Raw genomic sequence first — 223,266 nt, 5'->3', positions numbered from 1 at the left:
TTTCCCTACATCAGGTCAAACAGAACATTCACAGCCACTTCATAGAGATGTAAAATGAAATTGGCCAGAAAACCAAACTACCTAATACCAAAATATGCAAGTAGGAAATAACTTATCCTCTCTTTCTGGGTCCAGCCAGTCAAGAATGAATGCAGCCACTCTGGTGCAGAGCCCTAATCTTATCTCCCAGATGGTCCAGCAACAGGTAATTAACAATTATACCAAAGTCAATGAGACCTTAGAGCAGAATGTCAGAGTTGTAGTTTCCTTGTCATCTGTTACACAAACATCGTTATAACGCTCAGATAAAAAACCCCACCAGACCTGAAGTTTGTTTATTTGGATTTTTATCCCACTTTTCTCCTGCAAAGCAAGACTCAAAGTGGCTTACAAAACAAACCACCCCCCCCAAAAAAAGAGCAACCATCTAAAATTGCAATACAATGAAACACAAAAACAACAGCCAGAAAGTGGGACTGAGCAGCTGTAACCACTCAAATTAACAAACGATTCTTTCCTCTTACCAGGAGTTGCCATGAAGTCTCTCAGTCCTGTGCCCTGTCTTAGATTTTACATGAGGAACTGATGGATATTCCTCCATATTGTCCTAATCGAGCAATATATTCTGACATGAACAGAACAATTTTGAAAAATGGAATCTTTTCCTCCTACCAAGAAGCATGTATAATTTCCATTTAACAGTATATGCACATGTAGGTATAAAGTTGCTATGTCTGAGTCCAAATCTCAGGCTTTCCACCTTCTCATCAAAAGATTCTAAAGGAAATCAGGAGAAACTGTGGCATACAATGCACTATCAAAAATACCTCTGCATAGGGGTCCCCAGTGCAGTGCCCATAGGTGTCATGACACCCACCAATACTTTTCCTGGTGCTCACCAAGACTTTTTTGGAAAATGGGCAGGGATAGGTGGGCTTTTGACCAGTAGAGCTTCTGATTGGCCATTGAATTATGCAGATTTTTAAGAAGCTGCCACCATAGCACAGGGATTGTCACTGTGTGACAGGGTCAGCTTGTGTATGCAAGAAAATATTTGTAGACATGTCCATTTTAAAAGGTGCTCTGTTAAACAGAGCTGCTAGAAATGTTGAAGAGTTACTATTGGAGTTAGGCATGACCTCACTCCATGAGATTTCATGGTTGGCTCCGCCATCTATGGTAGCCAATTTGTGGTTGCCCCACTATTCTGGGTCAGAATTCCAAAGATACACACAGGCTCAAAAAGGCCGAGCACCCCAGCCTTAGCATAATTCATGATAAGGAATCATTCTAGCTTAAATTTCCTGTGCTGTTTTACACAAACAGGGTTCAGCAGGAAAAATGAAATATGTAGAATAAGATGCTTTTCTGTCTTTTAAACATCATGTGAACATGTTCACAGCATCTGTAGCCAGACTTATAGGAGATTAAAAAAACCCCTCTACTGTGGTGGCAAGTCTGAGGATTTTCATTGGTTGGATGTGGGCTGCGCAGAATTGTCTCACACTATCTCTGGTGTGCCACTGGCTGATTCTGCTCTCCCCCACTCACTGCCGGCTCCATCAGGCAAGACCCCCACCAAATAGCCACTGACCTCTGAGGGAGACAGTTCTCTGCTGACAGATTCTCCTGGGGGCTTACTGATCACTACTGCATCTCCTCAGGGCCCGTTATAGGACGTCCAGGGCAGTCCGTCTCCCCCCCACACCCCAAACAATGCTGCTGCAAAGCAAAGAATGAAGCAAACAGTAAACTGTGAGATACATGTTCATGAGACAAAACAGTAGCAATTACTTCTCTTCAACTGACACAAAAGGAATGTTTCTTCAGAGCAGGGAGGGCCAGTTCAACAGCAGCAGATAAACAGACTAACACTATTCAATGTATCAAGCCCCCTTTCTACTTGCAAATACTCTTTACTCTTTCAAATTAGGCTACAGTGGGCTCATATTATAGAATAGGCTCCACTCTGTCCTATTGGCCCACTGGACAGATTGGTGTCCATTCTATACTATGAGCCCATTGGACAGAATGGACTCCATTGTATCCTATGGGCCCATAGGCTCATAGGGTACAATGCAGTCCATTCTGCCAATGAGCTGATAGCATAGAATGGAGTCCACTCTGTCCTATGTGCTCATAGTATAGATGGAATGGACTCTTTCACTTTCCCACTGGCTGCAAGTGGGAGGGAGTGAAAGGGAGGCTTGCAATGGCTCCCTACCTCATACAGCCACCAACAGAGTGGGCCAGCCTGCTTTAAAAGTTGCTTGCTTTAAAAGTTGGGGAGCCATTGGAAGGCTTTCTTTCACTCCCCCCCCCCCCATCTGCAAGTGAGGCTCCTAATGGCTACCTACCTTCCTGCCTGCCTATCTTCCTGTCATTTTTCTGCCTCCTTGTCTTCCTTCCTTCCTTCCTTCCTTCCTTCCTTCCTTCCTTCCTTCCTTCCTTCCTTCCTTCCTTCCTTCCTTCCTTCCTTCCTTCCTTCCTTCCTTCCCTCCTTCCTTCCTTCCTTCCTTCCTTCCTTCCTTCCTTCCTTCCTTCCTTCCTTCCTTCCTTCCTTCCTTCCTTCCTTCCTTCCTTCCTCTCCTTTCTCTCCAACTTTCCCATAACTCTCCCTTTCTTCCTCTCATTCTTTTTCTTTCATTCTATCTTCCTTCTCATTTTCCTCACTCCTTTCTCCCCTTTTTTAAACCTCTCCCTTCTGTTCTTTCTCTCATTCTTTCTCTGTATCTCTGTCTTTCTTTTTATTTCATTCTGTCTACCTTCCTTCCTTTCATTTTTCTTTCTCGCACTCCTTTCTCTCCATCTTTTTCCTACCACTCTTTCTCTCATTCTTTCTCTGTCTCTCACTTTTTCTTTCATTCTGTTTGTCTATCTTCCTTCCTTCCTGCCACCTACACATTCATAACCCTCCCCCCATATTTTTCTAGGGCCTGTTGTATTTCTTCCTACACTGGGCTTTGCTGCTAGTTACTTCATAAAAGCAGCAACTGAACTCAATCTTCAATGAACTCAACTGACATTATAACAACTGCCACTCAGTTGAGTATATTGTCCCTGACCCTGTGCAGGAAAAGTACTTTTAAATGACCCTGGTGTTCATGAATCTGGTAATTACCTTAGTAAAATGGAAACAAATTCAGGCAGATATTTTGTTTCCATTTTCAGAAGAATATCTTGTTTCTTTACCATGAAAATTACCTAGAGCATATGTTAGAGAAGCAAATTCTTCTAGAAAAATTCAAGGTTGGGCATCAAATTGGCAAGTTTCTGATTAAACAACTCAATAATACAAAAGAACAGAGTTATTCCTCAGCCACAGAAACATCCAAGGCTTTTCTAAAAAGTGGCTGAAATTTAAGTTGACAGTTAGGGCAAAGCTCCTTTAAGTTCCTAAGGGGCTAAAGTCTGCAATTTACTTCAAGTAAACTGAGAATCACAGTTACAGTCTTCCCTTTGGCAGTATATTCTTTATATTCAGCATTTCTCTTGCAGCACAGTAGTCCATAGAAAAATAAAACCATGTACTTTCACATTGCTTCCCCCACCTCCACACAGCACATCCAAATTGTGTTTTGGGGTTTGCTTTTAATTATTATGGTAAGAATCTGCTTTGCTTCAGTTTTTTTTTCTTATATTTTTGATTGTTTCTACATACCAAATCCTATTTCATTGATTACTGAATATCCCATCTTGTTGTCTGTATTAACTCACTCTGTGCAAGCCGCCTTGAGTCCCAGTGAGAAAGGCAGACTATAAATAACACAAATAAATGAATAATCTTCTTTCTGGAAGGGGACATGAGAAATCAAGGCACTACTGAGCCTATTCCTTCAAGCAGATTTTTTCTGTGCTGAGAACAGGAAAGCTGCATCTTGCCTTACATTGTATTAGGTGGCTGATTTCAAGGTTTCCAAATTTAATATACTCCTCCATCCCCATTTAAAATAATACCTGGTGAAATTCTCTTCCTTTGAGCCTATTGATTGGAAGCAAAATGGGGCTTTCAGTTCTCTTTCAAGGCTTTTCTAAAAATGCAAACAATTATTAATCAGCAAACTGCATTCGAGCTGAACTTCATTTATACAGAATTCACAAACCTCTCCCAAAAGCACGCCATTAATTATGTGTCCGTACACAAAACTATGTGATTTCAGTACTGAAAATGAAATCAACTTTTATCAAATATACATACTACCATGTTTATTTGTTCAAATCATTTTCATCTCACTTTCCTGGAAAGTACAAGGTGGATTACAAAATAGTAACATTAAAACATTCTGAAAATATTATCACAGTATGTTAAAACATAACAATAAAAGAAATATAAAATACCTCAATCTCCCAGCACGTTAGAGGAAAAGGGCTTCCCCAAAAATAACATCTTCAATGATTGTTGAAATCATATGAGGACATCCATGTTTAGCGTATGGGTAACATCTCCCCAGCATGCAGGTATCAGGTGATGCAAGGTTGTGTTATGGGTCTTGAAGTGATAATTGAGAATTAAAATTTATCCAGCCCATTAATGCTTTAAGGATAATTCAGGGGAGCAAATGAAAAATGAATCATACAGATCCATAAATAATGGCATGCTGTCAAGAAGATCCTACTCTTACAAAGAAATCCTAAGCAGGCCTACTCAGAAATGAGACCCATTTCATTTAGTGGGGCTTACTCCCAGGCAAAGATTCTTAGGACTGAAGTAGGGTTCCCAATCCCCCCGCTTTAGCGGGAGACTTCTGGGTTCCCAGCTTAATCTCCCGGTCTTCAAAAATTGAGAAGCAGGGGGGGGGTGGAGGGGGGGAGAACATACCTATAGAGCTCCTGAGCAGTTTGTAAAATCCCTGTCCCTTTAAGGCTGGGCAGGAAGGAGGAAACAGGAAGGGCTTCGGAGAACGGCCCCTCCCTTCTTTGCTTTCGTTTTCTCAGCAGGCACAGTTCTCCGGAAGAAGACCAAGTAAGTATTTGTGTGCGTGTGTGAGAGAGGGAGGGGGATTCCCTGGTATGGAGGCCCTCCCTCCCTTTAGAAAGTGTGGGGGGGGGAGGGAAATGTCTACTCGGCACTCTATTATTCCCTATGGAGAATGATTCCCATAGGGAATAATAGGGAATTGATCCGTGGGTATTGGGGGCCCTGGGGGGGGGCTATTTTTTGAGGTAGAGGCACCAGATTTTTAGTATAGCATCTAGTGCCTCTCCCCAAAATACCCCCCAAGTTTCAAAACGATTGGACCAGAGGGTCCAATTCTATGAGCCCCAAAAGATGGTGCCCCTATCCTTAATTATTTCCTATGGAAGAAAGGCATTTGAAAAGGTGTGCTGCCCCTTTAAATGTGATGGCCAGAACTCCCTTGGAGTTCAATTATGCTTGTCACACCCTTGTTCCTGGCTCCACCCCCAGTGTCTCCTGGCTCCACCCCCAAAGTCTCCTGGCTCCGCCCCCAAAGTCCCCAGATTTTTCTTTAATTGGACTTGGCAACCCTAGACTGAAGCCTTCGTTCCCTAGCTTGTGCAGAGGCTTCATGGAAAGGTGGGTGGGGACAGCCTGTTACAACACTGACATCATCAGGATTTAAAATGGACAAGATACTTTGAGATTGGTGATCAGATTTCTAGCATCACATGAAGCTCATTTACAGCTGCACAGGGCCCCAGAATTACGCAGAGACCGGAGAGATGGCTTAATCTGTTCAGGGCTGTCTTTTTAGTTATAATGCAGGTGGAACAGTTTCAATTACTGAAAATGAAGGGAAATGGGAGAGCTAACCCCAATTCAACTTTGGACTGTATGGGCAGAATTTACTTTGTGTAGACAAAATTTGGGCCCTTATTCTCTGGCCAGAAAAAGGTAGAAATTATCTAATTTAAACAAGGTTGAGGCAGGTGGATAGTGAGAAACGGGGGGGGGGGGGGGGGGTGTTCATCAGGGAAATAAGAAAGTGTGGGGGGGGGGGTTCCTAAACAAACACATGGGGAAACCAATTACAAATGAAAGATGTACCAAAGAAAGCTTTTAGGATGACTTCCGCTTTTGCTCAACAGCTGAAGAAACTAACAAAATACAATTGTCAAATTAATGAGCACCAGAGTAAAAAATGCATTGATATAATGTATATGGAATGGCATTGTTTTCTACAGAAGAGCAAGAAATTCAAATTATGACAGATGTTAGCCTAGAGATATTTTTAAAGAGGTGACAATTTATGATTTTGGCTGACATGTTCAGGGAATTAGATACAGACAGAACATTCCTTTTAGACTGCACATTTCATCCAAGTGAGTGGATTATTATTAAAACAATGGAAGTTCCAACAGTTCATAAACATTATAACTGACACTGCTTTCTTTGGCATAACAACCATAGAAAGCTATACATATGGAAAAGTAATTGAGGGTTAATTTAAACTGCTGTCAGGGGGATAAAGTATCATTAAATATTTATGTGGCACCATGAACATACGAACATATGAAGCTGCCTTATACTGAATCAGACCTCCCTTGGTCCATCAAAGTCAGTATTGTCTTCTCCGACTGGCAGCGGCTCTCCAGGGTCTCCAGCATGCAACTCTTAATAACAAAAGACCATGCATACAATCTAAATTGTTAACATTATTTTTAAAAGTATTAAATATTAAAACATTGTTAGTATTTTGGGGGGCACTATATGCCCCCAAAACACTTAATAACAAAAGACCATGCATACAATCTAAATTAACATTATTTTTAAAAGGATTAAATATTAAAATATTGTTAGTATTTTGGGGGGCACTGTATTACTGTTGCCCACTTTGGAAAGTAACATGATTGAAAGTGCAGGACAAAATGTTTTAAGAAGTAATTCAACTTCAACTTAAGTAAGTGGGAGGTATGTGTTTGCTGCAAAAAAAAAAAAAAAAAATCCATATCCAAACCTAGGCGAAGTTCCATTTCAGGATAAGGCTAAGATCAAACCTTCCTGGAAAAAAATGGGATTGGAACAGGCACTTGAAGGGAAAGATAACATTATTGCAGAGGTGTACTGTGATGGAGCACCAGGCATATAGTAACAAAGAACCTCTCCATGCGGCCTTTGTGTCCTGGGCTGACCAAAATTTGATGCTTTTATTTTATCAAATTTCTATCCCTAACGGGCTCAGGGAGTAGTAACCTTTCAATTATGCTGACAGCAGTTCCTGGACTCCACGTTGCTCCCCATCATGCTTCACCAATCACAGATTCTGCAGGCATAGCTGAAGCTCAGGAGATAACAGTGAGAGCAGGAAGATGTGTAATCGTGGAGTTTGTTCCCCCAGCCGCATCATGGGTAGAACTGAATCTTATCTCCATTGATGTCCAGGACCAGGTCATAAGGAGTTCCCCTAGTGCTATCACTCCTCACCATAACTGCCTCCTTACCTTTCCCCCAAATGTATATGGCAGCAGCAATATGAAAGCTGCTTTCTGAGGCTTCCTGTCTTCCCTGTTGTTTGGAATGCTGAAGTGACTGAGGTACCATCATCAGGGAGGCCAGCCGCTTAGTATGGAAGTCCTATGGAAACTAAATGCCCCATGACCCCTGGTGCCTTGGAAAGATGCATTTTCAGCACACCAAGTTCCCATGCAGGTCTTCTTACAAAACACCCCCATCATTGCTGCTGCCATATAAATTTTTGAGAAAGGAAAGAAAGCAGCAAAGCATGGCTTGGTGGGTAGCATTTAGGTTCTGCTGTACTCCTGAGGTCACTGGGAGGGTAAAGTGCTTCAAAGCCGCCCTGAGTCTGCTTCGACGGGGAGGGCAGGATATAAATGCGAAAAAATAAATATTTTGAAGCAAAAATTCTTGGACAACATTTTGGACAATAATTCTTGTTATCCAAACCCATTCCAAATTAAGTCTAGTAATTTATCCTTATAGGCAAGGGCATTGGAAAGTGTTCAGATTAGTGGTTCACTCTGTGGCTCTTAGAGAACTACATTCACAATTCTCATTTAACCAAAGAGCCACATTTGTACTTCTGGCATGAAGTCTGTCCCTCTGGGGAGTATGCAACTTACCCATTCCTCTGGTGATGGTTGTTTCAATGTGGGGATTGCCTGCCAATCACAATCCCCACTGGGCAAGCGCCTTGCCCACTTTCCTGAAACATGAGACCAATTGGGACTTTCACCTCCAGCTTCTCACGAAGGAATTACAGGCCCTTGAAAACCATTTTTTTTTAAAGTCATGATTTCCAAGAGCTAAATATTTGAGTTTCTTAATAAGGAAAGGGCAGACTTGGGAAAAGCATGAAGAATTTTAAAAATGAACTGTGGGATCTTGATAGACTGCAAGTGCTAGGAGAAGCTAGGACAGATACAGGAAATGTTTTGTAAATAGAAGCATTGCTAAAGGCAATAAACCAGGTTAGTTGATACCATACAGGGAGAGTGTAGGAGGGGAAAGCTAGAATGCAGATTGCTTATATGCTATATGATATTCTGTTTTCAGAAATAACATTATGCATCTGAAAGCTGACATCGGTAGGGGTGGGCACAGTTCAGTTTGTGGCGTGTGCTGTTTGTAAACCACGGATCATCATGAACTTTTTGCATTAAATGAATTGGTTCACTTTGTGAAGTTTGATGCAGTAGAACAGCCCCCCCCCCCCATTCCGGAGGGGTAACCTAACAAGGGGAGGTTAACTTTCAGAAAGGCCAAATCATCCACCCTGGCCAGGTTCAAGCAGGGGCCGTAGGGGTTGAGAATATCTCCAAAGTGGGAGAACACACACATAGTCTGAACACTGGTGGAAGGGCAGAAAAGGCTCAAGGCCATGCAAGGGAGGCTGGGCCAGATGGCAGCCTTGTGTGTCCAGTACTCCAGAAGATTTGCAGAGGCAAGCTCAGGGGACTCAGCAACATACTCCCTCACCATCACCTCTGCTAAATACTCCACCATAGCGCATCTGGCATTTCCACTGCTACAACCACCCAATTCACCATTGACAACCAGTAATGAAGCTTCTCCCTTGTTAGGCAGAGGTGCCAAGCTGTGGCTCCTCCTCCCCCCTGCAGCCTCTTCCACTAGCTGTTCCGTCTAGTAACATCTGCTGGCCTATAGCCCCTGCACTTCTTTGTAGAGCTCATGATTCCGTCGCACAAGCTCTGCAGTCTGGAAAGCAATGCTGCCTTTTATTTGGGGGTGGAGGTCACACATGCAAACCAGCCTGTACTCCCCTTACTTGCAGAGAGGATGTAACCTGGTGGTCATGCCCACCCACAGCCTCTGTCAAAGCCCTGATCTGAGGGAGAACAAGGTGTCCACTCAGGGCCTACCTGCAGTGCAGAGGCCAGCAACTAGTTCAGCCCTTAAATCAGGATGACTTGCCCCAGGCTGGCTTGTATGGGCACAGAGTGTGTTGGTGGTGCCTTGGAAGGGCCTGAGACATGAACCATCACCCAGTCATTGGAGCTGATGCTGGGCTTTTTTTGCCTGTGCAGAACCGCCATGGAGATGACATCCTGCACCATGCTCTTGTGCTCCACCAAATGCATAATCATGGCACAAAGGGAGTTCAAATGGGTAGGTAAGTTCAGAATGAGCCAGTGTTCAGGCTCCTCTCCTGCCTGTTATACAGCAGATGGGAGGACTTGATGCTGCATGAAAAGTGGACAACCAGCCACCAGCAAATCCCTGGCAAGACCTGCATCTGACGGGTGGCAGTGTCCCAGCGCTGCCTTGACAGTGCTCCCCAGCCTGAGAGAATTCTTTGCCAGCAGAAGTGTATGGACCGGGCAGTCGATGTCCTTGTTGTACAGCCTTCACTGCTGCGAATGTTGGTGTCAGGGTTTGTAATCAGCTACAATGTTGCTTCCACATACCCACTCTGTATCAAAGTGGCAATGTTTTGTGATGTGTGGTCTACATTCACCCCCTGCACAGAACTATGTAGCTCAGGGATGGAACTGTCCCCTCCTGAGGCCTCTACCATGTCTTGGCAGTCCAAAAAGACAGGTCCTCTGAATACCACCAATGGGCACTGAGGGAAAGACAGACATGCTGCTTTGCTGGCTGCTCCAGAGTTTTGCCTTGTGCTTTGGAGCGTTCACCCTTGACTATTGCCTCTGTAGAGGGATGCATAGTGGACAAAACTCGTTGGGTCATAGTCCTCCATGAGGGGATGCAGTACCGGGGAGGAAGATGTTGCAGCACCTGGTGAAAGGCTGTGTCCTCTGTGAGGGAGAAGGGATGGCCATCCACAGCAATAACCTTGCCAACAAGGCAAGGGACTGCCTCCTGGGCCTCCACATAGCACTTCTGGATGGCACTGTTGGCATCCCCATGAGAATGACCTCTTGGGGGGGGGGTGGCCTGCATTGACATCTCACCACCCATGGCCCCCTGAGTATGGGGAGCCTTTTGTGGAAGGGCCTCCTGCACCTCTCCACTTCTCCCTGCTGAGAGGGAGTGGGCCTCTCCTTTCTCCCACTGGCTGCCACTCCTTACCCTGCTGGTAACATACAGAGATGCACATTTTACAGGTGCCTATGGAGGACAAGTGTTGGAGGGTTCCACCCCTCTGAACATAGGCATGGCACGCCCAGAACTCTGCCACACAGGGATCACTGGGGAGGGTGCAGAAATGTTTCCAAAGTGTGGGTTTGAAACAATACCCCAGGACTGGAAAAGGTGGGAGGAGACCGCTGTTTTCTGGCATTGGACTCAGAGGGTCTATGGTAGGGTGTGCTGAAGGCAGGAGCAGCAACAGGGAGTTGTGTGGAAGGGGAGGATGCTGTTTTAGTAGCAAGTAATTGTCTTAGCAGCAAGAAGGAACTTCAGAGACTAGGTAAGTTTGAACTTGCTCCCCCCCCCCCTTTAAATGAGACTTCTGGATGGGGCAGTGGAGGGGTTAAAGGATCCAAGGGAGTGCTTTTCCTGACCATAACTAATTCCCCAAGAAAATGTTTGTAATTGATTTTGAAGGAGGAGAACAGAAGGAGAAGCATAAATTTCTTTACACCTTTACTTTCCTGCACTCAATTCCTTGCAGGTCACCATTTAACGATGGAGCCTCTCCATATGCAGAAACATTTTTGCATATGTGCAGAACAATATGAACTTTTAATTCACAAAGAAACAAAACAGTGTGAAGAGGTCTGATGATGCCTACTAGAAGCAAAAATAGTTGAGCGTCAGTGAAAGAAACAAAAAGCAGCCATGGAAGAGAATATTGATGCCCATGAGGATAGACAGCTTTAATGGGGTCAGATTCACAGAAAATAGGTCCATTAATGGCTCCTAGCCATAGCGACTAATAGAATCTTCCCTGTTCAGAAAAAGTAAACCTCTTAAACCCTCTTCATATCTTAAAAAGTAAAAATATCTTTAAAAGTTAAAAGTATCTTTAAAAGTAAACTTCTTAAAACCCTCTTAGTAGCTTAATTTTCATGCGTTGTTTGTAAGCCCTCCCAGAGCAACTGATTGGCTATATGAAACAATGCTGGACCAGAGGGACCACTGGAATGATGCAGCAAGGCTCTTCTTATGTTCTTAAGAATTTGGCCTGCTCAAACCCCTGACGTGAAGGAGAATTAGGTGCACACCCTATCCAAACTCTCCCATGCAACGGAGGGAGGAAGTAAAACACCTTTGTCTTTGGCATTCAGGATAAGAGTGTGACGAACAGTTCCCTACAATATCTAGGTGATATAAAAGGTACACATCCCAAAATACAGCAGTCGCATGGTAGGGAGAGGGAAAGAATTCCCATTGAAAACTTTCACACGCTTTCTTGCAGACCCCCACAAACTGAGAAACATTTTCTACCTAATTTAATGTTTGTCATTACATTAGCTGCAAATAAGGGGTTGGCGCCAGTGGATTTTCATAAGCAGGAAGGGACTTTCTCATCTCAACTATCATGGCGTAGCTCAAAGGGCTCCCCAAAATGCTGGTCCTGGGGGAAGGCCCTGTCCCGCCCCCCCCCAGTAACATGACGGTGAACCTGAGGTGGAAGGAGAGATGCAACAGACATCTAATCACAGAAATCTACCACAGGATCTAATCCAATGAATATAAATAAGTGAACTTGACTAGAAAGCATTCCAGATTGGCAAAGAGGGTACACAGATGAAACAGAGGAAGGGCAATGCATTAAGATTATCTGGTACTGATTTGTATTAGATTTGTAAGCTTCAGTTTGTTATCCAATAGATTTTATTAGAAGGACTCATTGGAGAAAAATATATGCAATTGATTTTAAATGAACAAATTCTGACTAAAAGGAATCAGAAAATCTTGCTAGAATTTATATTGTGCTCTAGCTTTAGTAAGAGAGACTTAAAAATATCACTGATGTGAAATAAAACAATATACATGGAAGACTGCAATGCTTCTTTTCAATTTGTATGAGTGTGTGTTCCTGAAGATCTTGATGATAGCATGATACCTGGCCAGGGAATGGTATATGCTGGAAAAGTACTCATGCTAGAATTTTTGTATTCTGCCTTAAAAGGAAAAACTGAACTTAATAAAATTACAAATTAGAAAGGAAATAATTTAAAACACACACAAACATCAGTTCCATTAAATCTAACTTTCACAGTCAGTCAATTGAGTTCAAAGGCTTTTTGAACCATATCTATCTTAGTTCAGAAGGTGTCTACAGTCAGAAACCACTCACCTCCAGAATTTGCTTACAGCAATTGAAAAAGCCCTCCCCGCTCATGGGTCCCAACTCCTAACAAACGTAACTTTAAATCAGGTTGGTTTCCACAGGAAAGCACCACCTCTGGACATTAAACACTTTTTTGGCTGGTCGCTACATACAGTACACAGAAGTGATAGATGTATTAAGTACCATCAATGCCTAGCTGTAGGAGCTAGGATATAAATGGCTGGGGTCCAGAAAAGCTAATCAGTGTGGGATATTGCTTATATCATAGAAAAGAGTGACCATTTATTTAATATTGGAGGAATTCTAGGCAAGAATTTATTAATTTAATAAAATAAGGTTTAAAAACTTTTTCACTATAAACTTAATGTCTTAGAATGGTTATTATGTAAAATTTATTGTCTGCTCTCTAGTATTTTGTAATATCTTTGGAACAATAAAAGTAGCATGTTTCTTGCTTCCATGAATAACGCATTTCTATTCATTTCTTTTTACAAACATAACAGCTGCTGCAATGCAGAGAAGGCACTAGTGCAAAATTTTGAACACATGTTAAGTTGACAATGATGAGAAGTACATAATTAAGTGTATTCATTCCTCATCTTCATCTTCTTCACTTCTATGAGGGAAACTCAGCGTACGTTGTCCTCTCTCAGGGTCTTGCATTCGGAGGATTCGAAGAAAGCGACTGGTAGGCAAGGAACTATTATAAAACAAAACAAAGGTAACCAAATAATGGCTTCTTCTTGAGCCAACTCTTACACTCCAACCATGCTAGTTTTCCATTTCCAATCTAACTAAACTGATGATGATGATCACACTTTAAACTGACGAGCAAATCCTCACTAAATGGTATACACATTACTTTAATTGAGATTTTCATATTCAACTTTTAGTTGCTTTGATAAGAAATGTTGCTTGCAGCCATGACTGGAAAGTTGCTGAAGGGATGAGGCGCAATGTGTCATAAAACTGCTATCATCTGCTGGGCTTATGTTCCAATCTCTTATTTCTACAGGAGTGAATTTACAGGCTCATCACAAGCTAATAGCAGAATAATGGCGACAATGTACACATTTCAGCTGCAGGCACCAAAAGTTTATGGGTGTTGTCTCATGGCTCCTATGTAATTCAACGTACTGGGAAGATGCCATAGTGAGCAGAGTACTCTAGAGAACAATATATCATGTTACATGGAGGTGGAAGGAGCAAACTTGGATCCAGCACCCTCTTTGATATTTCCTTTTAAGAATTTAAGTTGCATTCAAAGAAAAAGATTTCTGTAGCCTCAATTAAATTTTCTATACCCCTTCATTTTCTTGATTCGCCATTCCCACTGATAGCACTAAAATTCATCTAGCAACCACTTACATGCTGCAAGTCTTATTTTAGATGGAAATTTAAATTATATCATGTTTCTGGGGTTTGCAGCTAAAAACCAGTGTATTTGGCAGCATCGAAGATGTGTATAGTAGGACACAAAAGGGGGAAAACACTACTAAAATCCTAGGCGATACATATGAAAAGAACTGTGGCTAACATCGCATATTTACTTGCTTCAAGCCAGAAAAACAGATGAACAAATTACCTCATATTCTGCGGTGTGAGCAAAATAAATTGACGATAACGTTGAGAATCTGCCATCTTAAGCATCATGTCCATTGCAATTCTTCTGTTAATCATATCCTAAAAGATATGAGGAAAACTATTTAGTGTCTCTTCATATAAACAAATTTAGTTTAAGTTTAAACACATAACATGTTGTAGCACAGGGCTGAAACTGAAATACCAAAGCAAAGAAAACAGGTGTGGGGGATCCAAAGAATAATGGTGCAGTATAGGGGAAATGCAATGTCTCTGGACTCCCTTGTACATAGTGATGGACTGATGGACAAGGTCACTTATTTGCATATTTAGTTTACATTGCCAACCCAGAGACACACTTTTTACATTTAGAATCACATCACAATGTGGGAGACATTTTGGTCAGGCATACAGAATCTATATTAGAGTTCATTTCAATCCCAGTAGCTTCCTAACACAAGGTAGCTACTATATCATTGCAGAAGGTAATTAACTTCTCAAAGGAGCTATTGTTCTAATTGCAAGCTGATGCATTTGCAGGAAGTTTAAGTTTAGACTTCCTGGCAACCAGTTATTTTAAGAGGCAAGAGAAAAAAAGCAAAGCAAGCACCCTTGGCTGGACAAAGGAATGTGCCCTCTTGAACTTGTAAACTACAAAAGACTTGTCAGCAGAAGTATCCAGAGAGGTGTCTCCAAAGTATATGAAGCCACCCTTGGGTAGTCAATCATGGTTGCTTGAATAATTTGGGATGAAGCCAGTTAAGGTATAAAATGGCCTGCATTTCCTGTATCCCTCAGAAGGCTGATGGGTTCCTAAAGGTCTTTCAATCTCTGTTCATGCAATAAAATAAGATTCCTTTTGCAACAGGACTTGCAGTGTGCTGCTTATTGGACAGGAAGCACTCTTGCCCACAGGCTGTGTGGAACAGGACCATTATGAGATTCATGAGTGAATCTCCTGAAATCTTCAGCCATAATTGGAAGGGCTCCAATTGCTTGGACCAGCACCACAGGAGGATGGTTAAACCCATTTCCATGCATACTTTCGCCTCCTGCTCCCAAGCTATTAGCTCTGCTGGGCAAAGTACATGTCTATACTTAGTATGTATGGATGTGGTGTTTTGTGTTTAATAGGATGTTTATGAGCTTAAAGGGAAAGTACAGATGAAAGATGCTGCCACTCTTCTCCCAAGTAGCTTAGTGGGTCCTGACCCTTCATCTCCTGCTCACCCATCCCAAGAATTTCTGTTTCATGAACAGGTGCTGATGTCTCAGGAAGCTGACACAGCCAAGGTGGAGCACAGCTCTCCAGGATGGCAGACTAGTATAACTTATAAACAATTTTTGGTTCCAGGGGAAAGGCATATGATATGAACTATTTTCAAGCAAGTACAGGTTGAGAATGCCTGGGAACTCAGTATTTTTCACCATGCATTTTACAATGGAAGTAAAGTGGCATATTAGACTAAGCATCAGAATGAGTACAATCAATCAATATAAACTGGCAGTTCCTGGCCCCAAAGATATCCGCTTAAGCCTTGACTAGGGCCATGGCCTTTTTGACTCTGGCTCCAATCTGGCAGATGCGCTCCCCATGAAGATCAGGGCCCCGTGGTACCTACAGTGGACATCTGACACAATCTGCCCCCCCCTGCTGTACATTGCCTTAGACCTGTTTCTTTGGCTGCTCACATTTGCCAAATGCCCATGATTTGAATCTGACTATCGGAATGCTCTGTGCAGATTCAAGAAATACTGCCATCTTGTGTTTTAATTAATTGTTGTTATTTTGATTATTATATATTGTTAATTGAGGATTTTAGGATTTTTTTGAAGTTTTGTATATGTATACAAGCCTCAGATTCAGTGGGAGCTCACAGGAGCGCAGATCCTGAACCTTTCTAAGAGTTCCACCTCCTTGTCCATGGAATAGTATGTGCAGCTGCATAACAATCCCTGGATGAGCACCACCTATTTTTCTACAAAACGCCCCTTGTACGTATAGATGTAACCTGCCCTGAGTCTGCCTTGGCAGGATGGGTGGAAAAGAAATTGCAGAAATAAATAAATAAAATACATGAAAACTATACCATAAAGACATCAAATTCATCCAAGCATCTGAATGGAGATTCAGCAATTGACCACAAGGAAAGAATGAAGCACACAGTAGAGAAGGAACGTTCACCTCCCGATAAAGACTTCATGTCATCTAGAGCAGCCTTGTTTCCCTCTCCAGGTTGAACCTTCAGTTTTAAAACAAAGAGAAGTATTATTATTATTAGAAACTAGCTGAAAAATACGCATTTCTAAAGAAGTTAATATTTCTTTAGCACTGCAGTACATGTTCACGTTGTGAGGGAACCCGCTGTTCATGAGTTGGAAGGCATCCTTTGTGTGGTGACTTCTTCCATGTATTTCACTCTATGTACTGAAGAAGAGTGATAACCCCGCCCCCATCTATTCCACACAGATTTACTAATCAAAAACACACACAAATAATGACCTTCATGGATACAGAAGGTGAAAGCAGTTTTTAATTGTTAAGTAACACTGACCATGAGTTACTGAGTTGCATGGAAGTCCAACACAGCAACATTTAAAATCAAAAAGGGCAAATTCTCAAAAAGGAAGGGATTAGTTGAAACGAAACAGAAAAGCAGAGCTGGGAAGGTCAAATATCTTCAGGATGCCTGGAGATTATTTAAAACCACAATAACAGAAGCTCAGCTAGAATGAACTACGAAAGACAGAAACTATGACAAGGGTAAAAGAAACTATGGCAATATGAGGCTAGCATGGTTAACAAATGGAGTCATAGAAGTCATAAAAGGCTTCAGTAAGGGAAGGCCTAAGCCAAATGGGAAGAATGATTAAGCACAAACTGAAAAAGAAATGCAAGACAGGAGGAAGGCAAACAAAAATGGAATTTTATGGAATACATCACTAGAAACATTAAGGATAAGCAATAAGAACTTTAAATTTATCAGACACACAAGCCAGTGATAGAGGAGTGATGTTCCTGCTTAAAACATGCTGAAAATGAATGATATTTTCACAGGAAGAGTGCTTGCTGAATTCCACATAGCACAAGTAAATAAAGGAGCACAGATAGCATCCACAGAAGTTAAGAATCCTCATTCTGCCATGGAGACTTTCTGAGTGTCTCCTTGGGCCAGTTACATACTTTTCAGCCTAACCTACTTCTCATGCTTATTGTTGAAAGAATAAAACAGAGAAGAGAATGATATAAGCTGCTTCGGATGCCCACTGGGGGAAAGGCAGGATATAAATAAATGAAGTAAATGAATAAATGACTCAATAAATAAAGCAGAATCACTGCAGTCTGGAAAGCTGTAAATCCCCAGTGTTCTAAGGAAGTGGGATACATGTCATTTATCGTCCAATAAGGGACATATTTTTGTAAAATTAAGTCAGAGTAGCTAGAGTCTCTCTTGAGAGTGCGAGGACACCTGCAGGTTATAGCTACCATGACAGTTTTCCAAGTAAAGAAAGTAACATGAGCAAGTCAAGAACTCAGCTAAATCCTGACCTATATGAAAACCTGAAATAAAAAAACACATTCTGGTATTAAAATTAAAATAGCTCAATTAATACATTTATTTAAGAGGACATTTAACAGCAAGTTTAAAAACCCAGCAAAGAGCAATTGAGGGGAAACTCCAGGAACATGGCCTCTTCCCCCCCCCCCCCCAAAGTCCTACTGCATCTTGGGTACCAAAAAACCAAAGAAACAATTGAACAGTGGATCTCAGATCACTCCCTACAATCAGATGGGGCACAGATACAGAAATATCCATTTATTCCGCAGCATACCAAATGCTTCCAACCAACAATTTATCTTAGATCCTTTGCGATCTCCAAATATTGGAGAATCTTTACCCTTTGCATGCTTTACTGTTCTACCCTCAGCCCTTATGGAAGGCAGATGCCATCATGTCCTACTCCCTCAACAGCTCTGCCCATGCCCTGCAGGGAAAGCAGAGTCTACCAACCATATTCTGCTGTACCAACCATGGTACAATGCCATTCGATCTCAGTTGATAGCCCCAATCCTGTCTACCAGGAAGATCTGAACAACTTTACGTCTCCCTCCTCCTTGCAGATTCTTCCCAGGAGAAAACGAATAATGTAGCTAAATTTTGCCTTCGGGAGTGTAAGATATGCAAGTATCCTGCACCCCAATCAGTGTTCATTGCCCCTTATTTTATTGTTTATTTTAATTTAATTTAATTTCTATTGTTACCATTATTACTGATTTTGTATCAAAATAAGAGCCCTGTGGCGCAGAGTGTTAAAGCTGCAGTACTGCAGTCCTAAGCTCTGCTCACGACTTGAGTTCGATCCCCGGTGGAAGCTGGGTTTTCAGGTAGCCGGCTTGAGGTTGACTCAGCCTTCCATCCTTCTGAGGTCAGTAAAATGAGTCCCCAGCTTGCTGGGGGGATAGTGTAGATGACTGGGGAAGGCAATGGCAAACCACCCCATAAAAAGTTTGCCGTGAAAACGTGAAAGCAACGTCACCCCAGAGTCGGAAACGACTGGTGCTTGCACAGGGGACCTTTCCTGTATCAAAATAAACTTTGAAAGTTACAAGACACCAATCAAGAGGCAAGATATACCAGCTACTGTCTTGGAAAAAAACACTTTGGTCTATCAGTCAAGGTTTTTAAAAAAAACTACTACCCATGTAAACTAGAGAGGGTATTTTCAGACCTATTTATTCCAATGGGACAACACCAGCTAAAACAAAAATACTTACACTTAACTGAGTTAAGCCTGTCATACTCTACTACAACATACCAGCATTGTAGCTGCTTGCACTTTTTTCGAATGCAAGTACAGAAATGGAGACTACCTCAATAAGAGCCAGTATCTGTTCTCCCCCGTAACCCACCTCAGTCAAAGCAGGTTATGGAGAGAAGGGATCTGGGCAGCCTAGCCCTAAGAACCATTGGCTGTCAGTCATGTGGGGCAAAGCCACCATAAAACTTTCTGTGCTTGGTGAAATCTCAGATGTTACTTCCATTTAATGTCTGTACACCTGTAATTATGGAACGCCTAGCAGCATCATAAGAACTGGGCACTCCATATGACTGGGCTTCACTCATGACACTCTTCCGCTACACTGTTTTGCTGTCAGGCCTGGTTCAGTGTGGGAACTGAGGAAAAACTGTGAACAGCAACCAAATAAGACAATAACCATTGCAAATCAATCCACAATGAAAATTTAAAGTTACTTACTGTAATTGAGAGTTTTTCATTTTTGTGGTCAAACTCAATTTTTCCAGAATATGACCTCTGACTTAACAAAGAATTAAAGTAGTATTTGCACCGCATAGTTAGGAACCTTCAGAATGAAAACAAACAAAATACCTACTGAAAATACATATTTACAAAGGGATGGGGGGGAGGGAGGGGTTCCACTTCCAAAACAAGTATATAGAAAGACATTTCTATTTTTCAGTTGTAATATTCTAAGGATCTACTTGCTTTGAATAGTTAAAAAGTGCTAATGTGAGTTAATTACTAATTTAAAAGATAATGAAATTCCAGTTCAATAAAAGCACCACAATTTCATGAAAAAACAAGGAACATGGAGACAAAGAACATCAGATTTTATATACATTCTAAGCATTTATATTTATATTCCAGATTGATGATTCTGGGGCAATTCAGTACAATAACTGTCCAGTATTTTGTAAGCTTTATTCCATTCCCAGGTGAAATATACTGTTAGAACAATGGTAAGCACATCTACTGTGCCCCATTTTATTCAATGGGCCTTACTTCCAGAAAGTTTTTTTTTAAAAGATTACTGTGTCTTTAACAAGCTCTGCTTGCAGCAGTATTGCAGATTTGGGGTGAGGAGGGGGAGAAAATATACCCTAAAGGCTCTCTGCTTCAAAATAAATGTCATAAGGTTCCAATGATGAAGAAGAGCTGGTTTTATACCCCACCCTTCACCCAAAGTAGTCTCAGAGTGGCATACAATTGCCTTTTCCCTGATAAAAAGAGGACTGCCACATTACAATACCACCAAGTAAGGCAATTTTCAAATCTTAGTTACAGCTAGTTGGTCAACATTTAAAAGAAAGCATTCTCCCCATCTTGTGGATATTTTAGCCATGTAGACACCTCTTACCACAAACTTGTCCCAAAAGGTGCAGGCACCATGGAGGCTGTGTGGCTGAGAGCCAGTTTGGTGTAGTGGTAAAAAGCAGCAGACTCTAATTTGGAGAACTCTGTTTGATTCCCCACTCCTCAACATGCCAGCTGGGTGACTTTGGGTCAGTCACACTTCTCTTTGAACTTTCTCAGCCCCACCTACCTCACAAGGTGTCTGTTGTGGGGAAGAGGAAGAGAAAGAGATTGTAAGCCGTTCTAAGACTCCAAATAAAGGGTGGGGTATAAATCTAACTACTCTTCTAAAAATTAAAAATTATGGTTTGGCACAGAAATAACACACTCAGTCTATTTAGCTCACTGGAAGCATGATGCAAAGCAGTGTTGCAAGTAACTACTTAACTGTGAAATCTCAGACAGAGTTGCACCCTTCTAAGTTTGGGGAGGGATGGTGACTCAGTGGTAGAGCATCTGCTTAGTAAGCAGAAGGTCCCAGGTTCAATCCCCGGCATCTCCAACTAAAAAGGGTCCAGGCAAGTAGGCATGAAAAACCTCAGCTTGAGACGCTGGAGAGCCGCTGCCAGTCTGAATAGATAATACTGACTTTGATGGACCGAGGGTCTGATTCAGTATAAGGCAGCTTCATATGTTCATACGTACAGAAGTGAAAGGACTTAAGAGTATAACACTGCCTAGGATTGCATAGTAAGGATTACATTTTTATTTATAAATTTGTAGTTTACAGAATTCTTCTGTTGTCCCACTGGTATATTCTTATTGTGAATTTTTTTTTCATAAGAATTAAAGCAGAGAATACTGAAGAATGTTTCAATTATTGTATTATTGTATTCCCTTCTAAAATTTTAAAAAGAGTAAACATCTAGACATCAGTCTGCAAACCTTATACAAGGGGATCTTGTTTGTGTTACCTACAATTATAGCCAATGCAGTTGTAGAACTTACATCCATGGCTATAATTAACCATAGAAGGAAAACAGAAATTCTTATAGGCGAGGGGAGATTCAAACCTGGGTCTCTCAGGTTCCCCATGTCCCCACTCAACTCTGCTGCTGAAACAGCAGTACTCCTCCTCCTGGGTCCAACTGAGGTGGCACAAGTAGAGGGAGATGGGGAGGTGGCATGGAGTTTGGCAAAAATTATACACACAAACACATATATTGGCCACTTTGTGACACAGAGTGTTGGACTGGGTGGGCCATTGGCCTGGTCCAGCATGGCTTCTCTTATGTTCTTAATTCAAGTTGCTGTATGTTTTATTATTCTACTGTTTTAACTGTGTAAGATGTTTTAAATTCAAATTATGTTAGATTTTTATGTGTTCTGAGCCGCCCTGAGCCACTTCGGTGGGAAGGGCGGGATATAAATAAACTTGAACTTGAACTAGGAACAAGTGGAGGGAAGGAAGAGCGACAGAGAACGGGTGGGAAGGAGAGAGAAAGGGGAAAGTGACAGAGAAAGGATGTGGCAGAGCTGAGGAGGCAAAGACGAAGGGTATGGGATGTCCCCTCTCAGAAGGTTCTTGCGTGTTCCCCTTATACATACAAGCAGGGGACATGCAAAGACTTGTGGTGGGAATCTCATTTTGCCTTCCCACAATAGTCTCTCTTTCCCATTCCTGAAAGCCCCCATTAGTCTGTACTGCTTTCCTGCTTCTGCCTCCCCTTTCCACACAACAGCCAACCAGGGCAGACTGTTAATTTGAACTCAGGTGGTAGAAAGTCAAGCAGTGGCTGCTGACGGGCATGGCCGCAATAGGTTCTCCTTCAAAGGCCAAAACAGCCCCAGAAAAAGTCTTGCCCATTCCCCCTTTTACTGACAGAAACCAAACTTGGAATGTTGAAGTTGCATAACAATGGCCATGGAAGGCATCCATTTATTGATGCTACAGCTACTCATTTAATTATTTTTTGGGGGGGTTTAAACCTTTTTTTAAATTTAGATTTTAAAAATTTTTTAGAAGTCAGTGACTGAGTAGGTGGAAGAACCAGACTGGTGAGAGGTTTACCCAGAGGCAGTTTGGGGAGGGTGCCTGGCTTCTCTTTCCCTTCCCTGCTCTGCTTCAGTGCCATTGCTAAGGTGGCCATGATGGGGGCAAAGGCTCTCACTCCCCTCCCCATCTTCCTCCCTGCCTGACAAGGGTGCCCGGAGGGTGGCTGGATTGCAACATTCACTACGCCCCCTCCCCGGGAAACTGCCCCATTCTGCCTGCCTACCTGTGACACACACCCCTCCAAAGTCTCCCTTTACACAGAGGATGAATGCCACCAGAAGGTGGACAGAAGTTATTTGCATTTGCTCTCCCCAAGTGCTCCAAGCCACTTTGCTGCTTCTTGGTAGGTCCCTAGCTTATTTGCCTCCACAAAGGTGGTGGCAATAAATCTCCCAAATGCCCAGCCACTTACCATCTCAGTGGAGATGTCTCTTCTGTCCGGGCATTTTCCTGCCTGAGCACCTCAATGGCAGTGGCAACACAGACTTGCTTGCACAGCTGCCTACTTCCCTTCTCAATGGCAATGGCAGCTCCCTTGCCTGCCAGGCATAGTGATGCTTTGCTTGCACTTGCTCAGTCAACACTCTAGTATTGGAGGGATTTAAATTCATCTCCATTTTTAAAGTTTTAAGATTTTTTCCCAAAACTGTAGGGGGGTCCCCCAAGTTTGTGGGAAAATCTTATTTCTGTGTAAAAGGCTCTGATCCATGGATTAAAGTATATCCACAGACTGGGGCACACTTCACTATTAGACATAAGATGATAATCACACTCACCTTCTAAAATGTATAAATGTGCTGTATCTCTGATTCATCACGTCATCCAAACGTTTAATAAATTTCTTCAAATTTTTTACTTCAGTGTCTGCGCTATGATATTTTTCTTTTGCCTCCTGAAACTGCCTGGTTGGTAATAAAAGCGATGATGGCAAATGGGAATTAGAAGACAATGTCTGAGAATTTAAAACCATTCAATTTTAACAAACTTTTTTTGTTTAACAAACTTGGTTGCAAAACAAAACACTTCACCTGCTAAATTGTCTGTGACATGAAAATATTACTGTGGCATAGGAATGATTTATAACAAAAATCATCAATTGCTAATACCCTTATACTGTTTAATAAACTAAAAGATCTGTATCAGAAGCAACAAAACAAAATAAATCATCAGTAATATGCCTGAATAAATAGGCCGTACTACAAAAATGTGACTTGAACCACAATTCTACTTTCAGTGAAATTTATAGTAACGCAGTCTAGCCTCTCATATCAGAAATGCTACTGCACCCAATGTTCAGGCAGAGCCGCTGTTTCTCTATGGGGAAAACATTTAGATTTGTCAGGCATTACGGAACATATAAAGACAACCTCACACAAAGGAGACAACTGATTTAATAGCAAAAAAAAACTATATAAAAGCCCGACTTCTGGGGGGCGAAGACCCACAGGAACTAAAGAACACTAAATTCAAAAGAACTAATTCATTGCAAATTTTTGTGTAAATATTACACATCCATGTCCATGTAGTGGTAATTGGATAGGCATACAGAAACAATGATAAACATGTAGACCAAAAAATCAAAGGAAAAACTGCACATTTATAGATAGGAAGATCTGCCGGGATCCTACAACTTGAAATGCATGGCACTAAACATACCAGGTATATCTGAAACATGGCAGAGAGTAATGGTTCTCTCTAGATCTAAAATCTACATAAAGGTCAGGAGAGGGCATATTGAGGATGGTGTTGCAATGCTTGTGGTTAAAGGGGCACAGGTTCCAGTATCCTGGAAAACTTAATAAACTCCCCCGCACCTCACATAAAACTAGAAATCAATGTCAAGCATGCTATTTCTAAATGTTGGCTTTAATCCATACCTTTCTTCTCTTCCCCCCCTTCTCTCCCTTCCCCCCTGTGGATGCATAATAAATCCCTCTGAATCCAGGATGTTTAGTGTAACCTTGTATTAACAGTGTAAAATGCCTCACGCCCAGATTCACACAGCCATGCCTTATCAGCTAGCAGAGAATGTGTGAGAAATGGAGATGTTAACATTCCTTAGTCATAAAGAGATACAAGAGAGTAGCCTTTGAACCTTCAACTCAATTTGCATCTTTATGTTATTCTTTTGAAGTTTGTCTATAAGATACTATTCAATACTATGTCTACCATTACTTCCAAGGAATTCGTCCTTGGAGCAAGTCATGGAGTTTTCAATAAAACAAGTCTTTGATTAAAGAACAAAAGCTTGATTATTGCGAAATATCAATGCTTGAAAATCAAGGCCATTCAACAGGTTCAGAACAGACAAAAGGACATATGATTTCACTCGGTAAGTAGTTAAATAGTGGGATTCATTACCAGTGGACATAGCCATGAGAACAGATGGCTTTAAAAGAAGGTTGTGTAGATATATAAAGGACAGATCCATCATTAAGTTATAGCTATGGTGTCAAAAGGAAACCCTTTACATTCAAAGGCAACAGACCTCTGAATAGCAGTGCTAGGAGGCATCAGGGGAAGGCCTTCACATTTACACTCAGTTTTTTTGTCCTCCAGTGCAACGGATGTTCCACATACTGGGTGGAACAGTATGTGAGTTGATCCAGCATGGGCCACTAAACAGATCCTATATTCTTAGATGGACCACTGATTTGATCCAGGAGTGATCTTATGTCATGCTGAGTAAGGGGGGAAAATATGTTTCACCAATGTGGTCCCTGCAAAGGGAAGCATCTTGCATCCCAACAATTATATTTGACAATGAAACTTCAACTGTACTGAAATTTACTAGAATGTAGCAATACTCAGGATTGAAAATACTTTCAAGGGCCCGAACAAAACTCAAACAGAAATACAATACTACCTTTCCACACAAAGGAAACAAGGAACAAATAAATTTACCTTATTATTTCTTCTCTGTCTCCAGTACGCTCTCTTTCTGAATTTATCTCCACTCTCAAGCGATTCATTTCTGTATCAAGACTCTTAACAGTTCTGTTTACTTCTATTCTCTCTGGGTGGATTTCAGAAGCCTTCTCAATCATTTCCTAAAGAGCATGTTAAGATATGCCAAAATTATCTTCATTACATCTCTGCAATGTTATTGTTATTTATGCCGCTTCATTCCTGATAGACATAGTAAGAACTAATTTGGGATGGGTGTGGGGGTCTGTAAAGTTCTTTCGATTACTGTTTAAACAACAATTGTAAGAAAATAAAGAGAAACTAGTTCACACTACGTAACAGTTTAAGATGACTCAAAACTGTATAAGCCAGGCAACAGCCATAGTGTTTACTTGGCTAGCTAGTAAACAGCTAGTGCAATCTTTAACAGAGTTATATACCCTTCTAAATCCACCAACATCAATGGGCTTAGAAGGCCAATAATTCACTGAGACCATTCACTGTGATATCCCAGTCCATATCTAATACTATTGGCTTCTAAACTACATCTTTTCATCACTTAAAGCAAGACACCTGTATGCGCCTGTTTTAAAGCACGGGGGTAGGATAATTTTTCAAAGGTTAAGAAAAAGACTGCACATGCAAATAAAGCTTCACAATACAGAGGAAAATGTGTAATTTTCATTGGCTGAAGATTACCACCCTAATGTTTCAGAACGCAAAAACTGCATCGCTGGATCAGATCAAAAGTAATTCTAGAATAGTGACAGGGCAGTTGCTTGCAGAAGACCACAATGGAAAAAGCTACTCCTTCCATTCTTTGTTTCAATTACCTTTTTGAGACTATGACTAAAACCATATACAGTATTTTTAAAATACTGGTGCAGTTATAGAACGTTTACTTGAGAAGTAGAAAAGAGTAAGAGTCTAGTAGCACCTTAAAGACTAACAAAATATGATCTTTCATGAGTTGCTGCTCGCTTCTTCAGATACAGCTGCTAGATGGATAGAAGGACTCACATTCTAGCTTTATCTGAAGAAAAAGCAGTGACTCATGAAAGCTCATATTCTCCCACAAATTTTGTTAGTCTTAAAAGTGCTACTGAGCTCTTACTCTTGTCTACCGTTACAGACAGACTAACACAGCTACTAATCTTGATTTACTTGAGAAGCTTAAAGTTATTTATACGCTTTTAAACGTATTATACTAAGTAGGAAAATTAGGCATATCAACATTACCATAAGGACCAGAATTCAGCTCTTATAAAAGTTTTAATGTTTGGATATGACCTTTTTTCAAAGCTAAGCAAGTCAGAACTATGTAAAATAAAATTATGCAAACTCAAATATAAATCTAGTAGTGTGATTTTAATAATTATTTTGATAGATATTACAAATCACCTGGACTTTAGTTTCTGCTAGCAGGCCTCTGGTTAGAACTCAAGTTTCAAGAGGACCTATCCTTTAAAATAAAGGTGTCAAACTCATTTATTACGAGGGCCAGATCTGACATAGAAGAAACCTTGTTGGACTGGGCCATGTATGTCATAAAATGCAATGCCAGGTTGCAGAGATTTAAACTTTATAAAGGGTACAGACAACCAAAAAGATTTTTAAAAACTTAAAATAAAACATGCATAAAACTTTAGCACTCTTGCAGTATTTTGTTTAACTGTCTCTGATATAACAGTCTCTCGCAGTATTTTGTTTAACATCTCTTGCTCTGAATTACTGCACCAAAGTCTGTACAGTAGCAATCACAAGTGTGGTGTTGTTGTTCAGGTGTGTATCTGTAAATTGCTTCTGATTTATTGATATTCATTACAGAAATCTCATGGTCAATGCCCTGAGCATAAGACTCAGAGGAAAGCATGAAATGGCTGGGCATTGTAAGCTTTAGTACATAAGTTGCTTCATGTGCTAGTCAAGAACATGTAAAGGCACCATGACACAGACTGAGGGCTATGTGTTTGTCTACAAAACTATAGTCTTCCACAGAGAAATAATTACAACACCTACAAGGCAGTACAATAGAGAAAGAATGAATCATGAGGGCATGAATATAGTAATAAAGGGGAGACAAATCCAACTGCACCCAGGAGAGCCCTGACATAATAAGCCCAACAAAACAAGGCAAAAAGCTCATACCTTGAATAAAACTTAGTTGGTCTTTAAGGTGCTTTGTATTTCTCCCTGTGACTGAGGGAACTGAGCAAAGTATGGGGACGATGAGGGGGAGGAGCCTCAGGGGAGGAGGGGGAGGAGGCTTGACTCTGCTGTATGACTGAGACAGCCTAGCAAAGCAAACTCTCTTGCTCTGTAGCTCCTGTGCCATTGAGAGAACCTGGCAAAGCAAGCTGAGATGCAGAAGGAAGCAAGAGAGGGAGAAGGAAGTAGACCACAGTGAATTGCTCATGGGCCTGATAGGAGACCTGGGAGGGCAGGATCCCTCATGCAGACTGCATGTTTTACACCTCTGTTCCAAGGGGTGAACTATCATATTTCTAAATTTTGTTAGTTTGCCTATCTCTAACTTCTCATGTTAAAATACTTCCCCTGCTTGGGAAGAAGAGGAAACTGGAATAAAGGAAAATGACAAGCTCTGTGTGAGTCAGGAAGAATGGCTTCCTTCTAAGGATCTTAGGCAATCCATTACAAAGTGTATAGGAAAAACAATATTCAATGAGCTGATTCAAGTCATATTGTAAAATGGTCATTTAGTTTATAGAAATGAAAAGTAAGCACAAGAGAATGCTTCCAAATGCGTTCTCAGCATTTAGTGGATATCCCAAAATCAAAGATAAAATTTATAATCACAGAAAGTACCATTAATTCCTTCTCTTTTGCAGCTAGATGAGCTTTAAGTTTTTTAATGGATTCCAAATGGTCTTTCTTTTTTCCTTCATAGTGTCGCATGTGATTTTTACTGTATTCCAATGAGTCATCTGCTTGACTGAGTCCATCCTGTTAACCACAAATGAACACAAATGTCAATTAGTTACAAGTGATTTTAAGCAATATCACCCCACTCAACCAATTGATTTATTTATCTTATAATGAAATAAAAACTGGGTAACAGTGGACATATAAATCACATTCTTACATTTATTATGAAATGAAATAAACAGCACTAGAAAAGTAACATTATTATACTACTTAGTCTCAGAGAGATCAAAATAAACCAGATCATACCAGTTTCATTAAACTCTGTTGCAAGATTCAAATCACAAACAATTCAAGTCAAGTATGAAAAAGTCAATAGCATATTTTAATCATCAGTTAATTATCTTGTGAGTTTTAGTATTCATCATTTAAAATTCATCACATTCTTGCAGGTATAATTAATCTAGAAGTGGGGCCCCATAACATTTGTGGGGGGAAATCCCATCCCACCCCCACTCACCCCCAGACCCCTGGGTTCTCTAGCAGCTGCCCCTGGACCCAGTGCAGCCTCTGGGCTTAGGTTTGCCAAGTCCAATTCAAGAAATATCTGGGGACTTTGGGGGTGGAGCCAGGAGACTTTGGGGGCGGAGCCAGGAACAAGGGTGTGACAAGCATAATTGAACTCCAAGGGAGTTCTGGCCATCACATTTAAAGGAACCGCATACCTTTTTAAATGTCTTCCTTCCATAGGAAATAATGAAGGATAGGGGCACCTTCTTCTGGGGCTCATAGAATGGGACCCCCTGGTCCAATCGTTTTGAAACTTGGGAGATACTTTGGGGAGAGTCACTAGATACTATATGAAAATTTGGTGCCTCTACCTCAAAAAACAGCTCCCCCAGAGCCCCCGAAACCTCCAGATCAATTCCCCATTATACCCTATGAGAATCAATCTCCACATAGAGAATAATGCCCAGCAGACGTGTTCCCCCCCCCCCCCCATTTCTGGCGATTCTGAAGGGGATGGGCCTTTCTACTCATGAGTTGCTGCCAACTTCTTCAAAGTAACACAGACACACCATCCCAAGAGGAAGCCTTTCAATCAGCGACTGAAGCCTCCGGAGATAGAAACGCATATGGTTCAGACTCCCCGAGGAGATGCCACCCGGCAGCCGGAGAGGATGCAAGGACTACAAGTCCCAGCATGCACCTCGTGAAGGGAGGCTGGACTGGAGCGAATAGCAGGGTGGCGGTGGGTGGGTCTTTGTGACTCGGAGGAAGGGAGAAGCCTGAAGCCAGGCAGGGAAAGAGACACTGCGCCGTTCCACCCCCCCACCCCCGCTATCAGATTTTTAGAGAGCGGGGGATTAGGCTGCTAATCCAGGGGTCCCCCGGCAGGGCGGGGGTGTTGGGAAGCCTACCTGGGCTCTCTGCACTCTCTTAGGGTTGTGCCACCACTGCCAGGCCTAGTATGGCTCCTAGGCTGCATGGCTTGTGCAGAGAACACTATTTTACTTTTGGGTGGAATTAACTCCACCCCAATTTTTTTTTTTTTTTTTTAAGATTTCAGATCTTGGGAGTCTCTCCAAATTTTATGAAAATCCATTTAGCGTCTGTGTGGCCCCACACCATGAATTTAGGTATTCACAGACAAGGGTCACATGTGGCTATAGATTCTAGCCTAGGTTTTGAATGCTGCATTATCTCAATTTAGATGTCATCAAATGGTTCCATTCATATTTCATTAAAACCAAGGCCACACTTTTCATACAAGATCCTATAGTTTCTGTCCCTCACTCTGGACAGCATTTTGTTTTCAGCATATATATACTGTGAACCTTGACTGGGCCTGCTTCTTCTTCTACTTGATGAAGTTTGTCTTTAATTGCTGCTAATTTCTGTTCTGCTTCTTGAAGACTATGTTTCCCTTCTTCCATTTTCTTCTTCCGCAAATGAATATCCTCCATAACGGTTTCCATCTTCTTCTTGACCTCTTCAGCTTCAGCTTCCTGTTACAATTTTATAATTTCAAGGGCAAACGGGTTATTAATTAAATGTTAAAGCTATTGTGAATCTTCTATCATGAAATTAGCCCTGGATGCATACAAGCCAGCCCCAAGTTTAACTAAATTGTGCCAGCAGCATGCTGCCAGAATGCCAAAGCATGGAAAATGCCAAACTTACTGCTGTACTCCCCACAAACCACAAAAGAACATGTTCACACTAGCCCACCACTGAAACAGTTTCTTTTTTTACATTTATTAAACCAGCCAAGGGAACCATCATACTGGGCCAGCCTCATGATAACTATAAGTGGATATAACTATGCATGTAAATATTTTCAATTTGGAACCATTTATGATTTACTAACTTTCAATTTAGTAAAGTTTCAGATATAGTTAATTAAATAATGTATAAATTTAGACTTCTCATGATTAGTTAAAAATTAATACCAACAGAATTCTTATTAACTGTCATAATAAAAATTATTCTCCCCCCATACCATTTAGAAAAGTGCAACAACTATTCTTACCAATGTAGATATGATGGCTGACTGTTGTTCTTCTATGTTTTCAAGATCTATGATTTCTTGACTTATTTTTCTCACTGCTACCTGAAATAACCATGAATATAAATAAATTATTGCTAGCAACATTATCGGTAAGGGAGAGGAAGAGACATTCAACAAAGTCATTAAATTAAGGAGATTAAATACAGATAAAAAGCCTTAAACCAATCTGTGAACGTTTTTCAGCAATTATCTGCATAAATACTACCGGGGAAGAAAAAAAAATTACTTTTGATTATATGTTTTGAGAAATGAAGTAGTATGTAATGTTTGTGTTACAGTCCGGATGTAATCAGGCAGAGAGTTCCACCAGGTTGAAGCCAGGACTGAAAAAACCCTGGCCCTTGTCGAGGACAGCTGGATCTCTTTAGGGCCGGGGATCACCAGCAGATTGCTGCCAGAGCATAATACTCCACCAGGGACATAATGGAGGAGACAGTTCCACAGATACATTGGACCCATACTGCTCAAGGCATTAAAGATTAAAACCAATACCTTGAATCTGACTCGGTACTCAATCTGAGTACTTTCTGTCATAACAAAATAGTGATTACAAGTTTCTCATACATATGAATATCTGCTGGGCCACAACCAATACATCCCATCTTTAAACCATATCTTCACTTCTGTGATGCTGTACATTCTTGCCATTTTGAGATGCTTCTGTACCCAGGCCTCAACATATAATACCCACTAATAGGAGTTAGACAATTTTTAATCAACAAAAGGTGATATTATTGTGTAACTCATTTGTTTTTTTGCCCTTCTCCAAAATTTTTCTATTCTGGGACTCTAAAGTCCCTTTTATGGCACATTTAGCTGAGAGGCTAGGCTAACTTTGTTTCTCTGTGTAGAAACATCATCTATGATCCTTTGGTCAAGTCCAGCAGCTATTCCCCTATATTTTTCATGAGAGTATTACACATGGAATTTCCATAAGATTATAGTGAGGATTTATATTCCTATATGTAGAAGTGAGGCAAACATTTCCCAGCAATTACAAAGATCCACAGCCTCCTAAGAGTCTCCCTTTCCTGCAGATTTTGAGCCATTCCAATCATTATTTCTTCCGTTATTTATACTTACAAACTGTGACCCTTCATTCACAAACACAATATAATCAAGACAGTAGAATCTGACAAGCATGAGACCTGCAAGGACTTGCAGGGGCATGTCACTGCCCTCCTACAATTTCTCTTTCCCTTTTTGAAAGCCCCCATTAGCCTCTAGTCTCTTCCTGCCTACTTTTCTCCTTCCCATCTGCCACCTACCACTTATTTTCTCTCTTCTACACTTGGCAGCCTCCCCCTGAGAAAAGTACGGCTAAGTTGCAGTGCCAGCCACTGTTATGTGGCAGGGAACCCGTAGAGACTTGTAAGGGAAACCTCTTTTTCCCATACATCCTCTTCACCATGCTATTTCCTCTTTCCCTAAGCCTAGTAGCCCCGATATCCTCACCTTTCCCTGCCTTTCTCTTTTCCATCCACCAATAAACCTGCATATCATCTGCCCCCCCCACCATCTTCAGCTATATTAGCTACATTTATGCTCCGCCTTTCTTCACAATGTGGACCCAAAGGAGCGTCCATAATTCTCTCCCACTGTACCTTTCAAACAACCCTATGAGGTAGGTTAGGGTGAGAGTATGTGACTGGCCTAAGGTCATCCAGCAAGATTCTATGACCAAGTGGGGATTTGAACCTGGGTCTCCTTGATTCTGGTCTGATACTCCAACCACCACACTGGCTTTTCAGTAATAGCTGCTGTTGAACAGAAGTGAGCAGACAAGTGTGGGTGAATCACGGAATCTGTGTAACATTAAGTTACCCAAGACTGCTGCCAAGCCTGGTGAAATGAGTCCTCTCTCAAAGGCCAAAACAACAATGCAAAGTCTCGTCCCCGCCCCCCAACCACTTTTTGGTGACAGAAACCAAGGGTTCAACTGGCAACACTGTTGTGGTTGCTTTTGTTTGTTAAAGCTCCCAGATGCTGCTTCTATTATTTTGGGAGCTCCCCACTCCCCCGTCTTTTTTTGTTTAAAGATTTTTGATTTTTCTGCAAACCTTAGGTTTTTCTTAGGCTTGTAGAAAGATCTATCTTGTGTGTTCATGCCTTCAACTGCTGGCTTTAGTTATTCACAGATTTGGCCATGTTGAGAATTAGATAAACTGATGATTTAAATGGCATTGGGGTCAGGACACTAGACAGAAATGTCTATGGTTAGACAGCATGAATATGCTGGGGGATGCCGAGTACAACAGTGGAGAGGGTTTCCAAATACCCATCAGTCTGTACCTGAAACTCATTGTGCATGTCCTGCTGATATCATGGAAGGACCAAGTACTGTTCCAATGAACAGTGGTACCAACAGGTATGCACTATGTGGTGTCAGTGTATAATCCTCAATCATGTGGCTCTGAAGAAAAGTGATTTGTTTAAATTCATACTAGTTCTTTCTATTTTAGTGTACCTATCTACTCCTTAATTACTAAAAGGGGAGAGCTGTTACATTTGCCTGCAAATCATTTTCTCCAACCTAGAAATTATCACCTAACGCCAGGTATGCAGATATTTATAGATACTGTGTAGTGAAGGAAAAATACTCAGCACCAGTGTTTCCTCTAAACTGAGCTGGTGTGAGCTAGCTCACAGTCTTTTTTGTCCAGCTCACACATTTTTGTCTTTGCTAAGGAAGGATGGCCCCAAAAACTAATTTATGCAGTAGCTCTCAACTTTAATGCCAGTAGCTCACAAAGTAGAATTTTACAAATTAGAATCTCCACAGTTTAGAGGAAACATTGCTTGGCACATGTGCAGTGTGTTTGCAATCTCAGCGTTTAAAGAATTTATTATTTTGGCACAGCATTATTTAAAACATCCAAAGACTTATTTTACTGTATTGAGAGGTGATGGGACTTAAGACTGCCTGCTAAACCCTTTGGCATTCTGCCATATAATACTGAAACCTGCCTGAACATGTTACTTCAGTCCTTTAATCTTAATTCTAGACTATTTTAGACAAGGGGGGTATGGACAGGAACCTGGTGGTGATTATTCATAGGTGCATTGTTATGTATTGAAACTGGAACTTGGCCTTAGCGTCAATCAGGAACTTGGCTGAGCTTCAGGCTCCTTAACAATAGCCACCTGGATTATTAGCTACATTTATGCTCCGCCTTTCTTCACAATGTCACAGGGGTCTTTAGGCTAGCCGTGGACCTATAGTTGTGTGTGATGGGTTTTGGGGTGGGGTTATATGCATGCATATAAGCAGGCCTTTGGCCCTGCAGGCTAGTTCAGTTTTTACCTTGCTATGCTGTAATCACAAAATAAAGAGCTGAATTCACTCTCTCAAGAGCGTCCTCGTGCACTGAACCCAGTACTTTACATGCATATAAGGGATTCTGCACACACTTTACACAGGGCCAAGCCATAGCAGGGTTATTTGTAAATAATGATTATGATCAAATATGAGGCTCAATGAAACAGAATGCTCATGTTTTTGTTCCCACCACATAGTCCCACATACTCCTGTGGCAAATTTCCCACTGCAAACACAGGAGGCAACCTTGGAGTAATTCTCATTCCAGTTTCTTGTCCAGTGTTCTGCTCACTGGTTACTAGGTGAGAAACAAACAAGGAAGAAGCAAATAGCTTATGGCAAAAACACCAGAGAAAAAACAAATTTGGCCATGAATCAGTTTCAGCCATCTTGCAGCCACCTTCCCTATTCTTTTCTGGGAAATCTGGGCAAAAACTGCTTGCATATTTTCCCTTATATCAGTACCAAAAAAAGGGCTAGAGACTTCTTTTTTAAGGGGGCATGACATATTTCAGGGAAGCCACTGCATCCTTTCATGGGTTTTAAGTATTTTCTAGACTGTGTATTACTGCTGATGAATTACTTAGTGCTGCTCTCTTGTTCCATTGGTTATTATCATCTATTTATGCTAGATTTTTTAGAATTTTTATGGTATTTTATTCCAGACTGTAAATGGCCTTCACAACTATTTGGCTCTAAATGCAGAATAAAATGTTTTAAATAAATAGAGATGTGTACTTGAACTAGTAATACTCATGTTTTATGATTCTACTGTGTAATCTATGTTCAGATGTAAGTATCACAGAATAAAGATCAAGGCTAAACTTTCCAGCTTAGCAGGGTTAAAGATTTATGAGAATTACAGAAGGACTGAACTAGAGGGCTTTTCAATTTTCACAACAAAAAATGCCCATTTTAGGAAGTGAACAAAAATATGTAATTAAAACAAAACATAAGCAGCAGAAACAGCAACAGTAGCTTTCAAATAGCTTTCTGTGGTCTCCAAGACTAAATGTGCCAAAAATCTACACACCCAAAAATCTTATTTATCTTATCTGCAAACTAAACGAAGCAAAAGGCTTGAGTTTAGCATTAATAAAAACATCTACAAGTTGCAAATATATTTATGTAATCAGAGTTTCATAAAATGTAAATTGTAAGAATACAAAAGAACAGAATAAAGCACAGTTGAGAAATGCAGGTCAGGTACAAGGCAGAAGAAATTGTAGGGTGTTTCCAAGAATAAAAAGTAAGAACTGAATATACTGGAACACTGTTTGAAAGGAGGGGGGAAATCCCATGTATTAAAATAACTTTTAGAAGATAGTAAAGAAAAAGATTTGTTAAGGAAAAGATACATGAGAACAGGGGTTGCCAGTTAACCAAGTATGCTGATTAAAAAAGCTTTTACACTGTGGTGAGAGGGCAGCAACATTAACTTGGCTGGAACCTGCAGCCCACTCCAATACTGCCTACTTGATGCTGTAGCAATCTTGCCACCTCCCCACATGATCCACTCACAGGCATGTGCTAGCCAACTAATTCATGGGAACACGCTGACTGAACAGCTTGCAGGCACAAGCCAGGCAACTTGCAGGCACACTGGTCATGTCACTCTCTCATGTGACTGCTATGGCCCCAGCCCAGATATGGTGAGAGGGCAGCAGTGCCAAGTAGGTGCTGCATGAGTGACGTGGACAGGCCTGGGTGCCAGTTAACCAAGCTTTTACTGTATAATCATTATGAAAGTATTGCCCCGTCTAAACTGATAAGATCTTTCATGCATCCCATCTGGATGTCAGCATATGCTTGCTAGTAAGACTTTAGGCTGGAGTCTAATGCAACTGACAGTTCCTGATCTACGACAGTTCCTTACAGATTCCCTTAGCAGGTGCAAACCGATTCTGTCCAGAGGACTTGTGCTTATGCAGAATGACTCAGCACTGTGTGCTGATTGGTGTTTGTATATAGCTATGTGTATATAACTGAGGAGAGCTTGTATAGTGTATCCTCTGCTATCGTATGTAGTGTCTGGCAAAGCACTTTGACCGGTGTATACCAGGGCAGCTATAACTTGTATATCTGTAAATAAATGTATATAGTTAGCACAAGTCAGTGTGCTGTATATTCGTAAGCCTCTTGAACCCAGAGCATACCAGCGAATACACCAACACTGGAGACCAAACTGGCATACTTTAACCTATACTGTTCCCCCAACTTTTTGATCCTGGCCCAGTTTTGAAAAACACCACATGGAATTTCCTTCTCACTCCTATTTATTCTTCTTTTCTTCTACTGTATCTCTAGGTGGAGGTAAATGGACCCATAGCAATCAGGATTGTGAAAACCTATTTGTACCTTTCTTAGACTGCAATGCATACTTCCCTGGATGTAAGCCTCACTGAACTCATGAGGACTTACTTCTGAGTTAACACGCATAAGAGCGGACAGTGAAAGGGTCATGACCCCACCTGAAGAAATCTGGAGAACTATTTATGAGCCCAGATGTACAAAAGTGTTTCCATCCTTCCTTTAAGCAAGCATCATGCACCACTAGATCTCTCTCATAACAGAACATGTTAAAACTTTTAAGCCCAAAAGACAAACATGCCACAAAATTCAGAAGAAAAACAAAACTATTTTAAGGATGCTGTATTATGCAACATACACCAAGCCAATCACAATTATTTTCTAATATGACCGTTTCTTCCTAAACATTTCTTACCTGTAGTTGTTTTTGATGCTGCTGGTGATTATTAAGGATGTTCTGATTCTTTTTTATTTCATTCTTAATATAACAGATTTGTTGCTGACAAGAGGAAAGCTGACCTTTTTTGTTTCCAATTTCTTTCTCCAAGTGACTTAAAAGAAACAAAGCAAAAACAGGTTTTCCAAACAACAGTTCAGGAACAAAAGAACAGACTGCTTACCTGGAACAGATGCTCTCTAGGTGGTCATCTGTGCAGTGATGCATACAGGAATCCTTGATCCTGCACAAAACATCAGTCAGAATTTTCTGAAGCTACAATTAAAGCAATTTTGGCAGGCAATCTGCCTACTCCGATGCTGCAGGTACCAATGTGTATGCTTCAAGTGGGCATGGCTCAATGTCCTACTCAGTTCTTCCCAGAACTAAGCAGGCAAGTTACTAGTATGTGTGTGCGTGACTATACAGAAGACCACGCAAAGAACATCTAGTATAGGTAAGCAATTTATTCTTACCTGTGCATTCCCATGTAAAGGAAGAACAGTAAGCTGACCTGACAAGGATGGGAACAGATCAGATTATTCCTTCAAACAAACAGGCTTTTAAAGAGGAGGAGACTGGATTTATACCCCACCCTTCAATACCTGAAGGAGTCTCAGAGTGGCTTATGATCTCCTTTCCTTTCCCCTCCCCACAACAGACACCCTGTGAGGTAGGTGGAACTGAAAGGGCTCTCACAGAAACTGCTGTTGAGAGGAACAGCTCTTTGAGAACTTGTGACTGACTTGAGGTCACATCAGCAGGTGCATGTGGAGGAGTGGAGAAATTAAACCCAATCCTCCCAAATAAGAGTCTGTACATTTAACAACTACACCAAACTGGCTCTTAAGCACCACTGTTCCAAATGCAGAATTTTCTTGGCCTTAATGAAGGCTGGGACCAGATTGCAGCTTTATAGTTATGGCACCTTTATTAAAAGGCATGCTCTCACTGAATGTGCTCTGCCATTACATGGCATGGCAGGTGCCTAAGCTGGTAACACAGTGTGATGGTTGCAGAAATGCAAGGCCTGAAATGCTGGGAAGACACATAGAATCTTAGAGTTGGAAGGGACCTCCAGGATCATCTAGTCCAACCCCCTGCACAATGCAGGAACCTCACAAATACCTCCCCCTAAGGTTCCTTACAAAGTCCCTTGGAACACCTTAGGTTCCTTACAAAGTCTCTTGTAATACACGAAAAGGTTTAGTTCTTGTATGAGAACCTAAATGGAAGACAAAGGTCCTATACATGTCCTAAGAGTACAATGCTCCTTTCACCTCTGAAGTGAATCTGGAAAGACCATAGGTAATATATTGACTGCAGTGAAAAAGAAGAGAAATGTGATATCTGGGAGAAATGTGATATCTGATTGAAGGACTACTTAATCTCCGTGAAATAATAAGCAAGGCTTGGTCAAAATGAAAAGCCCAAAATTCACTTCCTTTTCTTGTGGAAGTAAACAGTCACAAGGAAAGCCATCTCAACTGTCAAAAGTATCTGGCTGCCAGTGGCTGGGTACATAGATTGCATGAAGAAGATATATAGGATATGACTACAGCAGACAGACCAGTTAACTAAAAGCTATTTTAATGGTGTCAGCATAAAACAGCACACTGTTACCTGTAAGTAGGTGGTGTGGGTATAATGCTGTTAAGTAACCTCTTAGGGAGGAGGCAGGGACCTTGAAAATGTAAATGTGGGAAATTTTTTTAAGACAGAAAAAATCAAGCAATATATATGGTCCCAGTTCTTGGAAGCAGCAAATCTGCAAAAGCTTTAAGCAGAGTATGAGCACCCTATGGATGGCTGTTGTGGATGGCTGTTGACACAAGTCTGACTGTTGTGGAGATTTATTCTCTATGCTGTGAGGCTGTGCCTTTCGACATTATCCCAATCCTAAGAAAGTATATAGCCGGTATGGTATTCAGATCTTCGCACAACTAACTGTAGAAGCTTCATAAACCATGGCTGATGTGACCACGCATGTTCCTATATGAGTGTCCTCAGACTTAGGAGCTGCTTTATAAACCTCTGGCAATGGAAAGACAATTCCTGTGTTCTTTCTCCAGACAGAGAAGGCAATGATCATACCCATTATGGCTGGGCAGTCTTCCCCAGAATAATGCAGAAATAATACAGAATAATCCCCAGAAAGTCACACAAGACAGCCATAAGGCATGAAATGACAACACACAATCCAGAGACTGGTAGAAGGGTAGAAAGCCTGAAACATCAAGAATGAGGCAAGAATAAAAGGCCTTGTTTGTTCATTTTTACAAAGAAAACTCTTCATGATGCGGCTTCTGCAGTGGTCAATGAACTGAGCCCCAATGTGCATTGCAGCCTCTGGTTACAGACTGGGCGGAACTACTGCCAAAACCACTTTCAGCTTAACTCTAGAAAATGCCAACCAATACGTTGTACAGGCTCAAGCAATTCTGTATATCTGAATGCACAAAGATCCCAGAGAAGAATTGAACTGAACCAGTCAAAAGAATTCTGGGCCATTTTAGAGATAATGCTAGTAAGTACTTGATACTAACCGTATATCTGCTTCCACATCTCTACTGAGGTACCTGGGCCTGGTATACTCAGAAGAATAATAGCGAGTGTGAAACACCTGATCACCTTCAGCGGTGAAAGCTTCTCTACAATTTTTGGGAGGATTTTGCATCACCATTACATCACGAGCTTCCTTATTATTCTAAAGAGTAAAACAAAAAACCAAACAATAGTATATTTTCTGGTAGTACGGTAAGCATGACTAGGAAAAAAAGAGATTAAAAGAGGAATCTGACCTCTAGAATTAAATTAATTAGTCTTAAGGTCCTTCTCCTCTCATGCCCTAGTGACTGTGCTTGAAAATATCCTCCTGAAAGAAGATGGCCACATTCCAACATTCTCCTGCCTGCAGTAGGTTTGCAGGTCCACATCCATCTTTCTGGAAGAACCCAATCTGCAAGCAGAGTTTTCTCTCTCTTGAGATCATGGTTACATTTTGTTTCCAAAAAGACAGCAAGTGGGATTACTACAGACCTGAATCTTGCTTATCTATTAAATCAGACCTCAGTCTCTGCCTTACAGTAATACAGAGAGAGGCCTATCAGGTATATTGCTTACAACAAAACCAATATGTCAAGTTAACAAACATCTCATGTTGCAAATCTGTTGTTACTGACAACAAAGCACTATGGTATAGTAACTGGTCTAGCATTTTGTAAATCTAGCTGCCAGAAACATGAATTTTTTGAATGTATTAGAACTGTAAGAGTAAAATCTTACTTTGATTAGCAGAATTGTTTCTATACCCCTCATGTCAATCAAACAGTTGGCAACCACAGCATTATCAAACTCTAGAGCTGTCAACACTGAAGGATATTCAGGATGATCAACTGCTCTACAATAACAAAAAAGGAGAGTTAAAGCAGAAGTGATCATTTGTTAAACAGCGAAAGTATACCTGAAATTACAAAAGAGAGAAGACACAGTTACAGAACATTTCAGATACATTCTCAGAATACCAAAATTATCATATTTGTAAGATCAAATATTAACTTCTAGTAGTGAACTCAAAGACAACAATTTCCAAAAATTCAGCAGTGTTTCTGCGCTGCATTGTAGAGATTACAAAGTTTATATCACTCTATGCCAATTAATTCCCACCTTCATTAAAGACATGAAGTAGTCAGATTCACGTACCTGATGAAGTAATCTCCAAAAGCAAAATTACAACCCAATCCTATAAATGAGGTTTGTAGCTTGAGAGTGCTGTTGAATCATGGTCTATGATTGCAGGCTCCAGTCTTCTCCAAGGCATGTAGTACATTTTATCATCTTCTGCCATTTCTCAAAAATTGTAATCTATGCACAGTGATCCATACTGTGATCACATGTTAGGTTACTGTAATGTACACTATGTGGAGTTGCCTTTGAAAACTCTGGAAAGTTCAGCTGGTTCAAAATGTGACAGCCAGACTTCTGTTGGAATCAACTCATGTGCTGAAAGATTTGCACTGATGGCCTATTTGTTTCAAGAAAAGATTCAAAGTGCTGGTTTCTACTTTTAAGGCCCTAAAGAGCTTGGGGCCAGATTACGTGAAGGATTGCCTTCTTCTGAGCTGTCTAGCCCACAAGGTCTCCTCACAAACCCTGCTCTCTGTGCCCCAGTAACTGGAGGCAAGGCTTTCTCAGTTGAGGCACCGTACCTGTTGAACACCCTCCTGGAACTGCCCTTTTCTGCCAACTACCAACTCCCTTAAAATCCTGGTTGGAGGAAGTATAGTCTATTGCTGCTGGTCTCCTTGGAATGCATTCAACTGCATATCCATTTGGACAACAGACTGGCAATTTGGAGGCTGCTGCATGGTGTAAACCCCATATGGAAGCACAGCACTGTACAGAATAAGGACAACCATAACAGCAGATAAAATGCCCAGAGGTAAGGTACTGAATGACCCCTGTCATATTGAATGGTGCAGCAAAATAGGATGCAAGTATTGGACATGTATTGTGTTTTATGCCTCAGATGATTCCAGGGAACAGCCTCAGTATCCAGGGGCCTCTCTATAGCTTAGGCAAAACACAGCATAGGAAGAAGTTCCACACTGAATCATGGTGCCAGGATGGGATCACAATCCAAGATGCAGATCTATAACTCCGGAGAAGAACTGATGATCGCTTGGGCATAAAAATAGCAGCTGGGTAAATGGCCGGACAGGTGAACTGGTTAGGCTTCCCAATCTCCAGGTCCCAGCAGGGGATCACCTGGTTTTACAGGCTTCCCCCCGCCCCCACAGCCACCATGTATGTCTAGAGCTCAGGCAGGTTTAGAAACCTGCAAACAGGTCCATTTTTAAAATGTGTGCCTTTAAAGTTGAGCAGGAAGCACTTCATGGGAAAGGGTCAGCAGCAGCTTCGTCAGAGAACAGCCCCTCCAGGCTGTTCCAGGAGGGTTTTGCTTTTGTTTTCACAGCAAGTTAGGGTGTGTGTAAAAGAGAGCAGCCTAGCCCCTGTTCTTTTAGATGTCGTTGTGGAGGAACCAGACCCAGGGTGTGTGTGTGTGTGTGAGAGAGAGAGAGGGAGGGTTACCAATTCCCAGGTGGGGGCAGGGGATTCCCCTGTTTGGAAGTCCTTCCTCTGCTTTAGAAAGTGGGGGGGATGTCTATCGGGCACTCTATTATTCCCTATGGAGAACGATTCCCATAGGGAGTAATGGGGAATTGATCCGCAGGTACCTGGGGCTCTGGAGAGGGTGTTCTTTGAGGTAGAGGCACCAAATTTGCAGCATAGCATCTGATGCCTTTCCTCAAAACACCCTCCAAGTTTCAAAAGGATTGGACGGGGGGGGGCAATTCTATGAGCCTCCAAAGAAGGTGCCCCTATCCTTCATTATTTTTAATGGAGGGAAGGCATTGAAAAGGTGTGCAGTTCCTTTCAATGTGATGGCGAGAACTCCCTTTGGAGTTCAATTGTACTTGTTCCAACCTTGCTCATGGCCCCACCCCCAAAGTCTCCTGGTTCCACTCCCAAAGTCCCCAGATATTTCTTGAATTGGACTTGGCAACTCTAGAACTGGTAGAATCTACCAGCTGCCAGCCCTCCATGCAAAGGAAAGGAGAAGAGATCTAACACTATTTCCATCTGCAAAAAGAACTCAGGAGGCTCAGATCTTACTGGTAGAATGTTGATGTCTGTATCGGCTAATGTCAGGAAAGCAGATGGAATGGAGGTAAGGCAGTAATAACCAGTACAGATGCTACTGGAGGAACACCCTTAGGATCCTTGTGCTTCTTCAGTCTTGAAACTTCACTTTCTCTCATTTTTTTTTCAACAGTGTAGCGGCTTTCCCGCTTTGTTGGAGCTTCAGTTATGGCTGCCAGTGTCAAGGCAGAAACCTAGGATGTTGACTGAGCTATACTGGCTGTCATGATCCTGGGTCTAATGAGGCCTGCAGGCCCCAGGAAAGCCTGCCTAGGAGTTACTGGGGAAAGCCTACATTTCCCAGGATCCCCTCTGTCCCTCTGATTGGGTGCCCAGGTTTTGGAGGGAAACTGGTCCAGAGAGGGTTGGGTCCTGGGAGGAGAAGATAAAAGGGCCAAGCCCAGGAAGGGGATGGTCTTTTCCTGGAAGGCTGAGCTGGAGGCAGGCTGCAGCCTGGAGAGCTTGAAGCAGGGGAAAGATCCTTACCCAAGGGGGTAAGTGTTGGTATTAGAGTAGGGACTGTAAGATAGACATGTTGGGGCATTTGTTTATTTTTCCTTCACCTTTTTACTGGTTAATGCACCTTGTTAATTTATATTGCACTGAAATAAATCTTTTTGTTGTTGCTGTTCACTCTCCTGGTCCTCACGCCTATTATTTGGCCTAAGCTACAGGAGGCCTGAAGGGCTTGGGAGGCAACTCTGGACCTTCTAAAGGGGAACCCTTAACCCAGAGTGGTGGCAGCAATTGGTAATACCCCCGAGTCGTGACACTGGCTGAACCCTTTCCCACAGAAAGTACAAACCTCTGCTTTTTCTAGCCTGCTTGGTGAACTTCAGACAGCCCTGTCAGGCATCTACTCTGCAGAAATCACCCCAACACAGAAAACTAGTCATGCCCACATAGATGGTATCTTGCCAGACATGACTTACAGTTTCTGAAAGAAGCTGTGATTTCCACAAGCACAGGCCCACAAAGAAAAATGCAGATGCCAACTATTTACACTAGCAATACTATATTATTAACCACCACAATAATTCATACATGCTACACCACACACACACACACACACACACACACACAACATACTAGCTCCTCAGAGAGGATTCCCAACCCAGTCTCCAGTGCAAGAGATGAAAGGAAACCGAACAAGGGGCATAATTCTTCCCTTTGGAGTGTGCCCAGTCTGAGGCAGTGTTTCTAAAGGAAGGAAATTCCTTGCCTAAAGTTAGGTGTAGAGAGTTTGGAATCATTGCTCCAAGCATGATTGAAGCACATCAGTGTGATGCACAGGATCTCAAATTTAAGTAGTCTATAGATTATTTATCAAATAATTAGTTTTTTAAAACCCTATATATTTGAAAAAATGCATTCAGTTTCTTGTCACAGTGCTAGACTACTTTATGCTAATCAAAGAAATATATAAATTAAATTGTACACAAAATGTCAACGCATACTTACTTTTGCCTTACGTCATAAATATTATGCCGAAAAGTGCTAACAATTATCTGAGGTCGAAAGCCAGGTGGATAGAACTTTGACATCAATGCTTGTAATATTCTTTCATCACTATGATTATCACAGCAAAATGCCAAAACCAAGTTTTTCAAACATGTCTCAATAGCCAGAGCAAGTTCAGCATCTTTCAGATGAATAAAAGCACCTAAACACAAAAATAAAGTCTCAGCACTGTGCACAATGATTATTAGCATTTCATGATTCACTATCAGCTATATTCAACAGCAAAGAGCATTGGCTCCTGAAAGAAGCATAATTTAATCAAAGTAGTGTCTCAACATACTCAGCAAACCCCTTAAGTCTGCAGAAAAATATGATTTTGTAAATTACCCAAAAGAAAAAGGTCAGCTTCTTTAAGGCAGCCCGATGAGGCCTGCATAGGCTCAAGGAAACAAAATGTAGAACACAGATGAGATTCGGTTCAAGGGGGAAAGGTGGGAGGGGGGCAATCAGAAAATTAGTCTCCTGATCATGAAACTAGAATCCAGTGTGCATAAAGAATTTCCAAATTGTTTTCCTCTGCCACAGCTGTAATGCTAGCCTGTAAATGGTGTATATAAATAATTCTTTTATGATTAGGATGAATATATTGTTCCAATGGTTTATTTTATAGCCCAGCATTTTATTGCTGTTATTAATGTTATTATTAATGAAAAGGCCCTTTCATTCACATAAGCTGTCCTGAAGATCAAATTCCTCTCATAGCATAGATGAGTGCTAATGACCCAGAAGGGGGATTATGTTTTAAAGCAGGGTTTTATTCACCCCATCACCCTACAATGGCAAATTCACAAAGTCTCGATTTTGTGACAACTACATATATTCCCTGCAAGGTTGTACTAGCAAGTGCTCCTTAAGAAGCCACTGCAGTTGTATATTCCTGGTTTTGGTCTGCGAAGACATTTAGAATTTCTTTTAAAAAAACCACCTCCTCCTCAGTCTATATAAACTCACATTAGGTATTTCCCCTTCTAATCCAAGAGGCCCCTTTCTAATCCAAGAGTCAAGAACATTACTTGCATCAAAACCAAAGCAGCATAATTTTGATGCTCTTGAGCACCAGACTGAAATGCTCATACATGCCAAGCCAATACCACGTTTGCTATTTCTGATTCAGTCAGAGGTTTTAGGGCTGCAATACAACACTCCTAACCCAAGTGAACAAAATGTTTGTACTTTGTTTACAATGAAGACTTTAATGCATTACCTAGGGGTCCAACTGGTTTGCATTTAAATTGCCCTTGTTGGCAAGCCTTTTCAATTGCATCACAAAGGGTTGGCATATGTTGCCCAAATCTTTTCAGCCTGTTGGTCTTACTTTCCTTCAACTGTCTTAGCTGTTGTTGCTGAAAATCCAATGTTGTCTTTAGTTCACGTTCTTCCTTCCTGAACAAGCAAACAAACAACTGAAATGTTATGCATTATTCTAAAATTTGCACTGTTTGTACAAGACTGTAGGTGGGCTTTCTTGCACAATCTCTAATTAACTATGTCAGATAGAACTGCGTTAGCAGGCTTTGATATACATAACCATGGACTGATCACAACAGACAAGACACTCTTTGAGTTGGTACCTAGTCCCCCACTTCTCTGTGTCAGTAATTTTACTTGCCCTGATTTTAAAACCTCCACTTATTTGTCAAGAGATATATCCAAATTTTACCCTTGCAGAAATAATAGCTATGAATCTAAATGTCATCTGCCTCGTTCCCATAACACCACAGGCAAAGACTGCTTTCACACACATCCTTTATGCCACTGGAGAATATCCCAGAAGGCACAACACAGGAGTTACACTTAGGTTTGTGGGGGTAACATGTTCACCAAAGGTCAAGAGTTAAAAATCCAATATGCAAATTTGGGAATCAGTCATCATGATGGCATTGATTGTACTTACTCAAGCCCAGCACATTTTTCTCTGTATGTACGCCCAGCATGCTGATACTGCTCTATTTCTTGACCAATTAATTCATCTTTATCACGAACTGTCTTCAACTTTTCTTTCAATTGCTCAGTTTTTCTTTGTCTTTCCAACTCTTCAGGTGCTGACATCTGGTGAGCACTGTAACGTCACAAAGATTATTTTACTCAAGAAGAAATTTGGAAAAGGTTTATCTCTACAGTACTTCCTTATCGCTACAGTTTTCCTTTCGGGTGGTTTCTAGGGACACGATTTTATGATAGAGAAATACAGGACACCTTTATTAACAAACAACAAACCCCTGATCTCAGAAAAATGAAGTCGAGCCATAAAACACTTCAGATTGCAGGCTGAGAGGAGATGGACTTCCTTTATGGTGACAAATACAGTACATAGTATCAAGATGACAATTTGGCCACCTGCCAAGAAAGGGCAGGCTAGATGTCTATTCAGTATCCTGAGTTGGGCCACAAAGGTTTTAGGGCATGCATCCTGATCTGATGGGGGGGAAAGTTTAGAGCACTGAATACTGGGACCAACTCCCATTTTCATGAGATATTAAAGTAAAACCCTCCCAGCAGGGACCAGGGACAGGAAAGGTTAAAAGGTTGTGACAGGTTATACATCATTCTAGAAAATAATTCTACATTTTCTGCTCTAAAATAACCCAACTGGAACCAAAATGACTAAGTGATTATCTTCTATAATATTTAAATATAACATTGAAATGTTTTCAAAAACACTGAAAACATGTCCTTCTGATATTCTACTAAAATATGATAAAAAATTATTGTTCTGTAAATTCTTTCTTAATCGCTTAATGATCCTAAGTAATCTGACTTTTGACAAAGCATCAAAATCAAACTCTTCTTACGATTACACATTCTGCATAATTATAGTAAGAAGGTGAGAGGCATCTTATCATCCTGTTCCTGTCTATCTGATACATCAGACCAGCCCTCAGTGACAACAGGCTTGCCAAGTCCAATGTGTGTAGCCTGCTTATGAACAGTTGAAATCTTAAAGCTAAGGCATTCCCCAGTACCACCTGCTCAGTTTTACGCATAGGAGAAAAATATAATCCAAATCAGGACTCTGAAAACCTGGCAATGACAACACAGAAGAAAGGGCTGAGTTGTTAATGGGTACTGCTACCCAGTTGGGGCTACACTGAGGTTCCATCACTAGTGAGCTTAATGGGGTAGAAGTGACACAACTGTACAGTAATCATTAGTCATCTGACTACTGACAGAGGGCAGGATGTCTTTCCTCAAAGCATAGTAACAAAGCAAATTAATTTCAGAAGCCATGACTTGCTCTTCCCAACATTTAAAAAACACAACAGTAGCAGCAGTATCTACTCTAACACATTTTAATCAATTTTTAATTAACACATTCAGAATGGATTCACATGGAGTAGGGGAGAGGATTTAATTCTTCATTTCCAATATATAGGACCTTTTCCACACACTGGGGTTATTTCTGATTTTCTAAGAACATGCAAGAACTCAACTAAGAATGAAATAACACATTTAATAAAGACACACTACTATTATCAAACTATAAGATGGCATTCCCAAACAATAGGCCCCTATGCTATATTAAAAAAATAGCAGAGTTCTTTAGTGAATCAGTCTAAAATATACCCTAACTCTAATCACAGTAAAAAGGTGGGAGGTGACTTATCCTGTCTGACAAATCAAACCAGGCCTCAACAACAGCAGCCTTGACCAAGTCAATGTGTGCAGCCTACTTGGAGGCTGGCCCCACTGGTGGACCTCCTGATGGCACTTGGGGTTTTTTGGTCACTGTGTGACACAGAGTGTTGGACTGGATGGGTCATTGGCCTGATCCAACATTGCTTCTCTTATGTCTGGGGCAGTGATGCTCTGTCTTCTTGGTGCTTGGGAGGGCTTCTAGTGTCCTGACCCCACTGGTGGACCTCCTGATGGCACCTGGGGTTTTTTGGCCACTGTGTGACACAGAGTGTTGTACTGGATGGGCCAGTGATGCTCTGTATTCTTGGTGTTTGGGAGGGGCAACAGTGGAAGTGATGGCAAATCACTTGTGGAAGTGGAAGTGGAAGGCAGTGGCAAATCAAATGCAAGACTGTGATCAGGCAGGCAAAAAGGGACTATGAGGAGCATATTGCAAAAAACATAAAGACCAACAATAAAAATTTCTTCAAATATATTAGAAGCAGGAAACCAGCTGGCGTTCAGCTTGTGATAAAGTTCCTCATCAAAGGCTCCTTAGAAAGCTTGAGAGTCGTGGAGTAAAAGGACAGGTCCTCTTGTGGATCAAAAACTGGCTGAGTAATAGGAAGCAGAGAGTGAGTATAAATGGGCAGTCTTCAAGGTGGAGGACGGTAAGCAGTGGGGTGCCGCAGGGCTCAATATTGGGTCCCATGCTCTTTAACTTGTTCATAAATGATTTGGAGTTGGGAGTGAGCAATGAAGTGTCCAAGTTTACAGATGACACTAAATTGTTCAGGGTGGTGAGAACCAGAGGATAAAAGGAAGTCCTTCTTCACCCAAAGGGTGGTTAACATGTAGAATTCACTGCCACAGGAGGTGGTGGCGGCTACAAGCATAGCCAGCTTCAAGAGGGGGTTAGATAAAAATATTGAGCAAAGGTCCATCAGTGGCTATTAGCCACAGTGTGTGTGTGTGTGTGTGAAATATTTGGCCACTGTATGATACAGTGGGGTGGGGTGGGCTCCCTCTGGGTATCCTACCCCCCCAGGGAAAGTGTATGCGCAATACATAGCCTCTCCTCTCCCGGTGTAGTGAACGCCGCGTGGTCACTGTCTGGCTATGCCTGGCAGATGGTCGCTGCAATGGCCTCTCCTGCATTACTGCATCCGTAGCAACACCTTCTCGATGGTCCCCCCCGTTTTTCACAGAGTTTGCTACGTCATGGTGCGACCGAATTGTCCGGCGGTATAACCGGAGGGGCAGGCTGGGCCCACCAACCTTGCCAGCCTAAGAGAAGGAAAACTCTAACATCAAACCCGGGCAGATAGAGCTTGTTAATGTAACACCTACCACCTGGAGGACTCGCTGCCGGCGTCCCAGCTTACTGGGCCATGGCAGATGACCCCCAGGTGAAAGGGTGGAGCCAGTACCGCGCACACTGGGCTTCACCTAAAAAATTCCTCTGTGCAGGCCTGAAGGGCATATCCACATACAGAACCCACAACGCATCAAGTCCTGCAGCGATGGGCAAGGGGCGAAACGGCAGGTGGAAGGTGCCACTGGAAGCCGCAGTCCCGATCCTGCATGTAGGCGGTTCAGGGTATTGGTCGCCTGATGCTAACCCGGAGACGAAAGCATTTTTCGGCAGCACCCTAAACGACCAAGCAGCCTTATCTAGGGACAGCACTGCTTGCTCCACACGGAGAGGGGCCTAGAAAAGGTGGCCTAAACAAAGCTCGTCTCCTCCACCCCAGTTGGCTAGCCGCGGTCAACGGGCATCCTTACTTGCAGTCAAAAAATAACAACAAAGAAAAGGCATGCACCTGCCTCACAAAGTGTGCAAAGACTAAAGCTTGCGTGTTGGAACATCAGAACCATGCTTGACACAGTAGACAGTGGTCGCCCTGAACGACGCTCTGCTCTAGTTGCCCACGAACTTCTCAGGTTGAATATCGACATAGCAGCTCTCAGTGAGGTCCGTTTCCCTGAGGAAGGTAGTCTTCAAGAACACGGTGCTGGCTATACCCTCTACTGGTCGGGTAAGTCAAAGGCTGAGAGCCGCCTTTCTGGCGTTGGCTTCATGGTCAGGAACTCCATTGCCTCCAAACTCGAAAACCTGCCAACAGGTCACTCAGATCGCATCATGTCCATGCGCCTCCCACTTCAAAACAAGCAGCATGCAACACTCTTCAGTGTGTATGCCCCAACCCTTCAAGCAGATCCTGCAGAAAAGAACAAGTTCTATGCTGATCTACACAACCTCGTACGGAAGACCCCTACAGAGGACAAGGTGATCATCCTTGGCGACTTCAATGCCAGAGTAGGTAAAGACTCGGAAGCCTGGAAAGGAGTACTTGGCAAACACGGCATTGGCAACTGCAATGACAACGGGCGCCTCCTGCTAGAATTCTTCCCAGAGCACCAGCTCACCATCACCAACACTATCTTCCAGCAAAAGAACAGTCTGAAGACAACCTGGATGCACCCACGGTCCAAGCACTGGCACCTTATCAACTACATTCTGGTGCGCCAGAGAGACCTTCGAGATGTCTTACACACCCGAGTAATGCCCAGTGCAGAATGTCATACGGATCATCGTCTTGTACGCTGCAATCTCCGTCTTCACTTTAAACCCACACCCAGGAGAGGAGGTATCCCTCGGAGGAAGTTTCAGGCTGGCAGTCTCCAGTCAGCCGAAGTTAAAGCTGCCTTCCAGGCAAAACTCCAGTCAAGAATTGAGGACCCCAGTTGCCCCACAGACCCTTCTCCAGAAGCACTCTGGGAACACCTAAAAACTACCGTCCTGCAGATCTCTGAAGAAGTCCTCGGGTTCTCCACAAGGAAGAACAAGGACTGGTTTGATGAGAACAATCAAGAGATCCAAGATTTACTGGCGAAAAAGAGATCTGCCTACCAAGCACATCTTGCTCAGCCCTCCTGTCCTGGGAAAAAAGCAACCTTTCGCGCTGTATGTAGCAACCTCCAGCGCAAGCTTCGAGACATTCAGAACGAGTGGTGGACCAAGCTTGCTGAGAGAACCCAGCTGTGTGCAGACACTAGTGATTTAAGAGGGTTCTACGAAGCCCTAAAGGCAGTATATGGTCCATCATATCAGACTCAGAGTCCCTTGCGTAGTGTAGACGGCCAAGTGCTCCTCACTGACAAGGCATGCATATTGAACCGGTGGTCGGAGTATTTTCAGGTCCTCTTCAGTGCCAACCGCGTAGTTCAAGATTCAGCAATCCACCTCACCCCACTTCAACCAGTGAAAACAGAGTTGGATGAGATCCCCATTCTAGAAGAGACTGTTAAAGCCATCAAGCAACTGAAAAGTGGCAAGGCAGCAGGAGTTGATGGAATTCCACCAGAGATCTGGAAGCATGGGGGCACAGTACTACATAGCTCACTTCACAAAGTACTTGTCACCTGCTGGGAACAAGGCAAATTACCACAGGACTTTCGCGATGCAATCATCATCACCCTATACAAGAACAAAGGGGAAAAGTCAGACTGCTTCAACTAGCGGGGGATAAACCTGCTCTCCATCGCAGGCAAAATCCTTGCCAGAATACTCCTGAACAGACTGGTGCCCACCATTGCAGAAGAACTCCTCCCAGAGAGCCAGTGCGGCTTCAGAGCTAACAGGAGCACCACCGACATGGTATTTGTTCTCAGGCAGCTCCAAGAGAAATGCAGGGAACAGAACAAGGCTCTGTATGTGACTTTTGTCGACCTTACCAAAGCTTTCGATACCGTTAGCAGGAAAGGCCTGTGGCAAATCTTGGAACGTTTAGGATGTCCCCCAAGGTTCCTCAGCATGATCATCCAGCTACACGAAGACCAGCGAGGCCAAGTCAGACACTGCAACGACCTCTTGGAGCCCTTCCCAATAGGCACAGGTGTAAAGCAAGGTTGCGTTCTCGCGCCAACTCTCTTTACAATCTTCTTTAGCATGATGCTTCAAAGAGCCGCAGTAGATCTAGATGATGACGATGGTGTCTACATCCGCTATCGCACCGATGGCAGCCTGTTCAACCTGAGGCAACTAAAGGCCCACTCCAAGACAATGGAAAAACTCATCCGAGAGCTACTGTTTGCTGATGATGCTGCACTCGTCTCCCACTCGGTATCAGCTCTGCAGCATATGACGTCCTGCTTTGCAGAGGCTGCCAAGCTATTCGGCCTAGAAGTTAGTCTGAAGAAGACAGAAGTTCTCCACCAGCCTGCACCCCAGGAAGATTATCACCCTCCCTGCATCACTGTGGGTGAATCAGTTCTGAAGACAGTCCAGCAGTTCAGCTACCTGGGGTGCATCATCTCCTCAGATGCTAAGATCGACAAGGAGATTGACAACAGGCTGGCAAAGGCAAACCGTGCATTTGGCCGACTGCACAAAAGAGTGTGGAGCAGCAAGCATCTGAAAAAAGGCACAAAGATCAATGTTTACAAAGCGGTTGTGATGACAACCCTCATCTACGGCTCCGAATCGTGGGTTTTATACCGTCATCACCTGCGACTCCTCGAGTGCTTTCATCAGCGCTGCCTTCACACCATCCTCAACATCCACTGGAGTGACTTTGTGACCAACACTGAAGTTCTCAAGCGGGCGGAGGTTACCAGCATCAAGGCACTGCAGTTGAAGACGCAGCTGCGCTGGGCAGGACATATTTCTAGGATGGAAAACCACCGCCTTCCCAAGATTGCCCTGTATGGCGAACTCTCCACCGGCCATCGAAATAGAGGGGCACCAAAGAAGAGGTACAAGGACTCCTTGAAGAAATCCCTTGGCACCTGTCACATCAACCATCACCAGTGGCCTGACCTAGCCTCAGATCGCAAAGCATGGAGGCACACCATCCACCAGGCTGTCTCTTCTTTTGAGAACGCACGCATAGTTGGTCTTGAGGACAAAAGGAGATTGAGGAAGAATCGCACTGCTACAGCACCAACCCTAAATCAGACTTTTCCCTGCAGCCACTGTGGCTGGACCTGCCTGTCCCGCATTGGTCTTGTCAGCCACCAGCGAGCCTGCAGCAGACGTGGACTATTGCAGCCTTCTTAAATCTTCGTTCGCGAAGCCAAGCCGAGAGAGACTTGGAGGCGGGGAGGGAGGGACGGTGGCTCAGTGGTAGAGCATCTGCTTGGTAAGCAGAAGGTCCCAGGTTCAATCCCTGGCATCTCCAACTAAAAAGGGTCCAGGCAAAGAGGCGTGAAAAACCTCAGCTTGAGACCCTGGAGAGCTGCTTTCAGTCTGAGTAGACAATATTGACTTTGATGGACCGGGGGTCTGATTGAGTATAAGGCAGCTTCATATGTTCTTATGTACAGTTGAAATCTTACAGCTAAGGCATTCTTCACTTCCAATATATAGGACCTTTTCCTTATGCTGGGGTTACTTCTGATTCTCAAGGAATCATCTGCCTTCCCCTGTGCATTTTTACAGTTGTACAGTCAGTTTATTTTTTTTTTCTCATGTGGCTTAAATAATGAAAGGCTTCAAGGGAGGGTGTTGTCATCATCGGTGTTATTATTGGCGACATTACAGCGTCCTCTTATCTTTTTTAAAAAAGCTTGAAAATATTGCTATAACACTGTAGTACTATAAAGATAGGGTTAAGCATGTCCTCTGAATTCCCAGACTTCATTTTTTACAGCAACTTTTCTACAGAAAGTCTCTGCCCACACCCCTCACCAAGATATACCTTTTCCTTTTATCGCCACATGGGAGGAGGATAAGAGATTTACTTTTTAAAATGAAAGCTGGGAATTCAGAGACTCTGCTTAAATTATCATTACAGAACTACAACATTGTATTGATATTTTAAGTCCTTTTTAAAAAAAATGAGAGGAGAGGGGGAGTGGTTTAACAATGACAGCAGTCCAATCACTGAAAAGTGGGATGGAGATTGGACATAGTGGGCAGAGCAAAGAAAACTAACAGAAACGTTATCCGCTAGGAAAAGGCCTACTCAAATTTGGTTTGCAGGAAAACACTGGGGCAAAATTAGTTTCAAAGAACAAGAGGAAAAATGGGGAAACAACAACAAACCCAACATGAAAACTAAAGGCACAAAAATGTGTGTGGAAATCAATTTGCCGATGATATTGTGTTCATAACTGAGAATCCGATCCAAGTGGTACCTTTGTTGATAGCTAAGATAAAAGAATACGGAGAAATGGCAGGACTATATATAAATAAAGAGAAGTAGAAATTTTTATGCAAAAATATGCAACCAAATACAGAAAGAATTGCAGATTTTGACGGGATGTGAAGTCATTTCTAAAGTTAAATATTTAGGTCTAGAAATAACTATGAAGAATATCGATTTGCATAAAAACATTTCTGAAAAGTTATGGTGCAAGATGGACACAGATATGATGAAATGGAATAGACTTAATTTGTCCTTGTTGGGTAGGATTGCTGCAATTAACATGAACATTTTGCCAAGAATAATGTATTTGTTCCAAACTATTCCAATTGTGAAAGATAGCAAACAATTTAACAAATGGCAAAGGAAGATCTCTGAATTTGTATGGGCTGGGAAGAAACCAAGGATTAAGATGAAAATTTTAACAGATGTTAAGGAGAGGGGAGGTTTTCAACTTCCAGATTTAAGACTGTATCATGATGCAGTTTGTTAGACATGGATAAAGGATTGGATGATGTTGTTAAATAAAAAACTTTTATTGTTAGAAGCTCATGGGAACAAATTTGGCTGGCATGCTTATATGTACTATGGGAAAAATAAGATGGGCGGTCTTTTTTCTCACCATTATATTAGAAATAATCTGCTAAATACATGGATAAAATATAAGAAATATGGTGATGGAAGAAAGCCGCTTTGGATAGTGCCAGCAGAAGTAATAAAAATAACAGCTGAATCTGATGAAGAGAGAGGGATGTCATATAACCAACTGCTAAAGATTCAAGGTGGTAAAGTTGAATTAAAATCTGCAGAAGAGTTAAACAACAAGTATGACTGGTTTCAAATGCAACAAATAAAAAGCTTGATGGAAAATGATATTAAATCTGTTGGAATTAGACGTGAGCAAACGGAATGGGAAAAGGTTCTGCTTGGAGATAATGAAAAATTAATATCAAAAATATATAAATTATTGTTGAAATGGTCTACAGAAGAAGTAGTAGTAAAATCTCAAATGATTAAATGGGCATTTAATGTAAACAAGGAAATACAAATGGATACATGGGAATATCTTCGGAAGAACTCGATGAAAATATCAATGTGTCAGAATATCAAAGAGAACTGTTTCAAGATGATGTATAGGTGGATATGACTCCGAAAAAACTGGCAAAGATGAGTAAAAAGATGTCGGATAGATGTTGGAAATGTAAGAAACATGAAGGATCTTTTTATCATATGTGGTGGACTTGTGGAAAAGTGAAAAAGTTTTGGCAGACGATACAACAAGAAATATCTCAAATTTTGGGATATGATTTTAAGAAAGTAGCAGAGACTTTTTTTATTGGGATTACAAATGGAAAAATTTCCAAAAGAAGATAGAACTTTAATTTGGTACTTGCTCTCAGCTGCTAGGACATTATATGCGCAGTTATGGAAACAAGAAAAAATACCAGAGAAATGGAACTGGATTGTGAAAGTTTTATCATGGAGATGGATAAACTAACAAGAATTTTAAGAGACTATGATTTGGAAGTGTTTAAGAGGGAATGGAAGAAATTTAGAGGATATATAGAAAAAGAGTGGAATTTGAAAGGACATTGGGCAATTTTTTAACAATGAATTTAAGAAAAAGGGAAAATTGAACTTTGATGGGTTAAGGGTACGTTTATAAGTGAACTTAAGTATATAACATCGGCGGAAGTCTAGTAAAGGAGGGAGGGGGGATTAGAAAAATATCATATGGGTTAGGGATAGTAACGATAATATTTGATATTGTTACCATATGCTATTAATAAATTGTTTTAAACAGAAAAATGTGTGTGGAAATCAGGATAAACCAAGCAGTATGGGTCCAGAAAAAACAACAAAATCATGCAGAAAAGCCCTATGCAGAGTATCTGAACCAACACACACACATCTCTTGCTGCTGCAAGCCAAAATAAAAGGTTCAAGCATTCTCCCCCCCCCCCCCCCCATTTTTTTGGCCTGTTTTCCTGTGGGGGTAATTCCTGTTGATGCAGGAATCTGTATCCTCATTGCAATGAAGCTTTGAACAAAATACAAGAGTTTCCTTATAAAGTCTTTGCATGAGTCAACTATTTAGACAGAAAACATTACCTGCTTTTTAGTTCTTCAGTTTTTTTGCAGAGTTGCTCATTGTCTCTTACCAAGCGTTTCAGTTCAACTTGGCGCCTATTATATTCAGCCTGAATGACAAAAGACACATGTCAACAGACTGGAGTAATCTTAAAGAGAAGACTAACACAGAAATTTATAAAGTGGTCCTATTCTGACACAAAGGTTGATGTCTCATATTTATTTTAATGGGCATAGGAAGAGACTTGTAGCACCTTTATTATAGCTGAATTTACAGGTAGCTATCAATTACATAGTTTTACTATTAAATAAAACTACTAATAAATAGTAATCTTACTATTCATATCTCTGTCAGGCTATACAAACCATATTGTGAAGGAATTTACATACAGCTTACTGCTTGACTGAGCAACACCTATAGTCCCTGACCCAAAAGAGGTCCACTAAGCCTCAACCAGGGCCTGGGCATTTTCTACCCCAGCCCCAGCCTGGTGGGAACATGCTCCCATTCGAGATCAGAGCCCTGTGGGATTTGATGCAATTCAACAAGGGCCTGTAAAATGGAGCTGTTCCATCAGGTCTTTGGTTGAGGTGGTGGACACCTGAAGACCTCATCCTCCCCTGCCCATACTGCCCAGATGAACTGTCCTCCTTAAAAAGATCACTATGGCATCCATGGAATGGGTCCTTGCTTTAGTCACCATATGCCCTCTACCTGTAGGAGGCCTTTGTGGATGCTGGAAATTGAGTTTCTGTGATGTTGGTTTTAATTTTTTTTAAAACTTGTATGATCTGTCTTTATTAGTATGTTAGTATTTTAACTACTGTAACCTGACCTGAGCCCACCTGTGGGGAGGGCAGGATAGAAACAGAATAATAAATAATTATGCATAGTATAACTGCTTTGAGAACTTCACATTCAGAAGACTGTTGCCCATCCACAGACCTCAGCATCATTGTATGCTTTTCTTTTTTTCTGCACTTCCATTTTCAAAGCAACACATGTTGGCTGTAATGTCTGAGCTTCTTCCATAATCTTTTCAAGTCTTTCTTGCATACATTTATGCTTTATTTCTGCTTCATTTACTTTAACCTGAAAAACACACAAGTGCCATAAAAAAGTCAAACCGACTCTCATTCAAGGCAGCTCATTATTCTGGATTTTAATAACCTACTGTGTGGAGTTTCAAATAGTAAGCAGATAGACAAAGAGGCCAGCAGATGGTGGATGTTTTGACATTAGAGCCATTATCAGCATCTGACATCTTGGAATGCAAGGTGAAAAGGTTATATAAAATTATGTTGAAAATTAATTAAAAATTAAGTATAAAAAGATACAGGCCACATTTTAAAAATGCATCTCATTGTTTCATTAGAAATAAATGTATACCTGCCATTCTTCCACTTTCTGAACAAATTTTTCAGTGCTTGCTTCCTGAACATCAATTTTGCTTCTGATTGGTTTTATTTCACCTTCAGTTTCTCTCACCTACAAAGTAAAATCAATATTAAGAATTATTCCTCTATTATGATCATTGTTCAGACCCTCCATTATATTAAGTAAAAGATAACAGAACATCCAATTACCATTGCCCATGCTATCTGATGTCGCAGCTCCTTCAGCCTATTTTCCATTTCACTCACATTAGCCATGTTTTTATAACGTTCTCCTTTCTCCGAATACTGTTTCCGAAGCTCTTCAAGAAACTTTAAAAAAGGAAATATTTACTGATAAATGGAAAAAGCAGTTATATTAGTATTAGGATAATTTTTGAATATTTCCTAGCAACAAAACTACCTTGCATGCTCAGTGTATTGTTAAGATGTTACCAATATGACAAGTTGCAAGAAATGTAAAACTACTTCAATAAGAAATGTTTTATTGATAAAACAGTTAAAGAGTGTTTAATTTTAACTGTATTTTAAAAAGAGAGCGAAAGGCACATTCTTGTAAGCATTAAACTCAACAAGAAGAATCTGTATATTATGTAGGTCAGCTAGTCTCATTTACAAAGTCCACAACAAATGTCAAAGACCTGGAAAAAAAAATAATTTGAGCTGCAACATAACTGTTGCACCCATTCATCAGCTTTACATTGCAGTTACAAGCCACTGTAAGTTTTCCCTACCACTTCTCCTTGCTCCACCTGATCACGTGTTCTCGTTTTGGTTTCCATGATGTATGCATAATCTTGCTTCATCTGTTCCAACTGTGTAGCTTTCATAAAAAACTAACACAAGAAACATCAAGTGTTAATTTTAAACACTTCAATGAACAAATGGTACAAACTCTAGGCATATTCCTGGCCTGCATACAGAAGGAATTCCCTCTCTTTCCCCCAACATGCACAAAGGTTATGTATATGGAAACAGCTGCAAGGCAGACTAAGGAATCAGTTACATGTGAACCACCAGATTCTTCTCTCCATGTGTTTTCCTGGCTCCTGAGTAACTTTAACACTGTCTAGAAAAGGAGCACTATATGGGAGCTGGGACAACATAACACAAATACAATTCCCTAGACCGGCCTGGCAAATTGCATCTATATAGAGAAGAACTGTGTCTTGTATTTTACAAATTTTTCAGACTGATTACCTTGTACTTGTCTCCTTCGTTTTTAGATTGTAGAAACTGTTTACTCATCTCCTGGGTGAGTACAGACACAGGATTATCCACCTGCAATAACAAATGTATCTTAATATTTTAAAGGTTAGCTATAAAATTAGTATGCTCATTAATTTTGGAGGAATGTCAACCAATATCACCATGCAGGATGAATCATTCTTATAGCTACAGAAGTAGAAAATATCTCAAAGTTACACCAATGGACAGCTAATTTGTAGTGAAACAATACATTTCCACAAACAAACTAGCAATAAATTTCTCTTCATGGACCATTATTGTTTTATTTCCAAACTTCAGAGATATTAATAACCTGGTTCTTGCAGCAGGAAATCAGATCTTTTAGGTGTCAGGGGGTTTATAAAATTTAAACAGTAGTTTCACATAGGCTGATAACCCAGAGAAAAGCAAAAATTGCATACCCAGCAGGGTTTTTGATATTTGTCTGTAAACACCATCCCCTTGTGATGGACAAAATGTTGCTTCTGATTACTAAGAATAGGGTATGTACGTCAAAGGAGTAAAAGAATACAAAAAAATGCCAAAGGAACTCTGGTGAGTGGAATGTTTAGACATACTAAAAAGGTAAAGGTAGTCCCCTGTGCAAGCACCAGTCATTTTCGACTCCGGGGTGACGTTGCTTTCACAACATTTTCACAGCAGACTTTTTACGGGGTGGTTTGCAATTGCCTTCCCCAGTTATCTACACTTTCCCCCCAGCAAGCTGGGTACTCATTTTACCGACCTCGGAAGGATAGAAGGCTGAATCAACCTGGACCAGCTTCCGCTGGGATCAAACTCAGGTCATGAGCAGAAGGCTCCAACTGCAGTACTGCAGCTTCACCACTCTGCACCCTGGGGCTCTTTTAGACATACTGCCTAACCATTAAAAAAATTATATAACATGTGCATCATATTATACCAAGTACAATTAAAACATTTCTTTGGTTACCTGGATGTTAAAGTGATCCAGAATTGCAGTAAGTTCTTCCTTCTTAGAAGAAATCAATACACCTGAACATTAAAAATAATACAAAACTTATCAGAAAGATCAGAAAGCTAAATGCAAAGACATTTTTGACTATATAATACAGCCCTTCTTGCTTCCAAGAGAGAGCAATTTCTCCCCCTTTCCCCTCCTCACTGCAGCACACTGAGTGGGATGTGGAGGGAAAACCAAGAAACATATATGGTTCTTACACCAGTAAGCGAATAAATAAATAAAAGTATACAATTGGAAAGTTGTAAATATGAAGACAAAACAAAAACAAACAAAACCAAATTACATTATATTTTAATACAGAGTTTCTCATGCTGTGCTCTTTAAGAAAAAGTCTGAGCTTGCCCAAATGATATTTAGATAAATCAGGTAATAAAATCAGACCTAATGTCCTCTGATGAAGAAATCTGCTGTGCACAGGCTATATTGTATGACATAATCTTAATTCTAGAGACATGCCAACACCAACTGATGCTCCCTAAGCACCCCTGATTTCCTGCTACAATTAATCATTACTCTGCTGAACAATGCTTTCACATTAGCCAAGCATGGGAGAACAACAATGCTTTCACATTAGCCAAGCATGGGAGAAAATGTCATGAAGTCATGGTAGAAATGTCAAGTGATGTCATCATGTCCTTCCAAATACAATGAATAAACATATTGACAGGGAATCCATAGAACTTTCTTTGTAAGAGGTCTCCAAGACTCATGGGTAGGAGGCCAGCAACTGAAACATGCAGCCAGTGGCTCTCCAAAATCCTGCAACAACCCTCTGCCAGAGAAGAAGCCAATGCTAACCAGTGGGAGAAGGATGGACGACTATCCCAATCATAACTGCCAGCCAACGTCTTAGGCCTAGTGGATAGTAGGATCCCGGCATGAAAACCTTCAAGCTCACCAGAGGGATTCACAGTCTGCTATAGGAAAAACAGGTTGCTTACCTGTAACTGATGATCTTTGAGTGGTCATCTGTGCAGCCACACACATGGGTCTTGCCGCTGGCAACGAATCCATACCTCAGAGTCTCCAATAGCTCGCCTACAACGAGCAGGAGGTGCCCCTCCCACTCAGTTTTTTCCAGCCGCTACTGACAGTCTACGTAGGTAAAAACCATAGCAGAAACAGCCAGCAGAGGGGAAGGCTGGGTGGGCATGTGTGACTGCACAGATGACCACTCGAAGATCATCAGTTACAGGTAAGCAACCTGTTTATCTTCATCGTGGTCTCTGTGCAGTCCCACACATGGGTGACTAGCAAGCTGAAAGTCAGAAAAGAAGGTGGGTGCTGGCAAGAAAAATATTTTTTAAACTTACAATGTATGCCTGCACTCACCTGGGGTGATTTCAGTGGAAGATGGCCCTGAGAACCTTTTGGCTGAAGGAGGCTAGCATGAACGTCCAAAGCGTAGTGGTAGACGAACGTGGATGGAGAGAACCATGATGCAGCAGAGCAAGCATCCTCTAAGGAGACGCCCCCCAGGAAAGCCAAGGAGGTCGAGACTGCTCTAGTTGAGTGAGCCTTGAGACCTTCAGATAAAAGTTGCTTAGCAACTTCGTAGCACAACCGAATTGCAATAGATACCCACTTAGAGAGTCTCTGGGTAGAAATTTTGCATCCTCTATGGGGATTGCCATAGGCCACAAACAAGTTAGGGTCCTTACAGAAAGGTTGCGTACGAGAGAGGTAAGAAGACAAAGCCCTTTTAACGTCGAGGGTGTGTAGAGTTCTTTGTTCAGAGTCCTTAGGATCAGGGAAAAATGTGGGCAATGAAGTAGAAGTTGAAAGATGAAATTTCGACACAACTTTGGGTAAGAAAGCCGGATCTGCTCTCAGGACCACCTTGTTCCTCTGAAAAACTGTATAAGGTGGGTCAGAGCGGAATGCACACAAGTCACTAATTCGCTTACCAGAAGTGAGCGCAACCAACAAGGCAGTCTTCCAAGAAAGGAAGTTGAGATCCACAGTAGCCAAGGGTTCAAACGGAGGCTTCATAAGTTGTGCAAGAACTAACGACAAACTCCAAACAGGCACAATTGGTTTGATAGGAGGGTGAAGGTGTAACATACCCCTGAGGAATGATTTGGACAGTCTATGGGAAAAAACAGTCTGACCATCAATAGGTTTATGGAAAGCCGAGATGGCTGAAGATGAACCTTCAAGGAGGAATAGCTGAGACCAGAAACTTGCAGAGACAGAAGGTATTCTAGGATCGAAGGGAGAGGTACAGACTCTGGATCAAGTTGTTGAGAAAACACAAATGAGTGCAAACGCTTCCACTTGCATTGGTATGAACATCTGGTAGAAGGTTTCCTGGCATTTAGGATAACTTCTGCGACATTTAATGATAAATGTTTGGCCGAATTCTCCATGCTGTGAGCGGAAGGACCTGGGGATTGTGGTGCCATACTTGGCCGTGATTCTGGGTGAGGAGGTCGTCTGCCAAAGTAAGGCGGCGGTAGGTGTGATTGGACATCTGAAGGAGTCTCGTGAACCATAGTTGCCATGGCCACCATGGTGCTACCAGGATGCAATCTGTACCTTCCCGAGCGATCTTGAGTAGGGATAGAGTAATCAGAGGAGTAGGGGGGAAAGGTAATGAAGTGGCCCTTTCCAAATGTGAAGAAAAGCATCGTTGCCTCTCCTGGAGTAAAAGAGAGGGCATTTTGAGTTGTCCTTTGTTGCAAAGAAATCTATCCGTGGAAGCCCGAAGCATGCAAAAATGCGATGCAGGTAGCGAGGATTGAGGGACCATTCATGGTCGTCTAGGCAAATCCTGCTGAGGGAGTCGGCCAACACATTCTCTATTCCCGACAGGTGAATAGCAGTCAGGTAGACATCGTTCTTGATGCACCACTCCCATAGGGCTATGGCTAGTCGGCACAGATGGACAGACCTGGTCCCGCCCTGTCTGTTCACATAAAAAACTGTAGCCATGTTGTCGGTTGTAATCTGAACATGTCGGTCGGTTACAGACGGGAGAAAGGACTGAAGAGCCCTGTGCACAGTAATGAGTTCCAGGCAGTTTATGTGCCTCTCAAGAGCAGTCCATAGACCCCTGACAGTCTTGTTCTCTAAGTAGGCTCCCCATCCCCACTTGGAGGCATCTGTGGTTACAGTGACAGAAGGAAGAGGAAGGACAAACGGCATTCCACAAAGTAGATTGTCTGGCACTGTCCACCAGAGGAGGGAGAGTTGAACCTTCTGAGGTGCAGTAAGGATGGTGCTCTGAGGTTGTATGTGAGGGTGGTAGGCACGAACAAACCAAAGCTGAAGTGCCCGCGTGCACAGTCTGGCAAAACAAAGGACAGATGTTGCTGCGGCCATGAGGCCCAGAAGACGCTGAATGATGATTGCAGGTTGTGTTGGGGCAAGTATAACCTCCTGGGCCAAAGATAGAATGGATTGGGTGCGGTCCGTGGGAAGACAGACGAGGTGAGGAGATGTGCAGAGATGAGCACTTATAAACTGTAGCTCCTGTGTTGGGGTGAGGTGAGACTTGGTAGCATTCACACACAGGCCCAAGGAGGTGAGGAGAGGGTTGTTTCGAGATTCTTCGCCAGTTGATGTGCTGTAGGGGCGATTAGCAACCAGTCGTTTATGTATGGGAACACAGGAATGTTGCGAAGATGCAGGGCAGCTGCCACCACTGCCATGCATTTCATGAACACCCTCGGGGCAGTGGATAGCCCAAATGAAAGGGCTCGATACTGGAAATGATGTTGTCTCATGGCAAAGCGTAGATATTTGCGATGCTGAGGTCTGATGGTTACGTGGAAATAGGCATCCTGGAGATCCAGGGAGGCCATCCATGAGTCCTGTGGAATTAAGGGTAGGATCGTTTGAACGGAGATCATTCTGAATTTCTTGTAGACTATCCCTTTGTTTAGTCTCCTGAGATCCAGAATGGGTCTTTTGTTGCCGTCCCTTTTGGGAACCAGGAAGTATCGTGAGTAGAAACCTGTCCCTTGATGGTGATGAGGAACAGGTTCTATCGCGTTTTTTTGGAGCAAGTCCACAATCTCTTGATTGAGATGAGGGGACGGCGGGGTGGCAATGAAATGGTGATGGTGAAGGGGCAAAACAAACTCAATGGCATAACCTAGCCGAATTATGGTGAGCACCCAAGAGTCCATGGTGATTGTACTCCAAGTCTGATAGAACGGGAAGAGTCTGGTCTGAAAACGAGGATCCAGCTGTCGGGGAGGGCAAGCAGCGAAGTCAAAGAAACTGCTTGGCTGGCTGGGTAATTTTTTAGTTTGCTGAGAGCGTGGCTTCTGGTGGAAAGATTGTTTTTGTTGAGGATTTTTTGTTTCCAATAATCCCTGTTTAGGAGAGCGTTGACGTCTCTGAAACGATGGTCTCCAAGATCTAGGCCAGCTGAACTGTTGAGGGGCTGGTTGAGAGACCCCAAGTCGTTTCACCCTGTTGCAGCCATCATCCACAGATGTAAGAACCTCATCGGTGGAGGCGTGAAACAGGCCAAGGCCATCAAAGGGAACGTCCTAAAACTTTGGTTTTATATCTGGTTGCAGATTAGTGAATCTGAGCCAAGCATGTCGGCGAAGTGCCACCGAAGATGCGAAAACCCTAGATGAACAGGAAACAGAATGCCTGATGGAATTTATTTGCTGTTTAGAAACTCTTGAGAGCGCAGAGACTAAGTTGGAAGCAGCCCTTTGAGAAGTCTCGGGGAGAGAAAGGATGAATGATGTAAACTGGTTGGCAAGATTGAAGGTGTAGGCGGAGAAATAAGCCAGGTAATTGTTCACCTTTGAATTCGTAGAAGCAAGATTATAGAGCTTGCAGGCTAGGGTGTCCATCTTTCGGCCCTCACAATCAGGAGGTGTAGGATGTCTAGAAGGGAGGAATTAGAGGTTGAGTCGAGACCAAATGGGTGGGAGCCAAAGCCATAGCTGTCGAGGTGGTAGCCATTGGAGAAGTCGTCAGAGCCGACCTTGTCGGGTCGCGAGGTTTCTTTGGAACCGTGGCCAATGAATCGGAGTGGTGAGACTTCTTTGAAGACTTATGGCCGGAGTTGGAGTGCTTGGACGCTCTCTTGTCGGATTTATGCTTCTTAAGAGGTTGAACAGCAGCCGACGCAGCCGAATCTCCCGCTCGATGTGGGGGAGGCGGCGAATCAGAACTGGGCATGGCCCGGAGAGACTTCTCGAGCAAAAAACTTTGGAGTCTTGCTGCTCGATTTTTGCGCGCCTATTTTCCAAAGCTGGCGCAGTGATGAGCCTCACCCAAGCAAAAAAGGAAATGAGTGTGTCCGTCAGAAGTAGGGATTTTAGACCCAAACCTCCGACACTTTTTAAAAGTGGTTTTCTCTTCCATGTGCTCCGGCCAACGGAAGGGAAGGAAGGGGGGGGGAATAAAGGGAAAGGAAAGCGCAGAAACATGGGCTTTTTTTTAAAAAAAAAGTTTTTAAGGACGAAAAAAGCAGAAATGAAGATAAGAGGGGAAAAAAGAATACGATACCACAGCAGAAAAAAGGGACGAGCTGAGGAGAAGGGAACGCAGCAAGGTAGGTGTTGTCTGGGCGGCGGTAAGAAAGAAACTAAGCGGGAGGGGCGGCTCCTGCTTGCTCCAGGCATGCACAGTCGATGCCTGCTCCCCAGGGCAAGCGGGAGAGCGCACCAAAAAACATTCTAGGAGAGCTATTGGAGACTCCGAGATGTGGATTCGTTGCCAGCGGCAAGACCCATGTGTGGGACTGCACAGAGACCACGATGTAGATCAATTATTCCCATACAGTATTCAAAATATTGCACACAATACATGTAGTATCATGAAGGAAAGCAACAGAAGCTTTATGTAAGAGAAAGCAATGGTAGGTATGTGAACAAGGAAATGTGACACAGTGGCAGGCAGGCAGTGGCAAGTTGATGGAAAAGTCAATGTAAAAGGTGCCGCAGAACAGGAGTTCAGCTGAAGTGATGATTCTCGGCTGTGATAGGACCTCCTTCCTTTTCTTAAACACACATTTTTACCTCACCCTTCCATCCTAGAAGTTCAGGGCAGTATACATGATCCCTCCCTTCCTTCATATGGTTCTAATCCCTGTGATGAAGGTTAGACTGAAGATAATTAAATGGCCCCCAACTGCCTAGTGAGTTTTCCCCCAGTCCTAATCCAGCATGCTGACAACTACCCAAGACTGGTTGTCAACAAGCATGGGGGGGAGGGACACCTTTCAGATAGCTATCATAATAGGCATACGTGCAACAGTTACACCTTTATTCAGCAAAATCATTTCTGGAGTGAGTTCTGACAGCACCACAGAGAAATGGGACCTCCTAACTACTCTGGGTCTTGTACTTTTTGAAAGCTGAATAACAGACCTTAATGTGATTGTAATGGAACAGTTTGTACTACCTGTTTTGTGGGCATAACAATCTGCCACTACAAGAAATGAGCGCAGGACTGTTTCTCAGCTCTGCTCCTTCCCTAACACACCACATTCCCTTCCCTCACACACTCACTGAAGATGTCCAGGTGGTCACATGCATATTGCTATTATTTCCTGTATTTCATGGGCCCTTGGCCCTGCTGTTTGCTTTTTTAAAAGCTTCCTACATAAAAGAAGAAGAAGAAGAAGATATTGGATTTATATCCCGCCCTCCACTCCGAAGAGTCTCAGAGCGGCTCACAATCTCCTTTATCTCCCTCCCCCACAACAGACACCCTGTGAGGTGGGTGGGGCTGAGAGGGCTCTCCCAGCAGCTGCCCTTTCAAGGACAACCTCTGCCCGAGCCATGGCTGACCCAAGGCCATTCCAGCAGGTGCAAGTGGAGGAGTGGGGAATCAAACCCGGTTCTCCCAGATAAGAGTCCACACACTTAACCACTACACCAAACTGGCTCTCCACCAAAGGATTGCATCATGCAGATTCACTTATAGCAGCTAAAGTAGGCTCTAGTCCATAAAAGCTTATGCTGGGGAATCCTTGAGCCCTCTTGATTCAATGTATGTTTTATGAATGGTAAGTGGCAAAAATAGTAAATTATGTAGCATGCTATAATACTCTCAAAACATACTGAAAACTGACCAGTGGTGGTCAAGGAATTGCTTGCACCTTACATTTATAATACTGCATTTTTAAAGAGCCTTATGTCATACTGTCCTTCTAAAATGCTGAAAATTATGAGTACATTTAAATTAAAAGAAAATATCGCCCAACCTGTGCTGCTTTTCAGTTTGTAACTACGATGTCCTTCCAAGCTTATGTGCTGGTTTACAGTGATTTTGTCACCATACAATTCTGGTTTAAATGCATCTTCACCTCTGTTTCGCAGAATTATTGAAACATCTGCAGAACTGAAGAACAATTTGAGTTAGTATCTAGCCAAAGTAACCTTCACATTTAGAAAATCATCTAGCAATCATGAGTTGTCACATTAGACAAACAACATTAACATGACCATTTGTTTTTACCTGAAAACATGTCAGATTGTACAACAAAAGCAACTCAAGGATACAAGTAGACAAGCAACATACTGGGTAAATACACAATGTATTAGTTTGGAGAAGCTTGGTTCCAAACTTAGAACCCTAAAATGAAGTTAACCAAGGCTTTCTTATCAGGGCACATGTGCTGATGTAAATGAAGTTTCACATAAGCAACATGCAAGTCCCATCACCAAAACATGTTAATCTATACATCTATTTCTGAACTTGGCCCCAGAGTACAGATAAAAAAGCTGCAGGGAAAAGGGAGACAAAGGTGGATGGGAAGCGAAGGAACAGAAAAAGGAATGGGTGGGAGAGAAGAGGCTGCAAGGGAGAGGGAAAGCTGAAAGCAGGGCAGAAAAAGGGAGGGGTAGAAAGAAAGGGGAGAAGCTGTTGGGAGACGGAAAGAGGAAATAGCATGGGGAAGGGAGGAGGGGTAAAATTTACCCTGCTAGTCCTAGCAATTCTGGTGTCTGCCTGTATACCTAATGCTGACCCCAGAGTACAGATAAAAAAATGTGCACAGACTATGTATTAATGGTGAAGTTTCTCACCAAATTTAAAAGTTTTAAGAAAATGGGGAAGTGCCTGCAGTATGCTTTCTCCTCAAAATCCAGATCCTAGCCCATCTGGCCAATGGTGGCTATACAGCAAAGGCTGGATCAGGAAACTCATCTTGGTACCTGCTGTTCGAAATTTCCCCTGCCACCAACAAGGTAGCGGCACAGGCTGGCCTTGACTGCTCTGCAGTGCCTGCTTATCTGTGTTCAGATCCAATCCAAGAGGCTAACGCTGACCTTTAAAGGCTTTCTTTACCTGGAATCCACATACTTGAAGGAATAATAATAATAATAATAATAATAAATTTATTTTTGTATCCCGCCCTCCCCCGCCAAAGGCGGGCTCAGGGCGGCTCACAGACATGGAATTCCATGATTCAAGTAAAACAATGTAAACAACAATTTTAAATATAAACAATTACATAATAAATTATTTAAAATAGCTAAAATAGATAAGATAGGTGCTATAAATTACTATAAGTCATAATATCCACAAGATGGTTAAATGGCTACACATCAGATTAGTCAGGTTCTGTCTCAAAGGCAAGCTGGAAAAGAAATGTTTTGCAAGCCCTGCGGAATTGGTTCAGGTCCCGCAGGGCTCGTACCATCTCTGGAAGATGATTCCACCATCGAGGGGCCATTACTGAGAAGGCTTGCTCCCTGGTTGTCTTCAATCTAGCCTCTCTTGGCCCAGGGAATGTTAGAAGATTTTGAGAGCTAGATCTCAGTGCTCTCTGGGGAACATATGGGGAGAGGCAGTCCCTTAGGTAGGCAGGTCCTCGGCCATATAGGGCTTTAAAGGTGATGACCAGCACTTTATAGCGAACACGGTACACAACCGGCAGCCAATGCAGATCCCGCAGCCCAGGCCGCACATGTTCCCACCGTGGTAGTCCCACTAGCAGCCTGGCCGCCGCGTTCTGGACTACCTGAAGTTTCCGTGTTCGGTATAAGGGCAGCCCCATGTAGAGGGCATTGCAGTAGTCTAGTCTCAAGGTGACCATTGCGTGGATCACAGTTGCTAGGTCGCTGCGCTCCAAGAAGGGAGCCAACTGCCTCGCCCTCTTGAGGTGAAAGGAGGCGGATCTAGCAGTGGCAGCTATCTGGGTCTCCATTGATAAAGAGGATTCCAGTAGCACTCCCAGGCTCTTGACTTTGCGCACTGGTATCAGTGGTGCACCGTCGAAAGCCAGTAGGGTAATCTCCCCTCCTGGTCCGCCGCGGCCCACGCAAAGGACCTCAGTCTTCGCTGGATTAAACTTCAGCCCACTCAGCCTGAGCCAGTCAGCCACGGCTTGCAACGCCCGGTCCAAATTTTTAGGGACATCGCCAGCCCGGCCGTCCATCAGTAGATAGAGCTGGGTGTCATCTGCATATTGATGACAACCCAGCCCATACCTCCATGCAATCTGGGCAAGGGGGCGCATAAAGATGTTGAACAACATCGGGGAGAGAACTGCCCCCTGAGGCACCCCACAGTGGAGTGGGTGCCTCTGAGACAGCTCCCCCCCAATTGCCACCCTTTGTCCCCGACCTTCAAGAAAGGAGGAGAGCCACTGTAAGGCTAGCCCCCGAATTCCTGCGTCGGCGAGGCGGCGGGTCAGCAGCCGATGGTCGACCATATCGAACGCAGCCGATAGGTCTAGCAACAGCAATACTGCCGAGCCGCCTCGATCCAGTTGTCGTCGGAGGTCATCCATGAGGGCGACCAAGACTGTTTCCGTCCCATGGCCCGGGCGAAAGCCGGACTGGCATGGGTCTAAGGTGGAAGCGTCCTCCAAAAAATCCTGTAACTGCAGCGCCACGGCCCTCTCAATAATTTTGCCCAAAAAGGGCAAATTTGAGACCAGTCGGTAGTGCGCCAATTCGGCCGGGTCTGATGAAGCTTTTTTCAAGAGAGGGCGGACCAATGCCTCTTTCAGGGGTGTTGGGAAAGTACTTCCTGTATCTACCCATGTAGGGCCACTTCCTGTATCTACTCATGTAGTAACCCTGCTCTACCCAGCAAAGCATCTGCTGTCACTTCTCTGGCCAGTAAGCACTTCCTTGCTGGCCAGACTCAGGCTTTTTTGGGTCACTGCTCCACTAATTTGAAAGGCCTCCTGCAGGTGGTGAGGCAAGCTTCTGCTTTGTTTGCCATTAGGAAAAGCTGCAAAACTGAATTATTTAGGAGGGCATTTTGAATAGATTGAACAGTTATTCTGGGTATAATGATTATTATAGGAGTAGAATTTTTATATTTATTGTTTTTTTAAAGGATATCATGATTATACTGATTGGGTTATTGGAAGAAACAAGAGAAAGAAAATATTTAAAATAAATATTACACTTACTTTTGCCCCTCTTTTACAAACACTTTCAAAGACGATCCTCGGTTTGTTGCTACAGCTTTCCCACCAAGCCCTACAATAAGGGCAGTTAACACAGCACTCTTCCCACCTGAAGAAAGCAATACATGAATTATTCAAATCTAGTAAGCTAATTTTAATTCCGTTTCAAAACCTCAGTCACCCTGAGCCTGCCTCAGCTGGAAGGGTGGGGTATAAATTGAAAATATAAATAAATAAAATCATATAAAGTCCCTCTCAGGACAAAAGTCTATTGCATTAAAAATTATCATTCTTAAACTATAAATTTTACTAGGCAGGCTCCTCTTAGCATACAGAGCAGGGGTGTGCAGAAAGAAAAACTGGTATTTTTAATAATCTGGCTATACTGGAGTTTAAAAATTTTGGTATTCCCAATTTCTAAATACTGATATGGTATTCAAATGCAAGTTTGGGGGTAGGGGTGGTTTCTAATATTCTTCTTTTGGTAATAAATTTTGAAAAAACAAAAGTGATGGCATTTGGTAAAAAAGCCAAGAAAAGGTATTGGACTATGAAAGGGGAGAAAATAGAACAAGTAACAAAATTTACTTATTTGGGAATGGTAATTCAGGATACAGGCGCCTATACTGAACATTGTAATATGAGGGTGGAGAAAGCTGAGAAAACAATGTACGCTTTCCTGAGATTTTTTCGTTCAAAGGGGGGCTTTTATGTTCCTGCAGCACTGAAACTGTTCCAATATAAAGTTTTAACACAACTGCTCTATGGTATTAACCTGGGCATCTTGGCTAAAAAATTACAGGCTCTTGAGAAAGTGCAATCTAAATATCTCTAACATCTTGCAGCTCCCGCCAGGTGTGCCAAATGCCCTTTTGCGACTAGAAACTGGGCAAATGAGAATTGAGGCCAGAATTATGTTGTCTTCGGCATACCAATGGCTAAGAATCTATACAAACAAAAAAGGCCTCTTTCCTCTAATAATTCGAGATCTCTATAGGCCAAGGTGGCTGCAATTGGTTGAAAGCAATTTGGAAAGTATAGGATTCTCACTTGAAAACTTCTTGACGCAGAGTAATGCCAAAGCAAAAAGTATTATCAAACAAAGAATCTGTGATATAGAGAGACAAAGGGATCTAGAACAGGCCCCTTCTTTCTAGGCATCTACCGAGACCAAATAGGTTATGAGGATGGCCAAGTACTTTTCTTATTTGGATGTACCAGCTCACAGAAGAGCCTTTACATTGGCTCGATGCGCAGCCATGCCCTCAAAAGTGTTAGAAGGGAAATATAGAAAAGTTCCGTATGAAGATCGACGCTGTTCTTGTGCTATGGGAGAGGTGGAGTCCATGATTCATATGTTTTTTCGATGCCCATTCCACCAAGCATATAGGGACAGGTTTGTTTCCCCGTTTGTAGTCAAACCAATAGCAGATGCCGACGGGGCGTGTTTGGAGAAACTTTTGGTGGATGCAAGTCCATCTATCTCTAGACAGATAGCTAAATTCTACCATTACCTGGTGAAGTTCCATACTAAGAAACAAGAAATGGTAGGTTTTGTATGATCTGTTTGAATTTTAGGTTATAAACGATTTTATATATTCAGATTTAAAGGATTTTATATTAATTTGAACTGATTCTGGATTTTAAAATTGGTTAAATTATATTTTAGTTATCCCCGACCTGTATAGGTGCGGAAAAGTTTTAAGTATTTTATTGTATTTTATGTATTTTAGGAGGGGTTTTACATGATGTGTTATAATTTTTATATCGGTCTATGACTGTAATAAAAAGTTCAAAAAGTTCAATATTCTTCAGCTACATAATTATCTATGGAGAATCTTTCTGGGGGTGGGGCTGAGCAGGCGTTTTTAAAGGTACTGTCACCAAAACTGCAGGGCAAGGATTCATCACTGCACTGAAGTTGTAAAATTTTGAGCTCCACTATGTTTTGTGGGAAATTAATGTAATTAATGTAAAAAAGGGTACACTGGGATGATTGTCCTCTTCCACTGAGTTTGCAGCTTCAGGATGGACACACATGGAATAGTGAGGGAGGTAGAAGATATCTGCCTAGCCTAGGCAGCCAGATCCATCCTGGTGATCAATGGGGTCACAGGAAAATCACTTTCACATTCAACATAATGGTTTAATAGCACTCAAAGTTAACAGAGACAGCATCCAAGGACTCTGGGAGGATGCAGGCAAACGAACAAAGGACATATAGAAAGCTAAGCCATGATCTGGCTGCATACAATTTGAGATGTCATTGCATGATTCAGCGAAACACCTGAACTGAGCCATGTCTTTGATCATGTTTTGTCAGATGTCTGTCTTATGGTGTTTTTTAAACTGAATTAAGAAAAATATTATCTGGCAGCTTGCAGCAGGACATTCTCAGTTGTACTACCTGCCCATAATCATTCACTAGGTCTCTTCTCTTGTAAATCCCTGGAAGCTGTTATCTTTTAACAACTGTGTTAGTTTTGACGTTTTAGTCATGTTTCTGATCTGCAGATTTTATTAAATACAACTTCTAAGCAGGGGTGGAATTCTAGCAGGAGCTCCTTTGCATATTAGGCCACACACCCCTGATGTAGCCAATCCTCTCATCAGGGGTGTGTGGCCTAATATGCAAAGGAGCTCCTGCTAGAATTCCACTCCTGCTTTTATCAGTGATAATCATTAAGTGAATATGAAAAGTACTAGGGGCCAGATGAAAAGCTGGCATATGAACAAACAAAAACCTTGAGAGGGAGACAACAATTCTCCTTGCACACCGGGATATTCTTACTCTCAGCCACTCAGATATTCCCCAGACAATTCACAGCAGCTAATCCACACAATAAAAGGAATTGTGTTAGAGGAAATGATTATAAACAATAATGATTTACAGACTAACTTCCTTGCTAACTGCTACAGGGTCAATGGAATAAAATCCAATTTTGTTTAAAATAAATTGATTAAAACTTACTCCCATTGTTTCCAACTATAAAATTGACATTGGAGCCAAACTTGAATGGACCCAGCATTGAATGGCACATGAAGTTCTTCAGCTGGATACTTTCAATTATTCCAACATCTCCTGATGCCTACAAATATTACAAACATGGGTAAAAACTTAAAAATGTACCACTAACCTTGTGTTCATATAAAAAGTGGAAAGTTGCAGATCACCACAACACTTGTAGCAAAGGCCTGTTAACACTCAGAGAACACAGATGATTGCACTGGCATTAGCATTCAACAGATTTACTAAGCTTTTCAACAGGTAGAAAATGCATATACCGGTAATTCCAAAAGGCTGACACGTGAGACAGAATGTGTGAGTGTACTTATAGCTGGGAGACTGACTCTTTTGAACAGGTTGGCCCCACCAATTAGCATTCAAAGTAAAATACAGCCTGCTTCCAAATTTCACAGAATTGTTCCATTTGGTTCATTGCACACATTATAGAAAAAGGACAGGTAGAAATTCAAACCCCAATCATTTTGATTAAATCTTATTTTAAAACTTATTTCAAGAAAACTACTTTAAAGCAGAAATGCACAAAGACCTGGAGATGCACCACTTCAAACACAAGCATACACAAAGTGAAGAAATCTGAGTGTTCTGAAAGCAAACTGTATTGGCTGAGCATAGGCAATGTAACACTAAAAGATTAAAGAGTTCTTCTTTCATTTACCTCTTTTCGACAAACCTACGATATAACTTGGCCAGAGTAAGCCTCCCTATGGAGATAGTGATTAATACTTCCTAACTATATCTAACCCTGACCTGGATAGACCAGGCTAGCCCAATCTTGTCAGATCACAGAAACTAAATAGGGTCAGCCCTGGCTAGTTTTTGGACGGGAGACTTCCAAGGAATACCAGGGTTGTGAGCCAGAAGCAGGCAGTGGCAAACCACTTCTGAATGTCTCTTGTCTTGAAAACCCCACAAAGGTCACACAAGTCAGCTGCAACTTGGATGGCACATTCCACCCCATGAACCTTAACGACCCTCCATTTTCCCAGTTTGTGCTCATCCCTAGTCTGCATTTAGCCTAAGAACAGTTTTATGTATACTGTTTTAGGATACTGAAAGGTAGTTTATGCTGTGTTTTTACCCTTGGGTTGTTTTTATGCTTATAATTCTTACAGTGTTGATTTTACTTTATTTTTATTTTGTGAGGTGCCATGGCATATCTCTGGGAAAGTGGGATATAAATTACAGAGATTTTAACTGCTAAAATGTCTCTGTTTCAGTTGCGCGCACACAAAAAGCAGTGTCCTTGATAACAGGGGCAAAGTCTACATGCACAGGATCTGAGTCTTTCGCGTGGCAAACTCATGAGGCTGGAGCCACGTGCTCAGTCCCACCTCTGCTCTTTACACTTGCATAGTTTGTTTAAAGCTCCTGAGCAAATCAAGTTAAACCTCCAAATGATCTCAACACCTGATATAGCCATGACTGGGAGTTACTGTACTAGCTATGGGCTAGAATGTAAATGCTTCATAGGACATCAGATTTCATGAACAAAATGAGTAAAACTAGCTGTGAATTCCCAAATAATTAGAATATTGGCATATTTGTCCTGGACTGTCTGTGAACTATTTTATATGTTTAAAAATGGTATTTAAAAACAAGCAGTTAAGTTGCCCACAGAAATATCCATAACATTTAAACCTGATCATGTTTCATTTTAAGGAGAACACTGAAAATATGTTGTAATACATATTGCTTACCGACTGTGAATTCGAGCTGCTTTCGCTTGTCAGTTGCAAAAAGTCCTCCTCATGGGTGTCATCATCAGAGTCTTCTCGGAATTCTTGTCTAGGTCTTTTGTTGGATCCTGGTGATGAAACACTTCCCTCCTTTCTTTTAGCCATAACTGCTGAAGAGATAAAGAATTCAGGACACAACCAAAAATTGGGCATGATCCTACCAAAGTTTAAAGAGATCTTTATTTCAGTACAGAAAATAAAAGCATAAGGTTAATTCCCCTACTAATAAGGTTGCCAGTGCCAACAGGTTTGGAGAAAAGTGTCCTGTTCTTTTACTAGAGGTTTAATGTGTGGAAATGGGAAGCTGAAGCTTTTCATGGCACAGAGGCAAATAAAATTCTACTAATCCTCTATTAAAGGGACAGGACTCCCCCCTTCCTTTTATAGAACAAAGGACACCCTTTTCATTTTTATAGAAAGAATGGACATAATGGGTCAGATGACTGCTCTCGGCTGACCCGAGGAGGCCCGTACCAGAATGGTGGCAATCTACAGATTCCCTTTTATTTTCCTACCTAGGTCTCTCTACCACTGGAGCATAAGACATCTTACAGAAAAATATAAACAATATGCTTCATGACCATGCACTTTATTTCAGATACAATCGGGTTTCAAATGACAACTGCAGTGATTAGATTCATACAGTAAAAAGCAATTTTTCAGATACCCAGACCAGCTATGTCATAAAGTCATAATCAGCACTTTGAACTAAGATCAACCTGTACCAGAAAGTTATCTGAGTACTACATTTTGAACTAGTTGAAACTTTCAAATGGTCCTCAAAGATGTAAGCCTATTTCCATAGTCTAATTTGAAACATATTAGCACCACGGAAGGCTGCTAAACCACCTCTCTGAAGGAAGAGAGCTAGCCAAGCATGACATGCCACAGAAGAGAGCTAAGCCTCCAGTTGTAAACACAAATATAACAAGCACCCACAGCCTACAAAGCTGTTCTTTCCAGGGGAGCACAAACCTATAAGAACAGGCTGACTTCTCAGTCCCTGATTTGACACACAATCAACCAATAGCAGCATCAGCATATTATCTCTCATTTAGCCACTACTGCTTCCAAAACACTTAAAACATTCACACCACTTCACCTCATGTTGAAAAAAATAAACAGATTTCTACTTTTTATAGATGTTCAACAGTACAGATGTAAAGGTATACAAGATAAGTTTGGGGGGGCCCACTGCATGAATTCCATGGGTATGAACAATATCTTTCACATCACCTTTTTTTGGGAACGAGTGTGGTTTTATTGTTTAACTACAATCTGAGAGACTGTTTCAATCCCCACTCTGTGATGGAAGCCTTCTGGCTGACTTTGGTCTAGTCACACACACTCTGCCTAGCCTACCTCATAGGGTTGCTGTGAGGACAAAATGGAGAAAAGAAGAGTGATGGAAGCCACTTTAGCTTCCTACTGGGAAGACAAGAGCGGTGTAAATGAAGTAAAATGGAACAATGTTAATTTAATTATATTAATGCTTTAATGTGTACCAGAAAAATGTTTATTTCTGCTTCATTGACTATGGTAAATCATTTGATTGTGTGGATCACAACAAACTGTGGCAAGTCCTTAAAGAGATGGGAGTACCAGACTACCTCACATGTCTCCTGAGAAACCTGTATAAGGGTCAAGAAGCAACTGTCAGAACAGGATATGGAACAACTGATTGATTTAGAATAGGAAAAAGAGTTTGACAAGGATGCATACTGCCACCATGCTTATTTAATTTATATGCAGAGTACATACACAGAGCTGGAATTAAGATTGCTGGGGAAAATATCAACAACCTCAGATATGCAGACGACACCACTCTAATGGCAGAAAGTGAAGAGGACCTAAAGAACCTCTTGTTGAGGGTGAAAGAGGAGAGCACAAAGTAGGCTTGAAACTTAACACCAAAAAAACTAAGATCATGGCATCTGGCCCTATTACTCCTTGGCAAATAGAAGGGGAGGCCATGGAAGTAGTGACAGACTTCACATTCCTGGGATCCAAGATCACTGCAGATGGTGACTGCAGCTATGAAATTAAAAGACGTTTGCCCCTTGGGAGGACAGCTATGGCAAACCTAGGCAGTATAATAAAAAGTAGAGACATCATCCTGCCAACAAAAGTTTGTATAGTTAAGGCGATGGTATTCGCAGTAGTAATGTATGGCTGTGAGAGTTGGACCATAAGGAAGGCCGAGTGAAGAATAGATGCTTTCAAATTGTGGTACTAGAGAAGACTGTTGAGAGTCCCTTGGACTATAAGAGATCAAATCAATCAGTCCTAAGGGAAATCAACCCTAACTGTTCCCTGGAAAGTCAGATGCTGAAGCTCAAATACTTTGGCCACCAAATGAGAAGGGAGCACTCACTGGAGAAGACCCTGATGCTGGGAAAGACAGAAGGCAAAAGAAGGGGATGGCAAAAGATGAGATGGCTGGACAGCATTACTGATGTAACTAACATGAATTTGAGCAGACTTCAGAGGATGGTAGAAGACAGGAGGGCCTGGCATAACTTTGTCCATGGGGTTGCAAAGATTCGGACTGTGCTACTGAATAACAAAGTGTCAGGTTTCTGGCTGGTTTTCATTTGCTTGTTTTATTATAAACTGCTCTGAGCAATGAAGAAAAGCACTATAGAAATAAGTAGGATGCAAAAGGTCCCTTACCATTCCGAGGGCTGTGTGTAAGCAGAAACAATAGAGGAATGAATACTGTTTGTCAATATTACTGCCTTGGGAGAGGCATAAAGTTATGCTAATCAATAGCCTACCTTTTTCACTGAGACTCAAGGCAGATTACATATTGTAAGTCAATGCAATCATCTAATAAGGTATCTAATAAGCAAGACAGTAGGGCTACAAGAATGTGAAACATGCAAAAAGTATCAGACATGATAATCAGAATGTTGATCCAGGTGGGTAGCCCTCTTGGTCTGAAGCAATAGATTTTAATAAAGTTGAAGCAGAAGAGGAGGAGATTGGATTTATACTCTGCCCTTCACTACCCAAAGGACTCTGAGCCGTTTACAATCTTCTTTCCTTTCTCCTTCCTACAACAGACATCTTTTGAGGTAGGAGAGAGCTCTGAGAGAAACTGTTCTTGAGAGGGACTGCTCTGCAAGAATTTGTGACTGACTCAAGGTCACATCAGCAGCTGCATGTAGGAGTGGGGAATCAAACCCGGTTCACTCAGATAAGAGTCCACGCACTTAACGAAACTGGCGTAGTGTCCAGTGATGTGGCGTAGTGTACAGTGACCTTAGGATGTGTCCAGACCAAGTATTTCTCCACTTTGTATGACAGGCAGTGGCTGGGAGTGTTGTGGGAGTCAGGCTCATATCTACAGTGGGGCCAGGCTCATCCTTTTAATCCCCCCTTCCAACTGAATGGCCCCTCCATTGGAGGGCCCCCAATCTGTCCCCTTTGCTCACCGCCACTCTGAACAAGTCGTAGCGTTGCTGCTGGGCTTTTCACTTTTTCTCTCCCCCCTTCCCTAACACAACATGCAGAACAAAGAGGGGGGAGTTAGCTTCTGGAACTCAAGGCAGCTTACAGTTTCCGGAGCCCCCCCCCCCCCCCAAATCCTGCTGTGGGCCCCACCAAACATGAAATCCTGGCTACGGCCCTGACCTGAGTTCAAATTTCTTCTAACCCATGTCACATAATTGTCTGGAGGACAAAGCCGGGAAGGAAGCAGGAGTTCCTTGGAGGATGGGAGGGATACAAACGCCCTACAAAAAGAGCTGTCCTGTAGCCCTGCGCTCCGGAAGGGATCCCCCGGGACACAGACTGAATTCGACGAGGTGCACTAAGAAATAAAACGTGGTCCAAATTCGTAGCCTGGGACGATTCGTCCTTCTTACAACAATAAAGCACTGACAAGCCCGACGACACAAAACACAACAAGGCAACGCAGAGAGGGTGAAAGGTCAACGTCACGGGGCACCTCTCTGGAGCAGGGGGAGGCAATTCTTTCTAGCCCCCCCCCCCTTTCCACTGGAGTAACCGTTGGGAAGCGTTAGAGTTTGTACCTGTTCAAAAACTCCGAACGGGCGGAGCCGCCTTCCACACTTCGAACGGGGCGCGCGCGCCAGACGGCTATCAGAATCCACGAGACGAAGGGGGGGGGGGGAGAGGAGGGTGCGCGCGAGAACAGAATCTTTTGGGTTTTTTTTTTTTTTAAAAAACGCCTTGTGACCTCTTAGGAAGAAAACCCAAAGGGCTCTTGGCCGGCTAGCATCCTCCGCGCGCTCTTCCTGCGTGTGTTTCCCCACCCTCTTCTGGCATTCACAAAGCAGGGGGGAGGGAAGCCAATCCAACCCGAGTTCCTCATACACTGGTGGGTTCGATATGAATTCGCCATGGGGGGGAGGGCAGGGCAAGGGTTAGGCGCGCAGTGCCTGGATGGAAGCCTGCCGTATCCTTTGGATTGACTGCAATTCCACAGGAGCCACCATGCGAGTCTCGGCGGCGGCAGAATTTAGGAATCCCGTTGCTTCTTAATCAGTCTCGTTGCATCTTAATTTTATTACATCGTAAATGCTAATCTTCAAATTTGCGCTACAGGAGCTATTTTGCGGTTAGTTTGGCTCGCCCACTCGGTGGAGATTCGGAGATGTTTGTACCTCCTTTTTCAACCTCCGCATCTCTCTCGCGCGGCCTGCCAATAGTTCGGCGCCGTCATTGAGCGTCACCGCTGGACGCATGCGCAGTCGCGTGCTGCGGATTACGAATTGTGGCGCCGAGCCCCTGCTGCGGAGCTGGTTGGGTAAAGCAAGGCGGCGTGGCAGAGAGCTATTGAGAGGCCGGGGTGAGGTTTGGAGCCCAAGCTTTTCTTTTTCCTCCGGGGGGCAGGAAGGGGGTCTCGTGATGGAGGCACGTCTTCTTGTGTGGTTTAGGGAGGGGGGGGGGCCACCAGCAGTTGGCAGCCCTTGTGGAAGTTAATGGAATGGTCCTCCAGTGGTAGATCCTGTTGGTCTGAAGCAGTAGAACAAAGTAGGAGTCACGTTGCACCTTTAAGACCAACAAAGTTTTATTCAGATAGATCCAAACTGGGCTGCCGTGTTGGTCCGAAGCAGAAGAACAAAGCAGGAGTCAAGATAATCTTTAAGACCGACAAAGTTCTATTCAGAATGTAAGCTTTCGTGTGCTCCAAGCTCATCTGATGAAGCGTGCTTGGAGCACGTGAAAGCTTACTTTCTGAAGAAGACTTTGTTGGTCTTAAAGGTGCACTTGACTCCTTTGTTTTAAAGTTTTATTAAGAATGTAAGCTTTCGTGTGCTTATAACAATAGAGTGATTAACAGACAGTCTCACATTTTGACATGTTACTGTTTTATTGGTTTCTCACACTCACGTTACCCAGATTAAAGGTTTGCTCAATTTGTTAATTTTACTATTCTCAATTTGTTAATTTTACTATTCTGATCTTAAATTTGTATCATTTTGCATTCTCAACCACTGCCTACCAGCTTTATGTAGCTCTGCTCACTGTACCCGATTCTTTGTCTGATGAAGTGTGCTTAGAGCACATGAAAGCTCCAGATTGGACTACTGTAATGCCCTCAACAATGGGCTGCCTCTGTCTCGAACCCGGAAACTGCATCTAGTGCAGAATGCAGCAGCTAGGCTGCTATTGGGGCTGTCCAAGTGGGAGCACGTACAGCTGAGGCTGTGGGAACTGCACTGGCTGCCAATAGTATACCGGATTCGCTACAAGGTGCTGGTTATCACCTTTAAAGCCCTATATGGCCGATGACCTGCTTACGTTAGGGACCGTCTCTCCCCACACGTTCCCCAGAGGTTACTTAGATCTGGAACACATCTATTAGTGATCCCCAGGCCAAGGGAGGCAAGATTAAAGTCAACTTGAGAGAGAGCCTTCTCGATCGCTGCACCCTTCTGGTGGAATCAGTTGCCAGAAGAAGTTAGGACCTTGCGGTCTTGTAAAATGACACTCTTCCGGTAGGCCTTTAACCTGGAATGACTGATATGGGACTTGGGAAGGATACCTTATATTCTGAATGCCATCTGAAATGTAATAGTTTCAACTTATATTAGCACCAAAATGTTTTAATGGTTTTAATAATGTAATGTGAACAGTTTTTACGTGTTGTGAGCTGCCCTGAGCCTGCTCCGGCAGGGAGGGCAGGATATAAATCCAATAAACATAAACAAAACTTTGTTGGTCTTAAAGGTGCAACTTGACTCCTACTTGGTCCTCCAAAGGGTTAAAGTAGCAGAACAGTACAGAACTGGAGGAGAGCGGGTACACTCTTTCTAGATGTCCTCTGTTAGCTTTTGATTTACCTCAGTTTTCTTCCCAACAACATTCCAAGCTGAAATTCTTCCCTAGCAGTCTGAAACAGCATGCACGGGAGAGCAGCTTTTGGCTGCCAGCTCCCTGTACTGTTTCCCCAAGAGTGCCAGTGCACCCTGGGACATCATTACCCTTGCATCTCTGGCTTAGCTATTTTAATATATGTATTATAATGGTCATGATGAGAATGTATAAAGTCTGCAAAGTGCTGCATTGGTCAAAAGCAAAACCTCAGAGCCATCCAACACCTTTTACTAAGACCAGCCAAAATAACACAACACAGTGTGCCAGCTTCTGGGACTTCATCAGCCTGGGTATTACAGGAGAGGCATAATCCTAAAGCCACTTTGCATTCTGAGCACAAAGGCAGGCAGGTTTTATATTCATGCGCATATAGCTGCATCTTTAGTAGATTTTTTTTTTTAAAAAAAACCAGCCTATCTTGCAATAAACTCAGGGTGTTGTACATTGCCTTTCCCTCCTCCATCTTTTCACAACATCCCTGTAATGTAGATTAGACTGAAAGGGAGAGTGATTAGCCAAAAATCACATGGCGTACTTCATGGTAGAGTGGAGATTTGAACCCAGGTCATTAAAATCCTAGTCTGGATATCTAACAGCTAAATGGTGGTGGATGAAACTGCTGTCAGGTTGCACCTTTGGCCTTCTAAACCTGAATATATAAAAGACAGTGGCTGATTGAACATCTCTATAACAGCAAATGGAACACATCCCTTAACATGCTGAAACTTGAGGGAAAATGTTAAGCACTCTATGCTTTTGTCTCCCTATGGCTGATCCCAGATACTATAGACATGAAAAAATCTGCCATGTTTCCTAGTACTCATTGTTTTATCCATTTTTATCATTTATTAAAAGAAATAAAATGATTTATTAAAATGTTCTTGTGGCTCAGTGCAGCTTGACAGTCTGAATTAAAAACATCACAGTTAAAGCAACAGACTACCCACCCACCCCCAATACTCCCATACATTTTTGCCATTCAAAACCCTGGCAAATAAAATGGCCTTGCAGTGCCCACTAAAATTTCTAACGATGGTGCCCGACCACTACCTGCTACACAAAAGAGAGAGCAATGATAAAGATGGCACAGTTACCGGGTGATGCCAAGCAAACAGCCTTAAAATGGGAACTGCCAGTAAGTGGCAGCCATAGAAGTCACTAAAAAGATAACCAACACCTTCAGTTGGACTCAGAAACTAACTGGCAGCTGTTGTAGCTGTTTAAAATAGACAAGCCCCTGACAATATTGAGACTTCTGCATTCTGAACCAACTGAAGATTCCAGTGTGTCTTCAAGGGCAACCCAACATAGAACATGCTACAGTAGTCCAACTGCACGTTACAAAAGTGGGACCAGATAAACTGAGTCTAAGGGTGTGAGTTGGTGAACCAGATGCTACTGATAGGATCCACTATTGACCACCAGTATTCCCTCTAAGCTGAGTTAGTGTGAGCTAGCTCACCGTTGTTTAGCCTCTTGCTCACACGTTTTTGGTTTAGCTCTGGAAAAATGGTTTCAGAGCAAACTTAATTTATGCAGTAGCTCACAACTTTAATGGCAGTAGCTCATGAAATAGAATCTTTTGCTCACAAGACTCCACAGCTTAGAGGGAGTGGTAACTACCTTAAACTACTTTTCAGAGAGCAAGACTGAATCCATGAACATTCCCAAGCTCTTAAACTGCTCTGCAAACAAGGCCATAGCCAGCGGGGAGGAGGGCACAGGAGCAGTGTCCCCTATAGAATCTGCAGCACCCCCACCCATTCTTCCCCAGTTTTCCCTTTAACTGAAAAGGAAGATTAGGAAAGGCTACAGCTCTGTATCCAAATGCCAACTGCCACAAGTGGATCCAGTCCATGTAAAAATTAAACTCTGTGCCTGCTCTTCAGCACAACCCCAAAACCCAGTCCTTATATTTTCCATAAGGTCAATGATTGGTTTTCAAGTCTTACAGCATTTCACAGGTTCAGTTAGTCTTCAAGCTCAGTAGGGTTGCCAACTCAAGCTGAAGAAATTCATGGAGATTTGAGGTGTTACCTGGGGAAGGCAGAGTTTAGGGGAGGAGATGGAGCCCAGCAGATGTGATGCCATTTCCTCCAGAGCAACTGATCTCTGTAGTAATTCTGGGAGAACTCCACCCCCCCAGGAAGTTACGTAAGAACATAAGAGAAGCCATGTTGGATCAGGCCACTGGCCCATCCAGTCCAACACTCTGTGTCACACAGTGGCCAAAAACCCAGGTGCCATTAGGAGGTCCACCAGGGAGGCCAGGACACTAGAAGCCCTCCCACTGTGCCTCCCCAAGCACCAAGAATCCAGAGCATCACTTGCCCCAGACAGAGAGTTCCAACAATACGCTGTGGCTAAAAGCCCCTGATGGACCTCTGCTCCAGATGTTTATCCAATCCCCTCTTGAAGCTGGCTATGCTTGTAGCCGCCACCACCTCATGTGGCAGTAAATTCCATGTGTTAGGCAAAGGTCCAGCTGGTTGTAAAAACCTACGAACTGCCCTGTGGGATCAGCTCCAGGCCTCTCTGGTCTTGAACTCTGCCTCGCCAGAGAATAGTCAAACGCCTCTGAAAATCCCACAAGTTCACCATTTTTGCAATGGCCATTATCTTGCACCTCAACTCTGGAAATGTACTAAAAGCCACCAAGGTAAGAGGTCCTTTAAAGAGATCCTTTTTAAAAGGGTACTTTGAAAGCCACCTAGTCACCACGATGACATCCTATGGCAATCATTTCTATTGGCCAGTTCTATGTCACCTGACAAAATTCTTCCAGATTCAAGTCCAGTAATATCTTGAAGCTCAACAAGACTTTCAGCTTTCAAGGATCACCACTCCCTTCTTCAGAAAATCTTGTTGATCTCCAAGATGCCACCAGAATCTTCACAGGGCTTTTCTTATAGCAGGAACTCCCCTGCACACCTTATTAACCAGCCATGCAAGAATCGGAGGGTTTAACTAATAAAGATTTTTTTTTTTAAATTATTTTACTTGGCTTATATCCCTTCTCCCCATTAGGATTCAATGCATATCCCATTGTTCTCTCTAGTTTATGCTAAACAACAACCTTGCGAGAGGTAGGTTAGGCTGAAAGTATGTGACTTGCCCAAGGTCATTCTGCAAGCTTCCATGGCAGGGTAGGTCTCACAGAACCTAATCTAATGCTGTAACCATTACATTACATTGCTCTCTCAAATAAGCAGCAGTTTGAAACAACTGAAAAGCAAGGTGAACAGACAGCGATCTCTTGATTCAATATGGAAATTAATATATAGTAAAGTATAATGGAAAAGTAAATAGTAAAGAAAGGTGAATATCTGAAAGAGAAAAACTGTAGGTGACTATATGCATTCCTGCTAGGGTTTGCAGTTACACTCATAGAATTAGACTGCCTTACTGTGAAATTGATAATGTTGGTAGGTAAAAAAAAATGTGAAATATATTCCTTTGTATAGTTTTGTTGTTAACAGCAAATCAGCTCTACTTTTAAAAAATGTCTTCAGAAAGTTAGCTTGTGGCCCACTCATATCCGTGTTTATTCAGAAATACATCCCACTAAGTTCTATGGGACTTAAAAGCCTTTTAAATAGATAGGATCTCAAGTTCAAGCCCATTTTGAAGTGTGGACATGAATAGTTGGTGGCAGAAGTTACTTTCCAGTTCAGTGACATTGCTATTAAGGGTTTTGGATGTAAACAAAAAAACAGCTCTATTGATTGAGTTACTTTGAAGTACAATCCCAAAGAATTACACTCCTCATTGAATTCAGTGGACTTAGATGGGTAGAACTCTGTTTAGGACTGTACTGTTAGAATTAGATGCTATTCTGTTTACTATAAATAATGGCTGCACTTCTCAAAGAGTAATACATGGGAGGGCTGTGGAGAACAGAGCAGTTCTACCTGGATTTGCTGCCAAATAAACAGGTGACTGCTGTACTTAAAAAGTGGCTTCACTCTTCAGCTGTGGAATATTCTGCTGCTAACAGCATGCATGTCTCCTGCCTGTTTGCTTCTTTTGAATCATGACAGTTGTTGTTTCTACCACACTCCTCTGTACAAAGAAAGTCTACAAAGACTTTCCTCACCCTCCTGTTATAGCCAACAGTTGACTGATTCACACATGCATTTATGGTATGGAGACCCCTAGGAAATGGATAGGGGTCATTTCAGGCTGACATGAGAGAGGGGATGTGGGAAAATGTTGTGAGTGGAAATCCTTTTGCCCATATAAACCCTAATGCATATTTAAGCCTGTGTTCCCATGTCTGTCACTTTGAATCATGCTGGCTGATTGTACTGTAGACTATTCATAGTGGGGAAATTCATATTTAGAGATTAAGAATAAGCATTCCATACATGGGGAAATGTCAGGTGTTGTTGGGAGGTTGTTTGTGTCAGAAGAAAAGCAAAAAAAAAAAAAAATCTGTTCCAAGGCTACCAACTTTGGGGTCTTTAAATATGTGTGTGTGATTATAATGCCATTTGCAGCAGGATGGGGCCTGTGAATAGCACAGGGAAGAGAATTGTGAAGCTGACAAATTTAACACTTCAAAAAGGACAATTATGCTATTCAGTGTTGTAGCCTTTGATAGTTCTGTTAACTCCTGAGATAAAAGAAACTTTGCACTTACCTGGAAGTACTGCATTCCCAAGCATTTGTGCTTGGTTTTAAAATAGGTGGACCTTAGTTACAAATTGTATTCCCAATAATAAATCATTCCCAGCAGCAAACTGGCAGTATTCTCAGACTCGCTTTTGGCCTTTTGTGTTATTAACTTTAAAATTCCATGTTTTTGACAAACTCCTGGATCTGGTCTGGAAAATCAAGAGAATGAGCCTGGAAAATTCTTCTCTATTAAAAATCAGGTTACCTAAAGTCTGGTGGTTTACTTCAGGTAGCTGATGTATGGGTGGGGTAACTACCTTTCCTCTGTTGCTCCCCAATCCAAATCCCATGCAAAGTGCTTGTTGAACAAAACTCTTTCCTGAAATCCAAAAGTCACAGCACGTTTTACCAGTGCTCTTAATTTTAACAATGTGCTAATTCCATATGTTGGTTCGCCACATTTATTTGCTTTTGTAGCTTAAGAGAAAGACCAGGGATGCAAGCCTAAGCAAGTTTCTTGGAAGTAAGCCCCTTGTTATTCAACAGGGCTGTGTCACTGAGATGGCAGTCTAGGAGTTGTGTGCGTGGTTTCTAGAAGACTTAAATGAAGGCTTTTGTGATTCTTTTTCCCACTCCAGCTTGTTGTTGTTTTATAAGTTATTTCTAAGATTTGGAAATTCTTATATAGAAAGTATAGCTACAGAAGAAGGAATTAATTTTTAATTAGCATTAAGGAGTTAAGAATTAGAACCAACAAATTGTCAGGCTGTTGCAGTTTGTCATTAACTTGAAAAGCAGCAGCAAATGAGACTTTGACTGAAGTTCTCCTTTAATATCACATGAGTGCAGTGGTGACCCTATTTAAATGCCCCCAAACAGGGGAGGAAGCTGCAACAAAATCCTAGTATGAAAGCTCATGGCCAACATTACTAACAAAATTTGTAATAAAGTTTATTTGAAATTAAATGAAAATCAGTGTGTGGTCTTCTCTAGAATTACAATCCATACAAAATTTATACTGTGGGTATACAGACTCCACAGGAGTGTTGGGGAAAAGAGACTAGCTCTGCATAAAAAAATTATCCTCCATGAGGAATATTTAAAGAGAATGAAACCTTGAACCATTTAGTATATTGGAACTCTGTGTATACATTACCCCAGTTTAATAGGGTTTTGTGCTTCAAGTCAAGAAATATGTATATGAACTTTTTGAACTGAACAAGTGTGTATGCCTGTTGTATAAATTCTGTATGAATTGTAATTCTAGAGAAGAAGACATGTTGATTTCTGTTTAATTTCAAATAATCTTTATTACAAATTTTGTTAGTAATTTTGGCCGTGAGTTTTCATGCTCTTGTCCCGTTTAAATGCTGTTAAGCTGACAGAATTGCACCCTCAGAAGTCCAGCTTTTGCTGTTCAGAATCCCTACCTTTATGCTCACATTTCGGTACAGCATCTTAAATATTAGTTGTTTTGAATGGCTTGAAAGTATCTTGAATTGCCTGTGGTCTGGTGTTGACAGTATGACTTGCACAGTTTTCAAGACTGATTTCTTCTGGGCAGGACTGCAGGAGACAGATTGGGGTGCACTGATAGACCGCCTAGTGACTGGTGGGATTTTTGGCAATGAGGGCTGGATCATTTGGAGTTCAAGCTGGTCCATTTTTAATCAGGTCCATTTTTAATCATCACAGACAACAGATTAGTTATTATGCCTTATTTATTAGGAGAAGTTGAATGCACTCACTTGTTTTGAAAGTTTGGTGATCCAGGAGAAAGCCAGTTTTAAAAAGGAGAGAAGAATTAGACAATGCAACAGCAATGGCTCTCCACTAACTGTTAATATAGCTTTTCCCTGAACATGTAACGTTATATGCACAATAGTCCATTAGATGGCAATGTTCCCATTTTTTGGTAAGACTTCTTCATAGTGCTTCTTCCCTCCCTGCTCACTGGACCCAATTTCAGTTTGTCATGAATGTTTCCATATTATAAAACATATTTATTTATTTATGCAAAATGTTGTCTCTTGAGAGTTTGAAACTATTTAGTGCCATCTGAGCCATTGTGTATCCTTCCCCCACATAAAGTTATTGGCTATTTAACACAATCCTGCTGGGCCTGACATTGTATTTCAAAGCAAAGCCATCCCTCTTCCCCCGTCCCTTATAATTGATACAAAACAAGCCTGTTCTTATACAGTGGCCAGTGGTATTGTTTCACTATGGGCCACTTTACAGATTTCAGGGTCGCAAGACGGGTTGTTGTTGTGCATAATTCCAGGAACCATCAAGTTGCAGCTTGTTCCAGCTCTCTGGCATACACACACACACACACACACACATGAAGATGGGCTCTTTGAGAGTCAGTGTAGTGTACCAGCTGGAAATGTCAGACTTGGATTGGATTCAGATCCCCACACGGGCCTGAAGCTTATTGAGTGAGACTCCTCATTCTGCCTTGCCTCCCTCCCAGGGCTGCTGTGAAAAATAATGATGGAGAGAAGAGCCATGTAGGTTTCCCTGTCATCAGGATTAAAAAATGTTCAATGGTGTAGAAAGACTATATTTTTATGTGTAATGTATGAATTGTCTGAAGGGTGTCAAGACAAACTTGCAAGTAAGGATTAAATAGATCAATGGGACTTAACCTCCAGATAACAGGGTTGGGTTTTTTTTTAATATGGCAGCATAATGTCAGCTTTCGTAAGATTGGCCGAACAGCTGTTAAGTTTGAAAACTTATATCTATATGAGATCATTTTCTAGAAATACTTTCAGATAATTTTTAAACCTCCAACTTTGCAAACAAGTTTTTTTAAAAAAAAAAAATGTAACAAAGAAGCAGCAGCATAACGCAGTTAATTTCTGCCATTCCTACCTAGAAGACAAGCCAAGGTGTTTAGACCTGTGATGTGCACAGAAGGAAGAGACCTCAGCAAGTTAGGCTACTGGTACATAAGCTGTTATAAGAGAGTGTGAGGTGAGGAAAAAAGCAAGGGGGGGATCATCAAAGAGAAAGGGGGAAAGAAGTGGTGGAAGTGTCAGAAAGGAAAATCACCAATAGAGAGGAATACTTCAACTGGGGGAACCTGAAACAAAATCAGAAATGAGCAAGCAGAGCCTGTTTAAATAGATGTCAATTTAATTGCACATTTTAGTCATGCATTTATTTTGGTGTGTACATCTCACTTTTCTTCCCAGTGAGCTTATGAGTGAGTGCCTCCCTCCCAGGCACTCCCCAGTGAGCTTTTCCCTTGTCCATTTTGTTAGAGTATTTTGCACGCAGCAGAAGAGCTGAAGGAGAGGGACAGGCAAAACACAGGAATTAATAGACAAGAGAAACAGATATACTCAATGGTAGATATATTTACCAGGAAAAGTATCCAATATTCAGAGTCGTTGCCAGGCCAAGGTCATACACAGTAATCAGTACACACTTCAGTAGATAACAGTATACAGCAGTAAGTAGACACAGCACGATCCAAGCACAGTAGCATAGGATCCAACACCAGCAGTGATCGCTGCCACCCAGACTGAGAGCCTCACAGAACCCACAATCCTTACAGGCAGACTGAGCAGGCTCACTGAGCTTCCCTAAGTACACGTACCAATCATGCAATCTTACCAGAAGGTTGCATCAGCTCTGTGAGTCAGCACAAAGCCTAATTACAGGTGAGGTCATCCCACCTTACCTCAGTAACAGGTAACAGCTGGATCATGATGCAGCATGACTCAGCATGACATTGCAGAAACAACATTACTATTACTAAGATGGAGTCAGTCAGCCATTTTAGGACTGAGTTCCAACATTCTCCTCTTAATAGTTCTGTTCGTTTCTCAATCCGAGCCTTTTACAGTGCTCATTATGCTTTTCCATAGTCTGGGGTTTCGTAAACATATCTGCTGTATTGTGGCCAGTATCACAATACCTTATGTTTATCAACCCTTCCATGATACATGATCTGACATTCTGGTACCTTATGTCAGTGTATCTATTCCTTGTCTTTACTCCTTCCGCTTTTGCAATCTCAATCACGGCTTGATTGTCTTCCAGAACTTCAACAGGCTTCTCTGCCTCTATATGCAGGTCCTTTAGTAGCTGTCTAAACCATTCTACCTCAGTACATGCGGTAGAAAGGGCGCAGAACTCTGCTTCTGTGGTGGACAAGGCAACCACACGCTGCTTTTGTGTCTTCCAGCATACTAACACCTCTCCCAAATATATGGAAAGACCTGTTGTTGACTTTCTGGTTTCACAGTCACTTGCAAAACTTGCATCTGTATAGACTTTCAGTGCTAGCTCCCCCCTAGGTTCGATATAAAGACACCAGTCAGCAGTGTTCTTTAAATATCTCAACACTCGCTTAGCAGCAATCCAGTGATTCTGCTTAGGGTTCTGGGTAGCTCTTGCCAACAGATTACAGGCTACTGATATGTCTGGCCGTGTCCAATTACTGATATAGCTCAGACTACCAATTAACGACCTGTACATTTCAACATTACATGGTGGGCTATCAGTAACATCATTTACAAAGCCAGTCACCATAGGGGTTGAAACAGTTTTGCAATCAGTCATCTTGTACTTGTCCAACAAATCTATGATTTTAGGTTTTTGTGACAGTTTAAAACCTTGTGTAGTTTTTGCAATATCTACACCCACATAGGTCTGTACAGTACCAAGATTTCTCAGTTTAAACTTCTTACTTAAGGCTGAAACAATATCATCTGTTTGTTTCTTTGTCTTGGTTAGAATCCCCAAGTCATCCACAAAAGTAAGAACAATACATCGTGTTTCACCACTTCCCTTGGTAAACACACATGGATCAGCAATGCTCTGGGTAAACCCTAGCTGTTTAAGTGTACCCACTAGGCATTTTGACCATTGATGACCACTTTGCTTTAGACCATACAAGCTCTTATTAAGCAACCAGTATCCCTTTCCAGTACCAGGAATACCTTCTGGTCTCTTTAAATAAATTTGGTGCTCCAAATTAGCATTTAGGTATGCCACACAGACATCCAAATGGGTAAAATGGAGTTTTTCTCTGGCTGCCACAGTTAACGCAGTCAGAAGTGAACTGCTCTTTAACGTTGGAGCAAACACTTCGTCATAGGTCTCATTAGTCTGTCTGCAACCTTGTGCTACAAGCCTCGCCTTATACTTTTTTCCCCCAGACTGGTCTGTTTTCACCTTGTATACCCATCTACTGCCTATGGGTTTTACACCAGCAGGTACAGTATCAGTCTCAACATAAACATTTAAACGTTTCAGGGAAGAAAGTTCATCGTCCATAGCAGCCTTCCAGTTACACTGCTCTTCCTTGGACAAAGAGAAAATGTCAGTATATTTCTCAGGCTCATGTATAGCAGACATTACAGGACTAAATCTCTCAGGAGCTCTTCTTTCACGTGTAGATCTCCTCAATGCAGGCTCATCAGTTGGCACATTCCTCCCGGATGATTCCTCACGCGTAGGCTTCTCCTCCATCTCCTCCTCGTCAGGCATCTCTTCTTTTGGGGTTAACTCAGCCGCCTCTCCCTCCTCTGGGTTGCTAGGCATCGAGCTGACTTGTAACCGGATTCCTTGGTCATCCTCAGGACAGAACGCTGGCGATTGGGTGCAACGATCCCAGCCCTCTGATCTCTCCAGAAACGTGGCTGAAGCACTAATCACCACCTCACGACTGTCGAGCGTGCCAAAACGATAACAGCTCCCGTTTCTCTCATACCCGAGAAACCTCATACGTCTAGCCTTCAGTTGGCCTTTACGTCTGAGCTGTTGAGGAATATGAACAAAAGCTGTAACTCCAAATACATGCAAAATTGCCAAGTTAGTTACCTTGTCATGCCATAGGCTTGCTGGTATTTTGCCAGTAGATGAACACCAAACTCTGTTCAGGTTGTAGTTGGCACAGCACATAGCCTCTGCCCAAAATCTCCAGGGCATATCTGCATCACGTAACATACACTGGCACATGTCTTGCAATGTACGGCCTCTCCTCTCACAAAAAGCATTATGGGTAGGTCTGTACGGAGCAGTCAATCTGTGCTCAATCCCAAGCTCTGCAAATAAACTTTGAAAACGTTTATTAACAAATTCCGAGCCTCTATCAGAAATAATGCATGCAGGCACATTTCCAGTTTTTCTCTTAACAAACCTTAGCCAATTCTGCATATTTTGAAAGGTTTCAGTTTTAGCTTTCAACAGGTAAACAAAACCATACCTTGAATAGTGATCTTCTATACTTAAGACATATTTGGCCCCGCCCACTGACTCCTTAAAGGGCCCTATCAGGTCTAAGAACACTAGGTCAAGAGGTTTCTTACTAGTAAATTTACTTGGAGTACGCACAGGAGCTTTTGTAGACTTCACAAGCTTGCAGATTTCACAGTCAAGAAATTCCTTGCAAGGTTTAAGACTAAGGCCTTCTGCCTGTTCAACAGTCTTCTTTAGAGCAGGAAAACCAGCATGGCCTAATTTCCTGTGTAAAAGATGACAGCAATTATCATGCACTGGTTTATTTACACAGACGTTATTACACGTTTGTACCTTGGTATGCAAGAAGTATAAATCTTCCTTCAGCATTGCCTTTACACACACACCGTCCTTGGTCCTCAGCTCACAGCACGAGGTGTCAAATTGCAGTTTGAAACCTTCCCTGCACAGAGCAGACACAGACAGCAGATTCATCTTAAGTGAAGGAACAAAACCCATAAGCAGCTCCTTCCTTAGGCTTGGCAGGAACACTTTCCCTCTGCCAAAAACAGTTGCTTTAACTCCATCTCCTAAAACAACAGACTGGTTATCAACAGGTGTGTAAGTAGTAAACAAACTCCTCTCTCTACAGAGGTTCTCCGACGCTCCTCTGTCAATTAGGAAAGATTGAGTGTGATTAGTTGACTTACCAGTAGTAACGAGATGCACATTACCACTCTTATCAGCAGACCTCATTTCAGACCGTCTCTCTTTCCCTTTCTGGTCTTGACAATTCCTAAACAAATGTCTAGATGAGCCACACCGGAAACATTTCTTCCTTACAGCCATTACATTACCTGTTTGACAGTCAGGATCCTCCTTAACAGTAAATCCACTGCCCCTCTCTGGCTTACAGACAGGCTTTTTCTCCACACGCAGAGAGGAATTGGACTGTCTCTTGCCATATTCATCAAGAAGCCGTCCAGTTACGACGTTCATGGTTAACCCTGTCTCAGGCAAACCCTCCAGGCTCGTTATCACAGCGTCATATGATGCATCTAAGGAGCTTAAAAGTATGCACACCTCCTGTGATTCAGAAAACATTTGGTTATGCTCTCTTAGCTCTAGAAACATCCTACGCATAGACTCTATATGAGATAACATATCAGCATCAGCTGCCAGCCTGGTATGCAGAAGCTTTCTCACCAAACGAATCTGAGAACCGACAGTTCCTCGGACGTAAATTTCCTTCAAAGCATTCCAGCAGTCATTAGCCGTCTCCAGTCCTGCTATATGCACCAGCTGGGAGTCGTCTAGAGAAAGACCTATTAAAGACAAAGCCTTAACATCCTTTTTACGCAAAAGGTCTACAGCTTTTCTGTCTTCAGCAGCTTCCTCTGCCTCCTCAGCAGCCTCCTCTTCACCCTCCGGGCTACTGATAGGAGCAGCCACCACCTCCCACAGCTCATGGTGCTTTAATAACAGACTGACCTTCTGGGACCACGTAGCATAGTTAGTCCCGTTCAGCTTAGTAATGCTGAGCCCAGAGAAGGAAACAACATTTGCAGCTTCCATCTCTGCTACTTATCACTGGACACCTGGGCAACTTGGCAGTCTGCCTCCGTCTCTTCCAAAACACTGTGTTGCCTCCTCTGTCTTCAGAACAGCAGCACCTCTGGAAACACTGGGAGCACTGGGAGCTCTGGGCCCATAACCAATGTTAGAGTATTTTGCACGCAGCAGAAGAGCTGAAGGAGAGGGACAGGCAAAACACAGGAATTAATAGACAGATATACTCAATGGTAGATATATTTACCAGGAAAAGTATCCAATATTCAGAGTCGTTGCCAGGCCAAGGTCATACACAGTAATCAGTACACACTTCAGTAGATAACAGTATACAGCAGTAAGTATACACAGCACGATCCAAGCACAGTAGCATAGGATCCAACACCAGCAGTGATCGCTGCCACCCAGACTGAGAGCCTCACAGAACCCACAATCCTTACAGGCAGACTGAGCAGGCTCACTGAGCTTCCCTAAGTACACGTACCAATCATGCAATCTTACCAGAAGGTTGCATCAGCTCTGTGAGTCAGCACAAAGCCTAATTACAGGTGAGGTCATCCCACCTTACCTCAGTAACAGGTAACAGCTGGATCATGATGCAGCATGACTCAGCATGACATTGCAGAAACAACATTACTATTACTAAGATGGAGTCAGTCAGCCATTTTAGGACTGAGTTCCAACACATTTAATCCTCACAACAACCCTGTGAGGCAGATTAAGTTGAGAATTACTTGCCCAAAGTCACCCAGCAGGCTTCCCTGGCAGGGTGGGGTCATGAACTTGAGTCTGCCAGGCCTTAGTCCCACACTTTGACCACTAGGCCGTGCTGGCATTTTATGTCTTTTGAATTAAAGGGTAAGCTTCCATTTTTGTTTATTTTTGCCATCAATTCACAGGTGACTTGCAGTGGCCCCATGGGGTTCTCAAGGCAAGAGATGAACAGAGGTGGTTTGCCATTTCCTGCCTTTGCTTAGCAACCCAGGACTTCCTTGATGGTCTCCCATCCAAGTACTAATCAGACAAGGCCCTATTTAGATTTCATGGCCTGATGAGATTGGGGTAACCTGGACCATCTAGGTCAAGGCACTAACATCAGTACAGAGCAAGAAGTCTTATTTCAGAAAAAAAAATCTTGCTGTAAGTGCCTTGTGTAAGTGTAAAAATCCATCACATATCACTCATTAAAGATTTATGGCTATGGATTGTTAAAAAAAATTAAACCGTTTCCTTTTCCTTTACTGCTGTCATAAAAGCTAAAATTTGAATCTGTGTCTTTGAAAAGAATTTGGATTTTCCTAGGGAAAGTCTTTTGGCATTTTAACCTTATGAAAAAATGTCTTATATCAGTGTCCTTACAAATAACAATTTCCCTTGTTTGTTGCAATTTCAGTTGCATCATTTGAGCCCTCCTCCATATTTGTGCTGGCCCTTACGACTGCTGTTCTTGTGCTGACAGAATATTTGGAACGATGGGAGTCACTAGTCTGTGGCAGATCCTGGAACCAGTGAAACAACATGTCCCCCTTAGCCACCTTAAAGGCAAGACACTGGCTGTTGATTTAAGTCTCTGGGTGTGTGAAGCACAGAGCGTTAAAAAGATGGCCGGAGTAGTCACAAAGCCACACCTCAGGTGGGTATGGTAATGCCTTTGTACATGATTGTAAAGTATCAGGCATGACTGCAAGCCAGGTACCTTACCCATTGGTTTTTCTGAAAGATAAGGGCTTGGGTCCAAAGTATGGCAAGCAGAGCAAATTCCCCCTCTGCCTCTTCAACCCAGCTATCTGATATTTTGTTCCTGGGAGTCAGTCAGTGTGGGGATCAACAGTGAAAGGGAGGAAATGCCAAAAATTGTCCCCTCCTCCACCCACAGAAGTGTCATTACATTGGTGAAGAGTATTTCTGGATCCAATTCAAGAGGTTAGTTCCAGAATAAATTGTTAGTTTTCCATTTCACCCTCCCCCCTGCAGATCCCCTCTGCCTTATGCTGTTGCTCAGGGTCCCCTATTCGCCATGTTCTTCATTTTGTGGACATCAGTGGGGGATGGTGAGGCAAGAAAGTTCTATTCAGCTGATGGATAATTTAGTCTGGTTCCAACACAAAATGTATTCTAAATATATTTCTGCATTACTTTCAACTGCACTGTAAGGGACATTTTGTTAAGATCCCCTCTAAATTAAAAATAAACATTTAAAAAGTGAACTTTTTTCTTGCTTGATTTCTTTTTAATAGAGGGATTTGAAAACTGCACTTCATATTTCAGCATCATTGGTGGCCCTGTGAGGTTTTTCACAGTTTGGAAACAAATAAACAGAAAGATGCTGGAGTATTAATTGCCTGCTGATCCTGTAATGGTTTTTACTTGCCTCTCCATATGAACTTAGTAAGAAAAATATATTTGAATATGGTTGGAAATTCATAACAGCAGCAAAAGCAGGGGGATAGCTAAATAGTTGAAATTGGTAAATGGACCTATTATTGAAGATAAATATCTTTTAAAAGATAAAGTAAGAGTTGGTTTTTATACCCAACTTTTCTCTTCTCCAACAAGTCTCAAAGCAGCTTACACTCGCCTTCCCTTCTCTCTCCAGGACAGTCACCTTGTGCTATAAGTGAGGGCTTGAGAGAGTTCTGAGAGAACTGTGACTGGCCCAAGGTCACTCTGCAGACTTCCTGTGGAGGAGTGGGGAATCAAAACCAGAATTTTCAGATTAGTGTCTGCCACTCTTTAACCACTAAATCATTTTGGCTCTGTCCTATGTGACTTCAAAGCACAGGGTTAATGGATGTAGGATGACTTCGGCAACTTTAAACAGCCAAAGCTGCTACTGCCTTCAGCAATTAAACTGAAGATACAATCACCATGATCCTCAACTCAGATAAGCTGAAACACTCTGATTTCAACCAGTTCAGGCTGTGATCCTCTGTACCCTTTGAACTCTGTGCGTCTTCCTAGGCCAATTAATGAGACTTACAGTGCAGTCCCAAAAAGAACTGCACCCTTCTAAGTCCATGGACCTCACTGGGCTTAGAAGGATATAATACTGCTTAGGATGGCACTGTTAATGCCTGATGTTTTTGAACTGGAGTCTGTAATTTAAACGAAACACACTTTTTGAAGCAGGCATGAGGGAGGCAAAGGCTTGGTTCATTGTATGAAGTCACAGTATAGTTAGCGTTTGAACGCAGGCCATCACATTAACAGCAGTTTGATCTGGTCCATCAAGCCAGGATGCGAAGCCAGTATATTAATCACAGTTTGTGTAAATGATGTTTTTGCATTATGTACAAACGCAGACATCCTGGCTTTGTTCCCTAGCAGAGCTCCCTCAGGCTAATGAGAGAATGAGATAAAACTAACTTTTGTGGAAGCAAACCAAGATTTGACCCCTTGCCTGTGTTGGAATCCTGGTGTCACAAAACCATTCATAATGGAAATAAATCATGGTTTCACGGGGTGTCTGAATTGAGCCAATGAATTTGCTTCAGTTAATAGTTTTGAAAAGAATTACCCTTCTTGGTGACTGAGGGAATAACTGAATAGATCTTATATCTCCCACTGTGCGTTGGGAGATGAATGGATGTTGCTATGAAATTACCACAAAATGTCTTACTGCCAAAATGTTGTACTGAGTTGACAACAACTTGTGCGTATTTTATATTTTACATACCACAGTTAAAAGAATTTGGAAATCTAGATGAGCTAGATGTACCTTTCTATCATGTGATGCTTCCCCCCAGTCTGTCCTTCTGCTGTTGCATGGGCATCAGCCCCCTGAGCTTGCCTAGGGCTCAGAATAGGGAGAGGAGAAGGTTACATCACCTGATTCCTCTGTCTCCCCTGTCTCACAAGGCTGGAGAAGGATCCATTGCTTCTTCTGGCCTATTGTGGGAATGGTTTAATATAAGATAGGTTTGTCTCTTCCTCTTCCCACCTTCCTCCAATCACTGGCCCTCAAGATGGTTTCCCCTGTCAGGGTAGGGTTGAGTTAGTTCCTTCCTTTTTGCTCTCTGTAATACGTCCCTCCTCGAGCTTCCTATCAGCCCCTGAGGAAATTCCCAGCTAAACCAGGCTGGCTTCCTGCAGACCCAGCCAGTCCCAGTGACTGTCTGTGATGCTTGTTCTCCCTCTTCCCCATTGGCTGCCTGCTTCTTTAGTGATGTGATGTTGCTGTAGCCACTGCTGTCTCCTCTGCTGCTGTTCTGGTCCTCTGGGGACCCTGCTGAGCCCCTGTAAGCTGCAGTGAGTCTGGGACTGCCACTTTGCGGCCCTTGTCAATCACTTTTCCCTTTGGCACCCTCCTGAGGCTGCGGAGGGCCAGCAGTGTGTCTGGGAATGGGTCCATTGCTGGACATACACATAGGCTCTCTTCTCCACCATTAAAAAAAAATCAAATATTTCTGTTTCCCAACAGCATTGGACTACCATAAAATTCATACCAGTTCGCAACTTCCACAAAAGCGACTTTTCTCGTTATTGCAGGAATCTTTTTTTCCGAGTCTCTTCTTTAACGCTAATGGGGATCCGTCTGGTATTTGTGATGGAGGGAGATGCTCCAAAGCTGAAAGCAGATACAATGAGTAAACGGTCAGAGATTCGTTTTGGGCACTCCTTCAGACCTGGGGCTGCAAGAACAGGGAGATCTCATTTCAGCTCATTCTTGAAAGAGGCAAGTTTATCCATTCAGTGTTGTTTTCATAGTACTGAATATTATCAGTGGTGGGTTTATGGAATAGGACTAAATTTTCCAGGGGTTTTGGAGACCTTCTGGTGAGCCGCAAGGGCCAGTCTGAAGCAAAGTGTGTTCTCCTTTCTCTCACATTTACATCATGACTTGTATTTTAATAGCATTCCAAACACAAAAGCATCACATCTTTCTCAGTTCCTGCCTCTGTTGGAAGACTATGAATTGGAAGGCTGTCAAGATTATATCACACTTAAGACTTTGGTGCAGCTGCTAGATGCCCAAGTGGCACGTGTCAACATCACACCAGTCTCTAGGTGACACCTGCTTGGAAGTGTACCAGTGGCAATTACCACTAATCTTGAAGAGGTCCCCCACCCCCACCCCCCAAAGCCATGCACATTTCATGAGAGATGATGGCAAAAAGTATCAGCAAGATGGTTGGCAAATGGTATAGTTCATTCTTGGGGGTTTCCAGTGTGAGTATTAGACTTTTTATCTGTTCATCCATGTTGGTGCCATGTTCAATGTATAGAAGCCATCTAGCATTAATTTTATACCAATATTCTCTGCTGGTTTTTGGCATTGCAGTTACATATACAGTGTACTTTTCATTAAGACAAACTGTACTGAGGAACAGCTGTCCACCTCACATCCCAGTTTTTTGCCAGTCGAAGCATGAGTCCATTTTAGCAGTACATGGCAGCTCCTAAAACCATTTGGAGAAAGTAATATTCTGGGGGGCATCCTCTCTTGGGATTTTTGTTTCTTCAGTGCCTGGAAATGCTGGAGTGCTTAGGAATCCCTTGGGTCCAAGCAGCTGGTGAAGCAGAAGCCATGTGTGCCTATTTGAATGCAAGTGGCTATGTGGACGGCTGCATCACAAATGATGGAGATGCCTTTCTTTACGGTGCTCAAACAGTCTACCGGAATTTTACCATGAACATAAAGGTATTGTACTGGCAGTTTGTTGGCGCACACATGCTGCTTTATTCAGTGTTTTTTTCAAATAGCTGTAAGGCATGACAATTCTTCTGAACAGTCATCCTGGTGCTGTATCTTTGTCCAAAACGTGCCTTTGGTCTGTTCGCTGTCTTCGATCCATAAAGCCTTGCCTGTCTGATGGGAGCCACTGTGGTGTAGTGGGTGGTCTTGAACTACATTTCTGGGGAAGCTGGTTTTGAATCTCCGCTCTTGCAATGGAAGCTGGACTAACCATGCTTTCTCTCTCTCAGGATAACCTTTACAACAGGGTTCCTGTTGTGAGAAGATGGAGGAGGGAAGAACAGTGTTTTAAGCCACTTTGGGTCCCCACTGGGGAGAAAAGCTGAGCACAAAAAAGTACAAAAATGCATATGGTCAGGCATAAGAGATGTGATTGTGGTCAGAAACTAAACTATATGTTAGTGTGATGTCTGGATTGTAAAAGCCTAGTCATGGCTATTATGCTGACAGAGGCTGCTAGGCTGGGTCCAGCTACCTTTTTTGTTCAGTCTATTACAGCCCCCCCCCCCCGGCATGGATTTCAGCTTTTAGTCCTGCAGGGCCTGTGATCCCCAGCAGAGGGTGGCTGTCAAAGAAGACCCCTTCCGCCTTCGTGCTGGTCAAAGAGGACCCCCTTCCACCTTTTCCATCAATGGTTCCAGCCTTATAGCTGCACATTGGAGTGTAGAACACATGAAAAGTAAAAGCAGATAAACAGTTCCATGAAAGCTCATATTATGGTAAGGCTTTTATGGCATGTTATGGCTCAGTTCAGGTACAAAGATGCCAAACCATGGTTTTGTAGTTCGTGAGTGAGCACCTGTCTACAAAAATCTGTCACAGATGCAGGAAGTAAAAGAGACCCCATTTGAGTTCACATGTATTTTAATCTAAAATAGGCAGTGTACTGAGTGTCACTTTCTAAAACAGTAAAAAGCAGTAAGTTTTTTAGGGTGGTTAAAATTACGCTTTGCCCTCTGAGGTTGTATAAAGACTCTGGGCAATTTTAACTCAGTATCCCTGTCTGGTTATAGAAACCAGTTAGCATGCACTTTTATTTAGAATGCAATCTGAATAATGGATTTAAAAAAAAAATTAATCAATGTCTTAAATTGGCCCCTTGTTCTTGATTTAACAGTGCAATCCTTACCCCCTTCTAAGTCCTTTTAAGTTCTGAGGGCTTAGAGAGGTATAACTTTGCATAGGATTGCACTGTAAATCACCGTGTTCTAAGTTGGATTGCAATTGGTTCTTTGTTGTGCTAGAAACTTGCTTTCTCCAAATTACTTTTTAAGAGTATATAAACAGTTTTTCCTTTGTCCATTCGCTTTTATGAGATCCACTGCTTTGTTTTTTCTCTCTCCTCGAACAGTTTTTCCCTATAAAAATAGCTTCTATTTTTTTCTGGAAAAAAATTTAATATTTTAAGGTGACATTCCTGTAATACTATTTGGAGGAACGTGCTGTGTGTAAACTTGTTTGTAATATAGCATACTATTGCTTAAAGGGTTTCTGATTTATGTATCTTTGGAACAGGTAGATGCCTCTTCAGAAGAGGTAGGTGCCTCCTGTTCCTATTTCATGGACAGATAATAGAATTTGAGAAATGGTGCCTGTTCCTAAGTTTGTGGAGAGAGTCTGCCTGATCAGAGATCTGAAAGCTAGCTTGGGTTCAACAGTCTATCCTGTGGGTCACATAGAAATTCATAATTAAAGCATTTTTTGCAGAGTACTTAACACAGAAGATGAAATGGAAGGCTACTAGAGCATAAGCTTTTCTTCCCCATATATGCATTTATTTTATTGGTTTATTTAGTTCAGTTATACTCTGCCTTTCTCCCCAGTGGGGACCCAAAGCAGCTTACCTCATTCTCTTTTCCTCCATTTTATTCTCACAACAACCCGATGAGGTGGGTTAGTGTGTGACTGGCCCAAGGACACCCAGAGAACTTCCGTGGCATGAGTGGGGATTTGAACCTGGGTCTCCTAGATACTAGCACATTTTTAACCACTAGACCACACTGGCTTTCTTTGAAGTAAGAATATAGTAAACTATGAAAGAAAAGGTGAAGGCCCACATGCACTCTCCACAGGGAGGGGAGACCAGCTATGCCAACGTTCCTTGAAGCTAAAGTGGTTGATATGAGGTTCTGTTGAATATCTGGAATTTGCATGTACAAATTCAAATAATCTGGGCCTTTTATATAGTATGTATTGTGGTATATTCCTTCTTATTCTGAACAATTGTGCTGTGTTATTTAGTTTTTTATGCTGGTGTTGGAAGAGCAAATATTTTCAGTTCTCATTGTACATGGATTGCTTTTGGCCTTTCTAGCCACTTTTGTGGTCAGGCCACGCTATAGATCTTGAAATTCCAGAAGATAACACAATTAAAATGTATTTCCTACAGGATCCACATGTTGACTGCTATTCAATATCCTCTATTGAGGAGACGCTAGGCTGCAACAGAGAGTGTCTGATTGGATTAGCAATTCTGCTTGGCTGTGATTATCTTCGTAAGGTAAGGGGTAAAAATTAAGGCTCTGATATCAGCTTCTAATTTTTCACCTTAACTGTTAAACTTTCTCAAGCTAGTGGTGCAACAGAGTCTTGTCAGAGCACCAACTATGTTTTTATGTCAAATTTTACTTCGCATTAGTTGCATTAGTGCATGACCACAAAATAGCTGACAGAAGGCCATATCCAGGGCTTTTTTTGAGCAGGAATGCACAGGAACTCAGTTCCAGCTGGCTTGGTGTCAGGGGGTGTGGCCTAACATGCAAATGAGTCCCTGCTGGGCTTTTTCTACAAAAAAAGGCCCTGGCCACATCTAACCACAAAATGGCTGCCATGAGAACTGAGGCCAATCACAAAATATTGTCAAGTTACAAGCCAAGCATCCTCCTATGACAGAGGCAGCCATGGAATGAGCGTTCCATGAAAACACAAAGGCATTGCCTCTTAGGGTCATCTGAAGCATCTTATGATCCAGTGAGTGGAAAGAAAGCCAAGATTGGCTCTTTGCTTTGGGGAAGAAGGAATTGGGTGTCAGGAAACACTCTGTTGAGCACCACTTTGGGGATCACTGTGCTAAATATATGTTCCTTTGAGATCAGCCGTGTGGATCAGAAAGCCTTTGTTGAGTTTATTAGAACTAAATGAATTGGATCCTAACAACTTTTTCACATGATCTTGCTCATTTCCCCTCTGTACCACAGCCAGGAAGCCCCCATCCTATATGACCTTTGGCCATGCAGTATCCCTCACTCCCCAGCATAATGGCCTCATTGGTAAGCAAAAAGGGACACTCCTTCCCTTTTCACCTGCAGAAAAACTTGTAGGATCCAACTGAGTTTAACTCTCATTTGTGAATCCAGCTGCACTGACTGATATTAAGAGTCCCTGGAGAATGAAATTGCATCCATGCAGTAAAGGGCAATGATGAAGATGGCTACGAGTGGTGTTAGCATTTAACAGGACAGTTGTCTGCCTTACAGCCTAGTTTCACTTTTCTGCTTCCTAGATCTTCATATTCTCACCATCACATAAAGTTGTCCTTGCTTCAGCAGACTCTGGTAGACCACTGATTGGCTCACCATGTGGAATATGGGTTTGCTTCATAGAATTCAAAGAGTTGAGCTCTGACTCAAGAAAGCTCATGCTGGAATACATGTCATTTAATCTTTAAGGTGCCACCAGACTTCTGTTTTATTTTGCTACAGTAAACTAACACGGCTGCCCTTCTGGGTGCTATTCCCCCCCCCACTCATCACTTTGTGATCCTTTTAGGAGTGCTGATTCAAACTGACCTCCATATTGTTAGTTCAGGCATCTTATTAACCACACCATAAGAATTTTGTAGACTTTTGTTTTCATCTGGGTTCTATCGCAATGCAGGGTTAGCAAGACCTACTGCAACATCTTTATGTCTCCTTTGACATTTGTGTTTAGCGAGTGCAGCTGTCTGCATAAAAACATACAGCAGTTGGCTGCCAGCTTTCAATTTCCAGATATGACCATCCTTCCCCAACCATCTGTTTGCTTTTTTTCCATTTCAGTCAAATGAGTCTGCGGGGTTTTTTTTCCAGCAACAGGTCTTGTTTTGTTGCAAGGTTCAGTGTGTGCTTGCAGTCCTGTTTAATCCACTTGTGCAGCAAAGGCAAGCTAAGCAATCCAAACATCTTCCATCTTGTAGGAGGGGTAAAGGTTACAAGAACACCCTTGGATATAATTGATTTCCCCCAAAGCACACTTTGGTATTGTCATTCTCTGCACATTCCACTAATAGTCCCTTTACCTGACCCTGTCAGTTGATAACTGATGGCATTGTTTGTGGCAATGCATCACTTCTGGAGTCAACATACTTATAGGAGAGAATGTTTGCCTTTCTTAGTTCAGTTTGTGTTAATTCTTGTTGCAAGTTTGACTTTCCATCTCTGCTCTAGTGTTTGGTTGTATTTCAGTTCCAAACTAGTTTCTGTTTTTTTTCTGGCTTCCTTAAAGTCATCCCTCTGCCATCATCTCTTCTGAAGAAGCATTCACATGACCACTGAAGCTGGTGGCAACTGTCATTTTTTAGTTCGTCTGTGCCGTGGTTAACTGACTGCTGTCAACTGAACAGATCAGATTGGCTTTTGCCACTTAACTGGCCAACACCAGAACTTCTTACACTGGGTGATCAAGACTCAGCTTAGCATGAGGCAGTTGGCTATGGCTACAAGCATGGGCTGCCTTAAAATAAAATCGACTGCTGTGCCCTCCAGTGGTGATGTGACTGAGCCCTGAAACTTCAATCTGTGCTTCCCCCATCCCATCCGCATTTACATTACTTTGTTCACTCTTGTCTCCCTGATGTTTGGCAGATATCATTTCTGTAATGTTTACTGTTAAATACAAGATTAACGAAATAGCCCTGACTTGGATGGCCCAGGCAAGCCTGATCCCATCAGACCTTGGAAGCTAAGCAGGGCCAATCCTGGCAGGTACTTGGAATACCAGGAGCTGGAGGCAGAGGCAGGCTGCATCAAGCCACTTCTTTGAATATCCTCCATGCCCCAGTAGGGGTCGCCAGCAGTCACCATGACTTCCAGGCATGTATACACACACACACAAATACAAAAAAAAAAAGATTAGAGAAATGATTTTCAACTCTGTGGTTATTGTTTCTAAAAATGATACAGTGAACAATTCCCTTCCTGTTGCTCAGTACTCTTACCGTCTGACTGTGTATATCTGGTCTTCACGCTTCCAATATGATCTGACCACTCTGGTGCCAGACTTCATCCCACAGCTGCTGTTAGCTGAAACAGCCTTTTTGTGTATGTGTGTTTCTGTGCCTTTCTGATTCCTGTTTCTTTCTTTTTCCTTATTTTTTAAAAGTATTTAACAATTTTGAAAGCCTTGTCTCTGGGTGCTTTAATGCTTGTTCATTACAACCCAGGTCAAACTGATGTAGCAGTTAGAGTGTTGGTCTAGAATCTGGAATCCTCACTCTGCCCCAGGAGCACACTGGGTGACTTTGGGCCAGTCACACATTCTCAGCCTAACCAACCTCACAAAGTTGTTGTGAGGTTAAAATTGAAAAGGGGAGAAAGATACAAGCTACTTTGGGTCCCCACAGGGGAGGTAAGCCCAACTGGGAAGGAGTAGGGAATCTTAGGCAGATGCCCAGTCACAAGCATTTCACTAATTTCAGCCTGGAGGTAGTACATTCTTCCCATGTTAACTATAAGCTATCTACATCTAAATTTTCCTCTAAATTACATTGAAATTAATATTTTTTTTCTTTAGGTGTAACGATAAGATGTTTAATGTTTTTAATATGATGTAACTATTTGTATGCAAGCCATTGTGAGAAAGATGCATTGTTTTTATTTCAGTGTTTATCAGATATTGCAGAACATTTGTCTAGCTGGCATCAATATGTCATTTTTCTTTTCTTTAAAAGGGAGTTCCTGGAGTTGGAAAAGAACAGGCTTTAAAACTAATTCAAACGTTGAGAGGTCAGAGTTTGCTGCAGAGGTATAAATGTTTTTCCTTGTTTCCTAAATTCCAACAGCCTGTGGTATCTAAAGACCGTGACTTTGATCCAACGCTACTTTCTGTTAATGGAAGGGATTTCCATCACAGAGCATGACTTTGTCACTTTCCCCCCTCTCACTACAATCTAAAATGCTGCTCCTTGGGGGACAAGGGAACCCCAAGGACAGCATAACAGGTAGTTGGAGGAAGTCTACAGCAGGAGGAGGGAATCCATTATATAGGTATATTGGTGTTATACAGACTTGATATGCAAGTTGCTTTGTGGTAATCTTATGTTATAGCACCTATATATTTAATTATGTATATAAAATTCAATTATATTTTACAATTACAATATAAAAATAATCTAATTTATTTACTTTATGCTTATGGTAACTATATTAAACAATTAACTAAACTTGAGCTTTGCAAAGGCCTTTTCAATTTTTTTAAGAATTCTTTTTTTAATTGCACTGTTTTGCCAATTAGCATTTTAACTTAGCTCTTTAAAGTTATCAATGTCTTCTTGGTTAAAGCTCAGATCAGGAATGCCAAGAGGTTTCTACCAAGCCGTTCAAAGGAAGAGATCAACTTGGCTTTAGAGATAAAACAACAGTATGTGCCTTCTTAACATTCATGAAGGGTTTATGTTATGTTTTATACCATGAATATTATTCCTTTCTTCAGTATCAGATGTTCAGCTTGCTGTCATCGTTTTTATCTACTGGGCTAAATAACTTAAGTTGTCTTGGAATTTTCCATAGCTGGTACAGTTCATTCCCCAAATGCAAATCCTAGCAATTTGAAACCTTTTGAAAAGTTAGTTAGTTTTATTTAAAACATTTCTATCCTGTCTTATATCCTTGAAGACATAAATAATACTCCAGCTAGCAAAATAAGAACAGGTTAACATACACAAACCACCGATTTAAAAGGACTGGGCCACCATGAAAAAGGCCTATGATCTCACTGTAGCCAGACATGTAGGCTTAAGGAAGGATACATTATTTTATTTTTTTTCTGCCTTTCTCATTGGGACCCAAGGGCAGTTTACAAGTATGATTTAAAAAGCAAACAAACACCTTTACAGTCAATCAGTAAGTGAATCAAGAGATATATGAATCCAACAGCAAAGATTTCCAGGTAAGACAAAATAATGCAATTAGGCTGAAGTGTTATATATACCATAACTTTGCTTCTTTTACAAGAATGGCCTCCCTTGAACTCTGGCACTCTGGATGATTTGCCCATTTTGCAAAACAATAGAATGTGGGGGAGGGCCTTCCTAATTGCCTCCACTAGACCACTCTATAATGTACGGGGAGGCTGAAGAATATAAGAAGAATATAACTGACAAACTGAATATATACAAGGAAGTATACTGGGAGATGTAGTATAAGGACCACAGACCATGGAAAATACGGTTGCCTAATCACTTCCAGATAATGAATTCATCCTTTTTAATGTTATTTTAGATTTGAGCAGTGGAAAGACCCCTTTCAATATGGTGATATCCCTGCTAAACCACTTAAGAAGGTGGTTCACTGCACCGTATGCTGTCATCCAGGTGAGTCATTGTGTGACTTGAAAAAGGAAGTGCTTGGCACTCCCTTTAATGGTAGGATCCTACCCAAAAAGTTTGTGACTGTACCCACACAATATGAAACTATGAACTGACCACAGATCCAAACCTCCCTTTGTGTAAACAGAAGGGTGCTCCACTTTCTGTTAATTCCTCATTCTCCTTCCAACAACCTGTGGTACTTTCCTTTCCCAGTCATCAGAACTCTTCTTTCAGGGGGTACAGGAAATTGGAAGAAAACCACATTTCCCAAGCAGATTTCTGCTTGTGATTCATTGAATTCCAGCAGAAAAGTTGAGGTGCTGCTGCTTCTCCTCCTACTTCTTTTTGGCCTTGAAATACATTGATTCTTAAGGACATTAGACATACTTAATAGTATTTTGCAATTAGACATTTATTTAAGAACCTTTATGGTATATAAACTTGCTAGTTTAACATGCATGCAGCATTTAGACTCATTTCTTGTTTTCTGCTAGGCTCTTTTAAAGATCACAAGTGTGTTGGGTGTCAGCTTTGTGAAAGTGTGGAGTTCTGCAAACCCCATGAGGCGACGTATCTCTGTCCTTGTGACTGGCATTTGTCACAGAGAGATCGACAAGTGAGGATAGTGGAGGACAGCATTAGAAAGTAGGCACACTTCCACATGAACTGTCATTTGATTGCTTTGGGGAGCACATTTATAACTGGGTTCTCACATGCATAATGTATTTGCAGAAAGGCTAAAGCATGTGAAGGCTTTCCATTTCCTGAGGTAAGTTAAGATTTTTTTAAAAATGAGGTAGTTTCTTATAGTCTTACTTAAACTTATCTTACAGTTTCTTCCTCTCCTTCCTCCACAGGTTATCCAAGAGTATCTTGTCAGCAAAGACAAGCTGATGAAGCCATATAAGTGCCAAAGGCCAAATTTGTTGTCCTTTCAGGTACAGATTTTACTGGTTAAAATGTAACAAATCTTCAGTAGTGTGGATGAAAGAACTCGGATACAATGCTGTGTGTCTTGTTAGAAAACAATTGATTTACAAAATGCTAGGGCATAATATGGTATCTGATGTGTATAGGTGATAGCTCAAAGTAAAGGAGAAATACAACATCATGAAAGAAAAAATAGCTGAGTCTCAGCACCATTCATCCAAAGCCAAATGGACTTTGACATTCATTGATTTCAAAGTGAGAGAGACACAGCATACTTAACTCTGCCATTAAAGTCAGTGGTACTAAAAGCAGTGCTAAGCTTTGACTGGATCCTGATGTAGGTTTTGCGTACCTGAAGTACTACCTTTCCTGGTGTGTCCCAGTGTTGAGGCCTTCCTCCAGAAACCAACCTTAGGAAAGCTATTATGGGGAAGAACTCAGAAGATGGCTCCCTCAAGCATTGAGAATGCATGCTTCTCTAGAAGCATTCTGGATGGGGTTGAAGGGCCTCTTCTGCAGGGTGTTTGAATTAGATCTATAAGTTCGGGAGATCGCTTCTTTCCTTTTTGACTAAGGTAAAGTGTAGTTTAATCTCTGGTATGTCATTTATTTAAGAATTATCTATTAAATACATTTTTTTCCTGAGATGGATTAGAAACTTGCTTCATACATCAGCGTTGCAGAAATGGTGTGATGTGAGGAGTAGCACGACCAGCCAGCTGCTGGTTTTACTGTATTTTACTGTATTTGTTGGGTTTTACTGTATTTTATTGACTCTTCCTGTGTTTAAATTGGCCTATATATCAGAATATTCTGATAAAGTTAAACTGAATTTTAAATATTTGAGGTGTTTTATTGATTTTAATGTATTTTTATGTTGTATACTGTCTTCAGGACTTCTTGGTCGCAAATAAACTATTCAGACATAAGATGAAAATATACCTCAGATTTAAAATTCACCTCAGATTTAAAACAAAGGTCTTTGCTCTGGTCATCCGAAATGGCCCGAGGCATTTTGGCACTTGAGCCTGAAAATCCAAATGGCACTCTCCCTACCATGACGGAACTATGTTAATATTAAGCTAAATAATTTGAAAACATATAGTAGAAAATGTGCTACCAAATACCAGCTGCCTCTCCCTGATTAATGTTGGCTGAAGGAACTGCCTGTTCCTTTAGAATATTCTCTATATATCTATCCTGTGGGAACAGCTTATATCCTTTTTATTTATACTTCCACATTCTTCCATCACCAAACTAAATTGGTTTATATGAAGTACCAAAAAGTTGTGAGACAAGGCACTAAAACTACAAAATGCAAGTGCCATGACTTGATATAAGAAGTAATAAAAGGTGGTCACTGGCTATTGTATTTCAAAGGGAGTTCTTGTGTCAAAGCAAAAAAAGGGGGGGACATTATTGTTCTATTTTGTATTAGTTGTGTAGTATTGTGATATCTATATCCTGAAATCCATATAACCAACAAATATTAGTGTTGTTATTTAACTAATGGTTTTGAGTATATTTAGTAACATATACATATTTAATTTGTTGAAATTAAGATCAGTGAAAAATCATGGAACAAGTTTGGATTATAACAGAAAATAAGGCAATCTACTGTTTTGTTTTGGGGTTTTTGATACTGTTTACTTTAGTGCAAGGAGAGAAGCACTAACAGAAGCACATTTTCTGACTTCAACCTCCTGTAAAATTGTGTCCTTAAGTTGGTGAACTACTAGGGTGGGGAGCAAAGTGAGGGTATGCAGTGGAAAGGGGAAGTAGGATGAAATCCCCCTCCTTCCTTTCACTGGTATAAGTGCTTTCTGCCAGAGAAGACACAGCTAGGATGCAGACCATTTCAGCTTTTCCAGTGATTGTTGTTTTCTCATAATGTGACCAAAGTATGATAGCCTCAGTTTGGTCATTTTAGCTTCTAGGAAGATTTCAGGCTTGATTTAATCTAGAACCCACTTAGTTGCCTGTGATACCCATCGTACTCTCATCCAACACCACAGTTCAAATGAATCAATTGTTTTCCTGTCAGCTTTTTTTATTGCATAACTTTTGCACCCAAACATAATGGGGAATACTTTAGTGTAATAGTATAAGTGCCAGCAACGCATTCTGACACTTAATAGTCTTTTCTAGCTCCTTCATGGCTGCCCTTCCAAAAAATTCCAGTTTCTTCATGGTCAACCTTAAAGTTATATAATTCTCTTTAGTCATTACTTAGGCTAAACCTATTCCAGTTTTCCTTATAATACGTTCTGTGTGTAGATTGAACAGATAGGGAGATAAAATAGATCCTTAGCTGAAACCTTTGCCAACTGGAAACCATTCCATTTCTCCATTTCCTGTCTTAATAGTAGCCTCTTGTCCAGAATCTAGATTGTGCATCAAAACAATCAGAAGTTGTGGCACAACTGTTTATTTTAAAACCAGCCATAGGTTTTACGAGCTTATTTCCTTCTGAAAATCTCTCATAAGCTCCTGTAACCACCATAAGGTTGCAGTATGTTCTCTAGTGTCTCTTCCTTTTCAAAAGCGAGCTCGAACATCTGGTAGTTCTTGTTCCACATATGGTAACAATCTTTGTTGTATGCATTTGAGCCTCACTTTACTCACATGAGAAGTTAATGCAGTAGTCTGATAGTTGCTTCAGTCTTTGGCATCTCCTTTTTGGGGGCATTTGAACATAGATTAAGTGTTTCCAGTCTGTGGACCATTGTTCTGTTTTCCTGTAAAGATTTTGATGGCCTCTGTTTCTGTGGTTTAAAATAGTTCTGTTACTACTCCTGGTGATTTGTTTCTTTCAATTTCTTTGAGTGCATCTTTGACTTCACTGTCTAAGACTGCAGGTTCTTGTTCAAAAGATTCTTCTTCAAAGGAATCTGGAATCCTTTCATCTCTTCTGTATAGTTCTTCAGTGTATTGTTCCTGTCTTTTCTTTGTTTTGGTCTATTCAGTTAATGTATTTCCATGTTTGCCTTTCATCATGATTAACCATGATTTAAATTATCCATTGATTTTTTTGGATGTTGTTCCTTCCGATTTCTCTTGTTCTTTCTTTTTGTTGTTGTTATTCTTTTCTATTTCTTTACACTGGTTATTATAATAGTTCTCTTTGACTATATGTGCAAGTTACTTGGACTGCTGCATTTAGAGTTCTAATTCTATTTCTGTCAACTTTTGCTTCTTGTTTGCCCTTAGCAATTTTAAGAGTTTTATCAGTCATCCTTCAAGGTTTTTTCATTTCTTTTGGCTATAGGAATGGTCTTTATGCATTTTTCCTTGATAATATTGTAACACATAATTCTTCTGGATCCCGTTCACTGGAACTTAATCATGTAAATCTGTTGATTTGCTTGTTGTTATTAGCTATCAGTGTATCCAGTAGTAAACTAGCAGGCCTCTGCATGGATAGTAAAAGCTACATTATGTGGCCCCTCACAGGCAAAGTTGTAGCTTCTACCCATCCAGAAACGTTTGCAGAAAAATATAACTGTGTAAACAAAATAAATTAAGTAAAAAATCATTCAAGTCCAGCCTGCTGAGGATTAGATATATCCCAGAAAAGATGAAATGTTGAAAGCAGCTTAGAGTCAATAAAAAAAAAGTAGAGGAGAAATTAGCTTACTCGAATGTCTGAGAGCTTAGAAAATCTTGTAAAATTCTGAGGGGTAGTTGGGGTTTTCAAGCTGTTTGCCCCCACGCTAGTCCTTATGGGCTCCCATCTCATTGTAGTGCTTTTGTTTTACATTGTAATGGATATTATCAGCTTCTTAATGTGGTGTTTTTCTGCTGCCTCTCCTTTAGATTGTTTCTTTTCTCTTTATACATGTGTGTTACATTACATGGCTTGTTTAGAATACTCCTTGCACTTGCAGAGGTTTGCGTCTGAGAAAATGGACTGGCCCAAGCACTACGCATGCGAGAAACTGTGTGCTCTTCTGACATACTATGACATGAACAGAAGGAAGGCTGGCCACGCTGATCCATGGCAGCTGCAGGCACTTCGGTAATCTAATTTAGAAAGTTGTTAGAATTCATTCCATGTTCCTCTTCACATCTGTCAGAGGAGAAAATACACATTGCTTATAACTTTATGAAAGGGTGAAAGATATTTTTCCTTTCCCCTTTAGCCATATTTCACCTTTATAGAAAGTTTGAATTGGTTCTCTCATTCTAACATTGATGCTGTGAAAGATTAAGTGTGTACAACTGTTTACTTCATTTGTCCTTCTCCCCCAGTGGGGACCCAAAGCAGTTTACATCATTCTCTTCTCCTCCAATATTATCCTCACAAAAACCATGTATTTATTTATGTTATGTCATAACCTCTCCATTCAGTACAGACCCAAAGTGGCTTACAATGGGCAAAAAACGCAAAAGGCAATCAAATTTCACAGGTACGCAAAATAAGCCAATTTCACAATTACTACTTGCCATTAACAAACTAGTTCATAAGGCTGAGCAGGTTGCAACAACTCTGCCATTGATGAAACAGTCTGTCCACAGCCAGTCAGGCAGTCACTTCCTTCCTGTGAGGTAGAATCTAGGGAATAATATTGCCATCTTGCTAATTTGATTGATGTACACTGTTGCTGATGATTTTAAGAATTTTAATGTTGCAGTCTAATGATTTGTATTAAATTTTATGTTGTATCCCACCCTGAGCCTACCTCGGTGGGATGGGCAGGACAGAAATCCAATAAATAAATAACTGGTGAGGCCAAGAGATAGTGGCTTCATGGCAGAGTGGACATTCAAGCCTGGGTCTCCCAGATCCTAGTCCAACACTCCAATTCCAAATACCTTTATTGGCATAGAAATAAAAAGTACAGCATAGCAAATTTACATGGCGTTTCAGCTATAAAAACAAGTCAAACATCAAGAAGGGGAGCTAGTCTTTTGCTCCCTGATTGTTATGCAAGCCTGAGCTTGTTAGATCTCAGAAGCTAAGCAGGGTTGATGCTGGCAATTACTTGGATGGGAGGCCTCCTTGAAGTACCAGTAGTTGGGCAGACAAGTGCAGGCTTTATCCAGCTACTGCTCTGAATATCCTCCAGCCCCCCACCCCAGTCACCAGAAGTTACCATGACACACACACAAATACAGCCCCCCCCCCCAAAAAAAAGAAAATGCCTTTGGGCTAGTAGAAGTTCCTTTCCTTGAGTCTGTGGGATTTTTCAAGGCAGTCGTCAATACCCTGTTCTGATTATAGTGCTGATTACCCACAAAAGATGTTGAGACCTTCTGAATATGGGAGGGAAAGTGTAAGTAGGCCTACAGGTCCAAGGCTAAGTCAGTGAGTGTGTGAGGTTTGCTTCACAGTATTTTCTCACCTTACCGTGCATGTTTGAGAAGTGATTTTTGGAGCATTTGCAAACATTCCTTATAATTAAGGACTTTGTCCATGTAGTGTGAGAAATCTTGAGTCTCTCATGCTCTGCTTTATTATGACATCTATGTTAAACTGTGGGATTCTTTAATTAGCCCTCTAGCCTGTGCTAGGGTTTTTGGTGCCCTAGGCGAGCAGCCCACTGCCCCCCCCCCCCGAAATTTAAAAAGCAGAGAATTGCAGGAGAAACAAACTTGAAATTATTTACATTTTTAATTTGCAGTTTTTATTTTAAATTTAATTTTTATTTTTTAAAGTGAGATTAAGCAATAAAATTGTGAGGATACTGCTCGATCCTTTTAGCTGGAGATTCCAGGGACAAAACCTTCACATGACCATTTCTACTTGATCCTTTTAGTTGGAGATGCCAATGACAAGACCTTGTTTGGTGTAGTGGTTAAATGTGTTGACTCTTATCTGGGAGAACCGGGTTTGATTCCCCACTCCTCCACTTGCACCTGCTGGAATGGCCTTGGGTTAGCCATAGCTATCACAGGACTTGTCCTTGAAAGGGCAGCTGCTGTGAGAGCCCTCTCAGACCCACCCACCTCACGGGGTGTCTGTTGTGGGGGGAGCAGACATAGGAGATTGTAAGCTGCTCTGAGTCTCTGATTCAGGGAGAAGGGCGGGGTATAAATCTGCAATTCTTCTTCTTCTTGTGCATGTGAGAAAGATTCTCTACCACTGAGCTATGGCTTCCACGTCATGGCTCTGTAAAAGTAGAGTAGGAAGGATGAGTGGCAGCATACAACTTCAACAGGAGCCAGTGTTTAGAAACTGTAATTGACTCTTCTTCAGCTTTTACAATTGGTTAATTTCACCTCTGAGGAGCACACTGTGCAGGCACTGTCCGCTTTTGTGTTTTCTGGGGATGTAACAGACGCAGGGAACACAAAACCAGCCAGGCGTCTGCACTCCATGGAGCCTGCTTTCCATTGGGGAAGGCAGGCTCCAAGGAGCACACACGCTGCACATGAGGAGAGGAGGCGTCTAGTGGCGCCCCCTAGGCTAAGTGGTGCCCTAGGTGGCCGCCTACTTGGCCTACTCCCATGCACCGGCCATGTCTGCACACCTTTCATGGAGATCCCCATGAGAGGCTTGTGTTATATCTTCTCTCAAGCCAGCACCCTTATATTACTTGTTTAGTTGCAAGGTATCTTTTTATAGCCATAAGGATTTGGTAGCATAAGGTAAAGTCCTCTGGTGGGGAACTTCTCCCTTTGTAATAATAAAATTATACTTGTTTTCTTCATTTTGTTATGTGTTTAATTTATGCCACTAAAGGTACTGAATTGAACCGAGAAGTGCAGTCATATGAGTGTGGTTGATCAGAAGATAAAGACCCGTATTATTGGGCATCGCCACTTGGTTGCAGCATTCATACACATTCTGCAGCCATTGGAGGAGAAGCAATTCCCCTACGCACATAACTTGCAGTTCTTCAGTAAATTATTTGATATTCTGGTATTTTTAAAAGAAGCATTAGATGCATGAAACATTTATCATCTCCCCCCCCCCCCACACACACACTTTTATGCTTAAATTTTACACATCGTGCACATTTCACAATCCTAAGCAGTTTTTCTTTCAGCATTATTTAATACTGTTGTGATTTTCTTCTCCTTATTTCACAGGATAGTCAAGACACGAACAAAAAACAAGATTCCTTGTTTTGAAATTGAGTGGCAAAAGCCAGGTTGGTGCAGTTCTCTCAGCATTTCTATGGGGATTATCACACAGTGCTTGAAATACAGGGGATGAAGTATGTACTAGTCGTGTCAACGGAGACCACTTTCAAAATATCTCAGTATTAAAAATGGAAGAAGAATGGTCCTAGATTCTCAGAGCATCTGTCAGGAGAACACACTGAGGCCAGAACTGGATTTGCACATCTTGGCATATGGTGATGTTCCTGTTCTGGCAGTAGATCAGTAAACTTCATGTTCTGGTCTTTTCCCTTTCTGACTATTAGGGGTGTGCATTCAGATAAATCTGAGCCAAAAAAACCCCCTGGAAAATACCTTATCAGTATTTTTCAGGTATTGATTTAGCCAGATAGCCATTTCAGGCATTGGCCATCTATACAAAATGGCGAAGCCCCCAAAGTCCCAAAAATATTTGGTATTTTCGGAATCTCCAGATAGATGAACGTAAAGGGATTGTGGTCCCTTTAAATGCCTTATCCAAGCTGCATGACCCCCACAGCTTTGAGAACTCAGAAGGCTTTTAAAGGCTTGCAGTCTCTTTAAATGCCTTCCAGGTGAACTCGCCTTGGCTCAGCTGGACTGACTCCTTTTGCAACTCCCACCACCCCAGCCAATCCTGGACTGGCTCTTTAGCAACTTGGTTTACACTGAGCTGCAAGAGGAGCCAGCCCCAGCTGAACCACAGTGAGTTCACCCAGATGTTTAAAGGGTTTGCAAGCCCTTTAAGTGCCTTCTGAGTTATGTTCTTAATTTCCCATTCTGATGGCCTTTGGCTATATACAATAAATATTTCTGTTCTGCCCTGCCTTCTGAGTTCTCCAAGCCGTGCAACCCCATGGCTCAGAGAAGGCGTTTAAAGAGGCTGTGATCCTTTTAAATGCTTTTTCAAATCTCAATTATACCCTATATCGAGCATTGTCCCAATAGGGTATAATGGAGATGGAAAAATTCTGGATCTTCTTCGTGGTCTCTGTGCCTCACACTCATGGGATAGTGCGCCTGCGCCGATCCCCGAATCGGTATCTGAAAAAGCCCGGGATTTTTCCGCGCTCGGCGCCAACGAGCATGCGCAGGCGACCCACTGCGCATGCCCACCAGCGCCCGCGCGGCAATCCCGCCAGTTCATTTCTGACCGCTGCGCTGAGAGGTTTACCTTTCCGTTTTCCCCGGTCGGTGAGAAGTTTTTGGCTTCGCCTTTTCTTCTTGTTAGCCCGTTTAATATTGTTGTTTAGTAGTTAGTTGTAGTTTATAGTTGTTAGTTAGTTAGTTAAAAAAAAAAAAAAAAAAAAAAGCGTTTTGTGTTCGTCAGGCTACGGCCCTTCGGGGCGCTTCGCCCGCGCTTTTCCCCCGCTCTTCTTTTTCTCGCTCAGATTGTTCTGGGGAGTTTTTTTGCGGCTACTTTCTATGGAAAGTCGCTGGGGGTTTTTCAAACGCTGCCGTGCGTGTGGGAAGAAGATCGCCCCTCTAGACGGTCATTCCCTCTGCCTACTGTGCCTGGGAGAGGCCCACCGAGTAGACGCGTGCCCGCATTGTCTCCGCTTTTCGAAGCAGACGAGAAAGAACCGGGCGGCTCGTTTATCGGCGGCACTGATCGAATCGGCGCTTAGACCCCATCGACCGATGGAGGCATCGGCACCGAAGTCGTCCGAAACCCCGGCACTGGAGCTCGCATCGGCCGATGCGGCTCCGATACTGACTCTGGACTTGCCGGAAGAGCGGGGCTCCACTAAACGTCCCCTCGAGGGCACGGTGGATATGCCTGCTAAAAAGCGCCAGGAGGATTCGGGGACCCGACCTCCGAAAAAGGCGAAGTCGAAGGAGAAGCGAAAGCGACCCCGCACTCCTTCCCCATCGGGCGGTACGTCGGCATCGACGTCGACAAAACCCCCGAAAAAACCTCGGACGCCTCCGCGCCGTAGCCCAGCTGACCAGCAGCGCCTGTCGGCGTCGGAACAAGAGCCGGAAATCGACTTGACCCAGCGGTCTTCGTCTTCGGGCTCCCGTCGTCGCTCCGAAAGCGGATCGACCTCGGAGGTTGACGCGTCGGCACCGGTGATCGATCCACCATTCAAGCCCCGAGTCAGGCGAGAAACTTTCTACCCTCCTCAACGCTTCCCGATACCATCGTGGGAGCAACGCAGGTGGCAGCCTCCCTACTCCCGGTTCGAGACCTGTCGTTGGTACCCGGACGACTACCCCGATTGGGAGCAGGCATCCCAATTTTCATCGGTCTCGAGGGTTTCCCATCGGTCCCGAAAGGCTTCTGCGTCGGCATCGGTTCCCCCGGATCGACAGCTGGTTCCGGTAGATGCGGATCGAAGAACACCAATCCTTCCACCGCGAGAGTCGACCCCGATGCTCTCGGAGCACTCTACACACAGAGACTCCTCGTCGTCGGAATCGGAGAGTGAAGTCCAGGGACTGGAGCCTTCACCGGGTTCCCAGACGGCCGAGGATCTTCCGATCTCACCGTCGGAGGATCTGAAGTCCTATGGGGACCTTGTGAAGCGGATTGCTGCCACCCTCAAGCTGCCTGTAACGCAACCAGAGCCTGTAGTGGACGACAACGTGTTCGATATAATGCAACGGAACACATCCACTGCGGTGGCTCTGCCAGTGACCAAGGTGATCCTTCAAGTGGTCAAGGAGCCTTGGGCACGACCCTCCTCGACGCCAGTCTCATCCAAACGACTGGACCATATGTATAGGGTCCAGGAGCCCGGGGCTGAATTTTTGTTCACCCATCCGCGCCCGAACTCGGTGGTAGTTTCCTCCTCTTCAAAGGCAAGGAAGGTCCACTCCTCCCCACCGGACAAAGAAGGGCGGAAGATCGATGGAATGGGCCGCAAGGTCTACTCCGCGGGGGCACTCGGCATAAAGGTGTCTAACTATGCCGCCTGCATGGCTAGATATCAGTATGCCATGTGGGAACAACTTTCCCCCTTCCTTTCCTCGTTAACCGAGGACAAGAGAGCTGCTGCAACCAGGCTACAGAAAGAAGGTCTCGCTGTGGCCAGACAACAACTGGCCGCAGCAAAACATATGGTGGAAGCTTCAGCCAAACAGATCACGTCTGCAGTCTGTATCCGACGGCACTCCTGGCTCAGGTCTACCACGCTCCACCAGGACACTAAGACCTTCATTGAGGATCTGCCATTCGAGGGTGACGGGCTTTTCAGTACAACGACTGACTCGGCCCTCCAGGAGTTCGACAAGAGCGTTAAGACATCTAAGAACTTGGGTGTCCAATCTGCTGCTAAGGCTTCCAAATCCAAGCAATGGTCCAAACCCTGGACCAAAAAGCCTTACCAGAAGTTCTCCCCAGAGCAGTGGCGTCCTCGCCCTGCCCAATCCGAACGGTCACCCTACTCAGGCAACGGCAGGAACCGTTACGGGTCACAACCGCCCAGCAAGTCGAAGGGGGCTCGCTCCCAGAAGCAGGGGGTTTGACTTCTTCCAAGCACGCGTCATCGCCCCCATTGGGAATTCATCCATCCGCCTACGCCCTTTCCTACCGGCCTGGGAGTTGATCTCCACAGACAGGTGGGCTCTGTCCATCATAGAAGAGGGCTACAAAATAGAGTTTGTTCAGACCCCGAACCAGTCCGTGGTAGTCACCACTCCCCCTTCCCCACCTCTGCTGGCGGAGGTGAACAACCTCCTACAGAAACAAGCCATAGAGGTAGTTCCACCGGAGGCCAGGACGGGAGGCTTCTACTCCCGGTATTTTCTGGTCCCCAAAAGGGACGGAGGCCTAAGGCCTATCATGGACCTTCGGAGTCTGAACAAATTTATTCTGTACCAGAAGTTCAGAATGGCTACGCTGCAAACAATCCTGCCCCTCATCAATCAGGGAGACTGGATGGCGACTCTGGACCTCAAGGATGCTTATTTTCATGTCAGCATCCATCCAGCGTTCAGGCGTTTTCTACGGTTTGCAGTGGGTGCTCGTCACTTCCAATTCAGGGCCCTGCCGTTTGGACTGTCTACTGCTCCTCGGGTGTTCACGAAGCTGATGAGTGTGGTGGCTGCCCATCTTCGTCTGCAGGGAGTCGTTGTCTTTCCATACATCGACGATTGGCTTCTTGTGGCGAAGTCGAGGGAGAGTCTAGCAACCCACATCGCTATCACTCTGCGTCTTCTTGGCACCCTGGGCCTGCAAGTCAACCTGGAAAAGTCCCATCTCACTCCTTCAAAGACAGTTCAATTCATAGGGGCTCTGTTGGACACTCAACAACATCGAGCATTCCTCCCTTCGCAGAGAGCGAAGGACATTATCACTCTGGTACAGCTACTTCAAAGGCGGCAGTGGGGCACGGCTCAGCAGCTTCAGCGGATGCTGGGGCTGATGGCCGCGACGACAAGCGTGCTACGTTTCGCAAGACTGCACATGAGAGGCCTACAGATATGGTTCTTGCGCCATTTTCGACCTCTCAGGGACTCACCTCGGAAGAGGTTCACCATTCCACCCGGGACTCTCCGCTCCCTGCAATGGTGGGGAACAGAGAGCAATATCCGTCAAGGGGCCCCTTTTCATCTGCCGACCCCTACAGTAACCATCGCTACCGATGCCTCCATGTGGGGGTGGGGAGCCCACCTGGAAGAGCTATGTGTGGGGGGCAAGTGGCCACCGAAACTGAGCCGGTGCCACATAAACTATCTGGAACTGCTAGCAGTTCACTTTGCCCTTCGATCGTTCCGCCCGCTGCTGGTGGGACAGACTGTGGCATTGCTTACGGACAACACCACTGCCCTGTGTTATATAAACCGACAGGGGGGGACAGTGTCTCGCAGGCTATGCTCGCTGGCGATGGACCTCTGGGAGGAGTGCCTCCAGTGGGACATTTTTGTAAAAGCTACACATCTGCCGGGGGTCCTCAACATACAGGCGGACTCGCTCAGCAGGGGTGGAGCCTCCCCTCACGAATGGGAACTGCATTGGAGGTTCCTAGAGCCGGTGTTCCAACTTTGGGGCTACCCACAGTTGGACGCTTTCGCCACAGCGCAGAACAAGAAGTGCCCATTGTTCTGTGCCAGGGGAGGTGCGGATCCGGCTTCCTTGGGAGACGGACTTCTACTTCAGTGGGAGGGCTGGTTCCTGTACATGTTCCCGCCCTTACCTCTGCTAACGAGGGTGGTCCACAAATTAGTGCAGGAGAAGCCACGTTGCATCCTGGTGACCCCGTGGTGGCCCCGTCAGAGCTGGTTTTCGATCCTGCTCCAGCAGTCGAAGGGGACCTTTTACCAGTTCCCGGCAGAACCGGACCTGTTGTCGGCCCAGGGAGGGCACGTGTTCCATCACAACGTGCCGCACCTGAAGCTGACAGCGTGGTTCATCGACCACTAGACTTTTCCACCAGGGTTCAGCAAGTGCTCCAGAGTAGCAGGAAACCTTCCACCCGTGCCTCTTACGAGAGGAAGTGGAAAAGGTTTAGTGACTTTGTGGCTGACTCTCCAATGTCACCTGACACTGTGGGGCTGCCCACAGTTTTTGAGTTTCTTTTGTCCTTGGTGGATGAGGGGCTGGTATTCTCATCCATTAAGGTCTATTTAGCAGCTATTTCTGCTTTTCATGGTTCAGTTGAGGGTTACTCCGTCTTTGCTCACCCGCAGTCCAAGAGATTTATGAAGGGGTTGTTCCGCCTTCATCCCCCGTCTAGATCCCCTCCACAGCTGTGGGACTTGACTTTGGTTCTGGACAAGTTGACTCGTCGTCCCTTTGAGCCTATGGCGACATGTTCCCTGCAACTTTTGTCTTGGAAGACTGCATTTTTAGTTGCCATAACTTCGGCACGTCGTGCGGGGGAGCTCACAGCGATGCGTTGTGACTACCCATACCTTGCCTTTAGGGAGGCTGGGGTCTCTCTGGCTCCAGACATTACTTTTCTCCCGAAGGTGGTTTCCCAGTTTCACCTTAACTTAGAAGTTTGGTTGCCCACCTTTTACCCTAGTCCTTCCTCGGATGAGGAACGCAGACTGCACGCGTTAGATGTTAAGCGTGCCCTCCTGTTTTATTTGAATCGTTCACGGGGTTTTCGTAAGGACAATCAACTTTTTGTTTCCTACTCTGCCCCAAAGTTAGGGTCCAAAATTTCCTCTCAGAGACTGTCCAAATGGCTTACTGAGACGATCAAACTTTGTTATTTGTTGGCTAAGAAGCCTTTGCCTGGACCTGTTCGTGGACACTCCACAAGGGCGATGGCCACGTCGGTGGCATTCCTGAAGGGGGTGTCCCTTTCCGATGTCTGCAAGGCGGCTACCTGGTCTTCTCCGCATGCCTTCATGAAGCACTACGCGCTGGACGTGCATGCTCAGCAGAGGACTCGGTTGGGAGCTGCGGTGTTGCAAGCTGTTTCTTCAGGCTGACCGTCTTCCCGCCTCCAGGTATGCTTTGCTTGCTAATCTCCCATGAGTGTGAGGCACAGAGACCACGAAGAAGATAGACAGGTTGCTTACCTGTAACTGTAGATCTTCGAGTGGTCATCTGTGCATTCACACTACCCGCCCTCCTTCCCCGCTGCTGACGGTCTCTCTTCAGTAAGGGGCTTTCAGCGGTCAGGGAGGAACTGGCGGGATTGCCGCGCGGGCGCTGGTGGGCATGCGCAGTGGGTCGCCTGCGCATGCTCGTTGGCGCCGAGCGCGGAAAAATCCCGGGCTTTTTCAGATACCGATTCGGGGATCGGCGCAGGCGCACTATCCCATGAGTGTGAATGCACAGATGACCACTCGAAGATCTACAGTTACAGGTAAGCAACCTGTCTTTTCCTGAATATTTCCCAAATCCGAATACAATACCAGTATTGGGATTCGGGAATATCGGGAAATACCAATATTTTTCATATTCAATATACCCAAGCCCGAAAAATACTGTGGATTTTTTTTTTTTTGCACTCTCCTGCCACACCACCATATCAAATAACTGGAAACATCCACTTTTAAAATAAGTTGTCTTTCTTACTACTTCTCCATCACTTCTAAACTGATATTCCATGTGTAGCTGTTTCCATAGGGCCAGCTTCTTTATGTTGGCCCACAGATCACCAATGACAAGCGTGTGAAGGACTTGAAAAAAAGTGGTGGCCCAGTTGTTTATGGGATTCATGCAAGATAATTATGACAGGTGTCTGCTTGAATTGCCCTTGACTGCCACACTGTGATGACAGCTTCCTACCATGGGGCTTCTTAACTGATATGAAAGATCCATATTTGATAACTTGTTTTTCTTTTAAAAGCAGAGTTATGGACATAACCAACATAACCCTCCTACCTATAGCTCTGGCACTGCTTGTTTTAAAAAATCTGATAGTATTCTTCAATGTCTCTTATGTATTCATCCAGAGCATTTTGCTACAGCAGATGATCAGTCTGTGGAGCCTTTTCTGATAACAACAGAAGAGTCATCGTTATTTCATGCTGCTTACCCAGAAATCGTTGCCCAGTATCTAGTGGAGAAATCGGAAATTTGCAAAGAAAAAAAGAAAGGTGAGCTTGGGAGTCTCTTGTTCTAGTCTTTTTAAAATATCAAATACATGCCTGCTTAGTGCAGACTGTTGGGTTGTTTTATGCAGTTGTCAATTCTACAGAACTGTATGCATTTTAATCAGCAGAAGTTTATAACGAAGTCACCTTATTCTCTTGTTTGCACTTGAACTGGAAACAAGTGGCTTGTTTTTCATTCATCACGAAGACTAAAGTCAATTTACAAGCAGTCTTTTTTGTTCTTGTAGGCAAAAAGGCAAAGCTTAAAAAGAAAGAAGACTTAGCAGGTGGCAGTGAAGTTGCAGATCTTCTCTCTCGGCTGAACTTGCAGTCATCATGTGAGATCTTTCCAGATCATAATCCCAAGTATGATTTCAACTCTGATTGTCAAGCATTGCCAAACCCTGACTCTAAATCTCAGTTACCATTTGTATCCGTAAGTTTTTCTGCCGAAATCTTACCAAGTCAGAATTCACCTCCCTTGCTGGTAACTCCTTCACAAAATGCATGGAATGAATGCAACTCTAATAGCTGTCTGAGCTCACAAAGAGAAATCATTGACTCCTCCATGGACTCTTGTGCTTCCTTTGCCATTGCTGATCTACAGTTGAGTAATGTTGACTGGAAAGGCACATCCTTTAGCATTTCTCCAGACAAAATTAATTATTCTCGTCGTTCAGAATCTGAGTGGCTTGCATGTACTAATTCTACAGGACAACGTGGTCCACTGCATTGCAAAACAGCAGACATTATCCCACTGTTTTCTAATTCTGTACAACGTAATCAAGATCCACCCAGCAGTGTGGACTGCTCGGTTTCAGGCAGCAAGCTTCCTGAAGGACAAAATTGTTTATCATCAAAAGAGCAAGTAATTCTAAAGCTTTCTGCTTTGGAAAGTTTTTCCAGGGATCCCAAAGTATCTCTGCTCAGCCCTTTGCAAATGACAGAACAAACAAAAGGAACTTCTAGCCCTGAGGGTGAATTTTCAAATGTTTTAGCTCAGCAAAATGACAGCCTTCAAAGAACTGAAATTGTGCTGCCTAAAAAATATCCAAGGAAATTCAGCTTAGAAAACAATACAGAGCTGCCCAAGCAACCTGGATATGCATCAAAAAAACCCAACGGTTCAAGCACTTCCAGATCTGTGGGTCCATGCATTGAAACCATAGAACCAAGTTACTCTGGAAATCAGCCAGTGGTGTCAACAAAGGATCTTGATAACTGCCAGAGAAGAGAATTCTTTGCACAAATGAGTGTGAAAAACTCACTTAAGAGTGTGTGTCAAAGTGGGTATTATTCCAGTGAAGACAGTGATGGAGGAAATGTGCAAGATGGGAGGAAGACTCCTAGAAAGCCCCGGGGGCAAAAGAAGTGTAGCCTGGTTCAACTGAAGGATAAGTGCCCTGTGAAAAGAAGTGACAGTAAATCAGAGCTTGGAATTAAGCAAAAGGAGAATGTCTCTGGCACAGATTTGTTAGTGGAAGAGCATCTAAAACCTGCCTCTGTTGTGCATGTTCCCAGTTCTCCAAGCCCTATCAATGCATCTTGTCCTCATCTCCAAGACAATGGAAATGTGGCTGTGTGGGTTGACAGCCCTCTGCCGCTGGCCGAAAGGTTGAAACTAAGGCTGTAGAGCCATTAAAATTTCTCTTCCTTTCATTATGTCAGAGGTTTCTTTAATCACAGTCTCTTTCCAATTCATAGGTGAAAGCTCTGAGGAGAGCTTAAGAAAAGAGGGAGAGCTTGAAGCTTGAGATGGAAATGTTGTCTAACTCTTTTAAACTGACCTTACAGTGGTTCCGTGTAATCCTTGCCACAGGCAGGCTGTGAACTGTGTAGACCATGTGTTCCCAAGAAAAAACAACCACACCACAGTGCCATGAGGCCAATCCATTAAGAAACACGCCTTTTTTTTCTTCTAATCAGTGAACATCTCACTACCAAGAACACTGCTTGTATACAGCTGGATGACAGCCGTGTGATGGTGATATCTGATGTGTATACACTTAACAAGTTTGTTCGAGGCAATGCTTTTGTGCTGTCTGACTTCTTCATGGGGACAAGCCAAGGAACAATATGTTGTTGAAGGCTTTCACGGCTAGAGTCCATTGGTTGTTATAGATTTTCCGGGCTGTGTGGCTGTGGGTTTGGCACTGTGGTTTTGACGTCTCACAGTGCCAAGACCACAGCCACATGGCCTGGAAAATCTGCAACAACCAAAAGCCAAGGAATGCTTCCAGGGGTGTGATTTAATTCCTAATTCAATTGTATCAAGAGTCCCTTTTCTCTGGAAGAACTATCCAGTGCCATGCTCCATAGCAGGGCATGGGCCACCTAATTGGCTTTATCGTTACAAAATTTTTCCATGCACCAAATTCAGCTCAAGCCAGTCACATATCACCTTTTCAGAATATCTTGTCGTTCAGCTGGGTATACTGCTGGCCTGTCATGGGGAGGTGGGGAATGTGAACACTAAAAATGTGACCACTGAGTTCTAGGGAAATTAAGTAAATCAGATTAGTGGTAAATGCTGATTATTATTATTATTATTTTGCTGTATCACCTTTCATTTTGAATAAGTGAGTTGCCGCCCCAAAGTATTTGATTTAGATATCAAAACAGGATATTTAGGTATATTTCACTTCCAGGCAGAGGAGATAATTTCAAAACCTAAGTTCAGTGAGTGTGGAATCATGTAATAATATCCAACTCCCCAGTAATTACATGCAAACATAGATTTCATATTGGAATTGTACACTTAGACTTCAATTTGTTATTTTTGTTGCATTTCTAGTGGTGTTGGACTGTGGCCTTAACACAGTACCTTTATAAAACAGTATGTAACTCTGAACCTGTTTTAAATGTTGTCTTCATTTGGATGCAGTTTAGCTAAGACAGGGCTTCAGATATCAGTAGCTTAAATGAAGCCCAAAGAACCTTATGCGTAGCATACTGTTTCTCCCACTGCTGGATAGTGCATGGCTTTTAACAGAATTGTGTTATTTTCACTGGTCTTAATAAAAGTTTTGTTTTTGGTATTTGCCAGCACAGCTACCTGCAGCCTCTGCCTGTTCTGGGAATACCTGCACATACCCAATAGCTTTCTTCAACTGTAGGAAATAGAACACAGGAAGACATCTTGCTTACATGTTTTCTTAGACTGCTAAAGTAATACTATTTAATTGGCTTCCATTCGCTCTTTACTTAGTGCATCAATTAAAATTAATCTTCAGTAGTGTTGAAGCAGATTCATTTTAGTTGATGCACTAGATAAAGAGTCAGTGGTGATTCTCTCAGCCTAACCTACCTCACAGAGTTGTTGTGAAGATAAAATCTCCAGTACTGTAAATGCTGTAGCCACCTGAATAGCCCAGACTAGCTTAGAAGTCAAGCACATTCAGTCCTGGTTAGTATTTGGATACGAGAACATCTAGAGAGGCCTGGGTTGCTGTGTGGAAGCAGGCAATGACAAACTACCTCTGCTTGTCTCTCGCCTTATTTATTTATTTGATTTATAACCCACCCTCACCTGTGCAACAGGCCTCAGGGCAGGGGACAACATTTCCAATATACAAATGCCAAATATCCAGTTAAAAACAACCTAAACTGTTCAGCAAAGAACTTAACAGATGGTGCATACATAAACAGCTTACTGTCCTTTCCAAGTAGGAGGAGGAAGAAGGAGGAACCAAACTATGTGGAACCCATTGTTGTCCTCAACCATAAGCTTAGCAAAACATTTCTGTCTTACAGACCCTGCGAAATTGCATTAAATCCCACAGGGCTCTGATGTCATTTGGCAGGGAGTTCCATCAAGTAGGTGCCAGGACTGAGAAGGCCTTGGGTCTGGTTGAGGACAGCTGGATACTTTTTGCGTCAAGGATCACCAGTAAGTTCTCTCCTGAGCCAAGTGCTCTTTGGGGGATATACCAGGAAAGACAGTCCTGCAACCCCTTGAGAAGTCTTCGTAAGGTGCTTGTGGCTTCATGGCAGTTAATTACTATCCTTATTAATGCAATGCCACATTTTACAGCTGCTCTTTAGCTTTGTATGGGAACTGTGTGTTCTATTTGGTGGTAGCCACTGATTGGTTTTTCTGTTTGAAACTGGATGCTGCCAGTGTCCTCCCCCCCAATCTTCTTAGGAGGCCAAAAGTGTTACCTGTTACCAGAGGTGTGCAAAAAAAAAAATTGGAATTAATCGGATTCGGAAATATACGGGGCCAAAATATTCGGAATACTGTATATTTCCGAATACCGGTATTCAGAATAGCCGTATATACGGCTATGCTGAATATACGGCTCAATTATACCCTATGGGCCATTGAAATCAATGGCAAAATAGGGTATATTGGAAGCCGCCTGGAGGGAAGGGGGTTTGAGGGAGAGCCCCCAAATTTGCAGGGGACTCTCCCCTATGAACCCCCTAAGTCCCAAAAAAATTGGGCCAGGGGTTCCCATTCCAGGGGCACCCAAAGAGGGTGCCCCTTTCCCACCATTATACCCTATGGGCCATTGAACTTGATGGCAAAATATGGTATAATCAGAGGCTACTGGGGGGCAGGAGGTTTGAGGGAGAGCCCCCAAAACTGCATGGAACCCTCAGACTCCAAAAATAGCTCTATAAAAACATGAAAGTGACCCACCCCACACAGCTCACACACCAACCCCCTCACACCAAACAGAGGTAATTAAAAAAAAAACAACGTGACAGAAAGAAACTTAACTTTTAACACACACACACCAAAGAAAACCAGAACCAGGAAAAGGGACAACAGGACAGGATGCAAAACCAACAAACAGGATGCAACAGATCCAAACAAATCCGAGAAAAGGCCAATAAACTCAACTGTTAAAAAACAACTTTTTAACAATAAAAATTAGGCCAAACAGCCCCCCCAAAAAAAACAGAAAAGAAAAGGAACAACAGCAGCACAACACAGCAGCAACAAATCAAACACAGAATCCTTTTAAAACAGTAAAAAACTTGACTTTTAACAATACAGGAACTTAACCAACCCCTCCCCCCCCCAAAAAAAACTTCACCCTAACCCCAAGAAATCCAAGCCACCCAAATCAGGAAAAGTAAAAGGACACTACACTTTTAAAAGTCCACTCACTAAAGTTAGATATAGGCAAATTAGCAACCACGCCACCCTAGGCCCCCACTCCCAGCAGAACCCCCTAACCCCAAATAAGCTATCCACCCACCCAAATCTGGATAAGTAAAGGGACTCTGAGTCTTTAAAAGTCCTTTTACTTTTATCCTAACTAAAATAAAAGCAAGAACCCCAAGCTTGTCTTACCTTAGATGTCTTCTCCAGGCAGGTCAGGCAAGGATGAGAGAGAGCAGCAGCAGCTGAGGCCAAGGGCCAGTGCAGCACAATCTCTCTTACACACCAACACCAACACAGCAGCAATGGAATGGAGTTCAGCCAGGCAGTCTCCTTAAAAAGGCTCTCTGGCCGTTCACAGATCAGTTTCAAAGAATACCACTGCTCTGTGATTGGCCAGAGAACAGTGTTTACTTGGATACCAAAGTAAACAAAAGAACAACAATGTTGCTGATGGCTGGGGGGATTAGCCCAGCCATCAGCTACATAACAGCTTGGCTGCTGGGGCTCCTCTCCCCCTCCCCTTCCCTCCCTGATCCCAGGGAGGCTATGGGAGAGGCGGGAAAAGGCTTCTAAAGGCAGGAAAGGAGGCAAGCAACTTCCCTGAGGCTGCAGAAGCTCCTTTCCTGCCTTTTCTATGGACTTCCGTATACTTCCGAATATTGGCTTCTAATAGGATTTGGAAGTACACGACGCCGTATACTTCAGAATCAGGGGGTATTTGGCGGTATATTCGGTTCGGCCAAACTGAATGCACACTCCTACCTGATACCTGCTCCACACAGCATAGCTAAGTATGGGGTTGCAGGACTGTCTTTCCTGGTATGTCCCTCAAAGAGCACTTGGCTCAGGAAAGAAGAACTTACTGGTGATCCTTGGCCCAAAAAGTATCTGGCTGTCCTCAACCAGAGCCAAGGCCTTCTCAGTCCTGGCACTTGGTGGAACTCCCTGTTGAATGACATCAGAGCCCTGTAAGATTTACTCAAATATGCAGAATCCAGCTGTAAGGATTACTCTTATCTCCTTGAGATGCATCAACTGCAATATCCAGGGCCTGAGTATTCAATCTACCCAGGAAGTTGCTATTGCAATTCTGCAGGACCCACAAAACAAAGCTAACCTGTCAGGCTTTTAGTTGTGGCACTGGGCATCCATATTCCTTTCTTCGCCTTCCCTGCTGACAGCCCTAGCCTACTGATTTGTGATTTGTTGCTCCACAGCATCATTTCAGGTTCAGAAGGTTTCCATCCAAATGTCATCACTGAGGTGACTTTTACACTGGTTTTTTATTAAATTTCTGAAATTTTAACATTTAACTTGTTTGAGGTTCTTATGTCTTTCTGTTATATTTATGTGACCTTGTAAACTACCCTGAGTCCACTTGAGAAGAAAGTGGGATATAAATTGAAGAAATAAAATAAATTAAAAAAAAATTCTGTAAAGTTGCTCCATTTGTGGAAGCCTGGGATTCAATTGTTGTGATTTGGTTGAGGTTTTTTTTTTTTTAATAATTGTCATGGAGCCATTGGTATTTGAGGCAAAGGGAAGCTGGTGGAAACTGAATAATAGCTGCACATTTAAACAGTGAGAAACACAAAGTGTTTGTTTCCTGAGGAGCAAAGTGCTAAATCTACCACTGATGTTTTACTGTTTTACCAGTAGCACCTAGCCTACAACAGATCTAGTAATATTGCTAAATCCAAGCTTCCTTTCATCTGATGATGTAAAATAGCAGAGCTTAACACCTCTTTAGACATGAAAAGATTTTTACCTTGACTTGAGGTAACAGCTCCCATTAATCTTTTTCACTGTGAGCTTTCTAAGTTCCCTTACAGCCATGTGCAACTGCTGAGTTCTCAGAGATGGATTCAAGTTATTTCTGGTTATAATGAGAAGCCTTTCAGAAAGTTCTTTTTTAAGAGATTACTTTCCCACTCCAATATATGCCATTTTTTAGCAAATAAAATTATTGTTCTTTTCTGAAAGGTATGCCAGGCATCAGCTGATTTCTTTTCAATTTTTTAAAAATGAAAATAATCACCATTTGACCCTTTTATTAGATTTTTTAGTCAAATTTCCTTTCCTTTGCATATCTGTCTTGTGAGAAACATGCAGATCCAGGAAATGAAAAATTAACCATTAAAGTTTCCAAAAACTATAGGAACAGTTTCCTTTGGCTGAATGTGTACCCAGCGTCCTATAAAAGACACCCAAGGACTATTCCAGAATCGGTCACAGCAACTTCCTGGGTAGATTGAATACTCAGGCCCTAGGTATTGCTATTTATGCATCTCAAGGAGATAAGGGTAATCCTTACAGCTGGATTCTGCATATTTGAGTAAATGTGTAATTCAGACCTGGGGTGTCTGGAAAAGCTGCTTCAAAATCAAATGTATGATGAACCAATGAAGGCTTTACATTTTCATTAGTGTTTCCCAAACTCTGTATCTGGGACACTGGTTTTGTTTTCCTGTCTTCAAAATCTGAGCACATTTTTCACCATACTTAAATACCCTTAATAATTTTTTGATTAGCTCTCAGATCACTGAGCACATCCTGGAAATCCTCATTCCAAATGAAGGCTGGCACAATTCATGGCAATTTTTGGCTTCCCATGCTCACTTGTCTGCTCAGAAATTTTTTTTAAAGCTTTATTAAAACTTTGTTGGTCTTAAGGGTGCCACTGGACTCTAACTGTATTGTTGCTTCAGACCAACACGACTACCCACCTGGATCTATCTTTTGTCCAGTCACTCTTGAATAATTGTGCCATCATATTTACCTGAAATACACGCATGATGTCACTACAATAATGCAATTGCTGGAAGGCTGATACTAATTCTAATGCTATAAGGATTTGCCTGAGATGCAGGCTTTCGACAATGGTGTGGGACTACATTTCTGCAAGGCATTGCTCTTAGCACTTCTAAACCATGACCTGAGTGTTCATGTTGGATGTGTGTGTATTCCTTCTTATCCCGTGGAGTGAGGAACACTGATCATCATCTACCAATCTCACATCTTTCAGCCTGTAGTGGCAGTGATCTCATCTCCAAAAGGCAGTTAAGAATGAACTGGGATTCCAAGCTGCAGCAAGTGTTAGAAGAGGCAGGTCAGGAAGAACTCCAGAAACATCTCCATTGCCAAGAAAGTGTAATTGTACCCCGTCCAGACAAACTGGGCAAAGGGGAGGGAAGGATACTAAGAAGCACTATTAATTAATTTTATTCCGTTTGTATCCCGCCCTCGCCAAGGCGGGCTCAGGGTGGCTCACATAGACATGCATGTGCATGAGTAAATACAGTAATACATTGAACCCATAAACCATAGAATAATATAAAAACATAAAAATACATAAAATATTTCGGCACTATAATCTTAGTTTCCGATTCTCTGTAAACTGATCTTAAATTGTCTTCTCCGCAGGTGCTGTATAGCGGATTTCAAGGGATGGTTCATAATGTTACCTAGGACTGAAGTGGCCAGCCATTTAGTTTACAAATGCCTGGTGGAAGAGTGTTTTACAGGCCCTGCGGAACTGTATGAGGTCTTGCAGGGCCCTGACCTCTTCCGGCAACTCATTCCACCAGTGTGGAGCCGCTACAGAGAAGGCTCTAGTTGTCATGAGCCTAGCCTCCTTAGGGCCGGGGATTGTAAGTAGATTTTGTGATCCAAACCGAAGTGCTCTCTAGGGAACATATGGGGAAAGGCGGTCCCTAAGGTATGCAGGCCCCTGGCCATATAGGACCTTAAAGGTGAGCCCAACACCTTGAAACGAACCTGGTATGCAATAGGCAACCAGTGCAGCGCTTTCAGCACAGGTTGAATGCGTTCCCATAAAGGAAGGCCTATTAACAACCTGGCTGTTGCATTCTTCACTAGTTGAAGCTTCCGGGTTTGAAACAAGGGTAGCCCCATGTAGAGGGCATCGCAGTAATCCAATCTTGAGGTGACTGTGGCGTGGATCACTGTCACCAAGTCACTGCGCTCGAGGTAGGGGACCAACTGCCTTATCAGCTGCAGATGATAGGCTGATCTGGCAGTGGCTGCCACCTGGGCCTCCATATTTAAAGAGGGATCCAGGAGCACACCTAAACTTTTGACCTTGGGCACCAGTGTAAGTGGTGCCCCATCAAAGGTCGGAAGTAAGACCTCCGTTCCAAGACCGCCACGACTTATGTACAGGACCACTGCCTTTGTTGGATTCAACTTCAGTCGAATCAGCCTGAGCCACCCTGCCACAGCTTGAAGCGCCATGGTCAGATCTTCTATGGAGGAGTTGGACTGGCTGCCCATCAGTAGATAAAGCTGGGTGTCATCTGCATACTGACATCCCAGCCCAAAGCTCTGGGCAAGGAGGCACATGTAGATGTTGAACAACATTGGGGATAGAACTGCCCCTTGTGGCACACCACACAAAAGTGGGTGCTGTCGAGACAGCTTCTCCCCTATCGCCACCCTTTGTCCCCGACCCTGAAGGAAAGAGGAGAGCCACTGAAAGGCCAACCCCCATATCCCAGCGTCGGCGAGGCGGCAGGTCAGTATCAAATGCGGCCAGATTAGCCTGCTGTTGTAAGGAGAATGTCTGCCCAGTGAAAAGTGTATGTCCATCTTTCAAACTAATATTGAGATTCATCTCCAGTTTTAATCAGGGGGAGGGGAAATGGTGCAGTGGAGCTGTCATTATTACTTCTTAAAGTCCCCTTTGCTCTGTTTTTTTTTAATTGCTTTCTGTGGTATGTTTGAATTTGTTAGGCAGACTGACTTAATTTTTTTTTTTTTAATTACTTTATGGTTTTAACACATGCTGTGTTGAAATTGTTAAAACGCAGCTACTGGATTCTTGATAAAACAAATAAATAAACATGTATATCCTTTACCATTTTATTTATAGATCACTTGACAAATTTATGGAGAAATAATTCTGAGTAATAGACTTTCTTGCAATTGTCTAGCTAAATAGAGAAGATAACAAATCCCACCAAGCCATAAAGATGTTGTCTTTAGCCTTTTCTTTTTAGTCTCTGCCACCTAATTTGAGCCTTTGACACTCAGGTGTTAATGTGGGGTTTGTTCTGTTTGAATCAGGTGATTTGCATTTCAGAGTTTGTCACATTTATAGCCTTTGATGTCTGCATCCCCCTTCCTTTTTAAAAAAAACCAGGTGAAAAGTCTTAAAGAAATCATACATTTTCAAGAACAACCCATGAAACTTTTAGATGGGCTTTGGAAAATGTATTTCAGCCAGATCTTGAGCATGTTGACTCGTGTTCTGTGTTCAGTGGGACTTCAGTTGTGCACAAGATGGCATCGCTGTAGTAAGGGGCTGCTGGGGAGGACCAAGAAGAATCTATCCTTTCTGTCTGGGAAACAGCTGTGGGGTATAACTCAATACATTTCTAGCATATCTGCAAATATCACATTCTTCATTATACAGAGCATATAAACCCATAGATAATGTTTTGATGATGGGAAATGTGTATATTTTGATTTAAGAGCTATAGGAACTGGTATTAATGGCAAACCAAATGCATAAGTTGCTTCTGGTTGGATTTTAGCTTCTAATGTATCTTTAAAATATCATTTGTAGTCTGCAGTATGTACATTCTCCTATAACTCAGCATGCTTCTACATTTAGAGTCCATAAATTGTCACTTTCTTATCGTCATATGTCCTGGTTCCCTGTGTATTCAAAATCAGTAATGGGAAATTGTGAAATACAACTGGAAGCTATATAGGCAGCTCTTAGTACCAGTAAAGGCACCAATGACTTACAGTAATAGTTACATTCAGCACACAGCATCAACCCTATAGATAGTGCGATGGATCTCATGGAGGACTTCTGTGTACAGAAAGGAAGGGAGTAATAGATTTTCCCCCTTCTTCATGCAGACCTCCAGCTTTCTCCCTCATGCTTCTCCTGGGAATCCCCTTTACCTTATGAGCCGTATGGAGGTGGAGAAACCCAATATGCAGAAATCTCTGTTGCTGTCGATTGGCCTAGAGCCGCAATAAACTGACTGACTGACTGGTGGATCCAAACCATAGGCAGAGGCAGTAAGCTTCGTTTGGTGTAGTGGTTAAGTGCGTAGACTCTGATCTGGGAGAACTGGGTTTCATTCCCCACTCCTCCACTTGCAGCTGCTGGAATGGCCTTGGGTCAGCCATAGCTCTCGTCCTTGAAAGGCCAGCTGCTATAAGAGTTCTCTCAACCCCACATACCTCACAGGGTGTCTGTTGTGGAGGGGGGGAGGCAAAGGAGATAGTAACTGCTCTAAGATACTGGGATTCAGAGTATAGAGCGCAATATTAATCCAATATCTTCTTCCTCCTCCTCCTCTTCTTCCAGTGAAGCTTGCCTCAAGAGATGACACCTCAAAGTATTCTCATTCTTTTGATTTTGGTTTTTTAAGCATTGTTCACATACTTACAAGCACATCTCTGCAATTCCTAGGGCTAACAGTTCAGAATTCTTGGAAATATAGCATACACATAGCCTGACTTGTTCACCTTTGCTTCTGTAGTGGGTTCTGTCTTCAGCCCCGTCCCCATTCCCAATTCCTTTTCACTATTTAGCAAGATTATATTGTACTTGTATATCTGGTGCATTTCAGTTACTGGTGTGTTTTGATCTCTAGAAGACAGATGTATCTGTATGCATGGTTTCATTTCTGACCTTTTGGTGAATAAGAGAGCTACAATTGCCTGCCATTACGTGATATATATGTGCATCAGAGCCTGACAGATCAAGTCAAAGAAGTCAAAGTTCAGCACTGTGTCTTTCTCTTCCCAGTTGCCAGCACTGACATTAGTAAATTGTACTGTGTAGGGAATTTGGTGAAGGAGCCCCGTGGTGCAGAATGGTAAGCTGCAGCACTGCAGTTCAAACTCTGTTTGTGACCTGAATTTGATCCCAGCAGAAGCCAGGTTCAGGTAACCCAGTCAAGGTTGACTCAGCTTTCCATCCTTCTGAGGTCAGTAAAATGAGTACCCAGCTCATGGGTAGATGACTGGGGAAGGCAATGGCAAACCACCCTGTAAAAAACATCTGCGAAGAAAACATCATGATGTGATGTCACCCCATGGGTCAGTAATGACTTAATGCTTGCACAGGAGACTACCTTTACATTTACCTTTTTAGGGAATTTGGTGTCTGGTTACATGCAACTTGGTGAGAGTTGCTTTGTAGAATAAGAAAAATGTCACATTAGCCACTAGATATGATGATGCCAAAATTCAAGTCAACTCCAGTTTTGGCAATGGGATTGGGTTTGGGATTGGCAGTGGGATTGCCAGGGTGGGACCCTGAGTGAAATGTCATCAGGATTTAAAAGACTGATGGCAGTTTCCCACTGGCATGTCAGGTGCTGCATGAATGACAAGGAATTGGAGCCAATTTTAATTTCTGTTTCAGAGCCCAGAATGGTAATTCTGGAATCCTTTGTGTTCCAACACAATCAGGATGACCTGGAGATAACTGTGTATTTAGAAATCAGTCTTCCTTGTGCCTGCTTTTTTGTATAAATTGAGCTTCAGGAAGCTTGGAAGTCTGTGACCTCATAAACTTGGGAGAAAACTGCTAATTTAGCTAGGCTCTGCTAAAACAACCTTTATTCCAGAGGTGCTTTTTTGTTTACTGTGTGCGTGTGCGTGTGTGTCTTGGCAAATCTGAGCTCCCTCATTGGTTGAGACTGGGTGGGACTGTGGTGCATCAATCTTTGGCCCATCAAACCACCAATCAACTGCTCTTGCATTGCATTGGCTGACTCTGCTCTCCCCCATCCACTGCTGGCCCCAGGACAGACAAGGATTGGCCCTCAGGGGAAACTGCTAGCCAGTGGCTGCTGCTAGGCAACTAACCTTGCTTCTCTCAGTAAAAAGCAATTAAATTTAGTTCTCTCAGTACAAGCCAGAGGGGGAGGCCCTTTCAAGTCCTATTTTGGCCTTTGAGGGAGACCTCATTGGTTGACTGCTTATCTCTCTGCCATTTTAGGAGCAGCTGTAGCCAGCAGTGAGGGATCATGGCGGGTTTCACCTACCAGGAAGTAGTTAGTGACTGACAGAGCAGCCGACAGCATTTTATTCTTCATCGCCGATGATTTGCCCATTCTTTGCAGGGAGTAGAGGGTGAGTTGTGGGGAGGGTTGTTGTAGCAATAGCAGGGGAAGGATCAGGAACACTTCTTTTAGGCACCCGCATCGCCCCACCCTCCAGAAGGCTTTCTCTTGATTAGCTGAGGAATCCTCCCTATCTTCTTCTGGAAGGGAAACAGAAAGAGACGGGAGAAAAAAATGGCATCCTGTACCAGCAGGCCAGATACAGAGAGAAAGACAAAAACACAAACATGCTCTTAACTCTGTCCTACTTACTACAATTTGCTCCTGTATATTAAAATCATGTCTTAACATGGATAGTCCACCTAGCCCAGTCTTGGGAAGCTAAGTAAGGTCAGCCCTTAGTATTTGGATGAGAAACCTCCAAGAAATACCAGGGTCATGACACAGAGGAAGGCAATGGCAAACCACCTCTGAACATCTCTTCCCCTAAGGGGTCACCATAAATTGACTGTGACTTGATGGCACTTCCCACCACCATTAAAATTTTCCCCACTAATTAATACGTGATAGCTTTGACTTATTAATCTGCCATTGATCAAACTACTTAGGACAGCATTCTAGGTTTTCCTCTCGTGTGTGCATTAGAAGTGATGAATCTAATGTAGAGCTGTAACATTTTCTGTCTTCAGTGGAGGCTCCTAACAGAAGACCAGGCCAGAGCACTGAATGATGTGGCAATGATGCATTACTCTTTTTGTGTGAGTGGGTACTTTGGCTTCACTGGTGTTCTTGATTTCAGGAACCCACAACCTTATTGAGCATGGGAGTGCTTTTGGAATTTTGAAAATAGGTGTTGAACACTACAACAAAATGGCTGCCATCTGGGGGTGAGTCCAATCACAAAAAACACTGGGAGCATTTCACCTGAATAAAGCAACTCTGACAGCTCAGGTCACAGACTGTGGCTGACAATATGCTATAGATCAGGGGTGTCAAACTCATTTGTTATGAGGGCCGGATCTGACATAAATGAGACCTTGTCCGGCCAGGCCAGACCTTGTCCGGCCAGGCCAGAGAACGGACATATAAACTTTATAAAGGGCACAGACACACAATTAAAGGGTTTTTTTACTTAAAATAAAACATGCTTAAAATATTAGCATGCTTGCAATATTTTGTTTTACAGTGTCTGATAAATGTCACCTCTTGCTATGAATTATTGCATCAAAAACTGCAGACAATGTCTGTGCTGTAGCAGTCTTGAATATGTGCTGTTCAGGTGTGCACATCTGTAAGTTGCAAAGCTACTTTTGATTCATTGACATTCATTACAGACATATCATGGTCAATGCTTTGATCCTAAGACCCAGAGGAACATGAAGCAGTTAGGCATTGTGAACTTTTGTACAGAAGTTGCTTCATGTACTAGTCAGAAACATGTGAAGGCACCATGGCACAGACTGAGGGTTATGTGCTTGTCTACAAAACTATCATTTTCCCCAGAAAAAAAAATACAACTTCCCCTCAAAAAACAACTACAAGAACAGAGAGACAGTCATGTACAGTTGTCAGTGTCAGGCTACTGTCTGGGAAGTCTAAATTCAAGACCCCCAATCAAAGGAAAATGTGAAAGAAAAATTAAGGAAAAGCTGCTGGGTAAACCTGAGGTGGAATACACTCAGCCTAATGCTGATATTTCTCTTCTAAATAGTTCACATGCTTTCCTATTGAGAAAGACTGGAGGGCATGAGTACAGTGAAAAAGAGGGGAACCCAGTTATAACCATAACAAGCCCAACAAAACTCTCTCTCTCTCTCTCTCTAGCAAGGCAAAATGTTCACTAAAACATTGCTAGTCTTAAAAGTACTCTTTGTAGCTCTCCTGATGGTGGGGACTGGCAAAGGAAGCTCTGGCTCTTTCTTTCCTTTTCTGGGCAGGAGGAGGGGGAGAAGCCTCAGCCGTTTATTAGAAGGAAGAGAGGCTTGTCTCAGTAGCTCTGCAGAGTGATTAATTGAGCCTGGCAAACTTAATCACCCAGCAGAATTATAGAGCCAAGTTCCCGCATTGGCTGAGGCTGCTCCTCCCTCCTCCTCGCTTTGGGAAAAGGGAAGCGGGGAGAGGGAAAGGCTGCTTTGCTGCTCTGGCTTATCTGGGAAGAAACACAAAATGGCGACCGAAAAAAGCAGGCTAGGGAAAATGAAGCAGACGACAGCCAGTTTCTGGAGAGCCTGACTGGAGTCCTCTGTGGGCCTAATCCCGCGGGCCGCATGTTTGACACCCCTATAGATTGCGTTTATTCATCTTCAGTCTTCTGTGCAGGTACACATTGGGACTATGCTTGCATGGGGCAGCCATGGGAGTTCTAGCAAATAGAACTTCAGGGGAAGCCCCTTCTCTTCAGAGTGCGCTAGCAACTGTTTTCCTGCTTAAACAGTCACACACTCCAACAGGAGAGGCCCCCTGCTCCTTCAGTTCATGTGAGGGCATATCCTTAGCTTCTCATCATTGTTTGAGGAAATCTTTCTCTCCAAGCTGTACTAGGTGCCTTAGTATGTCTCAGAAGACACTTATCAAAATGTGCCCTAATGTGGGACAATAAGGACTAGATCTGATGAGCATATGCTTTTGCACAGCACTTCAACCTGTAAGTTTTGCCTCCAACTCATGCCAGTCATGCAGCTTGGCTAAAAGGTGGCTTATGGGAGAAAGCCCTATCTTGTTCTGAAAGGCCAGCAATAAAGTCACCTGCTCAGGCCGAGTGATCTCAGCCCTTACTGGCAAAGTCTCCTTCCTGGTATGATCTTCATTCCAGACCACCACCCAGTACATCAGTTCCATTAGCCTCACACTCAGTTCCAACCCAACACTGGTCAAAGCTGCCTTCAAAGTCTCCTAAGGTATGTGCCTCTGAACCACCAGTGAAGAAGGCTAGAACAATTGGAACATCATGAGTGTAACTGGTCTGTTCCAAAGCCTTCCATTAGCAATCTGACCCACCATTTATTAAATTTCATTCAGAGAAAGTGGTTCTTAGACTTAGTGTTCAATTTTTACCTCAAGTGGTTACTCAGTATTATCCTACCAGGGTTTCCCACTTCAATTGCAGAATCCCACTGCAAATGCAGAAAAGACTCTTCAGTAGGGATGGGCACAAACAGGAAAACTTGTGGTTCAGTTGGTTCATGGTTCATTTGATTGCCCAAATTGATAGTTCATATTGGTTTGTGGTTCATTTGATTCCCCAAACTGTTTCATGGTCCAGGAGGTATAGAACAACCCCCTCACCAGGAGTCTTCGGCAGGCTGTCCACCACCCACCCTCCAAGTTTGGCAAAGATTGGATTTGAAATGTCCAAGTTATAGCCCCCCAAATCAGGTGACCCCATGAAAGTTCAGCTACAGCTCTCTCATAACAACTAACTCTTCTCTCTTTCTGCTGCAAGGTGAAATCAGGGTGTCTGCTACCATACAGCTGAATGGGAGTTCCATAGTTGGCTCCTAGAGCTACCTATCAAGCTATGGACAACTGCTATAGGTGTTTCTAGGGCTCCCACAAGTCCACCCTTAGCCTTACCTGGGAATTGATTGAATTGGTGCCAGGCAGTCTTGAAAGCAAACCATGAAAATGAAACAAATTATACATGGAGAAAAAGTGTTTCATTTTTGGATTGGGGATCTGATGCAATTCCATGAATCATTTTGAAATGAAACACAAATCAGCCGGATTTCTGTATGAACAGCAATTTGTTTATTGGTTTATGCCCATCCTTGCTTTCAGTCCCTAGATGTTAGAAGAGCTTTATTATTTAATTTGCATAAAACAAAACCTTTTCATAGGTCCATGAGACTTTTTCTCTGTCATGCTGGCCTGTCTAAAGGTAGGGCAGCCTCTTCACAGATGGTTTCAAGATGGGTAGTGTCCACTATCTAGTTATGCTGCCAACGAGCAAAACAACAGTGTCCATTTGGAATCAAATCCTGTTCCTTGAGAGCCCTGTCTTCATCTGCATTTTTTCATTTTGTCTCATTCACAGAGATATGTAAAGTTGTCACTTGGTCATTGTCTGATTCTTTAATCAAGCATTATGTAGTGGATGTGAGTGCTAGAAAGGAGACAGAGTAGTTGGAAAATTAATATTGCATTTTGTTTTCAGGAAGAGTATCACACCCACCTCCAAGGTAAGGAGCTTGCTTGTCGCCCAGTCTGGGACTGCACAGAAGACCAAAGATGAAGACAGTGCTGCACTTACCTGTAACTGTTTTCTGTGTAGGCATACACTCCCTCCCTCCTGCCCTGCTGGGAACTCTCTTAATGCCAGGAATATTATGTTTAGGGCTTGCGGTCGCTCAGGAGAACAGAAGGAGCTCATGACTGATTAAGTGGGAAAAATGGTTGCTAGTACACTTGAGAAGGGAGGGGCTCCCCCTGAAGTTCTATTTGGCTCAATAGTTTGCTAGAAAAGTCCTCTGGTGGCTGAGCAGAGCAAGTACAGTGCATACCTGCACAGAATACACTTGAACAACAATTTTAGGTAAGTGCTGCACTGGTTTTGGAAAGCTAATCATGTCTGCCCCCACCCACTTGGGAACCATGCTTTTAAAGCCAAAACAGCCTGTAGTTTCCAAAACTGACAAGATTGTTTCTGAGGTGCGGACAGAAAAAATGGGACAGTTTTGTTATTCTGAGCATAAGCGTCAAAAAAAATGAAATGTCAGGGTAAAAATGTTGATTACTCACAACAGTTGGAGCATGTGTTTTTTAAAATGAATGATTTACAGAGCAATAACCTCCAGGGCTTGGGTAGGGGGCAGCTATGAGGAAAATGGATTTTTTGGTAATACACAAAAGCATTCAGCATAAAATCATGTCATTGCTGCACTGGGGAGACCTGCTGAAAGGCTGGAGCTGCTTCCTATATTACCAAATCCCTATTTGGTAACCTCCTGACACATGTGAATCAAATGTACATTCAGCAGAAACCTTGTATACAGGGGTACAAAAAAGAGCCTTGTAAGCTCTTGGAGGATTAGCTACATCAGGGGGCATGGCCTAATATGCAAAGGGTCTCCTGTTAGAATTCCACCCCTGCTTGTATATAGCATCTGTGAACTGGATTCAAAGAACCATCCACTAAATCTTCATTCATTCCTTTGGCACAAGTAACATATGGTAGCAGAAAACAAGATCGATGTCCATTCATTCCACCATGGAATTGTAGCAGAGCTTTCACAGCTACTTTGCACATGCATGTATGCCTATTTTATTTTTTTGTTGATGAATTTGTGCACAGCATGAAACAGCATCACATTTGAAGAAACATGAACCGGTATATAAAAGTTCTAGCTCCAGATGAGATCCCTAAACTTTCTGTGCCTGTGGGTGCCTTTGAATTTCTGACACCGGGTATTGGGCGCAACCACAAAATGACTGCTGTGGAATCAGAGTCAACCACAATAGCCACCATAACAAGCAAAGCTAGCAAGCAAACCACAATAGCCACCACCACATACACACAGGGGAAGGCTGGAAGACAAGTGGAACAATGTTTTAAAAATACACTAGGTGGGAACGAAGAGTACAAGAGAGAATCAAAACAGTGTTGTGGTGGTAGCTTCCACTGAAACAACATAATGTTAATCAGATCTCCAGTGGCCAAATGTCACCAGCTGGGGCCAGGCCAGGCGAAGTCCAGGGGCAGTCCAAGGTCTGTAGCTGGTGAGCAAAGAGGGTTCAAAGCGCCAAAACCAAATCACAGTCCAGGTATCGCAGGTCAGAGGTTCAGAAGCCAAAGTCAGGGGATCCAGAAGTCAAAGCCAACATCAAGGGGTCCAGAAGCCAAAGTGGATGCTAGAACGTCAGGTACGTGACTAGTTACTTCCACAAAGCCTTCTCCCAAAGCCCACAGCTATATAGCCCTCTGCTGTCTGTTGCCCATTTGGACTAATTGCTGACTCAGAGGGTGGCCAGGATCCTGCTGAGACTCAAGCATCCTCACTCCTAGAGGGGCCAGGATCCTTTTAGAACTCAGGGCTCATGGAGAGTGTTGCTCGTGAGCGTGCCGCCCTCCTCCGATCCCTGAGGTCCTGACGAAGGCGGTCACGCACACCAGCCACCCGAGAGGGCGAGGCAGGGGGGCTTGGATCTTCTCCAGTAGGAGGCAGGGGCATTGGTGCAGGTGGTAGGGGCACAGTTTCTTCTGCAGGCTCAGCTTCTTCTTCAGGGTCCCCAGCACCCATGACACCAAACAGATGCTCTGCTGAAGTTCCGCTTTGCCTCACCTACATTCTAAAAATACTTGGTGGGTACCAGGAAAGGTGTTAGTAGGCACCGCAATGCCCAGGGGTGCCACTTTGAGGAGCCCCCATGGAATGAGGACCCCCATACGGATGCATTCTGATTCATACACACAAGCTTTTGGCTTGATACCATACTCAAGAAGCAATGAATATGACATACATGAACCAGACTGATTTATTTACCAAAATGTCACTATATAGCCATGCTTTATATCAGGGTTTCCCAAACTTTTATTTCCCATGGCCCGGTTATTTTTACACTTCTTCTTCATGGCCCACTAAAATTCAGGGGTGGAGGCAGGAGATTTTGGGGGTGGAGCTGTGAGACATGAATTATGTCATTTCCTGTGGTGTCACTTCCAGGTCAAGGGCCAAGTGATGTAATTTCCGGGGCACACTGAACCAAAACTCCACCTTTCCAGGGCACTCTCTCAAACCTGCCTCTTCTGACGTAACTTCATTTTCAGAAAAATCTCTCTGAAACTCATGGTGAGTGGGGGTGGAAAGTGGGCAGTCTGCAACTTTTTCATACATTCTCAGGGTCCTCTGTTTCTACCCCCACACCTGCATGCACCTATCTGTTTGTGTGTTCTTCTCCAGCTTGCAAGCACTCCTAATGCCCATGTTCAATTTCCTGCACCACCTACACACCCCTTCCTCAACAATACTGGCCAGTGTATGCAGTTGGGAGTGCTGTTGCCATTGCCATCAGGAATGCCAGCACTGTGTACCACCCACACTGGACCCTGGTAGCTGCTCTACCTCAAAATATGCTGACACATTTAGTAGGCCCTTCCTTCAGCTGCTACTACTGGAACCCTGCCTCAAGCTACAACCAAACTTGCTTGGTTTCAAGAAAATCTTTTGACAGCTATTTTTCATACGTTTCCTTGGCTGAAACACTGGGAAACTGTTGTGAAAGGTAGCAGAGAATTGTACTGCAATTAATGAATTAATTTCAAGTTATATGAAGTTCATACAAGCTTTTCTGCAGTTATCCCAAAAAGGATATTTATGAGGGGCTTGCAGGTTTTTACTGGCTGTGTTTCCCATGCCTTTAAAAGCAACCTGTTGTACAGATATTTAGCCAGTGAACTTCTTCCATCCTTTTTAATATCTACAGGAGGAGTTTAATTTTGGTGTCAGACAGCTGTTAAAAGCAGGACCAGTAAAATGGTGCCAGGTTCATAGTACCATCACTTCCAGTGCTGTTGAGATATACAGCAGTAATCACCAATAATCTCTTTCTGCCTCACACCTCTCTCTCACACTCACACAGAAATCTCATAGAAAGGCCAGCTGGCTACAACTGGGAGTGCCAACTTAATTGGCAGAGCTCCTATGTCTGCAACAACAGTATGATGAACAGAAAAGTTTCATCCAGTAAAAATGGAAGGAAGGAAAGAATTAAATGGAAGGAAAGAAAAGGAAAAAAAGCCATGGAAAGAAAGAATACAAGAACATAAGAGAAGTCATATTGGATCAGGCAAGTGGAGCATCCAGTCCAAAATTCTCTCACACAGTGCCCCAAAAGCACCAGAATGTCCACCAGTGGGGCCAAGGACTAGAAGCCCTCCCACTGTTGCTGCCCCCACCCCGCCGCCCCGGCACCAAGAATACAGACAGAGCATCACTTGCAGTGAAAGAAAGAAGGGGGGGCAAAGAAAGCCTTACCATCAGATGACCCCAGCCAACAACAATTCTGCCCAGGGGTCATTTGGTTAAAAAAAATAGCTACTGGAATGCCCACTCCCTGCCCCTCCTGGCTGAAAAACACCCCCCCTCCTTTTTTGCCACCCAGGCTTCCTGGGGAAATCTCCTCAAAAGAACATACTGCAAGGCACATTAAAGCTCATACCTTGAAGAACACTTCATGGGTCTAAAGTGCCAGTGGACTCTGGCTTTTCTCTCAAACACTGGGAGGGGCAGCCCAGCTCCTTTCTGCACAACACAAAGATGGGAGAAGGAAGGAAGCCAAACAGAGCTCAGGCTAGCTTTTCTCTGCACAACAGAGAGATGGGAGAAGGAAGAAACAGAGCCGAGGTCATGCTTTGCTGGGGGCAGGACTAGCTTTGGCTTTTCTTGTGACCCGGTAGTGAGGCTTCTGTGGCCCGGTATTGGGTCACGACCCTGCAAATGGGCAACACCGCTTACATCATTGGGTCTCGTCTCTTAAAGCAACAAAGCAACCACTTATATTTTGAATTGTTCATCGCAATATTTAAGTATTCATGTATAATAACAAGAAAGAAGGAAAATACTAGCTATCAGGTTATTCACAAAACAACATTAACAAAGGCTGCTGGATCAGACTGCCAGTGGTCCATTTAGTCTAGCATATTGTCTCCCACAGAAGCCATCTAGTTGCCCTGAAAGGTCAAACAAACGGCATAGAGGCCAAAGACTTCCTCTGATGATGCACTCAACACTAATATTCAGAGATTTGCTGCCTCTGTGTATGAAAGTTCCCCTTAGTCATCATGACTAGTAGCCATTGATGGACCTCTCCTCTATAGATTTGTCAAACCTACTTTTAAAGCCATCTATCCTTGTGACCCTCACTATGGCCACTGGCAATCAATTCCACAGTCAAATTACTAGTTCAGTAAAGGACTATTTCCTTTTCAGGAGAGCCAGTGCGGTGTAGTGGTTAGATTGTTGGACTAGGATCTCCCAGCTATCTGGGAGAACCAGGTTCAAATCCCCATGCTGCCATGGATGCTTGCAGGGTGAACGTGGGCCAGTCACACATTCTCTGCATAGCCTACCTCATAGGGTTGCTGTTGTGAGGATAAGATGAAGGAAGGAGAATTATGTAAGCAGCCTTGAGTTCCCATTGGGGAGAAAGGTGGGGTATAAATAAAATAAACATATCTGTCCTGAAGTGATTTCCCATCAACTTCATTGGGTGCTCACAAATTCTAGTATTTGGCATGGGTTCTAGTACTTGGTATTAGTGTCTTTGGTATGAGTTCCCTTTGATGGGTTGCTGTAATTGTAATTGGATGCACCTGACAGCTTGTATATCAATACTCACTTGAATAAGGAAGCTAAAGGTACCATTAATTGTTGGTGTGTGAGAGATAAAATTAATTTTTGAGTGTGAAGAGATGTGTAAGACATTGGTAAGTAGATATGCCTGTTGAGGTGCATTTGTTTTAGAGTGTATGAAAGTTATTTTGTACAAAATTGGTAATTATGTGATTGTTTTATAGGCAAAAAATAATAGCTTGGAAAGAGCTTCATTGTGAAACAGGAGAGTAGACTGGTTACACCTGTTGCTGGTGCTGGTACGTTTATTCATTGCTTGCATTGTGCAAACCCGGATACAGTTTTTTGCCATCAGTAAAGAGATTGGAAAGACTGAAATTATTTGTGAAATATTCTGGATTGAAAACTCAGAGAAATTGTTGTATATGTGATCTTAAATGTGTATAGTGAATGGTGTTCGTGCCTGGCTCATTGGAGCCTGCAGGACTGAGCTTGGGGACTTGGACAGTAGGATCCAAATCTCTGCTGTCCTGCTCCAATCATGGGCCCCCTGCTGGTTTGAATGGTCCAATAGCATGCTAGCACAGGAACCTTGAGTGTATATAAGTTGGCTCCGTTGGCCCAGTCTTCAGTCTTAGAGTGCAGCCCTATACTATGCTGTACTGAATAAAGAGAGCTATGATCACTACCACCTCACCTCTTTCTTGCATTGAACCCACTATATTATAGAAATATTTTACAAAGAGGCATATTGTACACAGAGCTATCTGCTTGTTCTCCAGGTATCCTGTTCTTGTGACTTTTTTCTGTTGCACAGCCTCCGGGTGGGGCCTGGAGATCTGCCTGTCTTTACAACTGATCTCCTGCTGTCAGAGATCATCTCCCCTGAAGAAAATTGCTGCTTTGAAGGGTAGACTCTATGGCATTATACCATGCTGGGTTCCCTCCCCAAACCCTACCCTCTCCCAGATCCACCCTCAAAGTATTTTCCAACACAGACCTGGTGACTCTAAAACATCGTGTCTCCTCATACCCCCTCATTTTTTTCTAGACTGAAAAGTGCCACAAGACCCTTTTAGGTTATAGCAGACAATATTTTTCAGTCACTGACACTTACTTTTTAAAGCCACGCCGCCATGGAATGACTTGGTCATATAACTGGCAACTATGTCTGAATTCAATCTGAACAGATGGGCCTTTCACTTCTCAGCAGCAAACTCCAACTTTTGGAGCAGTTGTGAGATCAGTCCCCAAACAGAATCTGTTTTCAGCTCAGTAATATTATTGGTTTTCACAGAGCAGTCATGTGCGCCACTGCATGGGCTAACAAGGCATAAGGAGTTGTGTGAATAGCACCTTTTGTGGGACTAATTGTATGAAGATCATGCAACACTGTTGTCTAACATCTTTAAAGTGCTTTGAAGAAATGCCAGATGAAAAATGAAGTCACCATTACCACCACCACCTATTCTTCCCTACATATTCTTCCATACCAAAGACCAGCGTTAACCCATCACAGTAAAAATAAAGGCATTGATTTCAAATAAGGCACAGCAGAGCCAAAGTTAAACATGTTTCAGCCTCACTAAGTACATGCTGACTTTCTCCCACTAGGGTTGCCAATCCCCAGGTGGGGGCAGGGGATTCCTCGGTTTGGAGGCTCTCCCCCTGCTTCAGGGTCAGGGTCATCAGAAAGTGGAGGGAGGGGAGGGAAATGTCTGCTGAGAACTCTATTATTCCCTATGGAGATGTATTCCCATAGGAAATAACGGAGAATTGATCTGTGGGTATTTGGGGTTCTTCTGAGGGGGCTGTTTTTTTGAGGTAAAGGCACAAAATTTTCAGTATAGCATCCAGTGCCTCTCCCCAAAATACCCCCAAGTTTAAAAAAGATTTGACCAGGGGGTCCAATGCTATGAGCCCCAAAAGAAGGTGCCCCTATCCTTCATTATTTTCTATGGAAGGAAGGCATTTAAAAAGGTGTTCAGTCCCTTTAAATGTGATGGCCAGAACTCCCTTGGAGTTCAATTATGCTTGTCACACCCTTGCTCCTGGCTCCACCCCCCAAATCCTCATATATTTCTTGAATTGGACTTGGCAACCCTATCTCCTACTGAAATAAATGAAACTTGATTCTGCCTTAGGAAGAATTGTGACAAGATGGCTGCCACCATGTAACATCCAGGCTGAGTGTTTGCCTTTCTTCTGTGCAGTGGCATGAGATAATAGGCAACAGTGAGAGGACACATGACCTCTGACAGTGTAAGGTTCATAGCCTAGAACTAGTAGGAAGATCCCCTTTCTCCTGGGTCTATTGGTTTTTGTATCTTTATTCTGGGAGCTGCTTTAGGTAGGGTTGTCAATACCTGGAGATTTGAGGGGTGGGGTTTGGGACATGGACAGAGCACAGCAGGGTATAATACCATAGAGTCCACTCTCCATATCAGCCACTTTCTCCTGGGGAACTCATCTCTGTAGTCTGGAGATTAATTGTAATAGCAGGAGATCTCCAAACCCTATCTATAGGCTGGAACCGTAGTTTTGGGTCTTTATTTGGGGAGCAACAGAGGAAATATGTGAATAAAATAAATGATTTGCTTCAAAGTAGGAAAGTCCAGTATTCCTGTTCTATACTAGCTGTATCTTTATGCATAGGTAATCCTGCAGAGTGACTAGTTCACAAACAAATGTGTCTGTGACTTTATTTTTTGAAGAGTAGGTAATATTTGGAATTTCATTGAAACGATGTATGTTATAGGTTGAAGGAATACTGAAGTTTTTAAAAATACAGATTATTCCTTTTACCTTTGTGTTTCATGATTGTGGTTGTTGAACTCTCTGTTTTCATAAGAGTTCTTCTTTTCTGATCATATAATAAAGGCCAGCCAGCCTGTGCCCTGCACCATCTCTTGCCCTCCTTCCTTTTCTTGCCGAAATGGGAAGCCAAACATTAAAGACCAACCACACAGTATAATCTTCTTTCAACTTCTGTTCACAGGGGTATTAAAAAGTCCCTCCCTAATATCAGCTGGAAAAGGCCAAGTCATAAAATCTGTACTTAAAAGGTGGGTAGGTGTAAATTCAGCACATGGGTCTCCCTTTTTTCATCTAGGAAGCCGGCTGATTAGAGGCCAGTTGTCTTAATGAATTAGGAAGTTGCTGTCATATCGCAGTCGGGATTGCCACTTTGCCACTTTAGGAAGGATCAAATGTTCACATTGAGGGGTTTAAAGAGAGCGTGTTGGCCCTGATCTTGCAAGTAAGTGACTGGAAAAGAGCTCAATGTGGGCAATAATGTCCACCTGTAGGGCATTTGTTATTAACTGAGGATCATAGCGAGAGATATGTTGCAATTTTATATTAGTTTATTCATTTTGCTTTGTATTCTTCTAGATATTTTTACACTGTTTTCTACCCCCAAGTGGAATCTGAAGTGGATTACAGCCTTCCTTCTCCATTCTTCCATTTTATCCTCATAACAACCCCATGAGGTAGGTGAGGCTGAGAGACAGATTGGCTGGTCCAAAGGCAGAGTGGGGATTTGAACCTGGGTCAGAGTCTAAAACTCTGAGCGGCTACATCCCACCAGATCTCTTTGTACAGAGAAAATTTCACCTATGGAACAGACTTAGGGTTGCCAGCTTTGGGTTGGGAAATTTCTGGAGATTTGTGGATGAAGCCTAGGGAGGACTGTGTTTGGGGAGGGGGGCGGGGGTCTAAGCAAGACATAATGCCATAAACTGTACCTTCTAAAGCAGCCATTTTCTCCAAGGGAAATGAACTTTAGACTCTGGAAATCAGTTGTCATTCTGGAAGATCACTAGGTCCCACCTGGAAGTTGGCAACTCTAATTACAGACTTTAATAAACCAAAGTTATTCTGTAGCAAATAATCCCCTTACCCTTTCTGTTTTTCTCACTGAAATCAAATGGCCCCTACATTGAGGTTGCCCAGGACATGAATTTAGACATGACCTATGAGATGCATCATATGGCCTCCTCTTGCCCCCCCCCCTTAAAAAGCCTAAAAACAGCTGTGGAATGATTGGAACTATGGAGTTGAGCTACTAGCCTTTTCTTGGGCTGTTTTTCCTTGGAGCTGCTGTTTCCCTATGCAGCAATTTGAATCAAGAAAATAATATGAGGGAAAGATTATCTCACATCCAGTTTTCAGATGCCATCGGTCATGGATTCTTTTAAACTTATGGTAAAAAAAAAACATGGAAGATCTTAAATCACTGATCTGCCAGGTCATGCCTAGCTTGACATGTTTAACTGAAGCAGCATAAATGAGTGTACTTGAAGAGGCATCCAAGGTGTCTGCTCTGGCTGACATTGAAAAGCCTTGTGCCTACAATAAGCAAATGTGAACCGAGGGCAGGACAGAGGGAAGAAATACATGCACAGACACACTTCACATTGATCTAGATTTTGGGGTAATTATTTTTTCAAGAGAAAGCTGTTTGGAGATGGCAGTAGCATCTCTCTCCTTGCAAACGGGGTAGGACATATTCTCCCCACCCTTCAAAGAGATGGGAGATATTAGTTCTCTAGCATTAATAAGGCAACATTTTGCCATATGTGGTAGTTGGTCATATGAGCTCAAAGTTTTGCAAGATGGTTTCAGATGCAATTTCTTCTGGGTCAGGCATACACCTTCCTTGTGGTCCAGAGAGGCAGTTTGGTGTAATGGTTAAGTGTGCAGACTCTTATCTGGGAGAACCGGGTTTGATTTCCTGCTCCTCCACTTACAGCTGCTGGAATGGCCTTGGGTTAGCCATAGCTATTGCAGGAGTTGTCCTGGAAAGTGCAGCTTCTGTGAGAGCCCTCTCAGCTCCACCCACCTCATAGGGTGTCTGTTGTGGAGGGAGAAGATATAGGAGATTGTAAGCCGCTCTGAGTCTCTGATTCAGTGAGAAGGGCAGGGTATAAATCTGCAGTCTTCTTCTTATCACTTAATCATGTGGTGACAGTTCTTAAAGGATTATAGGTATTTGACTTGATTAGGCCTCCACAAAGAGGCACCTCAGTTTTGGAATGGCTTCCCCCTGCAGGCTCACCTGATGCTACTTTATTTTTTTGGAGGTGCCAGGGTTAAAATGCATCTTCCTACCCAGGTTTTTAATTAGGGCTTTTCTCTTAACAGCTTTTTGATGGTCTGCTTCTGTTTTATGGGTAGTTTTTAATTCTGCTTATTTCTAATGGTGTGTTTTAATACTGTGGCTTTTAATCGTCAACAGCACTGAGCAGAACTCTGAAGAGGCACCCTAAAAGTATTCTAAGTAAAACAAATAAATATAGTTGCAGCAGCATAATTCAATTTTTAACAATGTTGGTACAACAAAAGGCACTTTCTCGAAAGAGATGAAATAAATTGAGAGCTGTTCAGATTACGGTAACTGAAGTATCAGAAGTTTAAGATTGCTGGAAAACTGGGTAGAATTTGTAAACTGATTCTAGGATGTGCTCCATATCGGTGTTATCCATTCTAGATAATGGTTTTGGATACTGAAATAGTAATTTAATATCTGGAGAATAATGATTTGTAAATGTAGCAGCTTTGTTATTTGTTTATTTTGTAGTCATCAGGGTTTGTTTTTTTTGTAGCAGGAACTCCTTTGCCATATTAGGCTACTCATCCCTGACGTAGCCAGTCCTCCAAGAGCTTACAGGGCTCTTAGTATAGGGCCTACTGTAAGATCCAGGACTGGCTACATCAGGGGTGTGGGGCCTAATATGCAAAGAAGTTCCTGCTACAAAAAAGCCCTGGTAGTTCTCACATATATCATTAGAAATAAATGCATGAACATAGGTTTGTGATATGGCTGAATATAGATGGTTTGGGTTGCCAGCTCCAGGTCAGGAAGTACTTATGAGAGGCAGCCAGGGGAGGATGGAGTCTGGAGAGGGAAGGAGTTCAGCGGAGATGTTATGCCAAAGAATCCACCCTCCAAAGCTGTCAGGTTTTCCAAGGGAACTGATCCCTACAGTCTGAAGCTATGTTGTAATTCCAGGAGAACTCCAGGCCCCACCAAGAGGTTGGCAAGCCTAGCTACTAAAGACACATCTAGAGTGTACAACGTTTTAAGCTAAGCTGAGAACCAAATGATATGGACAGAAGTAGCTCTGCTATCTTGAATGAAGTTTACCACTTTGTATCAGCTAAGATTTTTTTCTCTTGGGCTTTAACTCTTTCGCTAGAGGAATATGGAGAACGTTTGAGTCCAGTGGCACCTTTAAGACCAATGCAGTTTAATTCTGGGTATAAGCTTTCATGTGTGTGCACACTTCTTCAGAACATGAAGGTGATAAAACAAACCATTCTGTGACACTATCCACTTTATTTTGTTTTGCATAAGAAAATTGCCAGCAGTTGCTCATGGAGAAACCTATTTTAATAATATAATTTCACACACACACACAACCCTCTTTAGTCTCTGATTATATATTCAGAAATATGTCTAAGGAACTCTTCATTATACAAAGCAGATGAGGACTTTCAGACTTCTGAATAAATTACAGCAGAGAAAAACAAAACTATCATTCAAGCAGGAAATGCCTTCATCGTTTTTAAACTGTCACTGAGCATACCTATGATATTAGAGCTATAACTCAAAAAACTGTCAACATTATGAAAGAGCTGAATGACAAAAGGGACTTTCCCAACATTTTTATGAGATGGAGGAAATTGAGAGACTCAAAGAATGATTTTTATATCTTTAAAAATGCCTTAAAACACAGACCAGGGAAACTGAACTGTCTCTGGATTCCTCTCCTCCAATGGCGTGCAGTATTTTATTTATTTAAAACATTTTTTTATGCTGCCTTTCCATCCATTCAGGGTCTACAAGGAAACGAACATAAAAATGTTAAAGCATTTAAACATAATACAGTTAAAATATAAAATGCAATTAAAAAAACATAAACAAACAATAGGAGGAGGAGGGCCAAAATCTGTTCTTGGGAGTATGCCAGATGAAGCAAAATGGTCTTCACCTGCTGGCAAAAGATCCTGACAGGGAGGCAAACAAATCTCTCTCTCAAGGGAGTTCCAAAGATCTGAGGCCACAATGGAGAAGACCCTCGCTTGTAGGGCTGCCCATCCCTAGTCGGGGGCCTGGTTTGGAGGCCCTTTCTCTGCTTCAGGGTTATCAGAAAGGAGGGGAATCCACTTGGCACTCCATTATAACCTAGGGTATAATGTAGAATTTATCTGTGGATATCTGGGGCTCAGGGGGCTGTTTGTTTAACTAGAGGCACCAAATTTTCAGCATAGCATCTTGTGCCTCTTCTCACCCCCCCCCCCAAGTTTCAAAAGGGGTTCCAATTCTATGAGCTCCAAAAGAAGGTGCCCCCATTCTCAATTATTTCCAGTGAAGGGAAGACATTTAAAAGGAGCATGGTCCCTTTAAATGTGATGGCCAGAACTTCCTTTGGAGTTCAGTTGTGCTTGTCACACCCTTGTTCCTGGCTCTATCCCCAAAGTCCCCAGATATTTCCTGAGTCAGACCTGACAGCCCTACTTCTTGGGTCTCCACCTGTCTAACCTCAGATGATGAGGGAAACCAAAAGAGGGTCTCCAAGATGACCAGAATGAGGGGGTATGTTTGTACAAGAGAAGGTAGTCCTTAAGGTTGAAAAAATATTTAATATTTTAATTGTGCAGTAAAATTGATCCAATACTAAACTGATTCATATGCCTCCCGAGTCCCATTATGTATGTATTCATTTACAGAAGATGCTTAATTTGCATAAGTCCATGATTTGCCTTCTGTTTTCCTGTTGCCCATATGAGTCAGTTGTGCTGCTATTAAAAGGGCCTGTGAGACAGAGATGTTCTACCAGGCCTATGGCTCAGGACAGCAATGGTCCATCTAGGCTGGCATCCCTCCCTCCCTCCCCCCGCCACCCCATTGTCTCTTTCCCCTTTTTCCTGTTTGGTCATTCTCTGTTTACTAATCTGTAAGACATCTATTCTTCCCCTAGATAAGAGGCACTGTGTTGTGCTTCCCTTTTATGTATTAATTTATTGGCTGCCAGTAGTATTGTAAAAACTGTTTTAATAGTTTTAAAGTTGTTAACACTGCCTAAGGTTTCCAGGCAGGACCATTTGGGGGTGGGGCAGGGGAAGGGAAGCAACGCTTGATACAGCATCATCACTTGTGGGTGAAGACCCAGAAGTGATGTCAACTTGACAATCTAGGAATCCTCCCCCAGTCTCTATGGTAAATACCATAGTAATTGGGGAAATTACTAGAGCCATCACCCAACAAAGTGATGCCATATCCAGGTCTCCACCTCGAAGTGACATTGCCACATTGTGCCCCATTTCTCCCCGCCTTTGCTCCCACTGCTGCATCAAGCTGCAGTGGGCTTCAGGAGGTCAGGAAAGGTTGCCTGCCTGCTTCCCTATACCTCCCTGACATCACCTTGCCCCCAAAGCACAGCAAGTTAAGAACCTCTAATGCAGAGGTGAATAGGTGGGTCTAGGTGGACTCACAGAGTACACAGATCATTGATTTATGGCAATATTGGATGGTGTCTGACCTACCTACTCACTCATGTTAAATCTAAAAGTCCTTTCACTTGTTATAATGCATGTGAGCTTCCTGGAATACAAAACTCCATCAATCTTGCATTGGTTACCTATTTGTTTCCAGGGCCTTTTCAAAATGCTGGTTATTGCCTTTAAATCTCATCACACCCTGGGACTCTCCTGCAATTCAAACCACATCTCCTAGTATACTTTTGATATTAGATACATTAGGGCTGCCAATTTCCCGCTAAGAATGGGGATCTGCTGTCTCCACATCCTGTTGGCAGCTGCTGCTCAGCAATGTGGTGAGAGGAAGTGCCTAGATGAAACGTGAGGATGTGACTGGTATCCCTAGCACAATGGCATTGCTTCTGATACAACTCAAAAGTGTCAGTGTCATCTGGGGTAATGCTCTAGCAAATGACAGAGCACAACCTCCATGTGCTTTGTAAGGCTGCCAATCTGATTTGTAACATTCCTGGAGACTTGGGGGTGGTGTCAGGAGATGGCAGAATATGGGAGGAGATAACTCAGTGGGGGTGTGATGCCATGGAGTCCACCCTCCAAAGGTGCCATTTCCTTCAGGAGCATTGATCTTTGTAGTCTTGACATTAGTTGCAATTCTGGGAGAACTCTAGTCCCCACCTGGAGGTTGGCAACTCTAGTGCAGAGTCTCCTTAGCAAAAACAATTGTGTCTGCAGTTAATATCATTTCTGAAAACACCCTTAGGGAATATACGTACATCCTAACTTAAACCAGTTTAGCTATCACTGTTGCTTTCAGAAGTCCACAAGATTTCCTTTCTAAGGATATTCATGGATTTGTTCTTAATGCGGTAGCATCTGCAAGATTAACATTTACTCAAAATTGGGAGAATATAATTCTGACAATGGAGGATTGGTTAGAAAAATTAATGGAGTGTGTTTATGTAAACTAATCTGTTTATTATGTGGCCATGTGTCTGATAAATTTGGAAAATAAAATGTTTCTCATCTTGTATGAGAAGATCATTTTGTGTCTGTATAATTGATGTTTATAATAGCTCCGTAATATGTATCCTTTATTTTAGTTCTTCATTTGTATTGGATTTATTCTTTTTCCCTCTTTATAGTGAATACAACTGTATTTTTAAAAGAGAAGCCCACGTATTTGCATTATGTACTATTTTATTTAAAATTCTGTGTTACATAAAACTAGGGGTATTATAAAATCAGAAGCCTTTTAAACATGTGTTTCTTAACCTTAAAAATTAACATAATGGGATATTTAAATATTTTGAGAATGCATTTTGGGAAACAATGTTCTCAGACATGTTCTAAGTTTATAGTCTGAATTAATGCCAAATAACATAAAACTGAGATGCAAACCCTGAAATATTATATATTTCTCTGCTGTATTTGGTAAACGGAGCATGTGGAATTATCATGGGAGATGAATGGCTATAGTGGACTGTATTTTACTTAAAACAATTTTACATGATAAGGGTCTTCTTTTTCCTTTTTAGTCTATGACTATTTCAACTCTAATTTTGCCAAGTAAAATTCAGACCTAGGTGCTGAACCTGTGGCCTTTTTTTCTGTTTCCCTTCCTGGTGTTAGTTATTCCACAGGGCACTGTTAAATGTAGATAAGAAGGCTCAATCGGGTTTTCGTTACAAGATGATAATCCTCCTCCTCCCTTTCTCACTGTTGCCTTTTAGATTAAATGAATTTTAGCTGAAGGTTGATAATTATCATAGAGAAGAAGATAACACATCGAGAGTTCATTTTCCATCCAAGCACTTGCATTCTTTTGAATTCTCCACACCCTGACACCGTTTCCCATTCTGTCACTTCTTCTTACACCACCCCTCCCTCCTCATAAAAGGGTCTCTTTAGATTGAGACCACAGACTTTTTTTTGCTGGCAGCTGACAGGAATTGCTTCTTTCTTCACCAAATCCTTGCTCCAGACAGGACAAATTACAAGAGACTTTGGTGAGCAGCATGGAAGAAAATGTGAGCTCTGAGAATTCCCCCTTCCTTTCTTCATGGGACTGGAAGAACAATGCAAGAACTATGGTGCTAAGGCAGTGTCCATCCCCTCAGAGCCTGTCTCCGTCTCCTTCCTTTGAATCTTACTCATCCTCTCCTTGTCCGGTTGTTGTGGAGGTGCCCTGTGCCAACAGCAGCAGCAGCAGGAGTGACAGCAGCAATAGCTTGATGGGGTATACCTTGGTGGAGTTTCCTGCTATCTATCTTCCAAACCCTGGACAGGGCAAGGGCCAGAAGGGTCCCAAAATCAGGATGTCAGCCCAGCGCAGGAGAAAAGCCAGTGAAAGAGAAAAGCTGCGGATGAGGACCCTGGCCGAAGCACTGCACACTCTGCGCAACTATCTGCCTCCTATCTACAGCCAAAGAGGACAGCCTCTCACCAAGATACAGACACTGAAATACACAATCAAGTACATCGGTGAGCTCACAGACCTGCTGAACAGTGTCAAACAGGCGCAGATGCCCTGAGGAGACTTGGAAGTTTAAGATCCTTCTTTTCAGACAGACAAGCATCACACTCTCTTACCATCCCTCATCCACACCCACAGGAAAAGGACAAAAAATCATTTTGGATAATGGTGAACTTATTCCACGGAAGATTTTTTTTCTGCTATGAGGAGATGTATGGCAACAGAATTAAAGAGGACATTGGTTTTTTTTTGGGGGGGGGGGAATACAGCAAAGAAGGAATATAATACCTCAGATGATTAAGAATCCATCCAGCTGGTTGGCCACTGTTTGAACAGAATGCTGGACTTGATGGGTTTTGGTCTGATCCAGCTTGGCTCTTATTTTGTTGCTGGAATCAGAAACGATTTCTACAACATTTATTCTGACAGGATTTATAGCACACAGTTCTGCTTGATAATCTTTTTTACTATTAAACATTTTCAGTTATTGGGATGTGTTTTTAGAAGGTGATCCATGGTTGCTAAATAAAATGTACTTTTTAAAATCATGTGTATTGGTTAGTAGGCACTTTATGTTAGCAGCAAGAAGGAAGTATAGTATGTATACGTAGTTGAAGAATAGTCTTTCGTGAATCCATATGCTATAGTACAATAAAAAAATGTCTTTAATAGTAATTTTTTTTAAAAGGAAATATCCAGTTCTTTGTACTGGTTCTTAATACTGAGTAGTTATTTTCCTATTGTTATTTTTATTATTATTGTTACTATTATTTAGAATATGTTTTTCTTTTGTCTAATGTCAGTAATTAGCTCCAAAAATGTTATTCTTCTAATAAACAGTACAATGTTTTAGGTCTATTTCAGCCAGAAATAATTTACTTCTTTATAAACATGGAACAGCTTTGTAATTGGCTATTGACAATGCAATATTATGCAAGTTACTTCAGTCTGAACTCATAGATGCCAGTGGGCTTTTAAAAATAATTAATCCCCCCCCAAAAAAAATAGAAATAAAAATAATAAAATATAACAACATTGGTAGCAGGTCTAAGCATCTGTAAAAGGTTCTCATTTAAAAATATGTCCATGTGCAACTGTTGTCTATATGTCATATGTTCACATTTTAATAAGATTGTAAATCCCTCAATCCATTGGATTATGGCAGGTGGGCATTCATCTCTCCAGTGTTGTAATATAAATCTTTTTATCAACAGTAAGGACATGAAGGGTCCATTTTCATTGTCCATCACTTAGTCTCCAAGGCAGATAATTTAAAAGTATATAAGCATTCTCAAAGATCAATGAATATTCTAATGCAAAATTGATATGAGTAATTACTTCTTCCTAAAAGACCAAATTATTGGACAGGTTTCTAAAGCATATGAGATATAGCATGTAAATTAGACCACCAGCAACTAGACGCTTTACTAAAAAGGTCCTTTGGTGTCCATTATATTTTAAACATATATATCAGGGGTGGGGAACCTCTGTCCCAAGGGCCATATACGGCCCTCGAGGTCACTTGGTGTGGCCCTCAGGGATTGCTGGACCGAACCAAGCCATGTGGCAGCCTCCCTGGGGCCTGGCTGGCCAGTGAGGATCGTGAGGCCCAGCTGCGCTGTGCAGCAACCTCCCCAGGGCCAGGCACAGATCACAGGGCCCAGATGTACTGTGCGGCAGCCTCCCTGGGGCCAGCCAGAATTGCTGCAGGGCCTGGGAAATGTTACTATAACAGTTCAGTTTGCACTTGATTATTCCAGATGGTGTGACCTAATATGCTAATATTAGGGGATGTGGTCTAATATGCTACTGAATTCCTGCTGGGCTTTTTCTACAAAAAAGCCCTGGTCCTATGCATTTGCCTAGGGCAGTGGGCCGGGTGTGTGTGTGTCTGTGTGCCAGATTAGGCTCTCGTCATGTGGCTTCAAATAGAAAAACAATTGTTTGCATTAATTTTGCTGGCCTGAATCGTTCTTCCTCAGCGGAGCATTTTTTTTCCAAGTTGATAATTTTTTATGGCCCATGAATGATGTTATAAATATCCATATGGCCCTTGGCAGAAAAAAGGTTCCCCACCCCCGATATATATGAATAAGTTATAGCCTGAGGACCATAGAAACAGCAGGTATAAAGTTTATACTTTAAGCTAGAGTAACTCTGCATTGGATTGTGCCATAAATGCAGTTTGAACACAAATGCATAGCAACCAAAGAGCAAGTGGAGAAACTGATCTGGACATTGATTTCTAAGCATTCTTAGCAGATGTGAGAAATTCAGCTGTCAACAGCACTAATAGATCCAAGCGGGCAGCCGTGTTGGTCTGAAGCAGTTGAACAAAGCAGAAGTCAAGTCGCACATTTAAGAGCAACCAATTTTTATTTAGAACGTAAGCTTTCGTGTGCTCTTAAGCAGACGAGGAATCCAGCACAGTGAGCAAAGCCATACATAGCTGAGCAGAGCCATACATAGCTGGTAGGCAGTAAAATTTAATAGTCTGTCATTGAACCATTTTACATTCTAAACCACTGCCTACCAGATAATTTTACTTCACTGTCATTGGTTCTTAAATCTGTACCATGTTGCATTCTGAGCCACTGCCTGCCAGCTATGTATGGCTCTGCTCAGCTATGTATGGCTTTGCTCACTGTGCTGGATTCCTCGTCTGATGAAGTGTTCTTAAGAGCACACGAAAGCTTATGTTCTAAATAAAAATCGGTTGGTCTTAAAGGTGAAACTTGACTCCTGCTTTTTCAACAACATTAATAATTAGGGGCACATTCTGATAACAGTTCACAGTTAAGCCCCTTCAAAAGCAATGGCATTTATTTCCTTTCTTCATTTATACCCTACCTTTCCCCCCAATAAGGGCCCAAAGCAGCTTGCATTTTTCTCCTCTCCTCCATTTTGTCCTCACAACAACCCCGTGAGGCAGGTTAATCTGAGAGTGTGTGACTGGCCCAAGATCACCCAGGAAGCTTTCATGACACAGTTAGCCACAACTTAACTTTTTGAAGGTTGTACCCACCGGTCAATATGCAAATTATTCACCAAGATATCCTGTGCCCCACAAGTGATATGTGCAGGGGTGGTTTTGTAGAAAAATAGGTGGTGGAGCTCATCCAGGGATTGTTATGCAGCTGTACATGCTATTCAATGGACAAGGAGTTGGAACTCTCAGAAGGAGGAGGTGGAACTCTCAGAAAGGTTCAGGAGCTGTGCTCCTGTGAGCTCCCACTGAATCTGAGGCCTGGATATGTGTGGGTTACTTTAAGTGTGACAAAACTTATAGACATGCTTCTGTCTATCAGAGTGTTGTACACATAGGTTGATTTATGTACAGCCAAAGACTGACTCTCTGGCATGTGTGCATATAATATACAGACAGGTGCATTTGGCTAATGAAATAAGCTATGCATATATTGGGTATTATTTCTATACAAAAAAAATCTAGATTAATGTGTGAAATATGCCCCTACCTTGGTGATTTGCATGTTACTATGTTGCATATGCATTTAATTTCATTAATTCATTTATACCCTGCCTTTCTCCCCAATGGGAACCCAAGGTAGCTTACATCGTTCTCCTCTCCTCTGTTTTATCTTCACAACAACCCTGTGAGGCAGGTTAGGCTGAAAGAATGTGACTGGCCCAAGATCACCCAGTGAGCTTCCATGGCAGAAGTCTGAATTTGAACCCAGTTCTCCCAGATCTTAGTCCAACACTACACCACACTGGCTATCTTGTGTTTGAAAATGCAAGAAACTCCTGCTTCTTAAAAGTATAATATGCGCTACAATGGCTTCCTCTGTCTGAGAGTGACATGTCATTGTTAAACACCAATATGAATTGTGCAACTGACTTAAGTGTGCTCCAAGCTCATAAAGGAGAAAGAGCTTTTAGGTCACATTTACAGGCAGCCTGTGACAGCCAAGGTCCAGAAGACCTAAACTGCAACCCAAAGTAACTTTGAGTGGAACATTCCAAATCACCTTTCTTCAGGGTTACAACTTACAAAATAATTTGTGCTAAGTAGGGTATCTCCCCCAGAGCCTTGTGTTGTGTCCCAGCTTGGTGGTATGCCATATGTATAGTGAGACAGCATTCTCAGACATCATAAACCAGTTGACGTGTTTAAAGTGAGGTTGTTCCTAACCTTGGGAAGATTTTGTCACATCTCAAAGCACTGTTAAGTGTCCAACAACAGAGGATTTCAAAAACAAATTGCATATCTTAAGAAATTCTCTCTTAGAGCACGTTGTTAAAATCATTTTTAGATCCACACATATTCAGTTCTGAGGACATTTTCTATTGCATGGAAAGGTTCTCAGAAGAGAATATCCTTGGGATCCAATTGTGTCCCTGCAAATAAAGGAAAAATTTAGTATTAAGAAATCTTTTCAAGTTATAGCCTATCATTCACCTTCAAAATGTATTCAGAGCTTGCACATTCTCTTCAGTATAACGGTAAGTGCCACAACAGCCTTATCAAATGCTCTTTTCCTTCATCCCACTGAAAAGCAAGCCTCCCTCCGAATTCCTGTAAATCTGCTGAAGGCTTAATTTACTTTTTACTTTCAGATAATTAGTGTCACAGGCCACATGTCACATGGCAAAGTGAGAAGGAAATATTTGCATTGGCAGTTTTCCTTGCAATTGATTTAGCATGGCCTCTTTTTGCCTTCCACTGTAAGAATGGAGAGAAGAAGCTGTATGTTGCTGCAGTGCAGATGGGGACTGCAATGGGAAAGGGAGTGCTCTCCTCCCCCCTTAGGACATGGCACATTTTAGAGATGTGCCATGCATTTATACAGAATGACTGGAAAAGTACATCACGCTATGGAAAAGGATGGCTGGGATGGAATGGGGCTAATGAGAGAGACATTCTTGGATTTAGCATTGTTAGCTCATACTGAGCGCACAGGATTATTCCTTCATACTGCATGTGATTACTCCTGGGATTATCAATAATTGCTGGGTTATATGATGTGCAAAAAGGTAACTACAAAAATCCTCCTAAATTGCACAGCTTTGAATTTATTTATTGGAAATAACCTAGAAGGCATTGTGACTTTACTGTGAATCCCACCCCCCTCCCGTAAAGATCTGCTTGGAAATAATTTCCAGATTATTCACTTGTACCTTGTTCCACACACACAAACATAAAATTATATTTTGTTTTGTTTGACATTTTTGGCCAAGGGACCCGTATTCTATTCTATTCTATTCTATTCTATTCTATTCTATTCTATTCTATTCTATTCTATTCTATTCTATTCTATTCTATTCTATTCTATTCTATTCTATTCTATTCTATTCTATTCTATTCTATTCTATTCTATTCTATTCTATTCTCAAATGAGTTTTATTAGGCTGGAGAAGAAGTCCAATTGAATAAAATAGGGCTTGCTTCTTTATTTACTTCATTGATACCCTGCCTTTCACACCATTGGACATCTAAAGCAGCTTATATTGTCCTCTCCTCCATTTGATTTTCACAACAATCCTGTGAGGCTGAGAAGGCTGAGAAGGTGATTTGCCCAAGGTCATCCTGCAAGCTTCCATGGCAGAGTGGGATCTGAAGCTGGGTCTCCCAGACGCTTTTAACCAGGGCTTTTTTTGTAGCAGGGACTCCTTTGCATATTAGGCCACACACCCTTGATGTAGCCAATCCTGGAGTTTACAGTGAGTCCTGTACTAAGAGCCCTCTAAGCTCTTGAAGGATGGGCTATATCAGGGGTGTGTGGACTAATATGCAAAGAAGTTCCTGCTGCAAAAAAAGCTCTTAACCATCACACCATGCTGGCTCTCAGTAGACCTGTTTAGGATTGCTTCCTTAATGTCTCAATTCAAATGTTTTACACACAGCAAGTTTGGTCTGGCATAAATATCTATTGAAACTGTTGTCTGCATTAGTTGTACAGAATATTACAAAGCCATGTCCTTTTGTGTAAACATTGGCTAGTTTTCTCCCACAGCACTCAAATCTGATAGGATAATGCATGAAATATGCTTCTATTCTGTTCTATGTGGGAGTGTGAAAAAAGAAACTTAAGATTCAATAAATATTGGCAACATGGTACTATAGAAGTTCAGATCACATTATGCCTGAGACCATTCCAACAGAAATTAAACTCTGACAGTTTAGCAATTTGTTGCCGATAAATTATTTACCTTGCCAGGAGATCTCTGGGGATAGGGCAGTCTTGGTCATGAAGCAATATGGTTACTTCCTAAGAAATTGTTACTTATACATTTAGTTCATTTATTTTCTACATTTCTCATTGAACAGTTAGATTCTTATGAAACCAACAAGAGTTTCAAGGTATAAACTTTCAAGAGTCAAAGCTCCCTTCATCAGACACAAGTTGGAATGGAGATATGATCCATTTAATCCCATTCAGAAGGCAGGAGGCTGTTGTAAGGAATGCTGGTAAAGGCTGCAAAGGTACGATGAATATTGTAGTCAGCTTGGCTAGAGCATATGGAAAATGCCTGGGGATAGAAAATTAGTATCTCTAGTGAGATAAGAATCCATTTTCCCTATTCAGTCCTGGAGGGTCCATTGTTCTGAACTCATGGATGAACTCAAGTTCAGCAATTTTGCATTGTAATCTCCCCTTTAAGTTTCTTTGTTTGAGGACTGCTTCTTTTAGGTCAGCAATGGAATTACCTGGAAGATTAAAATATTTTCTAACTTTTTTTTTAGTGTTGTGGTTTTTAATATCAGGTTTATGTCTTTTATTTTTTTGTGTAGGGACTGACCTATTAGCTCTAAGTAGAGAGTGAAAGGGCATTGCTGACATTTGGTGCATGTATAGCATTGGAAGATAAACAAGTGGCTGGTGTTGTTAAATCTGGTGACTATGTTGTTACAGTGGATATGGGTACAGAGTTGTTGTCTTGGTTTATTGCAGGCCCTGGTCCTAGAGTCCATGTTAGGGAAGGAAATTATTGTGAGTGATAAATTGTTTAAAGTTAAGAGCCTCTCGGTACACAAGACAGCCGCACTGAGACTCAAGGCAGATAAGAGAGTTACAAGAACAATGGAATACAGAACAATGTAATATTTACCCATGAACAATGCAATATAACTTGATCACAAAATTAAATAACAATGAAATAGAAACAGTTTCATATCACTCATAAACTGAGTTCTACAGGAAGGTATCAATGAAACATAAAAGCACATTTTTTAATTTCTTTATTTACTTCGTTTATACCCAGCCTTTCTCTCCAGCAGGGTCCAAAAGATGCTTACATGTTCTCTCTTCCATTTCCTTTTACAACAACCCTGTGAGGTAGATTAGGCTGTGCAAGTGTGACGGGCCCAAGGCCACCCAATATATATTTTTAAATCTCCATCATCATGCATGATGTGCTGTCACTTCCAGGGAGAACCAGAAGCGAGGTTGCACCACTCTAGGAATTGCAGAAAAATCTATGGTAAAACCACAGAGTTTCTGGTGATTTCTGGAGATGTTTTCCCTGGAAGTAACATCATATATGATGATGGCAGTTTGAAAACCAGAGGTGATTTTTCCAACACTCTAGGAATTTCAGGTAAATCTATAGAGTTTCAGGCAATTACTAGAGTGGTTTTCTCTGGAAGTGGCATCATGTCACACATGACAATGATGCCCCCCATCTTACAGAGCTGCCTTATACTGAATCAGACCACTGGTTCATCAAGATCAGTATTGGCTGGCTCCTTATACTGGCAGTGGCTCTCTGGCGTTTCAAGTAGATTTCTCTCACATCAACTAATGCCTGGTCCTTTTAAACTAGAGAAGTTGAGGGTTAAATTTGAGACTTTCTGCATACTAGGTGGATGCTCTATCCCTGAGCCACAGCTCCTTCATAACCATACCATCACCCATTAGCTGCCAGCTATCATCTGATAACCCTAAGTAAGGTTTACGCACTCACTTGGGAGTAAGAGTACAATGGCTTCTGGCTGGTTCCTCTTGGGGGTGGGGGAGTTGAAAGGAGTGTTTGCTTTGAGTCCCAAAAGGGAATTATGCTCCCATGTTTTTCACCTTCCCTGGGTGGCCTTTGATTGTGATCTAATAATTGGTTGAATTATGTGGTTGTTTGACTAACTGCTTCTTTTGTTCTCCTAGAACAACTTTTGTCAAAAGGACCTCCACTGACATGGGAAGATGCCAGCAGTGGAGTGTGTGTGTGTAAGAAGGTGCCTGAGAAGGCTATTTTGACTGTGAGGGGAGCAGGACATTAACCAGTCTCATGTGACCTGTGAATACAGTCACTGTCTATAGAAAAGAGAGGCAGCATGTGCAGCAAGCGTGCCGCTTCTCCTCCATCATTATTATTAAACTCATCCTTGTTATTTTAGCCTCATGCAAACCAGAGCTTATGGAGCCCCACTGGATGGGAAGGCGCGAGCAATCCTCCGTTTAGAAAAGGGAAGGGAAAAACTCAGATAGGGACTTGGAGGCTTCAGCTAACAGCATCAAAATAGCCAGGATTTTTATTTGGCTTTTTTAGGCAGGGTGGATAGGTTCGGGGAAGGAAACCTATTTTTAGGTGATGAATAAGCACCCTGGTAAAAGCCTGAGGCACCAAATCTCCCTAGGCACTTTCTAAGAATTAAAGCTGTAAAGCGAAAGGATAAATGTACACCTTTGTGGGAACTTGCATTTTGGAAACCACGTCTAATAAACCTCCTAACCTGAGGGAAATGTTCTGGAGAAAAGAAGCAAGAATCTTGCCTCTGTGTTTATTTATTGTAGTTTAGTCCAGTCACAAAGTATTCAATCTATTGGGGGGAAGGCTGTAACTGCTGAGTTGCAGTTGAGAGCCATTTTACCCATTTAAGTTGAAACATTACACACACATAACACTTACTGTTTTGAATATCTACGTTTTCTGTTAAATAAAACATGTTTTGCCTTCACCCATGCCTTATCTGTTCAGTTAAATGTTTAGTAAAAGGAGGACTAAAGTATATCCAATAATGTTAGAAAATTGTCCAAAGAACACATGAACACATGAAACTGCCTTCTACTGAATCAGACCTTTGGTTTATCATAGTCAGTATTGTCTACTCCGATTGGCGGCAGCTCTCCAGGGTCAGGCAGAGGTCTTTCTCATCACCTACTGCCTGTTCCTTTTAAAATTTGAGATGCTAGGGAACGAACCTGGGACCCACTGCATGTAAAGCAGAGGTTCTACCACTGAGCCACAGTCCCTCCCCAAGGGACTTGAGGGGGCACACAATTTACATATTACCAACACTCTTGGAGGATTGACTACATCAGGAGTCTGTTGCCTAATATGCAGAGGAGTTCCTGCTACAAAAAAAGCCCTTACACTAATAATTAAGTAATATTATCATTATCAGATGGTAGTGTGTGTAGCATAGCCAGAAGATCCTAAGATTGTCTGGCAGCCAGAAGTTCTAGTTCTTTTTAACATTCTGCATCACTAGGCGGCGAGCCAGACTTGTTTTTAAGGCAAGAGACATTTCAGAGGTGGTTTGCCATTGCTTGCCTCTATGTCACACCCCTGGTATTCCTTGGAGGCTGCCCATCCAAATACTTGCCAAGGCCAACCCTGCTTAGCTTCTAAGATCTGACAAGATTGGGCTAGCCTGGGCAATCCAGATCAGGGCTTCTCTGCACTAGTCATGATAGTTAGGGGGATGCAATGCTGGAATGTCATATGCATTGTGCCTTTGCATCCTTTACAACACCCCTCGCACTTTCTGACTAGGATAAAAGGACTCAGATCTGCACTTCGACTTTATTGTGTCTGACATACGGAGCTTTGGCTACCCTCTGAAACTAACCTTAATAAAGTGATGGTACAGGAGTTAAAGTGTCGGACTAAGATCTAGGATACCCAGGTTCCAAACCCCAGTCTGCTATGTCAGCTTGTAGCCTGACTCTTAACCTAACCTACCTCATAGGGTTGTGGTAAGAATCAAAGAAAAGAGAGAAGGCTGTAAGCCACTTTGGGTCCCCATTGGGGAGAAAGGTAGGGTATATGTGTAACAATGAAACCGTTATTGTGTCTGTGTCCTTTATTTCCCCCCTTTTTTTTGCCTGTGTCCTTTCTTTCCCCCTTTTTTTGTTCTGAAGACCATTTCATATTACATTTTCTCTACTGGTGAAGCACTATTACGTAAGTTATCACAGGAAATGCCTGACATCTTATACAGATGTCATTTGCTCTGAGCGTGTGCGTGTTGCACATGATCTAGGAAGTTGCATCCAATGCTCTGCAGAGCACATACACTCAATGAATGCCAGTACACTGCATCAGTACGTGTATACAGAATGGCATATGTGACAATCCTCTATAGAAGGATTGCTAAGTGACACAGAAGTACCAGTACACAGTCAGTGCTTTAGACATGGACAATACCTAGCTCTTCTGCTGAACACTCTCTACCATCACCAAGAGCAGAATAGTTACTTCAGTTCTATATTAACCACAAAATAACATATGAGCTACATCCTCTACCACGCCAATACCACAAGGAAACGGTCATTTGAAGGGATTTGCTCATAACAGTTCCTAAGGATTTCTGATGGTGGAGGTTACAAGTTACAGCGTCCCATTCTGTTTTACCATATATAAGAACTGAAGCTAGGAAATGCTTTTCTGTTGATAGGGAATGCTAAGCTGCAGTTACCAAAGGTGTCCTCTAGAGGGAGCCCAATACCTCTTGCAATTGATATTCCAATTCATTTGCTCTGAAGCAAGTATTTCCACTTTTTAAATATATATATATAGGTGTCTGATGTAGGTAAGGTTAAGAATACATTTAAACATGTTGTCTGTTTAAAACTGTGGATTTTGGTTTAACAGTATAGTTCTTGTTTCAAACCCCTGTGAACTGCCACCCTTGTGATGCTTTCTAAATAATATATGATAATAATTAATCATTCTCCTCAGAGAGTTTACATTTCATTACTGAATACTTCAAATATATCCTTATTGACGATTGTGCCATGGGCATTTAATTATTTATGACCTCCCTGTACACTCAGAATATAATGAACAGTTTTCATTTTCATTTTTATATCTTTCTTTCTGAACCTGCACAAAGATGTCTGCATAAGCTGGAACCCTCCCCCACCACCCCACCTAGGAAGTGCTGGGTCAAATTTGTTGCTGAAAGAAAAATCAGACTCATCATAGTGAGTTCAAAGTCACGATTGGCTCTGTCAAGAAGCCAGCAGGTTTCTCCTGTGCTTCACTGTATTTCTGGTGGACAAGAATGGCTTCATAAATGATCTACTAGGGGTGCCTGGAGGGAAAAAAGTCCTCTCTTAAAGGGGCTTAATTGAATGCCATGAAAAAGTCTCATCTGCTCCTTCCACATGTACATTAAGCCTCTTCTGTTTCTTCTTCTTTCCCTCATCCTAGCAACTCCCATAGCCTTGCTTTTCCCTGCATTCTTTTCTCCTTCACACCTACAAATCTACCTTTATCTGCCCTCCTTCTTATTTATTTCTTTCACTTATATCATGCCTTTCTCCACAATGAGGACCCAATACAGGTACTATAGAGTTTTCTCTCCCAAATGGCTAGAGTATCCGGGAAAACAGAATTTTCCTGGAAATGCCTAGAGCGGCCCTGCATGGACGCCGCCTTTTTGATGATGTCACTTCCAGGTGACATCATCATGCCAGAGATGTAGGGGGAGGTTCCCCCCGCCGGCCCAATGTGGGCCAGTGGGTTGGGAACCTCCCGGGTGGGGGATTCCCTGCCTGGACCGGGGGTTTGGCAGTCCTAGGTTAGGTTGAGAATGTGCCCACAGTCACCCAATCCGTTTCCACAGCAGAATCAGCAATTCAAGGCCCCAGTCTGAAATTCTCATCACTACACTGGCTTTTGTGGGGTGGCTGCTGTTGAATAGTGCCAAGCAGTCAGGCCTGAGTAAGTCATGCAGTTTGGGTGTCCAATGGTTGCTGCTGGGCCTGCCTGATGAATCTTCCCTCAAAGACCAAAACAGCACTGGCAATGGCCTTTTACGGACAGAAACCAAGGCCAAAACAAGCCTGAAATGCTGGCTTGTGGTTGCCTAGCAACAGCCATTGAGGGCATCAGTTCATTAAAGGTACAGATGCTCCTTTTATATTTTTTCAACCGTTAAATGTATTTTTATGAGTAGATTTCAGATTTTTTTTGTGAACCTGAGGTAGTTTCCAGGTTTGTTGAAAGATCTGTCTTGTCCATTCACCATTCTAATCTCTGAATTTAAGTATCGTCAGATGGGGCCACACTTTGGTATTAGAGGAGGAGGAGAAATTCGATTTATACCCTGCCCTACACTCTAACTTTCAGAATCTCAGAGTGGCTTACAATCTCCCTTACCTCCCCCCCTATAATAGACACCCTGTGAAGTAGGTGGGGCTGAGAGAGCTCTCACAGAAGCTGCCCTTTCTCACAGAAGCTGCCCTTTATACCCTGCCCTACACTCTAAATTTCAGAATCTCAGAGTGGCTTACAATCTCCCTTACCTCCCCCCCTATAATAGACACCCTGTGAAGTAGGTGGGGCTGAGAGAGCTCTCACAGAAGCTGCTCTGCAATAGTTATGGCTGACCCAAGGGCATCCCAGCAGCTGCAAGTGGAGGAGTGGTGAATCAAACCCAGTTCTCCCAGATAAGAGTCCACGCACTTAACCACTACACCAAATGGGGGCCCACAAGACTCATGGGGGATCCCATTATTCCTCCCTGCTCTCCCCCATTGCATGCCCTTGGCCAGATGTAGCTCCTGGACTCTGCCCCCATGAGGCCCAGCATGGCTCCAAGTCTCCATCACCACTGCTGTGCCCAAACCAGCTTCTGGGCTTTGTTGCAGGTGCTACTGGACTGGAGCAGCTCTTAGGTTCTGCCACAACTGCTGCTGGACTCCAACAAGAAAGGGCACAGGAGGTAAGGTGTTTTATTTGGGGGGAGGAATTTAACCCCCCGAAGTACTTTTAAATTCTTTTCAGAATTTTCTACAAACCTGGGGTGGGGGCAAGTTTAGATACTATCTGTTTTCAGTCAGTGCAGTGGCCCCCACCTGTAGATGAAAGTATCCACAGATCAGCCCACACTTGACTACTAGAATATAAAATGATACATAGGGAATTAAATCACAATAAAATTATGCTCAAAGATTCATTGACTGTTGACTGAACACAGCCAGAGCTCAGTTAGGGTTGCCAACCACCAGGTGGAGTCTGGAGATCTCCCAGCATTACAACTGATTTCTGGACAACAGAGATCAGTCCTTTTGGTAAAAACAGCTGCCTTGGATAGTGGCACTATACCCTGATGAGACCCCTCCCCAAACTCTGCCCTTTCTAGGCACCACTCCAAAATGTCCAGGAAATTCTTAACCTGGAGTTGGCAACCCTAGGGCAGACACCAACTTTGTACTCAGAATGTCCCAGATTTCAATCCTTGGACACTCCAGTTGAAAGAAGGGCCATCCTGATCAGCTGTAGCTAAGTCTGAAGGAGAGAGAAGTTTCTGGGATGGAGGCAAAGAAGTTGCCTTAGGACTTAGGTCTGCCTTGGGCATATAATATTTCAAGTATCACAATTCCCAAGGTTTGGCCCAAGGGTGTAGGCAGGAATAGGCCCTTTATACATCATTTGGTTCCTATACAAACACTATCCATCCTGCCCCAAACACCCTCCTAAAGATTTGTTTGATTGGAAGCAGTAGCCATGCAGGTCCTAACCAGGGCTTTTTTGGTAGAAAAAGCCCAGCAGGAGCTCATTTACATATTAGACCATGCCCCCTGATGTCACCATTGTTTCACATAGGGCTTTTTGTAGAAAAAGCCCAGCAGGGATTCATTTGCATATTGGGCCACACCCCCTGACACGAAGCCAGCCAGAACAGCATTCCTGCTCAAAAAAAGCCCTGGTCCTAACAGAGAAAGTGGTCTTTTAGGTATGTGAGTCCCAGATCATGAAGGGCTTTAAAGTTTAAGTAAGTAATTAATTAGCCATCACAAAATACTATATGTTAAACTATGTAATATGAAGTGTATGTAAATACACTGTTATCTACTGATAGCATTTCAGAGACAGCACAAGACTATTTTTTTTTTTCTGAGGATAACATTTTGGCAGCCCTGCTTCCCACAATTAAAGTTACCTTTTGCAGCTTTGGAGCATATCTTCTTTTTCATAAGTCTTTCCAAAATACTGGACACAGAGGAGAGACAGACCCTTGTCATCAGGAATGTGTGGCAAGCATAATGCCTCAACTTGAATTTCAGCTAGTGAGTAACAAAATGGCCATCGTCATCCAGAGTACTGTAGCAGTATTTTAACAACTGCAGGGCAGGAGTTGGCAAAACAACTTAAGCAATATCTGATTAATTTTATAAAAGAAGATCAAGCTGGATTTCTCCCTAAAAGGCAAATAAGAGACAATGTAAGAGCCATCGTTAATATTATGGAATATTATGAGAAACATCCAGAAAAAGAAGCGGCCTTATTTTTTGTGGATGCAGAAAAAGCCTTTGATAATTTGAACTGGGACTTCATGTTTGCAGTAATGGAAAAAATAAATTTGGGGGAACACTTTATAAGAATGACGAAAGCAATATACACGGAACAATACACAAAACTGTGTGTAAATGCAGATCTCACAAAAGAAATGAAGGTGAGCAAAGGTACGACAAGGATGCCCGCTTTCACCATTGTTGTTTATAATGACTCTTGAAATTTTATTACAACAAGTACAAAATGATAAAGAAATAGAAGGATTAAAAATTAGAGGATTTTCTTATAAATATAAAGCATTTGCAGATGATATTGTGTTTATAATTGAGAATCCGATTCAAGTGACTCCTTTGTTGTTAGCCAAGATAAAAGAATATGGAGAAATAGCAGGATTATATATAAATAAAGAGAAGTCATATTCACTCCGAGCCCTGAACACTTTTCAAAATCATCTAAAATTATCTTAATCTCTTTAACTCCGTCTTTTGGGTTAGACATAATTACTATGATATCATCCGCAAATAAATTAATTTTCATTTCTTCAATACCTGACTTATACCCCTCTATTCTCCCGGCATTCCTAATTCGCTCTGCTAGTTGCTCTATAGCTATTATAAATATAAGCGGGGATAGTGGACAGAAAATTCTATACCTTAATGTTAATAGAGAGGAAAAACAGGAAATAAATAGGATTACGAATATAGGAATGGGAGCCAAGAGATTAAAATATTTAGGGATAGTCCTCCAAAAAAATATGGACAAAATGATAAAGGAGAACTATGGTAAAATATGGAAGAAAATAGAGAGCGATATGAATAATTGGAATCATAAAATACTAGGGATATCATCTAGAATAAGATCTCTTAAAATGTTCATGATACCAAAGTTAATGTATTTATTCCAAACGTTACCCTTAGGTTTGAGGAAAAATCAAATTGAATAATGGAATAAAGCAATCAAAGTGTGGATTTTTAATAATAAAAACAGTAGGTTTCATAAGAGAATTCTATACAACCTAAAATCAGAATTAGGTTGGGGAATCCCAAATTTAAGTAAATATTATGAGGCCTTCCAACTAAGAGCGTTACTAGATTTGAGTGAGGATAAGGTACAGAAGTGGATTAATTTCGAGAATGCGGTCAACAGTGGCATTGGAAGATTTGGATTTTTTTCCACAGTGTCGACAAAAGATCTAAAATTAGCTATAGGGCCCAGAAGAGCAGCATTAGAAACCTGGATGAAATGGTACCCACAGTGGCTAGGGAAGGTTTCAAGGTGGAGCCCCCTAGAAGCTATTGTTAAGGAGGTGCATGCTATAAAATGGTGGGAAAGGCTTAAAAACAAAGGCTATTTTAGAGTGGACGATATGTTTAGGGGTGGTAAGCTAAAACCCTTACAGGAAATTATAGAAGATTTAGGTAATCAATGCTGGTTAAACATAGCAGGCTTGCATAAGAGAGTTAAGATGATCAGTGAAAAGGGAGAGCTTTGGTTAGACACTCCAATGGAAGAGATATATAAGGTAATGGCCAAACAAAGGAAGGGTCTAGTGGGGTTATTATACAGAAAAATGATTTCAAATAAAGATAAAATAATAGTACATTTACAAAAGATTTGGAGTCATGAAGGTCAGTTAACAGAGGGGTTGGCTGGGAAAATCTTGGATGGTCTAGAAAGGATTAAAGTAACCAAATTTAAAGAACTGGAATATAAATTTTTCACAAAATGGTACAAAACTCCCGCACAAATAGCCAATATATTCCCAGGAGTGAGCTCCAAGTGCTGGCATTGCAAACAATTTAAGGGTTGGTTTGCACATATGTGGTGGGAGTGTGAAGAGGTTAAACCCTTTTGGGGGGAAATTATTCAATTTATTAGAAAAGTCTGCAATGTACCATTAACCATTGGCTTTAATATGATGTTGTTAAGCACAATAGGAAGTCCGGCACTAAGTAGACCCATGCAAAACCTTGTCAAGGCAATGATACTAGCGGGGAAGGCGGTCATCGCTTTGGGGTGGAAAGATAAAAGTAAATGGTCAATAGAAAGCTGGCACAGCGATTTGTTTGATTACATACAGTCTGACATCGTGGCAACAATCAACAAGGATTCCACGTGGGAAGATAAAGTCAAGGAAATCGAGACCAGATGGAACCCTTATTTAGAGTGGATCTCAGGAGAAGCAAGGAAGGACATTCAGTGGAAGATCAGGACTCTGTGCCCTTGGCTGAGGGGAAAAGACTAAAAGAAGATGGGGAGGGTTGGGGGGGGCGAGGGTTATTTGTAATTTCAACATCCATATGCTGTAATGGCCAATTGTACTAAAGTCAATAAAACATAAAAATATTTATTTAAAAAATAAATAAATAAATAAAGAGAAGTCGAAATTTTTATGCAAAAATATGCAACCAAATAGACAGAAAGAATTGCAGACTTTGACGGGATGTGAAGTTACCTCTAAAGTTAAATATCTGGGCTTAGAAATATCTATGAAGAATATTGACTTGTTCAAAAATAATTATGAAAAGCTATGGTGCAAGATGGACAAAGATTTGATGAAATGGAACAGACTTAACTTGTCCTTGCTGGGCAGGATTGCTGCAATTAAGATGAATATTTTGCCAAGAATAATGTATTTGTTCCAAACTATTCTGATTGTGAAAGATAGCAAACAATTCAATAAATGGCAAAGGAAGATTTCTGATTTTGTATGGGCCGGGAAGAAACCAAGGATTAAGATGAAAATTTTAACAGATGCTAAGGAGAGAGGAGGTTTTCAACTTCCGGACTTAAGACTGTATCATGATGCAGTTTGCTTGACATGGATTAAAGATTGGATAATGCTGTTAGATAAAAAACCTTTAGTGATAGAAGCTCACGGGAATAAATTCGGCTGGCACGCTTATTTGTATTATGGGAAAAATAAGATGGATGGTCTTTTTTCTCACCACTATATTAGAAATAGCTTACTAAACACTTGGATAAAATATAAGAAATATGGTGATGAGAGAAAGCCGCTTTGGATAGTGCCAGCGGAAGTAATAAAAATAACAGCTGAATCTGATAAAGAAAGAGCGATGTCATATAATCAACTGCTAAAGATTCAAGGTGATAAGGTTGAATTAAAGTCTGCAGAAGAGTTAAACAATAAGTATGATTGGTTTCAAATGCAACAAATAAAAAGTTTGATGGAAAATGATATTAAATCTGATGGAATCAGACGTGAGCAAACAGAATTAGAAAGGGTTCTGTTTGGAGATAACGAAAAATTAATATCGAAAGTATACAAATTACTATTGAAATGGTCTACAGAAGAAGAAGTAGTAAAATCACAAATGATTAAATGGGCAATTAATGTGAATAGAGAAATGCAAATGGATACATGGGAGTATCTTTGGAAGAACTCGATATCAACATGTCAGAATATTAAAGAGAACTGTTTTAAGATGATGTATAGGTGGTATATGACTCCGAAAAAACTGGCAAAGATGAGTAAAAAGATGTCGGATAGATGTTGGAAATGTAAAAATCACGAGGGTTCTTTTTTTCATATGTGGTGGACTTGTGAAAAAGCGAAAAAGTTTTGGCAGATGATACAACAAGAAATTTCTAAAATTTTGGGATACGACTTTAAGAAAGTTGCAGAGACTTTTCTGTTAGGACTACAAATGGAAAAATTTCCAAAAGAAGATAGGACTTTAATTTGGTATTTGCTCTCAGCTGTTAGGACATTGTAAGCGCAGTTGTGGAAGCAAGGAAAAATACCAGAGAAATGGGATTGGATCGTGACAGTTTTATCGTGGAGTGAGATGGACAAATTAACAAGAACTTTAAGAGACTATGATTTGGATGTGTTTAAAAAGGAGTGGAAGAAATTTAGAGGATATATAGAGCAAGAGTGGAATGTAAAAAGACATTGGACAATTTTTTAATATGAATGTGAGAAAAGAAAGACATTGAACTTTGATTGGTTAAGGGTACCTTTATAATTGAATTTAAGTATATAATCTCGGCGGGAGTCTAGTAACGGAGGGAGGGGGGACTGAAAATATCATATGGGTTAGAGATAGCAAGGATATAATTAGACACTGTAACCATATGTTATCAATAAATTGTTTAAAACCGAACAACTGCAGGGCAGGAGGTGCTTACAGTGGGACTGAAAATGAATCCTCTTCATGGAATCCTAAAGACTTTTGACTTCCCAGAAATCAGCCATGTTAAATATACTCCTTTATCGGCTTGACTTCGCGAACGAAGATTTAAGAAAAGTGCAGTAGTCCACATCTGCTGCAGGCTCGCTGGTGGCTGACAAGACCAATGTGGGACAGGCAGGTCCGGCCACAGTGGCTGCAGGGAAAAGTCTGATTTGGAGTTGGTGCTGTAGCAGTACGATTCTTCCTCAATCTCCTTTTGTCCTCAAGACCAGCTATGTGTGTGTTCTCAAAGGAAGAAACAGCCTGGTGGATGGTGTGCCTCCATGCTTTGCAATCTGAGGCTAGGTCAGACCACTGGTGATGGTTAATGCAACAGGTACCAAGGGATTTCTTCAAGGAGTCCTTGAACCTCTTCTTTGGTGCCCCTCTATTTTGATGGCCGGTGGAAAGTTCGCCATACAGGGCAATCTTGGAAAGGCGGTGGTTTTCCATCCTGGAGATATGCCCTGCCCAGCGCAGCTGCATCTTCACAGCAATGCCTCGATGCTTGTAACCTCCACCCGCTTGAGGACTTCAGTGTTGGTCACAAAGTCACTCCAGTGGATGTTGAGGATGGTGCGAAGGCAGCGCTGATGAAAGCGCTCAAGGAGTCGCAGGTGATGACGGTATAATACCCACGATTCGGAGCTGTAGATGAGGGTTGTCATCATAATCGCTTTGTAAACATTGATCTTTGTGCCCTTTTTCAGATGCTTGTTGCTCCACACTCTTTTATGCAGTCGGCCAAATGCACGGTTTGCCTTTGCCAGTCTATTATCAATCTCCTTGTCGATCTTGGTGTCTGAGGAGATGATGCACCCCAGGTAGTTGAACTGCTGGACTGTCTTCAAAACTGATTCACCCACAGTGATGCAAGGAGGGTGATAATCTTCCTGGGGTGCAGGCTGGTGGAGAACTTCTGTCTTCTTCAGACTAACTTCTAGGCCGAATAGCTTGGCAGCCTCTGCAAAGCAGGATGTCATATGCTGCAGAGCTGATACCGAGTGGGAGACAAGTGCAGCATCATCAGCAAACAGTAGCTCTCGGATAAGTTTTTCCATTGTCTTGGAGTGGGCCTTTAGTCGCCTCAGGTTGAACAGGCTGCCATCGGTGCGATAGCGGATGTAGACACCATCATCATCATCTAAATCTACTGCGGCTCTTTGAAGCATCATGCTAAAGAGGATCGTAAAGAGAGTTGGCGCGAGAACACAGCCTTGCTTTACACCTGTGCCTATTGGGAAGGGCTCCGAGAGATCGTTGCAGTGTCTGACTTGGCCTCGCTGGTCTTCATGTAGCTGGATGACCATACTGAGGAACCTTGGGGGACATCCTAAATGTTCCAAGATTTGCCACAGGCCGTTCCTGCTAACGGTATCAAAAGCTTTGGTAAGGTCGACAAAAGTCATATATAGACCCTTGTTCTGTTCCCTGCATTTCTCTTGGAGCTGCCTGAGAACAAATACCATGTCGGTGGTGCTCCTGTTAGCTCTAAAGCCACACTGGCTCTCTGGGAGGAGTTCTTCTGCAATAGTGGGCACCAGTCTGTTCAGGAGTATTCTAGCAAGGATTTTGCCTGCGATGGAGAGCAGGGTTATCCCCCCGGTAGTTGGAGCAATCTGACTTTTCCCCTTTGTTCTTATGTAGAGTAATGATGATTGCATCGCGAAAGTCCTGTGGTAGTTTGCCTTGTTCCCAGCAGGTGACAAGTACTTTGTGAAGTGTGCTATGTAGTACTATGCCCCCATGCTTCCAGATCTCTGGTGGGATTCCATCAACTCCCGCTGCCTTGCCACTTTTTATTTGCTTGATGGCTTTAACAGTCTCTTCTAGGGTGGGGATCTCATCCAACTCTGTTTTCACTGGTTGAAGTGGGGTGAGGTGGATTGCTGAATCTTGAACTACGCGATTGGCACTGAAGAGAACCTGAAAATACTCCGACCACCGGTTCAGTATGGATGCCTTGTCTGTGAGGAGCACTTGGCCGTCTACACTACGCAAGGGACTCTGAGCCTGATATGATGGACCATATACTGCCTTCAGGGCTTCGTATATACTCCTAATATCTGCAAAATGGTACATTTTGCCTTCTCTCATTTCAAACCAAGTTCTTTCAATGCAAAACGTCAAGGTGAGGCGGGGTGGGGGTGGGTTTAAAAGCAAAGAGAGAACTGAAACAAAATTACCTCGGTTCTGATCTTCTAAGGCACCTACCTATGTACTAACTGCTACATCAAAAACTTTTACTGGCTGTACTTCTGGCTTGTTTATTCTGTTAAATGATAATAAAAATGTCTTCTGTTAACGGGATAATAAGTGACTTTATGATAACCCCCCCAAAAAAACATTGATGTTGGGCAGAATTTTACGAGCAAACATTTAAGTGGAAAGAAGCAGACAGAAAAAGCCATCACTAGTTAGACTTCATTTTCTGTGAATGGGTTTACAATATATCGTAATGAGATACAGCCAAATGTTCCATGAAGGTTTCCGAATACTTGCTAACCAATGAAGCCAATGATGATGATGAGACAAAAAGAGTTAGAAGGCTGTGAAATCCCTAAAGATTGCCCTGCAGGCTGAATAGAAGGAATACATATGCTCAATAGATAGGCCTGTAGCCTTAATGGAATTTGTCTGTTTTCTACTTAATTGCCACTCAGTCACTTCCCTCATCAAGCTCTGCTAATTTGTCTCTTCTTGTATGCTCTGGTTGCTGCAGTAATGGTGCACTGTGATAAATGTTAAAAAAAAGTGGTAAAGTTTTTGTTTTTAATTTTCCTTCCCAAACATCTGGATGCCTATTGGGAGGGATCACCCCTCCCACAGTTGGGCTTGATGTCTCTGAACTGCATCACTTTTCTGATCTGTAGGAAAATCTCTGTTTATCTTAGTTGTTTTGGAGGCATTATGCAGATTTCGTAGGGGAGGGGAAACAAAGAAATTCCAATAGTAGTGGATAGGGGGTGCAAGTTTCTCAGCAAGGCTGAAAGATCTGTTCTGGGATGTAGTCGTGATTTAAAATGGGGAGAATGTACAGTTTTTGTGGGGTTTTTAGTGCCTCTTAAGAAATGCAGTAACATTGTCAGGAACAGTCAGGAATGTACACACCCCACACTTTCCCCCCAAAGCAAAACAATCTGTGCCTTTGGCATTTATATCTTGAACATAAACCCGTTTAATTGCTTAAAGCAGTAGGTGTATAGAACCAAAGAGCCAATCAGTCATATCAGCATTAAGGAATAACGATCATAGGCATTCTGAAATACAGGAAGGAAGGGAACTCTTCCCCCATGGCTGTGTAGGTTTCTCAGTTTGAAAAGAGTTAAAGATACTAAAGTTTTTATTCTATCAAACGAACACACACACACAGAGACGGGCGTTGGAAACAAATACTGTTTGGTGGTAGGGACTTGGGAATGCTTCAAAGAATGACTGAACCTGATGCAGTTCTTCTGTGGAATAGAGATTATGTGAGAGTAGTCATGCCTGGGGAGTATACACTAGAAACATATGAACCTTTTGGGGAGGGTTTCTGGGAACCAAGATGCCAGTATGGCTGTAATGTAGACAATAACTCTCCTCCCAGGAGAGCCAGTTTGATGTAGTGGTTAAGTGTGCGGACTCTTAACTGGGTTTGATTCCCCACTCCTCCACTTGCACCTGCTAGCATGGCCTTGGGTCAGCCATAGCTCTGGCGGAGGTTGTCCTTGAAAAGGGAAGCTGCTGTGAGAGCCCTCTCCAGCCCCACCCACCTCACAGGGTGTCTGTTGTGGGGGAGGAAGGTAAAGGAGATTGTGAGCCGCTCTGAGACTCTTTGGAGAGGAGGGCAGGATATAAATTTAATATCTTCCCTTGAAAGGGGCTGACAAATCCAAAATATTTATTGGCAGTCTTCGAACATACTCAACAGTCTTCAGAGGTATTCATGTTAAGTCCAGAAGAATGGAAACAATTTTTTTTCTATTGATAAAATTTGATTTTCTTGCTTGATAGGTGTCTTGAACCTTAGAACTATCCAAATTCCCAACCCAATGGATTGTGAATCTTTACAGTTCCAACTAAGTACAATATATGGCTACAAGTCTTTCAGTTAGCTGGGTGGTGGGTGGAACTGGCATATTCCCAGAATTACAACTCCAGATTACAGAGATCAGTTCCCCTAGACAAAAAGGCAGGTTCAGAGGACAGACTATGTTATACGCCTGTTGAGTTTCCCGCCCTCCCCAAGCTCTGCCATCCTCAGACTCCACCTTCAAATCTCCAGGAATTTTCATACCTGGAGGTGGCAACTCAACACAAACACATTTGCACCTGAACGATATTACTGATGAGTTGCAAGAGAACTGTGTTTCATTTCCAGTATTGCTTTTAGGATGAATATACCAATAGTCAATAATCAGCCCAAGAACTGATGATGCAGCTCTTAAAAACTCATTGCGCATTCTGAGTATATTCCAAGCATTGCCCCACAGGTCCCAAGGCAGCCCTTACAACAGTTGTGAGATGGCAGTGAATCCTGTATTGTTACAAAGAAATCTGTTTTCAATTCCACCGTACTCTTTTTAGAGTGTAGAACTTATTACTGCAGAGATACTTCCCAGGGAAGCAGCAGTGGAGATACTAGTCAGATTGATTTTCCCCTTGAATGCATTTTGTACTTTAAAACTCTTCTGGGTTAAGAATGAGTTGCATCGTTTTTTCCTCCAATTAAGCAGTGTTCTGTCAGTGGCTGATGTTGGGGTGGCGCCGTAGTGCAGTGTTGGTGGGGGAATTGCTGGGAGGGGGGGATTCATAAAATCTTTTATAAAATTATCCAGGATACAGTTGGCCTATAATACTAAAATGGAGTCTTCTTCCTAGTTCCTGACTTCCCATTATTTATTCTCTATTCATTGATCAACACAGCCTTCTTATTATTCAAAACAATCACCTGACCTGGCTTTATCTCCTGATCCTTCACTAATTTCTTCTTTGCTCTAGTTCATTCATTTTAGAAGGGAGCACTGTGATATTGGGGAATTATTCAGCTATCCTAGTCATCACTTGTGGCAGGGGGCATCAGCAGACTGGATCTTGGCAAGTGCCCATCGGGAGGTTGCCAAGTTCCAACTGCACCATCCATTTTTGTACACAACGTATAATACCAAATTTATTTAAATCTGTCAGATGCTGATTTTCCAGGTTCTGCTTGCATCAACAGCCTATGTGAGGCTCACATGGTATTGTGTTTGTGGCATGGCTGAATGGAAGAGCAGATCTAGATGCTAACCTGACACCCTAACCCAGGGGTGTCGAACTCATTTGTTATGAGGGCTGGATCTGACATAAATGAGACCTTGTTGGGCCAGACCATGTTGGCCTGGGCCAAATCTGTACCTATTTAAAATTAGATAGCAGAGATATAAACTTTATAAAGGACACAGACAAACACAATTAAAGATTTTTTTAAAAAAATTGTTTTAAAACATGCTTAAGACATTAGCATTCATTGGTCTTAAAGGTGTTTTCTTTGTATTTCTCCCATGGGATCCAGGGAACTGGGCAAAGGAAATTCTTTCCTTCCTTCCCTAGGGGACCACGAGGGGGAGGAGTCTCAGTCAATAGAAGGCAAAGAAGGCCTGACAAAGCAATCTCTTCCTCCCCACCCCTTCTTCCCCAAGAAAGGAGCTTCAGCCAATGCAGAAAACAGAGGTTTTGCTCTGTAGCTCCTGTGCGATTGAGCAAGCCTTGCAAAGCAATCTGTTATGCAGAAGGAAGCAGGAGAGAGGGAGAAGGAAGCAGATGACAGCCAGTTGCTTGGGGGGCTGATAGAAGCCTTCTGGGGGCCTGATCTGGCCCCCAGGCCAGATGTTTGTCACCCTGCCCTAACCACTACATCATTGCCACTTTCACCCTGGCATGTGTAATGGTGAAAAAGAAGGGTAACTGGGGGCTCCAATGGCCCTTACAGTATTTACTCACTATTCCTCCCTGCTACCAACTCTAGCATGATACAGATGTAGAGTATTAGGAAAGGGAATGGAGCATACCTAGCACCACTACTGAAACAGAGTATGACGCCTTTGCAGGCAGTTGTGGTGTTCTTATAGTAGAGGCAACAGTGCTCATTGGAAGATGGGTAAGTGCAAGAAAGTTGGACAGGAAACTGAAAGAAGAAGGGAGGTGATTTGACCTGAGCCTAGCCTAGTTTATGAAGTGATGCAGAAGTTGTTATGCCCATTCAAGTTCCACAATAAACTTGAATTTAAACTGAACTCAATTGCATGATATAACATGCATGATATAAGTTATATCTTGCATGATATAACAGTTATATCTTAGCAGATACTAAGGAAAACACAAATTTCACCTGAATAGGAGAGATGCCATATGTATATTATTCAGTTTCAGTGGTCCCTGAATACATATGGTGTTGTGGTTGCCAATCTCCATGTGATGGTTGGAGATCTCTTGCTATTACAACTGATCTCCAGACAACATCTTTATAAATGATTTGGATGAAGGAATAGATAGAATGCTTATTACATTTGCAGATGATATTAAATTGGGAGGGTTTGCAAATACAGTAGAAGTCAGAAACAGGATACAGGATGACAGGCTAGAAAATTGAGCTAAAACCAATAAAATGAAATTTAACAGAGATAAATGTATAAAGTTCTGCACTTAGGTAGGAAAAATCCAATGCATGGTTATAGGATAAGGGAGTCTTGTCTTGACAGTAGTATGTGCAAAAAGGATCTAGTGGTCTTAGTGGACTATACGCTGAACATGAGTCAACAGTGTAATGTGGTAGCTAAAAAGGCAAATACAATTAACAGAAGTCTGGTGTCCAGATCACATGAAGTGATGGTATTGCTTTACTCTGCTCTGGTAAGACCTCACCTGGAATATTGTGTTCAGTTTGGGGCATTTTAAGAAGGATATAAACAAGCTGGAATGGGTCCATGGGGGGGGCGACAAAGATAGCGAGGGGTCTGGAGACCAAGTCCTATGAAGAAAGGTTGAAGGAGTTGGGCATGTTTAGCCCAGAAAGGAGATGACAGAGAGGAGATATGATCTCCATCTTCAAGTACTTGAAGGGCTGTTATATAGAGGATGGTATGGAATTGTTTTCTATGGCCCCAGAAGGTAGGAACAGAACCAATGGGTTGAAATTAAATCAGAAGAGTTTCTGGCTCAACATTAGGAATAACTTCCTGACAGTTAGAGCGGTTTCTCAGTGGAACAGGCTTCCATGGGAGGAGGTGGTGGGCTCTCCTTCCTTGGAGGTTTTTAGACAGAAGCTAGATGACCATCTGACAGTGATGTGGATCCTGTGAATTTAGGGGGAGGTATTTGTGTATCTCCTGCATTGTGCAGGGGGTTGGACTAAATGAACCTGAAGGTCCCTACCAACTCTATTATTCTGTTAACAAATATCACTTGACCTGGAGAAAATGGTCACTTTGTAAGGTGGACTACCTGGCATTATACCCCACTGAAGACCCTCCCCTCCCCAGACCCCACCCCCTCAAGCTCCACCTCCAGAATCACCAAGTATTTCCCAACCCAGAGCTGGCAGCCCTACCCACAGTGTTAACCTTACGGTGTGCAGGGCAGAAGGAATGGGATAGGGCATGATTTGTTACTGTTCTATAGGTCTAGAGCATGAGAATTTGGCATGCAGGGTGCAGTAATGTTTAATGGTCTGTGTTTGGCTGTTGATGTGTTCCATTATAGTTATTCATAACCAGGATGCTTTTCTCTTAAACCCCATGCCTATGTGAGCCACACATTCTTGCCTGTATCATAGCTGTCTCCTTACCTTCTACTGAGCTGCTGTTTATATAAGTTCCTTCTTCTTTCAAAATCTTTCCTAGAGAAGAGCTTTTCCTGAGCAGACATACACTTAATGTTTCCCACAGAATTGTTACTGCTAGAGTGCTAGATAGCCATAGTATGAGCTAGTGTGGTTGTAGTTGTGACAGCATCAGGCTGGGATCGGAGAGAACTGGGTTCAAATCACACTCCCTCCATTCAGACATGAAATTCACTGCATGACCTTGTTATTGTAACATGGCCTTATTTTCCCCCTCTCATCCTTGTCGTGTTTTGATAATGCCGTTCCTCAAATCCAGGCCAGTGTTTTAGACTGCCATAGTTAACTCCAGGACTTGGGTGTGGGCAGGAACAGGGAGAAAGGAAGTTGTATTCCCACTGTAGCTCCAGACAAAGAAAGAAGAGGATTTATTAAACTGCTGTTTGAAAACATATTGCCTTTTTATTTTGATAGTGACATTAACTAATAGGGTTGCCATAAATCAGAATTCACTTGATGGCACTTAATATGCACGCATAGCATTAAAAACACAACAGTCATGTGCGATAAGCACAAGATAGCAATGGAAATCTAGGAATTCCTTTTCTATTGTGATTTTGCTGTACTTAGACTTCATCTGTCTTTCGCTTCGCCTAAGTTTGCACTTGATCGGAGTGGGAATTTGACAAAAGATGATTAATGGTCCTTCAATGATAGTGAATGTTTCTTCCATGGGAAATTTCCCTGCAGGGCAGGTGTGCATGTATGTGAGAAATGGCAGTTTGGGGAACAATGATTGAGAAAGCAAAAGATAAGCAGTCAGCTGGTTAGCTGAAGTGAATGCCACATTGCACACATTATGTCAGCAAATGTGGAAAACGCAACAGTGGCCACAGGATTGGAAAAGATCCGTTTATATTCCAATCCCAAAGAAGGGTAATGCCAAGGAATGTTCAAACTATCGCACCATTGCACTCATTTCATATGCCAGCAAGGTCATATTAAAGATCCTACAAGCTAAGCTTCAACAGTATGTAGATCGAGAACTACCAGAAGTTCAAGCTGGGTTTCAGAGAGGTAGAAGAACTAGAGATCAAATTGCTAACATTCGCTGGATTATGGAGAAAGCACGGAAGTATCAGAAAAATGTCTATTTCTGCTTCATTGACTACGCTAAAGCCTTTGATTATGTGGATGACAACAAACTGTGGCAAGTCCTTAAGGAGATGGGAGTACCAGGCCACCTCACATGTATCCTGAGAAACCTGTATAAGAGTCAAGAAGCAACTGTCGGAAGGGGATATGGAGCAACTGATTGGTTTAGAATAGGAAAGGGAGTTCGACAAGGATGCATATTGTCACCCTGCTTATTTAATTTATATGCAGAGTACATCATGCGGAATGCCGGCCTGGATGAAGCAGAAGCCAGAATTAGGATTGCCGGAAAAAACATCAGCAGCCTTAGATATGCAGATGACACCACTCTAAAGGCAGAAAGTGAGGAGGACCTAAAGAACCTCTTGTTGAGGGTGAAAGAGGAGAGCACAAAAGTAACCTTGAAACTCAACATAAAAAAACCTAAGATTATGGCATCCGGCCCCATCACACCTTGGCAAATAGAAGGGGAAGACATGGAAGTAGTGTCAGACTTCACATTTCTGGGTTCCAAGATCATTGCAGATGGTGACTGTAGCCATGAAATTAAAAGACGTTTGCTCCTTGGGAGGACAGCTATGGTGAACCTGGGCAGTATAATAAAAAGTAGAGACATCACCCTGCCAACAAAAGTTCATATAGTCAAAGCGATGGTATTCCCAGTAGTAATACCAGTTTGGTGTAGTGGTTAAGTGTGTGGACTCTTATCTGGGAGAACCGGGTTTGATTCCCCACTCCTCCACTTGCACCTGCTGGAATGGCCTTGGGTCAGCCATAGCTCTGGCAGAGGTTGTCCTTGAAAGGGCAGCTGCTGGAAGAGCCCTCTCCAGCCCCACCCACCTCACAGGGTGTTTGTTGTGGGGGAGGAAGGTAAAGGAGATTGTGAACCGCTCTGAGACTCTTTGGAGTGGAGGGCGGGATATAAATCCAATATCTTCTTCTTCTTCTTCTTCTTAATGTATGGCTGTGAGAGTTGGACCATAAGGAAGGCAGAGAGCAGAAGAATAGATGCTTTTGAGAAGTGGTGCTGAAGAAGAATCTTGAGAGTCCCTTGGACTGCAAGAAGATCAAATCAGTCAGTCCTAAGGGAAATCAACCCTGACTGTTCCCTGGAAGGTCAGATGCTGAAGCTCAAATACTCTGGCCACCAAATGAGAAGGGAGCACTCCCTGGAGAAGACCCTGATGCTGGGAATGACAGAAGGCAAAAGAAGAAGGGGATGGCAAAAGATGAGATGGCTGGACAGCGTTACTGATGTAACTAACATGAATTTGAGCAGACTTTGGAGGATGGTGGAAGACAGGAGGCCTGGCGTAACTTTGTCCATGGGGTCACAAAGAGTTAGACTCAACTGTGTGACTGAACAACAACAACATGTGATGAGAGAAATCCATGATCAGCTTCTCTTTCAGGGAGAAGATTCTCTCAAGGGCACTGTTGTCCACCTGTACCATTCACCTGGCAGTTAGTCAGAGGAGCTGTTATGTGGTACTGCGTGTTTTATTCCAAAGGAGCTGATCTTTCAAAGGTCTGGAATCTGCGTGACCACATTGCCTTGTCTACAAGTAGTAACATTTTTCTGATTCTAAAATATCTCGATGCAAAAGACATGTACAAAAGAGTAGAGGTCTTTTTTGTCTTCTTGTTGTTCAGTTATGCAAGCTATTTTGAGCCCCAATTAGCTGGAGAAATGCAGAATAGAACTATTTAAAGAAACAGAATAAAGAAATCAGGATCATGCACTTTTTTGAAAAAGAAAAGGTAAGGACAGTTATGAAAGCAAATCAGATCAGAAATGCATAGTAGATGGGAGGGGAAGTTAGCATTGATCTCTCTGTTTTCCTACTTTAATCCTCCACTCCCTCTGCTATTTGCTGCGCAAGAGAAAAAAAAGGCAGGTACCTAAATGTATTTTCTCCTAGAGGCAAAGCAGTAGCTTGCGGTGGGTAGGGTTAAATTAGAAACATGGCATAAAGGGAAGGTGTTTGACTCTAGATCCCCTGCACAATGTTGATTCAGGATCTGTCCCATAGCTACTTTTACAGTTAACATAACCCCAGAACTACTTTTTAAAAGAAGATTTTTCTCCAAATGTGTGGGTTCCCCTGAGTTTGCAAGACCCTAAGTTGTAGCTGTGGCTGGCTCCATTATGTGCCTTTGATAGTGATGCCAGTCTCCAGATAGGACCTGGGGATCTCTTGGAATTTCAGCTCATTGCCAGATGACAGAGATCAGTCCCCCTAGAGAAAATGGATACTTTAGAGGATGGTCTCAATGGCATTGTGCCTTGCTGAGGTCCTTGTTCACCCCAGGCTCCATCTCCAAATCTCCAGGGGGTTCCCAGCCTGGATCTGGCAACCCTACCCTTATCCCCGACTGATGGCAACCTTAGCCTTTACAGGGGCCATCTGTGCAGCACGGCCCTTGCAGCTTGCCACCAGTGGAAGACGCGAGAACAGGTGACCCTTGTGAAGGAATGTAACAGTGCCTCCATGAGGGAAACTATGAGTTGGTGTAAATGAGCCAAGATAAACAAATAAATAGCATTCCTCCTAAAGAGAAACTTTGCAGCAGCAAGTTGCAGAGGAAATTAAAGTAGCTGCAAAGGAACCTCTCAAATTATCCACCTTGGATCCCAGGTGTGTTAGTGAAAAGGTGGGGAATGTAAAGACTCTAAATCAATTCATTAATAAAATGCCAGCAAACTTAGTATGAGTGGGAGTCAAAACTGACCTAAGTAGTCAACTATGGAATCCTGTCTGGGGAAGCAAAAGAGATCCATGACATGAATGAAGAAAAAAAAAGATATTGGATTTATATCCTGCCCTATATTCTGAATCTCAGAGTGGTTTATAATCTCCTTTACCCCCCCCCCCCAACAGACACCCTGTGAGGTAGGTGGGGCTGAGAGAGCTCTTACAGCAGCTGCCCTTTCAAGGACAACTCCTGTGAGAGCTATGGCTGACACAAGGCCATTCCAGCAGCTGCAAGTGGAAGAGTGGAAAATCAAACCCAGTTCTCCCAGATAAGAGTCTGTGCACTTAACCACTACACCAAACTGGCTCTCAGTAGCTGATAGGTTTGAGTAGCTGATAGGTTTGGAGCATGCGGTATTGCAGTTGACTGCAAGTATAAGAGGCTTTATCTATCTAGGAGCTTTGCCATTAGTGAGGACAATGAAAAGTCAAAAGAGCAAGGAAGTGTTGTTTTTTAACTTGGGGGGGAGGGGTCAGTTCTTTGGCATTTATCTGAATTTCACTTTTCCAGATATTGCCATTGATTCCTCTTCCTCTCTTTTAAAAGAAGGATTTCTTGCTAATTTCTCTTTATAGAGCAATCAATGCACCCTTTTGTAACTGCAGCTCTTGCAACTCATTAAGTTACACACCATAAGATAGTGCTCTAGTATAGCCGGGGGTGGCCAAATTTGCTTAAATTAAGAGCCACATAGAATAAACATCAGTTGTTGAGAGTTGAGATTTGCCCTGCCACAGTGTAAACCTAAAAAAACAGGTTTACACTGTGGTGAGGCAAACCGTGGGATTGCCCCGTGCAAAATGCCAGTGTGGAGCAACTGGCGAGAAATCACCAGCTTACTCCACCCCAAAATGGAAGCCCACCCCAGACCAACGTGAGTGTGGAATCACCCTAGGACAGCACTGAGTTCCTCCTTGACATCCAGGAGCCACACAATACGTGTGAAGGAGCTGCATGTGGCTCCCAAGTGACAGTTCGGTCACCCCTGCTCTAGCAGGAGGATAGGGAGATTTAGAAGACATTGCTTACTTCTGAGCATCCACAGACTGGCATTCTGAATTTCTGCAAAACTTCCTTTCCTGCCTCTCCTCTCTTTGATCAAAATTGAGATAATTAGAAAGACATTCCGAATTACTTAAAAGGGGGAGAGTTTTGGACTGCTGGATTTCAGGGAGAAACTGGGTAAAGAGGAATCAAGACAATTGCTCTGGATAATAAAACAAAATTTGAGTCCAGTGGCACCTTTAGGGCCAACAAAGTTGAATTCTGGGTATAAGTTTTCATGTCATGAACGCTGACACCCATAACTAAACTTTGTTGGTCTTAACGGTGCCACTGGACTCACACTTTGTTCTGTTGCTTCAGGCAAACATGGCTACCCACCTGAATTTTCTCTTGATAATGAATGGGATAGGAAAGATTCTGGGTAGTCTACAGGAACGGAAGCTGGGAAAAGCGCAGCTTTTTTTGGAGGTGAGAAAATGACTTCCTACAGACTTCCTTATTCCTCTGTATGCCCATAAAAGAGAAAATGGAGAAGGAAAAGCTAGAAGTGTGTTGACCAGAGGAACAGTTGAAACTTGGGGATGTAGGAACCTGGAGCCAAAAATCTTTTATAAACCCTTTTAAAGACCTTAGTTGATGTGACACAAAGAGAGGTCCCAAGCATGGGTAATCCTATGGAGCCAGATTGGGTGTAACCACCCCACTCTGAGAACATATTTTATATAGGGAATTGAAACAGTGGCCTGGAAAAAGACCTACTGGCAGCAATGAGTAGATCAGCTCTATTAATTTAGCAGACTGTGCATCGGGGATCAGATAAATGGTAGATTTGTAAGTTTAGCCCAAGAACAAGGTTAAAAGAAGCACTAGGAAAGCTGGACTAAGGGAAAGTTGACTTGGGAGTTTTGTTCTTCTGATCTCCTACAATGTCAACCTGTGCTGCATTCCACTCATCCTTAATTCAGTTAAACTGGCTCAGGTGAGTGATGCTATTATGACGGAGCATAGCAGGAGTGGTGATCTTGCAGATATGAAGGTACAAGGCCATTGTGCACATGAATTTCTGTGTATCAGTAAAATGCCCCGCACAAAGAATTTTGATTATAACTATGTGAAATCACATCTGGATGGCCATTTGTAGTGCTTTATTAAGGTGTACACAATGGAGAAAGTGCTCTTGATCTGATGGTTCTGAAAGCTGGAGTTAATGGCACATGGGTTGTGTTCTATTGTATCAAATTTAGAACTTAAAAACAAAACAAGGGGAAAATTCTAATTCATCAATCCACTTCAGAAACAAGACCAGTGAATTGCTTTCACTTTTTATGGGGTGGTTTGCCATTGCCTTCCCCAGTCATCTACACTTCCCCCCCAGCAAGCTGGGTACTCATTTTACCAACCTCAGAAGGATGGAAGGCTGAGTCAACCTGGAACTGGCTACCTGAAAACCCAGCTTGCACTGGGGATCGAACTCAGGTCATGAGCAGAGCTTAGGACTGCAGTACTGCAGCTTTAACACTCTGTGCCAGGGGGCTAAAGAGACATCCCCAAATCAGAATTCTTAAAATCTGAACACAGATCTTCAATCACTTGGCCCCAAAGAAGCCAGCAAAACTGGGGTGCTGCTTTGAAGCAGTTGTCTGACCCTACTCTTCTCCAGGAGTTGTATGGAGCTGCCAGCTCGTAAAAGTACATTTATGCTTCCTGTATTCTGCTTACACATTAACAAATAAAGCAACTATCCCAAAGACTCCAGCCAGACCTCTCTCATCCCAAGGAACCTGACCCCAACTGCTATATTTGGGGGTGTAGGGAGCAGGCAACTGTGCCTCAAGCATTTTTATCTGGATTCCTGAAGCTAAAAAGGCAGACCTTCTTCCATTATTCATGAGAACAGAGTGGGAATGAGGCTGTGCGCTCTCCGATGCTTGTACTGTTAGCACCACTTGTCTGTACAGCAATATTGATTCCAGGTTTCTATTTTGCTGAAGCGTTTAGGGGGCAGTTCTAGAGGCTGCGTGTACAGATATTTTCACTTCCTCCCCTCCAGCCTTACTGCACAAGGCATTGGTGGCCGCAATCTTACTTCGGTAGCTGGATAATCATACCAAGGACAGAAAGGCCTTGCATCAGCAGGAAGTAGGCTGGGGAGGGACACCTTTTAACACCCCAGAGGTTAACACAGGGAGAGTGTACTCTATTCAGTACCACCACCACCACCACCACCCCCCGCCCAGCACAGGGAACAAACACCTGTAATTGCCGTTGTTTAGAGCATAAAGCATTTCTGCGGCTGGGGGAGGAATTGGGGCCGGGAAGCATCAAGGTGTGCTTTTAACATATTTCGATTTATTATCCCAATCGGGAAGGGCAAGCCATTTCTACGGGGGCTGTCGGTTGCGCGGGGGGTGTGTGTTTGCGGTTGGGGATCATCAGCGCTCCTAAAGCACCTCTCTGCCCTTCCCCGGCTGCTCCAAGTGTCGCTGGATCCCCGCGGCCGTTTGCACCCTCCACGCCGGTCTTGCAGGGTCGACTTGCCAAAGCGTCCGGCGGCTCAGCGCGGGTTCCAAGCGGGTAGCGCTCCCTTTCCCTCTGTTCCACTTGGGGCTTCCGTGGTGCAGAATCAGACGAAGCCGCCGTCCCCCCGGGCTACTTGTTGGCTGAAGGGGGAGGGAGAGAAGAGAGCACAAAACTCCCCCGACCGCCCGGTTGTCGGCGTTTGCCAAGGACGAGAAGAAGGCCAGAAGTTTGGGTCCCTCTGGGTAGGCAGATCGCCGTGCTCTCTTCCCGCTCGCGTGCGCTTTGGGGAGCCTGGAGCAGCGTCCCGGACTCGGCTTCCTTCGCCTCCGACCGCAGGGCTGCAGTGCGCGACGGCACACGCCAGTCGCCGGCCCGCTCCCTTCCTTCCCCGCAGTGCCGGCGGCGGGGAAGGGCCCGCGGTTTGGCTAACCCCGCCCTTTCCCCTCCCTGCGCGTCTCCTCCCTCCCTCCTGCGCCGCTCTGGCCGGGACTCGTGGCGAGCGTCTTTCAAAGCGTCGGCTGCTACAGGGGACTTAACGCTGCGGCTCCCCTGGCTCCGGGATCGCCCTGCGTGCCAGCCAGGTATTTCCTCGCCTTCGCGGCGGACCACGAGCGCTTTGCCTTGCCCTGAGCTGCCCTTAACCCGCCGCTTCGATCGCCTTGCCTCCCGCAAACAAACACAGTCGGGGCTGCACCAAACTTTCCACGGATCTCTCCTTTCCAACCCCGCACCGCCCGCCCTGCATTGCTTTTGCCTAACGCCCCCCCCCCCCTTCCTGCAAACCAAACTTCGCTCCGTCCCCTGCTTTGCAGCTCAGCACAGGCGCGCTGCCTGATCCGGAGCCAGGCCAAGGTCAGGAGGATCGCCTGCTCTGACTGGCAGCGGCTTTCTGCTGGGGTCTGTGGTAGAGCGCTTTCTTTCACGTCACATATCCTAGCTGAGCCTTTCTTTCCACGGGAGTTGCCGGGGATCGAACCGAGGACCTCCTGCATGTCAAGCAGAGGCTCTGCCGCTGATCCGGCGACCCTGCTGTAACTCTGGACGGCCCCGCAGGCGCGCCTTAAGAGAACTGGTGGAGGTTGGGAGGGATTTATGGTCGCTCCTGGTACCTGCCCTCTCTATTCTTGCATGAAGGGAGGGGTGGAGTAGGGGGAAACCTGTTTGTTTATGGCAGCCAAGGCCTCCGGACTGAGTCCAGATTGGGCTGGGATGTGGGAACTTCTCTGGCTTGTGCTGGGACTTGAGGGAGAAGGGAGGCTTCCTGAACAGGCTCAGAGAGGCTGTGCTATCTAAGCCCTGTAAGTAGGCACCAAGTCATGATGGAACTCCATATAGGCACATACCCAAAGGTGAGCTTCAGTTAACAGTGCACACCTCTCTCGGTTGCCTTTAGCTTTTAACTGCTGCGAAAAATGGGGGCAGGGGGCACTTTGAAAATTAGTTTGAGATGAACTCCCTCCCCCCGCCCCCCCAGAGCACAGGTTTTAAAAATTGCTGTTGTGCAGTAGCGAGGAAGGAATCATTGGGGCCTGGGGAAACCTCCTGTAAATAGTTTTTGTCCCCTATTTTTTAAAAGTAATATTTCTGGTCTTGTTAGGAAAAGCATTTTCCACGTGGAAACAGGATTTTGTGAGGCTGCATTCTAGACCATCCTATGTCTCTTTGTGTTTTGAGAGGGATAAGATGGAGGACTTGGAGGCTCTGGGCTGGTCACTTTCTGACATTGATGGCTTCTTGCTGCTCTCCTGAGACCCAGCTGACCTGCTAAGGAAGAGAGAGATGAAATACTTCAAAACTCTTCCACACTGCAGAGATCTGCCTTTGCAACACAGATTTAAATAGTAGCCTAGATATTGATTTGAAGCATTAGTTATCCCAGGGTCAGTGTAAAATAACCTGGGGATGTATAACCTTCACATCAAGGTGCTCTGTTTTATTTTTTAATGTTTCTTTTTTATTTTTCTAAGTGTGCTTTAATGAGACAGTGGAACTTGGCTGCCGATCACATCCCAAACTCCTATTCCACCATCAGCGCTCACTGCAGTCTTTGCCTTTGCATCAAATATAAAACCAAACTGGCGTGTAATCTGTGTGCTCCAACAATGATAAGAAAGAATGCAGTAACCAGCAAGGATCTGTTGATTCTGGTTTTTAGGGTTTCCTCTTTTTAAAAAAAAATACCACAGATCTTCCAAGAAACATTTCTTAATAATTTTACTCTTTTGGCAATAGTCTTATAGAATCAGGTGGGTAGTCGTGTTGGTCTGAAGCAATGGAACAAAGTTGGAGTCTGAAAGCCTACATTCTGAATAAAACTTGTTGTCTCAAAGGTGCTACTGGACTCTGACTGTAGTCTTATATAATGTATCTTCCCATAGAAATGTTCTGCAAACAAACTTGTGATGAACTAAGAAATGATACCCAGCTTGCTAGGGGAAAAGTGTAGATGACTGGGGAAGGCAATGGCAAACCACCCCATAAAAAGTCTGCCATGAAAACATTGTGAAAGCAATGTCACCCCAGATTTGAAAACAACTGCTGCTTGCACAGGGGACTATCTTTACCTTTACCTTTTTAAGAAACAATATCCAAACACTTAACAGCCTTTGGCAGAAGATAATTGCTATGAACATTCTTGAGAGAAGAATATGTTAAGCCCCTCAGGATTCTCTCTTCTTGCCTTGTCTCTTTTGCCCCCACCCTCCATGGGGTTGCTTCACACGTTATGTTATTATTTGGATGCTTAAACCACCTTTGCTTCTTACAGTCAGCTTAGAAACACCTGAATCAGATGGGTACACTTCTCAAGAAGAGTTTGCTGTGTCTCCCTCCTGAGCGTGTGTTTAGTGACAAACTTGGATTTGTTGTGGTTAGTGAGGAATAAGGGGCCTTTTTGAGCTCACTCTGCAAAGATAGGTTACGCCCTTGAACCTCTCTCTAAGCATTTGCAGAAATGCTTGTGAATGAGTGGACCATTCTTCACCCTCTGTCATGCAAGTTTATAGTTGAAGGTTGGATTCAAAGTTGTGCAGAGTGTAAAATATTGGGCAGATTTCCCAGGGCTCATTTGTGGGGACGGGAGGGAGGTAGAGGAATTATTTTCTGTTGATTTTTCTCTTTATTAATTTACCATACTGGACAAGAAGCACTGTATTGGCATTGGGGTAACCCCGTGAAGTGAAATCATCTGGTTTGGCAACCATTGGCTTGCATTGTTGTTGCAGATTCAGCAAGGTGCACCATTTGGCAAGGTACTGCTTTGCTGGGAATGAGGTCCAGTTTGTCACCAAAAGCACTAGAAAGTAGTAAGTAACAAGAAGTCCTGCTAGAAAAGCATATTCACCTTAGTCTCTGTAGTAGATGGAATTTGGGAGAAAAGTAGGCAAGTTAGCTAGTTGGCAAATGCACTTTAAATGCACTTTGCAATTGGATTGCACTGTGTGAAACAGCAAAGGCCACTTTCAAATGATTGCTAAAGTGCCATGAAAATGGATTTAAGTGCTTTATTTAGAATGTGTGAAAACATTCTCTCTCTCTCTCTCTCTCATCTGATGTTTCAAGTTTGCAAATGAAAGCTCATGCCAGAATTAAACTTTGTTGGTCTTAAAGGTGCCACTGGACTCAGACTTTGTTCTGTTCCTTCTGACTAGGGTTGCCAGATCTGACTCAGGAAATATCTGGGGACATTGGGGGTGGAGCCAGGAGACTTTGGGGGTGGAGCCAGGAGCAAAGTTGTGACAAGGACGATTTAACTCCGAAGGTAATTCTGGCCATCACATTTAAAGGGATGGTTTTCCTTTTAAACGTCTTCCCTTCATTAGAAATAATGGAGGATGGGGGCATTTTTTGACCCCTGGTAGGGTTGCCAATTCCCAGTTGAAGGCAGGAGATCCCCGGGTAGAATTGGACCCCCAGGCCCAGTTACTTTGAACATTTGTGGAGTTGTTGTTGAGGAGAGGCTCTAAATGCTATGCTGAAAATTTAGTGCCTCTACCTCAAAAAAAGAAAGCCCTCCCAGAGCCCCAGATACCCACACACTTATTCTCTATTATACTCTATGGGGACTGGTTTCCATAGGGTATACTGGAGTCGCCAGTAGACATTCAACCCCCTCCCCCACATTCTGATAACCCTGAAGCAGGGGGAAGGGCCTCCAAACCAGGGGGATCCCCTGCCCCCAACTGGAGATTGACAACCTTACTTCTGACCAACATGGATACCCACCATCTCTCTTCGTGATGCTTCCAAGTATTTCTGTTAGTTCAGTGGTTCTTAATGTCCCTCACCCCCAAAAAACTACAAATAGATCTGGGAAATAGATCTGAGTCTTCAAAGCTCATACCCAAGAAATCTTGTTGGTCTCTAAAATACTACAGAACCTGGATCTAGCTCATGTATTGATTGTAGATGATGAGGATACCCTGGCCCTCGTCGTGTTTATTTGGAATTAAGTCCCACTGTGTCCAGTGGGGTTTATTCCTAGGTAAGAATGCACTGGATTGTAGCCTTGATGCTGATTCATGTGTTAGACTCTGAACTAGGGAACAAAATTTAGCAGAGTTTATGTGGCAATATGCATGTGTGTGGTTGTTTGTTCTAAACTGTGGATGCATTTTTAAGTGGCTGGGTTTTCCTGCAATAAATCTAGACATGGCCAGTTTTTGGGGACCCCTATCCCTGAAATCCAAAAAGCCCCGTGGCGCAGAGTGGTAAAGCTGCAGTACTGCAGTCCTAAGCTCTGCTCACGACCTAAGTTCGATCCTGGCGGAAGCCGGGTTCAGGTAGCCAGCTCCAGGTCGACTCAGCCTTCCATCCTACCAAGGTTGGTAAAATGAGTACCCAGCTTGCTGGGGGGAAAGTGTAGATAACTGGGGAAGGCAATGGCAAATCACCCCATAAAAAAAGTCTGCCGTGAAAATGTTGTGAAAGCAACGTCACCCCAGAGTCAGAAGCGACTGGTGCTTGCACAGGGGACTACGTTTACCTTTATCCCTGAAATCCAGCTTAAATGAAAGCTAGGGTGGTGCAGTGTTTAGTGCCTGGGGAAACGTGGTTTGAAATCACTTCTCAGTCATGAACCTCATCCTGACATACTCTCTCAGTCTAAGCTCCTTTGCAGGGCTGTTGTGAGGATAAAACAGAAGGAGGGGAGACTCATGCATGCTCCTCAGTGGAAAAGCGGGATAAAATATAATGGAGAAATGGATTGCATGGCCTCATGAATGACTATATCCTGCTAAAATTCTTTTTGTCAGTCATGTAAAAAAAGTTTTGGAGGGCAGCTCTGTTGATCTGCAGTAAAACAGCTAGATTCGAGTCCAGGAGCACTTTAGAGACCAACACTTTCTTTGGGTAGTAGCTTTTGAGAGTAAAAGCTTCCTTCATCAGATACCTGGAAGTTCTGACTTGGCTGGGTTCTAAGGATGATCAAACGCTTTCTTTCCAGGGAGCATTTGAGTTTAGCAGGGTGATGGATGATAATGGTTCAGCAAGTCTAAGAGTATCTGACAAAGGTCTCTAAGGTGCTACTGAAATCTAGCGGAAGGAAGGAAGGAAGGAAGGAAGGAAGGAAGGAAGGAAGGAAGGAAGGAAGGAAGGAAGGAAGGAAGGAAGGAAGGAAGGAAGGAAGGAAGGAAAAAAAACTTGCTGCACTCTTTCTTTGTGTAAATATATCATCTGTGGTTGGTCCATAGAAGCAAGAATAAAACCAGTTTGTAAAGTTAGTGTTTTCCTTCTTGGAAGAAGTGTGAGAATAACTGGTTAAAATTCCAGTAATTCTCTGGAGGGAAATGTAGACACAGACTTTATCCTGCAGTGACCCCGTGTGAAGGCAGTGTGATGTTGTATCAGGAAACATTCCCACAGTGACCATTCCAAAGACACTTCAACATTTCCCAAGAGAGAAGGGGGAAAGAGGGGACTGAATAATTGGCATTTGGCCTTCAACAGCATTCTAATTATTGAACAAAGACTTTCAGAGATGGGAAAAACAGTCATGGCCACATCAGTGTCACTCATGAACTGCAGTAACAAGGAAGTCCCAGATTGGGTGGGTCCTGAGGAAAATACTTTGCTTTCAAGGAGCATCTGAGTTTAACAGAGTGACAGAAGATATGATGGTTCAACAAGTCTAACAGTCCTCCCAAGTTTGTTTGTTTACTTCATTTATAACCCACCTTTCTTCCCAATGAGAACCCAAGCAGCCTTCACTGCTCTCCTCTTCTCCATATTATTCATACAAGAATCTCATGAGGTAGGTTAGATTGAGAGTGTGTGACAGCCAAGATCACCCAGCAAGCTTCCATGACAGGAGTAGAGAAGGATGTAAACCATTTTGGGTTGGACTGTCCCTGTGGCAGAGTGGGGTTTCAAACTTGGCTGTTCCAGATCCTGGTCTAACACCAATCTCAACACCATGTTGACGTTTGAAAATCTACTTGATTTTGCTTCTCTGATTGGGTGGTCTCTCTTCCCCTCGGCATTCAACTTGATATGCCTTTCATTTTGTACTATTTCATCCCATCATGCCGAAAGAACTGACTGAGGCTTTGTATCCTCAGTGGCATCAGTATAGAACAGGGGTGGCCAACGGTAGCTCTCCAGATGTTTTCTGCCTACAACTCCCATCAGCCCCAGCCACCATGGCCAGTGGCTGGGGCTGATGGGAGTTGTAGGCAAAAAAACATCTGAAGAGCTATCATTGGCCATCCCTGGTATAGAATACAACAGGTAGCCAGCATAGGAGGCAAGTTTGGTATTTTACAATACATACAGATATTTATCACTGTTCTGTTTACACTGCCTGCAGTACTGGTATAATTTAGATGCTTTCTTGCTATGCATCCTCCGATGTTATTCCTTTCAGGTATTTTAAACATGCCGTCTGAATATTTTGTCTGTTCTTATAGGGTGAACCTGTACAAAATAGTTGGCAATTGCTTAGAGGATGCTTCAAAATAATACAAGCTTCACATTTTGTTAGCAATATTCAGATTTTGTAGGAATTGTGAGGTGCCTTGTAGGCAAGTATAAAAGAAGATTGTAAATGAAAGTTTAAATTAGATGTAACACATTCTGATAGAAAAACCTTTCTCTTCTAGTGAGAAAAAACAACAGCAGAGGCTGGACTTGAACAGGAATTTCTTCACTCTGTTAGTCTCTGTGCAACACTTATTGCGCTTCTGATATTACTAAATGGTTTCTAATTTGCAAGATGTTTTACATTTGCATTATATTGTATCTTCCAGGCAGTTCTGCCCACTTTAGTGATGAAAGACCAAGTCCCAGAGAGAGTGACTTGCCAAAGTTTACGCAATGAGTCCTTGGGACAAGTCCCAGATAAAACCTCATCTCAGTGTCCATTACATTATGCTGGCTCTTCTCAACCATTCCCATGTTCTCTTTAAGTTCTCCCTGATTTCTTTTCTTTTAAATTGTCCTGTACTTTCTAACTTTTTCTGTTCTATCTTTCTTCCCTTTTCTCTCTTGTTCTATCTTACTGTCCTCTAAATGTTAGTTTACCTTTGTCAATTATGCGGCTGTTGTAGGCTTAGATCCAATGGAGAACGACTGTAGGTGCAAGGCCTTCCACTCACGGCACATGACTTTCTCATCTTCCCCCTCCTGCTGCAGCCTAAAATGTATGATTGCCATTCCCCAGTTGGGGGCAGGAGATCCTGTGGTTTGGAAGCCCTCCCTCAGCTTCAGCCTCATCAGAAAGCATGGGGGGGGGGGAATGTCTGCTAGACACTCCATTATACTCTATGGAGACTAATTTCCATAGTGCAGGGGTATCAAGCTCATTTGTTATGAGGGCCAGACCTTCACCTTGTCAGGATGGGCCATGTGTGTCATCAAATGTAATGCCAGGTAGGGGAGATATAAACTTTATAAAGGATACGGATAAACACAAACACTCAGTTTAATCCACCTCACTGGCCTGTTGAGCCTCAGCCAACAGAAGGAAGAGCGGCTTGGCTCAGTAACTCTGTTGTGCAATTGAGAGAGCTTGGCAAAGCTAGCTCTCCTTCCCCACTTCTTCCCCTAGGGAGCAACTTTGCTCTGTAGCTCCTGTGTGATCGAGTAAGCCTGGCAAAGCAAGTTGTGGTGTAGAAGGAAGCAAGAGAGGGAGAATGAAGCAGATAATGGTGAGTTGCTCACAGGCCTGATAGGAGCCCTCCAGGGGCCTAATTTGGCCCCTGGGCCACATGTTTGGCACCCCTGCCATAAGGAGAATCAATCTGTGGGTATCTGGGGCTTGGGAGGGGCTTTTTTTTGAGGTGGAGGTACCAAATTTTCAGCATAGCATCTGGTGCCTCTCCTCAAAACACTCACCCCCCAAGTTTCAAGAAATATTGGATCAGGGGGTCCCAAAAGAAGATGCCCCTATCCTTCATTATTTCCAAATGGAGGGAAGGCATTTAAAAGGCATGTGATCCCTTTAAATGTGATTGCCAGAACGCCCTTCAGAGTTCAATTGTATTTGCCACACCCTTGCTCCTAGCTCCACCCCCAAAGTCTTTTGGCTGCATCTCCAAGTCTTGTGGCTCCACCCTCAAAATCCCCAGATATTTCCGGAGTAAGACCTGGCAACCCTACCGAAATGCCTCCTTTCACTTGTTGGAAATGCCCTGTTGGAACTAAGCTATATGTTTGTGGGATGCCTTCAGAGAAAGCAGAGCTTACCTGTGATGAGGGAAACCCAGTCATATGGCTCTGGGGATCAGCATGTCAGATACTGCAGCCTTTTCCACACTGTTCCTATTTGTGTATCTCAGAATCTTGCTAGTGAATTGTAGTGGTCAGAATTCCACACTATTATTAAGGAGACCTTTGTTCAAATCCCAGCTGCTCCACAAAGCCTACTGGGTGACACGAAGCCAGTCTATCTCAGCTTTAACCTGCCTCTTGGAGGTGTTAGGAGGGAAAAATGGGAAAGGAGAACCATTTATGGTGCTCTGAGCACCTTGGAAAGAGAGGAGTGGGATAAAAATATACAAAAAAATTGTGTTACATAATATTAGAGTTAGATGGGCAGCCATGTTGGTCTGTAGCAGTAGAACAAATTTTGAGTCCAGTGACACCTTAAAGGGAGCTGCAATATTAAAGTATTAGCTTAACGTATCTGTGAAAATTAATAATTTTGGTTTTTTCTGCATAGTCGTCTTCTGACAGGTTTACATCCCAGTGTTCAAAATCCTTTCTTAATGAGCGACTTGACCTATAGCTCCCCCAGCTTATTGCAAAATACATTACCAGTCTATTGATAGAGTGTCCCTGCTTTATCTTAACCAACAGCAAAATCAATAACTTTGGATACTTCTTTCTAACATGCAGTAAATATTGAAAGCTACGCCCCGGCTTCTGTCACTTTTCACTTGTTTGAAGCAGCACAGCATGTTACACATGTTGGTTAGGCTTTGCAGAATGGTGAGAGCATGTTGTAAGTGAGCACAACCCAAATGTAATCCCTGATGCTTTGTAGATTTCTAATAACTGCTTCCAGGTCCCTGAGGTTTGGCTTTTTAAAAACAAACAGGGCAACGGTTAAGCAATTGAAACCTGCAGTGCATTGTGGAATGCAGAGACTGTTTGCACATCAGCATGCAGCTGATGTAGAACCAGCCTACCCTTTCATGCTAGCACAGATACATCCATAAACAGAAGATGTGCTGCTTTTCTGCATTTACAAAACTTTGACAGGAGGGCTTTTAAGACCTTATATGATGTGCTGCAGGACTCTGGCAACCACACATATTGGGAATATGTGTTACCTGTGACAGTCCACATACACATGGTTGGTATGTTGTCTGAATGTGGACAGTGCACGTATTTTGCATGTGCATAGTGCATCACATCAGAACATGCAAACTATTCATTGGTCAGTTCTGACATGCTGAAGCCGTGTGCACAGGCAAGATATGGCCACAGTCCCTGTTGAGGTGACATGGCAACTGCACATATTGGGAAGATCTACATGTGGATGTAAGGCCTGGAAAGAAATATGGGTAAACTGGTGTTGGTGAATCAAAAGCTGGACTTTTATTCCAAGGAAACTTTAAGAACTGAATGCAACCTGCTGGGTCAAACTAGTAAGAACATAAGAACATAAGAGAAGCCATGTTGGATCAGGCCAGTGACCCAACCAGTCCAACACTCTGTGTCACACAGTGGCTATATATATATACACACACACACATATACATACACGCACACACATACACATACACACACTGTGGCTAATAGCCACTGATGGACCTCTGCTCCATATTTTTATCTAACTCCCTCTTGAAGCTGGCTATGCTTGTAGCCACCACCACCTCCTGTGGCAGTGAATTCCACATGTTAATCACCTTTTGGTGAAGAAGTACTTCCTTCTATCCATTTTAACCTGACTGCTCATAAATTTCATTGAATGCCCATGAGTTCTTGTATTGTGAGAAAGGGAGAAAAGTACCGTATTTTTCGGCCCATAAGGTGCTCCGGACCATAGGACACACCTTCCTTCTGGGGGGCGATCCGCTGCCTCCGCCTCCGATCCCGGCACTTCCCCTGGGCCTACCCACCTGGCTCCAGCTCTGCTTCCAGCAAGCACTGGGATCGCTCCACGCTGCCCCCACCGCAAACCCAGCGCTTCGCGAGCGCCGGCTGCGGAGGGGGCAGTGTGCTTCCTCTGTGCCTGACTGCCTGGCTCCAGCTCTGACGCTTACAGAAAGCGCCAGGATCGCTCCCTCTGCCCTCCGATCCCGGCGCTTGCTGTAAGCATCAGAGCTGGAGCCAGGCAGACAGGCACGGAGGAAGCACCCGCCCCCTCCGCAAACCCAGCGCTTCGTGAGCGCCGGCTGTGGAGGGGGTGGCGTGCTTCCTCCGTGCCTGTTTGCCTGGCTCCAGCTCTGATGCTTACAGCAAGCGCCGGGATCGGAGGGCGGAGGGAGCGATCCTGGCGCTTGCTGTAAGCATCAGAGCTGGAGCCAGGCAGACAGGCACGGAGGAAGCACGCTGCCCCCTCCACAGCCGGTGCTCGCGAAGCTCTGGGTTTGTGGTGGGGGCAGTGTGGAGCCAGGCAGGCAGGTGCGGGGGAAGCGCCGGGATCGGAGGCGGAGGCAGCGGATCGCCCCCCCCCCAGGAGGAAGGCACGTCCTATCGTCCCTTCGCTCCATAAGACGCACACACTTCCCCCCCACTTTTTTTGGGGGGGGGAAAGTGCGTCTTATGGTCCAAAAATACGGTACTTCTTTCTCTACTTTCTCCATCCCATGCATAATCTTGTAAACCTCTATCATGTCATCCTGCAGTTGACGTTTCTCCAAGCTAAAGAGCCCCAAGCGTTTTAACCTTTCTTCATAGGGAAAGTGTTCCAACCCTTTAATCATTCTAATTGCCCTTTTCTGCACTTTTTCCAATGCTATAATATCCTTTTTGAGGTGCGGTGACCAGAATTGCACACAGTATTCCAAATGAGACTGCACCATCAATTTGTACAGGGGCATTATGATACTGGCTGATTTGTTTTCAATTCCCTTCCTAATAATTCCCAGCATGGCATTGGCCTTTTTATTGCAATCGCACACTGTCTTGACATTTTCAGTGAGTTATCTACCACGACCCCAAGATCTCTCTCTTGGTCAGTCTCTGCCAGATCACATCCCATCAACTTGTATTTGTAGATGGGATTCTTGGCCCCAATGTGAATTACTTTGCACTTGGCCACATTGAACCTCATCTGCCACGTTGATGCCCACTCACCCAGCCTCAACAGATTCCTTTGGAGTGCCTCACAATCCTCTCTGGTTCTCTCTGGACAGAAGTCTTGGGTGTGTTCTCGATGCAAGGAGCTCCTGGTCCTCAGGGAACGAGTTTGTACCCTTGAGGCCGAGGTGACTGACCTGGAGAAGCAGAGATAATCAGTTAGGCACTTGGATAAGACTCTTGGGGATGTATTAGATGAGCCCTACTCTGAACATGGCAGCCCCGTTGCTGCCAGGGAGCATGAGGGTCGAGAGGGAACAGGGCACCCTGCTGAGGATAAGGGGAATGCACCATCAGAAGGGACCTCTTCTTCAATTGGTGAGCGGGTATTCTTTCACACCAAGGAACCATCCTGGGCAGGGAGAGAAGAGGGGGGGGGGTGGTCTTGGTAGTTGGTGATTAGATCCTTAGGCAAGTAGACAGCTGGGTGGCAAAACCGCATACTGATCGTATGGTGACTTGCCTGCCTGGTGCGAAGGTAGCGGACATTATACGTGTAGTAGATAGGCTGATAGACAGTGCTGGGGAGGAGCCAGTGGTCGTGGTGCATATTGGCACCAACGATGTGGGGAAATGCAGTCGTGAGGTCCTGGAGGAAAAGTGATAAATGACAGAAGAGCATATAAGAAATTGACAGAAAAATTACGGGACAATGAAATGAGGTATAGATGGATAATACCTGAAGGTTTGAGCTTTGAACTTCAAGGAAAAAGGATTACAATTACAAACACACAGGAACTGCGTAGATTTTATGAAGAACATAAAGAATTTGTACCATGATGGATTACAAATTATTATCTTGGAATGTAAATGGACTAAATTCACCACAGAAAAGAAAGGCAATGTTTCATTGGATTAAAAAGCAAAATTGTAATATAGTTTGTTTACAAGAAGTTCATATCAAACAAAAGGATTCACATTTTTATGGAATAAGCAATTGGGACTAGAATTTCATTCATTGGCTGAACAGAAGAAAAGGGGAGTGACTTTTTATATTAAAAAAGAATTGGATCCGAAATTAGTGTTTAAAGATAAAAATGGAAGATTTTAAAAAATGGTAGAAATAATATTAAATGCGCAAAAAAGTTGTTATTGGGATTGTGTGCACCAAATGGAGCAAAGGATGCTTTTTTCAAAGACGTTATACAACAACTTGATGAAGTGACATATGATCAAGTTTTGATAATGGGGGACTTTAATGGAACAATTAAGAATACACTGGATAGGTCTGGGATAAAAAATAATAAGGAAGGAAAATTGCCAAAGTCTTTTTTTGAATTGATCAAACAAGAAAACCTGGAAGAAAATTTAACCCTGAAGTGCGGGACTATACCATTTTTTCAGCAAGACAATACTTTTTCCAGAATTGACATGTTGTGGGGCACTAAGGATTTAGACCTTATAACAAAGAAAATAGAGATTTTACCTAAAATAGGCACTGATCATAACCCAATAATGTGGATTACAAAATTGTCTAAAAAGTCGAGAAGATGGAGATTAAATGAAGATTTACTACAGAATAAAGAAATAGTGACATCTCTAGAAAATGAAACTAAAGCTTTCTTCCAAATAAACAATAAAGAAGATATAGAATTTCAGACGGTGTGGGATGCTTATAAAGCAGTAATGAGAGGAATATTGATTACATTGAATGATAAAGATAAGAGGGTAAAAGAAAAACCGATGTTAAACATTCAAAATGAAATAAAGAAAAAAAAAGGGGAACTGAGAAAAAGGCCAGGAAAAAAGAAAATTATGAGGGAGATTACAATATTACAAACACACATTTGTTAAATAAAGAACTGGAATGGAATCTGAAAAAATTACAGCAGAAATCTTTCAAGGGAGCAAATAAACCTGAAAAATATTTGGCCTGGCAACTGAAAAAAAAGAGAGAAAGCAAAATCATTAATAAAATTGTGGCTGACAGAAGAGAGGTGGTAGATAAAGAAGGAATAAAGAGAGAATTCTTTAAGTACAATGCTAAATTATTTAAGGGTGTTAAAATAAAGAAAGAAAAGTTGGAAGCGGATTTACAAAATATTAAAATAGCACCTTTAACAAAAAAAATATGAAAAAAGTTTTGAGTGACCCAATTGAAAAAATAGAAATTGAAGCAGCAATTAATGCAATGAAAAATGGAAAGGCATCTGGGCCAGATGGCTATACAGCTAAATTTTTTAAAACCTTCAAAGAGGAATTAATACCGAAACTTAAGAAACTGATGAACATGATAAGAATAAAAGGGAAAATACCAAGTACATGGAAGGAAGCTGTTATTTCGTTGATTCCAAAAGAAGATAGAGACGTCACGAATGTAAAAAACTATAGACCAATCTCACTATTAAATAATGATTATAAAATATATACAAGAATATTGGCAGAACGGCTTAAACAACATCTGATAAATTTTATAAAGGAGGATCAAGCGGGGTTTCTCCCCAAAAGGCAAATAAGAGACAATATTAAAACTGTTGTAAATATTGTAGAATATTATGAAAGACATCCAGAAAAAGAAGTAGCATTATTCTTTGCTGATGCAGAGAAAGCATTTGATAATTTAAACTAGGACTTTATGTTTGCAGTAATGGAGAAAATGGAGTTGGAGGAAAACTTTATAAGGATGATAAAAGCAATATATACTGAACAACGTGCAAGGCTATGTATAAATGCAGATCTTACAGAAGATATGATAATTAGCAAAGGCACAAGACAAGGCTGTCTGCTTTCCCCACTGTTATTTATAATGACTCTTGAAATTTTACTGATGCAAATCCAAGAAGACAAAGAAATAGAAGGATTAAAAGTAAAAGGATTTACTTATAAATATAGAGCATTTGCAGATGATATAATGTTTATAAATGAAAATTCCATACAAGTCACACCTTTGTTGTTAGCTAAAATACAAGAATATGGAGAATTGGCGGGACTTTATATTAATAAAGAAAAATCAAAACTTCTATGTAAAAATATGCAAGTAAATAAACAAAAGGAACTGCAGAAGCTAACGGGTTGTGAAGTTACCTCTAAGGTAAAATATTTGGGTGTGGAGATAACAATGAAGAATATTGATTTGTTTAAACAATTATGAGAAGCTATGGTGCAAAATGGATGAAGATATGATAAAATGGAATAAACTTAATTTGTCATTTTTGGGTAGAATAGTTGCAATTAAAATGAATATTCTGCCAAGAATAATGTATTTGTTTCAAACTATTCCGATTGTGAAAGACAGTAAATAATTTAATAGATGGCAAAGAAAAATCTCAGAGTTTGTGTGGGCTGGGAAAAAACCAAGGTTTAAAATGAAAATTTTAACAGATGCAAAAGAGAGAGGAGGATTCCAGCTACCAGATTTAAAATTATATCATGAAGCAGTTTGTTTAGTATGGATAAAAGAATGGGTGATGCTGTTAAATAAAAAACTTTTAGCGTTGGAAGGTCATGGAAATAAATTTGGCTGGCACGCTTATATGTATTATGGGGAAAAAAAGATGGATGGTTTTTTTTCTCACCATTATATAAGAAACAATTTGTTAAATACATGGATGAAATATAAGAAGTATGGGGATGAGAGAAAACTGTTATGGATAGTGCCAACAGAAGTAATAAAAATAACAGTTGAGACGGGTGAAGAAAAGTGGTTGTCATATAATCACTATTAAAAATACAAAGTGGCAAAACAGAATTGAAAACTGCTGAAGAGTTGAATAATAAATATGATTGGTTCCAAGTGCAACAAATAAAGAGCTTGGTGGAAAATGATATTAAAACTGAAGGAATAAGAAAAGAGCAAACAGAAATGGAAAAAGTTCTGCTTGGAGATAATGAAAAATTAATTTCAAAACTATATAAATTACTTTTAAAATGGTCTACGGAAGATGAAGTAGTGAAATCTCAAATGATTAAGTGGGCAATTAATGTAAATAAAGAAATACAGATGGAAATTTGGGAATATTTGTGGAAGAATTCTATTAAGCTTTCGACATGTCATAGTATTAAAGAGAACTGTTTTAAAATGATGTATAGATGGTATACAACTCCTAAAAAGTTGGCAAAGATGAACAATAAGATGCCAAATAGATGTTGGAAATGTAAAAAAATGAAGGTTCTTTCTACCATATGTGGTGGACTTGTGAAAGAGCAAAAAAGTATTGGCAGATGATTCAACAAGAAATTTCTAGGATCTTGGGATATGAATTTAAGAAAGTTGCAGAGACTTTTCTGTTGGGATTACAAATGGAAACATTTCCAAAAGAAGATAGAATTATAATTTGGTACTTGCTTTCAGCTGCTAGGACATTGTATGCGCAGTTGTGGAAGCAAGAAAAAATACCAGAGAAATGGGATTGGATTGTAAAAGTTATGACATGGAGTGAAATGGACAAGTTAACAATAAAAGACTATGATTTAGAAGTTTTTAAGAGGGAGTGGAAAAAGTTTAGAAGATATGTAGAAAAAGAGTGGAAAATAAAAGGACATTGGACATTTTTTGATAATGATTAAGTATTAGAAGGAAGAAGGATATTAATTTTTGTTTTTATTAGTTAAGGGTACCTTTAAATGTTAGTATCTTAAGTAAATAACACCGGCGGGGGTCAAGTAACGGGGGTGGTGGTGGTTAGAAAGTAATATATGGGATAGAAAAAAAGAAGATATTAATGATGCAAGAAATAGATATTGTTACCATATGTTACTAAATAAAAATTGTTTTAAACAAGAAAAGGCCTGCATGGTTAACAAACAAAGTAATGGAAGCTGTAAAAGGTAAGAAGGACTCCTTTAAGCGGTGGAAAGCTGGTCTGAGTGAGATTAATAAAAGGGAACACAGGCTGTGGCAAATCAAATGCAAGACTGTGATCAGCTAGGCAAAAAGGGACTATGAGAAGCATATTGCAAAAAAACATAAAGACCAACAATAAAAATTTCTTCAAGTATATTAGAAGCAGGAAACCAGCCAGGGAGGCAGTGGGCCCCTTGGATGACCAAGGGGTAAAAGGATTACTGAAGGAGGATAGGGAAATGGCTGAGAAGCTGAATGCATTTTTTGCCTCTGTCTTCACTGTAGAAGATGAGAAGTGTTTGCCCGCTCCAGAACGACTTATTTTGGAAGGGGTGTTGAAAGACCTGACTCAGATTGAGGTGACAAGAGAGGAGGTTCTACAACTGATAGACGAATTAAAATCTAATAAGTCACCAGGTCCGGATGGCATACATCCAAGAGTTCTGAAGGAACTCAAAGTTGAATTTATGGATCTCCTGACAAAAATATGTAATCTTTCATTGAAATCTGTCTCCGTTCCTGAGGACTGGAAAGTAGCAAAGTTCACCCCATCTTTAAAAAGGGTTCCAGAGGAGATCCGGGAAATTACAGGCCTGTCAGTCTGACTTCAATACCGGGAAAGTTGGTAGAAACCATTATCAAGGACATGATGAACATGAGTTATTGAGGAAGACTCAGCATGGGTTCTATAAGGGAAGATCTTGCCTCACTAACCTGTTACCGTTCTTTGAGGAAGTGAACAAAGGATGTGGACAAAGGGGACTCAATAGATGTTGTTTACCTTGACTTCCAGAAAGCTTTTGATAAAGTTCCTCATCAAAGGCTCCTTAGTAAGCTCCATGAAGCTCATGGAGTAAAAGGACAGGTCCTCTTGTGGATCAAAAACTGGCTAATTAATAGGAAGCAGAGAGTATAAATGGGCAGTCTTCGCAGTGGAGGATGGTACTGGGTCCCAAGCTCTTTAACTTGTTCATAAATGATTTGGAGTTGGGAGTAAGCAGTGGAATGGCCTAGTTTGCAGATGACACTAAATTGTTCAGGGTGGTGAGAACCAGAGAGGATTGTGAGGCACTCCAAAGGGATCTGTTGAGGCTGGGTGAGTGGGCATCAACAATCCTCTCTAGTAGTTCATCTAGGCCAGCATTCTGTTTCACAAAGCAGCTAGGTGATTCTCCCATAGATCTAACAGCAGGGCACAGAGGCTGAGGCCTTCCCGTGATGTTGTCTTCTGGTCAGGGGTGGAATTTTAGCAGGAGCTGTTTTGAATATTAGGCCACACACCCCTGATGTACCCTGTCCTCCAAGATCTTGCAAGGCTCTTTTTTGTAAGCTCTTGGAGGATTGGCTACATCAGGGGTGTGTGGCCTAATATACAAAGACGCTCCTGTTAGAATTCCACCCCTGCTCCTGGTACTAGTTTTGGAGGCTCACTTTAGTTGCCATGGCTAGGAGCCACTGATAGACTTCTCCTTCATGAATCTAATGACCCCCTTTTAAAACTATTATATTGTAGCCACTGCTAATTCCTCTAGCGGTGAACTCCATCATTAATTACTCATTATGTGGCACTAGCTTGAACAATGAATTGGTTACTGCAGGTTGTCACAGGGTTTGGTCAAATGGTTCTGTGGTAATCCCCATTGCATTCCATGATTTGGAGGGGAGTGTTTCCTATCTTGTATCTCTGTTCTGTGGTTGTGATCTGTGACATTCCAGAGCCAGAAATGGACTAGAGAAGAGTGAATGATGTGAGTTACACAACCAGGTTTTAAGCAAACTTTTATCATGTAGGCACATAAATCATCTCCTAGACTAGTAAATATGTGAAGTCGGTTCCTGCACATATATGGAATATATAAGGACTAGCTACTTTGGAAGGTAAAAAATATCATATTGGTTTTGTGCTCATGGAAGAACAGTGGCAAGAAGTGGAGACAGGTGACTCAGCAGAGGGGATATCCTGGCCTCTCCTATGCCATCTCAAACTAACAATTCTGTGATCCTTGTAACTAAATGTGCTAGAACAGGGGTGTCAAACATGCAGTTCAGGGGCCAAATCAGGCCCCCGGAGAGCTCCTATCAGGCCCCCGAGCAACTGGCTGTCATCTTCTTCCTTCTCCCTATATCTTGCTTCCTTCTGCATAACAGCTTGCTTTGCAAAGTTTGCTCAATTGCTCAGGAGCTACAGAGCAGAACCTCTATTTTCTCTATTGGTCGAAACTCCCCCCATCCCCTGGGGAAGGAAGGAAAGAGCCAGAGCTTCCTTTGTCCAGTTCCCTGGATTCCATGGGAGAAATACAAAGAAAGCATCCTTAAGACCAATGAGTGCTGACGTTTTAAGCATGCTTTAAGTTTTTTAAATATATATATTTGTGTTTGTGTTCTTTATAAAATTTTTGTCTCTGCTACCTAATCTTAACTAGGTACATACATGGCCCAACCCGACATGGCCCGGCCCCTCAAGGTCTCATTTATGTCAAATCCGGCCCCCATAACAAATGAGTTAGACAACTCTGTGTTAGAAAATTGGACTTGCCCTTCCTGCAGGACTTGCATTCTCTGGAGTCAGGCTGCACTATATTCTCAGACCGCTGTCTTGTTCTCAGACAAGAAGCATTTTGAATGTATTTGCAACTGTCAGGTTGGCTTGGTAGCCTTTATCATTATTTAGATAAGCACCCAGTAGCCACTGTTGGCACATGGTCAGCTTGCTGGGTTTGAATTAGAACTTTGGTTTCTGATTCAGTTTTTTTTTGGGGGGGGGGCGGGGGGAGGGTTGCAAAAACTACAGTTTGAATCCCAACCCTGAGCAAGAAGTCATCCTGGGGAAAAGTAAAAACAGGCTGTTTTAAAAGGACTCCTTTGAAAAGATAAGGTTTGTGCCTTGTGGAAGAGGGTGAACTGGAAAAGGTGTATGCCTCTGTGTGTGTGCACACACGCGCATTCGTGCATGGATTTTCATCCCATCAAATATTCGTAAATGTTCTCTGAGTATTTTGAGTATGCAACGGGGATGTTCACAAAAGGATTGTTGATTATTTTATTGCTGATCTGGGATTGTAATACAATTAAGTAAGTGAATGTGTAACGGGTCTGGGGTTGAATGTGGGCTGTCTGTTAGAAAGTTTTCCAATGGATTTGAATCAATTGTGGTCTTCTGTCCTCTCTACATTTTGCCTGCTGCAGAAGCAAAGGAACTGCTTCAGCTTATGAAGCTGAGCTCTGTCCGGTAGATCTCCTTCTCTGCTCCATTTCTTAGCGTGGGGTGATGACAGGTGGTGGGTTGAACCCAGGCCAAATTCTCTGTTCCTGCAAGCCTCTTCTGCCACTGGAACAGAGTGTTACTGCTCCCCCCTCCCTCTGCAGCCCACTGATCTCTTTGAAGTGCTGCTGCTGGGGAACAGGGAACCTTCAGGAACAACATGAGAGGCAAATTGGGGGTCTGCAGCAAGGTAGTGAGGAGTCTGTGGGAATTACTTCACCTCTTCTAACAGGTCCGCAGGGTAGCTGTGGAAACCTCAAACTGGTGCCTGGAGTCAGTTTTGCAATGACTGATAAACTTGAAGGCCTGCTGGTAGGAGGTTTGATCCAGGATCTGGGATTTCTCCTGTTCTGAACAGGGTTGCACCCTCCCTATAGGAGCAGGTTCATGGCCTGGGTGCACTACTCCCTGCTTTGGGTGTCTTTGCCATCTGAGGACAGATAGGTGGCAACTGGAGATAGGGCCTTCTTGGTCATTGCATCGAAACTTTGGAACTCCCTCCCCAGGGAGATTCATCAGCCTCTTTCCGTTGTAGTTGTCAGCCAGACTTTTCCGTTTTGTTTGGTATACCCCGAATAAATGTTATTGCCCTTTTCCCTGGTTGTGCTGTTATATATTTGCATGTTGTTTTTTAAAATGTTTATTTTATGTATACTTGATTTTAAATGCTGATTTAAATGCTTGATTTTAAAGGGGAGGGATGGTGGCTCAGTGGTAGAGCATCTGCTTGGTAAGCAGAAGGTCCCAGGTTCAATCCCCGGCATCTCCAACTAAAAAGGGTCCAGGCAAATAGGCCTAAAAAACCTCAGCTTGAGACCTTGGAGAGCCGATGCCAGTCTGAGTAGACAATACTGACTTTGATGAACCGAGGGTCTGATTCAGTATAAGGCAGCTTCATATGTTTTGATGTTGAAATGTTTTAATGTTTTGATTGCCACCTTGGGAGCTCTTTTTGGGTGGGAAGGTGGTAGGGTTGCCAGGTCCTACCAGGCTGCTGGCAGGGGGATCCAGGTCTGTTCGGGGATCTTGCTGCAATGACATCACCCAGAAGTGACATCATCACGTCAGTGACATTGGGGGTGATGCTCTCCTTTTGGGGCAAAACTCAACTCTATGGTTTGAGCCGAATTTTACCAGAGTTTTGCCCCAAAACTAAAGCATCACCCCCAATGTTGGGAATGCAATGATGATCATCATGTCATGTTTACAGGCATCTGTGGACAAAGTGGAAAGGGGCCGTGAGTGTGAGGGACCCCTGCCCAAACTGGGGGTCTGGCAACCCAAGAAGGTGGCAAATAAGTCTTTTGAATAAATAAACCAGCAGAAATTTTAGTCTGGATTCAATCCAATTACTATAGAATTAACTAGTGCTTTAAAATAAATAAAGTGACTGTACTCACAATGGAGACCTGCAGAGAAGAAGGCCAATGATGATGACATCAGTCGCAGGGGTGACAGAGTATCTCATGTGCCGTTCTGCCTTCTGTGGCAGTGTCTTTGCAAAGAGGCCTGCTAAAAAGAGCTGCTGGTATGCTTCCCTAATGCATACCAACATAAATAAGACTCTGCATAGCTACTCAGAGTTAGAGTCAGTCACCTTTAATCGCATAGTGGGATTCAAATACATATTTGAACAGTTGCAGCCAATTAATATATGATAAGCCAGTTTGGTGTAGTGAGAGCCAGTTTGGTGTAGTGGTTAAGTGCATGGACTGTTATCTGGGAGAACTGGGTTTGATTCCCCACTGGTCCACTTGCAGCTGGTGGAATGGCCTTGGGTCAGCCATAGCTATTGCAGAGCTGTCGTTTGAAATGGCAGCTTCTGGGAGAGCTCTCTCAGCCCCACCTACCTCACAGGGTATCTGTTGTGGGGGTGGGGAGGTAAAGAAGATTGTGACCACTCTGAGATTCAGCGTATAGGGTGGGATATAAATCCAATATCATCATCTCCTCCTCCTCAATAAAAAATATATAGTTCATTTAAAAAGCCTGTATCTGGCTTTAACCACTTCAGCCAGGAACTTAGCAACCAAAGCTGGGATTTCAATATTAGCATCGTATTTAACTATTCTTTGTGGTGAGTTCTGGTATGATTATTCATATGGCAGCAGCTAGGTCACAGGCTTTTTCAGTGGTAGGTCCATGCTTCTGGAATGGGCGTACCAGAATGGGTGTCTTGAAAGACAATTTTATCCCAGAGGGTTTTAGGGAAGGGTAAAACATTTGGTAGATTTGGCTGTATTTTTAACCTGTGCTTTATCCTGTCAGCCCCTTCCTGTTTTTTAAATATATTTAGATATTTTTAGCCCACTTTGCTTCCCAGTGGAAAACAAGGAGCTTACAACTCTGTTTTCCTGTTCTCCGGCACTCCTTTGCTGAGTATGTGCATGTGATTGGTCTCAGTTCATTCAGTGAACTTCCATGGAAGAGTGGGGATTAGATTCTGGATCTTCTGGCTCCTCGTCTGACACTCTAAGCCACTATACCACATAGGGTTGCCAAGTCCTTCTGTTGGTGCAGCAGGGGACTCCTCTTGCATGGCATGATGATGTCACCTGGAAGTGATATCATGCTGGACACATCGTATTGGGAATGCTCTAGGATTCATGGCAAAAACTCTATGGTACCATAGAGTTTTACCATGAATCCTAGCGCCTCCCCAATGTGACGTGCCAGATGTGATGATGTCACTTCTGGATCCCCCCCGGTGGCCTGCTTTCTGCTGACGGGTTGGGGTCCTCCAGTAGGAAATTGGCAGCCCTACCACACTGCCCCCATGGAGCCCTTTGTATCCTTGCAAGTTTTTTTTTTTTTGCTCTAAGGCAGAGGTGTCAAACATATGGCCCATGGACTGAAATGGGCACATCCAGGGCTCTCTTCTGGCCCGCAAGCAACTGATTATCTTTATTGCAGTATGGCAGAGGCTATGACCTAGTACTAATTTGTAACAGGTGCTGGAAGCAGAAGGGTGGGCACCAGGAAATAATGTGTTAATCTTTTAAGCAAGTTTGTATATTGAGTTAAAAATCATATTGTTGATTGTGTTTGCCTGTGCCTTTATAAAGTTTATATCTCTGGTACCTGGCATTACATTTTATGGCACCCATGGCCGAGCCCAACAAAGTGACATTTATGTCAGATCCAGCCCTCATGACAAATGAGTTTGACACCTCAGGAATGTTGAGTCTAAGGAGACGAGATAGGATATAAACATTCTAAATCGAGAAATACAATAAATAAAAGCAACAATTTCCCTTCCCCTTTGTTGGAGAAGTGTGGAAAGATGTCAGGGGACATCACAATGGCCATGCCAAATTGGATCTTTAGCAAATTTTGGGCTATGACCAGAAGCTTTTAGCAAATTATATCATAGAAAGCTGATATTGTTATCCCTGAACTCCCCCTGCCCCCTTATTAGCAGGAGCCCTACAAATGTTTGAAAGATGAGAAATTCCATGCTGTGCTAATGTTTGTGTTGATAGCATACAAAATCTTATTGCAGAAAGAGATGAGACCTGCTTTGGAATAAAACACACAATATTAATCTGGCTTGTGGTTTTTATTAGCTTTATTGCATCTTGAGTGATATCAAACAGGATTATAAATTGGATTGGACTCTGAAAATGGCACCTTTGATTAGCGCTGGTTCTTCTAGCACTGCAAAATATATAGCAAGCAATGACTCCAGGATTCTGTTCTGGTTGTAGGATTTCTTTGTGTGTGTTTTTGTTCATGCAAATAAACTGAACATGGTTTATTGATCCTTTTGGAACTAAATATAGAGTGAAGCCTTTTATCTTGCTGAGTTGATCACGGAAATGTAGGAAGTCTTCAGTCTTCTAACTATATACTTGATCCGGAAGAGAGTGTTGGTGGCATTATGAAACAGACTATGCCCAACCTTAAATTAATTACGTTGTGTGAAGTACTTCCTTTTGTCTGACTGTTTGAGTCTTCTGTCTACCTGTTTCTTTGGGTGACCCTAAGTTCCTGTGTTATGGATGAGAATGAAAAAATTCTTCATGATGACTTCCAGAGAGGCTTTTTACTCTGGTTTGTGCAATCAAATGCCGTGGATGATTTCTGAGTTTATGGTTTCCCTGTGCTTTCTCAAACTTCCTTGGCTTGATGCCTCAGTTTTACCCTCACAACAACCCTGTGCAGTAGGTTAGGCTGGGGGAGAATTAGTGGCCCAAGGTCACCAGGCAAGTTTCATGGTGGAGTTGGAATCTGAACTTGGGTTTTGCAGGTCTTAGTCTGACATTTTAACCAGTGCTGGTTTGAAAGCTGTTTAAAAATCAGGATAATTATGCTATTATTAGAGAGTAGAAACCCCTCATTGACTTTTTGCATGAAAAAGACTTGATGATTTGTGGTTTCTTTATCTAAGGAATATGCCAAAGGGGAATGAAAAGAGAGAGGTTTCATGTTCGTCAGTTATAAGCAAGGAAAATTTTGTAATCAAAATTATATTTGTCATAGAGAAAATCAGAAGCCTTTTCTATCCTCCCCCTTCACCTTTCCCTTTGAGTTTTTTTAATAGTGTATGGTTTTAGAAGTTTTTACTTTCTTTGTTATGTCTTCTAGTTTTCTCCCTTTAATAAAACTAAAATTTATGGGGTGGGGGGAGGAATTCAAGTTATGTCTAAGAATAGGACCTTGTCTTTTAAAGAATTGATATTGGACTCCAAGAAGCTGAAGATATGAGAGCCCTTTTCATATCTATGCAAATTAGGAGGCTGGCAACTGTGCTTATTGGAAGCATGCATTATCCACAGTGCTCCTGATACCCATGGTCACCACATTTTCCGAACAAACATATTTTGCATCTGTATACAATTGTGATCTGCGTGAACCCAGAACCTTGGAAAATCCAGGGATTGGTTCTTGCATACTGAAGCAATACACACATGCAAAATATGTGTGTACGTGGCAGCTATGGATATCAGAGGATCTACTGACAGTTGCTGTCTATGAGTATACCTGTATACAATGTCTGGAAAGAACTCAAGTGGCAAAATCATTGATGAGTATTTCTCTGTGATCTGTGACTGAAGCTTTGGGTAATTCCTAAGAATTGCTGACACATCTGCATTCATTTACAAAAGCTCATGCAAAACAAATGCTATTTTATGTCCCTTTCCATTTGTTGTTGTTTTTGTTCAGTCGCACAGTCGAGTCCGACTCTTTGTGATCCCATGGACAAAGTCACGCCAGGCCTTCCTGTCTTCCACCATCCTCTAAAGTCTGCTCAAATTTGTGTTTGTTACATCAGTAACGCTGTCCAGCCACCTCATCTTTTACCGCCCCTTTCCTTCTTTTGCCTTCTGTCTTCCCCAGCATCAGGGTCTTCTCCAGGGAGTTCTCCCTTCTCATTTGGTGGCCAAAGTATTTGAGCTTCAGCTTCAGCATCTGACCTTCCAGGGAACAGTCTGGGTTGAGTTCCCTTTCCATTAACAGTCCTGTAAATGAGCAGGCCTGTAGCTAGAAAATTTTAGGTTGGGGGGGGGGACCCAAGGGATAAAATTTGAAGGGGGGTACAGGGCCCAAAATGACATCACAAATGATGTCACTAAAAGTTACATGATGTCACTACTGACAGCGATGTAAGCTGCCATTCAACATCTCCCAGGGGCGCACTTACAGTTCCAGCTTCCTTCTCTTCCCACAGCTGAGCTCAGGGGCACAGCCTCCCCTGCAAGGCAACCTGTTTGGCTTGGCCTCCTCCCTGAGCCCTTGCCCAGGTGCAGCTGCGTGCCTTGGCTTTCTGGCTCTCCAGCTGCGCTCCCTCTCACCTTGGGTAACAAGGTTATCTCTCCTACCCTGCAGGCAGCCACACTTGCCCAGCCATGCCTGACTCTACCACTGCTGCTCCAGTGAGTACCTGCCCCGCAGCGAACACCCTCCTCGCCTGCTGATTCCCCCTTCCCCCTTCCTCTCTCTTTTGCCTCCCTGCCACCAGGAAAGGAGCCCATGAGTCGCCTGCCTCCAAGAGGGAGGGCCAGCAATGGAGGGGCCATACAGATGGAAGGGGGGGGGTAACTACAGGCCTGTAAATGAATATCCTGGCTAGAGGCTTGTGAATGAATACAGGACGTTACTCTGGTAAAGCTGCAGTATTGCAGTCTGAGCTCTCTGCTCATGACCTGAGTTCAATCCTGGCGGAAGCTGGGTTCAGGTAGCTGGCTCAAGGTTGACTCAGACTTCCATCCTTCCGAGGTCGGTAAAATGAGTACCCAGCTTGCTGAGGGGGAAGTGTAGATGACTGGGGAAGGCAGTGGCAAACCACCCCATTAAAAGTCTGCTATGAAAACGTTGTGATGCGACATCACCCCAGAGTCGGAAACGACTGGTGCTTGCACAGGGGACTACCATTGCCTTTTTACTCTTGGGGGACAGATTTATGCCGAATGCCCTGATATCTCTGGAATCTTCAAGATCAGAGAGGGAAGCTTGGTACTTTCTCCAACGTAAATGTTTCAGAAGGCTGTGATACTTCTGTTCCTATTTCAGAGCTTTGTATATGGCTCCATGTTTTTTTAAATCCTAATTAAACGATGTTATAATTTCATTGTCTTGGATCCACCGTAGCATATCCATATGAGTAAGGAGGGCAGCTTTCACCAGCACGCCCCTCCCATGGCAGGCTTCCAACTCCTCCCATCAGGCTGTTCTGAGGGAGGGGGGTCTCCTATCATCCAGGAGCAGCATTTCAGTGGGCTATAATGGGAAGGGGAAGCAGGGAAATCAAACTATCTTCCATCTCTGGAAACCTTCCAGTGGATCTCAGCCATTACTGTCAACTCACAACATTTGTGTTTGAGCTGTCGGACTTTTATTTATTTATTTATTTATTTATTCTATAACTTATATTCCGCCCTTCCCACAAAATGGCTCAGGGCGGCTCACAGCAAACAATAAAACAGAGTTCAGAATTATTACATTTAAAAGTTAAAACATTTAAAAACCTTAAAATTTTAACATTAAATCTATACCGTATGAGTCACAGAAGTCTAATAAGCTACATTTATTTCCCAGTCAGGCGTAGGCTAACCGGAAGAGGGCTGTCTTACAGGCCCTGCGGAACTGAGCAAGGTCCCGCAGGGCCCTCACCTCTTCCGGCAGCTGGTTCCACCATGTAGGGGCCATTGTGGAAAAGGCCCTGTCTCTGGTTGTCTTGAGACGGACTTCCTTAGGCCCGGGGATGGTGAGAAGGTTTTGAGTCCCAGACCTCAGTACTCTCTGGGGAACGTGTGGGGAGAGACGGTCCTTCAGGTAGGCAGGTCCCAGGCCATATAGGGCTTTAAAGGTAATGACCAGCACCTTGTACCGGACCCGGTATGTTATTGGGAGCCAGTGCAGAGCCCGGAGACCCGGCCAAATGTGCCCCCACCTTGGGAGGCCCAATAACAGCCGGGCCGCGGCATTCTGCACCAGCTGCAATTTCCGGGTCCGGCACAGGGGCAGCCCCATGTAGAGGGCATTGCAGTAATCCAACCTCGAGGTGACCGTAGCATGGATCACTGTTGCTAGGTCGTCGCGGTCCAAGAAGGGGGCCAACTGCCTTGCCCGTCTAAGATGAAAAAACGCGGACTTGGCAGTGGTTGCTATTTGAGCCTCCATCTTTAAGGACGGCTCCAGTAGCACCCCCAGGCTCTTGACCCTGTCCGCCGCCGTCAGTGGCGCACCGTCAAAAGCTGGCAGGGGGATTTCCCCCCCCCCGGTCCTCGACGACCCAAACAAAGGACCTCTGTCTTCGCAGGATTCAGTCTCAGTCCACTCAGTCTGAGCCACTCAGCCACGGCCTGTAGTGCCCGATCCAGATTTTCTGGGGCGCAGACCGGTCGGCCATCCATAAGTAGATAGAGCTGGGTGTCATCAGCATACTGGTGACACCCCAGCCCATACCTTCGGGCAATCTGGGCAAGAGGTCGCATATAGATGTTAAATAACATCGGGGAGAGAACCGCTCCCTGGGGCACTCCACAGTTAAGTGTGCGCCTCCGGGATAGCTCCCCCCCAATCGCGACCCTTTGTCCCCGACCTTCAAGGAAGAGGAAAGCCACTGCAAGGCCAGCCCCTGAATCCCCGCGTAGATCACAATGACTAAAGTTATTTTCTCCTTTGGCAGAGGACATCAGTTAAATTTCACTTGGAGCTATTCATGTCCTAAGCAAAGTTATGCTGTCTTTAATGAGATATAAGCCATGGTTTTTTTTAAAAAAAAATGCTTTGTGTAAATGCAAGCTTCTACTTGCGAAGAGTCACAGCTTTTAATGATTGCAGCACATCTCATTTTATGCTTGCTCTTTTAATTTGTGAACATGTACCTTTCCAATTCACACATTTTAGATTTAATGGGATCAGCACTGTAATCCTGGAAGCTGGGGAGGGGGGGGGAATCCTTCAAAACTAATGGTCCATATATAAATACAGTGCATAGAGACGGGTGTTATCTGCATATTGATGACATCCCCCCCTCAAAGCACCTTCCATGCACTGTCACACAGCTGAAGGTTAATAGACTTGTGAGCAGTAAATTAGACAGGGGAGTAGAGTCATTGCTGGTGGACTTCATTTTTTATCATCTATGCCTTCAAATGTGTCCATCTTGGCTGTGAACTGATTGTTTGAAGCTGTGATCCTGTGGCTAAGGCAGAACAAACTGAAGCAGAGTCCAGACAAGACAGAGGAGATGTTGGTCAGGAAGGCTGATGCTTTGGAAGGACTGGATCCACTTTTCATTTCATTATTTGTTTTATTTCCATTATTTGTAGTCCACCTTTCTTGCTGAGGCTCAAGGCGGATTGCACATTGTAAATCAAATCCAATCAACAGCATAGGACGTTCAGTAAGCAAAGAAATAAGGGTTGGGTTTCAGAAGCCTGAAAATAAGCAGAAATCTGAAAATTGAGCTGAGACAAAAGTTAAATATTAACATGACATTAAATAATGCAGAAATTACATAGAAGGTTCATGCTTACAGCAATAGACTGTGTGTACTATGCAGAGCCCTACACTTGTACCAGAGCAAGTACTATGCTAAATACCTGCCTTAAAAAAAATCCTCCTGAAGATTTTTTTTTTAGTCCCGTGGCACCTTGAAGATACCTTGACTTTTGGACTGAGACTGATCCTTTGGGACTCATTTAGCATTTTATTCAGGCCCTTTTACTACATTGTTCCATTTAATAGGGTATGTTATGAAATTCAGTTTTTGTATTTAATAGAGTGAATGTTTGTATCCAATACACTTAATATTTTGCTGTACTTGTATTGTATTGAGGCCGGTTATCATGGAAACTGTGTGTGTGTGGGGGGTTTCTGTCACTCTCTACTGTGAGTCTCTATTTTGGATGCACAGTCTCCAGGTAAGGGCTGGAGATCACTAAGAATTACAAGTGCTCTCCAGATGGCAGTGATCAGTTCCCCTTGAGATGGGGAGGGGAGTCAGTGCCTTCACTTGGGTGGGTGGGAAGACAGCAAGGGTGGGGGGCACTCACCCAGAACCTCTTTCGAGAGTCTGTTGTATTTTTCTTCACAACAGACCTTATTCCTAGTGGATAAATAATGCTGTGGTCTTAGGACTAGTTTGAAGAGAGATATTTTCTTTGGCTGTCAGAATGTGCTGGCACTGATTGAACATAATGAGGCTCTCTTGCTTCTCTTGCTTTCCTAAATCACTTTGCAGAGTCCTACACTGGAAGCACAATAACTCAAAGAAAGTCTTGATGAGGTTTTTTTTGTCATCATTTGTTTTGGGTGCAAGGATTACAGGTGAACTTTAAGCTAAGTCCAGTAATGTCTATTTGGCCCCTTTACTTAGAACAGGTAAATCCAGATCTCTCAGTTTTCCCTGTGTGTTGAGCTACCAAAGGTACAATCCTATGCAGAGTTATTTCAGTCTAAAACCATGGATATCAGTAAGTTTAAGATATAATGGATTACACTAAATGTTTCATCAGAAACTAATACAAATGAATGGATCATCAGTTTTAAGTGCAAGTCTTATTAAAATCAACCCAGCATGTATGACACATTAGACTTCTGATCATCTGGGAAGTCACATCAGCCAGTTTTCCAGTATTATTTTGTTCTTTCAGGTAATAACATTTCTGAAAAGGAAATACTTTTTGTACGAGGGACAGATCTAACATAAATGTCACTTTGTTGTCCAGCCCATGCATGCCATAAAATGGCATAACTTTTTTTTTTTTAGAGAAGCCATGTTGGATCAGGCCAATGGCCCATCCAGTCTAACACTCTGTGTCACACAGTGGCCAAAAACAAAAACACCCCCCCCAAAAAAACCCATAGAATTAGAAAACTACAATTAATGATATAATTGTAGCTAGGCATGGCTAGAACAAAGCTGAGTTCTGGTTTTACAGTGTGCTTTTGCAATAGACAAGGGATCAGGCAACTGCTTCCTTTGCTGTGATTTTGATGGAAAGAGTGTTATTGGAGAGTGGCTGGACTTTGGTTTTAGTGTGGTATAGTGGTTCTAGTGTGGTATAGTGGTTAAAGCAGCGGTGTCAAATGTCCATCTCGCAGGCCAGAATTAATCAGGCCCATGGGACTTTCTTCTCTCCCCCCCCCCACCTGTTCTTACCCTTTGAAGCTATGAGGCTGGCTAAGTTCCCAGAACCTTCTTCCTTGAATTTGCAGGCTGAAGCAGGAAGCAATTCCGAGCTTGCAAAGCTGCAAAGACAATGTGGAATGGACTTTCCATTAAGGTCTCTGTGCCCAGATAGACTAGTGGTCTATCTGGGCACAGAGACCTTACTAGAAAATCCATTGAAGCTTTGTCTGTGCTGCAATGTAGTTTAATGGAGTGGAGCTCAGTTTTACTTTTCAGCTTTTATATGGCCAGTTAGAAGTTGTTCCTTGCTGGAATTGTGTGACCTTGCAAATAATGGCTTGATGCTTTGAGCCAGCATGTCTTTGTTGAATTGACCTTGGAACTGGTTCCTAGTGAGTACTCTAACCTGGGAACCCACAGCCAAAGGGGGATCTAACACTGAAGAGCCATTGCCAATCTGAGTAGACCTGGGGGCAGGAGGAGAAGCTTCCAATGCCCAAGCATTTAATGTTTTCCTAAGACCAGAGCATTTTATATTGTTTTTGTTTATATTTTTAGTTTTTGCTTTGATCCTTGTGCTTTTTCCTCGATATTTTATTATTAAAATTGCGCTGCCAAATCCCACTATTCCCCCACCTTTCCATTTTAAACAAACATCACAAGAGTTTTAAGCATGTTTTTATTTTAAGTAAAAATATATATATATTTAATTGTAAAGTTTTATAAAGTTTATATCTTTGCTACCTGGCATTACACTTTATGATACTCATGGCCTGACCCCGCAAAGTCCCATTTATGTCAGATCTGTCCCTTGTAATGAATGAGTTCAACAACCCTGGATTTGAGTATCATACTAGGATTGGGGAGACCCAGGTTTGAATCCCCTCTCTTCCATGAAGGCTTACTGGGTGCCCTTGGGCAAGTCATTCTCCTTCTCTACTTCACAGGGTCATGGTGAGGATAAAATGAGCAACTGAGAACTTAAGTGCCCTGCCCTGGTTTTCTTGATAGATGGGTGGGATGATAATGTAGTGGACAGATGAACAGAGTTTGTCTTTTCTAAGCAAGTTGGACTTATATCGACTTTTAGTCTTTTTAATATGAACTTGCTACATTTTCTAAACTTGCATCCATTAACTAATTGGATGGATGCATCACACTAGGTGAGCCAGAGTTTCACAATCAATAATGGAGGTATTAGCAGTGCATTCTCGACAATGAGTTATATCCCCACAAATTCTGGAAAATTGCTGAGCATTGAATTCTTCCTGTAGTAACACTTACTTTAACAAGTTGTTTGTGTAGATTTTCCTATCATAGTATTTGTGGTCTTCATAGTGCAAGATTACCTTTTAAACTCTTGTTTTGATCAAATCAAAAAGGAAATAGCTTGATTCTTTTATACAGGCCCTGTATGATCAGCGGCATAACAACAAGTTTAGCTGTGTTCTGCAAGGAATTGCAAGTTGTGTATATTAGAGATACTTCCAAAACATTCCATGTCTAAATGTCTCTGTGCCAGCCCTTTCTAAAAGATGTACAGCTAATAAAAGTCATTGTTTTTGCCTACAGGTACCCTGTGATTTTACCGAACGTGAATATTTCTGGAAGCTGCTATGTGCAGAAATGCCATTTCAATTCCATTCTGTATCCATTACAAATGAGGTTGTAGGTATGATCTGCCATAACAGAGAACGCTTCTGGAATTGGCAAATCCCTTAAGAAGAAATTTTGGGGTAAGTAGTAAAATAAAATGGGTTCAGATGCCCACATTTGCCAGAAACACATTGCTATATATAGCTAGGAAAGGAAGATGAATAAAACTTTGTTCATAGTTTACTTTTCCATTAAATAAAGTGATAGTATCCAGTAATCTTTCAAGGAATGGTTATTGCAAAATTTGTTCAGTTCACAGGTATAAAATAAGATGTCATAATTTAACAGATTTATTTTTTTAAAAGTATTTAGCACATTTTAATTCTGCCCTTCTGTCATAGAGTTTAGGGCAGAATATCTCATTCTCTCCACCATTTTATCCTTACATCAACCTTATGAAGTAGGTTAGGCTGAGAGAGAAGGGGTGGCCCCCAGCAACCCAGAGAGCTTTGGGGAGGAATGAGGATTTGAACTGGGTCCTTCCAGCTCCTAGCCCAATGTTCTAACCACTGCACTATGTGGATTCTACACCATATTTATTTATTTCCTTCATTTCTTATTTCGTGTTTCTTATTGGGTGTGGCCCTTGATCTGCGTGTTCTGGTAACATCTTAGATGTGAAGAGAATTTAAGTATTTAACATATTGGATATGATTGGCCAGATCCCCTTTCCATAGATATTACAACCAGCTTTTGTCTGATACCTTTTGTCTGATACCCATCCTGTCAGAAAATAAAAAATTCAGATTTCTGTTGATTTCTTTTTGGGGAAATTGTTGATTTTTGGTAGGAATTTGAGCCAAATATGCTTGTATAGGTTTTATAAAATTCTGCTCCACATTCTGTCAATTTTCACAAGACCTCAGAACTTTATATGTGAAAAGTCAGAAAGGTGCAGAGAACTCAGCATAAAATTCAGTCTAGACGTTCTAGGATACCACTTCAGACATGTGGATAGATTGTACTTGTTTGAAAGCATGCCTGTGTCAAGCACAGGGAGAACATAGGCAAGAATTGTATGTATCTGAGGTGTTACACACCTCTAAAGATTGCACCATACGATCAGCTCTACATTTTAGTTGGCTATTCAAGATAATAAGCTAAATTTTGCTTATCATACCACATTTTATGCATGAATTGGATTTCTTTGGTTGAAACAATATTCACTCATAGCTGGTTAGAATTACAAGATGAGGTAGAGCAATCTCACTCAAGGGACACCAACCAAGGGCAGACCGCTTAATAAGCATGAAAGTATCATACAAGAAGCTAAGCATCAAAGTATGGTAAGAAAACAAGGACAGAGGCAAGTTCAGAGACAAAATCGATAGTACCATGGACAGCTCCCTCCCAGCAGACAACCGGCTCCACTGAGTTCCAGACCAGAATGAACCCATATATCCCTATGGCAGCTCTACAGCCTGTCCCAAGATCTTTCTTCTCCCCTGAGAAGTAGAAATGAATATCCTCATCTTTTAAGTAGTATCCTCATCTTTTGAGTAATATCTTAATCTGGCATATTATGTTCTGTTATCATATTGGGGTTGTCAGTTGGGCTTGGAATCAGTGGGAGAGGGAGGGACAGGGATAGAGGGAATGGTATTATATCTGTGGCACTATATGAATTCTGATGAATACCCAGAAGTGATGTCATGTCACCAGCATGAATCTTGATGTATTTGGACAAAACATTTCACTACCAGAATCTGTACCTGGCATTTCTGTGGCCAAGCTACAGATCTACCTCCTTCCCAGGTTTAG

General features: G+C 42.7%; 4 protein-coding genes across 8 annotated transcripts in view; 3 read left to right on the top strand and 1 right to left on the bottom strand.

Annotated features, from left to right (window-relative positions):
* Nucleotides 1-12,163: 12,163 nt before the first annotated feature.
* On the bottom strand, nt 12,164-79,296 carry SMC6 (structural maintenance of chromosomes 6). 2 transcript variants are annotated; one of them, XM_060233634.1, is made up of 27 exons: nt 78,652-79,296; nt 74,576-74,724; nt 72,822-72,939; nt 69,854-69,959; nt 66,689-66,825; nt 59,455-59,516; nt 58,476-58,556; nt 58,010-58,111; nt 57,468-57,587; nt 57,271-57,369; nt 56,827-56,973; nt 55,902-55,990; nt 45,920-46,084; nt 45,230-45,408; nt 43,966-44,167; nt 40,087-40,201; nt 39,348-39,508; nt 36,781-36,916; nt 30,698-30,778; nt 30,003-30,173; nt 28,108-28,245; nt 25,279-25,424; nt 23,151-23,276; nt 19,482-19,587; nt 16,313-16,465; nt 14,227-14,324; nt 12,164-13,341 (listed from the first exon to the last, which is right to left on the bottom strand). In XM_060233634.1, the coding sequence occupies exons 2-27, from the start codon at nt 74,717-74,719 to the stop codon at nt 13,230-13,232; spliced, it is 3,294 nt and encodes a 1,097-aa protein (XP_060089617.1). In that variant the 5' UTR covers nt 74,720-74,724; nt 78,652-79,296; the 3' UTR covers nt 12,164-13,229. The 2 variants fall into 2 exon arrangements, with proteins under 2 accessions (XP_060089617.1, XP_060089626.1); XM_060233643.1 differs by having other exon boundaries at nt 74,576-74,721; nt 78,652-79,226.
* A 9,182-nt stretch (nt 79,297-88,478) lies between these two features.
* GEN1 (GEN1 Holliday junction 5' flap endonuclease) lies at nt 88,479-125,175 on the top strand. Its single transcript, XM_060233621.1, has 14 exons — nt 88,479-88,532; nt 94,740-94,979; nt 97,835-98,021; nt 98,811-98,987; nt 101,431-101,541; nt 104,968-105,041; nt 106,517-106,608; nt 107,100-107,250; nt 107,338-107,374; nt 107,463-107,543; nt 111,423-111,553; nt 114,571-114,632; nt 121,981-122,124; nt 122,370-125,175. Exons 2-14 carry the CDS (start codon nt 94,819-94,821, stop codon nt 123,752-123,754), a joined length of 2,793 nt encoding a protein of 930 aa, XP_060089604.1. The 5' UTR covers nt 88,479-88,532; nt 94,740-94,818; the 3' UTR covers nt 123,755-125,175.
* A 19,464-nt stretch (nt 125,176-144,639) lies between these two features.
* Nucleotides 144,640-156,414, top strand: MSGN1 (mesogenin 1). Of its 3 annotated transcripts, XM_060233605.1 has the most exons (4): nt 144,640-144,712; nt 144,803-144,877; nt 147,972-148,069; nt 155,065-156,414. In XM_060233605.1, the coding sequence occupies exons 3-4, from the start codon at nt 148,065-148,067 to the stop codon at nt 155,612-155,614; spliced, it is 555 nt and encodes a 184-aa protein (XP_060089588.1). In that variant the 5' UTR covers nt 144,640-144,712; nt 144,803-144,877; nt 147,972-148,064; the 3' UTR covers nt 155,615-156,414. The 3 variants fall into 3 exon arrangements, 2 of the variants coding, with proteins under 2 accessions (XP_060089588.1, XP_060089578.1); XM_060233595.1 differs by lacking the exons at nt 144,640-144,712; nt 144,803-144,877 and adding an exon at nt 146,684-146,840; XR_009555170.1 differs by lacking the exons at nt 144,640-144,712; nt 144,803-144,877; nt 147,972-148,069 and adding an exon at nt 146,675-146,840 and having other exon boundaries at nt 154,814-156,414.
* A 65,010-nt stretch (nt 156,415-221,424) lies between these two features.
* KCNS3 (potassium voltage-gated channel modifier subfamily S member 3) overlaps nt 221,425-223,266 on the top strand; it is a 24,295-nt gene continuing 22,453 nt past the window's right edge. For both annotated transcript variants that reach the window (XM_060233577.1, XM_060233585.1), the window contains exon 1: nt 221,425-221,585. The gene's annotated coding sequence lies outside the window, so the exon portion shown is untranslated. The remainder of the gene's footprint in view (nt 221,586-223,266) is intronic.

The sequence above is a fragment of the Heteronotia binoei genome, chromosome 1 (genome assembly GCF_032191835.1).
Source record: "Heteronotia binoei isolate CCM8104 ecotype False Entrance Well chromosome 1, APGP_CSIRO_Hbin_v1, whole genome shotgun sequence".
Lineage (NCBI taxonomy): Eukaryota > Metazoa > Chordata > Lepidosauria > Squamata > Gekkonidae > Heteronotia > Heteronotia binoei.
Note: the sequence above shows the minus strand (reverse complement) of the source record. Positions and strands in the feature narration are given on the sequence as shown.

Excerpts from the sequence above, each read along its gene's own strand:
- SMC6 (XM_060233634.1), bottom strand. The coding sequence starts at position 74,719 with ATGGCTAAAAGAAAGGAGGGAAGTGTTTCATCACCAGGATCCAACAAA. Across the intron at positions 55,991-56,826 it reads AAGCATACAATGATGCTGAG|GCTGAATATAATAGGCGCCA; the intron begins GTCTGTGGATGG and ends TTTGTCATTCAG. Across the intron at positions 45,409-45,919 it reads GAAAAATGTGCTGGGCTTGA|GAAGGAAGAACGTGAACTAA; the intron begins GTAAGTACAATC and ends TTGCTTGTTCAG.
- GEN1 (XM_060233621.1), top strand. The coding sequence starts at position 94,819 with ATGGGAGTCACTAGTCTGTGGCAGATCCTGGAACCAGTGAAACAACAT. Across the intron at positions 98,022-98,810 it reads TCAGCTCATTCTTGAAAGAG|TGCCTGGAAATGCTGGAGTG; the intron begins GCAAGTTTATCC and ends TTGTTTCTTCAG. Across the intron at positions 122,125-122,369 it reads TTGCAAAGAAAAAAAGAAAG|GCAAAAAGGCAAAGCTTAAA; the intron begins GTGAGCTTGGGA and ends TTGTTCTTGTAG.